Source organism: Molossus molossus, unplaced genomic scaffold (assembly GCF_014108415.1).
Source record: "Molossus molossus isolate mMolMol1 unplaced genomic scaffold, mMolMol1.p scaffold_m16_p_1, whole genome shotgun sequence".
NCBI lineage: Eukaryota > Metazoa > Chordata > Mammalia > Chiroptera > Molossidae > Molossus > Molossus molossus.
The window spans coordinates 136,956,822-137,245,179 of NW_023425344.1; the positions used below are offsets into that span (position 1 = coordinate 136,956,822).

The window sequence follows — 288,358 nt, forward strand, 5'->3', positions numbered from 1 at the left end:
CACATGAGTTACACTGAATACAGGAGTTAAAATGTTTCTAACTAGTACAAGAGCCACCACAATTTAGTGGCAAATTCATAATATAAATGGACAAATTCCATTCCCCATAACAAATATATTCTGTAAATTAAGTGAACCATGTGGTGTTTCATGCACTTTTTCATTGCAAGTTACATTTTGAAGAAATTAAACAGGAACCTTATATTGAATAGCCCAGAAGTTGTTATTAACTCTGGGTATCACAAGAAGCTTTTTGTTCTTTTATTAGTCAGGATCCCAGAAGGACATAGATGGCATATCAAAATCAGGGTAACTTGAGAAGTGGTTAATAAGGGACTATTTACAAAGGCAGAGTTTAGGGAAACCTGGAACCTGGAAGAAGAAATGTTATGGAGAGGGCCACCTTGATCAGAGTTGAGATTCCCACATTGGGAGAGCTTGGGAAATAAAAATTCTGACCTCACTCTTCCCTTCCATTCTGCCAGGACTCTTTGTTGGCCAGACCCAACAAGAAGCCAGGGAGAAAGGGATACAGTTCATAAGGGTCAGTCTATGGAAAAGGGAGCTTGGAGAAGGCTGGACAGTTGATCTGGAGAGGCAAATGGAAGAAATTCATTACATTAATAAATAACATATTTCTCATCAAGCCGATATGGCTCAGTGGTTGAGCACTGACCCATGCACCAAGAGGTCGTCAGTTCAATTCCTGGTCAGGACACATGCCCAGGTTGTGGGCCTGATCCCCAGTGGAGGGCATGCAGGAGGAGGCCAATTGATATTCTCACTCATCAATGTTTCTCTCTCTCCTTCTCACTTGGTCTGTCTTAAACTCAATAAAAAAAAAAAAATAACACCTTTCTCCATCTGTCTGATCTTTCTGTTCTCTTTGTTTCTCAGATCATCTGACTTTACTGTATTTTAGAACTTGCCACAACCCCTAACCTACAGTATTTTATATATCTTTTTTCTTCTCAAAACTTATAATTGTAGTATACACTTTCTTTTAAAGTCAACTAGGACTAAATTATTATTATTATTATTTTGTTGTTGTTGTTGTTGTTCAGGTAGAGTGGGAGAGAGGAACAGAGAGAGAGAGGGAAACATCGATGTGAAAGGGACACATCGAGTGGCTGCCACCCGCACGACCAACCAGAGCCGGGGACAAACTGCAACCGAGGTACATGCCCTTAGCGGGAACCGAACCCGGGTCTCTCCGGACCGCAGGCCGACGCTTTAACTGCTGAGCCAAACCGGCCAGGGCGGACTAAATTATTTTTTTTAAATATGTTTTTATTGATGTTTTTAGAGAGAAAGGGAGGGAAAAGGAGAAAGGGTGAAACATCAATCAGCTGCCTCCTGAACACCCCTCCTGGGAGCTAAGGCTGCAACCTGGGCATGTGTCCCTACTATGAATTGAACTGGTGACCTCTTGGTTCATGGGAGAATGCTCAACCAACTGAGCCACACCAACCAGGGCTAAATCAAATTTTTTTTTTTTTTTTATTCTCACCCGAGGACATTTTTCCATTTTTTGTTCAGGTAGAGTGAGAGGGAGAGAGAGGAACAGAGAGAGAGAAAGAAACATCGATGTGAAAGGGACACATCAAGTGGCTGCCACCCGCATGACCAACCAGGGCCGGGGACAAACTGCAACCGAGGTACGTGCCCTTAGCGGGAACTGAACCCGGGTCCCTCTGGACCGCAGGCCGTCGCTCTAACCGCTGAGCCAAACCGGCCAGGACCTAAATCAATTTTTTAAAATTTGTTTCACCGGTAGGGAGAGAATCCTATGCAAAGGGAAAAGCATACTGAAAAGAGACAAGAAAGCACATAAAAGGAGACAGTGGGTTTTGTGGAGCTATGGGAAGGTAGAAACAAGTAAGAAACTGGCATGATTATAAAAGACTCTTTCAATGCTAAAACGTTTAGGTTTTTCTTATTAGCAGTGAGCAAAACCAGGAGAGTGAAAGTAATATCACTGGCTTGAAAAGTTAAGATGTAGGAAACTAGATGAAGGAAAACAATGAATCTATAGTGAACAAAGTTGAAGCAGATGAAGCAGATGGGTTTTTGCAAAATGGCTATTAGAGAGCCATGGGATCTCAGAGCAATCTTATTTACTGATGAAGAATTTGAGATCACTTTAGAAAATGTTGAAAGAACCAGAAAAGGAGTGAAGAGGCAGTCTTCCCAATCACCTCTTAGCGGCTCCTCTCCATAGGAAACATCGAAAAGTTGCTGCTTAAGCCAGTACAAAGCATGGCCATATTGTAGAATCCAAAAAAAGTTAGTTTGAAGAGTAGGAAAGGGAAAGCTGCAACTAGTTGCAGTTTGATGAAAGTGAAATGCAGATGGTCAGAAGATTGATTTTGACATTTGGAATCAAATGTGCTATTTAGGAGATTTATTTATTTTTCTTTTTCCCTTTTTTTAAATTGATTTTTTTAGAGAGAGAGAATGTATTGGTTGCCTCCTGCATGCCCCTACCAGGGATTGAGCTCGAAACCTGGATTCGTGCCCCGACCAGGAATCAAACTGGCAACCTTTGGGTGCACAGGACAATGCCCAACCAACTGAGCTACACTGGCCAGGGCTAAGAGATTTATGATTAATAAAACCAAGGGTCCCTAAAAAAAAAAAAAAAAATCAAGGGTCCTTATTACTTTGGTTAAATTTAATTTTAAATCCTAGCTCTAGAAATCATCTCTCTCTCTCTATAAATATACACCCTTCAGAGACCTAGCCTTTCCCCCTATAATCAGCAATCCCTGGGAGAGCACAAGACAGTAGCCCAGATCTGACTAAGGTCACAGGGTCTGGACCTATGACAGGCTAAAGATAACATCTTGACCTAAGTTGTTTCAGCACCTGAGCCCTCAGGACTGCCCCCTGGGGACTTTCCCATGAAACCAGATACAGTACATACAGGGACTCAGAACAGACCTCAGAGCTGTCCTCAAGATCTGAAGAAATTATTTATTACCTTTACCTCACTTCCGACCAATCAGCTTCCAGGATGACCCTGTACTCCTAACCCATGGTGTCTTGTGATTTTTCCCTATATAATCAGTAATATACACACCATCGGGAGTTCAGGCTTTGGAGTATGAGCTTCCCATTTTCCTAGGTAGTGCCATGCATAATAAAATAGTCAATATTTCTCCACTGCAATGCTCTGTGTTTAGTGATTGGCTCTGCTAGCGCTAGGTGAATAAACTTCTGTTCTGTGACATTAACAGGGTTGTAGACAGGCACATCATCTTGCAGAGAATTCTGGAAGCAGATAGTTTCCAGAGGAGAAAGTTGCAACCCAGTTATGACATCACTGAACCTTGAACAAGAGAGGGCCTGATAAGTGATGAGTGAACTCAGAAACTTTGTAACAGTAACATGAAAGGCCAGATTGGGTGGGGGGGTTGTTTTCATTTATTTATTTATTTATTTATTTATTTATTTATTTATTTATTTATTTATTTATTTATTTAGGTGACCCTAGCAGGAACCGAATCTGGGACTCTCTGGTCCACAGGCTGATGCTCCAACCACTGAGTCAAACCAGCCAGGGCAGGGGTTGTTTTTTAAATGAGGATAAGAGTATAGAACTGAAGTCCTGCTGGTGTAGCTCAGTTGGTTGGAGCGTCATCTTGTACACCAAAAGGGTGGTGGGTTCAATTCCCAGTCAGGGCACATAACCTAGGTGGTGAGTTTGATCCCAGTCAGGGTATATACTGGAGGCAACTGCTCGATGTTTCTCTTCCTTCCTCTCTCTCTCTCAAATCAATAAAAAACCAGATCCTCAGGTGAGGATTTAAAAAATTAAAATAAAAAGAGCAGAACTGAAGAGGACTGCTAAGACTATCAACACAGCCCAACTGGTGTGGCTCAGTTGTTGAGCATTGACCCATGCACCAAGAGGTCATCAGTTCGATTTTCCCAGTCAGGGCACATTCCCAGGTTGTGGGCCAAATCCTCAGGGGGGGGGGGGGGGGGGAGGGTGTATGCAGGAAGGGGCCAGTCGATACTGTCTCGTCGATGCTTCTACCTCTCCCTCTCCTTTCCTCTCTTTCTAAAACCCAATAAAGAAAGAAAGAAAAAAAAAGACTGTTAACTCTCAGCCTCTATCTTTCCAGAGGAAATTTTATATATCCTATTAAGACAGGCCAGTAAGCAGTAAGCTGGGAGAAGTGGAATAGGGAAGCTGAGACAGAGAGCTGAACAAACTGGCAAAGCAATTTACAGCAAACACAGAAGGTCACCCCTCTAGAAATAACATCTAGGCCTCAATTGTATTTCAGTTCCGACCCAGAAAAGCAGCAAAATCAGGAGGGAGACACTAGGACCAGCTGCAATGACTAATGACCCCCTGCCCTGGCACTGACCAATCAATAGAGACCATGAATCTGAAAGGGCACACCTGGAAAACTGATGAATATTCTGTTGAAACCCTCTCCTAAGACCACCTCTAAGATTCCCACCTGCAATAGAGAAAAGTCTCAAGACAAAGGACTCTCCTTCCCAGGAGCACAGGCATGCATCTCCTAGACTCTAAGGGACCTCATAAGGCTTGCAATCAGGGTAGCAATGGGCAATGGCAGTTCATCCAAGGCAAACCCTCTGAATGTGTCCCCAAAGCCCCATTTTCTCTTACTTGTTAGTGAGCCAAAGCAGACCAGCCTAGGCTCATTTCCCCAGCCATTTCTTGTTTCACTGACCCAAGCTTTAATAAATGTCCTCCAAAATTCACCTGGACTCGTGTTGTGAAACTTTTCCTGCATGAACCCAGACACTACCGGCCCCAAGGGCCAGGTCCCCTTTCTGGTAACACTGTTATTTCCTTTTCAGGTAACTAGGACCCATATTTCAAACCATCTCCAGATTTGGGAGTGCCAATGTAAGAAATGTCCAAACCTGTAGAGAATTTTTATGAATTTATTTGATCCAAACTGAGGACAATTGCCAGGAAGCAAAATCTCAGCGGATTGAGAAAATGCTCTGGAGACTGTCAATTTTACAGTTTATTATATACATTAGAATTAAAGGAGACATAAAGGCTTTTACATGAAATTCCTTGGTGGCAGATTAGGGAGGCAGGGAAAGCAAAGTGGGGAAATCTCAGATTGGATAAAGAGTAAAACAGAGAAACAGTTATTTCTTTCACATTCACAGGCACAGGATAGTTAACAATGAACATTTACAGCACATGGGGATGGTATTTGAGGAACAAGATAACAATGAGGGGTTCTATGGTCTCGTGCACTGGTGCCAGTGTGCACCCCAAAGGGTTGGGGAAAAGGAGGATTTCTCTAATGTCCCAAGTGTATGTTATCTTAGTTACAAAAAGACAATAGACAGGCTCACTTCAGGTAAAGACTGACTTTTGTCTAGAAAGCTACGTGCCTAGGATGTGACTGTGCTGGCATGTTTATAACCCCATAATTGATGATTTGTAAATAATTGTGCTGCTCCATAATTGATGATTGGGAAAGTAACTGTGTGCCCTCTAGCTGAACCTGTTTAGTCAAAATAACCTCAGTAAATTGGAATACTCCCTGAACCAATAAATTATTGGGGGTTGGCTATGTGTCTGACAGAGTCCACGGAGCCTGAAGGTCTTGAAGAGTCAGAGACTCGACCTTCCCCCACAATTTCAAGGAATCCGGCTTGCATTGTGTTTGTGCAGCTCAGGGCTGAGTGTGACCCAATGTACCTTGAAACACCTGAAATACCTGGGTGTTTCTGGGTATGCCTGGGTATTCCTGTTATCCGTAAGGCAAACTAATTCTAAACTAAAACTAGCATTGCTGTGGCCCTGGGCATTATATCAGGAAGATCCTATTTTCTCTAAGGTATAAAAGGCATGTAATAAAGCATATTGGGGCTGATTCTGAAGACTCTGTCACAGGGGTGTTCAGAATCAGACGCCAGCTGGCTAATCAACAGCTCTTATCTGGACTTCAATTCTCCAGTGGTCTTTTTTGACTCTGTTGCGCCACAACATTTGGAGCCCCCAGGGCTGGTCTCTGAAAACTAGGGATCAGTCGCCGGCTGGCTTTGCTCTCTGTTTGGCTTTAATTTGGCTCTGGCGGTCTCTCGGTTCTCTCACACCACAACATAACTATCTGATGGAAGTTGCTTTTAGTTAGGAATCTTTATGTTCAGACCACCTTGTGTGGTTACTTTTGGTCTCTGGGTTTGTAGGGCCTGCCATACGGGCCTTCCATGAGCTTGCCAGGTTTAATAAGTGGTCCCTTTTTCTTCCACGGGGTTTTAAGGCTTAATTTCTGTCCATTTTTAGGTGGAGGGGTAAAACCTGGACAATTGTTGGGAAACCTTAGATTTGCCCAAAAAAGTGTAACAATGTTTTTCTTCCTTGGTGGATGGCTGGGCACTGGATGTGTTTCAGATCAAGGGTGTTAAAGGACCTAAACACCCTTTCAATTCAGGAAGTTGCCACTGAAGCGCTAGAACAGAAATGAGCAGCAGCCCAGCCCTCGGTGCCTGGGGCGGGGCGGGGCGGGGCGGGGCTTGGTGGGGTGGGGCGGAAGCTCCTGGATCCTGAGTGAGGCAAGGCCCGCACGCAGCGCAACCACGTGACTCGGGCGCCTCCTGGAATACCGACGCATGCGCCCCGCGCGCTCTCTCGAGGAGGCGGCTGTGGCGCTGGTGGCGGTATTGCGGCGCTGTGGGCACTGAGACTGTGGAAGTGCCATCGTAGGCTCCGTTGGTCCAGTCTGCGGCTCATGGCATTGAGTCGCATCCGTCGTCAGGTCAGCTGGGGTGGGCGCCTTGGAATTGGCTGGAGGGGGTGATACGCTGGGCCTGAAAGGGCCTGCTTGTTTCGGGCTGCACAGGGGCCGCGGCCTCGCTCCCGCCGGGTTTGCGGCCTGGCCCGGCCTGGGCGCCCAGCTGTCTGTTTCTCTCTCCTTCCCACCTGTTGGGGGGAGCCTACGAGGTTTCTTTTCTTAGACCAAACGTTTCCCGGGCGGGCGGGGAAATGTGGGCCTCCGCTTGATTGAGGAAGCGATTGGGGGATAAGTCTGAAGCCCTCACTTCCCCGAGAGCTGGAAACCAGTGTGGCCCGATGGCGGGGAGGGGACGGGGCTCCGTAGTAGCCGCCAGAACCTTGGGAGACCAGTTCTGTTCATCCAGCTTGATGTAGGCGCCTTGTAGGTCGCGTTCCACATTGACTGCATAAGCCCAATTTTGGGGACCCTAAGTCACAGCACCCCCAAAATAAACCAAAGCTGTTGACGGGATAGAAGCAGGAAAAACTAGACGTTAAAGATCTTTTGAAGAGATCTATTTAAGAATGCCTGCCTTAAGTTTATAAGTAGTACTGCTCTTAATGTGGAATTGCTTATGATACTATAATACCGCATTATTTTATGCCATTAGATCGTTACTTTTTAGTTTGCTATTCACGGTGCCTTTTCTTTGAGGGTTTAAAGTTATTTCGCCGCTGATCCAGTGTATTCAAATACTTTCAACTTTTTTACAGCTGGGAAGGGTGAAGCTTAAGAAAGCAAGCTTCACAGATGGCAGTAACTTAAGTGTTTTGGGCTGTATAGGAGCTTAACTGCCTTAAAAAAAAGCAACTACTGTTAGGTACCCCCCCCCCCCAAATTTATAACCTCATTCTAGAGTTGCAAAAGTTGGAACTTTCCACTCTACAGCCTTTGGTAGGGAAAAGGTGAATGGAAGGAATTCTACTGAGAAAGGCTATTTCTTAGATTGTGAACTCGAGAATAATTAGGGGTTGGCCAAAGATGGCTAATTAGTAGCTGGTGTGAGATACTTGGAGAATTGAAAAGCAGAAATTTTTTAGTGTCACAGTATTTGCTATTTTTACTTATTTTTGAATAAGAAAAAGAATTTTATAGCCTGGCTGGTGTGGCCCAGTGTTTGAGCATTGACTCATTCACCAAGATGTCGCTGGTTCAATTCCCGGTCAGGGCACATGCCCAGGTTGTGGGCCCAATCCCCAGTGGGGGACATGCAGGAGGCAGCCAGTCGATGTTCTTCTCTCATCGATGTTTCTATCTCTCTCTCCCTCTCCCTTCTTCTCTCTCTAGAAATCAATAAAGAAAAAGAAAATTTTATAAATCAAATGATAAAACCTGTGTTTGTGTTTTTCAAGGGAAAGAACAGAACCTTCTGTGGTAAGTTAGCAATTCAACATAAAGCATAGGGGGGGGAGAGAGAGAGAGAGAGAGATGTATTTTTTTTTTTTTTTTTTTTTTTTTTTTTAGCCCTGGCCGGTTTGGCTCAGCGGTTAGAGCGTCGGCCTGTGGTCCTGAGAGACCCGGGTTCGGTTCCCGCTAAGGGCATGTACTTCGGTTGCAGTTTGTCCCCGGCCCTGGTCGGTTGTGCGGGTGGCAGCCACTCGATGTGTTCCTTTCACATCGATGTTTCTCTCTCTCTCTCTGTTCCTCTCTCTCCCTCCCACTCTACCTGAACAAAGAATGGAAAAATGTCCTCGGGTGAGGATAAAAAAAAAAAAAAAAAAATAGCCAAAGGAGAAAGTAGTAGTATCAACCAAATGATAATTTTTTTTCCCCCATAAAAAGCCTGAATAATTGTCCTGGCCTGTGCGGCTCAGTTGGTTGGAGTGTCTGTACAGGGAAAGGTCGAGGGTTCAATTCGTGGTCAGGGCACATACCAGGGTATCAGGTTCAATCCCCAATCCTCGGTCAAGGTGTGTCCAGGAGGCAACTGATTAGTGTTTCTCACATCAGTGTTTGTCTCTTTCTCTCTCTCTCCTTCTCCCTTCCTCTCTCAAATCAAAGAAAAAATATATCCTTGGGTGAGGATTAAAAGAAAAAAAAAACCCTGAGTGATGCAGACATTTGTGTGTGTGTGTTTTATTTCAGTTTCTGGAACATAATCTGTGACCATTCTACTTAGTCTCTGTAAACAATTGCTAAGAACCAGTGGTTATGATAATCTCTTTTCCTAACAGCAAAATCTTAAAATTAGCTTATCGGTGGATGAAGCACAAAGTAACTTGTAGATTGCAAAGTTAGTTGATTTTTTTCAATTCCTCAGACTTCTGATTTTCAGTCCTTAGGGACCTCTTCAGATTAAAAAAAAATGTTTTTATTGATTTTTTTTTTTTTAGAGAGAGAGGAAGGGAGAGATAGAAACATTGATGTGAGACAGAGACATGGATCGGTTGCCTCCTGCACATCCCCTACTGGAGATTGAGCCCGAAACCCAACCTCTCAATCCATTGAGGCACATCTTGAGATTTTTGTGTTGCTCTGTTTAAGAAAAGAATAATCACTTACCTCTTTAGGCATAAATATAGAGAGTTAAAAAAGAAGATACTAGCTAAAACTTCTCATTTTTAATTATGTGTGGGTTATTTAAGTCATCCTCCAAATTTTATGATGCAGGTTGAATTGTTAGTCAAAAGTTGAATGTATATCATAATTAAACTAAAAGTTAAAGGTGTGCTATAGAATTGTATTTTTTGCATGTACTGCATATTCACTTTATAATGTATCATATTTTATACTTGTGTACTTTATGGCTTTCTTAAGATTTTATAAGAAGGTTCAGTGTAGTAAAAAAGAATGGATTGGTTCAGTGAGTTGAGTAAAGGAGGAAAGTTTCATTAGTCTAAGAGAAGAGAGTGTGCCAAGGCGCAGGCATGAAGGTTTTGGGCTCTGTAAATGCCAATGAAGAAGAATACTGAAGGATTAATACATTTGAAAAGTTAAGTTGGGACCAGTTATAGCACTCACTTTTTCAACAAATACTTAGTACTGTTTATACCAGATACTGCTTTAGGTTCTATGGACATAGTAGTGAACAAAATCAAGGTCTCTGTTCTCACTGAATTTAATAGTCTAGTAATACTAATTTTTTTTTTTTTTTGGACGTGCCCTTAGCAGGAACCGGACCCGGGACTCTCTGGTCTGCAGGCCTACGCTCCAACCGCTGAGCCAAACTGACCAGGGCTAAATTTTTTTTTTAAACCTCACCCATAGAGAGAGGGAGAGAAAGGGAGAGAGAAACATTGATGTGAGAGGGAGACATCGACTGGTTGCCTCTCGTGTGACCCTGACCAGGGCCAGGGCCAAACCATAACTGAGGTACGTGCCCTTGGCGAGAATCGAACCCACGACTGACTCATGGGTACGCAGGCCAATGCTTTACTGCTGAACCAAACTGGCAGGGGCCTAGTAATATTAATTTATTGTGGTAATTGTATAGCATTGTTTTACAAATATTTTGACTGCAGCCCATAATACAGAGTGGGGCAAAAGTAGGTTTATAGTTGTTTGCATGGAAAACAATGCAAGAATAAACTGTTTTGTGTTCTCACAACTGTAAACCTACTTTTGCCCCACCCTGTATTATGTGCATGTAACATTGCAACCCAATAAACCGTAGTTGAATTGTGTGTGTACTTCAACAATGTGCCTTTAATGTGTGCGTGTGCTCTGATATATTTTTTCTATTCTATATGTTTTCATTTTTTTAAAAAGGGAAGCTGGTTTAAAGCAATCTGAAGTTTGAAAAACATTCAAGAGGGGAGATAATAATTATTCAAATTGTAATAATAGTGCGAATGAAAAGAAGAGGGTAGTTAATTAAAAAAATTTTTTTTCCTGTATTAATTTTTAGAGAGAGAGGAACATAGATGAGAGAGAACATCAATTGGCCGCCTCCTGCAGGTCCCCCACTGAGGATTGGGTCCACACACCGGGCATATGCCCTGACCAGGAATCAAACAATTGACCTCCCGGTACATGAGTCGACGCCCAACCACTGACCACTGAGCCACACCGGCAGGGCAGATAGTTAATTTTTATAGCAAGGTATGTGTGATTATTTTGCAGATTAGGCTTAGAGAGGTTAACTTAACTTTCCCAAGTTCCCTAATTAATAACTGGGCCAAATCTTTAATTCAGTTCTGTCAGGCTGTAAAGTCCAAGCACTTTATTATGTTATTTCTTATTTTGTTATGAAGTAATACACTGGGTTTTAGTCTGGAGGGGGGGACTAAAGAATCTGATGCTATTTATTTATTATTTAATGAATTGTGTGTGTTCTAGGCCTCCAGGTATACAGTACCCTATATTGGTAGATCTGGTCCTTACTGGCAATAAACTTATAATCTAGTAGGGAAGATAGACATTGAACAAAGTATCACAAATGTGTGTGCTATGGAAGAAAAACATTGCTGTAGAAGCATCATTGGAAACTCCTTATTAATTTGGGGGGCATGGGAATACTTTTCAGGAAGTGATGTTTAAATTTTGCTCAGAAGAATGAGTAAGCTTCAGTTAAGTTGAAGGCTCTGGGTGGGAATGTGGGATATAAGGAGAGCATTCCCAGTAGAAACTGCATACACTAAAACTCTGAAGCTGAAAGGAGCTAAATTGGAAAACAAAATAAAACCTCAAAGGAAATAGAATTTCTGGAATGTAGAACTTAGTAGAGAATAGGGAAGAGTTTTGGTCTTAGACAGGATAGGTTTGAATCCTAGCTGTATTTCTTACTACTCATGTAGCCTTGGACAAGTTATTTAATCAGTGTTTTATTTTTCCCCATTCTTAAAAATGGGAAAATGGAATTTAACAATATATTTGTTCACTAAACAGTGACTCTTACTCTTGTCACTAGTAGCTAATTGAAGTTATAGCAGTACATGATGACATGCTTTTATTCACTCATTCTTTCAAAAATAATGTCTTCACTGTGCCAGGCAATTCAATACAGTTTACATACCATAGTTGAGTCGCACATGTGTGTATAATTTCACCAAACAATATACCTTTACTATGTGTAGCATACTCTGATAGAAATTTTTTCTGTTCTGTTTTTCATTTGCAAAAACGGAGAAGATAATCTAAAGTAATTAAAAGTTTGAAAAATACTGGTCTAGTGGGGAGATAATGATTACTTAAACTATAGCAAGAATAGTGTGACTAAGAAGAATGGGCTAGTTAATTCTTATGTCAGGGTATACTAAATAAATTGTTTACTATGTTAGAATATAATAAATCCTATGGATAAAAGAAAAATGTAGAGGAAGGTAAAGGAGATCAGATATGCTAGGCTTGAAAGCAAGTTACAATTTTATTTTTTATAATTTTTTTTTATTCCTCACCTGAGGATATTTATGTTTCTATTTATCACCAGATAGAGTGGGAGGGATGGAAGGAGAGAGAGACAGAGAGAAACATCAATATGATAGAGCCACATCAACTGACTGCCTCCCCGCACAACCTGACCAGGGCTGGGGACGAACTGCAACCTAGGTACATGCCCTTGACTGAAATCGAACCCATGACTTACGGGTCCGCTGGCCGACGCCCTAACCCCTGAGTCAAACTGGCCAGGGCAATCGATACAGTTTTAAAAATTAAACAAAAAAGGACAGAAGAGACAGCGCTAAAAGCAAGAAAATATAAAGTAAATTATAAAGAGGTAACAGGAGATATTGCACCAGTGAAACAGGAATAGGAGAATATAAAATGCATTATTCAGAGAATTAAAATAGAAATTAAAATTTTAATTCATGTATTTAAAATCCCGTAAGAGGAATATATCAGAATAGAATGAGTCGAAGAGATGGGAAACAAATGTGGAGAAAAAAGAAATGTAGAGGATCAGTCCAAGAGGTCCAACACCTGTGTGCTGTGAGTTTAATCAACTGATATAAAGTAGAAAATCAAGGAGAGAAATGATCAAATACATGATAAAAATAAAGCATAAGAGTTGAATGATGTAAATGTCTAGATTAAAATAGGCTTGCAGAATGAATGGCAAAGATTTGCTTTAAGGCACATCTTGTGAAATTTCGGAACACTGAAGAGAAACTAAGTTTCCATGGGGGAAGAAAAACAGGTCAGGAATGAAAATGGCATCAGATTTCTTAATAGCAACTCCAAATACTAGGAAACAGTGGCTGGATTGCTTCAAAACTCTAAGAAAAATTATTTTAATTCTAGAATTTTATACTTTATCATTCAATTATAAGGATTTTAGAATTGGAAACATCTTAATTTTTTTTTTTACCCCCACACACTTTTTGTCAGAATGTTATAGAAATGATTCTCCAAAAAGGAGTAAACCAAGAAAAAAAATTTTTTTTTGGCTGTTATAAATGAGTTATATTCCAGGAGATAAGTGAAAGGAATTCCTTGGATCAAAATGAACAGATAAACCTAGACAAGACAAATCGTCTAAATTGCTGCAGGTATGATGGTTTTAGAAAGGATGTCTCCAGAAGGAAAAATGGAATTGACAAGTATTAGAGCCAGTTGTTTTGGAGGGAATTTTGTAAGAGCTCTTCAAGCATGTGGGTCATTTTTTAGAGTTAGTCAAGCATATGAAAATTAATGAGGACATATTTTTTATTATTATTTTTTGTTCAGGTAGAATGGGAGGGAGAGAGAGGAACAGAGAGAGAGAGAGAGAGAGAGAAACATCGACGTGAAAGGGACACATCGAGTGGCTGCCACCCGCACGACCAACCAGGGCCAGGGACAAACTGTAACCGAGGTACGTGCCCTTAGCGGGAACCGAACCCAGGAATCTCTGGACCGCAGGTCAACACTCCAACCGCTGAGCCAAACTGGCCAGGGCTTATTTATTATTTTAAAGGTTGTTTGCCAATTTGAACTTTTTAAAAAAATATGTTTGTATTGATATTTTTAGAAGAAGGGAGAGAGAGATAGAAACCTCGATGTAAGAAGAAACATCTATGGCTGCTTCCTGCTTGCCCCTACTGGGGATAAAGCCCACAACTCAGGCCTGTGCCCTGACCTGGAATCAAACCAGGACCTCTCAGTCCATGGAACAATGCTCAAGCCACTGAGCCACACTGGCCGGTCATGAGGGAAGATTTTAAAAGGTAGAAGCCTCCTGGTTGGTTTTGCTCAGTGGTTAGAGTGTCGGCCTGTGGCACTGGAGGGTTGCAGGTTCGATCCCTGGCCCTGTGTCTGTCTCACATAGGTGTTTCTCTCTCTCTTTCCCCTTCCTTCCACTCTCTAAAAATCAATGGGAAAAATTTCCTCAGGTGAGGATTAACAAAACAAAACAAACAAGCAAGGAAATGTAATTATAGTATACAAGATAGTATTTACATAGGCCTGCTAATACAAAGCTGAATATTGATTTAACCCCAAACTGAAATAATATTGGGAGAACCTGAGAGGGAAATTGTGCACATATGTTTGGTATAATAGCTAAATCCAGCCCTGGCCGGTTTGGCTCAGCGGTTAGAGCGTCGGCCTGCGGTCCTGAGAGACCCGGGTTCGGTTCCCGCTAAGGGCACGTACCTCGGTTGCAGTTTGTCCCCGGCCCTGGTTGGTCGTGCGGGTGGCAGCCACTCGATGTGTTCCTTTCACATCGATGTTTCTCTCTCTCTCTCTCGGTTCCTCTCTCTCCCTCCCACTCTACCTGAACAAAAAAAATGGAAAAATGTCCTCGGGTGAGGATAAAAAAAAATAGCTAAATCCAAATCTTAATGCACAGTAACAATGATTAAAATTGGGGGGAAAAATAAAGGAATAAGATATACCTACAGATAAACTCTGTGTTGACTACCAATTCTTTGAAGTCAATGTCAAATTCAACAGCCTTTTTTCCTCTTAAAACTTCTGCAAAAAGATTTAAAACGCATTGTAAAGTTCATTTTGTTTTCTGTAGTTATTTTAAATTATAGCACTAATGTTTGGATAGCACTTTCTAAGAAATTCATTGTTTGCAGTAATACTTTAATTTCTGTGAATTTAATTTTTAAGACTTTCACGAGCTTTTTTTTTTTTTTAATCTCATTTGATGTTCTCAATAGCCCTATGAAACGGATAATGCAATTATTATTCCCATTTAGTGTGAGAAAAGTAGGATCAGGGCTCACACCTCTCCCCCACCTCCACACTATTTTTTGTAGAATTTACCATACTATGCTTTATCTTCTTGTAATGAGGGAAGGATCTGCAAATTCCTAGTCTTTTGTGCTGATTTTTTTTTAATCCTCACCCCGGGATCTTTTTCTATTTATCTTAAGATAGAATAGGGGAAGGGAGAAAGAGAGAGAAACATGGATCTGAGAGACATCGATTGGTTGCCTCCCACATGACCCTGGCAAGGGCCAGGGACTGAACCCAAAACCAAGGCATGTGCCCTTGACCAGGATCGAACTCATGACTCCGGTCCACAGGACAACACTAACCCTTTAACCAAACTGGGCATGGCTAGTCTTTTGTACTTTATAATTCCTAATTTACTTAGAAGGTAGCTGTTTCCCTTTTTGTTTTATTGTGGTAAAAACCATGTAACATAAGATTTACTTTAATCTTTTTTTTTTGTTAATCCTCACCTGGGGATATTTTTCTACTTATTTTTACGAGACCAGTGCTCTAACCCCTGAGCTACGGAGCCTTTCTACTTATTTTTAGATAGAGTGGAAGGGAGGGAGGAAAAGAGAGAGAGAAACATTGATGTGAGAGAGACACATTGATTGGTTGCCTCCCATACAACCCTGACCAGGGCTGGGGATCAAACCTGCAACCCTGTCATGTGCCCTTGATGTGGAATCAAACCAGTGACTCTCCAGTCCACAGGCTGATACTCGAATCACTAAGCCAAAGTGGCCGGACTTAACTATTTTTAAATGTGTATTTCAGTAGTGTTAGGTATATTCACATGGTTGTGAAACAGATCTCCAGAACTTTTGCATCTTGCAAATCTGAAACTATATCCATTGAACACAACTCACTCATTAAACAAAGACCCCCTTTTCTTCCTCTCTCTAGTCCCTGATAACCATCATTCTACTTTTTGTTTCTATGAGTTTGACTACTCTAAATAACTCAAGTAGAATTATACAGTATTTGTCTTTTTTGTGAATGGCTTAACAGAGCATAAGGTTCGTCCATACAGCATATGACATGGTTTTCTTCATTTTATTTTATTTTTAGTGCTTTATTTATGTATGTATTTATTTAAACTCATCTTTATTGTTGAATGTATTACAGATGTCCCCCTTTTTTCCCTCCATGGACCCCCCTCCTCCCCAATCCCACCCCCCTCCTGCCTTCTTCACACTATTGTCGGTGTCCATTGGTTATGCATATATGCATAGACGTTCTTTGGTTTATCTCATCCAGTCCTCCCTTCCCCCTTCTCTTTGAGGTTCATCAGTCTAACAACCAATTTGTACTTCTTAATTCCTTTATCTTTTTCACCCATCCCCCCAACCTCCGCCCCAACACAAAGTTTTCTATATTGCCCTGGCCAGTTTGGCTTAGCGGTTGGGGAGCATTGGCTTGCGGACCAGAGAGCCTTGGGTTCGGTTCCCACTAGGGGCACGTACCAAAAATAAATAAATAAATAAATAAATAAATAAATAAATAAATAAATAAGTTCTCTGTATCTATGAGTCTGTTTCTGTTCTGCTTGCTCATTTTGTTTGTAGATTCAATTGCTGATAGATATGTATTAATTGCCATTTTATTGTTTATACTTTTGTTCTTCTTCAAGAAGACCCTTCAACATTTCATATACTACTGGTTTGGTGGTGATGCATTCCTTTAGCTTTTTCTTGTCTGGAAAACTCTTTATATGTCCATCAATACTAAAGGATAACTTTGTAGGATAGAGTAATCTAGGTTGTAGGTCATTGCTTTTCATCACCTTTAAGATCTCTTGCCACTTCTTTCTGGCCTGCAAAGTTTCTTTTGAGAAATCAGCTGACAGTCTTATGGGAGCTCCTTTGTAGGAGACGAAAACTTTTCTTTTGCTGCTTTTAAGATTCTCTGTTTGGCCATGGCCTGTTTTGCTCAGTGGTTAGAGCATCGGCCCACAGACTGGAAGAGTCCTGGGTTCGGTTCCCACCAGGGGCACATACCTCAGGTGCAGTTTGTCCCCGGCCCCAGTTGGGGTCATGTGGGTGGCATCCACTTGATGTGTCTCTCTCACATCGATGTTTCTCCCTCCCGCTCTATCTGAAGATAAATGCAAAAATGTCCTAGGGTGAGGATGGAAAAAAAAAAAAAGATTCTCTCTTTGTATTTAACCTTTGGCATTTTGATGATGTGTCTTGATGTGGACCTTTTCAGGTTCATCTTGTTTGGGACTCAGTGCTACCTGGACTTGTATGTCTGTTTCCTTCACCAAGTTAAGGAAGTTTTCTGTCATTATTGTTTCAAGTAGGTTTTCAATTTCTTGTTCTCTCTCTTCTTCTGACACCCCCGTGATGTGAATATTGGTATGCTTGAAGTTGTCCTAGAGACTCCTTGCACTATCATTTTTTTGGATTCTTTTTTCTTTTTGCTGTTCTGGTTAGGTGCTTCCTTATATTCCAAATCGATGGTCTGCTTCTTGGCTTTACCTACTCTACTATTGATTCCCTGTAAATTATTCTTTATTTCAGTTAGTACATCCTTATTTATGACTGGTCCTTTTTTATGTTGTTGATGTTCTCACTAAGTTCCTTGGAGGTCTTAGATTTTTGAAGGTCTCACTAAGTTCCTTGTATGTCTCACCAAGTTCCTTGAGCAACTTTATAAGCTGTGTTTTGAACTCTGCATCTGATTGATTGCTTATCTCCATTTTGTTTAATTCTTTTCCTGGAGTTTTGTTCTTTTAATTCATTTGGGACATGTTTCTTTGTCTCCTCATTTTGGCTGCTTCACTGTAATTGTTTCTATGTATTAGGTAGAGTTGCTATGTATTCTAGGCTTGGTAGGGTGGTCTTTTGTTGTAGGTATCCTGTAGGATCCAGTGGCACAGCCTCCCTGGTCACTCCAGCTGGGCCCTTGAGGTGCACCTCTCGTGTGGACTGTACAGCCTTCTGTTGTAATTGCTTGATTGCTGTTGGCATGTCAGTGGAAGGGATTTACTCAGGCTGATCTGCTGTAAGGACTGGCTGTGCCCACTGACCACTGGCCTCTGACTGCCTTGCATGATTAGCTGTGTAGGGGCCCACCACACAGAGTAAGACTTACTTCAGCAGGGCCCTGGTACCCACTGAGTCCACTCATTGAGTGTGTCACTTGTGGAGGTGGTTGGGTGGTGGTGTTTAGATGTGGTCTGAAGCTGTCCACTGGGTGTGCTGGCTCTGGGGCAAGATCAGCTACTGCCTGTGTTCTATCCGGGGCCACCTGGTATATGCTACAAAGTGATCTGTAGGTGGCTGCTGCTTATGCTGGGCTTGGAGGTGCCTAGGAAAAGCCAAGTTGTGAACCAAGGCTGGCTGCTTCTAGTGATAGGTTTGGGGCAACTTAATGAGAAGTATGGGGCTCGCTGAGACCAGATACTGCTTGTTTGAGAGATTTTAGGAAACTCTGAAGCAGGATCTAAGACAGGCCAATCCTGTGGAAAAGTCACTGGGAACAGCTTGGGTGGGTCTGAAGGTTGGGTAGGGCAGGGCCTCAAGGAATCTCCAGGGTGGGGCAAACAGTGTGAGCCAGGTTGTTGGAGTCCCACATATGGCTACTGTCTGCCGCCCCTGGGAAGGGCTCACCAAAGGAACATCAGCCTTCACCAGCGCGTCTGTCCAGAAGAAAGCGACCTCTCCAAGGCCAAACAGCTCAGTTCTTTCCTGTATGTCTCTGGCGCCCCTCAACCTGCCTCTCCTCCGACCTTAGAGGGAGCAAGTCCTAGTAAGTCCTTGCGCTGGTCCTTTAAGAGGAACTGCCTGGGGCTCCAGTAGTCTCAGCCTCCCTCAGCCTCAGTTTCCACTGGCTTTTTCAGCCAGAAGTTATGGGGACTTCCCTTCCTGGCACTGGAACCCTGAGCTGGCGGCCTGGTGTGGGAGGGAGACACCCCTCAGTTCTCAGGGAGGACCTTCACAGCTGAGGTTTCCTCCTGATTTTTATCCACCACATGTGGGTGTGGGACCAGCCTATCCGAACCTCTGCCCCTCCTACCAGTCTCAGTGTGGCTGCTGCTTTAATTTTATAGTTGTAGGACTTCCATTCAGCTTGATTTCAGGTGGTTATGAATGACGGTTGTATTGTAGTTTAGTTGTAATCTTGATGTGGTTGTGGGAGGAGGCGAGTGCCGCATTTACCTACGATGCCATCTTGACCCAGAAGTCAGTTTCCTTCATTTTAAAGGCTGAGTAATATTTCATGTATGTATATACCACGTTTCATTTATCTATTTTTTTTGTTGACGGACATCTGAGTTGCTTCCTCCTCTTGGCCACTGTGGATAGCACTGTTATGAAATGGGTTCGCTCTTTGAGACCCTGCTTTCAGTTAATTTGGATATATACCCTGAGTAAGGATTTTTGGATCACCTGGTAGTTCTGTAACTGAAAGCAGGGTTTGACTGCCTGCCACCACGAAAGACAAACTCATGAAACAGGTTCTGTTAAAAAGGAAAGCGATTTATTTGGGTGCTGGCCACCTGAGAAGGTGGCAGTCTCAAGCCTCAAAGTCCATCTTAATGTCTCAGTGCAGGCAGGGATTTCATAGAAAGGAAGAAGGAAAGCAGACCAAAGAGATCAGGGGGAAGGGCTGTAGATGTGCAGGCAGTGTCCTTGCTGGTCCCAATATGGATCTTTAGTGTCAACATACTGGAACTGGTCAGTCATTGCCAGTCAAATTCTGCAGTTGGGTGATCTGTGTCAAAGTCATGGTCAAGGCTGTTTCTTTCTTTCTTTTTCTTTTTAATGTTTTGATTGATTTTTAGATAGAGAGGAAGGAAGAGGGAGAGGTAGAAACAACAGAGAGAAACATTGATCAGCTGCCTCCTGCACGCCCCCTGCTGAGGATTGAGTCCACAACCCAGGCGTGTGCCCTGACTGGAAATCGAACCGGGATGTCTCAGTCCATGGGATGATGCTCAGTCCACTGAGCCACACAGGCTGGGCCCCTTTTTTGATTTTTTTAATTGAATTTTTTTATTTCTGTTGAGTGGTAGGAGTTCTTTGTATATTCTGGATACTAAAAGATTTGCAAATACCTATTTTGTAGGTTGCATTTTTACTGTCTTGATTGTGTATCTTTTTTGAATTTTAGATAATATTTATTAAAGTAGGGAATAGTGAAACTTGATTGTGTCCTTTGATGTGCAAAAGTTCTAAGGTGTGCTGCAGCAGCCCCCTTTGTCTATTTTTGTTGCTGCCTGTGCTTTTAGTGTCATATCCAAGAAATCATTGGCAAGCCTAGTGTCATGAAGCTTTTCTCCTGTGTTTTGGAAGAGTTTTAGTTTTTGGTTTTACATTTAGGTTTTTAAGGCATTTTGAGTTCATTTTTAAAAAAAATATGTTTCTATTTATTTTTTTAAAGAGAGAGAGAAACATCCATGTGAGAGAGAAACATTGATCAGCTGCCTCCTGCACGCCCCCTACTGGGGATTGAGCCGGCAACCTGGGAATATGCCCTGACCGGCAATCCAACTGGTACTGTTCAATCAGTGAGACAATGCTCAATCCACTGAGCCACACCGGCTGTACTGAGTTCAGTTTTCTATATGGTGATAAGATAAGTATCCAACTTCATTCTTTTGCATGTGAAAATCCAGTTTTCCCATCACCATTTGTTAAAGAGACTGCCCTTTTCTCACTTAGTATATTTGGCCCCCTTGTTGGAGATAATTTACCTATGTATGTGAAAGTTTATTTCTGGGTGCTCTGTTATATTCTATTGGTCTTTTGTCTTTATTTCAGTACCACGTGTTGTCTTCCTTCTTTTGATAGTTTTTTTTTTTTTTTCTTTTAACCTATTTGCCATATAATGTTGCTAGTTGAACTGGTTGTTAAAGAAAACTGGTACTGATTGCCACATTATGAAGAATATCTTGGAATAACTTATTAAAAAATAACTTTAGTATGTTCTTTTGGCCCAGTGATTTTTTTTTTTAAATAATCTGAAAAATAATTTCCCTAAGGGTAAGGCTGATGTTCTTAATTCTTTTTACAACACTATATAATTGCAGGATGTGGAGTAATTGACAAAGTGAAGATACAGAGAGGTGGTAAATTTGCTGATTCTAGAAGAAACCTGTACGTCCACTTAATATGCAAATAGAATAGGACAGGTAGTAAATGAGTCAGATGCTATCAACCAAAAATCTTTTGCTTTTTGACAGTGCACTTTTAAATAAAAGGACACAAAGCAATGACTAAATTGCATTCAGAAAATGAATCTTCAAATGTGTCTTTAAAGAAGGAGGATGAAGAGAAATAAATGTAGTAACTTCTTTGACTTTTCTAAGGCCTCAAATGGTTTAGGAAAAGTTCTTGACAATCAATCATCAAGAAGCATGGAACTCAGATTTTTCTGGTAGTCTAATGCTTTGGATTCTTTATTATGTACCAACGTTATTTCTTATATTTTTTTCTTCTCAAATTTCTCTGTAGAATTTCTTCTCAAATTGAATTCCTCTGTGAATTTTCTTCTTTTATCATTTCTCAAATCCTTCTAGTGTTACCCTGCTTATTCTGTTGCTTACCCTTCCACTTCCCTAATACAAACCTTCATTCTGGTCAGTCTGTCGTCTTGTCTTTGAACCAATCCTAATTTCTATTTTTTTGTGTACTGTCAAGAAAGTTTGTTCTGTCAAATTAAATAGGCTGTTTCCTATTCTGTAATATTTTATTCTTACCTATTATTTCAAAATCTATAGTTTTTCAAATTAAGACCAAGTTCTGTATTTCATGAAGCATTTCTAGATGGCTGTAATTTTCAGTTGATTTCTTTAATTTTATTTTTTGTTTCATTTGAAATTCTTTCATTGTTTCCCATGAATTTTTTTTTTATCTCTTTCTGACTAGCTGATAAACCTTATAGAGTGAGGAGACTTACATTTATCTATTCTCTACGAGGAATGTAGTAGAGTGCTAGGTATACCTCAGGTACTGAAAACTTTTCTGTACCCACCTGACCTCCCTGCACTTCCCTTATTTTCCTTTTTAAAAAAAAATTCCCTAGATTTACCTGGTTATAACTAATTCTTCCAGTGGCATTCAAGCTCAGGTCTCTTGATTTAACATTTTAAATTTATCCTTATTTGGGAAAAAGTTTGCTGTGTACTACATTTTGAAAAAATGACATTTAAAACCTAGATTTCATATGCTCTTGACAATTTAAAAGCTGCCCTCTATACACACACACAAAATCTAAAACTAGTAAGAAGAGAAACCAACAAAAATGTTATACAGTGTATATCACGAAGATCTGATTTCCTTAGTTTACAAAGAGTTTGTACAAGCCAGTGAGAATAAAAATTAGTAATGCAATGGTCAAGGCACATGCCCATGTTGCAGGCTTAATAATCCCCAATGGAGGGCGTGCAGGAGGCAGCCATTTGATGTTTCTCTCTCTCCTTCTCCTGTCCTCTCTCTGAAATTAAAAAAAAAAAAAAGAAATGCAGTAGAAAATAGGGACAAATGATGTGAAAAGGCATTTAAGGGAAAAAAATAAAAATTCAACCTCCTTGTAGTTTAAGAAATGCAAATCAAAATGAGGTTCTGCTCTTATTTATTTATATTTTTATTAAAAAAAATTTTTTTTCTATATTAATTTTAGTGAGAGAGGAAGGGAGAGGGATAAAGAGATAGAAACATTAGTGAGAGAGAACATCAGTTGGCTGCCTCCTGCATGCCCCCTACCAGGGATTTGGCCCACAAGCTGGGCATGTGCCCTGACTGGGAATCAAACCGGCAACCTCTTGGTACATGGGTCGACGCTAAACCACGGAGCCACATCGGCCAGGCTATTTATATTTATTTTTAAATAAAATGAACAAAAATTAAGTTTCGTGGTACTTAGTGTTGACAAGGGGAGATGGAGAAATGGACATTTTCATATATCGTTAGTGGGTTAATCAGTTAGGAATGCATTTGTCTGAAAGTAATGGAAAATTTATCAATTGCTAGTAGTTTAAACAACTAGGGATTTATTTTTCTCACACAGTATAAATCTGGCATTGTGTTGTTAATAACTTGGTGATGTCATGGCTGGCATTTCTTAATTTTTCTGGCCATTCTCTATTGACTACTTCATGTACATAAGTTGTTTCAGATAGTTCACAGTCAAGGTAAAAAGAAAAAAAAAAGTGGCGCCCTGGCCAGTTTGGCTCAGCAGTTACAGCATCGGCCTGCGGACCAGAGAGTCCCGGGTTTGGTTCCTGCTAAGGGCATGTACCTCGGTTGCAGTTTTCCATAGTGGCTGCACTAGTCTGCATTCCCACCAGCAGTGTACTAGAGTCCCCTTTTCTCCACACCCTTGCCAACACTTGTTGTTTGATGATTTGTTGATGGCGGCCATTCTGACAGGTGTGAGGTGATACTTCATTGTTGTTTTATAAAAACCTAATTATGATTGTAGCAGAGATCAAGAATCAAATTAATATATTTCTTTAATAGCTAATGAGAGCTTATTTTTAAAAATAGGTGGTTTTGCCCTGGCCGGTGTGGCTCAGTTGGTTGGACATTGTCCTGGGCACTGAAAGGTTACTGGTTTGATTCTTGGTCAGGGCACATGCCAGGTTGCAGGTTCTATCCCTGGTAGGGGGCCTGCAGGGGGCAGCCAATGTTTTACTCTCACATTGATTTTTCTTTTTCTCTCCCTCTCCCTTCCTCTTTAAAAATCAATTGAAAGAAAAGGTGGTTTTGATGATGCCAAATAAACATTTGGAGGATGTTTCTCTTTATTTTTGTTTCTACAGATCATTAACTGAAAACAAACAGCTATGCAAAATTCTCACATGGATGAGTATCGAAATTCTAGTAATGGCAGCACAGGCAACAGTTCAGAGGTAGTGGTAGAACAGTCTGCTGATTTCAGTACTGAAATTATGAATGTTACGGAAATGGAACAGTCACCTGATGGACCTCCTAATGTGAATGCAACTACAGAAGAAAATGAAATAGCAAATGCTGTGGACCTTCCAGTGACAGAAACAGAAGCAAATTTCCCTCCAGAATATGAAAAATTTTGGAAAACTGTAGAAAATAATCCTCAGGACTTTTCAGGCTGGGTATATTTGCTTCAGTATGTAGAACAGGAGGTTAGTAACTTTTTAATGGGACTAAAGGGACAGATTAATCAAGTCATGATTAGACTGGATCTTTTTGTAATTAAGGTTGCTGGTTTTATAATTTTCTGATTAAGTTGAATAACAGTAGATATATACATTTTTTAGCTTCAAAAAACTTTCATGTCTTTTGTATGTTATAGAAAGTGAGTATTAGTAAAGTCAAAGTCTAATGTAACAAATGCTGTATGTATGTATCTGTATAAAATTTGTGAATAAAAAGTTACCTTGTAGTTTGATAAAATTAGTACCTCTGTTTCAAAGGATAAGATTGCATTTGTAGGGGAAAGGACTTCTGTGTGTGTGGTTTTTATACCTGCCCTTTATTTTATTTGATATCATACATTTGAAAGGAATAATAAATATTTTTGTGACAAAAACTTCCAAGATATTTAAATGTCTCATTTTATTTTCATCAGAATCACTTGATGGCTGCCAGGAAAGCATTTGACAAATTTTTCATACATTATCCGTATTGCTATGGTTACTGGAAAAAGTATGCAGACCTTGAAAAGCGGCATGACAACATTAAACAATCTGATGAGGTGCGTACATCACTGAATAAAATTGTTTCCATTAGGTACTGTAAGCCAAATAACAAAACAAAGACTTTTTTTTTTTTTGGCTGGCAGTACCTACGATTTGTGGTCAAACAATTTTATAGGGTATTTTATTTGCATTTGTCACTCTTGTGGCATTTGTAGCTAATATTTTCTCTCTTTGTTGGCAGGTGCGTTAAACCTCTACAGTTTGTCAAGCTTTGCAGTGCAAGCCTCTGTATTACACTGCAGCTTAACAAGTAGGGCAGGGCTTTTCTCTCACTTACATTTATTTCTCATTTTCCAAACAATATAGTTGGTTTGCTAGTCACATTTGCTACGTCTTATTGCATTTTTGGTCAGACGCTGTCATTGGTGCTCTAATGGGTCTGTGCCCTATGGTCTGTAACCCAAAGCCTGCCCACACAACCCGGTCAGAATGCAGGGACTGCTGCGCTTTGAAGATCAAGACTCTGCACCTGGGGATCAGAACATTGCCATGTTCTATCCAACCTCCACCCAAATGGTAATGGTAGATTATTTAAACAAAATTCCAGTAATTAGTATTTCTAAGGTTCACCGGATAACACAGTGTTACCTCTCTGTTAAGAAATAATTAAATATTTGAAGTACAGTTTTGTTGTTTTCTTCTTAGGTGTATCGACGGGGGCTTCAGGCAATACCTCTTAGTGTTGACCTTTGGATACATTATATAAACTTCTTAAAAGAAACATTGGATCCTGGGGATTCTGAGACAAACAATACAATAAGAGGGTATGTGAAACTCTGATAATCAATCTCTACCATAATTTTTTAACCATTGCAAAGTATTTTACAGTATCGAGGTACTGTATTTTATTTGACCAAATTCTTACTTGTAGGAAATAATCAGCGCTTCAGTGAATGTCTCTATACGAGTCAATATTTACTATGTTGAGCATGCTAGAAATGGGACTCTGTCAGAAGGACCACACAGCTAAATTTTATGAAACGTTTCTTTAAAAGTGGTATTTTAAACTCTCATAGTGTATGAGAGTAGTCATTTTCCCATAGCCAAACCACATTTTTCTTTAACTTTCAGTGGTATCACATTTAGTTTACATATCTCTAGATTGTTCATTCTGGTTTGCCATCTTTTCATCTGTTCACATAAGCCATTTTCACATTCCCTTTTCATATCATTTGCTCCTTTTACTTTTGGATTATCTTTTTCTTATTGATTATAGAAATTTAAAAAAAATTTTTTAAAATTAAAGTATGTGCTTATAGTTTAAAAAGTTAGTATTAAACTGCTTGTAACAAAAAAAGCAGTTCTTCCACCCCTCTTCAAATATTTTAGCTGCTGCTTCTAGTATTTTCTAACATGTTTGTAATATTAGCTATCTGAGTGCTTGCTTTCTCTGTTTATTAACTGAGGACATAATTTTGTTATGGTAACTAAGAACTTTAGTTCACTTCTTATTTTTCCATTCCTCAATTTTCCAAATGGATAGGTTTTATAACCTTTGTTTTTCCTGGATTTAATTACTACTTCTTCCCCTCCCCACCTTCATCCACTTGCCTGGTTTTCTTTGAACATTTAAAAAATTTCACCCCTCCAAAAGCTACTTTTAGAACTAAATACTACTTTACATAATGTACAAATGCTATGTAAGTTATTTTCTGGAGTTAAAATATTCCACTTAGTATGAAATTGTAAAAGAGAATTACACTCTGAAATTGGTAAATTCCATTTTTTTTCCCTTCCCTCTTGGAGCTGTCCCTCCTGGAACCTTCTCTTCTATAGTCTGGATGGTTTGTTCTGTTCTCTTTCTGTCATACAGATCTACTTTGGGATTTCTTTATCATTATGATTCTAGGATTTATCTTTACCTCATTCCTGGGTTTCCAGCTCTATTTATTAAGAGTTTATTAGATCCTGTTCTTTCTTGGTTGATGCCTATCTTTAAAATATACATAAATATAAATATAAATATAAATATACACACACACACACCACACACACATTTTTTTTTTAATTCCTCACACGAGGATATATTTCTATTTATTAACAGATAGAGTTGTGGGGGGGGAGAGAAACATCGATGTGATAAAGCCACATTGACTGCTTGCCTTCCGCATGACCTGACCAGGGCCGGGAACAAACTGCATCTGAGCTACTTGCCCTTGACTGGAATCGAACCTGTGACTCATTGGTCTGCGGGCCAACGCTCTAACTGCTGAGCCAAACTGGATAGGGCTCATGCCTTTTAGAGAAGTACATTGTATTACTTGATAAAGGATGCCTGGGATTAAAAATAAGAGGAATTAAGACTTTGTATGTCTCAAACACCCAAATTAATTGTCCCAAGGGGTACAGAGTTGAAAGTAATTTTTACTTAGGGCTTTGAAGGCATCTCATCATTAACTTGTAGCTTCTTTTGTTGCTATTGTGAAGTATGATACTATTCTTCTAGATTATTTTTATATGACCCGTTTTTCCTCATGGAAGCTTTAAAAATGTTCTTTTTATCTTTGATTTAATGCAATTCTCTAATGATGTGTTTGGTATGGGTTTTCTTTTTTTTTCTAATTCTTTGTGCTTATTATTTAGTGGGCTTTTTCAATCTGGGATGCTCATGTCCTTATTTTTATTGATTTGAAAGAGACAGACGTTGATTTGTTGTTCCACTTAATTATGTATTCTTTGGTTGATTGATATATGTATCCTTTCTGGAGATTGAACCTGGCAACCTTGGTGTATCAGGACAATGCTCTAACCAGCTGAGCTAACCAGCCAGGGCTTGTCCTTCTAGTCTTAGATATGTTGTTATTGTGTATATCCTTTTTTTTTTTTTAATCACTTGAGGACACTTTTCCATATTTTGTTCAGATAGAGTGGGAGGGAGAGAGAGAGAGAGAAACATCAATGTGAAAGGAACACATCGAGAGGTTGCCAACCACATGATCCAACCCGGGCTGGGGACAAACTGCAACCAAGGTACGCGCCCTTAGCGGGAACTGAACCCAGGTCTCTCTGGACCACAGGCCAACGCTCTAACCTCTGAACCAAACCGGCCAGGGCTATTGTGTATATTCTTTTTTTTTTTTTTAAATCCTCACCTGAGGACATTTTTTGGTATTTTGTTCAGATAGAGTGGGAGGGGGAGAGAGAGAGAGAAACATTCACGTGAAAGGGACACATTGAGTAGCTGCCACCCACACAACCCAATCAGGGCTGGGGACACACCGCAACTGAGGCACGTGCCCTTAGCAGGAACCGAACCCTGGTCTCTCGGGACCGCAGGCCCACGCTCCAACCGCTGAGCCAAACCAGCCAGGGCTATTGTGTATATTCTTATTTTGATAATTTTTTCCCTTGGATTTTGCTGTTGTTTTTAATATCCAAGAATCTTTCTTGTTCCTTGTACCTTTTGTCATATTTTCCTATTGTTATATGGCTACATTTATTTTATTATTTCTTTGAGGGTATTAAGGATAGTTCAAGTTTTCCTCTGCTCCTAGTACTGTTTCCTCTGAATTTTTTTTTTGTTTGTGTTTTATCTCTGACATATCTGATTACTGCTTATGTTAAAGATTGGATAGTAATAAACTGGATGGAAACTGTGTATCTAACCCATTTTTAGCTAGCCTGGAGGACTTCATAGTGTAATGATCAGGTGGCCACTCCATTTCTGTTGGACTCCCAGTGTTGGTATCTTTATATCTTATTCCTATGCCAAGTAGTTTCTTCACTGAAGGGTAATCTGAACTTCCTGGGAAATGTATGCCTAGTTTCTGAATTCCCGTAGCTGGGCAGGACATGAGATTTAAGGTCTCTCTGATTCATTAATCAGATCTTTTTTTTTTAACATTATGTCTTTACTTCATTACCTTTTTATCATCTTCTCTCTCCGAACTCCCTCCACTTTCTTAGTGCTTGGTACATTGATTTCCTAAATTATGTTGGGTTTCTGTACAGAAACATGTACTTTACTCTCTTGAAAACCTCACACACAAACATGTACGCATGTACACGTACAGTACACACTTGTAATCCTTCATCTGTATATATGAAACATTTCCTATAGTTTTGGTACACCTTTTAATTTGTTTAGGGTGTCTTTTTATCATATAGAGGTTTTGTTTTTCTTCATGTTCAGTATTCAATCTTTTATTGGTTTCTGAGTTTTCTGCCTATCTTGCCAAGAATATATAAATCTTCTATTTTCTTCTAATTTTTAAAATAGTTTAAAAAAATCATTCATCTGGCAATTACATTGTGTCCTTTGTGAAATAGAGATTAATCTTTTATTTTTTTCAATTATTGAATAGTCCAACTTTTCTGCATTTATTTAAAATACTTCTTATCATATACTACATTCTTAAATATACATTGTTATGTATATTAAATTATCAAATATGCATTGATATGTTCTGTTGATTCATTTCTTCTGTTCTCAGCCAGTGCTATTGCTTCCTAGTTTGTTTTGAAATCTTTCAGGAAAATTCATTGTGTGTTGTCCTCATGCAAAATATTTTACATTTTTTTGTATCTAGATGAATGTTAGAGTTTGTTTTTCCTGTTTCACCCAAAATTTGTTAGAGCTTTCATTAGGATTCTGTTATAGATGTAGATTAATTTAGGTAGTATAGTTTTATACTGTTAGAAATTCCTCTAGATTATAAAATATATTTTTGAAAATATGTATCTAAACGTTTTATCCTGTTTAGATTTCAAATCTAGTTATTTAACATTGCTTACAGAAAAATCTCTTAAGCCCTGGCCGGTTTGGCTCAGCAGTTAGAGTGCTGGCCTGCGGTCCAGAGAGACCCAGGTTCAGTTCCCACTAAGGGCACGCACCTCGGTTGCAGTTTGTCCCTGGCCCGGGTTGGGTTGTGTGGGAGGCAGCCACTCCATGTGTTCCTTTCACGTCGATGTTTCCTTCTCTCTCTCTCTTCCTCTGTCTCCCTCCCACTCTATCTGAACAAAAAATGGAAAAATATCCTCGAGTGAGGATTAAAAAAAAGAAGAAGAAATCTCTTTACATTAGTTAGGTATTTAAAAATATATGTTTTTGTAGTAAACTATAATTGTGTGGAATTTTAGAATCAGGAGAGACTTTTGAGAGTTTTAAAATTTAAAAATTTTTTGTTACCTTACAATGCAGCTTGATCCCTTCTTGGAGTTATTTTGCCAGAAAATTATTCCTTTAATTGATAATACTAATTGTCTCTATCTTCTGCCCTAAATGAATCCATTCAACAGACATTTCAATTTTAACAAATATATGTTTGCAGTGTATGTTTTGCATTGTAATTTTATGTAAGGTAAAATTACATAAAAGTACATTTATGTATTCTCACTTTTTTAAAAGCAACCTGTCATACACTTCTTTATTATTCCTTCTGTCTTTTAATCTCCATTTGTATAGAAAGCAATTGAATATAATTTTTAATTTAGCATTTTTATTTAAAAAAATTTTTAATTGAAGTTTTATTGACATATATTGAAGTTGTAGCCCTCTTATCTACAATTTCCCTTTTTAGTTTCCATTACCTGGTCAACAATGGTCTGAATATATTAATTGGAAAACTTCAAAAATGAACAGTTCATACGTTTCAAATTGTGAGCTGTTCTGAGTAGTGTGATGAAATCTTGTGCCTTCCTGTTTGGTTGTGTCCGAGACGGGAATCATTCCTTTGTCCTTTGTATCCATGCTGTGTACGCTACCCGCTTGTTAGTCCCTTTAGTGGCCTTCTAGATTATCAGATTGACTGTTGCAGTATCGCAGTGCTTGTGTGTTCAAGTAACCCTTATTTTACTTAATATTGGACTCAAAGCACAAGAGTAGTGATTCTGATGATTCAGGTATGCCAAGGAAAAGCCATAAAGTGCTTCCTTTAAGTGAAAACGTGAAAGTTCTCGACTTAATAAGGAAAGAAAAAATGTCGTATGCTGAGGTCGCTAAGATCTACGGTAAGAACAAATTTTCTATCCATGAAATTATGAAGAAGGAAAAAGAATTTTGTGCTAGGTTGTTGAGAGACCACATTCACATTACTTTATTATAGTATATTATACTTGTTCTATTTTATTTTATTAATTGTGCCTAATGTATAAATTAAACTTTATCAGAGGTATGTATGTACATAGGAAAAAAACATAGGTTGTATTCAGTACTATCTATGGTTTTAGACATCTAATGGGGGTCTTGGATCTAATCCCCTGTGGATAAGGGGTAACTACTATAGATCAGTTTGAGGTGTGCAAGTTAATGATTTGACATTTGTATATATTGGAAAGTATAGACATAATATTTTAAAAGTGCATTTATCTTGGAAAGATAATTTAAAGGTAATTTAATTTTTCAGAACTTTTGAGCACGCTGTTCTAGCTGCAGGAACAGATTTCCGATCTGACAGACTGTGGGAAATGTATATAAACTGGGAGAATGAACAGGGAAACCTGAGAGAAGTTACAGCTATATATGATCGTATTCTTGGTATTCCAACACAACTGTATAGTCATCATTTTCAGAGGTAGGTGGAAAAATCAGATTGTTAAAATATATTTGTTTATTCAGGTAATTCTAATATTTAGAAATATCATTTTCTTGACATGTTATATAAGAGTCTATGAGATGCAAGCAGGAATATATTTTCTTGCTTAATAATCACTCTTTAGTCCGGCTGGTGTGGCTGAGTGGTTGAGCATCGACCCATGCACCAAGACCAGGGCTAGGAGAGAACCTGCAATCCAGGTATGTGCCCTTGAACAGGAATTGAACCTAAGACCCTTTGTTCTGTGGGTTAAGGCTCTAACAGCTGAGACAAACTGGCCAGGGCTGTAGGTCTTCTTTGGAGAAGTATCTATTCAAGTCCTTTGCCTGTTTTTTATTTTATTTTATTAAAATTATTTTATTTTATTAAAATTATTTTATTTTATTTATCTTTACCCGAGGACATTTTTTCCATTTTGTCTTCAGATAGCGTGGGAGGGAGAGAGAAAGAGAGAAGCATCGATGTGAAAGGGATACATCGAGTGGCTGCCTCCCACACAACCCAACCAGGACTGGGGACAAACCGCAACTGAGGTACGTGCCCTTAGTGGGAATTGAACCCAGGTGTCTCTGGATCACAGGCCAATGCTCTGACCTCTGAGCCAAATTGTCCAGGGCCCTTTGCCTGTTTTTTAATTGGATTTTTTGTCTTCCTTTTGTTGTGTTGTTTGAGTTCTTTATATATTTTGGAAATTAACACCTTATCGGATATATCATTGGCAAATAGGTTCTCCCGTATAGTTGGTTCCCTTTTCATTTTGATGGTGGTTTCTTTTGTTGTGTAGAAGGTTTTTAGTTTGATGTAGTCCCGTTTGTTTATTTTTCCCTTTTTTTCTTTTGCCCTAGGAGATGTATTGGTTGAGAGAAACGGATGGAGAGGAGAGAGAAAAAAAGATGTGAGAGAGACAGAGAGAGAGATGTCAGAGAGAAATTATCCATCATGTTCAATAGGTTGCCTCCCATATATGCCCCGAGAGGGATGGAACCTGCAACCTAGGTACATGCCCTGACTTTCAATTGAACCCCCATTGTTTTGCTGTATGAGAGGATGCTCCAACCAACTGAACCACCCAACCATGGCAATTTTGAGTTTTGATATTCATTTGAATATTAATGTGCCTGTTTGTACACTGTACACTATTTGTACACTGTGAGTTACCACCCTCTGATTTTTATTTTTATTTTATTTTATTTTTTTAATCCTCACTCGAGGACATCTTTGTATTTATTTTCAGATAGAAGGAGAGGGAGAGAGGGGAAGAGAGAGAGAGAAACATCGATGTGAGAGAGACACATGGACTGGTTGTCACCCACACAACCCCAACCAGGGCTGGGGACAAACTGCATCCGAGATAACGTGCCCTTAGCGGGAACTGAACCCCGGTCTCTTTGGATCGCAGGCCGACGCTCTAACTGCTGAGCCAAACCGGCCAGGGCCACCTTCTGATTTTTAAAAACGAATGCAGTCTAGCCCTTACTGGTGTGGCTCAGTTGGTTGGAATCTCATCCCATACACCCAAAGGTTGTGAGTTCAGTCCCTAGTCCTGGTGCATGTGGGAGGAAGTGGATCAGTGTTTCTCTTTCACATCAATCTCTGTCTGTCTCTCCTTCTCCCCTTTCCTCTCTAAAGTCAATTGAAAAGAATAATAGTTAAAATAAGGCAGTCTGTATTTTTCTCTCCTAGTGGTGAAATGGGTCAAGTTAAGCTTTGAATCCATTGATTTTGCATTATTTAAATTAGTTTTCAGTGTCATTTACTACATTTGTCAGTAGCTGAAATCAATTTTAAGAAACTTGGGGGAAAATTCATAATTTTGGAATACGTGATACATGTACAACCATGTCTAATAATTACATTGAAGAGGTAGGTTTGAGTCAAAGGCTAGGTCAGAATATGAAAGACTTTAAGGAGATTAGATTTTAGTTTGACAGCCGGGTAAGCCTACTGAAAAGATTTTGGTAGGGAGGGGCTTATGATCATGTTTACTATTTTTTTCCATTTTACTTTTTTAAACAAAATTTTATTTTAGAGAGAAACATTGATTTGTTGTTCCACTTATTTATGCATTCATTGGTTGATTCTTGTATGTACCCTGACATGAGATCGAACCCACAACTTTGGTGTATGGGGACATTGCTCAAACCAACTGAGATACCCATCCAGGGCTCTTTTTTACTTTTTGTTAAACTAATTTTTGTTGTTATTCCTTACCCAATGATATTTTTTCACTGATTTTTAGAGAGAGTAGAAGGGGGGTGGGCAGAAAAAGAGAGAGAGAGGAACATCTACGTGAGAGACATACATCAATTGATTGCCTCCTGCATGACCCCAACCAGGGCCAGGGATTGAACCTGCAACCCAAGTATGTGCCCTTGACTGTGAATTGAACCCATGGCCCCTTTAGTCGATGGGCCAACACTGTTGAGCCAAACAGCCCAGGGCTCATTTTTACTTTTTTAGAACATTTTTGATAGTAGTATTGGGCTGGGTGTGAGAAATGTGAGACGGGCTGGAAGACAAGTTTATGTTTATCTATGTGAAAAGTGAGCAGTGCATGAAGATGTATTTAGAAGGTAGAATCAGTAGGACCCAATATTCAGTGGTATCTAAGTAATAAGTAAGGTGGAAGGGGCTGGGAAACTGATTCATTGACAGTGCCTTTAATCAAGATTAGAAATGTCAGGGGTGTTTGTTGATTTATGGATGAAGATGACACATTTAGTTTAAGATTTTTGTATATAAGCTTCCAAATTGAGATAGTATAGATACTTAGCTCCTGAAATTAGTGTTTTTAATTAAAATGTGTGTGTGTGTGTTGGCCTGGCCGGTGTGGCTCGGTGGTTGAGCGTCAACCCATGCACCAAGAGTTTCCTGGTTCGATTCCCGGTCAGGGCACATGCCCAAATTTTGGGCCAAATCCCCAGTGGGGGGCATGCAGGAAGCAGCCAATTGATGTTCTCTCTCATCGATGGTTCTCTCTCCCTAAAATAAATTAAAAAAATGTTTGTGTGTGTGTATACATATATTTGTATATGGGAATAAAATGAAATAATTTTTTTCAAAACACTTTTTTCCTAAAATCAATCTATATTTCTTTGTAGTGTGTTAGCAATTGGATATACTAATGTGGGATTTAGGAGAAGGCTTTGGCCTTGAGTTATAGTTCTGAGTCATAGTATAAGTTATTATTTCAAACTGTATTCATATGATTGGCCAGAGAAATATGTAAAAACAGATGAGGAGAAAATGCAGAGTGGAATCCTTGGGAATACTTAGCGTTTAGGGGCATATCTGCCCCTAAGGGGAAACCCTCAAAGGATATCAAGGAGCAGTCAGAGACTTGGAGGAAATCCAAAGAAGTGGTAACTCGGAGCCAAGGGTGAAAAAGATTCTAAAAGGAAGGTGTGGTTATCAGCCTTAAGTACTGAAGACATCATTATTGTAAAGGCTATACTATGAAACCAGTGTTCATTTAATGTTGTGTTCATTTAATGTTGCATATTAGAGGTTCTTTGTGACTTTAGGGCAAATTCATTGGAGTGTTTGATACAAACACATGGATTCAGGAGTAATACGGAGGTGGGAAGGAAATACTAACATTTACAAGTGATCATTTATAATTTAAATATATTTAATTTTACAATAACTTTTCAAGATAGGTATTGTATCATTTTACAGATGAGAAAACCAAGATTTAGAGAAGGGAAAAACTTTACTTAAGTCAAATAACTAATAATGGACAGAACTAGGGTTTCAATTTATGCCTGTCCACTCCTCTTCATTCCATTGCAAAGCCCGAAGAAGATGAAGATGTTTGTATACTGTTTTATCAAATACTAGGTTTTTACAGTTACGAAGTAGAAAGGGTTTGTGTTTGCTTTCTTTCTTTAAATTAGAGGTCCTATGAAAGAGTAATGTGTGGTAGGAATTAAGAGAGCATGTATTTTTATTGTTTTCCTTTAGATTTAAAGAACATGTACAGAATAACTTGCCTAGAGATCTTCTGACTGGCGAACAGTTTATTCAGCTGCGAAGGGAACTAGCTTCTGTAAATGGACATAGTGGTGATGATGGTCCTCCTGGTGATGATCTGCCATCAGGAATTGAAGACATAACTGATCCAGCGAAGGTAATTAGACTTACTGAAAAATACTTTAGTGCATGAGAAACTAGATAGATTTTATATCCCTTACCTGCTTATATGGTATGACTTGTAACTCATATAAAGTTAATTTCTGATTTAGGCAAGTGGGAATTCTTTAGCTGATATGGTTTACATAGAGATTTAAGTAGAGAATTTATTTTACTATGAAACATCTTGAAATAACTTAAGAGGAATATTTTGCCTACATTGTGATGTAACCATATTTAAAAAAACACATCAGAAACTGGTCTGATAGAAAATTCTGTTATACATTTTAGTAGTGTTAATTGTACTTGCACAAAATTGTTAATAGTTTAAAACCCACCAGTATTCTAAGACTGAAGTATGTATGTAAATGTCAGCAGTGATATTTTAAAATTTCAGTATATAATTTGTGTGATTTTAAATTTTTTTCTTTTTCTTCCCAAGCTAATTACTGAAATAGAAAACATGAGGCACAGAATCATTGAAATTCATCAAGAAATGTTTAATTATAATGAGCATGAAGTTAGTAAAAGGTGGACATTTGAAGAAGGTGTAAGTGTTTTTGTTTTGTAATTGGGTTGAAAACATACCAATAGGAATAATGTATTTTTCAGTTTCAAATAATGTCTAATTGCTACTTTTTCTTTATTTTTGCTTATTTAAGTAATAACTTACAGCGTTTGTCCCATTTGTTGCCACCATTATCAATTTTACCATTTTTCAATGATCAATTTTAGAATCTTACTGAATTCAGACTTGCTTGAATTACAAGATACTTCTTTAATCTGAACCATACTTTTTATAATTGTTCGAGGTTTTTTTTTTTTATTCTCATCCAAGGATATGTTTTTATTTATTCTAGAGAGGAAGGAAGAGGGAGAGAGAGAGAAACATTGATGTGAGAGAGAAACATGGATTGGTTGCCTCCTGTATGCACCCTGACTGGGGATTGAACCTGCAACTTGGGTTTGTGCCTGACTGGGAATCTAACCTGTGACCTTGAGGTGTATGGATGATGTGCCAACCAACTGAGCCACACTGTCCAGCGCCAATTCAATTTTTTAAGTCAAATTTATTGAGTTATATTTTACATACAACAAAATACTCCCAGTTTAGATGTACAGTAAAATAAGGTGTGTTTTTTTACAATTCTAATTTTTTAATCCTCACCCAAGGATATTTTTCCATTGATTTTAAGATAGACGGGGGAGAGAGAGAGAGACAGAGAGAGGGAGAGAGAAAGAGAGAGAGAGAGAGAATCATCTATGTGAGAGAGACACATTGATTGGTTGCCTCCCGCATGACCTTGACTGGAACTGAACCTGTGACTCTTTGGTCCACTGGCCGACTTTCTAACCACCAAGCCAAACTGGTCAGGGCTATTTCTGTTTTTAACAGCTTTATTGATATGTAATTAACATATCACATAATTCATTCATTTAAAGTATATAATTTAATAGTTTATAAAATATATTCACAAATAATTACAACTATCACTACAGTCAAAAAAGTTTTATTGATTTGAGAGAGAGAGGACTAGAGGGGAGGGTGGAGAGGGAGAGACAGAGAGATAGAGAGACAGAGAGGCATCAACATGAGGGAGAAACATTGATCAGATGCTTCCTGAATATGACCCAACTGGGGTTCAAACCCACTACCTTTCGGTATAAGCCACACCAGCCAGGGAACTGTAGTCAATTTTTGCACATTTTCTTCACCTCATAAAGAAACCCTTCATAGCCTTCAGCTCTCCTCTATTCTTTTACTCATTTGACACCCCTCAACCTTAGCCCCAGCCATAAGGTACCACTTTCTGTTTTTATAGATTTCCCTATTCTGGCCATTTATTTGAATGAAATAGTTCAGTATCATTATCCTCAGAGGATTGGTTCCAGGACCCCTGTGGATACAAAAATCCTTGGATGCTCAAGTTTCTTACATAAAATGGCACAGTATTTGCATAGGGTACAGCAGAGTATGCGCCTACACATCACTTTATTCATTTGTATTCAGCATAGTGCTTGGAGTGTAGCAAAATCAAGTTTTGGTTTTTGGGACTTGCCAATATTTTTTTCCCATTTGTGGTTGGTTAAATCCATGGGTGTAAACCCTTGGATGTTGAGAGCCAACTGTATGTGTTGGGTTTTTTTTTTTTTTTGTGCCTGGCTAGTAAAATGATTTTTGACAAGTGTCTTTACATTGCAGTCACCACAAAAATAAGGATATAGCAGTATTCTGTCATCCCAAAATCCCCTTGGCCCCTTTCCAGGCAATAACCCCATTCCACTCCTGGTTCCAGGAAACCACTGATCTGTTTTCTGTTCCTAACCATACTTAACAAAGAATAAGAGTTCCTGAACATTAAAAAAAAGAGTATTTCTGTTATAGGTTTTTCATTTTAATCATGAAATACGGTGATTAAAATTTTTGGTATGTTAACAATTATATTTATAATTCAAATAATTTTTTTTTTTTTTTTTGGTACGTGCCCCTAGCGGAAACTGAACCCAGGACTCTCTGGTCCGCAGGCTGACGCTCCAACCGCTGAGCCAAACCGGCCTGGGCAATAATTCAAATAATTTATATTGTTACTTTGGTCATGCATATTTTGGTGGTTGTGTTGGTTTACTTTCATTGCCATGCCATTTTTATTACAGATTAAAAGACCTTATTTTCATGTGAAACCACTGGAAAAGGCACAACTAAAAAACTGGAAAGAATACTTAGAATTCGAAATTGAAAATGGGACTCATGAACGGGTTGTAGTTCTCTTTGAAAGATGTGTCATATCATGTGCCCTCTATGAGGAGTTTTGGATTAAGGTAGGACATTTATATGCTGTGAAACTTGAATACATTATAAACATTGACAGTGACTAACCATTTTGTACTTCTGTTGAATGTTGTTCATATAACTATATCTGTTGCATTAGGAGATGGTCTGCTTGCAACCAGATTTGACTGCTGCATATGCCAACCTCGTTGCCTCTCTTCGTCCTTCCTTACAGAAACTAGTCTAGTGGTTCAATAAAGGTGCTGAATGGGTTTAAAATAGAATTTTATCGTTCTGTCACATATTTAATGGCTTGTTCAACTGTAAATTATTCAGTATTTCCTCTGTTTCTGATGTAGTATGCCAAGTACATGGAAAACCATAGCATTGAAGGAGTGAGGCATGTCTTCAGCAGAGCTTGCACTATTCATCTCCCAAAGAAACCCATGGTACATATGCTTTGGGCAGCTTTTGAGGAGCAGCAGGGTAAGAATGAGGAAACAGTTGATATTTGGGGGATTTTTAGTTATTTCTGGATAAAGATATAGCAATGGAACTTTGAGGGATAGGGTAGAGGTCAGTACAATTTTTCTGTAAAGGGCCAGATAGTAAATACTTCATTTAGGTTTTGCAGGCTGCATGGCCTCTTTCCTCATAACTGCCATTGTAGCCCCATAGCAGCCATAGACGATACAGAAACAAAAGAGCACATTCCATTTTTGAAAAATTAAAAACAGGCAGAGGGCTATTTAGGCTGTGGGCTATAACTTGGCAGTACCTGGCATAAAGGATATTTCAGAAATTTAAACAAAAACATGAACATTTAATTACTATTTCTAGGTAATGTTAATGAAGCCAGGAATATCTTGAGAACATTTGAAGAATGTGTTCTAGGATTGGCAATGGTTCGTTTGAGAAGAGTAAGTTTAGAACGACGACATGGAAATATGGAAGAAGCTGAACATTTGCTTCAGGATGCCATCAAGAATGCCAAATCAAATAATGAATCATCGTTTTATGCTATCAAACTAGCCCGGCATCTTTTCAAAATACAAAAAAATGTTGCAAAATCAAAAAAGGTGCTTTTGGAAGCAATTGAAAGAGACAAAGTATGTATTTGTGTTTTTTTGAATATCATCCATAAAGTAGTGGTCATTTTTGTTTTTTAATTTTTATTTTGGCAACTATGATGAAACATTTGGTCTGTATGTAATATATTTAATTACTAAATGAAGACAACAGTCCCTCTAAACTGATGTTGCCATTCTTTTAAATTATAAATAAAAAGGTTACAGACATTGTAACACTCCATTTTCTCCACATTTAGAAATTTTATAGCAAATATGCTGATTAAGTAGAGTAGAGGGCCTGGGAGAACAAAAGTATGGCAGATGCGTATGCTATAGGAAATATAACAGTGAGATGATTCTCCTTTCTCAAAGTATTTCTTTTTATATGTCAATTGATAAGAAGCAGTGTTAGGAAATATCTCATTGTGTTTATGTTTAGCTGATCCCAGGTCTTAGACACAGGTTTATAACAGTTTGCTTCCAGCTGCAGTTTAAGATGATTATCTACAGTTGTAAAGATTTAATTTATTGGGAAGTATAAAGATCTTTTTTTTGTGTTTTAGCTTATATTTGTCATGGTATGTCAAGCCACATGAAACTCAAGATAGGATATAGGGCTTTAATTTATTGGCACTGAACAATTTACATACTGTTTGGGAAATACTAGGTGATGTACTATCAATATGGTAATTAGTTTTTACTCATTTCAATGAATGCTGAAAGTATTTAATATGAGTTACATTTTAACACCATACAATGTTCCAATATTGAATTTTTCAAATTGAGACATGAAAATTAGGGTATTTTAAATATCTGCCTTTGGTCTTATCAAAATATCTAAGAAATATTATTGATTGATACTGCTTTTTACACAGGAGAACACAAAGTTATACCTCAATTTACTTGAAATGGAATATAGTGGTGACCTCAAACAAAATGAAGAAAATATCCTAAATTGTTTTGACAAAGCTATACATGGTTCATTACCTATTAAAATGAAAATTACATTTTCTCAGAGAAAAGTGGAATTTCTTGAAGATTTTGGTTCAGATGTTAATAAGTAAGATATTATATATTATCTATTTAAATAGTAAATAAGCTTTGATAATTCTGGTTGAGAATTTTATGATTAGTAAAAATTAATATATTGTTAAAGTATTTGCTTAGGTTACTTTTTCATCAGGTATATGTGGGGTAAATTCAGTTTTGCAGATGTGTATGTGTTTAATAGTAGGACATAGGGTTTTTATTTCCTTCCAAACTGTTTCAGAATTGTAGCATGAGTGGATGAGGGAAGGCTGGAAGCAGCAATACCATGAAAAAGGAAATGAGTCAAGGACTGAACCTTGAAACAAACATTTGGTGTATAGGCCACTAAAAGTGGAAGGGGTTAATCTGGAATAAGAACGCTATTATTTCAGATTGGAAAAGAGGGTGGTCATGGTTCTACAGATGATGCCTGATGGCCTCATCTTTGTGCATTGTAAAAGGCTGAAAATTGAGGGTAATACAAGAGTTCACTCTAGGAGATTTAGGAAAAGGACAAGTTTAAAATTTAAATTGGCAAAATAGAAGAGTAGAAATTTATCAGACTTGCTGTGATTCCATTCTTATATGATTCTAGTAAGGAAATATCTCAGTTCCTGTTAGGCCTGTGCCTTCTTGAATTACTCTAATTTAGAGTGATTTCCATTGAAACAGCTGTTGATAAAATAAGAATTAGTTTTGTGTCTCTGTATTTACATGTGTGTATATATACATTCTTGATGGCTGAGTAAAATTTTAAACTAAGAATCATTTAACATGATTTCCATTTTGATACAGTGGTATTTATGTGCTTGGCTTAAATATAAGAATTATCTAATATTACTTAACTTTCTAATGAAGGGTATAGGTACTGTTATTTTTTTAATGGATGAAAAGAGGTTTAAAGAGATTAGGCATTATTTTCCAGGGTCACTTAGCTATTAAATTGTGCAGCTAGGTTTAGAACCTACTTCACAGTCTGTACTCTTAAGCATCTCATGTCCTGTATACTTAATGTCTTCTGTTCATTTTGCACTGACGAAATTATATAAGAAATGGGATATGTAATTCTAGCTTTTAGTCTAGTTGGATGGTACCATGATCAGAGAAAATACCTATGTTATGAGGTAGCGTATAACTTAAGGCTCGGGATCAGAATGGATTTGTCATCCTTCATAGGGGAGGTGGGGCTTCATTTAGTTAACTACTGGATACTGATAAGCTAAGAAGAGGATAAAATGTAAAAGCAAGTTAAAATTCATGTAAAAATAACATGATTGGAGGGTTTTCTGAAATAGAAGAAGTGTTGATTATGCTCTACGTTGAAAACTAGGCTGAGTTCAGAGAACATGCAGTACACAGTTGACCATAGGAAGGTATTAGAGTTTTGACTGAGATTAAATGACATTTTATTTTTTTTTTTGTTTAAAAATATGTTTTTATTGCTTTTTTAGAGAGAGAGGAAGGGGAAGAGAAATTGAAACATTGATGTGAGAGAGAGACATTGATCGGCTGCCCCCTGCAGACCCCCCACTGAGGATCGAGCCCAAAACCTGGACATATGCCCTGACCGGGAATTGAACCAGGACCTCTCAGTCCATGGGATGGCACGCAGTCCACTGAGCCACACTGGCACTTATCTTTTCAATCATTAATAACCAATCATACTGTAGTTTTATGTTAGTTCTAATACAGTTTATTATATGGCCAAATTTTATTTATTTATTTTTTATTTTCTTTATCCTCACCCAAGGACATTTTTCCATTTTTTGTTCAGATAGAGTGGGAGGGAGAGAGAGGAAGAGAGAGAGAGAGAGAGAAACATCGACGTGAAAGGGACACATCGAGTGGCTGCCACCCACACGACCAACCAGGGCCGGGGACAAACTGCAACTGAGGTACACGCCCTTAGCGGGAACCAAACCCGGGTCTCTCGGGACCGCAGGCGGATGCTCTAACCACTGAGCAAAACCGGCCAGGGCCACATGGCTAAATTTTTTTTTTTTTTTTATCCTCACCCGAGGACATTTTTCCATTTTTTGTACAGATAGAGTGGGAGGGGGAGAGAGAGAGAGAGAGAGAGAAACATCGACGTGAAAGGGACACATCGAGTGGCTGCCACCCGCACGACCAACCAGGGCCGGGGACAAACTGCAACCGAGGTACATGCCCTTAGCGGGAACCGAACCCGGGTCTCTCCGGACCGCAGGCCGACGCTCTAACCACTGAGCCAAACCGGCCAGGGCTACATGGCTAAATTTTAAATACACTTTATCTCTACTGGTGGCAGGTGTCTTCAGCAGCATTGTTAAATTAGATTCAAAAGTGTACAAATTGTAGAATTGTCAAATTTCATGTTACACTGGACAAAAACCATCATCAAGGTTCTTGTCTTAATTGTGTCATAGATTCTAAGGCAGGTTCTCCCCATATATTAAAAATGACAAACACAGGTAACTCCTGGCCAGCATCCCATCACCTTTGGCCAACATTCACTTTTCCAGTAGCTCATCAAAAATTCTGGGACTCCTGGTTTGAGTCATGTTCTCATCTCTAAGCCAGTCACTGGTCAGGGGTATAACGTAATTAGCCAGGCCTATATCTTTGAACCACATGGTGTGATAAGAAAAGTACATGGCAGTGGTTTCCCAAAGGAAATAAATAAAACAAGGTAGCCTGCTGGCTTACTTAAAAAATGAAAATAAAATAAAAGGATGTTCATTGCAACATACTTTGTTTTTCTAAGTAGGAATAACTAAAAAACTAAAAATTTTAACGTTTTGGTTTTTATATATTCCAGTGAATTTCTTTTTTATTCCTTCTCAGGCTTTTGAATGCTTATGATGAACATCAAACACTCCTAAAAGAACAGGATTCTTTGAAAAGGAAAGCAGAAAATGGGTATGTACATATTTATTTAATCGGGAAGGGATGCTTAAAAGAAGATATTTCAACTCTGGCTGGTTTCCTCAGTGGTTAGAGCATCGGCCTGTGGACCAAAGAGTTGTAGGTTCGATTCCCAGTCAAAGGCACATACTTGGGTTGCAGGTTAGATCCCTGGCCCCAGTTGCAGTCGTGTGGGAGGTAACCAATTGATGTGTCTCTCTGCCATCCGAGTTTCTCCCCCTCCCTCCCTTCCACTCTATCAAAAAATTAATGGAAAAATATTGAGTGAGCATTAACAACAACAAAAGAACACATTTTATTATGGAAATGCCTTTAAAGACAAATATATATATATATATATATATATATATATATATATATGTATATATTATCCTCACCTGGTATGTTTATTGATTTTTAGAGAGGGGGGGAGAGAGAAGACAAATAATTTTGCTGTTGTTAATCCTAAACTGAGGATATTTTTTCCATTGATTGATTTTTTATTTTTTAGAGAGTGGGAGGGAGAAACATAGATTGGCTGCCTCCCACAGGTGCCTCTGCCACCAGGGCCGAGGATCAAACCTGTAACCCATGCACATACTGTTGACCAGAAATCGAACCCATGTCCCCTTGGTGCATGAGCTAACTAACGCTCTAATCACTGAACCACATAGGCCAGGGCAACAAATATTTTGTAAATCCTCACCCGAGGGTATGCTTTCATTTATTTTCAGACAGAGTGCGAGGGGGAGAGAGAGAGAGAGAGAGCAACAGAAACATCAATGTGACAGAGACACATCGAATAGCCGCACCACCCAACCAGGGCTAGGGACCAAACCACAACCAAGGCACATGCCCGATTGGAATCGAACCCGCAACTCTTTGGTCTGAGGGCTGACGCTCCAACTGCTGAGCCATATCAGCCCGTTACAACAAATATTTTTTAAATCCTCATCCGAGGACATTTTTCCATTTTTTGTACAGACAGAGTGGGAGGGAGAGAGAGGAAGAGAGAGAGAGGGAAACATCGATGTGAAAGGGACACATCGAGTGGCTGCCACCCGCACGACCAACCAGGGCCGGGGACTGCAACCGAGGTACATGCCCTTAGCGGGAACCGAACCCGGGTCTCTCCGGACCGCAGGCGGACGCTCTAACCGCTGAGCCAAACCGGCCAGGGCACAACAAATATTTTTAAATGTTACCTTTGTGTTGTGGTAATTTAGATACTTTTTTTTTCATGATTTGCAAAAATTGTATACAACTGAATGGTTGAGAACATCAGTAAAACAAATGTACACAGGTGACATTTATCTTTATTAAAGTACTTACCTGTAGGGGTTTTTAAAAGTTTCCATTTGAGCCTTGGGCTGTTTTGCTAAGTGGTTAGAGCATTAACCTGCGGTCCAGAGAGACCTGGGTTTGGTTCCCGCTAATGGCATGTACCTTGGTTGCAGTTTGTCCCTGGTCCTGGTTGGGTCGTGCGGGTGGCAACCACTGGATGTGTCCCTTTCACGTCAATGTTTCTTCGCCCCACTCTATCTGAACAACAAATGGAAAAAATGTTCTCGGGTGAGGATAAAAATTAATAATAAAAGTTTGCATTTGACCTTTTATTTAGATCTGAAGAACCAGAGGAAAAGAAAGTACATACAGAAGATACAACTTCATCATCTACACAGATGACTGATGGTGATTTACAGGCAAATCAAGCTGCATATAATTATAGTGCCTGGTATCAAGTGAGTTCACATAATTATAAATGAATTTTCTGTTCATAGATGTTATTAGAAAGGCATAAATTAGGATAGTCTTTTTTTTTTCCCCAGAAAAAATAAACTCTTCTTCTGTTCCAGATTGTATAATACATTATCTTTTGTGGTTAAGTTTTGGAACTCAGTCATAGTTTTTGTATACTAACATGTTTGCTTTTCCCTTTCAGTACAATTACCAGAATCCTTGGAATTATGGACAGTATTATCCTCCTCCTCCAACTTGATGGGAAAATGTAAATATCAGATGGACTGTGTGGAAAGTATGAAGTTTTTTTTGTTTTCAATGAGGGATGTAAACATAAGCTTGTCATATTTGATAACTTGTCTTCCCTGTTTCTGTGTAACATGATTTGTTTAGTAATAGGGAAAAAATGTCACTTAGTAGTTTACCACAGATACGATTTCCTACCATTTATAAAGTTTACTTTTTATTGGAGAACTATTTTTTTGATTTTTGCATTAAGTGGTCTAGAATTCTTTTGCAATGCATTTGCAACAGTTTTGTAGCCTTAAAGGTAGGAAAAAACTGACTGCAAATCATGTCAGTGTAGTACAAGATTCTGAAAATATATAAGGGCTGGTTATTAAGGATTTACCTCTCTGTGTAAAAAAAAAAAAAGGAAAAACCCCACCAAAAAATGGATTTTTAACCTTTGCTGACCAGGTTTTGTCTGTGTATTTAAATTATCCTTGGGAATTTTGATCTAATAGCAGAAAAGATACACTATTAAAATGCTGTCTTGGAATAGAGATTACAAATCAGAAAATCGAATGTTTGCATCCCTTTAAAAAAATGAAAATCATATCAAAAGTATGTTGTTTCAAGAGACTTTGTATTTACAATATTCATGTAAATTTGTGAGCAAGCTTTCATTTTGATCAAACTGATCATCTTCATTTTTGTAATAAAACTTAAGACTCATCCACTAATTGTTATGAATTTATTTGGGGGTTACCTGTTTTTAACTTTATATTCACCATGATGGTTCACTGACTTTCAAGTATGCTTTTCTTGAATTCAGCTATTATCTTCTTGCCAGAATTTCTTAGACTTTTAATTCCTCTCAATCTCTGTGCTTTTGCCTTCTCTAGTATACAGGGATATTTAAAGATTTTAAGATGAGCCCGGCCAGTGTGGTTCAGTGGTTGAATGTCGATCCATGCACCAAGTGGTCGCCGGTTTGATTCTCAATCATGGCACATGCCCAGGTTGTGGGCCAAATCCCCAGAGGGGGACATACAGGAGATGACTAATAGATGTTCTCTCTCATTGATGTTTCTATCTCTCCCTCTCTAAAATCAATAAAGAAAAAGGATTTGAAGAGGAGTGTCCTTGGCAAAGCTGTGCAATTTGACTGTCACTCCTGGGTTTGATGAAGCTGTAGTCCTGGTTAACTTAATAAGAACATTTTTTGTTATCTGCATCCAAGGACATTTTCGCATTTATCTTCAGATAGAGTGGGAGGGAAAGAAGAAGGAAGAGATAGAAACATTGATGTGAGAGAGACACATTGAGTGGTCGCCACCCACACAACCCTAACAGGGGCCGGGGACAAACTGCAGCCAAGGTACTTGCCCTTAGTGGGAACTGAACCTGGGACTCTGGGCCGCGAGCTGACGCTCTAACCGCTGAGCCAAACGGGCCAGGGCCAGAACATTAATATTGACACCAAACAAATCAAGACATTGGGTACTTTTTTATTGAGCCTTTTAGTTTACAACATGAGGTAAGAGGAAAATGAGTTCTCCTTCACCAGTATTTTACACAGCTGTAGTAAAATATTTTAAACTTCAAGGATTTATAATGGATTACATTTCTTAAAAGTGGGGAGAAAGTAAACAAGTTCTAACATAACTCCGTGAATTTTCCAGTTGACTCTTTCATTTCAATAGTAACCAGTTGTAAGTAGTTACATAACTTTCTTCAAGGCCATGCTAATGTCTTGAGACCTGAAGCATTGCTATTTCAGTCAATATCCACTAATTCTACTTCAAAAATGAGTTTTGCATTTGGTGGAATTCTGTTGAAGAAGTCAAGGTAAATATGATAAAACTGCTTCTTTCCTTATTCCCAATAAACTTAGTCTAAAAATCAGAATTATGTAGACTGGAAATTGGCAATTAACTCCAAAGAATAGGGCTTTATAGCTGATTCACAGGCAAATACATACTAGCCTAGTGGTTTCTAGTAGAGATATCTTTGTGAATAGAGATTATAGGCTGACTAGATAACTTTAGCTTGGACTAGGATCTTCCTTACCTGGATGCCTAACTAGTATTCCCAAATTAACCACCACTTAATGAAGACGGTTACCCAGTTCTCCCCTGCCACCATCCAAAAAAATTTCCATCTAGCTGGGTATATATTAAATCCAAGTTCATATGAGGTCGTACCTGATATTTGCTGTGAATTTTATTTAGAGAAGAGTGTGACTCATCTGATTGATCTTAAGATGCTTCATGAGAGAGAGCTGTAGATGGCCAACTCATTTTGATAGGCTTGGAAGAGACTATTATATTCCCAAACAATTTTAATTAAGAAGAGAGGACTTCCAAAAATCAGTTTTCAAGCTTACTATAACTGGTCTAACTAGTACAGTGGGAATGGAACTAATGATGGAAAAAACTATCTTCCCACTTAGCTACTAGATTGTTCTGGTTGGAATGGTCTGGAGTCATGGCTTTTTTTTTTAATGTTCACAAACTGGGCATATCAGAAAATAAATTATTGTCATCAGTATTAATCACAAATGTTTACAGTATGTTGGACCCATGGTCTCCATTTCACAACTGGTAATCCCTAACATGTTTTCCATTTTTGAGCTTTGAGTACTCATTTATAATTGCCTGAAATTATACTGTAGCAAAAATTACCATGAGCCATTATCTGCATCTTACAATTTGCTATACAATTGTTTGTACTGTGCATCTTAAATCCCTAAAGTAAACCCTTCAAACATAATTGCCTTTCACAGAGGGAAACATAAACCTCACAGTTTAAGTCTTGAAAAATTAAGAGCGTGAGTAAGAGGGGAAAGGGTAGGTTCCAGTTCAAGTTAGACTCCTTTGTACCAATACAAAATATTAACTATTGTCTATATTGGAAGTGTTGACCCAAAAGCATCTAAATGTCAGGAATACTGGTCTGAACAGGATTCCTGACCTGGAGGCTAACCTAGACAGCATCTTTCATACCTTCAGGTGACCCTTCTTAGTGACTTTTCTTTAATTACAAAGGGAAAAAGGATACTTGGCATCAGGCTGTCCTTTCTTTCCATAAGCCCATTCTGGTTCAATCTCCAGTCGAGCCTTTTCTCCTTTGCTCATAGTCAGGAGAGCTTCATCCCACTAAAGGCAAGAACATAAAATCAAAACTAAAATGATTCTCAAAAACTACATGCAAATCCAGAAGACAGGCAGGATTATATACAAAAAACATTTTATTACTGGACTTCATTATGTCATAAGGTAATATCCTTGGATAAGTCCTCAAACCATTCTTTATTCAATGAAAAGGATATAGTAAACAATTGTTTAGTATAATACTCAAATGCCTTAAATGATAAAATGTAAAAGCACTTCTGTAAACTGTAACATCTGGAAACATGGAATTTAATAGCACTAGAATAAAATTTTTGCTACACTTTTATATCACAGGACAAACTTCTGAAGTTATTTTTTTTTAAATTTTTTATCCTCGCCCAAGGACATTCCTCCATTTTTGTTCAGATAGAGTGGGAGGGAGAGAGGATGAGAGAAACATCGACGTGAAAGGGACACATTGAGTGGCTGCCACCCGCACGACCAACCAGGCCCAGGGACAAACTGCAACCGAGATACGCGCCCTTAGCAGGAACCGAACCCAGGTCTCTCTGGACTGCAGGCCAACACTCTAACCGCTATGCCAAACCAGTCAGGGCTGGTTATTGTTATTTTTATTTTTATAGGGATAAACTAACAAGTACTCACTCTAAAACTATTCTAAGATTACCAAATTGTTAACAGTGGAGTCATGATGGTTCACAAAACAATCTACATGCTAGAGTATTCATATATTTTGCAGAAGGTAAAACTACTCAAAGTGATAGAGCCTCAGTGGTTGAGCGGTAGACACAGATATGTCATACTAAAAATAGAATATTTCCCGCCCTGGCCGATTTGGCTCAGCGGTTAGAGCGTCAGCCTGCGGTCCGGAGAGACCCGGGTTCGGTTCCCGCTAAGGGCACGTACTTCGGTTGCAGTTTGTCCCCGGCCCTGGTTGGTCGTGCGGTGGCAGCCACTCGATGTGTCCCTTTCACATCGATGTTTCTCTCTTTCTATCTCTTCCTCTCTCTCCCTCCCACTCTATCTGTACAAAAAAATGGAAAAATGTCCTCGCGTGAGGATAAAACAAACAAAACAAAAAAAAGAATATTTCCCAATTGGTGTGGCTCAGTGGATTGAGCACTGGGTGTCTGTCCCCTGTGCCAAGAGGTCACCAGTTAGAGTCCCAGTGAAGGCACATGCGTGGGTTGTGGGCTCAATCCCCAGTAGGGAGCATATAGGAGGCAGCCAATCCATGTTTCTCTCTTAGATGTTTCTTTTATTTTTTAAAATGTGTTTTTGATTTTTTTTTTAAACCTCGATCACTTTTTTGTTACTGGTCCGCAGGCCAATGCTCTGTTGAGCCAAACCGGCCAGGGCTTTTTTTTTTTAGAGAGAAGGAAGTGACAGAGAGAGAAGGAAGAGAGAGAATATCTACTGGTTGCTTCCTGCACTCCCCCTTCTGGGGATTGAGCCCAAAACCAGGGCATTTGCCCTGTCTGGGAATTGGACCAGGACCTCTCAATCCATGGGATGATGCTCAATCCACTAAGCCACACCGGCCGCGCTCATCCATGTCTCTGTCTCTCTCTTCTCCACCCCTTCTTTTCTATAAAATAATCAATAAAAACACATTTTAAAAAATACATGGTTGCCTGGCCAGTGTGGCTCACTGGTTGAGTATCAACCCATACACCAAGAGATCGCCAGTTTGATTCCTGGTCAGGGCACATGCCCAGGTTGTGGCCTAGTCCCCAGTGGAGGGGCATGGGCATGCAGGAGGTGGCTTGTCGATGTTCTCTCTCATCGATGTTTCCATCTCTCCCTCTCCCTTCCTCTCTCTCTAAAATCAATAAAGAAAAAATATTAAAATATATAACCAGAAGAAATTTACCAGTATGCAAATTACAGAAATAAAAAAAATAGCTCAACCTGACTAGTAATCACTATCAACTTAGTATAATCAGGTAGCAGTAAGGTTATTCTACTAAACCTTTAGTTTCAAATTATTTTATATTTTGGGCTCTGGATATGATTGAATCATATTTTAGGAATTACCCACAGTACAAAGAATAACATAAAGTTCTCAAAGCTGCATTTAAATATGTGTTTCAGTTATTAATGTTTGATATCCTGAGTAGACAATTTAAAACAGTAAGTGGGGCCCTAGCATAACAGCCTGATTCAATGAAGGTGATAATCAGCACTGCTCTTTTCCCTCTTGTACACTGCAGTGGTCAGGAACAGCTGATGCCTAACTACCCCTTTCTTCTGTTTCCTTCTGTTATCTCAGGTAAAGGTGGGTAAAGGCATACTATGTTTGAAAGATTTTCTGGTGTTTGAGCCTAGGTTGTGAGAGGTGAGGTTATTAGTACAGTGATACCTCGGTTCTCGAACATAATTCGTTCCAGGAGGACGGTCGAGAACCAAATTGTTCGAGAACCGAAGCAATGAAACCCAATAGGAAATAATGGAAACTGGATTAATTCGTTCCAAGCCCCAGAAAATGCCTATTTACTGGCCTAATTTGTATATAATATGTAGAAAAACCTAAGTCTCAACAAGAAATAAAAGTGTACAGTATGTCTAAGGGTTAAATTCAGTGTAAAGCGTGACTCTCTCCACAAAGCGTGACTCTCCACAAAGCGTGACTCTCTCTCTGCACTCACACTGAGGACGCAAGCAAGGCGCGCTGGGCCGAATGAACGCCATTCGGCTCAACTCGGCTCATCTCGGAAGTTCGAGTTCCAAATATTTGTTCGGATTCCAAGACAAAAGTTTCTCGAATCTCCTGGTCGAATACCGATTTGGTCGAAATCCAAGGCGTTCGAGAACCGAGGTATCACTGTACTTCAGTGGAGCAGATATCTTACCTTTATTGATCATATTGTAAGTGATGCATAAGCCATGTAACATCTTACAAGAGGAATCTTAAAGACAAATTTAAAAAGCCAAACATTCTAAGAATCACTTTATGAAGAAAAAAATAAATAAAATGGGTAGGCTGGAAGGAAATATTTGAGTCTGTTATGTTACATGATTTAAGTGAAGTTCATTTAATCACTTAACAACCTTGAGGTAGGCTGTACTGTTTATTTTATAGATGAGGAAATAGAATGAAGGAGCTTATTGTGCCAGAAGAGTTAGTGATGATAGCACCAATGTGTCAGACAACAAAGATTGTTTATATGATTTCCCCAATCCTAATTCTTTTTTTTGGTTGTTGTTTGTCAATCCTCACCAGAGGATTTTTTCCATTGATTTTTAGAGAGTGAAAGGGAAAGAGGGAGTGGGCAACAGAGAAACATCGATGTGAGAGAAACACATCGATCCGTTGCCTCCTGCGCTTGCCCCATGAGGGTGGGGATCAAACCTGCAATCCAGGTGCATGCCCTTGACCAGGAATTGAACCCAAGACCCTCTCGTGTGTATGGGTCAACACTAATCATTGAGCCACACCAGCCAGGGTCCAATCTTAAATCTTTTTTTTTTTTTTTCCTTAATCGTCACCCAAGGACATTTTCCCATTTTTTGTTCAGATAGAGTAGGAGGGAGAGAGGGGAAGAGAGAAACACTGATGTGAAAGGGACACATCGAGTGGCTGCCACCCACACAACCCAACCAGGGCCAGGGACAAACTGCAACCAAGGTACATGCCCTTAACGGGAACTGAACCCAGGTTTCTCTGGACCGCAGGCAGATGCTCTAACTGCTGAGCCAAACCGGCCAGGGCCCAATCTTAATTCTTTATGGTACCATGCCAAGAGCAGTGTGTGCCAGAATCTCTACTGATACACTGCCATTTTTTACTTACTCCTCTGATAACTTTGCCTATTCCAACCTTAAAACTTAAAGGCTTGGCACTTTTCTTCTTCTTTGAACCTGTAAAACAGATTTTACTTATAATTAATGATGAAATTAAGTTCCAGTAGAAAAACATAGGGATTTAAGTCTTTAGATTTCAGAACTTACATGCATTTGAAAAAGGAAGTCAGAAACCCAGGTAATTTATCAAGAACATTCTTGATGAACAATTATGGTCTAAACAGGAGAGAAGGGAAGGACCTATATTTACACCACTAATTCGTGGTATCCTGCCCTTTATATTAACATACTAAAGCTCACATTAACCAAGTTTAGAATAAGCTTCTTTATTTTCGCTTTTCAATGACCAAGAGGTCTTTATTTAGCCAGCCAATAAGCAGTGAACTGAAGAGACCTCTTCCAAGTAAATCACAGGTACAAAAAACTTATTTTGGAAAAAAGTGACAGCCTTAAGAAAAAGGCACTGCCAACTGTTCATCTACAAAATATTTTGTAATGCCTTAAAGCCAAAAAGATAGGATTACATTTAGACTTACTCGTTTGAATATTGGTATCAAAAACAGTTCCATCCTGTAGTGTTCCTGTATACCAGCAGTGAACAACATCTCCCTTTTTGGGAAAGTTGGTTTTATCCCCTTTTTTAAGAACAGATTTTGTATATTTTGGTGGACCCTAGAAACAAAGACAGACAACACATACACAGAGTTATTAACTCATGTCCTTCTTAGGTTGACAAAGAGAACACTTAATACAGCCAACTGTCCCTGGCTGGTTTGGCTCAGCGGTTAGAGTGTCGGCCTGTGGTCTGGAGAGACCCGGGTTCGGTTTCCACTGACGCGTACCTCGGTTGCAGTTTGTCCCTGGCCCTGGTTGGGTCGTGTGGGTGGCAGCCACTCGATGTGTCCCTTTCACATCAATGTTTCTCTCTCTCTCTCTCCTTCCCACTCTATCTGAACAAAATATTGAAAAATGTCCTTGGGCGGAGGATTAAAAAAAAAAATCAATCAATGAAAGCATAAATAAGTGGAACAACAAATCTGTTTCTCTTTCTATCTCTCTCAAATCAATTAATAATAATGAAAAACAGTCCTGGCCAGTTTGGCTCTGCAGTTGGAGCGTCGGCCTGAGAACCAAAGAGTCGTGGGTTTGATTTCGACCAAGGGCAGTACCTCAGTGGCGGTTTGTTCCCGGCCCCAGCTGGGGTCATGCAGGAGGCAACCAATCGATGTGTCTCTCTCATGTCAATGTTTCCCTCTCTCTCTCCTTTTCTCCCTCCCTCACTACTGCTCTATCTGAAGATAAATGGGAAAATATCCTTGGGTAAGGATTAAAAAATAATAATAATGAAAAACAATACAGTTAACTGTCTCTGGCCAGATAGCTCAGTTGGTTAGAGCGTCATCCTGACATGTCAAGGTTGTAGGTTTGATCCCCAGTCAGGGCACATACAAGAATCAACCAGGGTGGCTCAGATGGGTGTTGGTTTCCAGTTTGATTCCGGGTCAGGGCACCTGCCTGAGTTAGACTTGAGATCCCCAGGAGGGGGCATGCAGGAGGTAGCCGATCCATGTTTTGCTCTCATATCCATGGTTCTCTCTCTGTCTCTTGCAAATCAATTTAAAAAATCTTAAAAAAAAAAAAACCAAAACACACAAAAAACCAAAAACCAATGAATGCATAAAAAAGTGGAAAAACAGCCCTGGCCAGTTTGGCTCAGCGGTTAGAGCGTCGGCCTGCGGTCCGGAGAGACCCGGGTTCGGTTCCCGCTAAGGGCACGTACTTAGGTTGCAGTTTGTCCCCGGCCCTGGTTGGTCGTGCGGGTGGCAGCCACTCGATGTGTCCCTTCACATCGATGTTTCTCTCTCTCTCCCTTCCTCTCTCTCCTTCTCACTCTATCTGTACAAAAAATGGAAAAATATCCTCGGGTGAGGATAACAACAACAACAAAAAAAAAAGTGGAAAAACAAATGTATGTCTCTTTCTCTAAATCAATCAATCAATAAAAATAAAAATATAGCCCTGGCCGGTTTGGCTCAGCAGTTGGAGCATTGGCCTGCGGACCAGAGAGTCCCAGGTTTGGTTCCTGCTAGGGGCATGTACCAATAAACAAAAAAACAAACAAACCGCCAAAAGCCACTATCTCATTTTAAGTCTGTGATGAGAACATTAGTAACTAGGATATTTATAATTTAATTTCAAATAACTTCCAGCTTCTGAGAAACCAATGTTATTTTGAAAAGATTCTGTGAATTATTCAACAAACTATAAAATGAATCCACTCATTCCTCAGGTTAGAGATATTATTACTATTTAATTTCTATAAAATCATAAGGCATTAAATAAAGCTTTGTGACATTTCCTCAAAGATATGAGTAGTTTTAGCACCAATAATTGACATTACTAAATATTATATCTAGTTAGAATGAATACAGTAATGTTGCATTTGTTTCTGAACTTGAAAAGAAGTTCACACAATGAATGGGGATTATCAGGGTCTTTTTTTTTGGTAAAGGCTAATCTAATCAATGGTGATTCATATATTGTGAGGAAAGCAATTTCTTAGTCACACTTAATATATAGAAATTCTATAGTATAATACATTTAGTAATGGGGAAGGAAATAAGAGATATTAAACACCTATTGTTTACCAGTCACTTACCACATAACATCCCACTTAATTCTAACAATCCTCTGAAGAAGGTACACCTACTTGCATTTTTGCAGATGAGACTGAGGTTCAGGGAATTTATGTGCAGAGCAAATGAGTAGTAGAGAACGAATACAGACTTGAGTTTATCTGAATTCAAAGTCCCCGTTTTCTCCACTGTATCAAAATACCTCAAGCAATAGTGATAATGATAACCTCTATTGATGTTAACAGTTAAAATAGTGTCTGTTGAGCATCCTACGTGTCAGGCACTACTCCAAATGCCTTACATAAATTAACTTTGTATTTTTCACTCTGTTTTCTTTTTAAAAAATTTTACTTTTCAATTACAACTTACATTCAACATTATTTTGTATCTATTTCAGGTGTATAATGAAGTATGTAGACAATCATATACTTTACAACGTGATCCCTCAATATTTCAAGTATCCACTTGTCAGTGTACATAGTTATTACAATATTATCGACTGTATTTCCTATGCTATACTTTACATCCTCGAGACCATTTTGTAATAAATTTTTTTTTTCTCACCTGAGGACATTTTTCCATTCTTTGCTCAGACAGAGTGGGAAGGAGAGAGAGAGAAACATCGACATGAAAGGGACACATTGAGTGGCTGCCACCCACATGACCCAACAGGACCGGGGACATGCAACCAAGGTACATGCCCTTAGCGGGAACCGAACCCGGGTCTCTCTGGACCGCAGGTCAACGCTCTAACCGCTGAGCCAAACCGGCCAGGGCTATTTTGTAATAAATTAACTTTTAATTTTCATTTCCTCAGGAGATAGGTATTGTTATCCCTATTTTGAAGATAAGAAAACACAAGGATAGGGTGGTTAAGTAGTTTGCTTAAGACCCTATAGCTCCTAGGTGGCTGAGAATTGGAAACCAAGGAGCTTCACTATAAAGCCCATGCTCTTAACCATTTTACTACCACAAGCACATACAGAATGTCAGGTATTATAGAAGTCGTTTTCTTATATAAATTCATTTAATTTCACAGTAATCTAACAGTCTTGACCCCATCTTTTATAGAGAAAAGTAAGGCTTGGATAGGGTAAAAATCCCTGCCCACTTCAGTCAGAGTAAGGATTAGCACTTTGAACTAAAGCTAGGCTGCCACTCTAAATCAAAATGAAGTCACATCTATAGCTTGAGTACAATGTGCATTATAAAAGTAAATATTTAACTTCCTCCCTGACACTCCCACCGTAAGCTCATTTTATGGTAGTATAAATGGTCAGGTGTCTACTGGTAGCAGTGTGAACTGGTCCCATCTCTTTGGAATGCAGTTTAAAGATGTTCAAAGCATAATAAATAATAATTCTATTAATAGAAATATATGCTTAAGAAGTAATTTGAAACTTACAAAAAATCATTATGCCACTATCCGATATACTATTATCCATAATTGCAAAATAACCACACACGTTATGGTAATACACCGTTTTTAATACTGTGGAAAAATTCTTACAATATTAAGTGAAAAATCAATAGAAAGTTCAGTAAAACCTCAACTATTTAAAGAAATACATGCATAAAAACATTAAAGAAAACATTCTAGAATGTGAAATGTTCATTCCTAGGTGTTGAATTAGATTCTATATTCTCTATCCTTTTCTGTTATTTTGTATTAAAAATAGCATGTTATTTCTATATCAGAAAAAGAAATAGTTTAAAAATATCTAGTTAGGCCCTGGCCTGTTTGGCTCAGTGGTTAGAGCGTCAGCCCAAGGACTGGAGAGTCCCAGGTTCGGTTCCTGCTAAGGGCATGTACCTCGGTTGCAGTTTGTCCCCAGCCACGGTTGGGATTGTGTGGGTGGCAACCACTCGATGTGTCTCTCTCACATTGACGTTTCTCTCTCTCTCTATCTCCCTCTATCCCTCCTGCTCTATCTGAAGATAAGTGCAAAAAAAAAGAAATCTAGTTAGCCCTGGCCAGTTTGGCTCAGCGGTTGGAGCATTGGCCTGCGACCAGAAAGTCCCAGGTTCAGTTCCCACTGGGGGTATGTACCAAAAAAAAACAAAACAACTAGTTACTTGACAAAAATCTAGTAATATATATCCCAAAGTTGAAAATTTTATTTAAAAAATTGTAAAGCTACAAAATGGAATGACATATCTTTATTTATGAGAATACCTTAAAGAAATTACACGTAATTATTTGAATGGCTAAGGTATGATTAGTGAACAAAAACCACATTTTAAATCTTAATGTCATTCCATTGTTTTCCTATTTGTTGTCCCAAGTTGCATGGGCATGTTGTGCTATCTACATTAGGGATCCTAGAATAATAATTCAAACACACATTAAATTGGTGTTTATGGTTCAGTCTTAACAGTGAAAGTACCAATCTGCCCACTGATAGCCTCCATTTCAGTGTAATTAAGTTCAGAAAACAGGAAGTCAAAGTTAAACACGCCTCCATTCTGCACGACTTCTCAAAGCTGTTTTTAGCAAATATGTACTGTGAATCTTCAAGTAGGAGACACAATGTACAGGTTTTAATGATACCAGGAAACCACCTGGAACTTCTGGGACCTATATAGCACATTTTGAGGAATGTTGCTCTAGTTATTCGATCTGACTTTGGGTTTCTTTACAAGAGTTGTATGCTTGAATGAACCTGGCTCTTTGGTAATTTCCTGGCTTTGCAGCAATTTCTTAGTCCAAAGTGATGAAAAGAACTACAATCCCAAGATTCAGTCTGACCTAGGTACTTCTAGACCCAGAGATAAAGGAACCTTGAGAGTAATCATGCAGTTGCAATTAACTGGATCACATCATGGCCTCTAAAAATGAGAATACCTTACATAACTCTTCCTATTATTATTATTATTATTATTACATTACTTTTAATCTTCACTGGAGGATATTTATTTCCAGTGGAAGGATGGGAGGGAGAGAGAGAGAAACATCGATGTGAGAGGGATACATCAATTGGTTGCCTCCCACACATGCCCTGACCAGGGCCAGGGACTGAACCTGAAACCCAGGTGTGTGCCCTTGACTGGGAATCGAATCCTCAACCTTTTGGTCTGTGGTCTGACACTCTAACCATTGAGCAACACCGGACAGGGCTTACTGTTAATTCAATAAATATTTGAGCATGTTCTGTGTTAGAAACTAGAGCTACATAGATGAGTTGGCAGACATGGTACTGGCCCTCCAGCAGATAATATAGACATCTGTATAATTATCTATGTTATGAGATCTGTAGAAGCAGCACAGGATGCTAAGATATAGTGGACACAGAACAGACAAATAGGGAAGTTTAGAGAAAAGACACACGAAGCAAGAAATGAAGTATGGGAGCTAGAAATTTTGTAGACAATGAGCAGGCATTTGTGACTGAAGAAGACCATTTTTATAGAAGCAGTAAATCTGGAGCTGGGCAGGGGCCAGATACTGGAAGATTGAATGTCATGAATGCTGTCCAGTAGAACTACAATGGGAGCTACAAATGTAATTTTAAGCTGTTCAGTTGCCACATTAAACCAATACATTGAATATAATATCATTTCAACATGTACTAATATAAAAAATACTGAGATTTTACATCCTTTTTCATCACACTAAGCCTTTGGAAATTGGTATTTTACACTGAAAGTACATTTCAATTCAGAATAGCCACAAAGTGCTTGGTAGCTACCTATAATAGTGACTACTGAATTGGACAGCGCAGTTCTAGACAGAATTACTGAAGATTCTTGAGCAGGGTATGGTTTGTAAAATATTATTTTAGAAAGCTTACCAGAAGAATCATTTGGGAACTGAATGGATGAAGAAAGAGAATGAAGGCAGATTAGTGACTTTTCCAACACTCAGGTATGAGGCCTTGAAATGCTTGAGAATCAAAAAGGAATAAAGATTTGAAAAATAAGGGAGATGTTTGACAGTATTAGTCCTGAGGGAGACATGGAAATGAAAAAGCCAAAGATTCAGAGAACTTTTAAGCTGGGAAGAAGAAAATGGTTACAACTACGTATGTTAACATTCTGGTAAAATAGAACACAGTAGTAAATCATGAGAAAGGAATAAGGAAGGATTGAGAATTTAAGAAAATTAAATTTTCCAGCTGGTGTGGCTCAGTGGTTGAGCGGTGACCCATGCACCAAGAGGTCGCTGTTTTGATTCCTGGTCAGGGCACATGCCCAGGTTGTGGGCCATGCAGGAGGCGATCGATGTTCTCTCTCATCGATGTTTCTATTTCTCTCTCCCTCTCATTTCCTCTCTCCCTAAAATCAATAAAGGGAGAAAAAGAGAAAAGAAAAAGTGTCAAGTAGTTTATATGGGCAATGTGATGAGGAACTGAATAAGGGATACTGTAAAAGTTGCTGAGTAGCAGTGAAACTAGAAAACATTCTTGGCTAATATTAAGCATTACTTTATACCAAGCCCACAACACTTTCATGGTTATTTCTCTTCACAGTGCTTGCTCTGCAGTCTCAAGGTATGAAAAGAGAAAGCAGACAGCAGGAGTCAGCACAGTACTGGCCAAGAGGCTATGGAATCCAGGTGCTAGAAAGACAACGAGAGCACATAATTGAGCTCAGGCTGGCCAGTTAAATGAAATGAAATGAATGAAAAGAGGTCTTAAATAAAAAGATATAGCTCGACAATTAAAAATAAAAAATAAAAATATATGGGGGGAAAAAAGGATATAGTTTAGGATCCCTATATTGTCTCCAGCTCTTATAGCCTTTTACTTTTATTTGTAACTCTCTTTTTCTTAACCTTTTAATAATATACTATCTGCTGCCTCATATCTCCCTTCTAATTTTCTGGAAGGTAAACTATGTTGCCAATTGCTTCTGAAACCCTTTAAGTAATTATTATACTTCTATTTGCCTTATTAACTGCTCAATATTTGCCCAGTATAACATGTATTAAATAATATTGTGGCCTGGCCAGTGTGGTTCAGTGGATTGAGTGTCAGCCCAAAGACGGAGAGATCCTGGTTCAGGGCACATGCCCAAGTTTCAGGCTCAATCCCCAGTAGGAGGCATGCAGGAGGCGGCCAGTCGATGTTTCTCTCTCATATCAATGTTTCTATTTTTCTCTCCCTTCCTTTCTAAAAAAAAATCAATAAAACATATTAAAAATAAATAATATGGTGGTTGTAAACCACAAAACTGCTTTGTGTGTACATACCCACAACTATTAATATGTACTTTTCAAACAACAGAAAAAGATTATGCAAATTAACTAGCTTTAGTCATAAAACATTTATACATCTATACTTTATCTTATATTCTTTCCACTAATACCCAAATGCTACACTTGATCAATAGGTTACACCTCTTTACCAGATCTAATATTATTGTTATCACTCATACTAAGACTGCCAGGAATGAAGAAGCTTAGTTAAGATGTTATCAGAAGTGAGAAGATTATATTCAGTTCAGCTCTACTGAGGCTGTTCTAAGAGCTGTCCTTAGCTCTAGGAAGGATGTCCATTTGCAGAAATAATTTTATCTGGTTCTTCAAACCTTTGTTACAAAAATATAAAACCTGGGTTAGGAAAGATGAGATGAACCCACACCTTGCAGCCAGGCCTGGATTATTTCTGTTGCCAAAGACATTATGTACATTTGAAAAAGCTAAAAATAATCAAAATGAAGTCTCTTTCAGTCAGTCCAACTTGGCTATAGAATCAAGATCTTAAAATAGCTTTGAAAGCTCAGAAGTTCTGGCAAGACATAGAGGCAATATAAAAATACAAAGCTAGTCCTGGCTGGTGTGGCTCAGGCAGTATGAGTGTCATTCCTTATATTCAGAGGTCCTGGTTTCAATTCCTAGTCAGGGCACATGCCTAGGCTGTGGGCTCAGGGCACATGCAGAAGGCACACTGATGTTTCTCTCTCCTTTCCTTCTCTCTAAAAATCAAAGCAAATGTCCTCAGGCGAGGATTTAAAAAACAAACAAAAACAAAAAACTAAGCTAGAGGTATCTCAAAGGAAAGGCTTCCTGATTAGAAAGCACTGGTTCTTAGGCTTCTCCACCTGCACCCCACCCCCCACCCCACCCCCACCCCAGGCCTTTTTCTGATTCTGTGCACCTAAGAGAGATGCACTCCAAATCACTTGGCTCACTGTTAAGTGGCCATACTCAACTACCCCTCACTATGAGAAATCAGGCTGGAGAACAAATACTTTTCTCAAATTCACATGAGAACTAAATAAGAAAATATTATATACAAACCTCATCCAGAGTCTCTTCAGACTTGGTTTCTTTGGGTTTATCTTCATTAAGCTTTACATTTTTCACCTGCTCGGACACTTTACTTATACTTTCAGTACCCTTGAAACGCTGTAAGAAAAATATTCTAATATTAATCATATCCAGGATTGGCTAAAAGCTAGGAGAGACATCTAGATGTTCAGCTTCAATTAAATGAACATCTACCTGCACCATGAGTATAGGCTACATCACCCAAATGTAAATAAATAGAAACTGCCTAAGAACAAAAGAAGAATTTTGTTAAACATTTTAATCAACAAATTATGACCCTCAAACCATCTCACCATATAAATTCAGAAACAAGAATCATGATTCAGATATATGAATACTATTCAAACAACTCCTTAATAAAAATTTTTTTCTGTGGAAGATGATCATTTCATAGTGAACACATACTGGAGAATTTCTTTAGAAAAATTTGTTTTTCTAAAGGCTCAGCATAAGTCTAACAGACTAAATTCATTAATGAAATGGAACTTACTTCGGATTTATAATTTTTCAGTGCCCTTAAGAATGTGTTGTCTTAAACTACTAGAGAATTATTTTAAAAATCTGGTCCCTTTCAAAATATCAAAACGTTCTGCTACACTGCAGACAGACTCACTGGATTTGACAGCCAGTCTATTTATGGTTACAATTAAGAAAAATTGCAGGTGTAAACACTTCAACGAATTCTGCAAATAAATGCATTCAAACTTATTTGGGGGGACATCCAAAATGATATCCTAACAATAAAATATAATAATACTTACCTTACTTTCAAAAAGGTGGTTATAGGCTATAACCAAATGGTCCTTGTTAGCTGTCTTGGCCACATTTTTAATGTTTCCTAATAACTTATGTTCTGCAAGAAACTATAAAGGAAAAAGCTGATTAGTCAATATAATTTCCCTCATATAAGGATCTAAAATTACAAAATGATCTTTTACGTTAATAATTTCTTTCAATAGTACTAATGATAGAAAAAAAATGAAATATTGTATTTTAAATCCTACTTCCTAAGAACAAAAAAAGATTTAAGGAAGACTGAAAAAAACTTATTGAGTACTTATAAGAATGATTTACAAGACTGGAATGTGTAATAGTATGTACGGGTCACACTGGTGTGTACTAACTAACCCTTTTTCCATCATGGAACTCACAGAAAAGCACATTTATACAAGCACACTTTGGTAACTGGGCAAAGCTATTCTTGGCACTATGGGAGCCTCCAGCCATATTGGGCACAGCTATCTTGACATATCTGTAACCCATTCTTGGCAGACTGAGAAGCACTGTTACACAACGCTAGATATATAGTGGTTCAGTTTATGGGCTGTGAAGTTAGACCATCTAGGTTAAAATCTTAGCTGATTTTAGACAAGGGACTAGACTTTCCTAAGACTCAGTTTCTATATCATAGTGGGAAATTAATTACAACATGTCAGAGGGTTAGTGTAAGGATAGTAATTCACAGCAGAATTACCTTTCTCTCAAATATAAGACTAAGTTGTCAGATGGACACCAAAATTCTATTGGCATATCAAGTCATCAAAATTAACTGAAAATCATGTAACATGGGGATTTTAATGCTTCCTTTTCTGACTTGTGGTCCTGGCTTGATTCCTCATTTTCTTATTTTCTCAGTTGTCCTCTCTTTTAACCTTTTAATAAAACAATTTTTCTAACACTATTCTATTTTATTTTTTTCTCTGCTTTTTCTCCACCACTCCTAGAGAAATGTTCTAAATGATAAAGGCTGATGGGGAAAGGATACTTTGATTAAACAGAAGTAATCAGTTGTTTTAGCACTCTTGTGATTTCTTTAGCAAGGTTCCAGAGAAATATCCCAAATACAAACATCTCCTTGATATCTTATGATCAATAAACTAGTGACTGTCAAATACAGGTTTAAGTATGTGAGTGAACATTAGAGAATATGCACTTAAAAGAATGTTATTAAAAATATCTCCAAGTCTCTTGAAATTGGCCAGTTTTACATTAGATTCCACATTGGGATGATCTGTTTATAAGAATTTGATGAATGAAGCCCAGTATTGAGGCATCACATTAGTCAGGGATATGCCTACTCTATTGTAGTGTTCTAGTTGAAGTATGAATTGGCTTAACATAATTCCACTAAAATGGTATCCCTGAAGCATGGTCTTTCTTTCTTTTTTGGGATTTTTTTGAAAGTTTGGAGAATATTTTGACGGTTTCAAGCAGGAAAAACAAAATTACATGAAAAGAGAATGCACTGAGTTGATAAAGGGAAAATTGTAAGGCAGGAGTTTGGCAAGTGGCTGCTAGCTAGTCTTTCAACTCTCTAAATAAGATGTTATGATCCTGTAATCAGTATAGGTACAGATACACAGGGACTTCCCCAAACAGGCAAAACACTTAGGGGTATGGTGTGCCATCAACTGCACAATTACATTTTGGTCTAAGTACGTTTATGCTCACTAACATTTCAAATACATTTTTAATCAAAGTAGCCTTTGAGGTTTATTGGTCAAATCTTTATAACATGGCTTTCGTCTTTTTAAAAAATGTTCGTTTTTTGCTGTGACCAATTTACAAACATTCCATAAACATTCGCTTTGCATCTATCAAACCACATGACGATGATCTTTCATCCTTGTATCCCCAAACACTGAGCACAGTTCTTGCTACAGATGTATAAATATTTGCTGATGTCAAGATGCTTGTTCAAGAGCATGGAGATGGAAGTTGGAGAATCATTCTACTCTCCTCAAGACCTCTCAAAGTGAAAAACTACAATCTGCTTAAAGGAGCCCAGAAACAACATTTCTAAACACGAGCTTAAAACTTAACTGCTATTTCTCTTTCTGCTAGTGGGCGATGCCACGGGCATAACAAACTGTGCAGTCGTTCAACGATTTAAGAGGTATGAATGATCTTAATTTCTGAAGGAAAAAAAAACTGTGACAAAAATAATGCGTGACAGCAGACGGATGGTTAAGATGGAGACTATGCTGAAATAATGCGGGGCGTACATTATAAGGAATGCAAAACTGATTTAGTTTGTTTACAACAATGGGAGACCGCTGTACATCAGTTGCGCGTGTAACTTCACCGTATAAAGGTGCAAAGGTTAAAAGGTTTTTGTTTTTTAAAAGTTAAATCGAAATCTACGGATTAAAAAACACACACGCATTAGTGTTCAGTATTAGTAAGGCTGAGAACAGCCCGTCGCACACCCAGTTCCCACAGAAACCCAGCCTTTCCCATTTCCCTAACAGCCTGCACTCCCCTCTAGGTCTCGCCCCGGCCCCGGCCCCTCACCCGCCGCCCCAGCGGCGTTATCTCCCGGGTTTCCTTTTTTACGGCCTCCAACCACTCAAAGATCCCAATGAGGTTCTAATTCTGCGATTGCTGCCAGAGAGCCACAAGCCGTAAATCTGCTCCACCCGCCCAAGTAGGGCCGGCCCGAGGGGCGGGAGCGTGGCTCCCAGCACACGCGAGGCCTCCCGGGCCTTCCAGGCCCTCGGCCGCCGGAGGACGAGGGCGGGGGATCGGAGGGATACGGAATGTACAGGCATCTACGGGGGGGTGAGGCGGCCCTCGGCCGCCCCAGCCCGGCCGCCCCGCCGCCTCTGATACCGAATCTGAACCGTGGTCCTGTAGAAACTTGATAATGTCCTTCTTGGGTAGTTGCTCGCTGCGCAGCTGCTCCACGGTCCAGGCCCGCTGTGGAACAGCCGCCGCCATCTTCCCCCGCTGCCTCGGCTTTACTGAGCCGGCCCGCCGCGGTTGGGCATCACCCCGCCCCGCCCTGGGGAGGGGCGTGGCCCCGGCGCGGAGCTGGAGGGGGCGGGGCCACTGCGCTACCCCGCGAGATTGGGCTGCGCCTTGATTGACGTCAAGGCTGTGCTTTGAGCGCTTCTTTGTTGAGTCCAGGTAAAAACTCAGCTGATGTGGCCAGTGCGGAAGATTGCAAGCTATCATGTATTCTAAATTGGAACCCTTGTGAGGGGACCTCTGATATTTACAAGCCGTTATCCATACTTGTTTTTTTTTTTAACGACGGCCTGGTATGCCTTTAAAGTCTATAACCTGCTAAAGAAAACAACAGAGACTTAGGCATCTCATCCCGTTTTATCTAATTCTAGCCTGAATGTTCACACGTAAATTGACTCACTTCTTGTCCATCAGAACAACCCATATCCGACCATTTCCCTTTTGAGACTCACATAAATGAAACTAAAATACAACCTGTCCTCTTCTCCCCAAAAATACAAACAGAAGATAAACAGTTTGTCTGAAAGCAAATTCAGAACTTGACCAAATAAAGCAATGTGGTGATGAGAGTGACATTATTTATGTTCAAAACACCTCATAATGCGTATAGTTTCCCTCAATATACGAGGAAACATATTTACAGAGGTTACTTAAAGTCGCCAGGTTTGGAGTGGAGAAATCTGAGATAGGAAGTTATTGCTAGAATAGACATACCACACCCACCATATTCACAAAGATGTAAAAGAGCATCAGAACGCCTTTTTTCTTTCGGATTTTCCAACGAAAGAAAACATAAGGACTAAATCATTTACTTCCCTTTTTAACAATAAAAATATTAAGATAATGGGTTGCCATTCCTAATACTGCAAAAAGGAGACCTGACATTTTGTCTTCTCAGCCTGGATAGAGAAATAAGACAAGATATTTAATTCAATCTAAACAATTTCGATTTTCACCTCATCCTTCGGTTTAAAAACACAACCAACAAGGAATAAGGCACGTTAGACGAACAATAATATTAAGTTCACAAAAATATGAGTATCCATTGTCCCGGGGATCTCAAGGTTACTTATTTTTATTATTTTAAGCGATTATCACTTTAGCAATGACGCCAGGACACCTAATCATTGGAAAAGGAACTCAAATTCAGAGTCTATAGAAAAACTTGAAAAGGGGACCAAATTTAGAGTAACTCCAAAACAATGCGCATGCTTCTCCGGGAGGGCTGCGACGGTTTCCGGGAAGCCAGCCAATCATATTCCCAACGCAAACTCGGTGGCGGCATTTTCAACTGGATAAACTGGCCTCAGTCCCGCCCTGTGGTCTCACTGTTCTGTGCGGAAGTAACCGATGGCGGTCGAAACGGTAGCGGTTCAGCTGCCACAGCTGCTGGAGTCGGAGAGAAGTCTTTGGTGGTCGTAGGCCTGATGAGCGGACGGCAAAGAACGCTTTTTCAGACGTGGGGCACAAGCCTCTCGCGACCCTCTGGGGCTCCGGGTGGCAGCTCTGGAAGTGAGCGGCCTCAGAGCCCAGGCGTCTCCAGGGCGCGTTTCCCTGCCGCCGCAGAGGCTGCTGAGGAACAGCCAGAGTCGGACGATGATGTGTTGCTGGTCGCAGTGTACGAGGCAGAGCGGCAGCAGAGTCTAGAGAATGGCGGGTTCTGCACCTCAGCGGGCGCCCTGTGGATTTACCCTACCAATTGCCCAGTGCGGGATTACCAGCTGCACATCGCCCGGGCCGCTCTGTTCTGCAATACGCTGGTGTGTCTGCCCACAGGGTTGGGAAAGACCTTTATTGCCGCCGTGGTCATGTACAATTTCTACCGCTGGTTCCCATCTGGCAAGGTAGTCTTCATGGCCCCCACGAAACCTTTGGTGACACAGCAGATCGAGGCTTGCTACCGAGTGATGGGTATCCCGCAGCCCCACATGGCCGAAATGACAGGTATTTTAGAAAGAATGGACTAATTTGCGATTAAGAGCTTGGTAAGACAAAGTACATGTTCTGGTGGAAATTGGGCTAAAAAATTCCTGACCCATGTGGAATGACTAGTCTCCAGGTTATATGTTTATCTTACATCCTCTCAAAACATCATCTACAGGCATACATTGTTTTATTGTGCTTAGCTTTGTGCTTCACAGATGTTGCAGTTTTTACAAATTGAAGGCATGAGCCTCCACCAGCTAAACGATTGCCACTTGCTTTATTGTGGTGGTCTGGAAACGAACCGCAATGTCTCTGAGGTATGCCTATACTTGTAGCATGTCCAGCCCTAATGAATAGGATTGCTTTATTCAATCCGAGAATCCCCATAGCTTGTTAGGGCACTTTTAGGCTATTAATTGTGTATATGTATCCCATCGGTTACCCAGTATCTTTTTTACAGGATCTACCCAAGCTTTCACCAGGAAGGAAATATGGCACAGTAGGAGAGTTATTTTTCTTACACCTCAAGTCATGGTAAATGATCTTTCTAGAGGAGCTTGTCCTGCTGCTGAAATAAAGTGTCTAGTTATTGATGAAGCTCATAAAGCCCTTGGGAACTATGCTTATTGCCAGGTAATATTTTGCTTATTGTTTTAAAAAAATCCATTGTGCCCAACTGGTATGGCTCACTGGTTGAGCATTGACCTATGCACCGAGAGGTCGCCGGTTCAATTCCTGGTCCGGGCATATGCCCAGGTTGTGGGCCCAGATCCCCAGTGGGGGGAATGCAGGAGTTGATGACCTCTCTCTCATTGATGTTTATATCTCTCCCTTCCTCTCTCTCTAAAATCAATAAAGAAAAAATATTAATATTTATCTTTTTTTTATTATTTTTTTAAATCCTCACCTGAGGACATTTTTCCATTTTTTGTTCATATAGAGTGGGAGGGAGAGAGAGAGAGAGAAACATCGACATGAAAGGGACACATCGAGTGGTTGCCACCTGCACCACCCAACTAGGGCCGGGGACAAACTGCAACCGAGGTACATGCCCTTAACGGGAACCAAACCTGGGTCTCTCTGGACCGCAGGTTGACGCTCTAACTGCTGAGCCAAACTGGCTAGGGCAAGAAAAAATATTTTAAAATATCCATTCTATTTATTTACTTTTTAATAAGTTTAACTCTTTGAGGGGAACAGCATTACACAGATTCTGTGTCCAATGGCCTCAGCAGGAAGGCTGCTATGGAATTTAGTACAAATCATGCCACTGTTTCATGAGCACAAGTTACCTTTCCCCAGATTACTCTGCTTTTGCTTCATTTGCTACCAGGAGTCACTGTGTTGTTCTTTGCTTTGTGTGTGTACACAAGCACATCTGCCTAGATAGAATTTAGTTTCATTTCAAGTATAAAAACAGCTTCAGTTTTAAGAAGAGCTGTGTGCTTCCTCTGGTTCCTGAGATCCCCGCCCCTCTTATAGCTAACAAAAGGATATAGTACTATAGGAATATAAAGTACAAAGTTGAAGAGGTGGGCTATAGCTGGTGAGGTACTTAAGGGCCAGGTCATGAAGGCATTTGTATTTTATGCTTAGCAATTTGAATGTTCTTTGTAGGCCACAGGGGATGTTGGCGGTTGGCACTCATTGAAAATGTTTAGCTGGAAGATACTTAAGATTTAAAAGAGAGAGGAGAGAAGGTTAAAGTTAGGGTGTGAAATGAGGGATAGAAGGAATTTAGGATGACTCCCAGAAATCTGACTTGGAAGATTGTGAGGATGTTGGAATTACTAGTCAAGATGAAGTGTTCTGGAAACAGAGAAGATTTGCGGTATTATGGAAAAGTAAGAAAAATAATACAGTTTTAGATTGTTGAGTTTGAGGTGTCTATGAGTAATCTAGCTGTGGATATGTAGTAGGCAGCAGGTGATAGAAGTGGTGTCACTGGAGAATTCTGAGCTGGAAATAACAGATTTGGAAATTGGCATATAGGTAATTAAAATTATAATAGCTGGTGATGCTAGGGAGAGAGTATTGCATAAAGATAGAAGGGAACATCGATTTTATTTAGTGAAAAGAGATGAATTTCACTGTCAGTTTGTGAACTTGTAAAGTAGTTTCTTTGGGGACTTTTCAAGTATTACTGTATTATATCTCTGTATTATCTTCTGGAGAATTGCCATCTTTCTTTTTTTTTTTTTTTTAAATCCTCATCCGACATTTCTGCATTTATCTTCAGATACAGTGGGAGGGAGAGAGGGAGGAAGAGAGAGAGAGAAACATCAACGTGAGAGCCACCCACACAACCCCAACCAGGGCACATGTCCTAAGCAGGAACCGAACCCAGGACTCTCTAGTCTGCGGGCTGACACTCTAACCGCTGAGCCAAACCGGCCAGGGCTGTTTTAGGAATTTAAAGGAAAGTTTGATTTTTAAAATTACCCCAAGGTAGCCTTCTTGTTTTTTAAAATTAATCCTCACCTAAGGATAAATTTTATTGATTTTGAGAGAGAGAGAGAGGGAGCAACATTGATGTGAGAGAGAAACATTGATCAGTTGCCTCCCATACACACCCTGATTGGAACCTGCAACCTAGGTAGGTGCCCTGACTGGGAATCGAACCCTGGTGTACAGGATGATGCTCCAACCAACTGAGCTACCTGGCCAGGGCACCTTATTCTTTTATGAATACATTTACTTTAAAAATTATGATCCTTCTATACATAATTTAACTTCTTTAAAATGCTAAAATAATTTTTTTTCATTTTAAATCTAATTTTATATTGGTATTTAATTTTTTTTTTTTTTGTGGTACACGCCCCTAGCGGGAACTGAACCCGGGACTCTGGTCCGCAGGCTGACGCTCAACCGCTGGCCAGGGCGGTATTTAATTTTTTTCTATTTTCATATTATGATATACTTTAATCTGGTAAATGTGCATATGGATATAGCTGCAGGGCTAGACTATGGCCTAAGCAATGAAGAATGGACTCTTTTTTTCCATTTGCCAGTGTAATGGGCCTTGATATAGTGACTTTATATATAGAAGAAACCCTAAAATGTTTTTGACTGGTGTAGAGTATAAACCTAAATCATTTGCTCTTTGGATATGACTAATGATAGTTCTATCTACTAGAGTCTAGATCATCAGTACTCTGAATAAAGAAATAATGATAATGGCCCTGGCTAGTATTGCGCAGTGGTTAGAGAGCTGGCCCACACACTGAAGGGTAGAGGGTTCAATTCCCAATCAAGGGCATGTACCTGGGTTACAGGTTTAATCCCTGGCCCCAGATTGTGCAGGAAGCAACCAGTTGATGTGTCTTTCTCACACTGATGTTTCGTTCTCTCTCCTCCTTCTTCCCTTCCTTCCAATTTAAAAATGAATGGAAAAAATATCCTCTGGTAAAGATCAACAAAAACCAAAAAATGATAATGTACCATATGTAATGGTTTATTTAACAGAATCATTGTTATTTTTGTACTGGATAGATGAATTTAAAGAGCTTCTTCTTTTTTTTTTTTTTAAAGGTTGTAAGAGAACTAGTCAAATATACAAATCACTTTAGAATCTTGGCTCTTAGTGCTACACCAGGTAGTGATATAAAGGTAAGTAAAATTTCTTTTCATTTATTAACATTTATGAAAACAAAAACTTTATGTGGCTAGATCGGTTTTCCATTCTAGTATTTAGTTTGACCTCAGGACTACAACATTTCTTGTAACATGCCTGCCTTTTCTATGTTTGCAGGAATTTTTCTACATTTGTAGTTTTCAGACTTCAGTGTGCATGAGAATCACCTAAAGCTATTTGTTTTGTTTTTTTAATTTTACTGTTGAATGTATTACAGATGTTCCTCCTTTTTCCCCTATTGACACCCTCCTCGCCACTCCTGCCCCCCTTCTGCCTTTCCCCACACTGTTGTCTGTGTCCATTGGTACCATATATGCAAATAAGTTCTTTGGTTTATTTCTTCCCATCCCCCCATCCCTTTTCTTTTTGAGGTTCCTCAGTCTAACAACCAATTTGTACTTCTTAATCCCTTCACCTTCTTCACCCATTTCCCCAACCCCCCTCCCATCTGGCAACCAACAAAATGTTCTCTGTATCTATGAGAATGTTTCTGTTCTGCTTGTTCATTTTGTTTGTAGATTCAATTGTCAATAGATATGTATTTATTGTTATTTTGTTTGCTCATATGTATATATTTTTTGGTATGTGCCCCTAGCGGGAACCGAACCTGTACTCTGGTCTGCAGGCTGATGCTCCAACCGCTGAGCCAAACCGGCCAGGGCTGTTCATATTTTTTATCTTCTTTTTCTTCAAAAAGACCTTTAACATTTCATACAATAATGGTTTGGTGGTGATGAACTCCTTTAGCTTTTTCTTGTCTGGGAAACTCTTGATGTGTCCATCTATTCTAAATGATAGCTTTGCAGGATAGAGTGATCCTGGTTGTAGGTTCTTGCTTTTCATCACTCTGAATATTTCTTGCCACTCCCTTCTGGCCTGCAAAGTTTCTTTTGAGAAATCAACTGACAGTCTTATGGAAGTTCCCTTGTAGGTAACTAACTGCTTTTAAGATTCTCTCTTTGTCTCGAAACTTTTGCATTTTGATGATGATGTATCTTGGTGTGGGCCTCTTGGGATTCATCTTGTTTGGGACTCTCTGTGCTTCCTGGACTTGTATGTCTGTTTCCTTCACCAAATTAGGGAAGTTTTCTGTCATTATTATTTCAAGTAGGTTTTCAATTGCTTGTTCTCTGTCTTCTCCTTTTGGCAACCCCATGATGCGAATGTTGGCATGCTTGAAGTTGTCCCAGAGGCTCCTTACACTATCTTCATTTTTTTTAATTCTTTTTTTTTTTTTTGCTGTTCTGGTGGGTGTTTTTTGCTTCCTTATATTCCAAATCCATGGTTTGCTTCTTGGCTTTACCTACTCTACTATTGAATCTGTGTAAATTATTTTATTTCATTTGGTGCCTCCTTCATTTCTGACTGGTCCTTTTTTATGCTCTTGAGGCCCTCACTAAACTCATTGACCATCTTATAAGCAGTGTTTTGAACTCTGCATCTGTTAATTGCTTATCTCCATTTTGTTTAGTTTTTTTTTTTTTTTTTTTTTTACCATTTTAGCTCTTTAATTCTTATAATTCTGTGAGGTAGGGATTTTTAGCCTCACTTTATTATTTTTATTTATTTATTCACTTAATTTTTAATTTATTTTTGTTAACAGATGTTTCTTCTTTTTTCCCAATTGACACCCTCCTCTCCATCCCCCTACCCTGTCCCCCACTTTGTTCTCCTTGTCCAAAGGTTATGCGTAAATGCATATAAGTTCTATGGTTTATCTCCCCCTCACCCCTCCTGAGGATTGTTAGTCTGTACCCTACTTCCACGTCTCTTGTTTAGTTCTTTTCTTTCATTTTGGACATGTTTCTTTGTCTCCTCATTTTGGCTGCTGCCCTGTGATTGTTTCTATGTATTAGGTAGAGTTGCTATGTCTCCTGGGCTTCCTAGGGTGGCCTATTGGAGTAGGTGTCCTGTAGGGTGCAGTGACACAGCCTCCCTGGTCTCCCAGCTGGGCCCTCGAGTTGCACTCCTCATGTGGACTTTACACACTTCTGTTGTAATTGAGTTTTGATTGCTGTTGGCACATCAATGAGAGGGTTTTACTTAGGCTGATCAGCTGGAAGGTCTGGCTGTGCCCACTATCCACCAACCTCTGACTGCCTTGGATGATCAGCTGTGCAGGGGCCTACCACACATAGCAAGACTTACTTCAACTGAGTCCATTCCTTGAGTGTGTCACTTGTGGATGTGATTGGATGGTGGTGCTTCGCAGTGTTCTGAAGCTGTCCACTGGGTGTGCTGCCTCAGGGCGAGGTCAGCCACTGCCTGTGTTCTCCCCAGGCCCACCAGGTGTAAGCTGCAAAGCGGTCTGCAGAGGCTGCTTCTTGTGCTGGGCTTGGAGGTGCCCAGGCAAAGCCAAGTTGTTAACCAAGGCTGACTGCTTCTAGTGCCAGACCTGGGGCCACTTAACAAGAGGTATGGGGCTTGCTGAGACCAGATGCTGTTTGTTTGAGAGATTTTAGGAAATCTGAAGTAGGATCCAGACAGGCTATTTCTATGGTAAAGCAACTGGCAACAGCTTGGATGGGCCTGAAAGTTGGGTGGGGCAGGGCGGGGCGGGGCCTCAGGGAATCACCAGGGTGGGGCAAACAGTGTGAGCCAAGTTGCTGGATTCCCAGATACGGCGGCCTTCTGCTGGCCCCATTGGGGAAGGGCTCACCAAAGGAACAAAGGCCTCCGACAGCACTTCTGTCCAGGAGAAAACTGCCTCTTCAGCTGTCGCCCCAATGCCAGTCAACTTACTCATTCCCAGTATGTCTTTGGTGCTTTTCGAGCTGCCTCCCTCATGCTGGAGCTCAGAAGGAGCAAAACCAAGTAAGTCCGTGAGCAGGCTCTATAAGAGGAGCTGCCTGGGACGTCAGCAGCCTCAGCCTCCATTAGCCTCAGTTCCCACTGATTTTTACGGCCAGAAGTTATGGGGACTTCCCTTTCCTGGCACTGGAATCCTCAGCTGGGTGCCTGATGTGGGCCAGGGACCCCCTCACTTCTCAGGGAGAACCTTTCCAGCCGAGGTATCCTGATTTTTATCTGCCACACGTGGGTGTGGGGCTAGCCTATCCGCCCCTTTGCCCCTCCTACCAGTCTCGATGTGGCTTCTTTAATTTCCTAGTTGTAGGACTTCCATTCAGCTTGATTTGAGGTGGTTCTGAATGATGGTTGTGCTGTACTTCAGTTGTAATTTTGATGTTGTAGGAGGATGCGAAACAGTGTTTACCCACTCCACTATCTTCTAAAGCTATTTGTTAAATTGTTACAGTTTTCGTGTGTTTTTAAGTTTTATTTAAAAATAACTTTACACTTACAGGATATTTGCAAACATTGAAGTCTCAGTATATCCTTTGTGCAGCTTCCTCTAATGTTAACATATTATATAACCACGGTAAGATTATTAAAATCAGGTAATTAGCATTGGTATAATACTAGCAACTAATCTGCAGACTTATTTGAATTTGCCATTTTTCCAAAAAGTGACCTTTTTTTTTTTTTATCCTCACCTGAGGACATTTTTGCATTTATCTTCATATAGAGTGGAAGGGAGAGAGAGGGGAAGAGAGAGAGAAACATCAATGTGAGAGAGACACATCGACTGGTTGCCACCCACACGACCCCAACTGGAGCTGGGGACAAACTGCAACTGAGGTATGTGCTCTTAGTGGGAACTGAACCTGGGACTCTCTGGTCAGAGGGCCGATGCTCTAACCGCACAGTCAAACTGGCCAGGGCCCAGTGACATTTTTTTGTTGATAATCCTCACCCAAGGATATTTTTTCATTGACTTTTTTTAGATAGTATAGGAGAGAGGGAAAGAGTGAGAGAGACACATCCCTGTGAGAGAGACATATCCATTGGTTGCCTCCTGCATGACCCTAACCAGGGCCGGGAATCAAACCTGCAATGCAGGTACATGCCCTGGACTGGATTTGAGCCCATGATCCTTTGGTCCACGGGCCGACGCTCTAACCACTGAGGCAAACCAGCCAGGGCACCAGTGTCCTTTTTTGTTCCAGGGTCCATCACTTCAGGATCCCCCATTGCCTTTACTTGTCATATTTCCTTTGGCTCTTTCATCTGTGACAGTTCCTAAGTCTTTTTTTAATACTCACCTGAGGACATTTTTTCATATTTTGTTCAGATAGAGTTGGAGGGAGAGAGAGAGAAACATTGACGTGAAAGGGACACATCGAATGGTTGCCACCCACACGACCCAGTCAGGGCTGGGAACAAACCACAACTGAGGCACGTGCCCCTAGCGGGAACCGAACTTAGGTCTCTGGACCGCAGGCCGACGCTCTAACCGCTGAGCCAAACCAGCCAAGGCTTCAGTCTTTTTTTTGTCTTCCATGACATTTTCTTGTTTTTCTTGATGCTTTTGAAAAGTTGGTACCATTTATTTTGTAGAATATCCCTTAATTTAGGTTTGGTTGATATTGTCTCATGATTGGAGTGAGGTTATGCATTTTTGGCAACAGTGCACCAGAAGGGATACAATGATGTTGATTTGTCTAATTGCTGGTGATGTTAATCTTGGTCTGGTTAAAATGATGACTTGCCAGTTTCTTCACTATAAAATTATAGTCATCCTTCGGGATTGTCAGTGGATTGGTTCCAGGACCCTGTGGATATCAAAATCCACAGATGCTGGAGTCCCTTACATAAAATATCATAGTACTTGCATATAACCTATGCACATCCTCCTGTATACTTTACATCATCTCTGGATTACTTACAATACCTAATACACAATGTGAATACTATGTAAATAGTTATTATACCTATATAGTTCAGAGAATAATGACAAGAAGAAAAAGTCTGTACCTGTTCTGTCATGTACAGATGCAGTCATGTTAGGTTTAACTACATAGTACATTTTAGCAATGATGTAACATTTCTTTTTTAATATTTTTGATCCATGGATACAGAATTCACAGGTATAGATTTCCAGAGGGCAGACTGTACTGTTTTTCCCTTTGAAACTAATAAATCTGTTGTGGGGGAGATATTTTGAGACTATGTAAATACTCAGTTTTAGCATCCAATGATGATTCTTGCCTGCAGCAATTATTTTAGTCTCTGTTTAATTGTCCTCCCTTTGGAAAGATACACTCTAAAGCTATCAAAAGTCAGTTCCCCTATTTGTGATTTTCTTAATATTTATCATAATCTGTCATTCTTTTGCTTATTGCTTTATATGTTGCCTTATTCATCACTAAAACAGTAGCTATATGAATGGAGGGATTATATCTTACTTGGTTATAGGTATATTACCAGCTCAATACCTAGCATGTGGGATGTGGGAGTTACTCATTTATTTGTGGAATGAGTGAATGATTAAAAATATTAAAGTCTGGCATGTGGAAAAGATGGTGGCAGGCAGGACTGGAGCAAGGGTGAGTGTGTGAGAGTATGAGTGAGTGTGAGAGAGAGTGTAACTGGATGTGAGTGGATGAGCAATCTCAAGCAGTGCAGAAACGTGGGGCAGAGGGTTCCCGTGCTGTGGACCAGGGAGTACCCGGCTACCCTGGTAAGCGGCTTATCAGGGCCCTTCCCCTGTATGTCCAGGAGTCCCTGCCATTTTGGAAGAACTGCTGGTCTTTTCTGAGAGGAGGCAGCAGGGAGTGCCTAGAGCTGAGCGACCTGAGTCCACCAATGCGCCTTGCACCATTGCACCAGTGGACCCCACTGTGTCAACATGGGCTAGCTCACAGTAGTGGTGCTGTCAAGGTACCTACCTGCTTCCGGAAACAGCAACTAGCTGGGAGCTGAGCACTATCCTTCACAGCAGCAGTGACTGGCCGAGAGTGAAGCCCCACCCCTAACAGGACCTGAGGCTCAGGAACGGACATCCATCCCCAGGCGGCGGCGGTGGCGGTGGCGGCGGCAGCAGCAGCAGCAGCAGCAGCAGCAGCACAGATCAGCAGCTGAGACCCATCCCCAGCAGCATCAGCAGAGACTGATCAGGAGTGGTGCCCTAGCCCAAGCAGCAACTACAGCAGTGGATTTGGAGTATAGCCCTTCTCCCAGCAGTAGCAAAGTCCCAGGAGCTGAGCATCCTCAGCCCTTAACAGCAGCAGAGGATTGGGAACTGAGAGCAGCCCCTGGCAACAGCAGAAGCAGTAGCTATGAAAACTGGGAGCTGACATTCACCCACAGCAGCATTAGCAGTGACTCCTCAGGAGCTGAGACCTATTAGGCAGCAGCACAGCCCAGCAGCACACCAGCTGGACCCACACACCCCAGTAGTGCCTACCACGACAGACTAATAGCAAATATCAGTTGTCATTCCTCCAGGACCCACAGCAGGCAAGAGGCGCAACGCACCAAAACAGTCTGGGAGGCATAGCAGCCTTATTTGATACACACCAATCTGCCTACATATCCCAACATCCTTCATGGGCCTGGAACTACCAGACTGCTAAAATGGTGAAACAAAGAAACAACAACCAAATGAGAGAAAAGGAGGAATCACCAGAAAAGGAACTACATGAAATAGGACCAAGCAATTTGTCAGGTAAAGAATTCAAAGCAGTGATTTTAAAGGTGCTCAAACAATTTAGTGAGAATTATAAGCAACTTTTTTTTTTTATTCTTCACCCAAGCATATTTTTCTATTTATCATAGAGTGTGAGGGAATGAGAGAGAGACAGAGACAAATATCAATGTGATAGAGCTACATCGACTGGTTGCCTCCCGGGGATGAACCACAACTGAGGTACATGCCTTGACTGGAATCTAACCCAAGACTCATTGGTCTGCAGGCCAATGCTCCAACTGTTGAGCCAAACCAGCCAGGGCAATTACAAGCAACTTAATGAGAATTATAAAGAGCTCAGTGGGAACTACATCAGCATAACAAAAGAGGTATAGCCCTGATTGATTTGGCTTAGCAGTTAGAGCATCAGCGCATGGGCCCGAGAGTCCCGGGTTTGGTTCCTGCTAAGGGCATGTACCTCGGTTGCAGTTTGTCCCCCCGGCCTGGTTGGGGTCGTGAGGGTGGCAACTATTTAGTGTGTCTCATGTCGATGTCTGTCTCTCTCTCTCTCTCTCCCTCTCTCTCTCTCTCTCCCTCCCTCCCTCTCTCCCTTCTGCTCTATCTGAAGATAATTGCAAAAACGTCCTCAAGTCAGGATAAAAAAAAAAAGGTACCCTTGTGGGTTTGGCTCAGTGGTTGGAACATTGGCCCACAGACCAAAGAGTTCCAGGTTCGATTCTGGCCAAAGGCACATATCTCAGTAGCAGTTTGTTCCTAGCCCTGGTGGGGATCATGTGGGAGGCAACCAGTCAGTGAGTCTCTCACGTCAATGTTTCTCTCCTTCTCACTCTTGCTCTCTCTCTCTTCCCTCCCCCTTCCACTCCATCTGAAGATAAATGGAAAAATATCCTCGGGTGAGAACTAAAAAAAAAAATAAAAGAGGTAGAAACTATGAATAAAAATCAGGTGGAAATAAAGAATAACATAGCTGATATGAAAAGTACCTTAGAAGGATTCAATAGTAGATTAGAAGAAGCTGAAGACCAAATCAGTGAGTTAGAAAACAAGGTAGAAAAAAACACCCAAGTAGAGCAGCAAATGGGAAAAAGTTAAAAAGCAGGAGAGTTTAAGGGAGCAGTCTTGAGAGGGAAGTTCGTAACAATATAGGCCTACCTCAAGAAAGAGGAAAAAATTCTAATAAACTGTCTATCCCAACAACTTAAAGATCTAGAAAAAGAACAAAAAAGAAAAACCCAGAGTTAGTAGAAAATAAAAGGATGGAAATAATAAAAATCAGAGCAGAAAAAAGTGACAGAGACTAAAACAACAATACAAAAGATCAATAAAATCAAGAGCTGGTTTTTTGAAAAGATGAACAAGACTGATCAACCTTAAGAATTAACATCACCAAAATGTCCATACTACCCAAAGCAATCTATAGATTCAATGCAATCGTCATTAAAATACCAATGACATATTTCACAGATGTAGAACAAACACTCCAAAAGTTTATATGGAACCAAAAAAGACCATGGATAGCCACAGCAGTTTTGAAAACAAAGAACAAAGTAGGAGGGATCACAATACCAGGTATCAGATTATACTACAAAGCCATTGTAATCAAAATAGCCTAGTACAGGCACAAGAACAGGGATATAGATCAATGGAACAGAACAGAGAATCCAGAAATTGGCCCAAGTCATTATGCTCAATTAATATTTGACAAAGGTGGCAAAAGCATACAGTGGAGTAAAAACAGCCTCTTTAATAAATGGTGTTGGGAAAATTGGACAGCTACATCCAGAAAAGTAAAGCTAGACCACCAACTTACACCATACACAAGAATAAACTCAGAATGGATAAATGACTTAAATGTGACTCATGAATCCATAAAAATCCTAGAAGAAAATGTAGGCAACAAAATTTCAGACATCACATGCAGCAGAATTTTTCAGATACAACACCTAAGGCAAGAGAAACAAAGGAAGAAAATGAACGCATGGGACTACATAAAACTAAAAAGCTTCTACACAGCAAAAGAAACAAGCATCAAAATGGAAAGGGAACCTCCAATAGGGGAGAGCATAATTGCCAATGATACATCAGATAAAGAGTTAATTTCCAAAATATGTATAGTGCTCATACAACTCAAAAAACAGGAAGACAAGGAATCCAATTAAAAAACAGGCAGAGGCCGGTTTGGCTCAGCAGTTAAAGTGTTGGCCTGTGGTCTGGAGAGACCCGGGTTCAGTTCCCGCTAAGGGCACGTACCTCGGTTGCAGTTTGTCTCCGGCCCTGGTTGGGTCGTGTGGGTGGCAGCCGCTCGATGTGTCCCTTTCACATCGATGTTTTTTTCTCTCTCTCTCTCTTCCTCTCTCTCCTTCCTACTCTATCTGAACAAAAAATGGAAAAAATGTCCTCAGATGAGGATAAAACAAATAAACAAACAAAAAAAAACAGGCAGAGGACCTAAATAGACACCTCTCCAGACAGGACATACAAATGGCCAAGAGACATATGAAAAAATGTTCAACATCACTAATCATCAGAGAAATGCAAATTAAAATGACTACAAGGTATCGCCTCACAACTGCCAGAATGGCTGCCGTCAACAAATCATTAAACAAGTGCTGGTGAGGGTGTGGAGAAAAGAGGACTCTAGTACACTGCTGGTGGGAATACAGACTGGTGTAGCCACTATGGAAAACAATATGGTGTTTCCTCAAAAAATTAAAAATTGAACTGTCATTTGACCCAGTGATCCCACTTATAGGAATGTATTCTAAGAAGCCTGAGACACCAGTCAGAAAGAATATATGTTCATAGCAGCACTATTTACAATTGTTAAGATCTAAGATCTGGCCCTGGCCAGTTTGGCTCAGCGGTTAGAGCGTCGGCCTGCGGTCCGGAGAGACCCGGGTTCGGTTCCCGCTAAGGGCACGTACTTCGGTTGCAGTTTGTCCCCGGCCCTGGTTGGTTGTGCGGGTGCAGCCACTCGATGTGTCCCTTCACGTCGATGTTTCTCTCTCTCTCTCCCTTCCTCTCTCTCCCTCCCACTCTATCTGTACAAAAAATGGAAAATATCCTCGGGTGAGGATAAAAAAAAAAAAAAAAAAGATCTAAGATCTGGAAACAGCCCAAGTGTTCATCAATAGATGAGTGGATAAAAAAGCTGTAGTACATGTACACAATGGTATACTATGTAGCTGTGAGAAAGAAAGATCTCTTATCATTTGAGATGACATGAAGGGACCTGGAGAGTATTATGCTAAGCAAAATAAGCCAGTTAGAGAAAGACAAGTATCACATGATCTCACTTTTTTGTAGAATATAATGAACAAAATAAGCTGGTGAACAAAGTAGACCCAGAGACATAGAAGTAGGGTTCAGATGACAAACCTTAGAGGAGGGGAGGGGTGGGGAGAGATAAACCAAAGAACTTATGCGTATAAACATAACCAGTGGACTTATACAACAATGCTGTGGGGGTGCGGAAATAGGAGGAGGGTGTCAGTAGGGGAAAAAATAAATTTTAAAAAATAAACAGAAGGAAAATGTTAAAGTATGCTCTGGTGGGTTTAGCTCAGCAGTTAGAGTAGAGTATTGGCCCATGGACCAAATGGTCAGGCGTTCAGTTCCCAGTCAAGGGCATGTGCCTGGGTTGCAGGTTCGATCCCTGACCCTGGTCTGTGTGTTGTGAGAGGCAGCCAATTGATGTATCTCTCTCACATTGGTGTTTCTCTCTCTTCCTTTCTCCCTTCCACTCTATCTTAAAAAAAAAAGTCAATGGAACAATATCCTTGGGTGAGAACTAACAAAAAACATATTGAATGAAGTCTTACTCATATTTATAAAATTGTCATATAGTTACTCTAGATTTTGAATATATGTGGACCCTCTGTAACTGCAGTAAACTACCTCATTAGGTCCACATTTGGGGAATAAAAAGGTGATTAAGATGCAATTCTTGCCCTCAAGAATTTTTGAAACAAAGCCCATTAAGCTTTTCTAATTTAAAAAAACCCAACTATCTTGGCCAGTGTGGCTCAGTGGGTTAGTATCGACCCATGCACCAAGAGGTCACCGATTTGATTCCTGGTCAGGGCACATGCCCAGGTTTTCAGCCTGATCCCCAGTAGGGGGCATGTAGGAGGCAGCCAGTCAGTGTTCTCTCTCATCGATGTTTCTCTCTCTCCCTCTCCCTTTCTCTCTCTAATATCAATAAAGAAAAAAAAAATTAAGAAACAAAACAAAAAAAAGCTCTCACCCTGGCTGGTGAGGCTCAGTTGGTTGGAGTGTGGTCCCGTACACCAAAAGTTGGCAGGTTTGTTTCCTGGTCAGGGTACATACCCAGGTTTTTGGTTAAATTCCCAGTTGAGGCATGTGGTAGAGGCAACCTAAGAATGTTTCTCTCTCACATCACTGTTTCTGTCTCTGTCTCTGTTTCTCTCTCCCTTTCCCTTCCTCTGTCTAAAAAATAAGTAAATAAATAAAATTATTAAACAAAAATTTTAAAAAGTTAATTTTTAGGTTATTTATTTATTTATTTATTTATCCTCACCCGAGGACATTTTTCCATTTTTTGTTCAGGTAGGTGGGAGGGAGAGAGAGGAACATCGATGTGAAAGGAGCACATTGAGTGGCTGCCACCCGCACAGCCGACCAGGGCCGGGGACAAACTGCAACCGAGGTATGCGCCCTTAGCGGGAACCGAACCCAGGTCTCTCAGGACCACAGGCCGACGCTCTAACCGCTGAGCCAAACCGGCCAGGGCTTAATTTATTTATTTTTGTTACAGATGTTTCTCCTTTTTTCCTCACTGATTCTCCCCTCCCCCTCCCTCCACGCCCTGTCCCCAGCTTTGTTGTCCATGTCCACTGTTCATGCATACATGCATATAAGTTCTGTGGTTTATCTCTCCCCCACCATCCCCTCTTCTGGGGATTGTCAGTCTGTACCCCACTTCCACGTCTCTGGGACTACCCCATTCCTCAGACTGTTATGTTTGTTATATTCCACATAAGTGAGATCATATTAATAGCCCTGGCCAGTTTGGCTCAGCGGTTGAGCGTCGGCCTGCAGACCAGAGAGTCCCGGGCTCGGTTCCTGCTAGGGGCATGTACCACCTAAAAAAAAAAAAAATTGCATTAATTTTTAGATATTTTTAGGATTGTCTTCTGTACTTTCTCTGTATATCTTTCCCTCGCTACCCTCCCCCCTCCCCCCTCCTTTAGCTGTCAATCACTTTGCCAGTACTGTAGACTGATGGTATAATAGTTGGTTATACCAATAGGTTTTATATTTATATTTTTGTTTCAATTCCCTAATTTTACAATTAAGCTCCTTTATGAGCTTTGGGTGAATGAGATTTATTCCCAGAAATATATTCACATCATATACATTGATTTAAATGAAAAGTATTCCACTAATTTATCAATAATCGATTTCGTGTAGGTTGTATACCCTCAATTGCTTAACAATTCAATTTGTAAGGTGTTCTTAAGATATAGTTTTATTCTCTAATAATAACAAGAGTTCTCTATTTCTCCCACAAAATCAATGGAAAGTATTTGTCAGGAATCAGGAAATCTGGATTCCAGTTTTGGTTCTAAAATGGACTGTTATAGTTTTGGGGAGGATTTAGTTTGCTGATGTAAAACTTCTGTTGTCTGAGTTTTTGTAACGTTGATGGAATATTTCACTGCCTTATTTTCCTTATTGTGCTATTTCTGATGTGTATATAGTTTTTAAAAACAATATTTAATTATATGAATTTCTAATGTTTCTTTCATAATTATACTATTTTATTTTTGTTAGTGTCAAAGTAAAATATCTAACGTGTAACATAAGTTATAATCATGCTCAATTGGTTTTGTGTAGGCTGTGCAACAGGTTGTTACTAACCTACTAATTGGGCAGATAGAACTTCGTTCTGAAGATTCTCCAGATATTTTGCCATACTCTCATGAAAGACGAATCGAAAAATTTATTGTTCCCCTTGGTGAAGAACTTGCAGCCATCCAAAAGGCATATGTACAGGTAAGCCTTTCCTTTTTTTTCCCTCACTGAGGGCTTTATTTTTTTTTTGTATTTATCTTCAGATAGAGGGGGAGGGGGAAGGGGGAAGAGAGAGAGAGAAACATTGATGTGAGAGAGACATGTCGACTGGCTGTCACCAACACAACCCCAACCGGGGCCAGGGACAAACTGCAACCGAGGTATATGCCCTTAGTGGGAACCTAACCAGGGCTTCTCTGGTCCGCAGGGCGATGCTCTAACTGCTGAGCTAAACTAGCCAGGGCATAAGCCTTTCTTTTTAAAAAAATATGTTTTCATTTATTTTAGAGAGAGAGGAAGGGAGAAAAACATTGATTGGCTGCCCCCTGCATGCCCCCTACTGGGGATCGAGCCCGTAACCCTGGCATGAGCCCTGACCAGGGATTAAACAGCTAAAGTCTGGGTGCATGGGGATGCTCAACGAACTGAACCACACTGGCCAGGTCAGGTAAGCCATTTTTGTCACAATTCAGGGTTTCAGTAGATGAACTAATAATGTAATTATTTTAGTTAACAGAATTTGGCCAAGAGAATACATAGTTATCGTTTTATAATTGTTATGTTGAAAAATTCTTTGAAATGAAAATTTTTGGAAAGAGCACCATTCTTTATATGTACTGACAAACTGTTAAAGAAGAATACAAAATGATGGACCATTTCTAAAGCTAATAGTAGCCTTAATATGGTTTTATATTTTTTAGTAAACCTTTTAATTGCAGTAATACTCTTTCTCTCTCTCTCTCTCTCTCTCTCTCTCTCTCACACACACACACACACACACACACACACACACAGCAGAGAGCATAAGTGTGCAGCTCGGTGATTTTTTACGTAGTGAAGACACTCATAATACATACCCAGATTCATCTGGAATTTTCTTTATAAGGCAATATATTTTCAATATTTTCCTCCCTGATCCCTTATATAGTAATGGTTCTCAACTGGAGGCATTTTGCCCATCTGGCAACATTTGGCAATGTCTTGACATATTTTTGATTGTCATATCTGAAGTGGATGGGAGTGGACTTGCTACTGGCATTTAGTATATAGAGGCCAGGAATGCTGCCTAACATTCTGCAATGAACAGGAGAGCATCCCCAACAACAAAGAATTATCTGGTAGTTATTAAGTTATTGTAGTTATTAAGAAACTTATTACACATTATCACTTTCAGTGGGAGAAATTTACAGTAACACATTGTTTTTTCTATAGTTCATAATTAGCGTCATCCTAGAACACTTTGTTTTTATATCCTCATTTCCATAGATTAAAGTGGCTTCTTTGCCACTCCTTTTGAGAGACAGGATACATTTCCCCTTTCTTGGAATCTAAGCTGGCCTTGTGACTGACTTTGACCAGTAACGTGATGAACCTCAGGCTAGCCATGTTAAGGAGAAAGGAGGAACCAGTAGATAAGTAGCTAGAATCGAAGGTACATACAAAAGACCCCAGTTGCACTATTTCACTTAGCCGCCAGCCATCTGAGGCTGCAAACATCAGGACCAGAGTCAGACTGTTGGTGCAGTGCCCTGACAGGATTTTTTTTTTTAACATTTGCAGTAATTTTAGACTTTCAGGAAATTTGCAAATATAGCATAGAGAGTTCCAGGGAGAGATACTTTAAGAATATGCAAATATTGCCCTGGCTAGGTGACTCAGTTGGTTTAGAGCATCATCCAGGTATGCCAAGGTTGGGTTCAGTGTACATACAAGAATCTATCAGTGAATGCAAAAATAAGTGGAACAACAACTAGATGTTTCTCTTTCTTTCTTCCTTCATTTCTCTCTAAAATAAAATAAAAAATAAAAGAATATGCAAATATTCTGTTTCTCAACATATTTTGCCCACTAATGGTTCTTGTGTACAACGATTATTTCTGTAGTTTTTACCTAATCAGTGTTTCCTCTTTCCTTCATTTCTTTTACATTTATTAATTTGAATTCTTCTATAATGAAAAGTTGTTTCATTACCCACATTTATTTATTTATTTTTAATCCTCACTCGAGGACATTTTTTGATATTTTGTTCAGATAGAGTGGGAGGGAGAGAGAGAGAAACATCGACGTGAAAGGGACACATTGAGTAGTTGCCACCCGCACAACCCAACCAGGGCCGGGGACAAACTGCAACTGAGGTACGTGCCTTTAGCGGGAACCGAACCTGGGTCTCTCGGCACCGCAGGCTGACGCTCTAACCGCTGAGCCAAACCGGCCAGGGCCCACATTTATTTATTAATTCAATTCTTTATATCAGTATGGACTAATGGATATTTGTTTTATTCTGTGGGTTAAATCCAGTACTATCATTATTAAATTTGTTGCTCAGATTGTACCAGCTTTGGCCATTGGGATCTCCTTTAGATGGCTCCTGTGTCCTTGAAGGTGCACCTATTTGGGGGTGTCGTGGGGGGAGTTAAAGTGAAGTTTTATAGTAATGTGGTTTATTTATTTATTTTAATCTTCAGATAGAGTGGGAAGGGGAGAGAGAGACAGACAGACAGACAGACATCGATGTGAGAGAGACATCACTTGGCTGCCGCCCGCGCAACCCCAACCAGGGCCGGGGATGAACCGAGGTATATGCCCTTGACTGGAATCAAACCCGCAACTCTGGTCCACAGGCTGATGCTCTAACCACTGAGCAAACCCAGCCAGGGCAGAATGTGGTTTATTTTTTGTTTTTAAATCATTTGTATCAAAATTCTAACCATAATTAAGATAAGGCAAAATCTTTTCAATAATCATTTCCTAACTACTAATACATTTGCTTATGATTTAAATTATTCTACTTACAAGCATGTAAAAATTATAATTTGTGTAATCACATATAATAAGAATTTAATTTTGTCAGTATTTTAAAGAGTACTTCTTTAGGCAGTGTGAGCAGCAAAGCTAGAAAGGAGGAAAAATAAAAATGTACTACAATATTTTCTACTTTAGGAAATAAAAATTAGGGAAAAGCTTGAATACTTTATTATATATTGCTGTAGTGTATCTTCATCTGGAAGTCTCTTTTTTTCCTTTACTGTGGCATTAAACTCATTCCTTCATCAGGACCTGTTTTCTGTTTCCTTTCCCTGGAATGCTCCTCAGAACCTCTCATGCTAGACACACTCATCATTCAGATGTCACATATTACCTTTTCGAAGAGACTGTCTTTGTCCACCTTACTTAAGAATGACCCTTTCTCCTCAAAGACTATGACATTACTGTGTTGTAGGTTCTTAAATATTATTTACCATAATGGAAATTCTCTACTGTCCTTGTTCACTTTGTTATTCTTTGCTTGCCTCTATTGGATGTAAACTTCATGGAAGCAGGGATTTCGTTTGTCTCAGCCCCAATATCTTCAGCATTTAGAACAATGATTGATATATCATAGGTGCTTAATCTTTTTTTATCTTTTGTTAATCCTCATTTCAGGATATATATATATATATATATTTTTTTTTTTTTTTTCATTGAATTTTAGAGAGGGTGGAAGGGAAGGAGGAGGAGATAGACAGAAAAACATTGGTATGAGAGAAACACATCAATTGGTTGCCTCCTGCACTTGCCCCAACCAGGGTCGGGGATTGAACCTGCAACCCAGGTAAACATGCCCTTGACTGGGAATTGGACCAGTGACCACTTTGTGCGCAGGCCAGTGATCTATTCACAGAACCACACCGGCCAGGGCAATAAATATTTCTTCAAAGAATGAATCAACAAATGAAATTAAATGTACTCAAAGCATTTTGATTTAGTCACCAGATGTGCCAGACCTTGTTCTAGGTATTAAAGATGCAACAGTCAAGAAATCAAAGTCATCCTTTCATTGTGCTTAGACCGATAAAGGGGAGAGAGTTAAGAAATAAACAGATAAACACATATATCCTTTAGTTATAGTTGGATCTAATAAAAGGGGTGCTGACTCTCATATGTATGTTATCTTGGGATAAATGTCAAATACTATAAAATTTTTATCATTTTTTTCTATGTTTAAAATTTTATTTTAGGATAAACTTTAATATATAGTGTCATATATAACTTATTTTAGTATGTGATGAAAAGATTATATTTGAAAAAGGACTTTAAGAGGAGCTTAAACTAAATTTCTTTGAAATTTACAGATTTTGGAAGCATTTGCCAGTTCTTTGATTCAGAGGAATCTTTTGATGAGAAAGGATATCCCCAATCTAACAAAATACCAGATAATTCTGGCAAGAGATCAATTTAGGAAAAACCCATCTCCAAATATTGTGGTAGGTATTTTAAAATAAATTTTGATGATAGATTAAGTATTTACTTAAAGCCAGGATAAAATGGAAATAATGATTGTTTTTTGGTATATATATTATTAACTCATGAAGAATTCAGATATGATTTATATGGTTTATAAAAGCATGAAGAAATTGAACATGAATATGATTTAATGATTTCAATTAAGATACATTTATCTTAAAGCTTTTAATTAAATAGTGGTCGTTTAGTTAATTTCTATTTTGCAGAGGATCCTTACTAAGTTTTAGACTCATGGTATTTTGTCTTAACTCTCAGTACCGAGGTTGGAGGAGGCGTCACAGTAAGCTTCTTATTTCTAATCTTCATAGAAAAAAATAGGCGAGAAGGGACATATTCATCAAACTAGATCCAAAGGCAAAAGATGTTCACAATGCAAAAAGGCACTGAGTCTTTCTTGTAACTGAGAAGGAACGCATGTGCAAAAGAACAGAAGGAATGAATGAAGGTATGAAGGAGACAGTGAGCAAGCCAGTTTGGCTGAAATAAAGGATCAAGTAAGTCAGAGATGATCTAGGTGTGATCATGTGGGAGTAGCTTTAAATGCTACAGAAGAAATATGGACTTTATAGTGTCTAGGAAATCACAAACGGAGCCTTTTCTGTGAAATGACAGTATGATATACTAAACTTTAATGTTTTAAAATTTCTGCTAGGAGTTAAAGATTCGTTGAAATTTTAAATAGTAAATCTAAAACTGTTGAACCTGATCTTACTGAGGACAGTTTATATTTTACAGAGAGGTGATTTTACCCTTTCAAGTTATTAGTCTGTCATTAAAAAAAATGATTTATTTATTAATTTTCGAGTGAGAGAGAGAGAGAGAGGAACATTAATTTGTTGTCTCATTTATTTATGCATTCATTGCTTGATTCTTGCATGTGTCCTGACTGGGGATTGAACATGCAACCTTGGCATGTTGGGATGATGCTTTAGCCAACTGAGCTACCCAGCCAGGACTAGGCTGCCATTTTAGGTCATTTGTCACTATCCTGGAAACATTTTAAATGACTATCACTGATGTTAAATACTACTGAACATGTAAGCTAGAAAATAATAGTCTTTGTCTCTAGAAAAGGAAAATAATTAAAATATATTCTCAATGCTCTTCTTTTAAAACTGTATTATGTAGATACACCTGCTGTATGCTCCCATGTGGAATGTGTACTCCACTTGTCCTTGAGAGTAGTGGTTAAAAGCACAAGAAAATTGCGCCAAATTCCCTGGGTTCAAATACAGGGTTTATTACTTAACTACCTGTATGACCTTCTTCATCTGTAAAATGTGCATAACAATAGTACCTACATCCTCCGTATTAAGATGAAATTAATTTATACAAGTAATGTCCTTATAGCAGTTTCTCCTTGGTGGTGGTAGATATTATTGTGACGTGTATGCTTGGTGTTAAACAGTCTGTTTAATTATCTGTCCTGATGCCATAACATTTTTGAAAATAGGCCTATATCTGACTTATTTTCTATTGTATCCCAAATGTTTGTCTCAATGCTTGACGCATAGTAGATGCTCATTAAGTTGTTTTGAAAGATGAATGAAACCATATACTGCTAATAATTTTCCTATAAAGGAATAATAGGAAATGATAAACAGTCCTGCCCTTTACCTGTTCTCTTTAAAATGTAAATTTCCTGTTGAATTAAAGAAAAAAATGTGAAGGGACATGTTATATGAAAAATACATTGGTACTATTCCCTAGCAACATCCTGTCACATTTAGTAGAACCAGTGAATGGTACATGGAACATGTATCTTCATTTATTTTCTTGGTTAAATTTGATATATGTTTATTTTTTTTAGGGAATACAACAAGGTATAATCGAAGGAGAATTTGCTCTTTGTATTAGTTTATATCATGGTTATGAATTATTACAGCAAATGGGAATGAGATCATTATATTTCTTCCTTTGTGGAATTATGGATGGAACTAAAGGTAAAGAAATACTGACATGCATAATTTTTGCTGAAGTCGAACAGTTTGGGTTACTTAAAAATACTTTCACAAAGCAATGAAATGGTCCTGGCCGGTTTGGCTCAGCAGTTAGAACATTGGCCTGTGGACCAAAGAGTCCAGTCAGGGGCACCTATCTCAGTTGCAGTTTGGTCCCCAGCCCTATTCGGGGCATGTGTGGGTGGCAACCAATTGATGTGTTTCTCTCACATCAATGTTTCGCTCTTTCTCCCCCTCCCCCTCCCTCCCTCCCACTCTCTCTAAATATCAGTGGAAAAAGTATCCTTAGGTGAAGATTAACAACAGCAAAATAAAAACCAATGAAATGATTTTGTAAAAAATGACCAAATTTCTTTGTTTTTGATAAATTGCTGGAAAAAAGCAAGCCATTTATTGATTCACATGTTAATGTAGAACTGGAAAAAAGTTGCTGGTTTTCATGTTTAAATTTGAAACACTTGCATTTATTGCTAAAGATGATTTTTTTAAAAATACGAAAATTTAATTAATTTTGCTATTAAGTTTATTTATTGGGAAAACCTTTTCTTAATTTCTTGAAGGAATGACTCGGGTGAAAAATGAACTTAACCGAAATGAGGACTTCATGAAACTCTATAATCATCTAGAGTGCATTTTTGCACATATACGTAGTACTTCAGCAAGTGGCATTTTTACTATCAAAAAAGGTCTGGTTTTTCTTTTAAAATTTTATATTGTTTCCTCTTCATCAAGGTTGATTTTAAAATTTGCTTCATTGATCCACATTTCTATACTTAAATTTAGGTAGCAATAAACCTATTAAATGATAAAAGGGATAAATAGAAAAGAACATTAAATAAAATACAATAAAAAGGAATAACAGATAGAGGATAATTAAAATACATTGATATAAATTAATATGGAAAAATACAGAAATATTATTTTGATGATTTTGATTTTGATTTTTTGCAGGAGAAAAATTTTTCTATAGTCATCCAAAATTAAAGAAATTAGAAGAAATTGTAGTTGAACACTTCAAGTCATGGAACGGTATGTCATATTTAATAGCTTTAAGGCAAGGCAAAGTTATCATAAAAGTTAAAACTCTGACTCATGCCCTGGCTGGTTTGGCTCAGTGGTGAGAGCATTGGTCCCTGGACCAAAAAATTGGGGGTTCGATTCTGGTCAAGGGCATGTACCTTGGTTGCAGTTCTATGTCCAACCCTGGTTGGAGTCATGCAGGAGGCAGCCAATTGATGTTTCTCTCTCACATTGATGTTTCTCTCTCTCTCTCTCTCTCTCTCTCTCTCTCTGTCTCTGTCTCTGTCTCTCTGTCTGTCTCCTTCACACTCTATCTGAAGATAAATGGAAAAATATCCTCAAGTGAGGATTGAAAAAACTCTGACTCATTAAATTGTACTAACATTTTTTTTTAAATGTTTTTATTGATTTTTTTAGAGAGAGAGGGAGTGAGATAAAAACGTTGTTGTGAGAGAGAAACATCGATTGGCTGCCTCCTGCACACCCCCTACTGGGGATTGAACCTGCAACCCAGGCATGTACCCTGAACAGGAATCGAACTAGGACCTCTCAGTCCATGGATTGACGCTCATTCCACTGAGCCACACTGTCCAGGCTGTGCTAACATTTCTTATGGAGAAGGTGGGCTTTTAATTACTCTGGATAATGAATATAAAAAGGCTCAGAAATTTTGCGATGATAGGTGAGAATGTTAAGAATGCTGTAAAGTATGTTTAAAAGAAAAGTCAGTCTGGGGTAATATAAGTGAAGCAGATGCTAAAACAATATATAATATGATGGTAAGGAAAAGTGAACTAGATAAGGAGATAGTCATGAAGGAGGCTGTTTTATATAGAGTGTTAGAGAAAGCCCATCTTTAGGGTCATGTTTGAGCTGTTACCTGATGGAAGTGAAGGAACAAGCCCTGTAGATTTCTGGGAGAGATTATGTCAGGCAGAGAGAATAGCAGATTCAAAGACCCTGTGGCAGTAAGGTGTGTGGTATGATTCAGGATCAATAAACAGACTGATTTGCCTATAGTATTGTAATGAGGGCATGAGTGGTAGTAAGAAGAGGTTGAAGAAGTAGCCAAGGGCTTGTAGGCCAAGTCAGGATTCAGACATTACTCTATGAATGTGTATGCTTTGTGAAATCATTACAGAGGCATTTAGAGCAGCAGAATGACATGATCTCATTTACATTCTTAAACGATCACTCTGGTAGTTTTGTGGAATTCCTGATGACATCACCAGGAATACAGTTTAGAGACAAGATAGGGCCCAGAACGTAGTCCTGAAGAATACCAATATTTAGAGTTCAGATAAAAAAAAAAGCCACAAAGGAGATTGAGCAAGAAACCAGACAAGTAGATTGTCAGATAATCCGAGGGAAGAGACTATTTCAGTAGGAAGGAGTGGACTATGTTAAGTACTGCTGAGAGAGATGGTCAATAAACTAAAAAGTGTTCATTGAATTTGGGAAAGTTATTGATGACTTTAGTGCAGGAGCTTCAGTGAAATGAAGACAGAAAGGCAGGCTCCAACCAGTTGAAGGAATTAAGTGTTGCATTAAAAGTAGCTATTGGTTAGTTTGGCTCTGCGGTTAGACTGTCGGCCTGAGGACCAGAGAGTTTTGGGTTTGGCTCCCACTAAGGGCACGTGTCTCGGTGGTGGTTTGTCCCTGGCCCCGGCTGGGGTTGTGCAGGTGTCAACCAGTTGATGTGTCTCTCTCACTTCGATGTTTCTCTCTCTCTCTCTCTCTTCCTCCCTCTCTCCCTCCTGCTCTATCTGAAGATAGATGCAAAAATGAGGATAGATGCAAAAAAGGGTTGTGGGTTTGATTTCTGGGCAAGGGCACCTACCTAGGTTGTAGGTTTGATCCTTGGCCCTGGTTGGGGCATGTGTGGGAGGCAGCCAACTGATGTTTCTCTCTCTCTCTCCCTGCCTACCCACCCCCACTCTCTTAAAAAAAAAAAATCAGTGGAAAATATATCCTTGGTTGAAGATTAACCAAAAGAAAAAAATAAAATGAAAGTAGCTGCCTAGACTGGGTGGCTCAGTTGGTTAGAGTGTCGTTCCTTATACCAAGGTTATGGGTTTGATCCCTAGTCAGGATATAGACAAGAAACAACCAATGAATGCATAAATAAGGGGAACAACACATCTATGTTTCCCTCAGTCTCTTCTCTTGTAAATCAATAAGAATTTTTGAAAAAAAGGAAGTAGCTATTGGTGATAGGTGCCTTTTCTCTCAACAACATTATTGGCAACATTTATTTTATTTTTTAAATATTTGTGATTTTATTTTATTTATTTATTTATTTTTGTGGTACGTGCCCCAGCGGGAACCGAACCTGGGACTCTCTGGTCCGCAGGCCGCCGCTCAGCCGCTGAGCTAAACTGGCCAGGGCTATTGGCAACATTTAAATAAGGTCTATAAATTAGATAATAGTAATATATCAAAGTAAATTTTTTGATTTTCATGGTTTATTGTCTTTACATAGAACACTATCCTTGTTTGTAGACTTGACACACTGAAGCATTAGGTAGTGATGAGCCATTATGTCAGCAACTTTAATTTCAGACATCTTGGGGCGGGGAGAAGCTACTTGTGTTAGTTTTACAACTTTTTTGTAGTTTGAAGTTATTTCAAAAAAAATCTTTGATTAAAAAAAATAATAATAGCTATTGGTTAGAGGTTGGTCGGATGTACAGTCTTGATGCTATCTAAGGTGATTCAAAGGAGGTATATGTAGAAAAATTTTCTTTGTAACAAGTGTTGTTTCTTTTTCCATGTGTATCGTGAATTCACTTTATGTATTAAGTTATTTAATTCTTAGAGTTGTTAAGAAGACTAAATGAGCTAATATTATAAAATGTTTAGTTTAGCCCTGGCCGGTTTGGCTCAGCCGTTAGAGCGTCCGCCTGCGGTCCGGAGAGACCCGGGTTCGGTTCCCGCTAAGGGCATGTACCTCGGTTGCAGTTTGTCCCCGGCCCTGGTTGGTCGTGCGGGTGGCAGCCACTCGATGTGTCCCTTTCACATCGATGTTTCCCTCTCTCTCTCTTCCTCTCTCTCCCTCCCACACTGTCTGTACAAAAAATGGAAAAATGTCCTCGGATGAGGATTTAAAAAAAAAAATAAAATAAAATAAAATGTTTAGTTTAGTTTCTGGCAGACACAATGATGATTAATAACTCATATGGAAGAAAGAATGATTGTCAAAGTCCCAAGCAAGTATAAAAACAAAGGAAAACTAATAACAACTAAGGAAAACCCTACACAACTTGCAATTATTACCAATTGCTATGTGCAAGTTTATATACTTTATATTTACTAGTTCATTTAGTCATCATCTCAGGCCATTGTAGATATATGAAAAAACTAAAGCTTAAAGAGGTAAAATAAGTACCATGGCCACACGTCACCCAGAGAGGAAGTGGCCCAGCCTCAGAGATCATTAGGATATTTCTACTGCCTCCTAATCACAGAGACATTGGGAGGAGCTTTATGATTAACTGTAGGGTATATTCTGCAATTACTGGAGAATTTGAAAGTATCATAGATTAGGGTACAAAATGCCATGGCCTGATTTGGGACAGTGCCTATAGTGAGCAGAAAGGAAAGGGAAGATTTACAAAATCACAGGGAACTCTATATTTCTGTACTTCTAATGTAGAAGGTAAAGGGGAATAACAGACATCATGCATGAAATGAAGGTCTCGTCAAAGGTGATTGAGGTCAAGCCCTGGCTGGCGTTGCTCAATGGTTAGAGCATTGGTTCATGGACCCAAGGATCTTGGGTTCAATTCTGGTGAAGGCACATGCCCTAGTTGTGGGCTTGATCCCTATGCATATGTCCTTCTAACTGATATTTTTCTCTCTTCCCCTCCCTCTCCCTTCCCCTCTCTCTAAAAAAAAAAAATCAATAAAAACATATTTTAAACAAAACGTGATTCAGGTCATTTTTATTAGATTTGTTTCTTGTATTTTACTTTTTTGTTGTTGTTAATCCTCACCTGAGGATATTTTTTTTCCATTGATTTTTAGAGAGAGTGGAAGGGAACGAGGGAGCCGAAGAGAGAGAGAGAGAAACATCAGTGTGAGAGAGACACATGGATTGGTTGTCTCCCACATGTGCCCTGCAACCCAGGTATGTGCTCTTGATCAGAAATCGAACCTGAGATGCTTTGGTGTGTGGGCTGATGGCTTAACTACTGCGGCACACTGGCCAGGGCTTGGATTATATTTTATGTCAGCTAATGAGTGATTTGGAACCACGGTTATTAAAATTAGTAGGAAAGGTATGAAAACCAGCAAAGATTTAATATGTCTTATTTTTTTCCAATAATTATTATTCATTAGTATATAGTTGGAGACCTGTCTTTGAATTAGTTCTTATCTATGTTTTTTAAAAAGTTGTAATTAAATATTTTTTGTTGTATAGCTCAAAACACAACTGAAAAGAAATGTGACAAGACCAGAGTTATGATCTTCTCTTCATTTCGCGATAGTGTTCAAGAAATTGCGGAAATGCTTTTACAGCATCAGCCAGTTATTAGAGCAATGACTTTTGTTGGCCACGCCTCAGGGAAAAGCACGAAGGGTTTTACCCAAAAGGAGCAACTGGAGGTAATCGTTTTGGAGATGATGGAAACAAAAATAAAATTGATTAGCTTTGCACTTATGCTTTTTTGTTTTAACTTACAGGTCAATTATCTACTTCTTAAAGATAATTTTATAGTAAAACATAAATAAAGATAGGCATATTTTGAAAGGCAAAAAAAGTGCCTTTTTATTTTTTTATTTCATTTATTTTTTTGTTTTCTTTTTTTAATATATTTTTATCTTTATTGTTGAATGTATTACAGATGTTCCTCATTTTTCCCCCATTGACCCCCTCTTCCCCACTCCCACCCCCCTCCTGCCTTTCCCCACACTGCTGTCTATGTCCATTGGTTATGCATATAAGTTCTTTGGTTTATTTCTTTCCACCCCCCAACCCTCCTTCCCTTTGAGGTTTTTTAGTCTAGCAACCAATTTGTACTTCTTAATCCCTTCCCATCTGACAACCAACAAAATGTTCTCTATATCTATGAGAAAGTTTCTGTTCTGCTTGTTCATTTTGTTTGTAGATTCAATTGTTGATAGATATGTATTCATTGCCATTTTTTTTGTTCATATTTTTAATCTTTTCCTTCAAGAAGATCCTTCAACATTTCATATAATAATGGTTTGGTGGTGGTGAACTCCTTTAGCTTTTCCTTGTCTGGGAAACTCTTTATATGGCCATCGATTCTAAATGACAGCTTTGCAGGATAGAGAAATCAGCTGACAGTCTTATGGGAACTCCCTTGTAGATAACTAACTGCTTTTCTCTTGCTACTTTTAAGATTCTCTCTTTGTCTTGAACCTTTTGCATTTTATGTCAGACTTTTTTTTAGACTTCTTTTTTTTTATCCTCACCCGAGGACATTTTTCCATTTTTTGTTCAGGTAGAGTGGGAGGGAGAGAGAGGAACAGAGAGAGAGAGAGAAACATCGATGTGAAAGGAACACATTGAGTGGCTGCCACCCGCACAACCGACCAGGGCCGGGGACAAACTGCAACCGAGGTACGTGCCCTTAGCGGGAACCGAACCCGGGTCTCTCAGGACCGCAGGCGGACACTCTAACCGCTGAGCCAGACCGGCCAGGGCGAGAAGTGGTGTTTTAAACATCACATATTTGATGTTTTAATAAACAATTGAATATATATACATCTTGTTCATGTGTTTAAGGGTTGGGAATCATCATTATTTAAATTGGCCTGAATGATTGAATGAAGATAGAGAAGATGTCCAAAGACTGAGCCATGGGTACTTCATTGTTATGAACGAGAGTAGTGATTATGGTTCCCTAGAAATTCAAAATGAGTGGCTAGTGAAGTAGGAGAAATGCCAGGAGAATGTGGTATCCTGGGGCCAAATGAGGAGGAGGAAGATTAAATGTGTAAATGCTGCTGATATGTCATATGAAATGGTAAGTGGGAATTGACCATTCGATTAAGAGATGAGAAGGCAAGTGAGTTTAAAAGGAGCAGTTTTAGTGGAATGGTGGAGATAAACCAGCACTGAGAAGAGTTGGATATAGCAACTATACAAGTCTCACAAGGATTTTTGCTATGAAGAAGAGCAAAGACGGAAGTGGTTTTCTGTTTGTTTTATGTTGAGATATATAACAGTATGATTGTATGCTGATCGGAATGATCGGCTGAGAAAGAAAAACTGGTAAGAGCAGAGAGGAGTCCTGTTGAAATGATCTCTGAGTAGATGAGGGAAAAGGACAGGATCTAGTACAAAACTATAGGGATGGACCTCAGTTAAGAACACGGGTAGAGAGCTCCAGTTGCAAAAAAAAAAAAAAAAAGGACACAGATGGTTTATCCAAAACGGTAGGGGTGAAGGCAGATTATATAGGCACAGATATAGGTGGGTGGGGAGATGGGGCAGTGACACCTTATAGAAGATCTTTTTTAGATCGCTCAGTTTTTGCCATGTCATCAGCTAAGAGTGAGGCTGGGGAGAAAATGTTGGAAATTTGATGAAAGAGGAAAGAGTAGGAAACAGTTATCCAAGGAATGGGAGAGTAAATGGATTAGGGAAATATGAAATGATTTTCAGATATTCTAGGTAACAGATTGAGTTAGTGTGAAATCAGGTTGATGTTTTCCTCCAGCCATATTCAACTGCATGGATACAGGCTCAGATTGTGGGAAGTGGGATATACCCAGTGTTGGAGTTGGTCAGAGGAATATGGAATGAGAGAGGAGTAAGGGAGTAGAATTAAATCTAGGGTAAATAGTAAGCAGTGAGCCCTGGCCAGTTTGGCTCAGCAATTAGAGCGTCGGCCCACTGACCAGAGAGTCCTAGGGTCGGTTCCCGCTAAGGGCATGTACCTCGGTTGCAGTTTGTTTATGGCCCTGGTTAGGGTCGTGTGGGTGTCATCCACTTGGTGTGTCTCTCTCACATCCATGTTTCTCTCTCTTCCTCCCTCTCTCTCTCTCCTGCTCTATAAAAGAAAAGAAAAAAAGAGTAAGCAGTGCAAAAATGGTAGGATCAGTAGATTATAAATCCTGGTGGAAGTTATTTAATCACTAGTCCTTTCTCTGATTAATTAAATATCTTCTGATTCATATTTATTTTTCAAACTCCAGTCAAATTAATATCAATCCCAGGCATATAAATAAGTTAGTTTATGCGTGTTAACTGAAATGGAGGATGTTTGGCATTCTTTATTAATCTATCAACTAGTTATATTAGAGAAGACTATTAAAGACATGTAAAAAAATAATTTGACAACTTACAGTCATATTTTGGGATGGCGTATTCTGCTACCCCTCACTAAAATGACAATATAAAAGTAAGGTATGGATTTGTTGACATAAGAATGTCCAAACTTGTAGAGAATATTTATAAGAGTTTATTTATTTGAGCCAAACTGATGACAATGCCAGGATGTAAGATTTCATGTACTTTGGAAAATGAAAGTTTTGCAGTTTCTTTTCTACATTTTAAGTTAAGGAGAGACTGGTTAGGGAGATTAAATGAAGGGGGAAGAAAGCAAGGTGGGGGATTGGATTACAGGATAGTTGAGATTATGTGCTCTCTTGAGGGGTCAGAAAAGAAGCATTTCAGAGGTGTGTTAACCTAGATGCACAAAAGGGCTTGTTTAAGGCAAAGATAAACCTGTTAAGAAATTGTGGGCCTGGGGTTAGACTACCTACCTTGATCTGCCCAGTTAGGAATTTATGATTAGATCACCCTATGAGGTTACTTTGGTTAGATTTTTTTACAGCACTTCTTTTTTCAGCCATGAATTCTAGGAGTAATAAAACATTCTTACTTCAGATACACTTAACAATGATTTAGGTCTAGGGTATGATAAACAGCAGTAATTGTTCTGGACCATTTACCTACCCTATGCTCCTTTTAACGATGCTAAAAAGAATAGCTGGAGTTTCCCATTCATGTGTAAATTGTTAGCAAACCCTTTTGAAATTACAGCCATTATTAAAGCAAATAAATTAAGATTGCATTTTACCATAATTTCTTCTGGCTTATATTGCCTTTTTTTTTTTTCATCCTCACCTGAGGACATTTTTCCATTTTTTGTTTAGACAGAGCAGGAGGGAGAAAGAGGGAGAGAGAGAGAGGGAGAGAGAGAAACATCGACGTGAAAGGGACACATCGAGTGGCTGCCTGCCGCACAACCAACAAGGGCCGGGGACAAACTGCAATCGAGGTACGTGCCCTTAGCAAGAACCGAACCCGGATCTCTCTGGACCGCAGGCCAACGCTCTAACCGCTGTGCCAAACCGGCCAGGACTTATATTGCCATTTTTACAACTTCTTCTCCTATTCAATAATATCCTGAATGCTAACATTTTCTCTCTCTCTCTTTTTTTTTTTATCCTCACCTGAGGACACTTTTTGCATTTATCTTCAGATAGAGCAGGAGGGAGAGAGGGAGGAAGAGAGTGAGAGAAACATCGACTGGTTGCCACCCAAATGAACCCAACCAGGGCTGGGGACAAACTGCAACCAAGGTACGTGCCCATAGTGAGAACTTAACTCGGGACTCTGGTTCATGGGCTGATGCTCCAATCCAACCGCTGAGCTAAACCAACCAGGGCTCTTATTTTTATTAATTTATTTTTGTTACAGATATTTCTCCCCTCCCCTCGCCCTTGACACCCTCCTCTTGATCCTGCCCCTAGCATTGTTGTCTATGTACATGGTTATGCATACATGCATATAAGGTCTGTGGTTTATCTACCCCCCATCCCCCTCTTCTGAGGTTTGTCAGTCTGTATGCTAATTTTTAATCTGATTTCACCATTTCGAGATGAGTGGGAAAAGTTTTCTTTGATCTACAACTCTTTCATTTTTGCATCTAATTATTTTTAAATCATTTTTATTTTAGGTAGTGAAACAATTTCGTAGTGGTGGTTACAATACATTGGTTTCTACTTGTGTTGGTGAAGAAGGTTTGGATATAGGAGAAGTTGATCTTATAATATGTTTTGATGCCCAGAAGAGCCCAATCCGTCTTATACAACGAATGGGTAGGACTGGCCGAAAACGTCAAGGAAGGATTGTTGTTATCCTTGCTGAAGGACGAGAAGAACGTGTAAGTAGACTTTTAGAAACACAATTTATAATGGAAATTTGAGAAATACAGCCTAAATACAGATATCAATCTGTTAAGATTCAAAGTCCAAACAACCTGTCATTAGTTGATTTTTCCCCATTTTGTATTAGATTCTGATGATTCCTTTTTTTCTAGTTAGGCGATTCAGTTTAAAAAATTTTTAAATCTACTAGATTCAGTTTTTTAAATTTTTATCCATATAAAGAAACATTTGTACTTTAGTATTAATTTACACACCAATATGCAAAAATCCATGTGTATTACTTTTTTTTCTTTAAACTATTTTCTGTATGTCTAAGGCCTGTTTTATATGTTTATCTTAGTAAGTACAATGAGTTGAGAATGGTTTTATATTTTAAAGAGTTCCCTAAATCGTCCTAGCCGATTTGGCTCAGCAGATAGAGTGTCGGCCCGCGGACCAGAGAGTCCCAGGTTCGGTTCCCGCTAAGGCACGTACCTTGGTTGCAGTTTGTCCCCGGCTCCGGTTGGTGTCGTGTAGGTGGCGACCAGTCAATGTGTCTTTCTCAAGTCAATGTGTCTCTCTCAAGTCGATGTTTCTCTCTCTCTCTCCTTCCCTTTTCCCCTCCTGCTCTATCTGAATATAAATGCAAAAATGTCCTTGGGTGAGGATTAAAAAAAAACAATTCCCTAAATCAATCAACAACCAACAAGAATATGCACCAGAGATAGTATGTGTCCTACAAAGCCTAAAATATTTACTGTCTGGCTCTTTATGGAGAACTTTGCTGGTGCCTATTCTAAGCAATAAGGGACTTGAGTTATATTTATGCTTTGCTACAATCTCCGGTGACAGGCCTTCCTAAATACAGTGTTGTACATAATATTATTTTGTGTTTGTTACACTAAAGAATTAACTAACTTTTGTAACTCAGTGGGACTCTTTCTGTGGCCAAATAGTAACACATTAAAGACTTTTTCATTAATTATGTTAGTTTTCAAAAATTGGTTTTAAAAATCATCCTGAACCCTTTGACTCTTCGACCAGCACCACGGCAGTTGGCAAGAACAAGCACTTTACAAAAAGCAGCAAAAAGGGAGCCAAGTAAAAAGTGGTTGATCCATTTTCTAAGAAAGATGGGTGTGATGTGAAAGCACCAGCTATGTTCAATGTAAGAAATATTGGAAACACTCTAGTGATAAGAACCCAAGGAACCAAAATCGCATCTGATGGTCTCAAGGGTCGTGTTTTTGAAATGAGGCTAGCTGATCTGCAGAATGATGAAGTTTCATTTAGAAAATTCAAGCTAATTACTGAGGGTGTTGAGGGCCAAAAAAATGCTAATTTCCATAGCATGGGTCTTACCCATGACAAAATGTGCTCCATGGTCAGAAATGGCAGAATATGATTGAAGCTCATGCTGATGTCAGGACTACCGATGGTATTTGCTTCGTCTTTTCTGTGTTCATTTTATTTAAAAAACAAACAAACCCGCAATAGTCGGATTTGGAAGACCTCTTATGCTCAGCATCAGCAGGTCCGCCAAATCCGGAAGAAGATGATGGAATCATGACCCAAGAGGTGTAGACAAATAACTTGAAAGAAGTGGTCAATAAACTGATTCCAGATATTGGAAAAAGCTTGCTCTGTGATGTCTTTGTTAGTAAAGTCAAAATGCTGGAGAAGCCCAAGTTTGAATTCAGAAAACTCATGGAGCTTCTGGGTGAAGGTAGCACTTCTGGAAAAGCTACTGGGGATGAGACAGGTGCTAGTTTTACAAGCTGATGGATATGAGCCCCTAGTCCAAGAATCTGTTTAAAATTCAGACATTTAATGGTGACCAATAAAAATCCTATTTGTGATTTAAAAATATCACAAATAGTGAACTTTTCCCCAATATTTTTATGTGACTATAGCATATTCTTGTGTAAAATTTAGTTTATCTGTGAAATGATCCTAATAAACAATATGTCTGGCAGCTTGTACAGTCTTTGTAGTATCAATGAGTAGAATTGGATTTTAGTTAATTGTATCACCTTAGGCAAATCACTTAACTTCTCTGTTCAGGTGTCAATTTTCTAATCTGTAAAATAGTCATAATGGTCCACATTTAATGAGCATCTACTCTGTGCTTCAGATGCATTATCTTATATAAGGAGAGTAATGCTTTTCTTGTTGTATACAGTAAAGAAAACTGAAGTGTAGAGACATAAATAAGCTGAAACAAGAGAATGGTATTTAAAAAGAAAGCAATTTACACATATATAAATATCAGCCTTATTCAGAAACAGCAAGACACTAAATAAAATATAGATTTCCTTTGTACAATATAGTTACTAAAGTAAGATTTATATTAATAGATTTTGATATGATTTTCATTAAGAGTTAATTGAACAGGCTTCAAATTCAAGACAACAGATATTCTATCTTGTAAGTATGTAAGTGGACCAGAGTTTAATTTACTATTTAGAATAAACCAAAACTAATATAATAATTGCCTGCTATGGCTAGTTATTGTAGAAATAATATAATTTGATGTTTATTTGTTTTACAGACTTATAATCAAAGTCAGTCCAACAAAAGAAGTATTTATAAAGCTATTTCAGGTACCAGGCAGGTCCTTCATTTTTATCAAGCAAGTCCACGAATGGTTCCTGATGGAATCAATCCAGAATTACATAAAATGTTCATCACATGTGGTGTCTATGAGCCAGAAAAGCCTTCTCGGAACTTGCAGCGAAAGTCATCTGTTTTTTCCTATAGAAATGGTAAATAAAAATTTTTCATTTTGAACATTCATAGTTTTCCTGTTGTCATATATTGATATATCTCTCCTTTGAGAAATTCAGCGTACATTCTAGGATGTCATGGGTGGGTGTTCTGTTTGGAAAGGATATGTGGTAAAGGGAAAGACGCGTTGGCAGTACAGAGTGATTGAAACTCAGTGCTGGGAAAATTAAAAATAACCTACCAACCCAGACAATCCTCTTTACAAAGTGCAGAAAAGAAAAATAAAGTTTTATTTTGAATAAGCATTAAACCAGATTACAATATGCATTGTAGACCAAACACTAAGATTAATAGAAAGACAGAAAGAAATTCTACCCTATTCATTCCCCGAAACACTTATAGATTGTCATATATTGATCTATCTCTTCTTTGAGAAATTCATCTGGTAATCGAGGTAGCCATGTGTGTTAACTAGTTGATTTTATTGAAAGATATTTAATAAAACTTCTCTTATCTCTATTACCAGCAGACAGTGGCAGCTCAGAGAAAGGTGCCTAAGTTAAACTCCCCTAATAACTGGAAGATAAGGACACTATTTTTCTTTCTTTTTTTTTTTTTTTATCCTCACCCGGGGATATTTTTCCATTTTTTGTACAGATAGAGTGGGAGGGAGAAAGAGGAAGGGAGAGAGCGAGAGAAATATCGACGTGAAGGGACACATCGAGTGGCTGCCACCTGCACGACCAACCAGGGCCGGGGACAAACTGCAACCGAAGTACGTGCCCTTAGCGGGAACTGAACCCGGGTCTCTCTGGACCACAGGCCGACGCTCTAACCACTGAGCCAAACCGGCCAGGGCGACACTATTTTTCTTGATGTTTACATTTTAAAGATACAGCTCCTAGACCCTTAAGAAAAACATTTCTGGTTGAAAAGCTGGCTAGAGGCTTGCTTATCCTTTTTAAGATTTGCAGACAAACCAAAGGGTTAAAGAAAGGATTTGCAAATATTAAGTGTCTCTGGAATTGCTCTGAAAAAGGGAGAGGGAATGGTTCATTCCTTTTCCCCAAAGGAGAAAGTTCTTTTTTGCTGTTCTTTTTAAAATTGTGGTTAAGTTAGACCAAGTTATTGGTGATACTGAGTCAGCGAGAAACATACTTTGTCCTAAGGAGCATGGTTAGTAATGAGAGTGTTGCTAGCTTAAAAACTGCAGAGCTTTTGGTGATATTAAGAAAATATCTTGAGCCCTGCTGGTGTGGTTCAGTGGTTGAGCATCTACCCATGCACCGAGGTCTCAGGTTTCATTCCTGGTCAGGGCAAATATTCAGGTTGTGGGCCAAATCCTCAGTGGGGGACGTGCAGGAGGCGGCCAGTCGATGTTCTCTCTCATCGATGTTTCTATCTCTCCCTCTCCCTTCCTCTCAAAAATCAATAAAGAAAACAATTTTTAAAAATCTTGAAATATTAGCACTATGAAAAAATGAGAAACTAAAAAGTTTTTCTTTTGAATTTTAGTATTTAAGGAGGGCTTTTAAGGAATTATAAAATCATGTAATTGTATTTTAAGATTTGGAAGGAAACTTGAGGGTCATCTGGTCCAATTAACTGTCAGAATATTGATTGGCCACCTCCTGCACGCCCCTCACTGGGGATCGGGCCCAGAACCTGGGCATGTGCCCTGACCAGGAATCATACCAGCGACCTCTTGGTGCATGGGTTGACGTTCAACCACTGAGCCACACTAGCCGGGCTGTTCTTGTATTTTATAAATGTTAATTAACCATATGCTTAATAATTGTTTATAAAATGCTACTAGGAATTGATGGCAAATTTTGTTAGTAAAATTTTTTTTATTTTTCTAATACTTCAAAATTTTATTTTTATTGATTAGTGAGAGAAGAAGGGAGCAACAGAAAGAGAAACATCGATTTGTTGTTCCACTTATTTATGCATTCATTGGTTCTTAGAGGAACCAATTCGTCTGATTTTAGAGGACTAAATTTATTTAAAGTGCCTAGGAGATTTGAGTACCTTCCTATTTCAAAAGTCTTAGAGCTTCAGATTGTTAGATCTAAAAGGGACCGAAGAGATCACTTAGTTCAAACCCCTTGTTTTTTAAAAGCTTATTATAGTATTTGGGAATAGCTAAGACAGAAGTTTCCTGTTTCCTAATTTAGTAATCTTTCTCATTTTTTTCATGCCCTTATCTGTATTTGTCCAGAATTCCTGCTTTATACTGTTTATCCTTTCCAGCTTGGCAATTATTTTCCTTTATAGAGAGTATGGAGGTCAAAAAGGGTTAATTTACTCTTTTTTTTGTTTTTACAGTATATTATGACATTTTTTTATTTTTTGAAATTTTTATCTTTATTGATTTTTAGAGAGAGAGGAAGAGAGAAGGAGATAGAGATGGAAACATCAATGAGTGAGAACATCGACTGGCCGCCTCCTGCATGCCCCCCAATTGGGGATTTGGCCCACAACCTGGGCATGTGCCCTGACCAGGAATCAAACTGGCGACCTCTTGGTGCATGGGTCGATGCTCAACCACTGAGCCACACTGGCCAGGCAATTATGACATTTTTTTAAAGCAGTAGATATTTTTCACCCTCATTTACTCTACTCTACAACCCCAATTTAGGATTATCTAAACACTTTATTGTTTTGTCCCCCACCCCCTGCTTCAGATAATGTTTCTCATAGCTTTATGTTTATGATAGAATCATGGTACTAGTTTTTATTTGTAAGTTATCTGACTGTTTTATACCAGGTCTTAGACAACAAAGTGGAGAGAGTCCAAAAGAAACCTGGAATGAGAGCCTACCTACCTGGCTCTGTTCTGTTAATGAAGTCATTACCAAGGTTAGCACCTAAACAGAAGGCTGTATTAGTACTTTCAAAGAGGTGAGAGAAGTTCAAGGAGATATGTAGAAGCAGGAATTGATAACCAGAGAGATTATATGAAGTATACTAGTTTTAAGGAATAGAATGAGTGGTTTAGTAGAGATGAGTAGATAGAATTGATGTATATTTTGTGTTTGCCTAGCAGATTTTTAAACCTCTTTTTAATTATTTTTCAACTTATAGGAATGAGACAAAGTAATTCAAAGAAAGATTGGTTCTTATCAGAAGACGAATTTAAATTATGGGACAGGCTTTATAGATTAAGAGACAGTGATGAAATTAAGGAAATAACATTGCCTCAAGTTCAGTTTCTGTCTCTACAAAATGAGGAAAACAGTCTGGTAAGTGGGACATGTTTCTTTTGTTGTTGTTTTTTATTATTATTAATTAATTTATTTTTGTTACAGATATTTCTCCTTTTTCCCCATTGATACCCTCCTCCCAATTCTCTTCCCCCACCCCATGGCATTGTTGTCTGTGTCCATTGGTTATGCATACATGCATATAAGTTCTTTGGTTTATCTCTTCTCTCCCCACCACCCCCCCTCTGAGATTTGTCAGTCTTCTGACAAACTTCTATGTCTCTGGGTCCATTTTGTTCATCAGCTTATTTTGTTCATAATATTACACAAATAAGTGAGATCATGTGGTATTTGTCTTTCTCTGATTGGCTTATTTCACTTAGCATAATACTGTCCAGGTCGTTCCATGTCGTCTCAAAGGATAAGAGACCTTTCTTTGTTACATCTGCATAGTGTTCCATTGTGTATATGTACCATAGCTTTTTTTTTTTAAAGCTTATCTTTTTTGTTGAATATATTACAGATGTTCCCCCTTTTTTCCCCCCACTGACCCCTTTCTTTGCAATCCCACTTCCCTCTTGCTTTCCCAACACTATTGTTTGTGTCCATTGGTTTGCATATATGCATAGAAGTTCTTTGGTATCTCTTCCCGCCTTCCCTCCCCCCTTCCCTTTGAGGTTCATCAGTCTAACAATTTGTACTTCTTAATTCCTTCATCTTCTTCACCCATCCCCCCAACCCTCTCTCATTTGGCAAGCAACAAAAAGTTTTCTGTATCTATGAATATGTCTCTGTTCTGCTTGTTCATTTTATAGATTCAATTGTTGATAGATATGTATTAATTGATTTGGTGGTGATGAACTCCTTGAGCTTTTTCTTGTCTGGGAAACTCTTGATATGTCCATCAATTCTAAATGATAGTTTTGCAGGATAGAATAATCTTGGTTGTAGGTCACTGCTTTTCATCACTTTGAATATCTCTTGCCACTCCTTTCTGGCCTGCAAAGTTTCTTTCTTTTTTTTTTTTTTTGGTGCGTGCCCCTAGTGGGAACTGAACCCGGGACTCTCTGGTCCACAGGCCGACGCTCCAATCGCTGAGCCAAACCAGTAGGCCCTGCAAAGTTTCTTTTGAGAAATCAGCTGACAGTCTTATGGGAGCTCCTTTATAGGTTACAAACTGCTTTCTGGTAGTCCATAGCTGTTAATAAGCCTCAATTTGCATTTCTCTGGCTTGACCTGGTGGTGTTAAATTCCTGGGGGGGGGGACGCATTCGTTGCTTCTCCATTAGGCTCTGGAAAAGGGGCTCTTTGAATAAGATGGCTACTGTCCTGTGAGGGAGTGATTCACTATAAAAATCCTGGTGTCCTCTCTCCCAGTTCACTCCCCTGAGTCATGAATTCCTGACTCTCTTCACACAGTTCCAGTCCAGTTCACCCTCCCTCTGTCGGAGCCCAAGCTGAGTGGCTGTAACTGATTTAGTGGTCTGGCCCTTCAGGGAAGTGCCATTTCTTTCCTGTACCTCTCCTTGCTGGACAAAGCCTCACCTCTGTTGATCTCAGCCAGGTGTTCTGCGGGCGCCCCCTGGGTGCCACTCTGTGCTGTGGAGCCAGCTTGGGGTTTTAACCCCGGACTTCTTGGAGGGAACTGCTCACAGCTAAAACAGCCCTCAGCTGCTGTTGGTGGGCTCCAAGCCTGCCCTTTCCCGCCTCCGCAGTTACCAGGCTCAATTTGGTGTCCTCTTTCCATCCCTGGTTATGAGGTTTCTCCCGTGCTGCTTTTCAGTTGTTTTTTCCTGATGATTTGTCTTTATTTTAATTGTAATTCCAGTTTGGTCCTGGGAGATGGTCTCTGTAGTTTCCATTCACTCTGCCACCCTTTTCTGCCTCTGGTTACCTTTGTTTTTTTTATTTATTTATTTTTCTTTATTGATTTTAGAGAGAGAGGGGGAGAGAGAGAGAGAAACATTGATGAGAGAGAACATTGATTAGCCATCTCCTGCATGCCCCCCACTGGGGATTGGGCCCACAACCTGAGCATGTGCCCTGACTGGCAATCGAACCGGCGACCTCTTAGTCCATGGGTCAATGCTCAACCACTGAGCCATACTGGCTGGGCTACCTTTGTTTTTAATAGAACTGTCTTTCAAGTCCACTCAAGAATATTCTTCTTCATTTCTCCTGCCACCATGCTGACAGAGTTGACCTTATACCTTCTCTCACGTTTCAAAACATTTTATTAAGTGGGACATGATTTCAGTGATTATGTTGTTTTTTTTTAACCTCACCTGAGGACATTTTTTCCATTTTTTGTTCAGATAGAGTGGGAGGGAGAGAGAGGAAGAGAGAGAAACATCAATGTGAAAGGAACACATCAAGAGGTTGCCACCCTCACGACCCAACCAGGGCCCGGGACAAACTGCAACCGAGGTATGTGCCCTTAGTGGGGCAGGCTGATGGTCTAACCGCTGAGCCAAGCCGGCCAGGGCTCAATGATTACATTTATAGTGATTATGCAGTAGCTTTGGGAGTAAGGAGAATGTTCTTGATCATAATGTCACCTTAAAAATTTAAGAATGTAAATAGTTTAAAAAGAATATTAAAGTCTAAGTTTGTAAAACTTCTAATTTTCTTACATTCTTTATTGTGTGTGTGTGTATATATATGTATATTTACATGACCGTAATATATTGGCATAAGTTCTTTTTTTCTTACGTTATGTCATATGAACATTTATGTATAGGCAAAATTTGCATGATTGTTATGTTACCTTGCAGTATACCGTATTTTGACTATTTATTTTCCTGTTGTGTTTTAGAATTCTTTTCAATATATTACTAAAATAAAATTATGCTGTCATGAACATCTATGTATAAACTGGTTTCTATTTTTCATTTTGAAATTACAGTAAAACTTTAATTTGGATGTTATGAGTTATTTTAAGAGCAAATTATTGGTGAACTTGATGAAAGCCAAAATAATTTGTCAAAGGTTACTTTTGTACTCAAAAAGCTGGAAAAACAACCTCAGAAAAGATTCCTTTTTGACAATTTATAATGCTTGACATATATGGCTATTCAGATTTTCTATTTTTTATTCACTAACAGGGAAAGTGAGTAATGGTAGCAGGCATGAAGAATTGGAATTAGTATCACTGAGAGGTTACGTATAAATAGTAGTTTTGAAACCATGTATTTTCTTAAATAGTACTCTTTTTTTTTTTTCATCCTCACCGGAGGACATTTTTCCATTTTTTTGTGCAGATAGAGTGGGAGGGAGAGAGAGGAAGAGAGAGAGAGAGAGAGAGAGAGAAACATCGACATGAAAGGGACACATCGAGTGGCTGCCACCCGCATGACCAACCAGGGCCGGGGACAAACTGCAACCGAGGTACGTGCCCTTAGCGGGAACTGAACCCGGGTCTCTCCAGACCGCAGGCCGACGCTCTAACCGCTGAGCCAAACTGGCCAGGGCTTAAATAGTACTCTTAACAGGAATAGAGTCAACTAGTAACTCATACAAGATTTATTTTAAAAATGTATTTAAAGGGCAACTTTGTACTTGTGAAATTATTTTTTTTCCCCTGAGATTTTAGTTGAAAGTATCTAAATGAGTTCAAGTTATTATGTTAGGCTGATTATCTGGGTTTTTAAATGGTTTTTAAGAAGTAAATTGAAATCTGACTGTTTTTATCATTTTTCAAATCATTAATCAAGACTCAAGAACCAACCACTGGAATTCATCAACTCTCTCTCTCTGAATGGAGACTATGGCAAGATCATGCTTTTCCTACATATCAAGTTGACCATTCAGATCGATGCCATCATTTTATAAGCATTATGCAAATGATCGAAGGAATGAGGCATGAAGAGGTAGGATTTTATTGTCATTTTCTCTTGCTGGTGTGATGATGAAACTAGAATACTTATTCTTTATTCTTCTTAATTTGAAGTCATTATAAGAAACAAGTATTTGTTGTAAATAATGATAGTTAGAATATTTTGTTTTTCTGTATAGCTCCTTGTGATCTCAATAAGGAACCAGTTTTTTGTCATACATGAAGTAGACATAATTAGAGAAATATCATCTGTAAATATTGATAAACAAGAGTAAAAATTTAATATATATAATGATTTATAGAAACATTGTAATTTAGGACTCTTATTCGGTGAGATTTATTGAAGTGTTGTCTATCACAAAGGTCATTTTTCATGAGCAGCTTTTTAATTATTCTTCCTGGAGAGAGTCAGAATGATGAAATTATGAGAGTGCAATGCAAAAATGCCTGGGTTAGAATCCAAACACTACCTCTTACTAATTGTGCCTCTGTAAGTTATTTAACATTCTGCCTCAGTTTCATCTATAAAATGGGGATAATGGTAATACCTTCTTTATATGGTTGTTAGGATTAAATGACTTGATACATGTAAAGCACTTAGAACAGTAATTGACACAGTAAATATTCAATAGATTGTAGCTGTTCTTTTTATTGTTAGTTAATGTTCATGAATACATGTAAATATAGGAATTACTTGTGAATCCTAGTAAACCTGTGCCATCAAATTAACAGCATTATTTAGTGTTCTCTATATGCCCATGCTCTGTCCCTGGCCCTGTGGATACTTCAGTGAAGAAGTCAGATAAAATAGTCTGTCAGTTGGGAGCATATGTACTACTAGAAAGACAGAGATTCTCACATTAATATTTTTTGTATTACTCAAAAGGTGGAAAGTTAACTTCTTAAGTCCCTGAGTAGTAGAGGAATTGTGTCTAAAGTAACATTCATGGGGAAGAGTGAGGGATGACCCAGGATTGGTGGGGACTGTGGTTTTCAACTTAGAGATAAGGTCCGGCTGGTACACCTCCGTGGTTGAGCATCAACCCATGCACCAGGAGGTTGCCAATTCAACTCCCAGTCATGGCACATGCCCAGGATTTGGGCTCAATCCCCAGTGTGAGGCATACAGGAGGCGGCCAGTCGATGTTCTTTCTCATTGATATTTCTCTCTCTCTCCCCCTCTCCCTTCCTCCCTCTATAAAATCAATCAATAAATAAATAAACTTAGAGATAAGTGAGACTTAGAAACTGACTATAAGAGTTCTTTGTTGGGAAACTTGTTAAAATTAGTATATTCTAGCCTACCATCTAGTACACATACAGATATCATTATTTCACATGTTCTAGAAGCTGTTCTTAATTTACCTTCAAAAAGAGAGTAAATGTAACATACGGATGTGTGCTTTACATTCATACATATTAATTTCTTCAGTGTCTACTTTTAGGAAATTAGAATAATTGTTCAATAAATGTTAGAAGTGAAAATCTTAGTGTTTGTAATCTTATTTTATACATTCATTAAATTTCTTCTTTCTACAATGGTTATCATGGGTCTTTCATATTAAGTATTGGAGATACAAAAATATTAACTGATTAAAGAAATTTATGATAACTTCACAGTAGTGTCATTTATAATTTTATTTGATTTATCAAAATAATTTTTAAAGTATAAAAGAAAATCATTTGAATAATGTAATATTGTTTAGAAAATATTTTAACAGAGTAAAACTCATGTCTTCGAATTGACTTTTTAGTTTTGTTTTCTTGTTTTTTCTTTATAGGGAGAATGCAGCTATGAGTTGGAAATTAAATCTTATTTACAAATGGAAGATGTTAGCTCAACATTTAGTGCTCCCAGGAATAAGCACAATCTTCTCGCCAACGGCACCTTTACTAGTAACAAGAAATCTTCGTTTATAAAGAATATAAATGAAGGCAGTTCATTCTCAATGACAGAATCTGATGAAAAATGTGCTAACATTTTTAAACAGACTCATATCAAACCTACTAAAATTGTGTCTCTAAAGAGAAAAGCTTCCAAAAAACTGAAGAAAGATCGGTCTAAAAAAGAAAATAATGATGTTGTTATGGATTCTTTAGGTACTGATGGCAGTTCTACTGTTGAACATATTTCTCAGGTAGACCTAAATGATAAAAGGGCATCAGAGAGAGATGAAGTTGCTGCTGCATGTGCTGTCAATGGAAATGTTGTTAGTCAGCCATGTGGATTATTAACAGAATGTCAGATTACAAATAAATCTACTGGTTCATTTGTTGGAAGTATTTTAGGTTCTGGTGATAACAGTTTCAGTAATGAGAAATCTGTTTTATGTCGCTTATTTCTTCCATTTGAGGAAGAGCTTATTATAGCTAAAACACATGACCAATTTTATAATTGTTATTCACTAACAAAAGATGTACTAGTTAATGTAGAGAGATTTTTATCTCATTCTCCTCCACCTCTCAGTGGACTGTCAAATTTGGAACATGAAATTACTAAGGATTCCGCACTTGAAAATTTGCTTTACCTACCCCACACAGACTATTCGCCAAACAATAAATCTACCTGTTTGACATCATATTCATCTGTAAGTTCTCAGCAAAATTTAGAATTGAACTCACTTAAATTTATTAATCATCCTTCTGAAAAAAAAAGCTGTCTTTATAATACAACTAATGATAAGATTTTTGATGAGCTAGGCTTCTGTGACGATGATGACAAAGTATGTAAAGATGTTAAAAATGAAAATTTAGTAACCAGCAATCATACTCAAATAAACATAGGCCCTCTGAAGTACTTCGTTGAAGGAAACAACTGTGGTGTTGATAACAGTGACCCAATGTTGCTCACTGACCAGGATGAAAGTTTACCATTATTTGAAGATGTTGACACAGAGTTTAACGATGTGAATGTTTCTTCCCCGAATGATGAATGCAAATCTTCACATGTGTCAGACAAAACTTGTATAAACAAAATGGCCCTGGTGTCTCAGTTCTTAATTTCTGATGAACTTTTGTTAGACAATAATTCTGAACACCAAGATCAAATTATCTGTGATACTAATAGTTGGAAATCTAATGATGATTTGACAGGAATACGTGAGGAAAAACTGAAGAGTGATGAATATGTTCCTGACTGCTCTAAGGATTTATTTTCTGTTAACTTTGATTTAGGATTTTGTATTCCAGATTCTGATGATGAAATATTAGAACATGCATCACATAGAAATAAGAATAAAATTTTAGATGATCCATCTGGAAAGTGTTTAGATACCAAGGAGATAAGTGATGCAAATTATGTTTCAAATCAAGTAATAATACCAAGAGATCATGTTGATAGCTCTACGAGTCGAACCATTACTATCTCATCAAGTGAAGATAAGCGGAGTTCAACTTCTGCATGTTTTCCATTGAGTACAGCAAAAAATAAACAGTTCATGTTGTCTGGTTATTCTCAGTTTGCTTTGCCAGTAGGGGAAAAAGTTATGAGTACACCACTTTCTGAATCAAACACATTGAACTCTAAAAAGAGAAAGGAAATGCCTAGGATGCTAGATTCCAGTAAGGCAAAGGTAAATCTACAGAGTTTCAAAGAAACATTGGATTCAACTTTTGATGATTCAGGACTTTGTATAGAGAAGATTAAAAATGGGGAACAAATCAGTCTACATCAAGTCTGTCATTCTGCTGGAGGTAAGATTTCATCTTTATAAAACAAGTCTTTGTAGAAAAATTACTCTAGATAGTTTTTAAAAATGTACTTTCTTAGTATGTGGTGTGTTGAATTAGATAATTGATGTATTATATATCTGACCCTCAATATTTGCTTTAACACCTTTATGTTAAGTCTGTTATTGGATGAAATCATTTTTTTTTGTCTGTCAATATTTGCATCAACATTTTTATCATTGTACTTAACTACTAACCATGGGCAATATAATTATGAATACATATAGGGTGTCCTCAAAAAATGTATACACAAAAAAAGTATAATTTAAAAGCCAGTGTTTATTAAAATACATTTCATTTTCAAAATGTAATAGAATCTACAGACACCCTGTATACATTTTTTTGGGATACCCTGTGTAAGGGAATTACTTATTAGAGTACTTAGTATTTTTTTTTAAATTTATTTATTTTTGTTACAGATGTTTCTTCTTTTTCCCCCACTAATACCCTTTCCCACCCTCCCTGTCCTGTCCCCAACTTTGTGGTCCATGTCCATTGTTCATGCACACATGCATATAAGTTCTGTGGTTTATCTCCCCACCACCCCTTCTTCTGAGGATTGTCAGTCTGTACCCCACTTCCACGTCTCTGGGACTACCCCATTCCTCAGATTGTTATGTTCATTATATTCCACAAATAAGTGAGATCTTGTGATATTTGTCTTTCTCTGCTCAGCTTATTTTGCTTAGGATAATACTCTCCAGGTCCCCCCATGTCATCTCAAAGGATAAGTGATCTTTCTTTCTTACAACTGCATAGAACTCCATTGTGTATATGTACCACCACTTTTTATACATTTGTTTACTGATGGACATTTGGGCTGTTTCCAGATCTTAGCTATTGTAAATAGTGCTGCTATGAACATGGGGGTACATATATTCTTTCTTATTGGTGTTTCAGGCTTCTTAGTGTGTATTCCTAGAAGTGAGATCACTGGGTCAAATGGAAGTTCAATTTTTAATTTCTTGAGGTAACACCATATTGTTTTCCATAGTGACTGCACCGGTCTGCAATCCCACCAGCAGTGTACTAGAGTCCCCTTTTCTCCACCCCCTCGCCAACACTTGTTTGATGGTTTGTTGATGGCGGCCATTCTGACAGGTGTGAGGTGATGCCTCATTGTTGTTTTAGAGTACTTAGTATTTTATTTTTCACCTAATTGAAATAGAGGATTTAAGGTCATTTGTCATGTTATGTGTATACAAAAATAGTTCATTAAAACACCACTAAAGTAGTTAAAAGAAAGCCTTCTGGAATTAGTTGGTTATTATAGCTGAGCCCTGCATTTAACTCTAGCTTCCTTAGAAGGTAATGAAGAAAGAAAAAACTAGTTGGATTGTAGAGTGCTCATTTGCAAAAAGGATTTATTCAAGTTTATCTGTCTGGGTAGATGTTTTATTGTTAGAGAATGTCAATAGAAATTTACTGTTTCGATTTGTATTAGTTATTTATTGCTGTGTAACAGATTACTCCCTGAAACTTAGTGGCTTAAACATTTATCTCATAGTTTCTGTAGTTTAGGAATTCAGGAGTTTCTTAATTGGGTGATTCTAGCATAGGATTTCTCACGAGGTTATAATCAAGGTTTCACCTGCAGTTGCAGTCATCTGAAGACTTCACTGGGCTTGGACAGTCTGCTTCAAAGATGGATTGTTCAGCCCTGGCCAGTTTGGCTTAGCGGTTGGAGCATCGGCCTGCACACCAGAGAGTCCCGGGTTTGGTTCCCGCTAGAGGCACGAACCAAAAAAAAAAATGAATAAAATAAAATAAAGATGGCTTGTTCAAAATGGGGCAAGGTGATGGGAGGCACACAGGAATGAATCTCTAGTCCACAGCAATTCTAAAATCCAGCAATGCTGAGGTCAGATGTTCCTTAATTAGGATTCAAAGCCTGGGAATAATTCTCCGTGGTTTTGGGCTTTGTCCTCTGGATGCTTGGTAGCATTCTTTTTTTTTTTCAGAGTTCAGCTTTATATTGAATGTGTTACAAAAGAGATTTAGTCAAAAAGACCAAAGCCCATGTCATCGTTAGATTCTTTCTTCACTTCCACTTTCTTCTTCTCAGCTGGGTCAGCACTCTGGAGCATCCCTTTTCACAACAGAAAGCATCTGTGGAGTCTTCTCAGCATGCTTGCTTTTAGTAAAAATTTGGGAATCCAGAGCCCTCTTTTTATTTTGTCCTGCCACTGCCTTTTTTAGTTGTAGCTGGCTGTGCTTCTTCTCATATAATTCTTAATCAATTTTTGGATTTCTTATCAGTCTAATTGGGATACATTCTATTAGACACCAGCTTGCCCACAAGTCTTTTGGAGCTAAGTTCTCTACCTTGGGTTTCTGCTGAGATGTCTAGAGATAGTTGTTTAATCTTAGAATGCCAATTGAAGAATATCTGTTAAAAGCATCCTAAAATATTTAGAGGGCCTTTCATCTAACTGAATGGTACTCTGAGGCACCACCTCTGGTCTTTCTTAAGTCTTAAAGCATTTACAGTTATACCCTCAGCTTCATCTGAACAGTCTTTTCCTGGAAGTCCTCTAGATTACATATTTACCTGAAGATTTTGTAGTTTAACATTGTTTGACAGCCAAGAAGCTGGGAATTTTCAAAGCCATCAAGTCTGTTTCACGTTTAATTGTCCTTTCTTTAGTTTATCTCTTCCTTGCCATTTATTTGAATAGCAAGAAGCACATGTTTAAGATAAGATGATAACTTAAACATTTTGTCTAGAAATTTTCTTAGCTAGATCACCTCATTCATTAGGCTCATTTTCTACTTTCTGTTACTGAAAGTTGCTAAACTTTCTGGCACTTCATAAAGGATTCTCTTTCCTCCAATTTCTAATAAAGATTTTCCTTACTGTAACCTCTTACCCATAGCCTCCTCAATAGCTACTAATCTTCCTAGAAATTGTTCCTACAAACAATTCCTTTGAGCCCTGGCCAGTTTGGCTCAGCGGTTAGAGCGTCAGCCTGTGGTCCAGAGAGATCTGGGTTCTGTTCCTGCTAAGGGCACGTACCTTGGTTGCAGCTTGTCCCCAGCCCCGGTTGGGGTCATGCCGGAGGCAGCCACTCAATGTGTTTTACGTCAATGTGTCTCTCTCTCTCTCTCTCTCTCTCTATCTCTCTCTCTCTCCCTCCCTCCCTCCCTCCTACTCTAACTGAACAAAAATGGAAAAATGTCCTCGGGTGAGGATAAAAAAAAAAATTTTCCTTGAGTCTCTTTAAGCTTTCACTAAAACCCTTCTCAAAAGTTTTTCAAGTTTCTGCCCCCAATCTAGTTCTAAAACTCCTATCGTTTAGATTTTTGGTATGGTAATTCACCATTTTCAGGTACCACAATCTGTATTATTTCTCTACTGCTGCATAACAAATGACCCCTCCACCCCCAAAATTAATGGCTTAAAACAACAAACATGTTTCTGTGGACCAGAAATTCAAGAGTGGCTTAGTGAGTGGTTTTGGCTCAGGATATTTCATGAAGTTACAGTCAAGATATTGATCAGGGCTGGAGTTATCTGAAGGCTTGGAGGATCACTTTGCTCTTGGTGGGAGGCCTTGGTTTCTTGTCCCATGGGCCACTCAATAGGGTTCCTTTTTTTTTTCTTTAAATCCTCACCTGAGAATATTTTCTTACTTCAGATAGAGTGGAGGGAGGGAGGAAGGGAGAGAGAGAGAAACATTGATGTGAGAGACATTGATTGGTTGCCTCCCGCATGACCCCAACCATGGCTGGGGACTGAGCTGCAGTTGAGGTAGGTGCCCTTGACTAGAATTGAATCCTCGACTCTTTGGACTGGGGGCTGAGCCAAACCAGCCAGGGCGGGGTTTCTTCTTGTATCTTTGCATTATAGCATCTAGATTTCTCCAGAGTGAGTGATATATAGACAGAGCAAGGATGAGGCTGCAGTGACTCTTACGACCTAGACTCTGAAGTAACACACCTTCATTTCCATTATATTCTTTTGTTAGAAGCAAGTAATTAACTCTCCCTGACACTTAAGGCGAGAGGAATTCTGATTCAACTCTTGAAGGGGAGATGTATCAAAGAATGATGATAACGCTCTTATAGAAGGTTTCATAAAGGCACAAAGAAGTGTCTTCAATCAAAATTTTATGAAAGGGCAGACTTAAAGCTTTGCTTAAGTACCTGAATATTTGAAACATCGTATTTCATACAGGAGAGTTTTGTTTTTAGCAATCTTTTTATTCCCCCAGATGTGTTGTTTTAGTTAACATGTAACATGAATATCTTACCAGTGTTTAATTTCATGCTGTGCACCAAAACATATGTATATGTCCATATATATACTACATACATATGTATGTAAAGGTCTTTATATATATTGTTTTACAGCCTGCATTTTCACGCTTTAACTCGTTCAGCTAGAAAGAGAGTAAGACACAGAGGGCAGGAAGCCTATCATAGGTTTTTAGGGATGAATTCTAGAACCAGTGACTAATAGAATTATGTTTTACACTCTTCTGGCCTCTTTTTAGTTAATTTGTAAAATTGAACCTGAGTTGAATATATGTTTATTAGCAAAAGTTATCATCTGTTAATTTTCTCACTGGCACTGTTTTATTTTTCTGTCTCTTTTCATGCTGAGTTTTTGATGAAACTTCTGAAAACGTGTCTTTTTTGAGAATAAGTGTTGAGATCGACAGAAACAGTTTTTATGGTATCATCAATAAAACAGGTAATTGTAGTAGGATAAACTTAAATCTATTGACCAGATTCATTATTTTTAAATACATTTTATAGATGAACAATTAACAAGCAATGAAAGTGAAGGTGATGAGATTTTCCGAAGAAAGAGTAAAAAAAAAAAAGGAAATGTTTTGGACTCCCCCAAGGTGAGTCATTCAGTAATCACAATAAATGTGATCATATAAAGGCTTTTTCTTTCTCCTTACATCTTTTTATTTTTTTGCCTTTTTCTTTATCTATTATATCTAGGATCAGAAATGTAGTGAAGTTGATTCTCCGCTTCATGCTGTAAAAAAACGCAGGGTTCCTCCAAAGAAAGTAAGTACATAAACAGATAATGTATAGATAATATATAGTAATGTATAGTAATTCAAATTCTTTTGGAATAAATATTATAAAAATATGTGTATAGGTGAGTGTAGGTATATTTTATCTTACAGGTGTATAGTTAACAGAAAAATAGCAAATTCTATGTGATTGGCATTTCTATTTTAATTTTATACTTGTTTTCAAAACTATCCCTCCTTTTGTCAGTACACATCAGCAATTCAGCAGATGTTCATTAAATACCCACTGTGTATCTACTGTGTAAGATGCTGAAGATACTGTAACAAATATATCCTGGAACTGCCTTCAGTCACTTACAGTCTATTAGGAGAGAAAGATAAATAAATGAATAATTTCAATAGAATCTTTTGAGTTGGGTGATAAGAAAAGATAACCCCTTAGTCTAGACCTTGGGAGTTCTTGAAGTTAAAACCTTATTAAGTCTTAAAGCATATGTGGCCTTAGGCAAGAGAAGGGAGAAGGGAAGGTGTTGTTAACAGAGTGAACAGCTTAAAGGATGACAGGATGACACACACTGGGGAAACAACACCTCTTTATTAATTAGATTGTAACTACAAAGAATGCTAGGAAGTAAAATTGGAGAAAAATCTGGGTTCGTTTTTGGAAGGCCTTATTTTTTCATTTGCTTACTGAGTGGGTTTGAAAGGAAGAAAGGAAGGAGTCCATTATGAGTCTGGTTTTTGTCTTGGGCTCTTTGGCAAATGTGTCACAAACCTAGAGAAGACAAGAAAGAGCTAAGTTCAGTGTTGAACATGTTTGAGTTTGAGGTTTCTGTTTGATGGTGAAGTGTCATGGTCTGGCAGGCATTGATGACTGTGGATATGAAGATTGGGTAGGAGGCAGGTCTTACAGTGAATGATACTCATTTGTCATCAGCTTATAGCTGATAACTAAATTTTGAGATTAGGAAATCTGGTGTATTTTAATTCTCTAATAAAATCGAGGATAATTTGTGCAAAATTAATAAAAATGCAATCAGTTCATATTATCTTTGTATACTCATATAAAACAAGAAAAGTCACTTTAATTTGCTACCTTAATTAGAATGTCTGATTGACTTATCAGAAATGAATTAAAATATTGATAACATGATCAGCCCATTAAAATTTTTTTTTCCCTTTTTGATTTTAGAGAGAGAGGATGGGAGAGGGGGAGAGAGATAAAAACATTGATGAGAGAGAACATTGATTGGCCACCTCCTGCATCCCCCTAACTGGGGATTGGGCCCACAACCTGGTCAGGCCCACATTCCTGACCAGGAATTGAACTGGCAACCTCTTGGTGTATGGGTTGATGCTCAGTCACTGAGCCACACCGGCCAGGCAATGATCAGTCCATTTTAAACTAAAATTCCTATCAATTGAAATTTTATTGATAAACTTCTTTTGATTCTTTTGATTGGTTTTATATTATTCTGTAAAAGATACAATAGGCCTCCTAGTCATAATATGCTTTTCTTATATTAGTTTCTTGGTTTGAAAAGACTCCTGTTCGTTTGGACTGATTCTGATACCTATATTTACAGACTTAATTATATTTTGTGAAGCCTTTCAGGATCTTCTAAAGGAAACAGTTAAGTTAGAAATACAAGGTTTCATCAAATGCATTTGATGTAATGCTAAATTATGTAATTAATTTAGCTGATGTGATGCTGAATGAATATTATACTGGTATTACATATATTACCTAATTTAGTATTTTAGTACTTATTATCAATTCTTAAGTATTATGTATTTGTTACAGAGCTCTGAGTTGTGAGAGCATTTTTTTTTTCCCAACAAGAAAATGTTAGGTCAACTTGAAAAGATAAAATAAAATCAAAGCAACAACCCTGGAGATTAGGAAATCAACACACAATAATCCAAATATATTTTCTTATGCATGAATTTTGTTGAATTATTATAGTTAGAATTATCATCTAGTGATGAGAGTGAGGATTTTCTTGAACAACACCCACAACTAGAAGACTTCAAGGGTTGTAACAGGAATTCCAAAAGAAGCATCAAAGTCCAAAAGAAACAGAGTCACCTGAAGGTAAACTCTTTTTAGTTTGTTATTTATATAGATGTATATATACTATATATGTATTTAAAGGACATTAGATTTTACATAGAAGTAGATTTTTCTCTATAATTTCTTTATAGAAAAGTAATTCCAAAGTTCTGAAATAATTTTACCCTAATTTTACTCTTTTAATTGGAATTAAAATCTCAAGGTGTGATATTTTTGTTTCTTTTTGTGGTTTGAAACTATCTTGCAGTGTTGTGTTATTTTTAATAACTAAATGGAGAAACTACTGTATTGAGAATTTAAGATTCAAACTGAAGAAAATATGAGACAGAAATCTGAGTTTTAGAGTATTTGTTTTTTAATTTTATTTTAGTTATTGATGTTTGAAAGAGAGAGAGAGAAACATTGACGTGAGAGAGACACATTAATCGGTTGCCTCTTGCACAACCCTGGCTGGGGCTGGGTATTGCACCTACAACCCAGATACATGCCTTTGACTAGAAATCGAACCCATGACCATTTGGTGCACAGGCCGATGCTCTAACCACTGAGCACACTAGCCAGGGTTGATCAGTCCTTTTGTGGTGTAGTACTTTCTGCAAAAATTAAAATAGCTGGAAGACTCGGGAAGCTTTATGCTTATTTAAAAACAAAGAAAAACATTCAGCAAGCTGACATGTTGACATGTACTTATTTTACTTATAAGAATTTTCAGAAGAAATTTAAATACATATGCTACTTATCAAGTCTTATTGCAGTTTTCTATTTTTATATTTTGGTCTTAAAAAGCATTGACATGAAATCCATTTTTCAGAACTATCTCCAATTATTTAAGGAAAATAAATGATTTTCTCATCAGTATTGTCTTGTTTTCTAATTTGTCTTAGCTTGTAGCTAGGAAATTTTTAGATGATCAAGCAGAACTTTCCCAAGAAGATGCAGAATATGTTTCATCAGATGAAAATGATGAGTCAGAAAATGAAAAAGATTCCTCATTACTTGACTTCTTAAATGATGAGACCCAACTTTCACAGGCTATAAATGGTAAATGATATAATGATGCTTCTTTTTCTTTTAATTTTCAGTGGTTATAGTTAAATATTTTACTTACTTTGCAAAGAACTTTGACTGGAAAAGGAATTAAATTTGGTACATGTGAAATATTTAGCCATTTTCATTAAAATTCTCTAATATTTGCTTTATTTTAGACGTGGTTGTTTATAGGCTTTTGCTCATTTGATTATTTCTCTCCAGAACAACCTGGGTGACCCAGTGTCAAATGTTTATTTAACAAGTATTTAGTGCCTACTATGTGCCTGGTACTATGTAAGGTTCTTGACAAAGCTATATCAGGGAACAAAATGGACAGAAATCTGTGCCCTTAACATTTGAGTGGAAGAGGACAAACAATATACATAATAACTAAATTAGTATATTATAACATGAAAAATTTATAGAGAAATGAAAACACTAAGTAAGATGAGGATTTGGAGTGGCAGGGGTTAGGGGGATTAATAATGGACAAGCTGTAATTTTATGTAAGGTATTGAGGGGTAGGTCTCATTGAGAAGGGGGCATTCATCACACTCCAGAAGGGATGAAGTGTTTAACAATGTGTATTGTGAAAACCAGCTGAGACACAAAGCTAAATTTATTAAATTTGCTGAGAACGGGAGATCTGCTTTTAGTACTCTCTCCAAACAATGCTGGGGCAGGTCTTATACTTACTACATTAAGAGAAAATGATGCGGATTGGCTATAATAGAAATAGGAAACATTCTGTTGGGCTTTTCAGTGTTTTGATCTTTTACAGATCTTGCCATTTATTCTGCTCTTGCAATCTCTGATATGATATAAGACAGCAAAGTTTCCCAAGGTCCATGACTTCATTTTATTTATTTTTTTAATCACTTTTAAAAATTGATTTTAGAGAGAAAGAGAGAAAAACATTGATTTGTTGTTCCACTCATTTATGCATTCATTGGTTGTTTTTTGTATGTGCCCTGACCAGGGATCGAACACATAACCTTGGCATATCAGGGCAGTGCTCTACCGACCGAACTACCCGGCCACCGTGGTCCATGCCTTTAAAGAAAAAGGATCTCAAAGACAAAGTTTTCAGTGCTATGTTGTTGATACTGATATGACTTACAGATTAAGGTTTTCTTAGTATTATGCCCTTAATACTTATTAACAGACGTGGCTGTTGCAGGTTTACAGTATAATCTGGTTGGAGAATGTTGATGCATAGACAACAACCAGTATAAAGATCTTGAGGCAGGAATGTGCCTGGTATGTTCAAGGAAGGCATTGTCCTAGAATTGAATGACGAAGAGGGGGAGTAGTAGAAAGTGGGATCAGAGGGGATGAGCAGCCAGCTCGTGATTTGACTTATTGTGGTAGTATCACTCTAGTTTCTGAGGTGAGGATGGCCTATTGGGGAGCAAAAGTGGAAGAAGAGACCATTTAGGAGGCTATTGTAATAATCTAATCAAGGAGTAATAGTGATTTCTACCAAGGTGGTGGCAATGAGAGAGTGACAGAGATTGGATTTTGGATATGCACAGCTGACAGGTTTTCTGATGGATCAGAGAGGAAAGAGGAGTCAATGGATGAGGAACAGGAAGGGATTCGTTCTTGCTATCTGAAGGCTGCCGGTGGGATGAAGAATAGATATGAAACTCCATTTTAGACACAGTATGTTTGAAATGTGTAGGATTTCAAAGTTTTTTGTGAGCCTCAAAATTCACATCTTTTTTTCATATTTCATTTCTTAAGAACTCTTTGCTATAACTTTTAAAAACGAGAGGACTATGAACCTCACATGGCTTATGCTTAGTGGAAAAGGCCAGAGTCAAAAGGTTACATACTATATACTTTGACTTATACAATATTCTGGAAAATGTAAAACTATAGGGACAGTAAATAGATTAGTGGTTGCCATAATAATGCATTTGTCAAGACTTAGAACTGTGCCCTAAAGAGGATGAATTTTACTGTATATACATTATAACTTAAAAAAAAAAAATCTGGCCCTGGCTGGTTTGGCTCAGCGGTTAGAGCGTTAGCCTGCTGTCCAGAGACCCGGATTCGGTTCCCGCTAAGGGCATGTACCTCGGTTGCAGTTTGTCCCCGGCCCTGGTTGGTTGTGTGGGTGGCAGCCACTCAATGTGTCCCTTTCACGTCGATGTTTCTCTCTCTCTCTCTCTTCCTCTCTCTCCCTCCCACTCTATCTGAACAAAAATGGAAAAATGTCCTCGGGTGAGGATATAAAAAAAAAATCTGAAAGCTCCTTGACTTTGAGGCCTCCTAAACAGTAAATGGGAAGTAAGGGTCTCACTAAGTGTGTAGGGATTTAGCATGAGTCAGGAGGATATCTAATAGTTGAAGCTAGCTAAGTGAAATATTACTCAAAGAAAAATTTATACATCTTATAGTCATCAAATTAGCAGTTATTTCTCAAAATAATGAATGTCAATTAGTTGAATCACCCCAAAATGTATGGGAAACAAAAATAAAGTTGCTTTCTGATTATAACCTTTAAAATATAGTCATAGATAAAAACCCCTATGTTTTTCAGTTTTTGCTTGACTGAAAATAATGAAACATACATACTATTATCTATGGCTTTTGATGTTTTTGAAGGTTTTTGGGGGGAGGGGCTGGATTTCTTGTGTTTTACTGAATACTTTCTATAAATCAGGTACATTTGGCTTTTTATACATTTATTTTTCTTGAAAAGGTGGAGCACTTAAATAAATTGTCTGTGATCATCCAACTGGATGGTCTGGTTTCAAAGGCAAAACTTCTGACTTTTCATTTTAAATAATTGTTTTTAGACATCTTTTTATATATTAAATATGTTTGTGTAAAAGAATTCTACAGGGTTAGAATTGTGAGTTTGGAATAGGTCAAAGTTAAATACTTTTCTAGTTTTCATTCAAATAATTTTGCTATTTGAAATTCTTATTATCTTTATACAGATTCTGAAATGAGAGCTATTTACATGAAATCCTTGCGCAGTCCATTGATGAGCAGTCGGTACAAATTGGTCCACAAGAAACATAACAACATAAACATTTTCTCACAGGTATAAACTCCAGAAATATAGTAGAGAATTTCCTGAAGGTGATGTTGAAATATGTTCCTATTAATGAAACCTCCATTTTGTTTCTAAAACTAGACTATCAGTGCTAATTGGGATAATTTCTGCCCCGAGTCAGGAAGGTGGACTAAATGAATTCTGAAAATCCCTTTAGTCCTAATTTTGATCAAATTATTCTTTCTTTAATTTTAGTTAATTAGAATGTACCATTAAATTATTTTCGAATTAGGAGAATGTTTAAAGGAAGTGAATAAGAACTTCATGTTCTACTAGTAAAATTTTTCAAAATATGTTTGTTTTTTGTTAATCTTCACCCAAGGATATTTTTCAATTGGTTTTTATTTATTTATTTCTTACTAATTAATATATTTTTGTTACAAATGTTTCTCCTTCTCTTCTCCCTGTCCTGCCCCTCCACTGGTTTTTAAACAGAGTGGAAGAGAGGGGGAGAGAGGCAGAAACATCGACATGAGAGAGACACATTGACTGGTTGCCTCCCACACAACCCCAAGCAGGCCTGGGGCTCAAACCTGCAACCCAGGTACATGCCCTTGACTGGGAATTGAACCCAGGACCCTTTGATCCACAGGCTGATGCTCTAACCACGTAGCCAAACTGGCCAGGGCTAAAATACATTTTATTTTTTAAACAGAGGAAGGGAGAGGAAGAGAGAGAGAAAGAGAAACATCGATTGGTTTCTCCTGCACCACCCTGACCAGGGGTTGAACCCACAACCTGAGCATGTGCCCAGACTGGGAATCGAACCAACAACCTTTTGATGCATGGTGTAATGCTCAACCAACTGAGCCACATCAGCCAGGACTACTAGTTAGATTTTTCATTCTAATATGTTGTGGTATTTCTTTTGAAAAATATTTTTCATAAAAATGTTAATTCTAAAAAGTATAGATTATTTTTTATTTATGAATAACATTTTTATATTAGTCTTATTTGTTTATAAATTGCCATGTTCAGCTTGGTAATATGCTCATTCACATTTCCGTACTTCCACTGTGTTTATTATATAGCACTCTAATGAGCAATGTATCACATTCCTTATAAATTACTGTTTATTTTTCTGGTTACCTGTACTAGACTGAATCATATTTTTCATCCCCAAAGTCCCCACTTTCTTCCATAAAGGACATACTCAGAACATGCTAGTTGAACAAATGACTAAATTCATAATGTGAAAAAGATACTGATAAAGATCTCAAATACATGAACTACATGCTGATTTTATGAAAGAAATTGGTAATTTCTTATTTGTATTTTTACTGTAGATTCCTGAGCAAGACGAAACCTATTTAGAAGACAGTTTTTGTGTTGATGAAGAGGAGTCTTGCAAAAGCCAATCAAGTCAAGAAGAAGTGTGTGTTGATTTTAATTTAATGACTGAAGATTGCTTTGCAAGTGGGCGTAAAAAATATAAAACCCGACGTGCATTAAAGCTAAAACAAATGAAGATGAGACAGAACTGTCCACGTTCAAAAAAGAAATTATCCAGAATTATTTTACTGGATGATTCAAGTGAGGAGGAAAACAATGTAAATGATACAAGAGGATCCAATATTGTGGTTAACCCAAGAACTGTTAAAAACAGCGAACAACAGGACCACTGTTTGAACTTAGCGCATTCTGGGTCTTATTTGCATTCCAAGGACCACTCTAAACCAATTGTTAATCAATTGCCAAAGCAAAGACAACAGACACCACTTAATTTAAAGACTGTGGTTTCTGATGTCTCAGACGCCAAACCTCAGAGCCATAATGAAGGTGGATCTGTCTCACCATTGTTCACTGCTGTTGATTCACAGAAAGACTGTAGAAAATTTCCAGTTCAGTTGAAGGTATGGATCAAAGTAGAGGAAAAAGCCTTCCTATGTTTACCAAAAGGTGTTTCTATTTTGTTTTGCTTCTTTCTTGTGTGTTTTGTGTGAAATAACTAGGTCAAAGAAAAATTAGCTAATGTTGAATTTCTTCAAATAAGAAAACCTACCAGCCCTGGCCGGTTTGGCTCAGCGGTTAGAGCATCGGCCTGCGGTCCAGAGAGACCTGGGTTTGGTTCCCGCTAAGGGCACGTACCTCGGTTGCAGTTTGTCCGCAGCCCTGGTTGGGTCGTGTGGGTGGCAGCCACTCGATGTGTCCCTTTCACGTCGATGTTTCTCCCCCCCCACCTCTCTCCCTCCCTCCCACTCTATCTGAACAAAAAATGGAAAAATGTCCTCGGTGAGGATAAAAAAAAAGAAAACCCACCAAATTTTATGAATCATTCATATATGAGTGTTTAGGTTGTGATTTTTAAAATATGTTACTAGTTTTCTTAACAATGCTCTGTAAGGAAACTAGCTGATTTTATGGAAAGGCTGTAGGAAAATGAGGTTTCTGTAAGGTAAAATTAACAGAAATTACATGCTCAGAACTAGGCCCCCCCACCCCTGGGCTTCCACCCAAATTTACTTTTCTTTCCCCCACTGAAGGATTTAGGTGTGTGACTCTCATCTCTGGATTGGGAAGAGGAGTTTAGGGCACCACCTAATTTCCTTCCTTCTAGAATGGCCGAGGAGTCCAGTTTCCAGCTTCTCCCTGTCTTGCTATTGCTTAAATAATCTAAAAACATTTTTAGTTTTTTTGAGTTTATAGTTAAGTAGTTTTACTAAAATAGGGATTAAAGTTATAGTAAGAGGAATCCCTTAACTGAAAATATTGATTTATTTTCTTGATTGTCGTTTAGGACTGAGAGCTAGATCTAGACCTCTATTTCTCTTTTACCAGGTGTTTCAGTCCACTCTCCCTTATAGTATGCTCCAGTGTCCAACAATGGCTCTCAAATTGGCCAGTTTTGTTTAAAAAATGTTTTTATTGACTTTCTAAGGAGAGAGAGGAACATTGATGTGAGAGAAACACCCATCAGCTGCCTCCTGCACTCCCCCAGCTGGGGATCAAGCCTGCAACCTGGGCATGTGTCCTGACTGGGAATTGAACCAGGACCTCTCAGTCCATGGGACGATGCTCAATCTACTGAGCCACACTGGCCAGGCATTAAATCGGCCAGTTCTATTATTTATTTATTTATTTATTTAATTTTTTATTCTCGCGTGAGGACTTTTCTCCATTTTTGTTCAGATAGAGTGGGAGGGAGAGAGAGAGAGAGAGAGAAACATCGATGTGAAAGGGGCACATTGAGTGGCTGCCTCCCGCACGACCCGAACCAGGGCCAGGGACGAATCCCAACTGAGGTACGTGCCCTTCACCGGAATCAAACCCACGACTCTGGTCTGTGGGCCGATGCTCTAACCACTGAGCAAACCGGCCAGGGCCAAATTGACCGGTTTTAAATTGTCCCCAGGCTTTTATTGCACAAAGTTATTTTTTGAAGGTATAATTAGGATACAGTTAACTAGATTAAGTAACTCTTATAACAGATTGGAGATCAAGAAAGTACTTCATTTCTCTGAGCCTCAGTTTCCTCTGCTGTAGTATAAAGATAGTAACCCCAAGGGTCAAGGTAGGTAATAAATGAACAGTACTTTGAAGCCTGGTGAGCACTATCTGCATGTCTGCTTTGGCGTGCTCTAATTGGAAAATAGATATAGGCTAGTAATACTTTGAGGATTGTGAAAAAGATAAATAGATTTTCACAGAAATGTGTTTTAAATTTTATTGCTATATCTAATACTACAATTCCATACAGTATGATTCTTTTCACTTGAAATTAGAAAGGGAAAGAATTTGAGAAGACAGAACATAGACATCTGTCAAAAACCATTATATATGAAAAATTTTACATATACTTTGTCATGTATATTGCAAACTGCATTCCTTGTCTGTCATTTACCTTTTTTTTGTTTGTAGTTGTTTTTGCCATAGGGAGAGGTAACTTTTTTTTATACAGTCCCAATTTTTTTCTTTATAGTTTCTGACTTCAGTATCATGTTTAGAAAACCATTTTCTACTCCAAGATAAGAATATATTTCTGGTATTTTTTGTTTGTTTTTAGTGGCCATTTCTTCCTTCATTACATTTATTCTTTTTTTATGTTTTAAATTGAATAATGAAGCCCTGGCCAATTTGGCTCTGCAGTTAGAGCGTTGGCCCACAGACCAGAGAGTCCCAGGTTCAGTTCCCGCTAAGGGCACGTACCTCAATTGTAGTTTGTCCCCGGCCCCAGTTGGGGTCGTGTGGATGACAGTCAGTCAATGTGTCTCTCTCACATCAATGTTTCTCTCTCTTCCTCCCTCCTTCCCTCCGGCTCTATCTGAAAATAAATGCAAAAATGTCCTTGGGTGAGGATAAAAATAAAATAAAATGAATGAATGAATGAATGAATGAATGAGTGAGTGAATGAATGAATGAATGAATTGAATATTGAATATATTTTAAAGATTATTTCTAAGTGATTAGGACTTTCACCTTTAGATTAGAATGTAGGAAGCTGGAAAGAGCTTTGTTTCCTTATGTTTAACGACAACAAAAATCCAGATAATCTACAAAATCATAAGTTTATTTTATTTTTATGGAGCTGAGGTAGGTTGCAGGACAACCAATTAGTCTGATATCTAAGGAGAGACAAATAAGTGCTTTCACTGAGAGCCTTGCTGAATTGGGAGTCACTGGGCACAGTACAATCTGGTAAAAAGAATTCAGCAAAAACTTGAATGAATTGCAAAAGGCAATGGACTAGCCTGAGAGTTTCGAATCCCTGGGAGTTGCAGAAAGAAGAGGGATTTGTAACCAACCATTCATGGGCTGTTCTTCACAGACTCATCAGGTGTTCAAAGGAAAGACTGAGAATCAGAGAAAAACATTTTCCTGCTGTAGGCTTTGGGGGAGTGGTCCACAGTTACCATGGAAAAGGCACCAAACCTCATCTGGTTCCTTCTCCCCTATTTCCCCTGTGGAACAAAATGCTTTAAGCCCCTAGGGCTAGAACAGCAAACCCTATAGCCCTTAGGGCTTAGGTGAAGACCCTTTGCAGATAGAGGAAGGGCACAACAAAAAAATTCTCTACACCAGAGAACAGGTCAGGAAAACACCTTGGGCCTAGAACATTAAAGATCTCCACTCCCTAGGAGGCAGGCAAGAGCACTGAGAAGGTCCCACCTCGGAGACTGAGACACAAGTCCTACCCTGCCCAAGACAGGCTGAACTAGGACAGTAGAAAAGACCCCCATACCCTCCCCACCTCCCCCCAACAAAACATGATCCTCCTAGTGCTCCCTCCAGTCAGGCTAGCAAGTACTAAGTAACAAGTAAAAGCCGTCTACTGACTGAACCGCTATGGGAAGAGAAGCTTTCTGAGGCTCAGGCTCACAGAGAAGACCTAAAGCTGAGAGAACATTTAGAACAATTATCTGGCAACCCAGCTCCCACCCTTAATACAAAGTAACACTACCAAGTTTAAAGCCTCTGGTTGTACCTACAGTAACCATAGCAAGAAAACCCAAACCCACCTCCATTTTTTACTAGATTTATTCCACCCCACACACTAAGGCTTAGCAAAAGAAAGGCGTACCTGTTTCTAGGCATACATACTGTTTGCCTCAGTTACTGCTGTCCTACACAAGATGTTTTGCTTTCAATCGAAAGTTACAAAGTGCATGAAAAAAAACACGTTCATTTTTTTTTTTTATCCTCGCCCGAGGACATTTTTGCATTTATCTTCAGATAGAGCAGGAGGAAGAGAGAGAAACATTGATGTGAGACACACACATCGACTGGCTGCCATCCATACGACCCTAGCCAAGGCCGGGGACAAACTGAACTGACGTGCCCTTAGCGGAAACTGAACTAGGGCCTCTGTGGTCTGCAGGCTGATGCTCTAAATGCTGAGCAAAACCTGTTGGGGCGAAAAAAGCCACCTTCTTAAGAACTAGACTCCTGTATGACCTATCATAATCAGACGGAATTTAATATAGCCAGGATTTATATGTTAAAGGTTGTAGTGGAAAAGTTAAACAAAAATGCATGGAGAGGGAATATCACTGAGAAGTGGAAAATATAAAGAACCATCAAATGGAAGTGCTAGAAATGGAAAGCGTGGTAAGTGAGATGAAGAATACCAATGGGGCCCTGGCCAGTTTTGCTCAGTGGTTAGAGTGTTGGCCTGCGGTCCGGAGAGACCTGGGTTCGATTCCCGCTAAGGGCATGTACCTCGGTTGCAGTTTGTCCCCGGCCCTGGTTGGGTCGTGCGGGTGGTGACTACTCGATGTGTCCCTTTCACATCAATGTTTCTCTCTCTCCCTTCTACTCTATCTGAACAAAAAATGGAAAAATGACCTCGGGTGAGGATAAAAAAAATAAGAATACCAATGGGCCCATCAGTAGACTCAATACAGCTATGGAAAGGACCAACAAATTTAAAGCAAGGACAACAGAAATTACCCAATCTGGAACACACAGAGTGAAAAAACAAACGGAGCGTCCAAAGTCTAAGATACATGTAATGGGAATTAAGAAGAGAAAACAGGATAAGAGAGAGATTTGAACAGGCAGTGGCTGAGAATTTTCCAAAATTAATAAACATTGGTATACAAGTATATGAATCTGTTTTCACTACTTTTGGAAAGTGATTTCACCTAGGAGTGGGATTACTGAGTCATATGGTAATTTTGTGTTTAATTTTTGGAGGAATTGCCAAATTGTTCCCCATAGTGGCTATACTATTTTACATTCCCACCAACAATGTACCAGTTTTTTTATTCTCCTCAACACTTATACCCCCCCCCCACACACACACAGACACCCTTTTTTAAATTGTAGCCATCTGCTAGGTGTGAGGTGGTGGCTTGGTCCTCACTTTGGTCATGTTGAAGGAAGAAAAAAAAGTATCAGTAAAGAAAATCAACTTCAGATTTATGGCGCTATTATCTGTTTAACCTGATTGTGGTTGATGTTTTCTCCTTTTTCAGGGTGGTGCTCTGGGAAATTCTAGCACTTCGACAGCTTCCAGTTCTGATTCAAGACCATGTTTGGCTGGCACACATGCTCCTCCGAGACTGCCGCAAGGCCAGGGAACTCGTATTCTTGTAGATAGTTGTGAAATCACTTCTGGTCCAGAAGTGATTTCTTCCCTAAGAGCAGTTCATGGCTTTCAGGTGGAGGTTTGTCCTCTTAATGGTGGTGATTACATTGTGAGTCACCGCATGGTGGTGGAAAGGAGGTATCAGTCTGAGCTCTTAAACAGTGTTAGTAAAAACAAGTTCATTGACCAGATCCAGAACCTACAGAACATGTTTGAAAGAATATGTGTGATTGTGGAGAAGGACAGAGAAAAAACAGGTTTGTATTTTTAAATGTTTTTGTTTGTAAGAAACCTGACTGTTAATTAATTAGTTCATTATTCTGTTGTCAGGATGGGGGAAGTTCTTATCATACCTGACTCATGAATGTCATTTCATACAGTATTTACATGTTTTTCAATAGTCATTCTGTTTAAATGCAGCTTATGAGAATTGAAGGGTGATGAATTGAAGGCAAGTGAACCAATCATAAGTCTTTTTTCAGGAGCCCCAGTAAGAATTGGGGCTTTAAATAAGGCAGTGGTGGGGAAGAAGGATTCAGGAGGTTTAGGAAGCAGGATTAGCAGGAGTTGGTGGAATTACTCTTAAACTGAGCAATTTCTTGGTTACTGGACAGTTAGGTAGTGAGTGGTGCTATTTATTGATATTATAAATGGAAGCAGTAGGTTTGAGGGACAAGGGGTGTTCAATTTTGAACACATTAAAATTGAGTTAATGGGTCACTGAAATAGATGCCTAGGATGCATTTGGAAGTACAGGATTGGAGTGTCTTTTGGAGAATTTCTATGGGGAGTCCCCTTTGAATCACCATTCGGTCAATAGTGAACCATGTGATCTTGGATGAGTCACTACCTTTCAGTATTCCCTTGGGTCCTCTCAGTGCTAAAATGATAGAATTTCATCTTTACCACCATATCCTTTATAAAGGAATAAAAGGAAAATAATATATTAAAAGTTGTGGAAAGTATCTTTTCTTTGGCATATGAAGAATGCCAAAAAAAGAATATAGATAAAGTATGGAAAGAAAATAAATGGGAAAAGTAGGGAAGTAAATTAATAGGTAAGAGTTAAAGATAACATTAATGGGTATGCAGAGTATTGAGTTACTCTTGGAATAAATACATAAGATAATTTTATATCAGTTAAACCAGTATTTAACTCTTCATCAGTGCTAGCATTATAAAGAATTTTATAAGAACCTTCCATTGTTGATTCCAATTCAAGACACTCATAAAAGGTTTCCATTTTTTTAAATTGATACCATATAGAGAGAGGAAGGGAGAGAGAGAGAGAAACATCGATGTGAGAGAGAAACGTGGACCAGCTGCCTCCCGCATGCCCCTCCTGGGAATTGAGCACACAACCCGGGCTTGTGCCCTGACAGTAATTGAACCAGATCTTTCACTCCATGAGGTTCACGCTCAATCCAGTGAGCCACACTGGCTGGGCAGGTTTCCATATTTTATCTCAGATACTTGACAATCACTTGAAATCTTGATCTGTAGGGTTTCTCATTAGCTTTTTAAATGGTGATCTTGGGATTTTAATAATATATAGTATTAATCATTCTAGTTAATGTAAGTTACTAATGTTTGCATTTTCATATTTAGGAGACACATCCAGGATGTTTAAGAGAACAAAGAGCTATGACAACTTGCTGACTGCCCTGATAGGTGCTGGAATTCGAATTCTTTTCAGTTCCTGCCAAGAAGAAACTGCATATTTGCTAAAGGAACTGTCTTTAGTGGAACAAAGAAAGAATGTTGGTATTCAGGTTCCAACAGTGAATAGTAACAAGTGTGAAGCACTTCAATTTTATCTCAGTATTCCCAATATAAGTTACATAACTGCATTAAATATGTGTCACCAGTTTTCATCTGTGAAAAAGATGACTAACAGGTATGTCTGCTTTAATATTAAAAAAAATTTTTTTTTCTTTATTGGGTTTTAGAGAGAGGGAGAGGGAGAGAAACATCGATAAGAGAGAACATCGACTGGCCGCCTCCTGCATGCCCCCCACTGGGGATCAGGCCCACAACCTGGGCATGTGCCCTGACCAGGAATCGAACTGGTGATCTCTTGGTGCCTGGGTCGACGCTCAACTACTGAGCCACACTGACCAGGCTATTTTAATATTTTTAAATGGTTACTTTTAAATGATTCTGGGAAGCATTTCACAGAAATTTTAATGTATTTTTTAAAAGGTATAGGCTAGTCTGTTAGAGTATTTCATTCAGTAGAGACTTTTTGCTTGCCAATATGTAGCAGTCAATGCATGAAGCTGAGAACATCAATGGGGGGAAAGACAGGTACTATCTTTGAGCTTAGAGCTCTAAAGGGAATGAGACAGCCTTTACACTGGATGTTGCATTCTAACACTTCTGGGATGTTCAGTTCAAGTTGAACATTGTGCCAATTTTTATTATTACATTGCTTGAAAAGGAAGATTTTAGAAAATTGGTTAACTGAACTAAAGGCCCATCTATGAGGTTGAAATTATTGTTATATAAGATTTCATCCTCACCTGAGGACACTTTTTTTGCATTTATCTTTCAGATAGAGTGGGAGGGAGAGAGGGAGGAAGGGAGAGAGAGAAACATTGATGTGAAAGGGACATATCGAGTGGCTGCCACCCGCATGATCCAACCAGGGCCGGGGACAAATTGCAACCAAGGTACGTGCCCTTAGCGGGAATTGAACCCGGGACTTTCTGGTCCGCGGGCCGACACTCTAACTGCTGAGCCAAACCGGCCAGGGCATATGATTTTAAATATAGGGAATAAGCTTTTGTGTGTGTGTTTTTTTTTTATTGTTAATCCTCACCTGAGGATATTTTGATATTTTTCTATTGATTTTTATTTATTATTTTATCCTGACTCGAGGACATGTTTGTATTTATCTTCAGCTAGAGTGGGTGGGAGAGAGAGGGGAAGAGAGAGAGAAAAACATCTATGTGAGAGAGATGTATCGAGTGGTTGCCACCCACATGACCCCAACAGGGGCTGGGGATGAACCGCAACCAAGGCACGTGCCCATAGCGGGAATCGAACCGAGGACTCTGGTCCGAGTGCCACGGTCTAATGGCTGAGCCAAACCGACTAGGGCTCCATTGATTTTTAGATGGAGTGGAAGGGAGGGAGAGAGAAAAACATCGACATGAGAGAGTCACATCAGTTGGTTGCCTCCCGCATGATCTCGACTGGGGGATCAAACACACAACTGAGGTTCATGCCCTTGACTGAGAATTGAACCTGTCGTCTCTCTGGTCCAGTGCTGATGTCCGAGCCAAACCAGCCAGGGCTTTTTGGTGTTCTTTAAGCAAGATAATAAACTTAAGTCAAAAGTTCTAGTGTAATAAATTTTTTTTTAAGAGTTTAAAGTGAGCCCTGGCCGGTTTGGCTCAGCGGTTAGAGCGTCGGCCTGCGGTCCAGAGAGACCCGGGTCCGGTTCCTGCTAAGGGCACGTACCTTGCTTGCAGTTTATCCCCGGCCCTAGTTGGGCCGTATGGGTGGCAGCCACTCGATGTGTCCCTTTCATGTCGATGTTTCTCTCTCTCTGCACAAAAAATGGAAAAAAAATGTCCTCGGGTGAGAATTAAAAAAAAAAGTTTAAAGTGAAAGTTGAGTTTCTTAGTAAAGCTGTGAGACGGGGGGGCTACTCCAGACAGAGCAGCCATATAATGTTTTTCTTGGTCTAATATATTTTTCAGCTCATCTCAAGAAATCTCCATGTATGCACAAGTAACTCATCAAAAGGCTGAGGAGATTTATAGATATATTCACTATGTATTTGATGTGCACATGTTACCGAATGGTCTTATCGAAGGTAGACTGGAATCTGATGCATGATCAGACCTCAAGGTGCAGTTATCAAAGAACTCTCACAACACTAAATGCATTTCATTGATCATTGTGGTTTGTGATTATCAGTTTAAAATATGTAAATAAGAGAACATTTCCATCTTATTTTATATTGTATATACTTTTATTTATATAGATTATATATTTTTAAAAATCTTATGTTCAATAATCATTTAATTAATTGGACTAGGAAACTGTATTTGTCTTGAATAATATGTTATTGAAGATGCTATTAAGAAAGAAGAACTAGCCCTGGCCAGTTTGGCTCAGCGGTTAGAGCGTCCGCCTGTGGTCCGGAGAGACCCGGGTTCGGTTCCCGCTAAGGGCATGTATCTCGGTTGCGGTTTGTCCCCGGCCCTGGTTGGTCGTGAGGGTGGCAGCCACTCGATGTGTCCCTTTCACATCGATGTTTCCCCCTCTCTCTCCCTCCCACTCTATCTGTACAAAAAATGGAAAAATGTCCTCGGATGAGGATAAAAAAAAAAAAAGAAGGAAGAACTAGAATTTGAAATGTATTTTGGAATTTTTCCAAAGGTTTTTCTACTATCGTCATGTTAGTGTAATAGGTTGATGCATCTGACTGCTGCCAACTTAATGGTCATAAACAATTTTTCCTATAATTTAGGCTATTTTTAACTTCCTGAATGTACATACAAACTGGCTAACATGTGGGTGTATTATTGAGATAAATGCCCCAGTAACTAGGAAAGTAGAAAGTGTTAATGTTCATCTTACCAGAGGTGACCCAATCAAGTAGTCAGATGTATAAACTTTAACCTACATTTTTTGTTGCTGTTGAAGTATCATATGCAAAGAAGTGAACTTCCATTGTGACCATTATTGTGTTTGTGAGGCTATTCATTTTGAGATGGCTCCATGTTTTCATCTGCAACAGCTGAGGCCATTCCTTCTAGTCAGACTTCCGCCCCACTTAACAGCCCTTTATTTTGGATTGCCTTCTATTCTTGTTCCATTATTGGGTTTATGAACCCTCACAGAAGAGTGCTTTTCTTACCTTAGACTTGGCAGGGACTTCAGAACTTATCTAATTCAAACTGCTTTTCTCTTTCCTTTCTTATCAGATGATAAAAGTGAGGCCCAGAAACAAGTGACTTTAAGCACATCTAGAACCAGATCACAGAAACTAAATACAGTTCTCTTTTGCTAAAAAGTTACTGTAATTGTGAATTTAGCTTCTTTGGGATACAATAAATTCTCAGTGCTTCTGAGATCTCACATTTCTGTTGTTCAACAATTGTCCAACCCAGTGAGAACAGCAGCTCAGTTACTGGCTAACAGCAGTTATCAACCCATTACCTCTCAGGTTCAATCTACCCTTCAGTGTCTTGCTCTGCTATGATGGACTGGACATTTTGAGCATTTCTCCTTAGTAGTGAGCCTGATTAAGTTTTGTAAATAGAAGGAAGAAAGGGGGTCTTTCTTCTGGTTCGTTGTTTTGCTCTTCTGCTCCTGATACGCTGTCAGCAGTGCTTGTGGCTGGGACATCCGGTGTGTGGGAAGCATGCGGTTCCTCAACAACCTCACAGTGACCTGGGCTGACCACCACATGGCAGCACCTCCCATGCAGACACTAACATACCCAGATTTTATGTCTACCCTTCAAGCATAATATTTCATAAATTAATATGGTGTGAGGCACGTAGCTAGAAATTTTTTATTTATACTTGCTGTGTAGAGCTCAATCCATATTTAAGCTACAGTAACTCTCATTGGTACACTTAAATATCAAACCTATTGATTATCATTCCATCTTACTATTTTTCTTTGAGCCCTTAAAATCCACTAGGGAATATGGTGAGTGGAGGGAGGGGTCACACTTTGGTTTGTGTGAGTCTGGTATTTCAAAAGTATCTTTGTTTCCATTAAGCAGTTTAACTCCTAAAACACCATTAACATAAAGCAGCATGTTATTATACTAAATATTGCCAACATAAGTTCTTCAACTCTATTTTTTAGACCACTCTAAAATAACCTTCAATTGTTCCATCCTACATCTGTCTGTCAAGTCTTTGTGGCAGAAGCAAGCGTGATAGTTTAAAAAATGATCTAACTGCACTATTCTGTTTAAATCTCATTATTTCTATAAATCCTCTATTCTATAACTGCTGACTGTTATTGACTAAATTCTTAAGATACAAGAAAAAGTATCTTTTACTACAAATTCTGGGAAAAACAACAAACAAAACACAAATATTGTAAAAGCAAACTAATTTTATTTGAACAACCTAACTGGAGAGATGGGTAGGTGAACATGTACTGTAACCAGAGGGGAATATTCTATATCAAATTTTAAAACATAATGGCACAACAAGCTAAAAGTTTTTCCCCCCCTAAGAGAGCTATCTGAAAGGAAAAGTGTTTACTACAACATTAACTTGACTCCTGATACTTGAATGTTTGTCTATTCCAATCTTTTTAATACTGAGATCAAATTTAAGCTATGTCTGCATATGAAATAAGTCTTAAGAATGCAACAAAATCTGTTCTCTGATTTTTACCAAATAAAATACTGAAACAGCAATAAATTAAAATTTACACAGGTTCAATAGATATGCCATGCCAGTCATAAATTTTAAGAAAAACAATTGGGAGAAAAGAAAGTATATAAAATAGTTTCAACAACATATAATTTAAATATCATATCAACTCTGGTTTATTATACCAAGTGGTGAAAAATGCTAACTTAAAGTTTTTATTCTCCCCAATCTCCTCCCTTATGGATAGCAACATTTTCTTGAAACCTTTTAAAAAATCCAGTTTGGAACATGATTTTCTTAAACAGGCTTAGATGCTTATGAGAAATTATATATACTTTAACAGCAAAAACAATTTTAGAAATATCTATACAGCAAGTAAAACAACTTTCCTTAAATTTTTATTTTTAGTAAGTTGCAGCAATCTTCTCTAGAAGAATCTTTAGCTTTGAATACAAATACATAAAACCTTTGAAAAGGAGCCCACAATTTCAAAAGAAACTCTGAAATGAAGGTACAAGTAACTGTCTGCTTCTTCATAAAAATACTAGAAATATTTTTACTTTTACTATGCAGAATCAGAGCTTGAAAAATAATCATCTTTCTCTTCTTCATCCAAGGACTCCATAGCATTAGTAAAAAGTTTTCCAATATTAGAGTTTTCTCCTAAGAGTTTAATAAAAAAAAAGATTAATACATTTCTAAAAATAATTTCAATTTCAATGAAAATAACTATAAGAAATAAAAATGGTAGGTCTACCCACTTGAGAGCAGTTAATTTTAGTACCATGTTAATAAAGAGACTACACTATAATAGAACTGAGCTACAAAAGAAAGATATGTGTATTACCTTTGTTAAATGGGGTTCTTCTTCTTGATGTTGGAGTTGAAAACTCATTTTCAACCTACAAGAAGAGTTCATGTTAATAACAAAATGATATCTCCTGTGAAGCCAGCCTCAAACCTAGACAAAATTAAGCATGCTTTATCCCCAGAGTACTTATAACAACACTTAATCACTTTATAATTATTCATGAAATGTCTAATTCTAAGATGAATTTATCTGGGGCAAGAACCATGACTTATTCAGTGTTGTCTCCCACATTACAAACTAATGCAACAGCAGTTAAAGGATAGGCCGTGGGCCTCTGAACGTTGCCAAAACCTACTAAGTACTTATTCCAGAGACAGGTAGGTGAACATGTACTGTAACCAGAGTACTTTTTTTTTTTTTTTTATCCTCACCCGAGGATATTTTTCCATTTTTTTGTACAGATAGAGCGGGAGGGAGAGAGAGGAAGGGAGAGAGAGAGAAACATCGATGTGAAGGGACACATCGAGTGGCTGCCACCCGCACGACCAACCAGGGCCGGGGACAAACTGCAACCGAAGTATGTGCCCTTAGCGGGAACCGAACCCGGGTCTCTCCGGACCCCAGGCCGACGCTCTAACCGCTGAGCCAAACTGGCCAGGGCTGTAACCAGAGTACTTTTAATTCTCTGTAGTTTAAAATCTTGCCTACAGTGGTAATTTTAAACTATTGCCCATAGCTGGTTATCTTTTTAAAAATGAAAAACAATAGAAAAGAAAATATGACAGTATACGCACTATGCTTAGGGAAGTATTTTTGAAAGAAATCTTTGAGATACAAACTCATGTTCATAGACTGTGATGTAAATACTTTTTCTTCCTATGAAATGAGTCAAAACACTATTACATCTTTTAGCTCTCAAAATCATTTGGTGAGATAAACCAATATCATTATGATCCCCAGGTCATACCATACATGAATAAAAAGATTAGAAAGCTCAAGCAGCTTGCTTCACCATAAAGCTGGTACGGGGAGTCAAACCTTGACATCCTAATTTTTTTTTTTATCCTCACCCGAGGACATTTTTCCATTTTTTATTCAGATAGAGCGGGAGGGAGAGAGAGTTAGAGAGAGAGAAACATCGATGTGAAGGGACACATCGAGTGGCTGCCACCCGCACGACCAACCAGGGCCGGGAACAAACTGCAACCGAGGTACGTGCCCTTAGTGGGAACCGAACCCGGGTCTCTCCGGACCGCAGGTGGACGCTCCAACCGCTGAGCCAAACCGGCCAGGGCTGTTTTTTTTAAATTAAATTTTGATACGGATGTTTCTCCTTTTCCCCCCACTGATTCCCCCTTCCCCCTTCCCCCTCCCTCCCACCCTGTCCCCACCTTTGTTGTCCATGTCCATTGTTCATACATACATGCATATAAGTTCTGTAGTTTATCCCTCCTCCCCCTTCAGGGGATTGTTGGTCTGTACCCCACTTCCATGTCTCTGGGACTACTCCGTTCCTCAGACTGTTATGTTCATTATATTCCACAAATAAGTGAGATTGTGTGATATTTGTCCTTCTCTGCTTGGCTTGTTTCACTTAGGATAATACTTTCCAGGTCCCTGCATGCTGTCTCAAGGGATAAGAGATCTTTCTTTCTTAGAGCTGCATAGTACTCCATTGTGTATATGTACCACAGCTTTTTTATCCATTCGTCTACTGGACATCCTAATTTTGAACACTAAATCCATTGCTCTTTCTATCTTTGCACATTAGGCAAAGTATTAATCTATGAAAAAATGGGGCTAAATCACAAAGATTCTATAGTTTGGTGGCTCAAATTATAATCCATTTAGAAAAACAGCAGTACTTAAGATTATGTCAGAAAAACAGAGAAATACGTTTTTAATAGGAAGGGCCCTTTTGCATATATCCAATGCACTTTTTCTCATTTTGCAGAGCACAGTGGACTAGGGTCTTGCTAGTACTTATCATGGTCCATGGATCAGCAACAGGGGCATCACCTGGAGGTTGTTAGAAATGCAGAAAAAATCTCAAATGTACTGAATCAGAATCTAGGGTTCAATAAGATCCCTAGGTAACTCCCAAGCACATTTAAGTTTGAGGAACTCTGTCAAGGCAACCCTACTATGTTAAGGTGATTCCTGGTCCAACAAACCAAAATTTCATGTTCATAAGAAATGCGAGACAATGAAGGGGGAATCTGAGAAACACCACGAAGGACTCTGCCTACATCTTCAGTTATGGACTGGGGTTTCTTTTGGAGAATTTAGTTTCCAGGCTGACTTTAAACCAAGCTCCACAGAGATATCATTGCCTGTGGATAAGTGGAGCCCACCCGTAAAGATGGGATGTGATAAGTAATCCCAATGTTTACTTTAGAGACTCGGAGGGAATTTTACTCTGGCAAGTGTACAATATAAATATTTCCACATGGGTGAGGGAGGAAGCGGTGGCTGTTACTTGGTAAGAAGGAATACACCTACAGGGTATATTCCATAAACTATTATTTTCTAAGATTAGCTGTTGACTTTGAGGAAATTTGAGGCAAGTCAGCTTTCCATGTACAAGTTAGCTTGTACATTTATCTGGATATAAATCAGCCAAAGTAAAATCAAACTAAAAATTAATTCAAGAGGATACAGGATTCTCTTAATTTCTTATCAAACGGATGTAGATCACCATTAAGGCAACTTTAAGTTAAAATTTCTTTTGTGAATACATTGTAAATCTTCACCTACATGTTAAGACCTATAAGTTAAGTAGATGAATCTGAAAAAAAAAATTAAAACCGTTTTGAAGCTGCATGGAATTTGATAAAGTTTCTTTTCTATGACAATCATAAATTCCTCAATCACCAAACAGATATGCTTTTGTGCCTTGCCTGAAATGTCCTTTCCTGACCTGTACATACTTTCCCCACCCTACCTGACTCTTTGAAAGAAAATTTTTACTATTCTCACTTTCCTCAAATGCTTTAGTCTATCACTTGCCATCTGTCATTTATAGCACTTATAGCACTTATGTACTTACCTCACAACATCATAAACTCCCACAATTTGCCATATATCATAGTTGTTCAGTAGATACACATTGAATAAATCTGGTGTGGAGAATAGAAATACTTACTGTTTTTTTCTTGATATTGCCCCAGACAATGCCACCTTTATTTTTATGTTGTTTTTGCATGTGAAAAACATATTTATCACAATCATTCCTGTTTGAATACAAAATAATTACAAAGTCAACATTAACCACCATATTTTATTCCACAGATTGAACAGCAACTGACAAAATTAAGATGTTTTCAATGTTTAAAAAGTGCATTTTCTCCAACATTTAAAAAGAGAAAATGGCGTACCCAGGGAGATGGACAAAAAGCTTTAAACATGTAAAGGGAATGGAAATACCAAATAATATTCTAGGAAATTATAGTCTTGTGCTTATTGTTCATTATCCCATTTCTGCTCTTTCCAACTGCTGCTTTTCCAAAATTCACTAAGACTGCTTATTCCTGAATTCCCTTGTTATACCTTTTGCTTCTTTTATCCTGGTCACCTCCTTCCCTAAATCCAGATTGAATCTTAAAGTTGATACTTTAAGGATACACATGGTGATGGGAAAACCCTTAATTAATTTATAGCTTACAACTGTGCTGAGTCTTCAGTTCAGCACACAGCCTTTTATTTCTACATAGGTACATCTTTCTAACATTCCCCATACCAACTATGAAGTGTTTTTCATTTCTTTTTACCTTATCTCTTATTCTTCTCATTTTAGCAAATAGGCTTAACTCATAATTTGCAGATGAAAATTGAAGCCAAACACTGGTTGTTTTCATTTTCCCCTACAATTCCTAGTCTTTTTTTTTTTTACAGTAAATATCAGCTGAATACCAATTCTAATTCTTTCTCTTGACTCCAAGGTCGTATGTGATCGATTATCCTTTTCATTTATGGCTATTTAGGAGCAACTGTAAATATGGTACGACATGTAAAAATTCATAAATGTGTGACTGTATTAAGATATAATGTGTACCACAATCTTGCATATCACCCAAAACAAAATACAGATTTAATGCAATCCCCATTAAAAACCTAATGACATTTTTAAAAAAATACAACAAAAAAATCAGATTTGTATGGAACCACAAAAGACCCCAAATAGCCAAAGCAATCCTGAGAAAAAAAAGAAGCCAGAGGTATCACAGTACCTGATTTCAACAATAATGAAAACAGCATGGTATTGGCCCCCAAAAAAGCAGACACAGACCAATGAAACAGAATTGAGAGCCCAGAAATAAAACCATATGTATACGGGCAAAAAATTTTGACAAAGAAGCCAAAAACACACAATGTAGAAAAGAAAGCCTCTTCAACAATGGTGCTGGGAAAACTGGAAAGCCACATTACAAAAAATGAAACTAGGCTAGTCTGTTCCCATGTACAAAAAATTAACTCAAAATGGATCAGACCCAAATATAGGATCTGAGCCAATAAATTACATAGAAGAAAACATGTACTAAACTTACGGACTTTGGTCATAGAAAACATTTTATGAACTTGACCTTAAAGGCAAGGGAAGCAAAGGCAAAAATAAATGAATCGGACTATATCAAACTAAAAAGCTTCTGCACAGCAAAAGAAACCAACAACAAAACAAAAAGGCAACCAACCGAAGGGGAGAGTATATTTGCAAACAGCAGCTCAGCAACCCCCCCCCCACCTCAAAAAAACCAATCCAATTAAAAAATGGGCAGATGTCCGGCCGGTGTGGCTCAGTGGTTGAGCATTGAAGAGGTCACCAGTTTGATTCCTGGTCAGGACACATGCTCAGGTTGTGGGCCTGATCCCCCGTGGGGGGTATGCAGGAGGCAGCCAGTTGATGTTCTCTCTCATCAATGTTTCTCTCCCTCCTCACTTCCTCTCTCTCTAAAATCAGTAAAGGAGAAAAAAAAAAAGGGTAGACCTGAACAGACACCTCTCCCAAGAAGACATACAAATGGCCAACAGATATAGAAAAGATGTTCAACTTTACTAGCTATTAGGAAGTAGCAAATCGAAACTACAATGAGATATCACCTTACACCATTAGACCGTCTATTCTCAACAACACAAGTAATAAGTCTTGGAGTGATTACAGAGAAAAGAAACCCTCATTCACTGCTGGTGGAAATGTAAACTGGTACAGCCACTATGGAAAACAGTTTTGAGGTTTCTCAAAAAATTAAGAATAGAAATGGGGGTGGAGGGAGGAGGCAGAACTAAAAAAAATAAAGAATAGAGTAACCATATGTCCCAGCAATCCCTCTCCTGGATATCTACCAGAAAATTTCGAGAACATTTACTTGCAAAGATATATGCACCCCTATTATCACTGCAGCGTTATTCACGGTGGCCAAAACACAGAAACAACCTAAGTGTTCTTTGATAGATGACTGGATAAAGATGTGGTACATATATACTATGAAATACTACTCAGCCATAAGAAAAGATGAAATTCAGCCATTTGCGACAACATGGATGTTGAGAATATCGTGCTAAGCAAAATAAGTCAGTCAGAAAAAGCTAAGAATCATATGATTTCACTCATGTGGAATATAAAACTGAAACTCATAGACACAGACAACAGTATGGTGATTACCAGGGGGAAAGAGGTTGGGGAAGGGTAAAGGGGACCACATTTATGGTGATGTTAGATCTGAATTTGGGAGGTGGGCACACAATGCAATGTACAGATCATGTAGCATAGAAATCTACACTTGAAACCTATATGATCTTATTAACCAATGTCACTCCAATAAATTAAAAATAAAAGATTGAAAAAAAAGATGTATCATGCACCACAAATATTGTTGCACAGCAAGTGAATAAGTCTAGGCAGTTGTTCAGGATCAGTGTTACATGAGTCTTGTCCTGTACAAAGGGATCACATCTGAATGCTAAAAAATGTTTCATTATTTATTTATTTTTCTTTATTGATTTTAGAGAGAGGAAGGGAGAGGGAAAGAGAGATAGAAACATTAATGAGAGAGAACACTGACTGGTTGCCTCCTGCATGCCCCCCACTGGGGATTGGGCCACAACCTGGGCATGTGCCGATGCTCAATCACTGAGCAACACCAGCTGAGCTTTTTTCTTATTTTAAAAAATGAGTTTCCTAGTCCTCCTTCACAATCTCTTGACTTGAACCAGTTCTAGGTGACTCCCTTTTTTATAAGAGTTTTAAAAAATGAAATAATTTGCCCAGCTGGTGTGGTTCAGTGGTTGAGCACTGACCCATGCACCAAGAGGTTGCTAGTTTGATTCCTGATCAGGGTACATGCCCAGGTTGTGGGCCAAGAATCCAGTGGGGGGCATGCGAGAGGCAAACAATCGATGTTCTCTCTCGTCAGTGTTTCTATATCTCTCCATCATGTTCTCTGTAAGAAAAAATGTACTTTTTCCTTTATTGTAAAAATGATAACCACAACCCACATCAGAGTAATTCTGTAACTTTGAGATAACAGCTAGTGATATTTATGGTCAAGAAATTTCCTTTTTCTTATGAATATGTGTTATATAAATTGGGATCACACTGGGTGTAGTTTTATTTCTTAGCTTTTAAAAACTTTTACCTATTGAACATTATTCTGTCATTAAAAGTTCTTGAAGGCATGATTTTTAATTATTACATATTATTATTCTATTATATGGACAAATCCTAATTTCTTTTTCTTTTTTTTACTCCTCACGGGGGGATATTTTTACATTTATCTTCAGACAGAGTGGGATGGAGGGAGAGAGAGAGAGAAACATTGTTGTGAGAGAGACACATCAAGTGGTTGACCCCAGCCGGGGCCAGGGATGAACTGCAATTGAGATACATGCCCCTGGCGGAATCGAACCTGGGACTCTGGTCCGCAGGCCGACACTCCAACAGCTGAGCCCAAACGGCCAGGGCCAAATCCTTATTTCTTCACTTTTGTTAGTATTGGACATTGAGGTCAATTCTAAATTTTCAGTATTTCACTGTTATGTACATCTTTGCTCATATCAATGTATATATGCACTTGCCTAAATCTCTTTTCTTAGAACTGATTAAATACCTTTTTTACTTTTAATTCTCACGTGAGGTTATTTTTTTAAAACTTGATTTCAGAGCCTGGCTGGTGTGGCGCAGTCGGGGGCATCCAGGGGGCAAACTATATTGATGCTTCTCTCTCGCATTGATGTTTCTGTCTCTCTCCCTCTCCCTTCCTCTCTCTAAAAAAAAAAAAAGAAAATCAATAAAAAACATTTAAAAAAATTGTCTAAAACAAAAATTGATTTCAGAGAGTGAGGAGAGGAGGGAGAGAGAGAAACATTATAGGTTGCTTCCCGTACATGCCCCGACTGACAGAACCTAAGACCTGGGAACACAGCGACTAGGAATCGAGCCTGAGACCCATCTGTGTACAGGATGATGCTCCAACCAACTGAGCCACACTGGCCAGGACAGAACTCACTAATGAAATTCAAGGGCCAAAGGAATGAATATTTTAAAGCTGTTCATTTGGCCAAAGCGATTAACACAAATTTTGTCCAAAATGATCCTCTCAATCTACTTTCATCTGCACTAAATACTAAATAAAAAAATAATTTGTGGATTGCTAGGGGAAAAATTGTTTTTGTTAAATAAATGCAAATCAAAATTCCACCAAGCTTCATGAGAATACTGAAGACTATATTTTGAGTCATTATCATCTGGCTTCTGCTCCTCACACCCCATGGAAGTTGTTCTTACTACAGCAGCATTGTCCTGATTAACTGTCAAATGTAATAGCCTATTTTGAGGCTTCCTTATCACTTTCCATCTTTTCTCTGTGACATTTTACTGTAGGCCACCCCTATTTTTCTTAATTTCATTTATATTTCAGATAGTTCCTATATTCACATAGTTCAAAATTCAACATCTCCCGAGATATCTTAGTTCTTCTCCCTAGGGATCATCAATGTCTTCAGTCTCTTATGTATCCTTTCAGAGATATTTAATTAAATAAAGCAATTATGTACAAGCATAAACCTATACACACATACATCACACCTATATACATAATGGCAACACAATTCAATGTAATTTTTTTCACTTACTATATTGTGGACATTTATCGTAATAGTACATAAAGAACTTCATTAATTTTCTATAGCTATATAATGTACCAAAAGTTATTTGATTAGTCCTTTATTGATAGACATTTGAGCTGTTTTCAGTCTTTTGCCATAATAAACAATACTGCGAGGAATAAATTGAACATTCACAATTGTAGAAGTAGGACTGCTGGATTAAAGAGCACGTGCATTTATAACTTTGATATATATTGACAAACTGCTGCTTGCAGAGATTGAACCAATTAACCTTCTTGCTAATAATTTATGAGAATGGCTTTCCTTTTTTGTAGGAGGGAAATTAGCCTTTTTCCTGTGATGAGTTCCATGTACTCTTTTTTTCAAATTGTCTTTAAAAAAAATAAAACTTATTGGGATGATATGGGTTAATATAAGATTATATAGGTTTCAAGTGGTCATTATAATATATTGTCTATATACTGTATTGTGTGCTCACCTCCCAAAGTTTAGTCTCCTCTGGTCGCCATATATTTGACCCCACTACCCACTCTGGTAACCGCCATACTGCTGTCTGTGTCCCTGAGTTTTTTTGTTTTGTTTATTCGTCTGTTGCTTTCTGTTTTATATCCCACATGATTGAAATCATGATTCTTGTCCTTTTCTGATTTATTTTGCTGAGTAGGATACTCAAGATCAATCCATGTTAACACAAATGGCAGGATTTCATCTTTTCTTATGACTGAATACTATTCCATTGTATATATATATACCACATCTTCTTTATCCAAGCATGCATCAAAGGACCCCTGGGTTATGTCCATGTCCTGGCTACCATGAATAATGCTATAGTGAATATAGCAGTACCTGTATATTGACAAATAAATATTTTTCAATTTGGGGGGTAGATAAAATGAAGAGGGTTTGCTGGGTCATGCAGTAGCTCTATTCTTAACTTTCTGAGGAACCTCCAAACTGTTTTCCATAATAGCTATACTGATTTATATTCTCACCAGCAGTGTATGAAGGTTCCATTTTTATACATCCTCTCCAACAACTGTTTTTTGTTTGTCTTTTGATGGTTTATGGTTGGTTGGTACCAGATGAACCATTTTTTTATATGGATGACTACATTCTTTTTGTTAGTGGCTTCTGGGACTTGCATCATAATTAGAAGACCTTCACCAATCTAAGTTTATAAAATAATTCTCCAAGGTTACTTTAGTTATATTTTATAGTTTAATATTTTACATGTAAAACTTTGATCCAGTTGGAATTTATCCTGATGTAAGTGTGAGCTGTGTCCCAACATTACTGAACAACACCCCTGGCTGGCTGAAACTGTCCATTCCTTGGGTTCATAGGAACTATTCTTGATTTTTAAAAAATAATGACCCAATTTTTGTTACAGATGTTTCTCCTTTTCCCCCCTAGATAAAATAATGACTTTTCTCACTATTGATATTTACTCTCTTCAACTCATGCAGTGTTAAATGCTGATGCAGAGAATTACAGTATCATATGCATAAATATTTACCTATTTATAGAGGCTAGCATTCCAGGACTGACATGCTGACACTCAGGAGTTTTTGCCAATGGAAAGATAACTGAGGATGGAGTTGTCGGATTTCTGTCCATATTTGGTAGAACATCATCCTCTTCTTGATTATACTGGAAATTTGGCAACTAGAAAGTAAACATTCATTATCAGCAGGCGCCCCTAAAAATAAAATTCCTAATTATCACAAAATGTTTTTTGGAGGGGTGTTTTTTTCTGCCTTATAATCTTCTGAGATAATGAAAAATATTAGTAGGCAGAGAACAGAGCCTTGTCCTTTAAAAAAATTAGTTTCTGTTGTATAAAATAGAGACAATGACATCTGTTTCTACAAGTTGCATAGACCAGGGGCTCAGTAAATGTTTTTTTTTCTTTCCAAAAATGTTTTTATTGACTTTTTTTTTTTTTTAAGAGAAAGAGAGGAAGGTAGAGAAAGAGATATCAATGTGTGGGAGAGAAACATCAATCAGCTGCCTTTTGCACACTCCCTACTGGGGATGAAGCCCGAAACCCGGGCATGTACCCTGATGGGTAATCGAACCTGGACCTCTCAGTCCATGGAACGACACTCAATCCACCGAGCCACACTAGTCAGACAGCAAATGTTTTCTGTAAAGCATCAGATAGTAAGTATTTTGGCTTTGTGGTCCATACATTCTCTGTTCCAACTATGCGACTGCTGTTGTAGCTTGGAAGCAGCCACAGCCAACATGTAAACACTGGTCACATCCGTGATCAAAAAAAATTTGGCTTACAAAAAAAAGGTAGTATGCTAGATTTGGCCCATGGGACATAGTTTGGTGACCTCTGTGTAAACAGAAGAAACTGTAATTCATTTACTATTATGCTGGTACTTAATATGAACTCAAGCAGTATTAAATTTTTGTGTGTTATGTCCAATAAATAATTTAATCCTTAAGATTTTACTTACCTTTATATTAAAACCTTAGAGAAAGCAGACTTTTGCCACAGAAAATGAACTACTTTATTGCTTTCTTTCTTTCTATTTTATTATCTTTGGCTTTAAAATGTTGAGACTACTGCATATAGCCAAAATATACAGAGGACCTGAAATGATGGTGGAATAATATAAAGGGTACAACCCTTAAAGGACCACAGTTGTGCCGAGAACATAGTAAGAGCCTCAGATGGCTCCCTAAAAATACCTCCCTTTATAACCTGTGTAGGCAAAAGGGGGCCTAGATAATGATATTACTAAATTATTTTAAAGCATTGTATAGCCTTTAAAATTTGGAGATGATTTAATAATATTTAAAAAATGGGTAGAATGCAAAGTACCCTTAATTCTAGCTCACTAAAAGCTCTCAGATTTTATACTTAATAGTCCAGCTGTCTAGATCCATCTATCTTCGCATTACTTTAATCTTAATATTCTTAACATTTATATTTAGGTTACAGAGATAGTTTCAAATTTGCACTTAATAGTTATACAGTATTTTACTATGTTTATGAAGTACATTCTTAGTGGATATATGGATTGATTGTTTTTGTTGTTGTTGTTGTTGTTTTGCTGTAAAAGATAAACCTGCAATGAATATCTTGAAGATTTTTGGCTTCTGTTCCATTTTTTAGGATAAACTCCCATGTGTAGAATTAATCTTTATGGCTCTCATGTTGCTGTGCTTTCTAAAAGGTTATAACTCAACTCTGTATCTGCTAGTAATATGACTCTATCAATATCTCTATCTCTTTTTGTTAGTGGATATCTTATTTTTTTAAATGATTCTGTAATTTAGAAAGTATACGCACATATAATTTACTTTGTTTTCCTCTGATCACAAGTAAAATGACCAGTTCATTCAGCCTTTTGAAATTTTCTTACCCATTTTTCTGTGATCTTGACCCTTTTTATATTCCAGTAACATAAATGAGTTCTTTACATCATAAATATTATTGGCTTTATTTGCTGCAAATATTTTATCCTAATCATGAAGATTTTTAGTTATGTGATTTTTCACACTACAAAAATTTTTACCTTCAATTCTGTCAGTCTTGTGCTGTCATTGTTTTATTACACAGTAGGTAATTTACTATGCATTAGGTAATAATCTTATCAGTTTTTAAAAAAGAATTTGCCTTATTGCATATAAAAATTTAAATGTATACATTTGGCCTATTTCTGGATTTTCTATTTGGTTCTACAAATATTATCTTTGAACCCCACTAAAGGATAGATTCTGGACAATGATGAGAATGGCATGTACTGGCAGACTGCTTCCTATACTAGACTTGAGTCACATGTGTGGAGATTATCAATCCTTGGCCTAAATATCAGTGATGAACAGTAACCATATATACAAATAAGAGATATAAAAATTAACATGAAGAAAATAATGATTTCATGCATTCAAGACTCTTACCAGTACTCTTTGTTTCTGCAAAGGTGTTGTGCTAAAAAAATCATCATGGTCATCTTTTGGCAACTGTTCCAGAAAATCCCTCATCTGCTGCTTCCTTTTAAGAGTTCCCATTTTCGCAGTTATCTTAATAGTTTGCTCCTTATCTGTACCACCTCTGTTGCCTTAAGCGTCAGCAAAACATTTTGGTAAGAATTTAGTCATTTAGAATAACTGTTCTAAAGTTAACAAACTTTGTAAAATCTGAATTGTATATTCATATTAAGTAAATTCAGTTTCTGTTATTAATATAAGTTTTCTCTATAACAAGTAATCCTTTCTACACTGGGATCTATCTGTGCAAAATGATTAGCCCACAAGATACTCATGTAGAAAATACATGTAATATTAGGCAGAGTACAGTTGAAGAAGCCTTTATCTTGTGAGAAAGGTTACCTCCCACACTCCTCTTACTGATGCCTAATTTGTTGATTTTGTGAAAATATAAGCCACATTTAATTAGGACAGGGATACTGGATATTCTCCAAAGTGTAGAATAGGACTTCTCTGGCATAAACCTTGGGCAGAAGTGTGTACTCCTGGGGGCCATGAAAACTAAATTTATTCTGAATTTTCTTATTAATTGCTAGGGGCCTGAAATTAAATTAGACCCTTAGAACAATAATCCAGATACTGAAATTTCTGGATCCAACGGCAGATTTCCTAGAACAAACTCAAAGCACAAGGCTGCTAAGTCTAATATTGATGGAATTAACTAAGATTTCAAAAGTAAACAGATAATCTTTGGAGTTCTTTCTACCTTTAAAACTGTAAAATAGCTAAAATAAAACACATATAGATAAATATAAAATATATCTAGTGAGTGATTAGAAATTGATACTGAGAACTAGGTAAAAATTATTTACTACAAAGGTTACCATTTTTTTGGCCTTTGGGATAAACTGGATTTTTCTTAGTGACAAGTTTCTGGGATCCATTTCCTTGGACATCTTCCATGTATTTCCTCTGGCATTCTTGAGCAGATCGAGAACCTACAGCCATAGCTACATCTGACCAGAAACCAGGTTTGTGCTTGGGAAGAGATGAGAAAGCACTATGGAAAGCCAAAACCAGTTAAAGAATAAGAAAACCAAATAAAGAAAAGTAACCTGAAGGCATATTACTAAATCTTTTACTGAGCTAAAGGAATTATACCAAAATCATTCTAGAAAACTATCATTTGGAAGATACTACTCCCTATACTCAATAACTTATTCTAGTGGTAAAATATGAAGACGTAATTTAACATATCTATACTAGGTGTAGTATTTTATTTAATCTATTTAATCTGAAAAATAATTTCCAGTCTTAAAAATTTTTTTTTCTTTATTTTAGAGAGAGAGATAGAAACATCGATAAGAACATTGATTGGCCACCTCCTTCATGCCCCCCACTGGGGATTTGGCCCACAACCTTGGCCAAGAATCGAACTAGGGACCTCTTGGTGCATGGGTCGACGCTCAACCACTGAGCCACACTGGCCAGGCTCATCCCCAGTCTTAAGACATTTCTTCCTTAAGTCCAACTAATCAATGATTTGATCTTTTGGGGAACTCTAGCACAAGTAACTTTTCTATACTGCTGCTCAAATATTACTGGTGCTAAATATACTGGAAGATGAGCTCTTAGTTCATATATATTCTAGGTTACAAACTCTTAAAAAGTGTCATGCTTGTTTTCATTATAGCATTATAGTTTACAGAACATAGTATTTTAGATAACAATACTTAAGGGAACTGAAATAGAAAAAAAACACCTAAGACAATATAAGGTAGTTCTCTAACAAATAAGTTACATTCTAAAAGTATGTTCATTTATAATTCTTATAGTTCATATAATTCTTAAAAGTTCATTTATAATTCTTATGTAGAACCCAGTACACCTTTATTGCACTACCCCACCTCTTGAACAGATTTGATATATTGTGGTTAGGGCTGACAGTTTGGCCAGTAAAAATCTATTTAACTCATCAATTAACCTATGCAGTGTTGTACTGATAAATTTTTTAACAACCATCTCTCTGGGGTTAAGAAGTCCTTCTTTACAAATTTCCATATTGTGAATAGCCCTAATATGGCTGACTTCAGGCTACCAACATATCGCTGTATGAGAAGAAAGAAATGTGCATGGCACACAATTATACAGAATTTCCACCATACAGGTATAATAGTTGTAAAGAACCTGAAGAGTATAAATAATAAAATGTACTAAACTAATTAGGAAGTGGTGAGTTTAGAGTATTATCACTTGTAATAAATTTATTTTTTAATGAGTTAATTTGTAGGATTCCTGAAAATTTAAGAAATCAGCTCTTGTGAACAGAATACCATTCACTCCACGCATAAAAGGAGAATACTTGTGGGTATTAAACACAGTTAATGAATGATCTACTCTTTTGAATAATCAATCACTAAGATTTGGGAGCTCAAGTCCCCCTATTTGTGTGCATAAGATAATTTTTAAGTCTAGAACTGCCTATAAGGGTTCTTTTGTCATAATAAAAATACTTAATACATGTAATAAGAGATTAGTCTTTCATTAACATGTCTCCTCCAGATAACTTTAAAAGGCAAATTTAATCATGCCACTCGTCCTACTTAAAACTCACTTCATTTTTAACATAAAAACCAAAATACTTAAGACCACCTTCCATGTTCCTTGCCTGACTCTCCAGTCTCATCCTGTACTGTTCTTCCCTCACTTTCTGTATTCTAGTAATTGACCTTCTTTCAATATTTCTAACTATGTTTTTCCTTTCTACTTTTACAAATTTCTATTTTAAATTCTATTTAAAATGTACTTGTCATAAATGTTTGGCTTAAATAATCCTTGTTTATCCTTTAGATCTTTTTTTTTTAATCCTCACCCGAGGACACTTCTGTGTTTATCTTCAGATACAGAGGGAAAGAGAGAGGGAGGAAGAGAGAGAGACATCGATGTGAGAGAGACACATTGAGTGGCTGCCACGCACATGACCCCAACCGGGGCCGGGGACAAACTGCAACCGAGGTATGTGCCCTTAGTGGGAATCGATCCCGGGACTCTGGTCTACGGGCCGACGCTCTAACCGCTAAACCAAACCGGCTAGGGTTATCCTTTAGATCTTAGTTCAAGTATCAGCCAAGTCAGATTTCTCTGATTCACATTCTCATAAATTTCTTACAGTGATTATTTGCCAAATATCTGTCTATCCTACTAGGTTATAAGCATGATGTGGCATACAAAGCAGTGGGCTGCAACTATGAATCATTTGAGGAGTGCCCTGGCCGGTGTAGCTCAACTGGTTAGAGTGTCACCCCATACACCAAAAGGAGACAGGTGCGATCCCTGGTTAGGGCAGTGTAGAAGGCAGCTGATCAGTTTCTCTCTCTCTCTAAAAAAAAAAAAAAAATCACATGAGGATCTTATAGCAAAAACACAAGCAAGCAAATAAGCGAAGGTTCATAGACTGTACCCCTTCAGATTTCAATTTAGTAGGTCTGGGGTGGCAATACTTTACATTATATCTGAGTGGGTGACTGAAATAGAAGATGACAAGGAAAGGTTACAAGGAGGTGACTTGAGATTAAATTTGATGGATAAAAATATAAGGTGAAAATGAGGCAACTATATTTGCAAAGAAATGAAGATAAGGAAACGACATATAATTAAGACATGAAAAATAGATCATGTTTATAGTATGGTAAATTTCAAAGGAATGGCTGCAAGTTGGAGCTCTGAAAAAAGTCCCTAGTGCCACCTACCCTTTTGTTGTCATTCACTATAACAACTGCCAGTCCTTGATCTGTTTTCTTTGTCTTTTCCAGGATTTTATATACAATAAATGGAAGCATATAGCATGTAACCTTTTGATCTTTTTTTCACTTAGCATAATGCCTCTGAAATTAATTCAAGTTGTTACAAGTATCAATAGTTCTTCCATTTTACTACTAGTAGTCCATTCATCAATAATACACCACAACTAATTTATGCAGAAAGCACCACAGAAATCAGGAGATAAGCTCAGTAAAACCACCCTAGTCCTGGCCAGTGTGGCTCAGTTGGTTGGGCATCGTGTACTAAAAGGTTGCCAGCTCGACCCCCATTAGGGCATGCAGGAGGCAGCCAATCAATGTTTCTTTTTTCTCTCTCTAAAAATCAACTAAAAAGTCTTAAAAAATAGCCTGGGTTGTGGGGCGGGGTGGGCAGGAGTGGGGTGGAGGGGGACAATGGAGGGCATCAGTAATACTTTAAACAATAAAGATAAATTATAAATAAAAACACAAAAACACACATCATTATAAATTTCCGGGCGTACACTGCAAATTTTGATATATTTTCGTTTTTGTTTAGTTCAGAGTATGTTCCCTTGAAAATTCCTCTTTGACCCTTGGACTTTTGCAATGGGCTAAATTTTCAACCACTTGGAAAATTTCGTTATTTTTAATTGGTTTGTTGTTTAATTCAATTATGGTCAGAGAACCACCTTTGTATGACATCAGTTATTTTAAACTTAAGATCTGTTTTATGACCTAGTAAACATGATGTTCTACCTTGACGCTCTACCTGCCCTTCGAATTAGCCCCCCACATTGGGTGGCTTGTTTCATAAATATTAAATAGTTAAATAGGTGGTTGATGGTATTGTTCAGTTCTTTCATATCCGTGACAATTTCCTATTTACTAGTTCTATCCATTACCAAAAGAAGAGCACTGACATCTCCCACTATAATTGTAAATTTACTTATCTTTTTAGTTCTGTCCTTTCCTTTGTCAGATTTTGATTCACGTATTTTGAAGTTTTGTTCTTAGGTGCAAACACACGTAGGATTGTTACATCTTCCTGGTGAATTGACACTTTATCATTTTGTAAAGTACTTGTTTATCATTCATAATTTTCTTCTTACTGAAATCTTTCACAGGTATTAGTATAGCCACTCTAGCTTTCTCAGGGATAAGCCCAAAAGTTCATAAACAGCTTTAGTTAGCTCCTCCCTCTGCAATTTTGGGTTCCTCAGGGTTCCTGTTTTTGGTTGTCTGGCAAAAAGCTGGGGCCTTTAGTTAATCTAGCTTTGCTGCACACTTCTTACAACTGCATCTCTTTTTCCAGTGCCAAGCAGAGAGAAAAGCACAAAATGATTTGCCTCACCCTCTTTAAACCTCTACTTCTCGTATTGGAGAGGAAGATTCCCCACTTTCAGAGTTTTAGGTATGTGTGGGCCCCAGATGCTGTGATTTTCATCTCTGCAGGACTACATTGAACTGGGGTATAAGAGACCGGAGAAAAAGAGAACTGGGCATTTTCTCTACTGTTTCTGAGCATTAGCCCCCTTTCCTGCTTCTCAAGCCAGAACTGGAGGGCTTCCCCTACCTCTGTTGTACTCCAGAGCTCACTTCCAGATGTTAGGTAGCCTTGAGTTTAGTTTGGGTAGTACCACAGGAAAAACTGGAAATTCACTTCCAGTTTGGTATCACTTAAAGTTTAGTCTTCCCCAATGGACCTGCTACTATTACCTTCCTGGGTCAGCAAAAAGCTGCAGCATGCAGTCTTGGTTTTATAGCTGCACAGTAGAAGCAGCAGAGTGGAGTGTGTTTACTCCCTCTCACTGGGAAGGGGAATCCCTGGAGTTCAAAGATCAAAAAAATCTCCTTAGATGATCTAAATGTACAGCCAAGGCTGAGAACCTTTATTATAAGGAAAAGCTGAGGGATACAGCTGAAAGAATAACTGAGGTCAATATATTGTATGCTGTCAGTGCAAGGCAGAAGAAGCTCTAAATAATCTGAAGATTAATAAGAATGCAATGAAGGTTTTTGATGTCAGAACCACAACTTATACATTAAGACTAATCTAGAGATGTATAAAACAGATTACATAGACAAAAAGAACAAAGTTCAAATATAAGGCTACTTCCATAGTTCAGGGTAAAGGCATTAACAATCTGAAAAAAGAGTAGTCTCAAGAAAAGGGGTGCAGATGGAATTACCCTGTGAAAAGATCTATACCTCCCTGGAAAATAATTTTTTTAAAAAAGTTAACAGAATGGGAATAAGAAAAAAGGAAGATCAGACTGCCGGTCAGGATGGCGGTGTAGGTAAACGTGGTATCGCGTCCTCCCACAACCACATCAAAATTACAACTAAACTACAGTACAACCATCATTCAAAACCACTTGAAACCAAGCTGAATGGAAGTCCTACAACTACGGAATTAAAGCAGCAGCCGAGACTGGTAGGACGGGCGGAGGTGGCGGATAAAAAATCAGGAGGACACCTCGGCTGGGAAGGTCCTCCCTGAGGTCTGAGGGATCCCTGTCCCATACCAGGTGCCCAGCTCAGGGTTCCAGTGCCAGGAAGAGAAGTCCCCATAACCTCTGGCTGGAAAAACCAGCGGGAACTGAGGCTCAGGGAGGCTGAGGTAGCTGGAGCCCAGGCAGCTCCTTAAAGGGCCCGCGCACAGACTTACTCGGACTTGCTCCAAGCTTGGACGGGAGGCAGCTCGAGGGGCGCCAGAGACATACAGGGAAGAACTGAGCTGTTTGGCATTGGAGCAAGGGCTGGAGAGGCAGCCTTCTCCAGGACAATGTGCTGTCAGAGGCCTTTGTTCCTCTGGTGAGCCCTTCCCTGAGGCGGCAGACAGCTGCCATATCTGGGACTCCAGCATCCTGGCTCACACTGGTGGCCCCGCCCTGGTGACTCCCTGAGGTCCCGCCCCGCCCAACTTTCAGGCCCACCCAAGCTGTTGCCAGTTGCTTAACCATAGGATTGGTCTGGCATGGATCCTGCTTCAGGTTTTCCTAAATTCTTTCAAGCAAGCAGCATTTGGTCTCAGTGAGCCCCATACCTCTCGTTAAGTAGAAACAAACACAGAGTGGCAGCCAAAATGAGGAGACAAAGAAACATGCCCCAAATGAAAGAACAGAACAAAACTCCAGGAAAAGAACTAAGTGAAATGGAGATAAGCAACCTAACAGATGCTGAGTTCAAAATACTGCTTATAAGGATGCTCAATAAACTTAGTGAGGGCCTCAAGAGCATTAAAAAAGATCAGCCAGAAATGAAGGAGGCACTAACTGAAATAAATAATTTACACAGATTCAATAGTAGAGTAGGTAAAGCCAAGAAGCAAACCATTGATTTGGAATATAAGAAAACACCCAATCAGAACAGCAAAAAGAAAACAGAATCCAAAACAATGAGGATAGTGTAAGGAGTCTCTGGGACAACTTCAAGCATGCCAACATTCGCATCTTGGGGGTGCCAGAAGGAGAAGAGAGAGCACAAGAAGTTGAAAACCTATTTGAAACAATAATGTCAGAAAACTTCCCTAACTTGGTGAAGGAAACAGACATACAAGTCCAGGAAGCACAGAGTCCCAAACAAGATGAATGCCACGAGGCCCACACCAAGACACATCATCATCAAAATGCAATAGGTTCAAGACAAAGAGAGAATCTTAAAAGCAGCAAGAGAAAAGCAGTTAGTCACTTACAAGGGAGTTCCCATAAGACTGTCAGCTGATTTCTCAAAAGAAATCTTGCAGGCCAGAAGAGAGTGGCAAGAAATATTTAGAGTGATGAGAAGCAAAACTTTACAACCAAGATTACTCTATCCTGCAAAGCTGTCATTTTGAATCGATGGCCATATAAAGACTTTCCCAGACAAGAAAAAGTTAAAGGAGTTCATCACCACCAAACCGTTATTATATGAAATGTTGAAGGGTCTTTTTGAAGAAAAAGATAAAATATATGAACAAACAAAATGGCAACGAATACATATCTATCGGCAATAGAATCTACAAACAAAATGAACAGGCAGAACAGAAACATTTTCATAGATACAGAGAACATTTTGTTGGTTGCTAGATGGGAGGGGGTTTGGGGGAATGGGTGAAAAAGGTCAAGGGATTAAGAAGAACAAATTGGTTGCTAGACTGAGAAACCTCAAAGAGAAGGGGGTTGGGGGGTGGGAAGAAATAAACCAAAGAACTTATATGCATAAACAATGGACACAGACAACAGTGTGGGAAAAGGCAGGAGGGAGGTGGGAGTGGAGAGGAGGGTGTCAATGGGGAAAAATAAGGAACAACTGTAATACATTCAACAATAAAGATAAAAAAAGAAACAGAAAAAAAAAAGAAACAAAAAAAAAAGGAAAAAGGAAGATCAGAAAGGGGAGAAAAAAAAAAAAAATCAATGATAGAGTTTAAACTTAGTTGACTTAAAGAATTACATTTTCAGCCCTGGCCAGTTTGGCTCAGCGGTTGGAACATCGGCCTGTAGACCAGAGAGTCCCGGGTTCGGTTCCCACTTGGGGCACGTACCAAAAAAAAAAATTACATTTTCAGAAATAGGAATTTCAGGCAAAGTGTACAGGGCAAGGGAAATAAGTTTGGCTTTTGATATATTTAGAGATGTAGGCAAAACTTATGTAGCGATTTCCAGCAGACAATGGAAGGAAAAGATCACTGAGAAGAAAGCCAAACCAAAAACATTGGAAAATAAGAATGAATATTACCCTCTCTGCTTGAAGGCAAGTGAAAAAGGAAGAGCATAGTGGCAGAAGACACCTTACAAAGAGCATTTCAAGGCAAATTTGAAAATGAATTCTAAATGTTGTAAGGTTCAGGAGTACACAGGGAGTGGAACACTGAAGGTGGTATGTTCCTATGTTATCCTTCTTTCTTTTATCAGTCATATCTTCCTTTCTTTCTACTACATCATTTCCATCAGCAAACCACCATACTCGGGCATGAGTGATCTTAATTTGTTTAAGCAAACAACCAAACATACATCTTCTTCTATTACCTATACTTTCTATTTCCCACTACTGCCAAATTTCTTGTGTTATCCACGTAAATTGTCTTCATTCTCCCATTCATTCTCTATTGCTCAACTATGCTCTGGCATCTAATACTAGACTACTGATACTGCTTGTCAAGTCTATGTAGCCAAATCCAGTTCTATCAGCAGCACTAACTATGAAACCTTAGAAAAATCACCTAATTTCTGAGACTATTTTCTCCTCCATAAATGGGGGTGGGGACTACTAAATAATCTGTAAGTTTGAAGGTTTTATAATGGTTAATTATAAAATATTTCTTAAAATGTGAAGCTATGAGAGAGCAGCATTTGTGTTGAAATATATTTCCCAGCTTTACTGAGGTATAATTGACAAGTAAAATTATATATATTTAAAGTCTACAGAAGATCATGATATACATATACATTGTGAAATGATCACCACGATCAAGCTAATTAACACATCCATCCCCTCACATAGTTAACTTTCTTTGGTAGACGGATGGGTGGGGGTAGGGAGTGTATTTGAAAAGAAAAGCAGCTCACTTTTATTTTCCTCATATCTTTACTGTATAGATGGCCACAAAGTAGCATCTAGTTGGCAGCTATATTTTCCCTCCATTTTTCCGTATAAACTGTAATTTCTCTCTATGTGTTTTTTAGATGACACATTCCATTTTAATTATTAGAAATCATTTAATCAGTCCCTCATTGGAGTTGTTTATGTCTTATTTTGTGGCCATTGTAGACATTTCAGAATCAAATCTAACTACTTACCAATGAAGCTTTTGTAATTCCTTCTCATTCCATTCTTCATCCTGAATTAAACCAGGTAAACATTCTAAGGAATCCCTCTTTGTCTTATCAGATCCCATTTTGTCAGGAATTGGAAATTCATTCCCAATATCAGATTTCTGACAACTTTTTTTAGCTGAACATCCAGCTTTCTTTTTTTTAATATGAAGTTCAGTTTCACTTTCCTCAGTTTCAGATTCAGAAATAAATGGGATTTTTCCCGTGGTGTTCCTCCTGCTTCTTTTTGGTTGAACTACTGTTTCCTGGGTATTTGTTGCTGTGGTTTTCTTAGCATTCCTAGCTTTTGTTCTAATTTTCTTTTCTGTTTCACTCTTGTCAGCAGACATATTTGAGGACTGATGCTTGCAAAATGACATAGTTACTTGATTTTCAATTTTCTTCAATTTTGATAACCTTGTATTTTTCTTAAAGTCAGAGGTGACTTTTGGTTTCTTTTTAGAACTAGGTATTTTTATTTTCTGGTTGACAGTGAGTATATCACGTTCAATGCAATCTTCCTTATTTTCACTTTTATGACCCACATCACACTCAAATGCATTTTTTAATGTCTTTCTGGGAGTATTGATTAGATGTGTAGTTTCATTTAAGTCTGATTCATTTTCTTTTTGATTATTTGGCACTACAAAATCTGTTACTGCTTTAATGGTATCAGAGGACACATTATACTTCCTGCATTTTTGCTCTATCACCTTTTTAGATTTAAGTGGTGTTACTACAACATAAACTTCCTTCTGATTAGCAGCCATATCTTTTCTTTCTTTGTCTGAGACGGTTGATTTCCCTGAGATGATAATATCAATGGATACATTCGATTCTTCTGTTCGCTCTTTAATTTCATAAAATAAAACGAAAGATCGAAATCATGAGTTAGCTACTAACAAAGTATAGAAAAACTATCTTCACAAATAAAATATACTGTTTCCGCCCTCAACAAACTCCATTGCCCACAATGTCATATTAATCTTTCTGAAGCACCAGTCTGTTCAGATCACTGCCCCTTCAACTTCAAAAAAAAAAAACCTAATTTTTTTTATACCAACCTGTCCATGACTTCTCATAGTCTACCGCGTGTGCATATAAACTCTACCAGCCTTCAATACAGTTCTCTCACTGTACTTACATTTGAACCATATTCTATGTCCGTGAGACCACTGTTTCCCAATACTTAATTCTCAACCTTCACTCTACTTGGAAAGTTTCCTTCACTCATTTACAAACCAAATCACTACCTGCTTCAATTCTATTTTCTAACCAACCTAGTCTACAAACTTTGCCCTGATCCCCTCTAACTGAACGAAAGCTCTTTCAAATTTCCAGAATACTGTAAAATAATGTCATGTTTGACAATGGGCCCTGCATAGTTACACTTGTCTTATCTTTCAACTAGACTGAAAACAACAAGAAAAAACTTAATAACTCTGTCTTCATTTTTGAATTTTTTAGCAGGAGGTAGTTCAGAGTGTTTCACATATATAGTAGATCCTAAATAAATATATGTTGGGTTGCTAAAACCTTAGTAGGTATTTACATATGAAATAGAAGCTGTGTTAGTTAAGGAGGGAATTAGAAGAACATGGAACTCCATTTGCATGGCCTCATTCTCATCCCTGATGGTAGCCAAAAAGACACTCTTTTGCTAAATCTCCCCCAACTCTATGAATTATGGAATTGCAACCAAACCAGAACTTTCGAGTCCTTACTATACCATGTCACTAGTTAGAGAAAGCAAATTTTAAATTAGAAATTTTCAAATCTGAAACTTAAGAAACCAGAAGCCAAACTAATTTAGTTTCTAACTTTAAATTATTCGGTTGTAATTATAAATAGGTACAAATTATAAATTACACACCGATAATCACAGTGACATACTGACAACAACCTATATATATTATGTGACATTGGAAAAAAAAAGAAAAGAAGCTTCTAAATTATAATTCATGAAGTGGTACTAATCAAAAGCAAGAACATTTTCACAAGACTTCTTAGTGGAATTACATATCTTCACTAATGAGTGAAGTGTTTTCTTCTAATTCTTCATATAAATATGATTCAAATGTTCAATTGGCATTTTAAAAATTTTAAACTTTCCAATTTTGAGCTAAGCATTTTGTATTAATTTAATTAAATAATTTGAGTCAAGAGTCAGCCTACTCTGGATCCTCTTACATAAGTCATATGAGCCCTGGCCGGTTTGGCTCAGCGGTTAGAGCGTCAGCCTGCGGTCCGGAGAGGCCCGGGTTCGGTTCCCGCTAAGGGCACGTACCTTGGTTGCAGTTTGTCCCCGGCCCTGGTTGGGTCGTGTGGGTGGCAACCACTCGACGTGTCGCTTTCACGTCGATGTTTCGCTCTCTCTCTCTCTCCCTCCCACTCTATCTGAACAAAATATCGAAAAATATCCTCGAGTGAGGATAAAAATAAGTCATATGAATTTGGTAGTCTAAGTAGTATTACTGCTCTCCAGTCTACTTTTTACACACTTATAAATGTTCTCCACTTTCATTTTTTTATTTATAAGAAATAGAAAAAAATGCTATTAAGCTGATGGATTTAACTCAATATAAATTATAAACTTGCTAAACCACAAAGAAAAGGTTCTATACATTCTGGCATGCAGGATTTCAATGCAATCACTCTGAAAATCCACACTTACACAAAACTAAATTATGGCTTATTAACAATTTCATAAAAGGATTCCATCTTTAAACATTACTAGAAGCACATTTACAATGATATATATATTTAGTGATTTAAACAGAATTATTTAAAGGTACCTATACTAAAGGAGGCAAACCTGTAAGTGAACCTGGTATTTAAAATAATATTTTATTTTGTAAATCATCTTCTATAATAAAAAAAAAATAACACCAAACATTTATAACCATTAATATAGTTGGCCTACCATTTCAGATTTGGAAATTTATAAGATCATTTTTATTATATTAATAATTTGCAAATAGCTTTCTACTTATTATAAAATAATAAGGTAATTAAAGACATATTACCTTGCTCCTGACTTTGAATTATGTTTTTATTTGTTCTTCTTTCACAATTTTTGAGTTTGTTGGAAGATAACTTTTTATATTCCTTTTTTTCAATCAATTCCTTCAAAATCAAAAGATAACTTTTTACTAAAACAAATAGTATCTAAAAACATGACCTCAAGCATTTTCACAGTATGAATCAAGCATACACATTTCCAGGTACTTGCTCCAGGTATCCCCATTCTCACATATTTCCTTAACTGATTTAATACTGTCATTTATAAAGTGTGTGTGTGTGTGTTTATCTCGTTTATTTAAACCTTACTCTAAGAGCTTAAACCCTTTGTTACTGTTGCCTACACTCTTCCAATGAGACACTGGGAAAATAAATACCGTGACATTTACCTACAGTGCCTAACTAATGAAAAGCAATACTTAACAAACAGAATCCATGGTTTCTGATTTGGTCCCAAACCTTTTCAGTAGTATCACATTACCCCAGTATAGTGTACAATAAAAGCTTACCTGATTAGGTAAGTCATTTCCTCCTCCATTTTGAATAGTATTCTTTATTTGGTCATCTGGAAACCTTAATGGTGGTTTATTTTGGTGATTACTCTGGCAAATATTTAATTCTGTAGCTCTTGGCAACCGACTGTGTTTACTATTTCTCAGTTCTATGAGTACAAAGATGGGATTTTGACAAATGATTATATAAAAGATTAGCTGCTCTTCCACATTAATAATTCACTTTGGAAAAAAATCTAATCCAATGTCACAAATATTTTAAATTGGATTATGATATAAGGCAGTTTTATTTGGACAGAATCACTCTACATAGGGCCATGTTTTGTTCAAATCATGTTTATCCTTAAATAAAAAGAAAAAATGGACAGCCATATTAGTCCTTACTATCTGTTTTGGATCTCCTTTGTCACATCTAAAGGCAAAAGAGAAGCATTAAACCATTTTGGAAATACAAATTCCTGCTTATCCTAACTCTGTGTCAATTAAACAGAAAGCTAATAACTCTATTTTCCTTTATATTCATGTATATTGAATTCTTATGTTTCAATTAGTTTATGTACACCAATGTACAACTAAATCTATGCTAATTAAAATTTTAAGCAACACCAAATTATATAGTATACAATAGTGGCTTAACAGTTATTGAGCTGAAATTCTAGATAAATTAAAAAGGAGTCATCAAACTATGAAGACACTTTTATTATTCTAGAAGCAGTACTCGAAGATACATAATGAACGGTCCTTACTCTGAGGTTATTCCAGTATAGTAAAGAAGGCTGATATTATGATATATAGACTATAGCACTAAGTATGCAAAATCACATTTTAGGTGAATCACTAAAATACACACAACACAATCTTATCTTAAATTATCATTGGCTGGTGCCTTCACATAACCTTAGTTATTTACTGTTAGACGTGGTTTTGTTTTATTTCAGTGGTTTTCTCATAAAAAGTATAACAATAATGATAATAAAAACACCACCACCAACTAGCACCACTCAAAATAACTTATGTAATATGAAGACATACACTCTCTTAACAGTTTTATAAAACAAAGATCTAATAAATCACACTAGAAAAAAGATACATCCAAAACAGAATCCAGTAATATTTGCCCCCTAACCTGAGCTTTCCAAAGGGAAAGTATCTCATTTTATTCATCTCTAAGCTGCTAACAGCTAACTCAGATCAAGGTCATGGAAGGTGCTTTAAAAATATTTGTGGAGCTTAGCCAGTGTAGCTCAGCGGTTGAGCATCAACCCATGCACCAAGAGGTTGCCTGTTGTCACATGCCCAGGTTGTAGGTCCAATACCCAGTGTGGGGCATACAGGAGGCAGCCAATCTATGTTCTCTCTCATCCATCTTTCTATCTCTCTCTATCTTTCTCTCTCCTTTCCTCTCTCTCTAAAAAACTCAATAAAGAAAATTTTTTTTTATAAATTGGTGTGGCTCAGTGGTTGAGTATCGCCCCATGCACCAAGAGGTCATTGGTTTGATTCGCAGTCAGGGCACACGCCCAGATTGTGATCCAAATCCCCGGGGGGCGGGGGGCAAGCAAGAGACATCCATGTTCTCTCTCATCGATGTTTCTATCTCTCTCTCCCTCCCCCCCCTCTCTAAAATCAATGAAGAAAATAATAATAATAATAATAATAATAATAAAACATTTGTGGAACGATTTTGCTATGGACACAGCTGGCATGTTAAGATAATTTACCAAACTCTAATATTTTACATTTGTATCTTCAAACACTTTACCAGTAACATTTACAAATCAAAAATTCCTGCAAAACAGTGCTCTAAGAGAAAGGAAGGCATAGAGAGATGTTAAGATCTAAGACTATCCCTGGCCAGTTTGGCTCAGTGGTTGGAGCGTTGGCCTGCAGACCAGAGTCCCGGGTTCGGTTTCCGCTAGGGGCACGTACCAAAAAAAAAAACCCCCAAAAAACAAGCATAAAAAAGATCTCAGACTAAAGAAGATTAATAAAAGTGAGATATATATTTATACATTTAGGAATCTTAAAATTTAGGAGTAAAAAAGTATACAGCAGTTGCTATACCCAAGGACTCCAGAATATTGAAGAAGGTCTAGCAATGACAATAAGCAATATCAAAAAATTTTTTTTCTTCTTTATTGATTTGAGAGAGAGAAGTGAAAGGGAGAGATAGAAACATCAATGAGAGAGAACGACTGGCCACCTCCTGCATACCCCTCACTGGGGATTTGGCCCACAACCTGGGCATGTGCCCTGACAGGGAATCAAAGCAGTGACCTCTTGATGCATGGGTTGACACTCAACCACTGAGCCACACCAGCCAGGCAATAACCAACATTTTCAATTTACAGGCAATAGAATGACTTTTGATAAAATGCGGAAAGGCTGAGAAGGAACTGGAGCAACAACAAAGAGTGAATTTTAGCTAGCTCGGAGCAAGCAATCATCTTCATATTTAATCCATTCCTTTGTCTACACTAGAAGGGATAAGCAGAGTTTCAAAGGGGGTGGGGCACTACAAACACAAGGACGTGGGGTGCAGTGGGGGTAGAGGAATGACCAATATGGTGCCATGTTTTTGGTAGAAGCAATCCAAAACTCTTTAAGTTCTGTAAAGCTCTTCATTACAAGATTAAGCTAGAAATCAACAGAAATTTATACCAGAGATTCTAGTAACTTTTACTCATCTATATTATTTAGAAAAAGCTGTAATTTAATTGATGTTCATACTTTTGTTTGGCAGGAGGGTGGGATGTGAAGCAAATTAGTTTCAACAAAGAGGTAGCACAGAACAGTTTTGCCAGCTACCTTTATAGCAATGGTCATTAAAAAAAACACAAGACATGCCATTTTTTTCATAAAAGCAAACTTGTTTTGTCTGTTAACAGGAATAAAATTTGGAACAAATATATAGGCACCTTTACATTAGGTTTGAAGTAGACTGGCAGCCTAAATACCGTGGGTCTAGGAAACTACAAGAACAATTATCTTTCACTGATATGTATATCAGATTAATTAAAAGGTAACATTTAATAAAGTAAGCTGAATGCTGACTATGAGCTATCTGCTTTGCAGTTTCTCCTCAAGTAGTGAAAAATAAAAAATTCTAGGGTCGTATAAGAACTCAATACTAAATGCCCTGTAAACAATTAAATGTGGGGCTCACGGAAAAATATACCACTATACCAACAGAGAAGAAGAGAGTAAACATACCCAAATGATTATAATCAAGCTCGTAAGTCGTGCTGGTTTTTTGGAGGCCATCTATTCGGTTTACTCGTGCGTCATTTCCCATCGATTTTCCTGTGCCAGGCACAAATCGTCCACTTTTCTGTTTTTGTCTGGCCTTTCTCTTTTTCTTTTCACAAGCCCTAAAAACAACAAGTTTTTGTCCTCTTATGTTGGTTCTCAAAAAAAAAAAAAAAAAAAAATTAAATCCACAAATTAATGAAACTCTTCTATACCTAACCTCAACCCTAAATATAACACTAACCCCAACCATAATATACCAACCTAACCATAACTCTAATTCTAATACTGTCACTGATTTTAAATCTAATCCTAACCCTTACCCTAACCCTACCCATAAACCTTACTCTAATTCTAAACCTAACCCTAATTATAGGTCTTCTTTTCCATAAAAATACCTGTAATGTACTGCACTGCATTTTTCCATAAAAATAAATTAAAACCACTTTATACTGGTTACATGGGTACATGCATTTTTAATACCGAACTATATACCTAAATAGGTGCAGTTTATCAAATACAAATTATGCCTCAATAAAGTATGTTTTTAAAATATTAGAAGTACTTTACCTTAATTGTTCTAGAAAATTATCAATGTGTTCTTTCCAATTTTCTGGAAAGCCAAATAGAAACTTCCTTATGAGATAATTTGGATATCCTATTTAACAACAAACAAACAAAATTATCCAAAAACCCAGAATTTTAAAGAGACGTCATTAATTCATTAAATCACTAAAATATATATATATATATATATATATATTATTTACTATTTGCCAGGCAGGCACTGCCATGGATACTGAGGATTCAGCAATTGATAAAATTAAAAATCTATGCCTTCAGAGAACTTGCCTTCTAGTGTGAAACAGAAAGCATCCAGTGAGTAAAACATCTTGTTAGACAGTCATTGATGCTATGCAGAAAAATTATGCAGTTGAGGGGGAATAGAGGTATCAGTGTATTCATGCAGACAGCATTTTTAAAAAAAAGATAGAGATGTTCTTAGTGAAATAGCATCATTTGAGTCAAGGCCTGAAGGATTTGAAGTAAGCCATGTAGCAATATGGGGTTAAAACACTGGAAGCAGAGAGAATAAAATGAAGGCTATAAAGGCAAGACTGTGCCTGGTCCATTTGTAGAACAAAGAGAACTGCATAGTTAAAGTGAAGTGAGGAGCCCTGGCCAGTGTTGTTCAGGGGTTAAAGTATCAGCCCTTGTACCAAAGGGTCTCAGGTTCAGTTCCTGGTCAAGGGCATGTACCTGGATTGCAGGCTCGATGCAAGCGAGAGGCAACCAATCGATGTGTCTCTTACACTGATGTTTCTCTGTCTCTCCCCATTCCTCCCTCCCACTCTCTCTAAAAAATCAATGTGAGGATTAAAAAGTAAAATAAAAAAACTAAAAGTGTACTGAGGAGAAGCTAGTAAGTATTAGGAGGCTACTCAAATGGGTAATAGGCAGTGGGGGAGCATAGATTACAAGGTCTTAGGAGGTCTGGACCACAGTGGTCAACAGAGGCCTACGTTCTGGATATATTATGGAGATAATGCCATAATATATTTTGGAGCCAAAGCCATAACATACTGACACACTAGATGTGGGTGTGAGAGAAATGGAAGATTTAGGGATGTCTCCAAAGATTTTGCTTAGCCATCGCAAGCATGGAAAGAGGGGGAAGACTGCAGACTAAGCAGATTTAAGGCAGAAGATCAGGTTTTAGATATATAGTCATGCATTGCATAAGGACGTTTTAATCAACAGTGGACTGCATATACGAAGGTGGTCCCATTAGATCATAACGGAGCTGAAAATTTGTATTGCCTCGTGACTTTGTAGTTGTGACATCAAAAAATTTGTATTATCTGGTGATGTTGTAATGTCATGATGTCACAGTACAATGCATTACAGGTATTAATAAAGGATAAGGATATAAAGAAAGATTTTTAAACAGCTGTACAATGTGTTTGTGTTTTAAGTTACTGCAAAAGTTAAAAGTTGAGAAGATTAAAGTTTATAGAGTTAGAGTTAAAAAGTTATAGTAAGCTATGGTTTATTATTGAAAATATTTTTTTATGAATTTAGTATAGCCTAAGTGTACAGTGATGAAAGTTTACAGTAGTGTACAGTGATGTCCTAACTTCACATTCACTCACTACTTACTCACCCAGAGCAAATTCCAGTCCTGCAAGCTCTACTCATGGCAAGTAACCTATACAGAGTACCATGTTTTATCTTTTATACCATATTTTTGCTGTATGTTTAGATACACAAATACTTACCATTGCATTACACTTGCCTACAGTATTCAGTAGAGTAATATGCTGTATAGGTTGTAGCCTAGGGGCAATAAGCTACACTATACAGCCTAGGTATGTAGTAGGCTGTACTATCTAGGTTTGCGTAAGTGCACTCTACAATGTTTGCACAACAAACCACCTAACAGGCTATTTCTCACAATGTATCCCTCCCCGTCATTAAGCGATGCATGAGTGTATTAAGTTTGAGATTCCTGTAGACATCCTAATGGAGTGTCAAATAGGCAGAAGGAAAATGAGTTTAGTGGCTAGGACAGTATTTTTTTTTTTAATCCTCACCCAGGATATTTTTACATTTATCTTCAGGCTGAGCGGGAGGGTGAGAGAGACAGAGAAACACCGATGTGAGAGAGACACATCAATTAGTTGCCACCTGAATGACCCCAACCAGGGCCAGGGACAAACTGCAACCGAGATCCGTGCCCCTGGTCAGAATTGAACCTGGGACTCCCTGGTTTGCAGGTGGACACTTTAACCGCTGAGCCAAACCAGCCAGGGCTAGGACAGTATTTTTTGTTAGAGATATCAATTTGGCATTTGTCACCATAAAGATAAGATTTAATGCCTAAAAGAAATCAGCATGGCACTAAGTGTAGAATTAGCCCTCACCTACCCCATTAAGAGGCAAAGAAGAAAAAGGAAAATGAGCAAAGAAACTAAGAAGGAATAGGGAGTGAGTAGCGCAAAAATAGGAATATGATATTCCAGAAGCCAAGTTTAGCAAGTGTTTCAAGGAGTGAATATGAATAATTGTGTCAAGTTTGAACTGGATTTAGCAATGTGGGAGCCACTGCTGACTTTGATAAAGGCTGTTTTGGTGAAGAATTGAGAATTAAAGCATAATTAAAGAGAATTCAAGGAAAAATGGGAAAAAAAACCTCAAGAGGAATTAGATACAAATCATCTGAGTTATTTTTCTGTAATTAAAAGCAATAATGGTTAAAAGACGTGTGGTTAAAAGAGGAATTGCTCTCACCCAGCCTGGGTGGCTCAGTGGATTGAGCGTTGTCCTACGGACTGGGAGGTCCCAGTTTCAGGCTCGATACCCGGTGGGGGGCATGCAGGAGGTAGACAATAGATATATCTCTCTCACATAGATGTTTCTATCTCTCTCTCCCTTCCTCTCTCTCTCGCAAAAAAAAAAAAGTCAATAAAAACATTTTTTGAAAAAAAGAGGAATTTCCCAGTAAAAAAAATAAAAGAGTGATTGTTTTTAACAGAAGGGAGAATTACTGCAGTGATATCTTTGAGTAAAAGCGAAAACAGGAGCTAGAGTAAAAATGAGAGGCTGACACAGAAACACGGACTGTTCATCCATATAAAAGCAGATCAAGATGCAAGGAGGTAAGCACATATGAGAAGATGTTTTGATTGTTCCTATTGCTCAGGTCATACCCTCCCAGCCTCACCTCATCTCCCCACTTGAGAGAGGGAGAGAGGAGGTATTGGAGGTCTGTAAAAATATTAAGTAGTCATTAAGGAGAATAGGAGAAGGAATGGATTAGAGGAATGTGGTAGGATACCAAGTGGCACTAAGGGACCACAACTTGTTGCTAGTAATCATAAATTTAAAAGTAGACTGCTCAGAAGTGTTTTTCATCAGTCACTTTGGGTGTGCGAAAGTCACAGGCAGGAAATTAGATTATACCAAGACTAGGGTTGTGCTGGGCAGGTTCAACAAAGAGAGGACCTAAGGAGTTAAATTATGTTCTCATAAAGCAATTCTTCCCAAAAAAGGAAAACTTCACTTGATTTAAAAAAAAAAAAAAAAAAAAAAAAAATCACTGGACTTAAACTGTCAAATAGTTTTACATAATGCTGTCAATTCTGTTATTTTTAGTTTTGATTGAATCAGTTTTAAAACACTGAATTAAAAGTAAAAAATATATATCACTATTAGAAATACAGTTAATTGTTTATTAAAATAACTCAATTAACAGAGTCATTACCTGCTTCTTTCATGGAAATCCGGTCTATCATTCCCTTTAATATATAAATGTTGCCTGATAATGTTCTAAGTTTGCTGTGTTCAATCCGTTCTACAATTGCATTACTGTGCCAATATATGTTAGTGATGTCTCTAGGAGGAAAAAATAACTTAGTTGAGGCCAAAATATTCACATTTTACCAGTAGTCACAATGTATATAGATAAGTATATCAATTTATAATAGAAAGTTATAAATTTGCATCCTAGCTACAATTAACATTGTTAATCTAATTATAAAACATTTGAGGGCCAAACAATGCAACAGAACTCAACTGATTGGCTCATGTGATCTCAGAGTATATGCCAAGAAACTGTGCTGCGACCAAACCATACCCCTAGTATAAACTATATCATTAGCAAGGAAGCCGGGTATGTCTCTAAATACCTGGTGTTGACAGTGCTTGCAATTCCACCTTAACTGATGCTAAATTTCCAAAGAATGATTCCCCATCCTCTTCTCAGGGCCTATACTATGTTAGCTTTCATGCAATTATATAGTTTGAATTTATCTAATCTTGTGGGTTTTCTACCCTCACTACACAGCCAATGTTTTTAATTCTTCTCTTTGGAAAGTACAAAATAGAAGTTTCAAGGAAAAAAGAAACTGTAATTTCAAATCATTTACTCATTAATCTACTCTCCATACTTCCTTAAATGAAGCTAAGAATAAATATAAAATAGAATGAAATATGAAGATATATTAAATAGCTAGTAATAAACATACTAAATCTAAGCCTAAATAAGACATTAAATTCCTTTCATTTGGTCAAATGGGACTAAATTCATACATTGTCCCTTAATATAATATAACCTCTCCTTCTGTTTTTTACTGTATTAATTTTATTTAATAAACACTTAAATAGCACTTTAAAGTTCAGTTTTCAAGTTCTTTTTTAAATCTTTTAAAAAAATTTTTTGTTGAGAAGGGAGAGGGAGAAATATCAGTATCGATCGGCAGCCTCCTAAGCCCCCTATTGGGGATTAGGCCCACAAGTGGGCATGTGCCCTGACTAAGAATTGAACTGGTGACCTCTTGATGCATGGGTTGATGCTCAACCACTGATCCACACTCGCTGGGCCAGTTTCTCAACTTTAAAAATATAATTCATTTAATTCTCAAAATAACCCAATAGGTAGTAATATTATTATCACCACTATACAGGTGAAAAAACTGAGACTGAAAGAAAATACATAATTTGCCCAAACCATACAGTCAATAAGCAGCAGCAATGGAAATCCAACCAAAGCAATCTACGCTGCCTCTTGGATATTCAGCAAATGGGCACAAGGCAGGCAGAAATGGAGTGGGCAAGAAAGAGTTTACATACTCAACTTATAAACTTCCAGGTTAAGTATCTTGAACAGTGATATCTTGTATTGTTTTAATTACAAGCTTTTTTTAAAAAATTTTTTTAACAATTTCTTTCCTTTTTTTTTTACCACTAAGATACTGAGTTTGAAGAATAGGAAATGGTACTAATAAATTAGCAGAATTAAGCAAAACCCTCATCTGATATTTTCACTTAGGGAGAACCAGAAAGTACCAGTAATTATGTAATATGTAGCTGTATGGCAAAGTTTTAAATTAATTTTGATTCCTTGTATGGATCAGTCATTTATGTATGGTTATCCAATTTAGATGCTGAACTGAAATGCATTTAGAAGCTGAACTGAAATGCATGGAGTAGATATTAACTAACTATATAAATTTAAGCAACAAATACCAGTCAACTTATTAAACCTCTGGGAAAAAAATTAAGCACTGTGTGTAGAATTTAAGCAGTCACTATTCAAAAAATAACCTAAATGGCAAAAGCAAGAAAGCTGGTTACAATCAACACATATAGTCATTTTACTTTTTTGCCTTTAGTTTGCAGTCTTTGTTTTGTAGGAAGATGATACTTCTCATGCTTCTCTTTTTAAGCTCATATACACAGTATCTTCTTTTAGTAAAAGAGTATTCAACCCTGGCCAGTTTGGCTCAGCAGTTAGAGCGTCGGCCGCTGGACCAAAGAGTAGCAGGTTCAATTTCAATCAGGGGCACATGCCTCAGTTGCTGTTCGGTCCCCAGCCCTGGTCAGGGTTGTGCAGGAGGCAACTAATCGATATCTCTCCCCCCCAAACCCTGCTCTCTCTCCTTCCTTCCTCCCTCCCTCCCTCCCTCTCTATCTGAAGATAAATGGAAAAGTATCCTCAGGTGAGGATTAAAAAAAAAAATATTCAGCCTTGGCCAGTTTGGTTCAGCGGTTAGAGCGTTGGCCCACAGACCTAAGGGTCACAGGTTCGATTCCCCACACCAGTCGGGGTTGTGGGAAGCAACCAATCAATGTAACCCTCTCACATTGATGTTTCTTTCTTTCTTTCTCTCGCTCCCTCGCACTCTATCTAAAAATCAACAGAAAAATATCCTTGGGTGAGAATTAACAACAACAAAAGAATATTCGAATGTTATACTTACACCAATTTTCCTTCTACACATATAGCAGTGTTACTGTTGATTATTTTAATCATCCATTCCTGTAACCGGACTACCTAATCAAACATAAAATAAAATATATACTTTTGCATTACTTGTAGCATAAGCACTGCAAAATCAATTTACGTTAAATTAAAAGAAAAAACTCATAAGTCACCCAAATAATTCCTTAGTGCTGATTTATATAAAAATCACATTCTATTTTAAATAGCAGTAAGTTAAAAACTCTTATAAACAATAAAACAGAAAAGATGCATGGCGAGAGTCTGAACTGAAGTTGTATTACATAGTCATTTTATAATCCAGAATCAATTATACTTTAAATATTCTTATTATCTAATATCTCAACTACTGGGGGGCGGGGGGATCACCTAAAATCCTAAGGCAGCCATTAAAACATCAAAAGACCCAATAACTTGGAGAGAAGAGTCAATTGTATAGTATACATGTCAGTATCACTCTTATCCCTAATATAGCATATACACACACACACACAAATTTTTTTTGGCAAAGTTGATTTGAAGTTGCATTCCATTTTCTATAAACTATAAAGGTGATTGCTATTAATCTATATTTAACAGCATTCTATTCTAAAGTAAATACCTGAACAGTTAAGAGAATTTCTTATTTTAGGATAAAATACTACTACCATAAAGGAAAATTTCTGCGAACACCTGTGCTAAGAAATTAGTTTCTATTATGTAAGAATTATTTCTGATGATAGTAGCCCAAAGTCATAAAATAACTAATCTGACAAGCCATTTACTTTATATATAAACTTATAAATTTACATATAAAGACAAATTCTCCAGTTGTAGTTTTTCTTTTAAATTAACCTTTTTAAAAAAAAGTTTTTACTGAGTTTAGAGACAGGAAGAGAAAGGAGAGAGACAGAAACATCGATGAGAGAGAAATACTGATCGGCTGCTTCCTGCACGCCCCCAACTGGGGATTGAGCCCACAACCTGGGCATGTGCCCTGACTGGGAATCAAACCTGCAACCCCTTGGCCCATGGGATGATGCTCAATCTACTGAGCCACATTGGCCACGTTCCACTGGTAGTTTTATGCGGAGTCAGAAAAAGATGTTAAAATGGAATGGTGTACTTCTCAATTGTGTTCATTTAAAAAATTATAGATAGGACTTGGGGAAGACGCAATAAAATTCCTTTTTTCCCCCTACTTCCACATTTGGAACTACCTGAGATATGTACATCAAAGAATAAGTCAGATTGCATTAAAAATAGAAGTTAACACTAGGTAGTCCAAGCACCTTAGATGTATTGACTCAGGTTATCCTCATAACACTAGAAGGCAGGTATTATTAACTACATTTTATAAAGACACTCTGTAAAGTCTAGCTTAACTTACCCATTTCACACACACAGCTAGTTAATGGCACAGGTGGGTTACAAAACTGGAATTCTGGCTCTAGAACTCTGTACCATGCTGCTTATATAAAATGTCAAAATATTCGTTCAGCGAATATTAGTTGAGCTCTATATGATGAGGCTGAATATGTACAGGACTGAATTATGTATAGTCCTGTAAACCATGGTAAAGGCTTAGTGTTTTCTTGAGATAAGAAGTTACTGGAGAATTTTGAGCAAAAGAGGACATTATTTAATATTTTAATGAGCTGCTGGGTAGAAATTGAGGACCATATAGACCTCTGGCTTCTTTCTGGAAAACACCCACCATCATCCTTTTACAAATTAATGGATAAACCTTTAACAATTGTAAACTTAACATTGTTTCTTTCTCCTTGAACTTGTTCTGTTCCAGTTTCTTCTGAGAATGTCCTAATGTAACATAGTTTGATGGTCTGAATTCTTTTATTGATCACTATGTTACTTTACAACTGAAAACATTCTCAAATCTTTAAATGCTATATGTAATTCTTTTCTCTTTTAATTGTTTTGTTACTAGTAACCCAAGAATCAGGAAAAAATAAATTTAAAAAAATAGTAAAATCAGTGTTCATCCCAGAAGGGAGTAAGTAAATTGCTGAAGACTATACAACTAATAATAGAGCAAGGTAAGACTTTATACCTGGGCCTTCTTTCTTTCAACCCACTACCTGTACATTAAATAGCAGTAATGAGAGAGCATACGCTCAAGCTCTTGAAGAACAGGGATAAAAACAGAAATACACATCTGCCTTCAAGTTTTTTCCTACCTTATTACTTTTAACTCCATCTGTAGCAGTTTGACATATACTTGGAGGAGGAAGCTTTGAAATGCATCTTTTTGATCTTCGAGGTATTGTTGCACGAAATCTTGGAGTTGCAAGCACAATTTTACACGTGTCATTTATGGAACCTGGATGATCAGTTTCTCTGGGCATTGTTTTCTCATATCCTTCCTTAATTTCCTCTTGTGAAGTCCTTCTTGTTGTTACCTCATTATCAGAAACTATTAATTGACTGCCATTTTTTATAGAAACACAGTTAGTATTGAGAGTCTCAACAGTAGTATTTTGGCATTTTTCATAGTCAGAATCAACACCTTCTAAAACAAATGTGTCCTTTTTGAATTTAGTGGTTACACCTGTATTCTCCTTTGAAAGAATTTGTTTTGCCAACTGAGCTCCAGTTAATGCTCTGTTGGACACTCCTGCAGGTGAAACATTTTCATGTTCTTGGTTCAGAATCGGAAGCTCTGCAAAAAATACAAAGCCAAATAAACTTTATAGAAGAATCATATAAAATTAAAAGAGAGAAACAGGACAATTTAATACTGTATATTAAAAATAAGTCTTCAGGTTAGGAATGTTCCACGCTTCTGCAGACTTTCTGAGTGCTTCTAGCTATCATGATTTAATCTTTCATCCACAGTCAAAAACTTACTACCTATATAGGGAAAATAATTATCTAGAACCTTAAAAAATACATTCAAATAAACCAAAAAAACCCCAACCAAACCAAACAAAACTGAAAGCACTTTACCATAAGTTAAATTGTGTAGAGGTGAGTTCTCTGCTTGTTGACACTGACTCTTTGGCTTGACCAGGAGTAAAATATCTTTTGATGGTTCTGGAGGAACTTCTTGGACTGACGCTGAAATTTTTTTTAAAGAAAGAAGTTGAGATGTATTAGTCACTGAGAATAAAAAAAATAGCCTTTTAGCCCTGGCCAGTTTGGCTCAACAGTTAGAGCGTCGGCCTGCGGTCCAGAGACCTAGGTTCGGTTCCGGCTAAAGGTATATACCTCGGTTGCAGTTTGTCCCCAGCCCTGGTTGGTCATGTGGGTGGCAGCCACTCAATGTGTCCCTTTCACATCGATGTTTCTCTCTCCCCGCCCCCCCCATATTCTATCTGTACAAAAAATGGAAAAAAATGTCCTCGGGTGAGGATTAAAAAAAAAACAAAAAACAAAACCTTTTAAAAATCTTTTAAATACTTAGATTCAGTAATGATCAGACCAAAAAAGTATATATACTTGTGTAATATATGACAGTTACATAAGTTTTTCCCTTTTATTGCTTTCAACCTATTCTCTATAACTACATTATGCTAAGAATTTTTTTTTTGTTTTTTTTTTGTTTTTGAAAATCAAAATGTCAGCTTTTTTTTCTTTCTTTTTTATTAATTAATTTTTGTTACAGATGTTTCTCCTTTTCCCCCCACTGATTCCCCCCTTTCCCTCCCTCCCTGCCCTTTCCCCAGTTTGTTGTCCATGTCCACTGTCCTCACCCGAGGACATTTTTGCATTTATCTTCAGATAGAGCAGATAGAGGGGAAGGAAGAGAGAGACACATTGATGTAAGAGAGACAATAGACTGGTTGCCACCCACAAGACCCCAACCAGGACCAGGGGCAAACTGCAACCTAGTAACGTGCTCCTTGTAGGAACCAAACCCGGGTCTCTCTGGTCTGCGAGCCAACGCTCTAACCGCTGAGCCAAACCAATCAGGGCACAAAGTTTTTTTATAGTGATATGTTATAAAAGGCTAAATGTCTATTTTTTTTAAGTCATTCTACAGAAATGGCAGGGCAATGTAGTAAAGAAAAGCAGGTAATTTGATCAAATATAATATGCTGTATAATGTGTCATTTACTTGAGATTCCAACATCCATATGTAGGTTCTCTGAAACATCGCTGAAACTACATACAAAACTTTGTATGAATGTGTCTTTTTTGGGAAGAGTCATCAGATTCTCAAAGCGGTCAGTTATTTATTTCTTCCTCTCTCTAATTCCACTTTATATATAAAATGTGCTTTAATGGGCATATTTCATTTACTTCTCCCTGGCTGTATTAGAAACAGTTTCTTTTGTATACTCCTCCACCTCCAGACTAAATTCCCCTACAAAACTCTTTTTGTGTCTAAATATATCACTGTCTTTGAAATGCAACAAAGCACCCACAATCTATTGTGTAGTAGTTAAGACCACGGGCTTTCTAAAGATCTGTATTTGCCGGTGGGGCTCAGTGAATTAGTGTCTAAAGACCTGTATCACTTATTATCTGTGAGACACAGGGCAGATAAAACCTCTTTAATAAGTCACATTTCCTAGCCTATTAAATGAGCATCTACCATAGCATTTACTGAAAGGGTTAAATAAGATAATACATAACATGTGTTTATTAACGCACTAAAATCTCAATTTCATGTATCCCCGTTTCTGACCACTTTCTATCTTTCCAGACCATTTTCTCAAATCCACTGACTATCTCGACAATATCTGCACTTCACACTTCCTCACCTCCTTCAGGTCCTCTTTCCTTGTCTAGCCAACTTAAATTTCATGGCCAACTATGGTTATCACCTTGCACACACACTTCAACTACTTTGTCTCTCTCTCTTACTTCACCCTATTTGGCTAAATTACAATCCTGATAAAATTCTACACCCTGCCTATTTCCCACCAGTACCTATGCAGCTAACAGGGTGAGAGGAAAACTCATAACCTTACTGGTTGGTCTTATTTAAATTCATGTCCACAAATCTCAAGTAGGTCCTTAATGTTGCCCAGGAAATAAAATGTAAGCCTACAACTCTCCTATTCAAACTTTCACCTCCTCAAATTTCAATATCTGCTTCCAATACTCCCTCACTCTCAGCTGATGACTGACTTTACTTCCTATTTCAGATTATTTCTAAAGTCATACAACTGCCTTCCTTCTTGTTTGACTGATGATCCATCTGTTAATGTTCCCAGCTAAGGCCAAACCTTTTTTAGATTCCCTCTCAGCTACTCAAGGATATCAATTCCAATCTTAGTTTTTCCTCCCCTACTTGATTATTCCCAACAACATACAAAAATGTTATTTCAGCCCTGGCCTGTTTGGCTCAGGAGTTAGAGTGTCGTCCTGCGGTCCAGAGAGACCTGGGTTCAGTTCCCGCTAAAGGCATGTACCGTGGTTACAGTTTGTCTGCGGCCCCGGTTGGGTTGTGCAGGTGGCAACCACTTGATGTGTCCCTTTCACGTTGATATCTCTCTCTGTCTCCCTCCCTCCCCTCCCTCCCTCCCTCTCTATCTGAACAAAAATGAAAAAAATGTCCTCGGGGGAGGATAAAAAAAAATGTTATTTCAGCCCAGCTGGTGTGGATCAGTGGTTGAGCATCAACCCATGCACCAAGAGGTTGCACATGCCCAGGCTGTGGACCAAATCCCTGGTGGGGGGCATGCAGAAGGCGGTTAATCGATGTTCTCTCTCAATGATGTTTCTATCTTTCTCCCTCTCCCTTCTTTGCTCTCTAAAAGCAATAAAAAATTTAAATTTAAAGTTATTTCACCAATCATCAAAAACAACAAAATCTTTTAAAACCACACTTCCCATATTTCTTAGCTCCCCTAAAAAGAGCTGTCTATATTCATTGTCCATTTCTCTCCTCATTCTCTTGAACCCTCTTGTATCACATTTTCGCATCTACCATTCCACCAAAACTACCTTGTAAATGTCACCAATGACCTCCACGTTCTTATCTAACGGTCAAATCTCAGCCTTCATCTTACCTAACCAATTAGCAGTATTAGACACAGCTATGATTTTTTTCCCCTTAAAGCTTTCTGTTCTTTTGGCTTCAAAAGTATCAATCCTAGTTTTATTCCTTTTTTATCTGCCTCTAAGAGGCCTTCAATACTTTCTATCCTTGTTCTAACTTCTAAATTTTGGGGTGCCTCAAAACTCTTTCTTTAATGTTTTCTCTTTCTATACTTACTCCTTGATTATCACATCTTATTTCATAGCTTTATAGACCATTTAGGTACTAATAATTCCCAAATATATTTTTCTTACATGGACTACGTCCCTAAATTCCAACCAATTTTTTCAACAGCCTAAGTCATATCTACACCTCCATTTTTAAAAGACATCAAAATTCACATGACAAAAATAACTAAGACCCTGAGCCCATTCCTCCTTCAGTCTACTCCGTTTCAATTCAATCACCCTATCCTTCCAGTTGTTTGGATAATAAAAACAAAACCAAGCAACAAAAGCCAGCCTCTGGAGTCATCCTTTATATCTCTCTACATTCCACACCCTATCTATGGGCTAATGTGACTGGCTTTTCCTTTAAAATATATCTAGATTCCAACCACTTCTTATCTTCATTGCTACTACTCAGACCAAGGCAACACCACCTCTCACTTGGATTATTGCAATAACTTTTCAAATTAACAGCCAGAATGATATTTTAAAAATATAAGTCAGGTTGTGTCATTCCTCTACTCAGAACCTTCCAATGGCTCCTTATTTTGCTCATAGTAAAAACCCAAACTCTTATATTTACCTGTAAGGCCCTACATTATTTGACCCTTTTATTTTTCCCCATCTCCCCAGCTCTGCACACTCACCTCATGATACATTAATCTCATAGCTAGTCCTTACATTTATGAGGCACATTCCTGACATAACATAGGAATTTCAGGGCATTTGTACCAGCTATTACCTGTCTGAATCACCCTTCCTCATTCTCCAATAAACCTATTTGTATCTATCATCTTCTTCAAATTTTCAGCTCAAACGCCACCTTCTTTTTGAAGCACTGAAAATTACAACCTGCTCTAACTCTATCATCCTTATTCTGCTACATGTTTCTTTCCATAGCAATTCTCTTCTATGATACCACAAAAAGTACTTACTGTATTTGATCTCTAACACCTGAATGTGAGATAACTACATGAGGGCAGGGACTTTTGTCTATTTTGTTCACTGCTGTATCCTGAATATCTAAAACCGTGCTGGACACAATGAGTAACACATTCATAGCTTTTTAACCAACACATAATATAACTAACCTCTTAATAAGCTGTTTTCTGATCTAAATAATTTGTTTTCCTTTTCTTCACAGAGGTAGGTATGTTGTAATACTCTTTTCTCAGCTCCATTACGTGTAAGAATTTTGTTGCCTTCACTTTTTGGTGGTTCCAACAAATTACTGTTTCTTGATGCTTGTTTTTGCTGATTACGCAGTAATTTTTCTTTCATTCTTTGATATACTTTTCCTGGTGATTCATAGTCTGTTTTATTTTTTAATCCATTCTTATTGGGTTTTATAGCACTGATATCAATATTAAGAAGACTGTTAGAGGTGCTAGGCTCTGCTAGCATGGTAGAATGAAATACATTTTTATGTTGAAAAGATGTCATTTCTGAGAACTGATTCTTTTTATGGTCCTTCAATTTTAAAAAGGAATTCTGATATTTCAGCAAATCTTTTACAGGAGTAAGTGTGCCTGAAGGAATGCTGTCAAAAAAGACTGCATGAATGGGCATATTTCTCCACTGAGAAGATGTCTCTGAGGACAAGTGAATTCCTGGATGTTTTGAAGGTGTTGTAATCATCTTGATAAACAGAAGCAACAAACTTCCTCTGTCAGAAAGGTTACTTAAACACAATTTTCAGGATAGATCTTCAGCAGGGGCCCAGAGGAACCTGTAATTCAATGTGAAATCAACCTTTATTATCATGCTTTGGTGCAGAAAGTTAAGTTTATTTGCTTTACATAACATTATACTAATTAAAAAGTTTATTTGGTTTATAAAAACACTGGATAACCTATAGCTCACAAGTCAGATTCAGATTTTATATTTTTGTTATCTCATTTCATTATTTTTCAATAGATGAGCAGTGTGATCTTTAAACAAAAAACAGCATTCACACTTTGGTCAAGGGTCTTGGTTGGAGTGTCACCCCATACACCAAAAGGTTGGAGGTTCGATCTCTGGTTGGGGTGCATATAGGAGGCAACCAAATCAATCCAAGGTTTCTCTCTTTCTCTAGAAATCAAATATCATATCCTCGACTGAGTATTAAAAAAAAAAAAAGCATCATTCACCAAAACATCTACTTAATGGTTCTAAGAACTGAATTTTGACCGTTTTTGAAATTTACTTGAATCTCAATATTAGCATCAAAAAGCATTAGAGAACATCTGCATATAAAGATTAATTTTCACAAATATAGTTTTTCCCTTTAGATACTTAAACTTTAAGGCAGCAGATACAATCATATATCTTAATAAAAGCTGAAAAATCTCCATTTTTTAGTTAAGTAATCCTGAGTCCTGATTTATGCTGCAGAACATTTCAATTACGAGGTTTCAGTTGAAAAACCCTCAAATCAAAAGTAAATTATATTCAAATTTTTTAATATTTTAATGCTATGTAGAATTTTTCAAGAAAATCATGTACCTGAGCATACATGGTCTTAGACTTGTTTTAGCTTGTTTCTTATGTACAAATTTTATATCTGACACCTAGAAATTAAGGTTCTAGGTGATAAGCCATATAGTTGTATTCTGTAATAAATGGTAAATAAAATGTTTTAGCCCGAGGAGCTTACTAGCCTAGATTTAAAGCATATCTTTTTTTAAAAAAGTATGTTTTTATTGATTTTTTGGAGAGAGAGAAACATTGACATGAGAGAGAAACATCAATCGGCTCCCTCTTGCACACCCCCTACTGGGGATGGAGCCTGCAATCTGGGCATGTGCACTGACCAGTAATCCAACCAGGACCTCTCAACCCCTTTGATGAGGCTCAATCCAATGAGTCATATGGGCAGGACTTAAAGTATATTTTACTGCTAAATTTATAACCATTCCAATAGTTCTTTGACATATAAACATAAAAAACCTATCACAGAAAATACTAAAGCAATCAGACTGACGACCAAGTATCTTTACCTATAGTTAACTTCTGTGAGAAATAAATATACAAGTTAAAAATTCATACACAAACTACTATTTTATCCAACAGTTTAGAAAAGAAAAACAGAAGAAAACATTTTTCAATAACAGGAGCTGACAAAGAAAGATATCTTGGGAGACTAGCCTTGTGACACAAAAACCACTGAATTCTTCCAGAGAATGTTAATTCAGCAAATATGTACCATCACATATGATTGTGTAGCAAAGTGCTAGTGACAAAAATCCTGTGCTAGGAGTTACAACACTCACTAGCCATTTACTTTAAAATCTCGAAAATAAAAATGAGTAAACTGGGACAACTGCACAGCAAAATACGTGTAGGTTTACACAATCTCAATTCCTCAGAACCTACTGAAATGGACAAGAGGAAGTATAAACTACAAATTAACTAACAGAACAGAAAATAAGTACAACGTGTAATACACACACACACATATATGTTTTCACCTAAAGGCAGATAATTACAGTCACATTGAAAGCCTCCAATACTCCTCTTTCATGTTGCCCAACCTCATCCTTCTCAATTCAAGCATGTAGTAAGATGCAGAGGTGAGTAATCAACATTTTAAAGATCCTTATATTCCACTCCCTCTCAGGAAGTCACAGTTCTTCGAGCCCCTCTGTCCCACTATGTGACAAATAGCAACTCAACAGAAGCCAAGAGTTTCCAGTAGCTGACAGTGGTTTCAGTGTAGTTGATGGAACAAAGGGATAATGAGGAGGAAAAAAATCACCTAGGATTTTCTCTAACCATAGAGACTATGCAGAACAGATACAAAATAAAACCAAAACACAACTGGGTAGAGGCCATCAAGAAACACCTGAAGCCCCATTCTCCTCCTACCTAAAAGAAGAACAAAACAAAGAAAAATCATATTGCTTAGAGTCTAATAAAACAAAGAAACCTTAGATAATGGGGATTCAGTAATTGGTATTCCTCAAGTTAAAAAAGAGCTGAGTGTCCTGAAGGCCAAGGATACTTGACCCAACAGAAGTCACAAACAAGAAATCGTTAGCTTTTTCTTTGGGGAACAGAAAGTGAATTCTAAAATGGTATGCTTGTAATCAGTGGGGGAAAAAGGAGAAACATGTGTAACAAAAATAAATTAATTAATTAAATAAAAAATAAAATGGTATGCTTGTGCTTTTATGAACTGCTTAAAGCTATTTGGAAAATCTAATCTTTATAATTTTTTTCTGAAAACTGACAATGCCAATGTACTAGGGAAAAATTGTTGTTTATTCAAAATACTCAGGCATGGGAAACATTACATGAACAGGCTAGCTATGAGCATTTATGGTAAATGTAAATATAAAAGTAAAGATAGCTCTGGCCGGTTTGGCTCAGCGGTTAGAGTGTTGGCCTGCGGTCCCGAGAGACCTGGGTTCGGTTCCCGCTAAGGGCATATACCTCAGTTGCGGTTTGTCCCCGACCCTGGTTGGGTTGTGCGGGTGGCAGCTACACGATGTGTCCCTTTCACATCGATGTTTCTCTCTCCCTCTCTCTCTCCCTCCCTCCCTCCCACTCTATCTGAACAAAATATCCAAAAATGTCCTCAGGTGAGGATAAAAAAAAAAGTAAAGATAAAACAACTGGTATTATCTTAAACATGATACTGAATGTAACTGTTACTCTTTTTCCCAAAAAGACATGAAAAACTTTTCTAGGAATTTACTGTAGTAGTAGTAGCAGCAGTACTACTACTAATTATTATAATGGAATGGGTCAAAAATATCCCAAAGCACATTAACCAAAACTGGGAGGCGGAGTTGGGAAAAATGAGAGAACTTGTAAATTAACTGGCAAATGGTAAATCTGAACACCCTCCTTCCCAAAAGCAGTACCCGTCATACAAAGGACTAAAATATATACCATCCAAAGAGACCAAATGAATCAATTAAAAAAAATGATCAATACAAAAAATGGTCAAAGGACATTAAAGGCAATTAACAGAAAGAATATAAAGGCTAAAAATGAGTGAAATGACACTCCATTTTACTAATCAATGAAGAGATGCACATGAAAAAAAATAGTAAGACTTCTTAACTTACCAGCTTGGTAAAGATCAATTTCAAAATATAGGTGTGTATGCCCTTGATCAAGAAATTCCTCTTCTGCCCTGGCCGGGTAGCTCAGCTGGTTAGAGCACCATCCCGATAAGCCAAGGTTGCGGGTTCGATCCCCACTCGAGTATAGGCAAGAATCAACCAATTAATGCATAAATAAGTGGAACAACAAATCGATGTTTCTCTCTAAAATCAATTAAAAAAATTAAAAAGAAAAAATTCCTTTTCTAAATTTCTTTTCTTACAGAAACATGTACATAAGAATGCAAATATATATATATATGTGGTAATAATAGCCAACATTTACTGCATATATGCCAGACACTAAGTAATCTTACAGCAATTCTCAAATACAATTATTCTCATTTTGAAAATGAACTAAGGCATAGGGTAGTTAAATAACCTGTCCAAGGTCCCACTGACAATGATTAAGAGCCGGAGCCAAGACTATCTGATTTCAAAGCCCACATTTTTATTATTATTATTATTTTGTAATCCTCACCCGAGGATATTTTTCCATTGATTTTTTTTTTTTTAAGATTGGGGGGGGGGGGTGAGGAGAAAAAGAGAGAGGGAGAAAGAAAGAGAGAGACATGGATGTGAGAGACACACATGGATTGGATGTCTCCCACAGGACACCTACCAGGGACCAGGGATCCAACCTGCAATCAAGGTACTGTGCCCTTGACCGGAAATCAAACCCACAACCCTTCAGTCTGTGGGTTGATGGCTCTAACCCAGCAGTTCTCAACCTGAGGGTCGCGACCCCTTACCCCTTTCACAGGGGTCACCAAAGACCATGGGAAAACACACGTTTCTGATGGTCTTAGGAATCTAGACAGCGCTCCTCTTTCCATCTCCAGGCAGGTCCGCCCACATGCAGATATGCCCACATACAACATGAGGAGCTGTATTAAAGGGTCCAGGCACTAGGAAGGGTGAGAACCACTGCTCTAACTGCTGAGTCAAACTGGTCAGGGCTCAAAGCCCAAGTTTTTAAACAGGCACTATATAAGGACCTTTACTAAAGTACAGAGGAAATTAGAAACAATCTTAATGTCTAATATGGGAAGAAATTCTGCTACATCCATATAAATGAATTCTATGTATTTAATAAAAACATTGTGGACAAAAAGTGGTCACACACTAAACCAGACAAGCTCAAGGAGGCCTGTGTGGTGGCCTTATAAACTCAGAGACTTAAAGTAACCAAAAAGGATGAACTGAAATTAAAACTTTTTAACAGACCTCTGGAAGGTCAGGGTAACTTACCTTTGCCTGGACCCCTCAGGGCACAACCAATGCATCAGAGGGCGACCACAAATCCTCATTGTTATTAAGTGTTGACTGTTAACTATTCTGTACTCACCTATGTAAAAGAGGTATGTATGTCTATCATTTTTTAAATCCAATCCCAGAGATTTCTCTGCTTTGATTTCTCCTGCCTCCCTGATATATCACCAATGGATTTCATGTAACCCACTTACATCTTATTTTTTGATTGTCATGTATAAAGCAGGGTGCAGAACTGCCATTTTCTAGAGCATTTTTCTCAATCAACTGAGAGTTTGCTTTCCAGCAAATGTCGTCAGTTTGGCTCAAACTCCAAAAATTCTCTACAGGTTTGAATTCCTTATGCTGGCAATATATACATGTTAATAACAGACAGTGGCTAGGATATATTTTAAAAAGGGCTCTGGCCGGTCTTGCTCAGCGTTTAGAGCATCAGCCCTCCGATGGAAGTCAGGGTTTCAGATTCCCAGTCAAGGGCACATACCTCGGTTGCAGGTTCGAGCCCTGGTCCTGGCCGGGGTCTTTGGAGAGGCAGCCAATTGGTGTCTCTCTGTCTCACATCGATGTCTCTCTTCCCCTCCCTTCCTCACATTCTAGCTAAGAATCAATGAAGAAATATCTTTGAGTGAGGATTTAAAAGAGGAAGCAGCAGAAAAGATCATACAATTGCTTTTCTGTCCCCCCCCTTCCCCCACAACGCACACCCAAGCACTAAGCACAGGGAAAAGATCTGGAAGTGTACCTACTGTAAACAGTGTTTATATTTGAAAAGAAGGTTGAAGGGGGCTTCCACTTTCTAAATCAATTTTAACATCTGAAAGTGTTTAAAACCAATATATAATTTCATCTGAAGAATACAAGCTGGATGGATCAATTGTCTCTATACCCTGTGGCTCTTGGGTCCCACGGTGAAAAGTTGGGCAGTGACGCACACAATCTTCCTACTTGGTAATCACTCTCAAATAAAGTTTTTTTCCCTAGAAGTGATGTTAGAACAAAGGCCTAGAGCGCGTACCACCGAAAGGAATCTTAACGAAAGGGGGCTACTCTCTTGATAACGGTAGTAGACACGCAACAAACGCCCACACCTAATGAACAAGTAGTTCCAACCACCGCCAAAGCCAGGAGTGTACAAAGCCCGAGAGGCCAGAATGCTCAAGGGCTGGGCTCGCAGCGCCAGAGGCCCGGCGAGGGGAAGGGAGGGAGGCCCTACCTCGACTGGAAGGCCTGGCAGGGGAGACGGCGGCCGTCCCGGGTGGGCGCCCTGCGACGGTCGGCCCCAGGCGCAGCCGGGGCTCCCTACCACTCACCACAGCAGGAGAATTCAAATTCGAAGAGCCCGCCCTCCAGCCGGCACCGCATTGGAGCGCTCAGGAATGGCGTCACCATGCGCTTCATGCGGACTCACGAAAACTGGGGGCGACCCCGCGCCGCACGGCCAATGCAGTTTCCATAAGAAGTAGGTAACCCCAAGTTGCCACAGTTATGGGGCGCGCCTCTCTCTCTAGTCATCCGTACAGTCGGTTTCTTCTTCACAGGGCGCCCGCCGTCCGGCGGCCCACCCCTCCTCCCGTCATGCTCTGCGGCAGGAAGGCTTACGTCAGAGTCTTACGTCGGACGTCACCTGCGCGCCGCGGCGCAGCTGCGGGTTTTAGTTTGGTCCTTCCGGGTTACCGCCTTCCCTTGGGGTGGTCCCTTGTGCGATTTAGTTTTCCGTTCCCTCGGGGTCTGAGGAAGCGGTCTGGGGAATGTGTTGATAGAGCTTTTCCTTTTCTCCGGTCGTCAGAGATTCGAGACCGAGGAAAAACGTTTTGTGTTTGAGGGGATGATGGACCGAATGCAAAGTTACACTTGCAATAGGGTGTTTACTTTGAGCGGTTCCCTCAGGGAGTGGGACGTTTTCTGAACTTTATCTCGAATCCTGGAAACTTGGATCTCGAGGACGCTGGGTTGCGGTCTGTGACAGTGGCGCCCCGCCATGGACTGCGCGCGGCGGTGCTGTGCCCTGACGAGCCCCGCAGGTGCCGGCGTGCTGGCCGGAAGCGTCTTTGCGGGCTCCGGGTTTCAGTCTTGGCGCCAAGAGCCAGAGGAGTAAAAAAGGCTTTTCAGCCCGGAACCCCACCCAGTTCCAATCCTGTGTCTTCTCTTCTGGAGCCCCGCCCGGTCCGCCACCCGCTTGAGACGGGTTTATTGTATGTCTCGGCATGAAAATGCCTCCAGAGTCAGTATCGCGTTCTCCATTAAGTTTGGCTGAAATGGTTGTAACGGGTTTTTAAAAGTGACTTTGCAACCTGGCTGATGTGGCTCAGTGGTGGAGCGTGGACCCATACACCAAGATGTAGGCAGTTCGATTCTGAGGAGGGCACGTGCCCAGGCTGTGGGCCAAATCCCCAGTGTGGGGCATGCAGGAGGTGGCCAGTCGATATTCTCTCTCATGGATGTCTCTCGCTCCCTTTCCCTTCCTTTTTCTCTAAAGTCAGTAAAGAAAACAAAAAAAATTTTAAGTGACTTTTGCAGACCCTAAATCCTGTATCCACTAAGTCTTGAGCACATCGAATATTCAGAATCCAAAACATAAGCAAGTGAAGGCAAGTAAGGAAATCAGTTGAGGGGTGGGGGGAGGGAAGCAAATCCACAGAGAGAAAATGAAGCTCCTGCCTGTGCAACATAATGAGGAAATGGCAGGACAGGAATTTGCACCAGATTTGTGGGGGAAAAGCCAGAGTTAAAATACATGTTAAGTGACATGTATGAAATAAACTTTGTGGAATATAGGGACTTGGAAGAGATGGCATTCATACTCCAAAGCATCTGAAATAGAGGTATGAGAGGTTTCTATGTCTGATGATGGAGACAGCCATGCTAACACAATAAGCCGAAACAGGAACCTTCAAATATTAAGGGCAGACACTCAGAATTACAGATTTTTAAAAATTAGCCACTTCTCATATGAGAAGTAATTAGCATATAGCATATTTCAGGGTGTGCAGGAACAGGAATTTACATATGATGACTAACGATTTTCCAGGCAACACTGGGAACAGTTTGTGAATTACAAAGTGTGATGAAAGGCACAGAGGCCAAGAGACCATGCTCATTTGTCCATCGGAACACCAGTGGTGATGCTCTGGATGGGCCCTCATTTAAGTTTCTGTCTGCCAGGAGGAGCTTCTCTTAGTTAGCCACCTGGAATGTTCTGTCCAGTCCTAAGTCTGTAACTCATAGGAAGAAGGGACTGAAAGCCTCACACTGTGTAGTAGACAGACGAGGCCTGTGTGTCTGCTTAGCCTGGAGGAATATTCCCAGGACCATGGTAAATTCCATTAGGGGTACTAGTTCACCATATGGCATTTGGGGGAGAATTATAAAAAAGATGTTCTTTTTCAAGGCCAGTGGTTCTCAACCAGGGGCAATTTTGCCCCCCACCCCCACCCCCACCCCCTGGGGACATTTGGCAATGTCTGGAGACATTTAAACATAAATATCACACGTGCTGGCCGGTGTGGTTTGGTGGTTAGTGCTGGACTGAACACCGAAGGGCTTCAAATTCTATTCCCCGTCAAAGGCAGGTACTGGGTTGCAGGTTTGATCCCTGTCCCTGGTCAGTGCTGTGCAGGTGGCAACCAATTCATGTGTCTCAGTCGATGTCTCTCTCTCTCTCTCTCTCTCTTTCCCTCCCTCCTTCCCTCTCTTCCACTGTCTCTGAAAAAACAATGGGAAATATATCCTTGGGATACGATTAACAAAACAAATATCACAACTGAGAAGGGGGCCAATGAGTAAAGGACTAGATGTTTAGAAATGCAACCAAACATCCTATAATGTGCAGGACAACCATTGCACTACAAAGAATTATCCAATCTAAAATGTCAATAATACCAAGGTTGAGAAATCCTACACTTGCAAAATGTAGCTCTGAAATACGATTTTAGTCTCCTGTCACTCTCTCAGCTGTGAGCCTTCATGTAAAATACAATTCTACAGCCACTACTGCCCTGTCTTGGCCTGGAAGGATGAGGATGGAGCCAACAGGGAGGCTATCCAGGCTTTATAAGATGAGGACCCTTCAGTGGAAAAGACTGCCAAGGAGATTGCAGTGTGATAGAGATTATACAAGCATATGAGCATAACAGTGCAAATTGTAGTAAGTGCCATGAAGATATATCAGTTCAGATCCTGCAGAAGGTTAGGATAAGATGGAGTAAGGAGTACAAGAGATTCATTGGGAGATAAGGCCTGTGCAAGTTTATGGGGGAGGAAGAAGGATTGGGTCTGGTAAATCTTCAGACCTTAATGCAAATCTGACATTTTTGAAAGAAAAATGAAGAAGGAAACAGACTTGGGCAGAGGGAGTCTAAAATTGCAATGAAAAATTGACAAAGTATTGGCTAATCCAGTAGGGAGATTTGTGGTAGCTCATCAGAGGAGTCCTTCCGTGGGCAGCAATGGGCAGTTCCTAGAATTCATCTTGTGGGGGCTGCCTGGGAAGAACATGCTGTGGCTCAAAGACTTAAAAATTTTTTTTTTTTTTTTTTTTTTATCCTCACCCGAGGACATTTTTCCATTTTTTGTTCAGGTAGAGTAGGAGGGGGAGAGAGGAACAGAGAGAGAGAGAAACATCGACGTGAAGGGACACATCGAGTGGCTGCCACCCGCACGACTGACCAGAGCCGGGGACAAACTGCAACCGAGGTACATGCCCTTAGCGGGAACCGAACCCAGGTCTCTCCGGACCGCAGGCCGACGCTCTAACCGCTGAGCCAAACCAGCCAGAGCTATAAAAATTTTTTTTAATTAAAAATTTTCAATTGAGATATAACTGACATAACATTATATTAGTTTCAGGTGCATATAATGATTTGATATATTTATATATTGTGAAATGATCACCACAATATTTCTAGTTAACATCCATCACTGCACAGTTACAATTCTTTTTCTTGTGATGAGAACTTAAAAGGTCTACTCTCTTAGCAACTTTCAAATATGCAATAGTGTTATTAACTGTAATTATTAAATATAATAATTATTATAATGTACATGTTGTACATTACATCCTCAGGACTTATTTATTTTATAACTGTAAGTTTATACCTTTTGGTAACCTTCACCCATTCCTCTCTGTCAAACCACTAGTCTATTCTCTGTGTCTGTGAGTTCAGGTGTTTTATTTTTTAAATAGATTTTACATATACATGTGACCATACAGTATTTGTTTTCTCTGACTTGTTTCACTATCATAATGCCTCAAGGACCATCCATGTTGACACAAATGGCAGGATTTCCTTTTCTTTTTTTTTTTTTATCCTCACCTGAGGACATTTTTCCATTTTTTGTTCAGATAGAGTGGGAGGAAGAGAGAGAGAGAGAGAGACATCGACGTGAAAGGGACACATCGAGTGGCTGCCACCCGCAGGACCAACCAGGGCCGGGGACAAACTGCAACCGAGGTACATGCCCTTAGCGGGAACCGAACCCAGGTCTCTCCGGACCGCAGGTGGACGCTCTAACCGCTGGGCCAAACCGGCCAGGGCCAAACATTCTTTTTCTTTATCAGGGCTTGTTTTTGTTTCTTGTCATGGACTGTAGCTGTTTGCTTATTTAGTGATTTTTATACACATATTTTTTTTATTGATATTAGAGAGAGAGGAAGGGAGAGGGAGAGATAGAAGCATCAATGAGAGAGAACATCAATGGCTACCTCCTGCACGCCCCCCTCCCCCCAGGGATTGGGCCCACAACTTGGGCATGTGCCCTGACCAGGAATCTAACCGGCGACCTCTTAGCACATGGGTCAACGCTCAATCAGTGAGCCACACCAGCCAGGCTATACACAGTTTTTATAAAGTATGTATTCCCTTTCCTGTGTGTTTTCTAAAGTCTCTGATCCTTTAGCTTGTGTTCACTGAGTGTTTGACAGCGATTTCCTTGATCACCAGAATAGAATAGAAAAGAAAGATAAAATAAAATAAGATGGGATAATAAGAAAATTAAAATAAGATTTCACCATAGGTGAAAAGCTTAGGGTCTTCTTAGGTTGCTCCTAAGGATATGTTCTGCCCTAGGCACGTATGTGGCTTTCAGGTTCTCTGGTATAGGCAGGCACTTTTTCTTTTTAACTATTTTCTTTATTGATATGAGAGAGAAAGGAAGGGAGAAGGGGAGAGAGAAACATCGATGAGAGAGAACATCAATTGGCCGCCTCCTGCATGCCCCCCAATGGGGATCAGGCCCACCACAGTATCAGCTAAATAATTGCACTCCGTGTGCTTAATGGGGAACTTTTGCTAGAATGGATCAATTTGGCTATAGATACGTGTTGAGTGGCCATAAAATGGGAAAATGCATTATTTCCTAATCCAATTAAAATAGAATGAGGAGCAGTTCATATTCATATGAAATGGATAATAATATTCATTTATAGATTTTTCCTGAGGCTGTTTTAGTCTCCTGTCTTCTGTTATAAAAAATTCTTAGGAGATATGGACAATCTTGACATGCTCTATTATTGTAACCAGTTACTTTGATGACATTATGTTGATTTGATTGGATTTGCAAGAGACAGATAGCACAGTGGATGTACTGGTAAGACGTGATCTTGAATGTAGGAGACAAATCTTATGAAGAGTCAAGTGTCTGCCACATCTATAAATATTTTAGGAAACTATTGGTCAGTGTTGTGCCTGGACAGCTCCTCCAAAGTAAAAGGCAACTTATTTCATCTTGTATCTCCTGTATTAAAAAGTAAGCACAATACGGGTGGGCCCTTGAGTTCTGGAGGCAGCATAACTCTACACCTAGGAATACTTGTCTGGTGCATATACATAAAAGGCTGACTACTTTAAATGGGATCTTAGGAAAGTGATCAGCAACAGGTCCAGGCTGTGGTGCAAGTACCTCTGCCACTTGGGCTCTATAATTTGGCAGAATCTCTCAGAGTGTTAGTGAGCAAAGATGCTGCACAGAATTTGTGTCAGCCACCTGGGAAAATTATAATAGAAGTCCCTTGAGTTCTGGAGGAGGCCATCACATTTTCAGTGGAGAATTAAATTTTTAATGTTTCTTTATTGATTTTAAAGAGAGAGGAAGGGAGAGGAAGAGAGAAAAACATCAATGAGAGAGAATATCAGTTGGCCACCTCCTGCATGCCCCCCACTAGGGATTTGGCCCACAACCTGGGCATGTGCCCTGACTGGGAATTGAACTGGCGACCTCTTGGTGCATGGGTTAACGCTCAACCACTGAGCCAGGCAAGAATTAAAAATTTTAAATGTGCTCCTGGTCCTGTTGGCTATGGGGCATCAAGGGATTACCTTATCTGAAGATTTCTGTAATGAACTGGATCCTGTCAGACTCCCCAAATAATAAGGTCAGACAGGCTCAGCAACAATACATTGCAAGATGGCAGTGGCACATTTGGGAGCAAGTACAAACATGACCAGATGCGCCCTGGCCAGTTTGGTTCAGTGGTTAGAGCGTCGGCCTGCGGTCCAGAGAGACCCGGGTTCGGTTCCCGCTAAGGGCACGTACTTCGGTTGCAGTTTGTCCCTGGTCCTGGTTGGTCGTGCGGGTGGCAGCCACTCGATGTGCCCCTTCACATCGATGTTTCTCTCTCTCTCCCTTCCTCTCTCTCCCTCCCACTCTATCTGTACAAGAAATGGAAAAATATCCTCGGGTGAGGATAAAAAAAACAAAACAAAAAAACATGACCAGATGGCACAAACAAGCTTCATAAGCAGGAATCACAGATGATTGTGGCATAGTTATATCAGTGCCCTGCTCTCAGTTTATGCCTAAAATTCCATGGGGGATTCTCTAGGATTACCTGAAGGGTAAGAAAAAACCCCTCAAACTTTATTTATGGATGGGTCAGCTCATATATAAATGAAACTCAAAATTGGCCTCACTTAAGGTGGCCTTAGAAGACAGAAGGTCCTGGGAACCATTGTCTATCCTATTCTAAAAAAAATTTTTTTTTTTAAAAATTGATTTTAGAGAGAGAGGAAAGGAGAGAGAGAGATAGAAACATCGATGAGAGAGAACATCAGTTGGCTGCCTCCTGCATGCTCTCCACCGGGGATTGGGCACACAATTTGGGCATGTGCTCTAACCAGGAATCGAACCAGTGACCTCTTGGTGCATGGACAACGCTCAACCACTGAGTCACACTGGTCGGCTGTCTATCCTATTCTTTGCCCAAATGCATTTCTCCTTATCTCACTGGTAACCATGGTCCTGCCTCATTATATTTTATAACATTAACCTTTCAGATAATTATATGGAGTCCACTTACTTGCCTCTTTTAAGAATTATTACCCATAACTTTGTCAAGTTTCCTCATTTTTAGAGAGAAGGAACCTTATTCAACATGTGAATTAGTTACTTTTTCGCCCAAGAAGTGTACATCATTGCCACAGCTCATGACCCTACCACTGTCATTTTTTTTTTTTTTTTTTTTGGTGCATACCTAGCGGAACCAAACCCAGGATTCTCTGGTCTGCAGGCTGATGCTCCAGCCGCTGAGCCAAATTGGCCAGGGCTGTCATTCGTTTCTTGATATATGAGTGACTTTAACAAGAATTGCCTACTTCAGCCCTGGCCAGTTTGGCTCAGTGGTTGAGCATTGGCCTGTGGACCTGAGAGTCCCGGGTTCGGTTCCTGCTAGGGGCACGTACCACCAAAGAAAAAAAAAAGAATTGGCTACTTCAGGGTTTTATCTCTATGGTGATTTAAGGCACAATACTAATTCAAACCAAGAAGTCTTATTAAACATGATAAGATATGAAGAGAAAAGGAAATTATTTAGGTTGTATTTTGATGGTAAAAGGAAATGGTTTTTTTGTTTTTTTTTTGTTACAGATATTTTACCTTTTTACCCCATTGGCAATGGTTTTTTGAAAGACAAAATAGGTTGAAACTTTATAATTAGACTTTCATTGACAAAAAGATAAGTGCAGAGAGAAACCTGGGAACAAGAAACTACATATGACCCGTCCCGCAGGTCGAGCAACGAGGACTCTAGAGGGGGAGTGAGGATGAGGAGGGACAAGAGACACGAGAAATGGAGACAAGACAGGGCTCTGATCAAGTCTCGTTTATTCTGGGGAGATCCACAGTATATATAGGGCAAGAAGCAGAAAAACAAGAACATTTGTTGCCAAGCATGTCTGTGGTGACCACCCCGAAGCAATTTCAAGTAAACATCATGTAAATATCACAGGTGGAACAAAAGACAAACAGCATAACTGGCTGAGTAAATGGTTACTTAAAGGAATGCAGAAACATTGTATGCAGAGATGCAGAGATATCCTGCCTTGGGGCAGGAGATGGCAGAGCAGATTTTTGCAAAATGGATGCCATGCAAACCGTCTCCCACAACATATACTGTTGGCCTTCTACATGGGCACTGAAGAAGGAATTCTGACATCTTAAGCAAGTGTGTCTTTTTGATTGTTAATTATTTTCTGGAATTTTCTTTCAAGCCTGACTTGAAAATACTGTGATATAAGTGTTACCTTGTAGAGTGTATTTTATTTGATTAGAGGATAATTTGAGCCAGATTAGTATTATATTTTACTCTACCGCAGAGCATTTGCCCCCATAAATGTATAAAAAAAAAAACTATCTGAAGAAAGTTTCTCACAAAAGAAACTATGCAATTAACAATTCACTTGAATTCAAGAATTTACCGGAACTCAGAAGCACTGGGATGTAACGGGTTTCCACTAGATGGCAAGCTTCCTCTTTCAGTTTCTCAGAGGCATCAAGCTAAAAAATTGTTGCTATTTCAAACCTACATCTTTGCTTGAGACAGCTGCACTTATATTAAAAAATGATAAAAGTACTAGTCAAATTTAGAATCAAATATTAAATATTAAAAATTTGGTTATAAGTTTTATTTGGAGGCTATAAATTCATTTATTCCTATGCCAAACACTAAGAACCTCATAGGTGTTTTTAATACTTTGTTTCATTTACTGCCTTCCCCCAACAATGATATTTTATATGTATATTTTTATTCTCACCCGAGGACATTTTTTGACATTTTGTTCAGATAGAGTGGGAGGGAGAGAGAGAGAGAGAGAAACATCGACATGAAAGGGACACCTCGAGTGGTTGCCACCTGCACAACACGGCCAGGGCCGGGGACAAACTGCAACCAAGGTACGTGCCCTTAGCGGGAATCGAACCCGGGTCTCTCTGGACCGTGGGCCGATGCAACATTAGATATTTTTATTTTTTAATCCTCTCTGGAGTATATTTTTTTCCCATTGATTTTTAGAGTGAGTGGAAGGGAAGAAGGGGAGGGGGAGAGAGAGAAAAAGAGAAACATCAATGTAAGAGAGACATACCAATTGGTTGCCTCCTGCATGTACCTCGAGCAGGGCCAGGATCTAACCTGCAACTCAAATATGTGCCCTTGACTAGGAATTGAATCCACAACCATTTGGTCCACGGGCCGATGCTCTAATCACTAAGCAACACCGGTGTAGGTATTTTTATTAGTCTCATTTTAGAGATTGGGAAACTGAAGTTTAGAGAGATTAAATTTTTTAGACCAAGATAAACGGTCTAGGTTTAAGCTTAGGCAGTTTGATCCAGAGTTTATTGTTTTAACCACTATATCCCTTAAATAAATTGTAACTCAACTTAAAGTATTTAAAAAAAATTTTTTTTCTTTATTGATTTTTTTTTTTTTTTAGAGAGAGGAAGGGGCAGGGAGAGAGAGAAACATCAATGAGAGAGAACATCGACTAGCCGTCTCCTGGATGCCACCCACTGGGGATCAGGCCCACAACCTGGGTGTGTGCCCTGACTGGGAATCGAACCAGTGACCTCTAGGTGCATGGGTTGATGCTCAACCACTGAGCCACACTGGCCGGGCATCAACTTAAAGTATGTAGCACAGTGTTTGACACATAGTAGTGTTTAAAAATATTATTTTATTCTCTGTTGTAAACATTAGCAGAGTGTGGGGAGCTAAGAAAAGCCCCTCACCTTTAAAGGTCCTCCCAGCTTTGAAGGTCTTAATTTATTTTATTATTAGCTGGGCTAATAAATTAATTTATTATTATTATTATTAGCTGGGCTAATACATTAACAGATAACAGAAGAAAATCAAATTTTATTATACATATATATATATATACATACACACATATATATATACACACACACTCTTTTTTTTATCCTCACCTGAGGACATTTTTGCATTTATCTTCAGATAGAGCAGGAGGGAAAGAGGGAGAAAGAGAGAGAAAGAGCCCTGGCCGGTTTGGCTCAGCGGTTGGAGCGTCAGCCTGCGGTACAGAGAGACCCGGGTGCGGTTCCCGGTAAGGGCACGTACCTCGGTTGCAGTTTGTCCCCGGCCCTGGTTGGTCGTGTGGGTGGCAGCCACTCGATGTGTCCCTTCATGTCGATGTTTCTCTCTCTCTCTCTTCCACTCTCTCCCTCCCGCTCTATCTGAACAAAAAATGGAAAAATGTCCTCGGGTGAGGATAAAAAAAAAAAAAGAGAGAGAGAGAAAGAAACATCGATGGAGAGGGACACATCGAGAGGCTGCCACCCACAGGACCTCAACAGGGGCTGGGGACAAACCACAACTGAGGTACGTGCCCCTAGTGGGAACAAAACCCAGGACTCTGTGGTCCACAGGCCTGACGCTCCAACCGCTGAGCCAAACCGATCCAGCCACCTTTTATATATGATAAGCTTCCAAATATTTGGGGGCCTTCTAGTTCCACTGTAGTTTAGGTGTTGGTGGATGTATGGGATGTATGGGAATTACATTACAAAAGCCAAGGGTGGGGTCACTGCACTGCCTAAGGGGCTGCACCTGGCTTGCCCTCTCACAAAAGCCAGGGGTGGGGTGGGGGTGTCTTTGCACTGAGAGATAAGGGGATCATCTGTGTTAGGCTTGCCTTCTTAACTGCTGAGCCAAACTGGCCAGGGCTGAAATGAAAACTTTTTAATTAAAAGCAGTTTATGGCAAGTAGTCATGTCCTAGGCTAGAATCTTCCCTGATAAATCAATCTTTACCTTAAGGAAGCCTGTCTATTGTCTTTTTGCATCTATGATAACATTCCTATGGAATGTCAGGGTAATTCCCCTTTTTCCAGACCCCTCAGGGTACAATCAGTGCTCCAGAGCAGAGACCACAAATCCTCTCATTGTATTGTTATCATGTTATTGTTGATTGTTAACAATCCTGTACCCACCTATCTAAAATATGTATGTGTTGCCCTGGCCGGTTTGGCTCAGCGGTTAGAGTGTCGGCCTGCGGTCCGGAGAGACCCGGGTTCGGTTCCTGCTAAGGGCACGTACTTCGGTTGCAGTTTGTCCCCGGCCCTGGTTGGTCGTGCGAGTGGCAGCCACTCGATGTGTCCCTTTCACGTCGATGTTTCTTTCTCTCTCTCTCTCTCTCCTTCCTCTCTCTCCCTCCCACTCTATCTGTACAAAAAATGGAAAAATATCCTCGGGTGAGGATTTAGAAAAAAAAAATATGTATGTGTTTATCACTTTACTTTTCATCTAATCCCAGAGGTTTCCCCCCTTTGCCTTCTCCCACCTCCCTAAACTATCACCAGTGGATTTCATGTAACCAACTTGCCTCTTCTCTTTTGGTTATAATATATAAAATAAGGCACAAAACAGCCATTCTCTGGGGCATTATCTCATTCCATTGAGACTTTGCTTCCTGGTAGTTTGTTGACAATTGGCTCAAATAAACACAAAAATTCTCTATAGGTTTGAATGTTTCTTATGTTGACAGTATAAAAAAATAAAAATGATTGCAAAACACTGTATTAGAGCAAATAATGTCTGGACAATGTTGCCTTTTTAAGCATATGTAAGATAACAAGTGACACGAAACTGCAAATGTGCTACAGAGAAAGGCGAAGATAGAAACAGATAGGTACATGTAAAAGACAGATGAGGAAACTGCAATTGTTGTGGCATGAGAGAACTGAGGGACCACCAGAGCCAAATTAAAGCCGAATAGAGAGCAAAGCTGGCTGGCGACTGATCCCGAGGTCTCCGAGACCAGCCCTGGGGGCTCCAAATGTTGTGGCACTACAGAGTCAAAAAAACACCACTAAAGAATTGAAGTACAAATAAGAGCTGTTTATTAGCCATCCGGTGTCTGATTCTGCACACCCCTGTGACAGAGTCTTCAGAATCAGCCCCAATATGCTTTATTACTTGCCTTTTATACCTTACAGAAAATAGAATCTTGATATAACGCCCAGGGCCACAGCAATGCTGTATAGAATTAGTTTCCTTATGTATAACAGGAACACCCAGACACACCCAGGAACACCCAGGTATTTTAGGTTTTTTTAAGGTACATTGGGTCACACTTAGCCCCAACCTGCACAAACACAATGCAAGCCTAATTCCTTGAGAGTGTGGGGAAGGTCGAGTCTCTGACTCAAGACCTCCAGGCTCCGTGGACTTTGTACAGACACTTAACGGCTCCCAACAATTTCTTGGTTCAGGGAGTATTCCAATTTACTGAGGTTGTTTTGGCTCAACAGGTTCAGCTGGAGGGCATACAGTGACTTTCCCGATCATCAATTATGAAGCAGCACAAAAAGTTACCAATCATCAATTATGGGGTTATAAATATGCCAGCACACAATAAGTCATAATTTCAGTAACAGAAACCATATCCTTGTGAATGCTTCTTGCTATAAAAGAATTTTATATGAATACAAATTTAATAAAGAGCAAGTTTAAAGACAAGAATATAAAACAACAGAATGAACTAAAAAGGCAAATTCGAAGTCAAGGAAACTCACCAAGATAACATTTTATTATTATTATTAGTTTTTTAAATTTATTTATTTTTGTTACAGATGTTTCTCCTTTTTTCCCCACTGATTCTCTCCTCCCCCTCCCTCCTCGCCCTGTCCCCAGCTTTATTGTCCATGTCCATTGTTCATGCATACATGCATATAAGTCCTGTGGTTTATCTCTCCCCGACCACCCCCTCTTCTGGGGATTGTCAGTCTGTACCCCACCTCCATGTCTCTGGTACTACCCTATTCCCCATTCCTTATGTTCATTGTGTTCCACAAATAAGTGAGATCATATACATGTCTTTCTCTGTTTGGCTTGTTTCGCTTAGGATAATACTTTCCAGGTCCCTCCATGTCGTCTCAAAGGATAAGAGATCTTTCTTTCTTACAGCTGCATAGTACTTCATTGTGTATATGTACCACAGGTTTTTTATCCATTCGTCTACTGATGGATATTTGGGCTGTTTCCAGATCTTAGCTATTGTAAATAGTGCTGCTACGAATATGGGGGTACATATATTCTTTCTGATTGGTGTTTCAGGCTTCTTAGGATATATTCCTAGAAGTGGGAAGATAACATTTTGTAAAGGACAAACACATGACCTTACTCCTGGATTTTAAGGGAATGGCAAGAACTAGCTGCTAATAGATAACCACTGCATTGTATAGATAACCACTGCTTTGTATACACCGAAACTGATTGCTCCCTCAGGCATAACAGCTAACTGCAAATATCTGCTTCTGTATGTGCTTGCTTGCTCACATAACCTTAACCCAAATTCCTTAACAGGGGCTAAGACAACTACATAAATAACCCACCCCCTGAGCTCGGGGCTGCTCTCTCTTCTGTGTAGGATGGGACGGTTGCTGCGCAGCTAATAAAGCTCTCTTAATTTGAACCAGTTCGGAGTCTGAGTCTCGTCTGTCTCGTTGGTCTACAACAATTTTAAGTCTAATAACTATATTAAAAGAATAAAGAATAAAAAGTACAGTTAACATTTAAATTAATGTGATAGAAGTGTTATTAGCACCTCTCATAGACACCAGAATGGACAGCTCTCTGAGTCAGAGGGAGAGGGTAGTCCCCACCTCGATTCTGGTCATGCTCATAGGAATGAATTCAAATGAGTGACTCCAGATAATAGTTGTGTTGTGTTAAAGTGAATTTATTTAAAAGAAAATAAAGTGAATTTATTAAAAATTAAAACATGCACATTTATTAAAGAAGTAAGATAATCAAATCTATACATCTGGTTTATGAAGTGCTGATGGACTCTCAGTGAGTGGGGTGGAAGATTTTTGCCTTATATACCCTCTTGTTTATAGGTTTAAAAATTTTTTTCTCGCCCAGCCAGTGTGGCTCAGTGGTTGAGCATTGACCCATGCATCAAGAGGTCACCAGTTCTATTTCCAGTCAGGGCACATGCCCAGGTTGTGGGCCCGATCCCCAGTAGGGGGCGCACATGAGGTAGCCAGTTAATGCTCTCTCATCGATGTTTCAATCTCTCTCCCTCTTTCTTCTTCCTTAAGAATAAAGAAAAAAAATATATTTTAAATTTTCTTTCTCTGCTAGGTATCCTGGTACAGATTAACTCTGAAGTTCTCCCCCTTTTTTTGTTATAACTTTTTCACAATTTATGAGAAGCACCTGGCAATTTTACCTTCACAAACCCAAGACTGTTGGCTTCACTGTGGAAACAGTGGGATGAGATAGACTGCACTCTTCCTTCCCCCTCCTCCCTCCTGCTCTAAGAGCTCTAGGATGATTTGCATTAAATAGCCTTTGGTTAGTGAGAAGTTGAATTAGGATCCCTCATCCTCTTCTCCCCATTCCCCATCCCCTCCTCTCCTGCATTCTCCAGTGAGAAGAGGTTTTACCCTTTGTTCTTAAGATAAGGTCCTGCTACCAGTGGCCTGCAAAGCATTTTCCTGTCTCAGTTTCCCTATTCTAGCTTTTTATTGTCCTATAACAAAAGAAAGGCATAAGCTGTCAGTGAATGCAAAACAGAGGGAGATAAAAGCAATTAGGAAGAGGATGTCAGAAATGGATAATTGACAAAGACAACTGGTATCTCTGAAGTTGAAGTAGACAACAAATGGTGAAAAAAGTATTTATATATTGAGAACAAGGGTCCCTATGACTGATTAAATTTAGTTTTATTTTATTTTATCCTCACCCAAGGACATTTTTCCATTTTTTGTTCAGATAGAGTGGGAGGGAGAGAAAGGGAGAGAGAGAAACATCGATGTAAAAGGGACACATCGAGTGGCTGCCACCCACACACCCCAACCAGGGCTGGGGACAAACTGCAACCGAGGTACGTGCCCTTAGCGGGAACCGAACCCAGGTCTCTCTGGACCACAGGCTGATGCTCTAACCACTGAGCAACTGGCCAGGGCTTAAATTTAGTTTTAAATCCTAGTTCTAGAAATCATCTCTCTCTCTCCTCTCCCTCCCTCCTTCCCTCCCTCTCCCCCAGAGACCTAGTCTTTCTCCCATAATCAGCAACCCCTGAGGCAGCAGAAGATAGTAGCTGGGACCTGACTAATGGTCACAAGGTTTGGACCTCTGTCAGACTACAGATAACAAACTGACCTAAGTTATGTTTCAGGTTCTAAGCCCTAAGGTAGACTGATCCCCTGGCTACTCTTTCATGAAATCAGACAGACAGACAGACACTGGAACAGACCTCAGAGCTGTCCTCAAGACCTGAAGAAATGATTTATTACCAACACCTCACCTCTAACCAGCTCACAGCATACTTCTAACCCATGGTGTCTTGTGATTTTGCCCTAAATAAGCTGCAACCTACATGCCATTGGGGAGTCAAGTTTTTAGAACATACGCTCCCTGTATCCATATTGGCCAATTAAACATTAAACTGTTTTTTTCTTCCTTTACTACAAACTTCTGCTTGTGCGTTTCTTTAGGCCAGTGGATGCAGGAAGGCAGACTCAAGGAAAAAACATCGATGTTCCAATGACAATGTGATACTGGGAAATCTCTTTAATAAGAAAGTGCAGGAAAAGTTGATACTAAATTATCAATGTTGACATATGCCCTGGTTGTTATTGAGCCTCAAGGATTAAGAAAAAAAAGAGTTTAGCCCTGGCCGGTTTGGCTCAGCGGTTAGAGTGTCCGCCTGCGGTCCGGAGAGACCCGGGTTCGGTTCCCGCTAAGGGCACGTACCTCGGTTGCAGTTTGTCCCTGGCCCTGGTTGGTCGTGCGGGTGGCAGCCACTCGATGTGTCCCTTTCACATCGATGTTTCCCTCTCTAAAAGACTAATAAAGCTGATGAAACCTTTAAAAAAAAAGAAAAAAAAGTTTAGCCCAGGCCAGTTTGGCTTAGCGGTTAGAGCGTCGGCCTGCGGTCCAGAGAGACCCCGGTTCAGTTCCCGCTAAGGGCATGTACCTTGGTTGCAGTTTGTCTCCGGCCCTGGTTGGGTCGTGTGGGTGGCAGCCACTCGATGTGTCACTTTCACATTGATGTTTCTCTCTCTCTCTCCCACCCCCCCTCTATCTGAACAAAAAATGAAAAAAAAAAATGTCCTCGGGTGAGGATAAAAAATAAAAGAAAAAAAGAGTTCTTTAGAAATCAAGCAGAATAAGCCAGTTACTTACAATGGATACAATTCAAGCTGGTGTCATACATTTTACAGAAACATTTAATGCTGGAAGAAATAGAGATGCCTACTACATTCTTAGACAAAGAAAGATTGGCTCAAAATAACATATTCACCCATGTCAGCGTTCAAATATAAAGAATTCAGAAAACAAAAAGTTTTAAAGTTCTTAAAAAGAAAAAGAAAAAACAACAACACTAAGTTCTCATCAAATGGAGTCCAGCTGATCAAGAAATTAATAAAAAATAGAGACCCCAGGAATGGAGGCAAACATCTAGTGCTTGTCAGTGTGCTAGGTATGAGTATTATAAAGATAAGAAAGGCATTTCTGTCCTGAAGGAATTCAGCCTAGTGGAAGAGAAGGAGATGTCAATAAATGTGTATGCAGCATATTATTATTATTATTTTTTGAGCGAGAGAAACATTGACGTGAAAGGGACACATCGAGTGGCTGCCACCCACACGACCAACCAGGGCCAGGGACAAACCGCAACCGAAGTATGTGCCCTTAGCGGGAACCAAAACCGGGTCTCTCCGGACCGCAGGCCGACGCTCTAACTGCTGAGCCAAACCGGTCAGGGCATGTGTGCAGCGTATTAAATGCTATTACATTGGTAGAACAGAGGAAAGAGTAATTCTTCTGAAACCCGAGACTTAGAGGATGAGCACCAGAAAGCAACAGAGAAGGCCTTTCTAGCAAAGGCTTGGAAAATTGAGTTGGCAGTGTGCAATTGGCTGTGTGGTGGGGCATGTATAAGTGGCAGGACATAACCTGGAAAATCATAAACAGCTCATGAAGGGATCTGTGTACTTGCTAAAAAGTTTGAACCACTGAAGGGTTTAATCTTGAAAATGAAAGACAGAGGAAAGTGTTATCCGAGAAATGCATGGATTGTCTTTCTCCATTGCTAGTGGGAATGGAATTCTTGGGGTGCCACTGGAATAAGAATTTCCGGAGGCCCCCATGGAAGGATGAAATGTAGTAGAAAGATTTATTTGTGTGGGATTACATCTTTAGGTTTCTAAACTTCCCTTGATCTTAATTCAGTCCTGGAAGAGGAGCAGCTAGGGATTTAGCAGAGCTGGAAGCAAAGCCAGTGTCCAGAGTTTCTGTTCCATGGTGGAGCTGGGTCCAGTAGAGCATTAGGCTAGTTATAGTCCTTCAGTCCATTGTGTAGGGTCCATGTGGTTGTGAGCAATGTGGGCAAATGCAGCGGAGCCAGGAGAGCATGCCCCCTGCATAAAGAGTCCCAAGCGTGCAAGTGAGCAAGAGCATGAACCAAGAGAGCAAACTTCTTTGTTTAGGAACTCAAGTATCTCAGATCTTCCCAGGATTGCCATTCCTACTCTGGCCAATAACCTATTCCGAGGTGTGGCTGACAGCCAAGTACTTTCTCTATGTCACCCAGACTTGAATGGGCATGTGTCCATTCTTTCCCTGTCCAGTTCCTTCCCTGGAGAGTGTTAAAATGCAGCTTCCTGGGAAAGCGGCACAAATGAATGTCTATATTATTTGGCTTTCCTTTTGCTCCTTTCCTCTTATTAATAACTAGGTCATTACAACGGTGTAAGATGGATGTCAGTAAGACCTATCTCGTGACTGTCTACAACATTGTCATTTCCACAACTGCATTAGACATTACAATTTTCTTCTTGCCTTTGTCTTTGATGTGCTTCTTTGATTTCAGTGTAGCTGCTTTATTTAATCTTATTTAGTAACATCCTTTGCAAGTTTACAAGCAGGAAGCATACTGAAAGAATGTGTCCTATCCATCAGATTTGTTTTCCCTGGTCAACTAAAATTTTCATGTAACCCTCATTCTTGTCGCCGCAGTTATTTGTTTATTATTTGACAAATTCATACAAATGCTTATTCCAGTTAATTTAAAAGGAATGCAGGAGTCAACAATGCATCTATTATTAATGTGTTGTAGTTATTTAAATGGAAGTGCAGGGTTCTGGCTGTGGAAGATTAGAGCTAAAAGAGACTTTTAAAGTCTAGTGACAGTATTTCATAAACTTTAGTGTATAACAGTCACCTGAAATCTGTTCAGTTTTTTTTCTTCTTCGTTTATTTTAGAGAGAGAGGAAGGGAGAAGGAGAGAGAGAAATATCAATGACAGAGAACATCATTGATTGGCCGCCTCCTGCCTGCCCCCCACTGGGGATCAGGCCCACAACCCGGGCATGTGCCCTGACTGGGAATGAAACCGGTGACCTCTTGGTGCATGGGTCGACGCTCAACCACTGAGCCACACCGGCCAGCCTGGGCACCTGAAATCTGTTTGAAATGCAGATTCTGATTTAGGAGGTAGGGATGAGGCCCAAGATTCTGCATTTTTAACAAGCTTCTAACTGAGGTCAATGCTACTGGTCTACAAACCACACTCTTAGTAACAAGGTTCTTTTATGAAACAGGTAAAATACCCAAATACTTTATTCCTGTAATTATATAATAAATATTTATAATTTTAGAATTTTCTATTTGGTCTTATCTTGTAGATGAGCCATGAATCCATCAAGAAGCTCAGGAAATGCTACTGACACAAATGCTGTTTAAATAAAGAGTGGACATTCCCTTCTGAGTGTTGTGTTTGCTTTATATGAGTTACACTAAAGTTAATTATACTAAATCATGTTGTTTTGTTTTTTAAATCTCACAATGTCTTGGGGTGATGCCACTCTCTGGCAGCTGGGGCTGTCTTTCTCGGGGTTAATCCTTGCACTAATTAAGAACTTGCAGTCACATACTTTACCAAGGTAAAGGAAAACCAGTATTTTTACTGAGCTATAGTTGTCTCAGGGCACACACAGAGAAACACCCAGGAAGTTGTAAAAATAAAGCCTGATACGTTATTTCATCGACATAAAATTCACTTGGAAGAAAAAAACCACTTCGATTGTGAAGTAATATTTTAAGTTCAGAGTCAATTTATATTCAATTCTTATAAGAGTCTAGTCTAAATGTAAAACTTTCTAAAGCAAACAGAAAGTAGGAAAAGTAGAAACAATTATTGGCAAACACTTTGTTACCCAGGCGAGTAGTTCCACTTTGTTTGAAAATAGATTCAGACTCAAGTTTGGAATCCACTTTTGACATGCTTTAATTTAGCATAATCTTTGCACAGTTTTCTCATCTCTAGTAAAAGGGTTTGTTTGGGCTAGAAAGGAGCCACTGCTGATTTTCTCCACGCCTCCCCTGCCACCCCGTGCATCTCGTACGCAGGCTGTGAGGACTTACGTGGTAGAAGCCTCACCTGGCTTATGAAAGTGTTATTCTTCCTTTGCCATTTGTGCCTTTTGTCACACTGAAAAAGGCACCAGAAAAGTGGCAGAGTGCACAGTTTCTCCTGAAAGTGTCATGCTGCTCTGTTGACATGTATTAAAATGCAGGCAACGGGGGCACGCTTTATGGTGCAAAGGAGTGTCATTTTGGCTTTACAAGGCTTTGTTGTTGTTTCTGAACATCTGCAACTCCCTCAGGATTGTGCTGTGTGCTAAAAATAAAACAAGTGTAGCTTGTGATTCCCTCGTTTTCACTGAGTCAGGGCTGAGACTGTAGGGATGATTCAGGGGCCTAAGAGAGTTGTGAAAGTAGAACTAAAATTGCTGAATCCGAAAGGTATTTAATAGACGATCACAGTAACTTGTGCATGCTAAAAACCAAACCTAATATCTGAAAACTCTGAACTCTTCCAGAATTTACATGAGGAAATAATTGTACTGTTTTATTGTTACAGCCTTTGTGATTACCTGGAGTCCTTAGGGGTTCTCTGTGTAGAGCTGCTCACCACAGATGTTAGTTAGTATGCAGAATAGTATGCATTAGAGTTTATATTGAAAAGAACTCAGCAGGTTAAATCTTCCCCAAATAAATCTCACTCAAGGCAACATTTCTAACAAATTTTCAGCACAGTTTAACTACCATTGTGAAAAGAAGAAATTAAAAACTTAGGCTGGGCCGGTTTGGCTCAGCGGTTAGAGCATAGGCCCGCGGACTGAAGAGCGGAGGGTTCCATTCCCGTGAAGGGCATGCACCGTGGGTACGTTTGGTCCCGGCTCTGGTTGGGGTCATGCCATGCGGGAGGCAACTAATCGATATGTCTCTCTCACATTAATATTTCTCTCTCTGTCTCTCCCCTTCCCATTCTTTCTGAAGATAAATGGAAAGATATCCTTAGGTGAGGATTAAAATAAAAAAAAAAAAAAACTTAGGCAAGGGGGCTATTAGCTATAGCTAGTACAGGCTTATGAATATACAGACAACTACAACAGAAAAACTCTCCTGGCAGGAAACTTTCCCCCACAAAACTAAAATTTCAATATTAGCAATTAATTTCGCCTGGCTGGTGTGGCTCAGTGGTTGAGCGTTGACCAATGCACCAAGAGGCCACTGGTTCCTAGTCGGGGCACATGCCTAGGTTGGGGGTCCATCCCCAGTGGGGCATGCAGGAAGCGGCCAATGGGTGTTCTCTCTCATTGATGTTTCTTTTTTTTTTTAATCCTCATCCGAGGATATTTTTCCACCTTTTGTACAGATAGAGTGGGAGGGAGAAAGAGGAAGAGAGAGAGAGAGAGAAACATCGACGTGAAAGGGACACATCGAGTGGCTGCCACCCGCACGACCAACCAGGGCCGGGGACAAACTGCAACCGAGGTACATGCCCTTAGTGGGAACCGAACCCGGGTCTCTCCGGACTGCAGGCCGATGCTCTAACCGCTGAGCCAAACCAGCCAGGGCTCATTGATGTTTCTATCTCTCTCTCCTTCTCCCTTCCTCTCTAAAAATCAATAAAGAAAAAAGAAAAAGATAAATTAAAAAAAAAGAAAAAGAGAAATTTTTGAATTGCCATTTGATCCAGTGATCCCACTTTTAGGAATGTACCTTAAGAAGCCTGAAACACCAATCAGAAAGAATATATGTACCCCCATGTTTATAGCAGTACTATTTACAATAGCTAAGATCTGGAAACAGCCCAAGTGTCCATCAGTAGACGAAGGGATAAAAAAGCTATAGTACATATACACAATGGAGTACTATGCAGCTGTAAGAAAGATCTTTTATCCTTTGAGACAACATGGAGGGACCTGGAAAGTATTATTCTAAGTGAAACAAGTCAAGCAGAGAAAGACAAATATCACATGACTTCACTTATTTGTGGAATATAATGAACATAACAGTCTGAGGAATAGAGTAGACCCAGAGACATGGAAGTAGGGTACAGACTGACAACCCTCAGAAGAGGGGGTGGTGGGAGGAGGGAAGAGATAAACCACAGAACTTATATGCATGTACGCATAACCGATGGACATGGACAACAAAGCTGGGTACGGGGTGGGGTGGATGGGGAGGCGGGTGTCAATGGGGAAAAAAAGGAGAATCATCTGTAACAAAAATAAATTAATAATAAAAAATAATTAATTTCTACTAGCCTGTCAGGTTGTTTTTTTTTTGTCTATTAAAGGTTTTATACTAAAATACAAACTCTTTCAAGGCATAATAAAACACAGAAATTAGATTTGTAACTGCCTTGTAGTCTGTGCTCAAATAGTGCCTCCAATATATCTCTGGTAATGTCTCTTGAAATGTCAAATTCAACATTTAAAAATTACTTTATTTAAATAACACACACATTAAACTTATGAAATATGAAACTGGGAGACCTGGCTAATATGTCGAGTGATAGAATTAAAATGTAAGCAATCCCAATATGCTAGAATGGGAGATGGAAGGTTAAATCTAAGAAAATGAAATTTCCTAACACTAAATGTAACATGCTGCACTTAGGTTTAAAACAAGGTAACAAAATCCCTGTGGATAATATAGTACATGTGAAAACATCTTAGGGTTCTTGTTACTATAAACTTAAGTTGTCTGTGTGATGAAGTTGAAAAGGAAAAGTACTGATGCAATCACTGGTCCCATCACAAGGAAATAGGAGCTTCCCTTCTCTGTAAAACACATCTGGTAGTTTGAGTTTAGTTCTGGGCATCATATTTTATTTTATTTTTTTCAATACATTTTTTTTCTTTATTGATTTTTAGAGAGAGCGTGGAAGGGAGAAGGAGAGAGAGAGAAACATCGATGAGAGAGAGAACATCAATCAGCTGCCTCCTGCATGCCCCTCACTGGTGATTAGGCCCTGGGCATGTGCCCTGACCAGGAATCGAACCAGTGACCTCTTGGTGCATGAGTTGATGCTCAGCCACTGAGCCACACTGGCCCGGCACTGGGCATCACATTTTAAAAGTGACTTTCACTAACTGGAGTGTATCCAGAGAACAGCGAGCTGAAGCCACATTGTACAAGGTATAGCTGAGAGAATGGAAAATGTACATAACGGAAGAGACAAACTTAGGTGGACTTGATTCTATCTTTAAAAAGCTGAAAGATTGTCACATTGAAGACTTACATTTATTCCAGGAAGCCTCAGAGGCAGAGCTAAAGAACAAGAGTGTTGGAGAGAGGGGGTTACTTTGGTTAAAGAGTTATCTGGAAGTGGAGGTGCTGCTTCAGGAAGAGGTTTGCCATCACTAAGAATTCAAGGATTCATGCAGAGACTTGCCAACTACGTGTTAGTGATCTTGTAGAAGGTATTCTATGTTTAATGCTCTCTGCTGCTGTCCATAGACATTTTAAAGGAGATTGAGGTGCAGTTAATAGTGGGTCACAAAGTAGGTGCTTGCAATCAGAAAGAGTGTAAGGATAAATAATCATAACAGGACACAGAACCAAGTCACATGTTTGCTTATACTATTGTTGCAGAGAGTCAGCCTGCTGGACAAGTGGGGGTGAGGTGAAGAGGAAGTGGATGATGCAGGGTGGTGAAGAATGTCTTCCTTTCATTCACTTGCTCAACGATACGCCACATATAAGATCTTTTGCTAGGTAATGAAAATATAAAGATGAATGAGATGTAATTCCTGCCCGTTGGAGTTCATATTCTGTAGAGGAGACAGACATATAGACAAATAATTTGCAACACATGGTAAGTACTTTGGCAGTAAGTGGTAGACAATTGACTAGGAACCAACATTTGGGATAGATGATCAGTGAGTGTACAAACATGCCATTTCAAATCGGCCACAAGAAAACCATGATGATGCCATATTGATTTGTTGTCAACTGAAGCATATACTCAGGAAAGTCTGTTATTGGGTCAATGGGAACTGTATATTAAGAGGAGGGTCCCTGAACAATAGTTCATGCAAAACACCTGGGGATTTTATTTGAACTCAAGCTCAATATGGGTTCACAGTATGACATGACAGCCAAAAAAGCCTATGGTGTTTTTAAAATGCATTGATAGATGTATAGTATCCTGAACAATAAGACTAATAAAAGTAACATCAGACTATTATCTGGCACATATAAAGTATAATGATTTAAAGGAAATATTGACAGTATAAGCAAGATCATTTTTCAAATGATATGAAATACAAGAGAAGGAACTGAGCTTTTTTTTTTTTAACCTTGCCAAAGATGTGATATATGCGGAACCTAATCAAATATTTTAGTGGCAATTAATGTCATGTGGAAGAATGATTAGACTTACACAGCTGTGGCTCCAGAGAATTAACTAGTACTAATCAGAGAAGTTAGAGGTAAGTGTTAGCTCAGTCCCAAGTATATCTGTCTAATAATTGCCAAGGAACTGCCTTTTGATCTAGGAGACTCCCTGCGTGTGATGGCAGTGATGACCCAACTTTCCAATATTCCTCATATCCACGTCCTTTGCCGTGACATTTAGGAGTGCCTCCCACTGTGGGAAGGTTGATCTGTCCTGCTTCTTAACTTTGGGCTGAACCGTGTAACAGCCAATGGGATGTTAGCAGATGTGAAGTAGGCTTGCACATTGGAGTTTGTTTTCTCCTACACCTTTGCCAGCACCGTAAAAACATGCTTGTGTTAGACGATTGGAGAACGAGATGTAGGTGGGTGGGGTGAGGCATCCTAGTCATCCCAGTTGAGATCTTCTTAAATCAGCTGAGGGCCAGCTGACCTTCAGACATCTGAGCTAGATGTAACTGAACCCAGAAATGCTCAGGCAATCTTATTCTAAATTGCTGGCCCATTTATTTATTATGAGCTAAATAAATACTTATAGTTTTATTCTTAAAATTTTTTTTCTTTTTCTTTATTGATTTTAGAGAGAGAGGAAGGGGGGGGAGAGAGAGAGATAGAAACATCGATAAGAGAGAACATCGATTGGCTACCTCCTGCATGCCCCCCAACTGGGGATCAGGCCCCCAAACCAGGCATGTGCCCTGACCTGGAATTGAACCGGCGACCTCTTGGTGCATGGGTCGACGCTCAATCACTGAGCCACACCAGCTGGGCTAAATACTTATAGTTTTAAGTTAATGTGTTTTTAGGTGGTCGTCTTACACTACTATTGTGGCAATAGATGGCTGACATTACCTATTGGTTAATCATGTTCAAGAAAGGGATAGATGGCCCTGGTCTGTTTGGCTTGGTGGTTAGAGTGTTGATCCCAGGACCAAAGAGTCTCGGGTTCCATTCCCAGTCAAGGACATGTACCTGGCTTGCAAGTTTGATCCCCGGCCATGGTTGGGCTCCTGAGGGAGGCATCCAATCGATGTGTCTGTCATATCAATGTTTTTCTCTCTCTCCCTCCCTCCCTCCCTCCCTTCCATTCTATCTAAAAACCAATGGAAAAATATCCTCATGTGAAGATTAACCAAAAAAAAGAAAGGGATGGATGGCTATCAGTCAAAGCTGTTATAGGTAAGGATACTTATATAGACACTTAGACTGGGTAAGTTCCAAAGATAGTTCCCTCCCCAGGGACTACAATGGTAATATTAACATAATTATTAACACTGAATGAACAGTTACTATCTGCCAGGCATTGTTTTATGTATTGCTTTATACATATCAGTATTTATTCCTATGAGGTAGTTACTTGCATTATTCCCATTATACTATTAAGAAAACAAGATCACAAAACTAAGTGGTGGATCTAGGACTGAACCTAGGCCTCTGGTTCCAGAGATCACACCTTTATCAGCGCACTGTGCTCACACTGGCCCATGAACTATGTTCAGTATTCCTAAAGCCCCTTGGAAAGTGGGCATTTATATCTCCATATATGTATCGAGAGGGAAAGTTAATCATTTCTCTAAATGCATTTTTTGATACGGAAAAACTTTCAAACCGAGTTTTATTAGATAAAATTAAAAAGGGCTCCCTAGTGGTAAAAAAAACACGCTGGCAACCACTTGCCTTAAGCAGTCTTCCAACCTTAAGTTATACAATTTTTTTTTTTAATCCTCACTCGAGGATATTTTTACATTTATCTTCAGACAGAGTGGGAGGGGGGGAGAGAGAGAGAAAGAGAGAGAGAGAGAGAGAGAGAGAGAGAGAGAGAGAGAGAGACCAATGTGAGAGAGACATACCTGGTTGCCATCCACACAACCCCAACTGGGGCTGGGGACAAAATGTAACCAAGGTACGTGCCCTTGGCTGGAATCGAACCCGGGTCTCTTTGGTCCGAGGGCTGATGCTCTAACTGTGGAGCCAAACCAGCCAGGGCAGTTATATGATTATTAGATGCAATTATTCTAATGTTAATATACAAGAAGTTTCTTTTCTTTAAAATAATAATCTAGTGAAAAGCATTGCATAAAACCTTTTTTAGACATTTGCTTTGTAATAAGTACTTCATAGGACCATTAAAGAAAGTATAAATTTGCAGGTAATAATAGAAATGTTCTTTTCATCCACCAGAAAAGATGTGTTAAAACAAAAAAAATTAAAAAGAAAGTGCATATTAGCCAAATTATGGGTGGTAGCACTGTATTGTAATAAAACTCATTTATTACGTTGTATGTGGGGATAGAATTAGCAATAATTTTCAGTCCAAAAATTAAACATATTTAAATATATATATATTTTTAATCCTCATCCGAGGACATTTTTCCATCCTTTGTACAGACAGAGTGGGAGGGAGAGAGAGGAAGTGAGAGAGAGGGAAACATCGATGTGAAAGGGACACATCGAGTGGCCGCCACCCGCACGACCAACCAGGGCCGGGGACAAACTGCAACCGAGGTACGTGCCCTTAGCGGGAACCGAACCCGGGTCTCTATTAATTGTTTAGTAGCATGTTAGTTAGCCTTCAGGCATTTGTGTGTTTTTTAGTTTTCTTTTTATAATTGATTTCTACTTTCATATCATTGCTATCAGAGAAGATTCTTGATATGATTTTAATTTTCTTAAATTTATTGAAACTTGTTTTGCGGCTTAGCATGTGCTTTTGTTTCAATTTGCATGAAATATTTTTCTCCATTCTTTTATTTTTAGTTTCTGTATGTCTTTTGATCTGATGTGGGACTTTTGTAGGCAGCATATGTACAGGTCTTATTTTTTTATCCATTCAGCCACCCTATGTCTTTTGATTGGAGCATGAATCTATTTATGTTAAAGTGATTATTGATTGGTATGTAGTTATTGCCATTTTATTGTTTTCTGATTGTTTTGTAGTTCTTCATTCCTTTCTTATTTTCTTGCTACTTCTCTTGTATGTTGATGACTTTCAATAGTGTTATGTTTAGATTTATTTCTTTTATTTCTTGTGTATTTCTCATAGATTTTTGGTTTGTGGTTGCCATGTTCTTTATATATATGAGCTATATTTATAGCAATCTATTTTAAGTTGATTGTTGCTTAAGTTCAAACATCTTCTAAAATCACTACAATTTCTACTCACCCCTCCATATTTATGTTCTGTTGGTCTTTAAAAATTTTTTTGTGTGTGTTTGTGTGTATCCCTGTTTATTGTTGTAATTATACATAATTTTTTTTCTTTTGTCTTTTAATCATTATACTAGCTTTACTTTTGTTTGATCCACTGCTTTCACTAAGTGTTTGTCTTTATCAGGGAGAGTTTTTCTCTTATATTTTCTTAACCATATTATTGATCCTTTTTTTCTTTTTAAAGAAGTCCCTTTAACATTGCTTCTAATGCTGGTTTAGTGGTGATGATCTCCTTTAGCTTCTTCTTGTCTGTGAAACTCTTTATCTCTCTTTTGATTCTGAATGATTGCTTTGCTGGTTAGAGCAATATTGGTTGTAGGTCCTAGTTTTTCATCACTTTGACTATTTCATGTCAATTTCTTCTAGGCCACAAAGTTTCTGTTGAGAAATCAGCTGACTGTCATATGGGAGCCCCCTTGTAGGTAACTGTATTTCACTTGCTGCTTTCAAGATTCTTTTTTTTGTACGTGCCCCTAGCGGGAACTGAACCCAGGACTCTCTGGTCCGCAGGCCAACACTCCAACCGCTGAGCCAAACCAGCCAGCGCTCAAGATTATTTCTTGGTCTTTAACCTCTGCCATTTTAATTATGATGTGTCTTGGTGTGGGCCTCTTTGGGTTCATCTTGTTAGGGACTCTTTGTGCTTCTTGGACTTTTGCGTCTTTTTTCTTCATCAGTTTAAGGAATTTTCAGTTATTATTTCTTCAAATAAGCTTTCAATCCCTTTGTCTCTCTTTTCTGCTTCTGGTACTCGTATGGTGTGAATGTTGTTATGCTTGATGCTGTCCCAGAGATCCCTTAAACTATCTTAATTTTTTAAATTCGTTTATCTTTTTGTCATTTTGATTGTTTTTTCCTACTACCTTGTATTCCAGGTTGCTGATTCATTCCTCTGCTTCATATAATCTGCTATTAATTCCCTCTAATATATTCTTCATTTCAGTCATTGCATTTTTCCATTTTGACTGGTTCTTTTTTATGTTTTCTCTTTGTTTACATTCTCTCTGAGCTCATCTATTCTTGTCCCAAGTTCATTGAACATCCTTATAACCAGTATTTTGAACTCTGTATTTGCAAACTGCTTGTCTTCATTTTGTTTAGTTCTTTTTGTAGAGTTTTGTCTTATTCTTTTATTTGGGATGTGTTTCTTTGTCTCCTCATTTTGACTGACTCCTTGTGTTTGTTTCTATGCATTAGGTAGATCTATACATCTCCTAGTCTTAACAGAGTGACCTTATATAAAAAGTGTCCTTTGGGGCCCAATGGTGCAGGCTTCCTGATCACCTTAGCCAGATGCTCCAGTGGTATCTCCTGTATGGGTTGTGTGTGCCCTCCTGTTGTAATTGTGTCTCAATTGCTGCTGTCACATCATTTAGTATGGTTGGCCCTCTGGCTGACTGGCAGTAATGCCTGGCTGTGACTGTAGCAGACAAGCTGTTGGGCAAGGGCTGACCCCATGGAGTGGGAGTCTCTTTAACAAGGATCTGGTGCCAGCTAAGGCTGCTCTTCAGATGTGTGTGTTGTGGAGCTGGTTGGGTGGGGCTCTAATGTGGGCTGAAATCATCCACTGGGTGTGTTGGGTCTGGAACCTTTTGGAAGGGACTCTGGTGCAGGCTGATATCAGCCAGCATTTGTGCAAGCTTGGGATCATTTAGTAAGAGCTACGATGTAAAATGCAGTTGGTTGCTGCTTTTGCTGGACTTAGAGGCACTTGGGAAACACTATATAATGAACTGGGGCCAGCTGCTGCTTGTGTTGTGCTTGGGACCCTTCGGTGGGCACTGTGACATGAGCTGAGGTCAGCAACACATGTGCCATGTTTGTGGCCACTTATTTGAACCTACGTCACAGGCCAAGACTAACTCACTGTCACTTATGTCAGGCTTGGGACCACCTGATGGGAGTTGAGACTGGTTGCTACTTATGCTGGGCTTAGGGTTATTTGGCAGGAGTTACAGTGCTTGCCAAAGTGGGTGCCGCTTGTTTGAGGTTTGTGGATTTTGAGAGTCTGTAGCTGAGAATGGCCATACCAGCATGGGATGTGAGGACCTTGGATAAAAACTTCAGTGCAAGTCTAGGGAAGCCACCACTCATGTGAGGTTTGTGGATTTTTGGGGAAGTCAGCAATGTGAGTTGAGGTAAGCTGCTTATGTGGAACAGTTGCTGGAAGAGGCTTGGGCCAAGTCAATGACTTGGGTTGAATGGGGTCTCAGGGACTCACCTGGGCAGGGTGAACAGTGTTAGCCAGGTAAATGAAAGCGTAGATTTGGCACCCACCACCAACCAGTTGTCTAGTTGGGAAGGAGAACTCATCAAAAGAACAAGGGTACCTGTCAGCACTTGTATCCCCAGAGTTCCCTCAACCCCTGTCCTTCCAGACCTCCCCCTGAAGTTAATCAACTTACTTTTTTCCTATATGTCGGGTGCTTTTTGAGCTGTTGACCCTGTGCTAGAACTTAAAGTGAGTGAGTTTGTGAGCAAGTGAGTTTATGTGAGGCCCTTTAAGAGGAACAGCTCATTCTCCAGCAGATTTTCTTTCTCTGGCAAAATCCCAGCTGGTCTTCATAACCAGATGACATGGGGACTTCTCTTCCTAGCACTGGTACCCTGGGATGTATGGCCTGGTGTGAGGCTGGGATCCCTCACTCCTGGGGGGGGGGAGCTGCAACTGAGATATCCTTCCCATTTCTTAGTCACTACACTGTGAGTGCGGACCTGCCTGGTCTACCTCTCTGCCCCTCCTACCAGTCTAGATATGTCTTCTTTATATTCTTAGTTATAAGAGTTCTATTGCATAGTCTTCAGGTGGTTCTCAATGATGGTTGTTCTATCATTTAGTTGTAATTTTGATGTGATTGTGGGAGGAGGTAAATACACAATTTACCTCCACTGTCTTGACCAAAAGTCTTCATTGGTTATTCTTTTTTTTTTTTTCTTTTGATCCTCACCCAAAGATATTTTTTCCATTTATTTTTTTAAGATAAAATGGGAGGGAGGGAGAAAGAGAGAAACATTGATGTGAGAGAGACATTGATTGTTGCCTCCTGCAGGACTCTGACAGGGGATCAAACCTGCAACCCAGATACATGCCCTTGTATGGGAATCAAACCCTCGACCCCTTGGTCCTCTGCCAGAGCTCTAACTGCTGAGCCAAACCAGCCAGGGCAGTTATCAGTACTGTTTTAGTGAGGTTCTGTTATTGAGTGTCAAACTGGCTGTTGAATTCTTATTTGAACCCATGACTCCTTGGTCTGTGGGCCAATGCTCTAACCGCTGAGCAAAACTGACCAGGGCTTCATTGGTTATTATTATTATTTTTCTTAAGAGAGAGAGGAAGGGAGATAGAGAGATAGAAACATTGATGTGCGAAACATTGATCGGCTGCCTCCTGCAAGCCCCCTACTAGGGATCAAGCCCGAAACCCGGGCACATGCCCTGATCAGGAATTGGACCAGGACCTCCCAATCTATGGGATGATGCGCAATCCACTGAGCCACACTGGCTGGACTTCATTGGTTATCCTTTTTTAGAAAGGGAGAGAGAAGGACACATCGACTGGTTCCCTCCTGCCAGACCTGGACCGGGGCCAGGGACGAACCACAACCGAGATATGTGCCCTTGATTGGAATCGAACCTGCGACTCATTAGTCTGAGGGCTGACACTCTACTGCTGAGCCAAACCGGCCAGGGCTCATTTGGTTATTCTTTTTTTTTAATCCTTACTCGAGGACATATTTCCTTTTGTTCAGATAGAGTGAGAGGGAGAGAGAAGAAGAGAGAAAGAGAGAGAGAGGGGGAGAGAGGGGGAGAGAGAGAGGGAAACATCGATGTGAAAGGGACACATTGAGTGGCTGCCACCTGCACGACCCAACCAGGGTCAGGGACAAACTGCAGCTGAGGTATGTGCCCTCGACTGGAATCAAACCTGGGTCTCTCGGGACTGCAGGCAGATGCTCTAACCACTGAGCCAAACCAGCCAGGGCTGGTTATTCTTAGTGCAATGCTCCACACAGCTGCTGCTGATCAATTGGAGCTACAGATAATTTCAAATCTGTTTATTATCCTATAGGTACAGTGAGCTTAGAAATGCCTATATGACTAATCAGAGTTTTACTGTAATAAAAATAAAACATTGCCCTGGCTGGGTTGCTCAGTGGTTAGAGTGTTGGCCTGAGGTCCAGAGAGACCCGGGTTCAGTTCCGGCTAAGGGCACGTACCTTGGTTGCAGTTTGTCCCCAAACCTGGTTGGATCATGTGGGTGGCAGCCATTCGATGTGTCCCTTTCACGTCGATGTTTCTCTTTCTCTCTCTCCCTCCCACTCTAGCTGAACAAACAAATGGAAAAATGTCCTCTAGTGAGGATTAAATAAATAAATAATTAAATAAATAAATAAATAAATAAAACATCTGTTGATCAGTCCCTAGGGACCAGGTACTGGGTTCAGTGTTATATCTGCATTATTTTATAATTCTCACAGAAGCCTTATGTTATAGGTTATTATCATTATTCCCATTTTACAGATGAATAGACTGAAGCTTAAATGGGTTAAGTAAACTTTCCCAAAGTCATAGAGCTGGTAAGTTGGTGGTACCAATATTTAGACAAGCTCTGTCTGACTTTCTGACTTCACAGCCCCTGGCTCTTCACTGCTTGGTATCACCTATTTTGTTTAAATTTTTGGTTTTGATGATTTCAACAACACTCTATTTCAGGGTAACTCAATACTTTGCTGGTTACATTTTTATGCAGAACTGGCTTGTTCTCTGTAAATGGGGTGGGGGACTGGCTGTTTTTTTTTCTTTTTTTTTTTCTTTATAGGAATGAAATGAGCCAGAAAGCACATTAAGGTAATAATTTCTTATAGCATAGCATTAGGAATTTTTTTTTTTTTGGTATGTGCCCCTAGCGGCAACCGAACCCGGGTCTCTCTGGTCTGCAGGCCAATGCTCCAACCACTGAGCAAAACTGGCCAGGGCAGCATTAGGAATTTAAAATATCTTATTGATTTTGAAATTATTTAAGAACTTCTCCTAATACAGTAAAAAAATACTCCCTCATTTAATTAATTGTGTGAGTGTATGTCAGGCCCCAGATCTAGCCTGGGGACTGAAACTCCCCTTTTCAATATGCTTCCTTAGTTTGAAACTATACTTTATTGGTTATGAAAGGTAGCTTAGTCAGAATTAAATACTATCTTTTAATATATCTTTTAATATGGGTTGATAAGGGAAACCGAAATCTTACAAACTGCCCTAAAGTGTTATTATAGAACTGAGCGTGTATGCAGTCCTGGAAAATATTAATTTATAAAGAATAATAGATGTTAATGCTCTGTGTAGCATTTCAATGTCACAGTTAAAAATTCTGCAAGATAGTTAATTGAATATTCTATGTGTCTAGAAAGGGCCTTGATTCTCAGAATTGCATACTAATTCTTAAATTTCTTTTATATAACACAGAATCCTTTTATGGAATTAAAATTTTATTTATATTTTAGATGAGGTCAGTATAGATTTTTACCAACTTTTTAATGAAGGAAATATCTAGAATTAATGTGTTAACTTCAAATTTTGTAGTTAAGTCAGACATTTGAAGCTTTAGATATACATTCTCTCATGTAATAGAGACCCTTTTATACAAACAATTATTATTTTTTTCTAACTGTAATGCTACCGAGTTGTCTGATGAAGGTGCAAAACATTACATGCCTCAATTTTCACTTATTACAATCTTATTTGGTCCTTTCCCTTTTCCATTTTGTAAGTTTTGAGCTTTTCAGCTAGTCCTTATTTTTCTCTTGATACTAATTGATGAAATTCTGGTACTAACAATAAAACTGTAGGGACTTTTAACTGCTGATGACAATGATAGCAAGATAAGAAGGATAAGCCCTGGCTGGTTTGGCTCATCAGTTAGAGCATCAGCTTGTGGTCCAGAGAGATCCGTTTCGGTTCCCGCTAAGGGCGCGTACCTTGGTTGCAGTTTGTCCCCGGCCTTGGTTAGTCGTGTGGGTGGCAGCCACTCAATGTGTCCCTTTCACGTCGATGTTTCTCTCTCTCTCTCTTCCTCTTTCTCCGTCCCACTCTATCTGAACAAAAAAAATGGAAAAATGTCCTCAAGTGAGGATAAAAAAAATATATATATATATGAAGGATAAAATATTTCCTCTTCGTCTATAGCTGCAGAAATGTACACAAAATTTTATTTTGTCATAAAAACATCCTTACAAATTTTAGGAGACGCCTGGATTCCATGTGTTGTTGCTATATTTTGGGACAGTAACCTGTAGCCTCAAAAACCTGCAATTCTTGTGCTTATCTTACCTATTGATTTATTGTTCTGAAAATAATATATTTATCTGATATCTGTGATTTAGGCACTAAATGCCAGATTTTTCTCATTTTAGGAAGTGGGACTGCTACTTAGTAAAACATATCAGCCGAGCTCAGTTCAGACTGGGAGACAAATGGCTGTGGTGTTAAGGCCAAGTCAGGCACAAGCCAGGGCCTGAACTCCCCGTGCGGACGGGGCTGTGGGTTGTTGATTCATTGCTGGCTCAGTGGGCTTTGTATGTGCCACAGCCTTGAACAGAGCTGGACTATTGGAGGAGTATTCCCCTTGGGAGTTAGAGCCACCCTTTCTGGCTTTTCTCCAGCACCAGCTCTCTTCCCTTTCTAAGTTAAGATGACTATATTAATTTGAACTTGACCTAGAGACCTAGAAAACCTTTTGAGGAATTCTGATTGTTTTCCATTTTCTCCTCAAATGTTCTCTCTCATTCTGATTTACAGTTTCTCTCTCTACTTTTCCCTAAGCCACTGGGAAAACAGACCTTAAAGCCAAAGCAAAAAAAAAAAAAAATCAACCTCTCTCTAGGACCTTCCCCAAGGTAGAGATTGATAGCCTATTCCTTTTTCTTTATATGTCTTTCATTATCTCTCTGGAAAGAACCAGAAAAGAAAATGAGTGGCTGTTTTTCTGAGACTGTCAGTTAATAAGGTGTGGCTAGGTTAGAATCTTATTTTACTTAAGCCTGATGAGAGTGACCCTTAAAGTTGAGCCTTCTCAATCAGAGACATTTTCATGCACATCGTTATGACATGTCTTGTTCTAAAAATGCTAAGCAGGAGTTCCGGTCAAGATGGTGGGTAGGTAAATGTGGAATCACGTCCTCCCACAACCACATCAAAGTTATAACTAAACTACAGAACAACCATCATTCAAAACCACCTGAAATCAAGCCGAATGGAAGTCCTACAGCTATGGAATTAAAGAAGCAGCCATATGGAGACTGGTAGGAGGGGCAGAGATGGGCTGGTCCCACACCCACATGTGGTGGATAAAAATTAGGAGGATACCTTGGCTGGGAAGGTCGTCTCTGAGGACTGCTGGGTCCCTGTCCCACACCAGGCACCCAGCTCAGGGTTCCAATGCCAGGAAGAGAAGTCCCCATAACTTCTGGCTGGACAAACCAGCAGGAACTGAAGCTGAGGGAGGCTGAGGTGGCTGGAGTCCCCAGCAGTTCCTCTTAAAGGGCCTGCAACCTCCAGGCTCCAGCGTCAGGGAGGCAACTTGAAAGGCACCAGAGTCATATGGGGAAGAACTGAGCTGTTTGGCATTGGAGCAAGGGCTGGAGAGGCAGCTTTCTCCTAGACAGACGCTCTCAGAGGCCTTTGTTCCTTTGGTGAGCCCTTCCCTGGGACAGCAGACAGCCACCATATCTGAAACTCCAGCATCCTGGCTCACACTCCTTGCCCCACCCCTGTGATTCCCTGATGCCCTGCCCCACCCAACTTTCAGGCCCACCTAAGCTGTTGCCAGGTGCTTAACCATAGGATTGGCCTGTCTTGGATTCTGCTTCAGGTTTTCCTAAATTCTTTCAAACGAGCAGCATCTGGTCTCAAATAGCCCCATACCTCTTGTTAAGTAATACATAGAAACAAAGAGAGTGGCAGCCAAAATGAGGAGACAAAGAAACAGGTCCCAAATGAAAGAATAGAACAAAACCTCCAGGAAAAGAACTAAGCAAAATGGAGATAAGCAATCTAACATGCTGAGTTCAAAACACTGCTTATAAGGATGCTCAATGAACTTAGTGAGAACCTCAGTGAACTTAGTGAGGGCCTCAAGAACATAAAAAAGGACCAGTCAGAATTGAAGGAGGCACTAACTGAAATAAAGAAAAATTTACACAGCCCTGGCCAGTTTGGCTCAGCGGTTAGAGCGTTGGCCTGAGGTCCGGAGAGACCCGGGTTCGGTTCCCACTAAGGGCATGTACCTCAGTTGCAGTTTGTCCCCGGCCCTGGTTGGTCGTGCGGGTGGCAGCCACTCGATGTGTTCTTTTCACATCGATGTTTCTCTCTCTCTCTCTTCCTCTCTCTCCCTCCCACTCTATCTGTACAAAAAATGGAAAAATGTCCTCGGGTGAGGATAAAAAAAAAAAAAAAGAATAATTTACACAGAATCAATAGTAGAGTAGGTAAAGCCAAAAAGCAAACCATCGATTTGGAATACAAGGAAGCAAAAAACACCTAGCCAGAACAGCAAAAAGAAAAAGAATCCAAAAAAATGAGAATAGTGTAAGGAGCCTCAGGGACAACTTCAAGCATACAAACATTTGCATCTTAGGGGTGCCAGAAGGAGAAGAGAGAGAACAAGAAATCAAAAACCTATTTGAAACAATAATGGTAGAAAACTTCCCTAACTTGGTGAAGGAAACAGACATACAAGTCCAGGAAGCACAGAGAGTCCCAAACAAGATGAACCACACGAGTTCCACACCAAGACACATCATCATCAAAATGCAACAGGTTCAAGACAAAGAGAAAATCTTAAAAGCAGCAAGAGAAAAGCAGATAGTTACCTACAAGGGAGTTCCCATAAGACTGTCAGATGATTTCTCAAAAGAAACTTTGTCAGCCAGAAGGGAGTGGCAAGAAATATTCAGAGTGTTGAAAAGCAAGAACCTACAACCAAGATTACTCTGTCTTGCAAAGCTGTCATTTAGAATCAATGGCCATATAAAGAGTTTCCTAGACAAGGAAAAGCTAAAGGAGTTCATCACCACCAAACCACTATTATATGAAATGTTGAAGGGTCTTTTTGAAGAAAAAGGTAAAAAATATGAACAACCAGTGGAACAGAATACAGAACCCAGAAATGGACCTGAGACACTATGCTCAATTAATATTTGACAAAGGAGACAAGAGCATACAATGGAGTAAAGACAGCCTCTTTAATAAATGGTGTTGGGAAAATTGGACAGCTACAGCAGAAAAATGAAACTAGACCATCAACTTACACCATACACAAAAATAAACTCAAAATGGATAAAAGACTTAAATGTGACCCATAAATCCATAAAAATCCTAGAAGAAAATGTAGGCAACAAAATTTTGGACATCATACACAGCAGAATTTTCACTGATACATCACCTAAGGCAACAGAAACAAAGGAAAAAAAGTACACATGGAAATACATCAAACTAAAAAGCTTCTGCACAACAAAAGGAACAACCATCAAAATGGAAAGGCAACCCACTGTATGGGAAAACATTATTGCCAATGATACATCAGATAAGGGGATAATTTCTAAAATATATAGAGTACTCATACAACTCAACAAAAGGAAGACAAAGAACCTAATTAAAACATGGGCAGAGGAGCTGAATAGACACCTCTTCAAACAGGACATACAAATGGCCAAGAGACATATGAAGAAATGCTCAACATCACTAACCATCAGAGAGATGCAAATTAAAACAACAATGAGGTGTCACTTCACACCTGTCAGAATGGTCGCCATCAACAAATCATCAAACAACAAGTGTTCTTGAGGGTGTGGAGAAAAGGGGACTCTAGTACACTGCTGGTGGGAATGCAGACTGGTGCAGCCACTGTGGAAAACAATATGGTGTTACTTCAAAAAATTAAAAATTGAACTTCCATTTGACCCAGTGATTCCACTTCTAGGAATATACCCTAAGAAGCATGAAACATTAATCAGAAAGAATATATGTACCCCCATGTTCATAGCAACACTATTTATAATAGCTAAGATCTGGAAACAGCTCAAGCGTCCATCAATAGATGAATGGATAAAAAAGCTGTGGTACATATACACAATGGAGTACTATGTAGCTGTAAGAAAGAAAGATCTCTTACCCTTTGAGAGGACATAGAGGGATCTGGAAAGTATTATCCTAAGTGAAAGAGCCAAGCAGAAAAAGACAAATACCACATGATCTCACTTATTTGTGGAATACAATGAACATAACAGTCTGAGGAATGGGGTAGACCCAGAGACATGGAAGTAGGGTAGACTGATAACCCTCGGAAGAGGGGTTTTGTGGGGAGGGAAGAGATAAACCACAGAACTTATATGCATGTACGCATAACCAATGAACATGGACAACAAAGCTGGGGACCGGGTGGGGTGGAGGGTGTCAATGGGATAAAAAAGGAGAAACATCTGTAACAAAAGTAAAATTAAAAAAAAAAGCCCTGGCCGGTTTGGCTCAGCGGTTAGAGCGTCCACCTGTGGTCCGGAGAGACCCGGGTTCCGTTCCCGCTAAGGGCATGTACCTCGGTTGCAGTTTGTCCCCGGCCCTGGTTGGTCGTGCGGGTGGCAGCCACTTGATGTGTCCCTTCACATCGATGTTTCCCTCTCTCTCTCTTCCTCTCTCTCTCTCCCACTCTATCTGTACAAAAAAATGGAAAAATGTCCTCGGGTGAGGATAAAAAAAAAAAAATGAACAGTTTTCTGTCTCGGGTGCGGCATCGTGAGGAGCTGCCACCATGTCTCCCATCTGCAATGGATGGTCGCAGGAAACTGCTCCAGTTTGCTGATCAAGAGAAACACGGAGACGCACAGCACGAACCCAATAATCTGAAAGCCTGCAACTCCTTTTGCTGCAACGGGCTGATTCACCACAAGACGGTGGGTGTGGAGCCGGCGGCCTACGGCAAAGTTGTGGTGGTCCTCACGAAAGCCGGCCATCTCCTACGTGCAGACCACCCTCAATAAGAATGCCGTGGCCACCCTGAGCAGCATCCGGCATATGATCCGCAAGATCAAGTCCCCCCCGACCTGCGCCTGGTTCCCATCCGCAGGGCCAGCGCCATCCTGCGCAGTCAGAGCCCGCGATGGTGAAGAGAAAGCGGGCCACCCCATCAAGAGCTCCTGAGCACTCCCCTTCCCCCCAAAGCAATAAAGGTATCAGCCAACTTTCCTCAAAAAAAAAAAAAAAAAAAAAATGAACAAACAAAATGGCAATGAATACATATCTATTGACAACTGAATCTACAAACAAAATGAATAAGCAGAACAGAAACATTCCCGTAGACACAGAGAAATTTTATTGGTTGCCAGATAGGAGGTGGGTTGGGGAAATGGGTGAAAAAGGTGAAGGGATTAAGAAGTACAAATTGGTTGTTAGACTGACAACCCTCAAAGGAAAGGGGGGTTTGGGGGGTGGAAGAAATAAACAAAGAACTTATGTGTATATATGCATAACCAATAGACACAGACAGCAGTGTGGGGAAAGGCAGAAGGGGGGGATGGGGCGGAGGGGGTCAATGGGGGAAAAATGAGCAACATCTTTAATACACTCAACAATAAAGATAAGTTAAAAAATAAAAATGCTAAGAAATTTTCTGTATGCATAAACTTAGTCTCAGTTCAGTTATGGCAAATAATGTTTGGATGATAGCTTGAGGTCAGAAAGGAGGAGTTGTATTTCAGACCACTAGGTTGTGCCTTTTCACACCAACTTGAGTTGTCAGTTTTTATTTTCTTGTGAGAAATACTGTCTATAAGAACCAGACACTATCATTTTTTGAAAACATTGTTGCATCTATAATGCATTACTGGGCCACTTACCGGAATGAGCAGTAATGAGATAGATCCAGTTTTGTGGTTTTTAAAGCCATTTGAACAGAAAATGATGGGTGCACACTCAACCCTATTTGCAGTATAGCCTCAGAATGACCCATGTCAGTTACGATCATAGCCAACATGAAACCCAATGTATAACAATTCAATTATATGCGTTATTGCAAATATTCACTTAACAAAAATTTACTGCTGGATAATTTTAAATATTGTGTTCCTGATTTATTTTAAATGGTTAAACTAGAAGATTTGTTTGAAATGCACAATAAAAACAGTTTTCAAACTATAATAGTACTTCTATCTGTTAAAGACTAAATAGCATTATAGGATGAATAATGACTAATACAATGAAAATATCAAAATGATAAGAAAAGATAAAACCTTTGTTAATTACAGTGACAAGTCTAGTTTATTCTCTGGCATCTCATATTTTTTCTTTTGGGTTCTGACTATGTTGAATTTAGATTTGAATTATGTAGTGTGTGTGTGTATGTATGTGTGTGTGTATGTGTGTTGTATGTATTCTCATTATGGCATTCTTGGGAATTTTTCCCCATTATTAAACTTCATTATATAGAATTCTAATTGTAAAAAGAAACCAAATAATAACAACAACAAAACCAAACAAAAATCAGCCCTGGCCAGTTTGACTCAGTGGTTAGAGCGTCAGCCTGCAGTCTAGAGAGACCCGGATTCGGTTCCCACTGGGGGTGTGTCCTCGGTTGCAGTTTGTCCCTGGCTGGTTGGGTTGTGTGGGTGGCAACCACTCGATGTGTCCTTTCACATAGATGTTTCTCTTTCTGTCTCCCTCCCACTGTATCTGAACAAAATGTCAAAAAATGTCATCGGGTGAGGATAAAAACAAAACAAAAAACAAACAAACAAAAATCAAAGAAAAAAACAAAGGAACAAACAAACAGAACCCCCGCCCTCACAAAGGATAACTGAACATAATTAAAAAATCCTTTGGAGATATTTCCTATTAAATCAGGGCAAGGGGTGATTCAGTTCTGGGTCAGATTTACAGGCTGTTATTATGGGGGAAAAAGCAAGACAGGGAGAAAAAGGGGCAAATCAAGACAAGATAGCAAAGAACAGTAGTTCATTTTGCCAGGGGCCTGGTCCACAGTGCCTCTGAAGCTCTACCACTACCACTGTTTTTGCCACATTGGAGATGTTCATTAATTAAAAACAAAAACAAAAATGGTATATCCATCAAAATGAACTTCTTTCAATAGCTTAACATATTCTCTATCATTTTCTTGGGTGTAAGAGATTGGGCAAGACTGAGTTGCTGGGGAAGCTATTTCTTTTTACATCTACACTGATTTTCCCAGAAAACACACTCATATAAGTGGGAGAACATCCTAGGACCACCCTAACTTGGGCTGTTTGGTTATCCTGTATTTATATTTTACAGATAGATTAAACGTGACAAAATTTTCTGATTTTGACCCTGAATTTTGAATATCATCACTAAATTAATTGTTAGATTCAGATATAGAAATTAGTTTTTTCCGAGAGAAGGGGGCAAGTAGAGTATTGGCTCTGTTCTGCATAGTTATCACTACTGCTTTACTGGCCACAAAACACAATAATTAGAAGTAGCAGGGACCTATGACCAAAGCAGATATTAATGAGGTCTTTACAACACTGTTGTAATGACTAAAAGAGATTGAGAGAATATACCACCCTACACTATTTTTTGTTTTGTTTTTAAAATTTCAACTCATCCTGTTTGAACAAGTCCCGAATCAGCAGAGGAGCAGTGAGGTAGATGGAAGGATTAGACGGACGGAGTTTGAACTTTGGCTTTGTTTCTACTTTCTGAGCCTTCATTCCTTATTTGAAAAAGAAAGATGAATGATATTATCTAAAACACCAAAATGTAGTCTGGATTAAATGTTATAATGTATATGTAAGTGCTTTTGTAAAATTGCTAAGAGCTATGAAAATGGCATTTAATAACACTTTCATACAAGCTCTGAAGTCTGCTCTGGAGTTAGAGAACAAGTTAACCAACCTCCTGCAAAACCTGAGGACCATGGCTTCTGCCAACGAAGAAACTGATCTCTTACACTTCATGGGAAAGTACCTGGAACAGAAGAGGAACACAAACTACCTGGAACAACAGCTTGCATATCATAAGAGATTACAAAAGCAGGCCCAGGAGGGAGACCCTTTTAAAAAGCCTGCTCAAGTGTCAGGTCAAGAGACAGACGGCTGAAGGCAACAAAGCAAGTCTTCCCATTGTAGTAGGTCCCAAAATCAGCTACTTAAGAAGCTTAATTGTCTCCATTTGACAGAAGATGGCTTTCTTTCATTAGTGTGTGTACAAATAAACCTGTTTTTGCATTATAAACAAAACAAAACAAAACACCACTTCCACCCAGCTCTCCTCCCTCGTGCATTTCTCTCTCCTATTTATGTCAGCTCCAGGTAGTGTAATGATTCTATTTGGGGATAAAGAGGTGAGACTGAAGGGAATTTGATTTATTCTGCTCTGTGGGAAGTTCTATAGGCTTCCCTTCGCCTTTCCATTTCTTTTAGATTTAGAGGTATCGTAGATGAGAAATATATGGATGAGAAAATGATTTTATTATGAAGCGGTCTAAATAACTACATACACATAGCCTGGAAATGTGGCCAACAATCAATCGTATGAATTTATCAGTTTAACATGCATCACTTATACATATAATGCACATCATCTAAAAAAGGGGTGTAAAGGAATGATAAAATAATAAGCAGTAATGGTGATGAAGACAACTGCTCTATTTTGAATGAATATTCAGGACAGGTTGGGCATAGTGGGGCTGACCTTTCTAGGGAACATAAGCAAGAAACAGCAGGAGAGGAACGAAGAAGGAAGCCCTTTCACACAGACATTGATCTGTGTTCCTTGTCAGCTTATTGGCCACCTGGCTGCAGACAGCTTATCATAACTTGCAGCTTTTTTCTGCAGTGGTTTTCAACTTTCCTGATGCCGCGACCCTTTAATACAGTGCCTCATGTTGTGGTGACCCCCAACCATAAAATTATTTTTGTTGCTACTTCATAACTGTAATTTTGCTACTGTTATGAATCGCCATCGGAAATATGTGTTTTCCAATGGTCTTAGGTGACCCCTGTGAAAGGGTCGTTCGACCCCCAAAAGGGTCGCGACCCACAGGTTGAGAACCGCTGCTTTAGGGCATTCTCCCTCACAATCTATGAAGTAATTGCCGATGCTGCCTGTTTTACCAGATACAGTCTCCTTAACAAACTTCATTATGTACAGATCCAGCATTGCCTATATTAACAAAAAATGCCATTTACACTTAGATATTCTGTACATAGACACAAAACTTTAACATTTACATATTTTGTATATAGACATATAAACTCTTCAGCACCCATAGGCATATGCCTTTATTTACAGACCTGGGAAGATGACAACCATGACATAGTAAATGGTGAGGGAGAGTGAACCCAACATACACGTCTGAAGTTCTCTCCAGATCCTTCTATTATGATATCAATTATCATTAATAATTGACAATGTTCTGATATTATAAGGAGGTGTGGAAAATCATATGACCTATCCCTTTCTCTCATTTGCTGAAAATTATATCAATATGGCTTTGTATGGCTTTGTATCAATATGGCATATTTCCTTTTTTCTTCTCATCTCCTGTAAATAGATTAGACTATTGTTTTTCAAATATTTTGGCTTGTGACCCATACTAAGAACTCATTTAATATCATGACCCAAATACATGTAAACCTAAATAAAAATATATACCAATTTTTATTTTTATTACATTTTTTTAAATCCTTACCTGAGGGCATACTTAGAAAGAGGGAGACAGAGAGAGAGCAAGAGAGAGAGAGAAACATTGATGTAATAGAGAAACATCAATCTTCTGCCTTCTGTACATGCCTCAACTGGAGATTGAACCCACAACCTGGGTAAGTGCCGTGACTGGGAATTGAATTGGCAACCTTTCAGTGCACAGGATGATGCTCAACCAACTGAGCTACTCCAGCTGGGCATTTAAGAATTTTAAAAAGCTGATTTCATGATTCACTAAACAATTACAAAATACAGTTTAAAAAACACTTTACTAGCCCAGCTGGTGGCTTAGTGGTTGAGCATTGACCCATGCACCAAGAGGTCGCTGGTTGGATTCTTAGTCAGGGTACATGTCCAGGTTGTGGGCCCGATCCCCAGTAGGGGGCATGCAGGAGGCGGCCAATTGATGTTCTTTCTCATCAGAGTTTCTATCTCTCTCCCTCTCCTTCCTCTCTCTCTAAAAATCAATAATAATAATAAAAAAATATACTTTACTAATATTTTGCTAATTGAAAACTGGTTAGTTGAGATCCAAAAGCTCACTTTCTGATCATCTATTACTTTGTCTGAAAATAAATCTAAGCTAAAATGGTGAAGACTGTTTTTCTTCATTATCTGTACATTTAAGATTTGTGAGGCTTGTTTTGTGGGATCAAGAAGTATTGTCATGGTTTAGCTGAAAGATCAAAGAATAAGATAGAACCATTAAGACGGGTTTGGAAACCTCTTATGAAAAAGACAGCAAGCCTTCTCTCCTGACAAAACTCCCTCTCCTCTTGCTTTTCTCCCTTCCCCATGCCACATGGAAGTAGGTGTTATATAGAGGGGGCGAGACACTGGGACAACTTATGAAGTTGTAATGCAGGGACTTGGATAGTCATGAAAGCTTCTCTTTTTCTCAGTCTAATACCATATATTGTATCTCCATGGTGTGAAGTATATGATGTTGCCAATAAAATCTCAGATTTTGCAAGTCAAATGATCTCTGACTTAATTTATGTTACCCCAAGATCTTTGGAGCCATTGATACCAGGGAGGGTTGTGTGGGGCGGGAGAGCTCAGTTTTTGTAGCCTCAATAAAGCAAATGATTTATCTCTTCTACCACTGAACTTCTATGGTGTTGGGAGCCAGATATGTGTCTGACAGAGTCCACAGAACCTGGAGGTCTTGAGTCAGAGACTTGACCTCCCCCATAATCTCAAGGAATTAGGCTTGCATTGTGTTTGTGAGCTTGGGGCTAAGTGTGACCCAATGTACCTTGAAATACCTGAGATAACAGACTGGGTGTTCCTGGGTGCTCCTGTTATCCACAGGGCAAACTAATTCTATACAGCATTATTGTAGCCCTGGGCATTATATCAAGAAGATCCTTTTTTTCTTTAATCACTAAGCTTTTGCTGTAAGCTATAAAAGGCATGTAATAAAGCATATCGGGCTGATTCCGCTGAGGACAGTCCTCCTGATCCCATATCCGTGTCTTTGTCTTCATTCCCACCGCTTGAACTTAGGGACTCTGCTCTCCAGGCTGGTTCCTGGCAAAGTGGCACCTGAACAGGGACTTGAGTACTGGAGATGCAACTAAAGGAAAGGTGAGGAACTCCTCTCACGCAGCATATGCAGTAAGGAAAGGGAAAAGAGGAGCAATAGATGAAATAGTCAGGAGTAAAAGAAAACAGGATCTTCTTGATATAATGCCCAGGGCTACAATAATGCTGTATAGAATTAGTGTGCCTTGTGGATAATGGAAGCGCCCAGGAACACCCAGGCCCACCCAGGAACACCCAGTCTGTTATCTCAGGTATTTCAAGATACATTGTGTCGCACTTAGCCTCGAGCTGCACAAACACAATGTAAGCCTAATTCTTTGAGACTGTGAGGGAGGTGGAGTCTCTGACTCAAGACCTCCAGGTTCCATGGACTCTATCAGACACATAGCCAGCTCCCAACACTATGGCACTTAATTGTTTATTTCAGACAACTTAACTTTTTGCTGTATGCTCCCTGATGATAGTCTCTAATTATTTCATGATTATAAATTGTGTCTCTTCCACTGAGTTTCTTTTTTTTAAAGAAAAAATTTTATTTATTTATTTTTTTAGAGAAAGAAACATTGATGTGAGAGATGTGAGTGCAGAACATAGATCGGCTGCTTCCTCCACACCCCGTACTGGGGCTTGAGCCCAGAACCCCAGCATGTGCAGTGACCTGGAATCAAACAAGCAAACTTTTAGTGCACGGGGATGATGCCCAACCAACTGAGCCACACTCCACTGAGTCAAATGACCATTTTTTTGGTTAATCTTCACTCGAGATATTTTCTCATTGATTTTCAGGTAGAGTGGAAGGGAGGGAGAGAGAGAGAGAAAAAAACATCAATGTGAGAGAGACACATTAATTAGTTCCCTCCTGCACAACCTTGACTAAGGTTGAGGATTGAACCTGCAACCCAGGTATGTGCCCTTGACTGGGAATCAAACCCGAGACCACTTGGTCTATGGGCCAACGCTCTAACTGCTGAGCCAAATGGCCAGGACTCCATTCAGTTTCTTAAGAACACTTTTGCGTAGCTTTAGGCAACTATTAGACTCCTTCCAAATATTTTTTATTATTTTATTTGGTGGAAGGGAGAGAAGGAATACTAGATCCTTCTGTTCCACATTGAAACCAATCAACATACTATGATACCCAATACCTGTTAGAGACTCACTTTAAGCATTGAACAACCTCCTTCTAGATCATACTGAGGCAGAAATGTCACTTATATTAAGTTAACTTTCAATACTTTTTAATAATTAAATTCATTGAAGTAATTTATTCCATAGATAATTAGTGAGATTTGTAGTATTTGTCAGACATTATGCAAAAGATATAACCTGAGCAAAAATAGTGTGGATCTTACAGTGTATTATTTCTACCATTTATTTTTTATAAACCTAGTACTCTCATATTTTCCTAAATCTCCACCCTTGACTCCTTTTGTATTTCTTCCTAATTTGCCCTCAGATCTTTATTTACAGTCTAGTGTAAATAACTGATCATAAGTCACAGTGCTATTCCCAGAGGCATTTATTCTTTTTTAATCTAAAGGAAGACTTTTTAAATCATCAGCCACCAATAATGGGCAAGATTTATTAAGCGTTTACTATGTTCCTTGTACTACTCTAATCACTGCATATAGATTAACTCATTTATTCACAGTAGCACTATCAGGTTGGTGCCAATATCATATTCGCCTTATAGATGAGAAAACTAAAGTACAAAGAAATTAAGTAACTTGCTTTAAATCACTAGGCCCAGAAATGGAGCTTGGAGTTGAAACTGGGTGATTTGACTTGGATAGTCGTGCTGTCAACAACAACATTATACTATCTGCATTGTCATAAACAAACTCCAGGCAAGCTCTGCTTCCCACCCAAGGCAAGCCCTTTTATCGCACTGTAATCTAGATAGGTTCCTGTCTCTGCTCTATGCTCACTTCCAGCTGGGAATTGGGACTTTGCCCTTTGTCAGAATATTTCTTTAAAAGCAATTTGATTAGAAGAAAAACAGCTAAGTCATAGTCTTCCTAATGGGGGTTTTAGTTAATTAGTGTGCCAGTTACTTAGCCATTCTTTTTCAGGGGCAAATGACCCTTTATAATTGGTAATGCTGGGGACTCAGACTCGTCCACTGCTCTCTGTTGTTGGGATGTGCCAGAGGAGGCGCTAGAGGGAGGTGGAAAGGTGGGTGGTAGGGAGAAGGGATCGCTCCCTTCCTGTCTGTCCTTCCTACCAGCGTTGCCCCAACATTGCAGCTTTATGAGAGTATCCACAATACGGTCTTGGTCGTGACATTCACTTGCAGGGGATAAGGGAGTGCCTCTGCAAACTGTGCTCTAGGCACCTACCTCTCTAACCTCATCTAGTCCCTGCCCTGAAAACCACTATTACCCATTTGGTATGTTTCATTAGAGTCTTATGTAAAATGAACTTTTAATGTAATTTTTAATTATATTGTTGAGCAATTTTCCAGTTTTCTGTTTGTTGTGACAATATAAGCATTCCCCATGTTATTAATAATCTTTTACTGCCCTGGCCGGTTTGGCTCAGCAGTTAGAGTGCCGGTCCGTGAAACAGAGAGGCCCAGGTTCGGTTCCCACTATGGGCATGTACCTCAGTTACAGTTTGTTCTCGGCCTGGTTGGAGTCATGTGGGTGGCGACCACTCCATGTGTCTCTCTCACATCGATGTTTCTCTCTCCCTCTTTCTCCTTCTCTCTCTCCCACTCTATATCTCAAGATAAAGTGCAAAAATGTCCTCAGGTGAGGATTAAAAAAAAGTTTTTTTAATTTTTTTGTTGTTGTTGTTAATTCTCACCCAAGGTTATTTTTTCCATTGATTTTTTTTTTTTCTTTTTTAGAGAGAGTGGAAGGGAGGGAGATGGGGAGAAAGAGAGAGAGGTAGAGAAACGTCCATTGGTTGCCTCCTGTAATCATCTGACTGGGGATTGAACCTGCATGTCCTGATTGGGAATTGAACCCACAACCTTAAAAAAAAAAAAAAAAGAAAAAATATTAATTTTAGAGAGAGGGAGGTGGAGAGAGAGAAACATTGATCTGCTCACATCCCTACTGAGATGGAAGCAGCAACCTGGGCATGTGCCCTGAGCGGAAATGGAACCAGTGACCTCTCTCTGTGCATAGGATGATGCTCAACCAACCAGGCCACACTGGCCAGGGCTGAACCAGAAAACTTTTGGTGTAAGGGACAACACTTCAATCACCTGAGCCACTCTGTCACCTGAGCCACCCAGCCAGGGCATTTATAATCTTTTAATAAATATATTAAATAGCTGTCTTAGAATCTATAATGTAGATATTTATAAAAATGGTTACAAGCATTATCACACACACTATCTTATTTTAAGCCTACAACTTTATAAGGTTAATGGGACAGATGTTATTCATTTTACAGATAGGGAAACTGAGGCTTTGCAAGGTTAAATGTATTGCTCAAGATCATAAAATGACTAAACAGCAGAATCAGGTTTTAATAATTGTTATTTTTTATTGCTATTAATAATAATACTCAGTACAATTTTTTTGGTTAATCCTCATGTGAGGGTATTTTTTATTGATTTTTAGATAGAGTGGAAGGGAGGGAGAGAGAGAGAAACATGATTAATATGAGAGAGACACATTGATTGGTTGCCTCCTGCACAACCGGACCAAGAATTAAACCTGCAATGCAGGTACATGCCCTTGACTGGGAATGGAACCCAAGACCCCTGGGTCAGCTGCTTATGCTCTAACTACTGAGCAAAACCAGCCAGGGCAATAACCTGTACAATTTTAGTGAGAGTCTGCTCTTGAGTGTCAAACTGGCCTTTGAATTCTCGTTTCCTCTGGAACGCCATGCCCATCATACCATTTTGCCTCCTCACATCTGGACACCTTAGAATTGTGTGGCACGGACTTTCCTCCAAAGGAATTCAGAGGGGAAGAATGCTCAGGGAGGGCTTCCAGCAGGGGTCCAGACTTGGATTAGACCTGAAATGATGGTGGGGACAGAAGGGAAAGAGGCGTGGTGAGAGAAGAACAGAGGTGAGGAAGGACAGGAGAGGAGAATGGAAGAGATGAGGTGGGGTGGGAAGGGGAGCTCATCTTGAACAAAGGAGCCAGCACAAATCAAAACACAGAAGAATAAGTCTACTGTAAGAAACTGTGATGCCTGACTATGTTAGTGGATTGATATGTGTTAGGTAGTGAGGCCAAGTTAGATTATTGAGGTGGTTTTACTGCCCTTATAATAGGAAGGGTCTTTTAGGAACTTTACTTCCACACTGAATCTATATCTGTCCGTGGCTCTGATGGAAGCTGAGAGCATTTTGCCACTCTTTCTGTTGAATTTAATTTCTCTTTTGAGTTTCCAGTTTACTCTTAAAGATTCATAACATTTACCCTTTCCTTATTCTTTGTATTTAGAAATTATTACCCTGGAACATACCAGGAGCCTTATAGAGTAGGGTGAAATCCCTCAGTAAGTCACTTGATCACATTGGTAGTGCTATTTCTTAGGGGAAAAATAAATCTCACTTTAATCCCAGCTGGAAGTAAACATATTCACGAAAGCCTCAAGATTGAGACCCTTTGTATAATTTTAACGAACAGAAGTACTGTAGGAAACTCATGCCTTCACAAAGGGACACACCAGACAGGACTTTTCTGACTCTTCCATAAAGTTCTTTTTACAATGACAGACTGACACATAAAGTTTTATTCTTAAGATGCCTTTTATATTTAACTTTTCTAAAAAGTCACTTGTGAACAATCAAATAAAAAAATTGATTAATCAAATAGGAAACATTTGCTCAGTCTGCAAAGTGCTCAGTGTGGGCTATCATGTGTAATATTTTTTTTTATGTTATATAATGGGCTGAACTCTTCGCTGGTTTGCTATTATTTTTAAAAATCACCTTAATTATGTGCTTATTTTAAATTACAGAGTAGATGGCTTCCACAAATAGATAACTAAGTGTGTCAAGATAGGATTTATTTCGGTTCCAAGTAATAAATCCATTAACAACTAACTTAAATAATAAGAAAATTTATAATCTCAAATAAAAGAAAACCCAGAAGTAGAGTAGGCTACATATTTAATTGCTTTAGTAACTCATTAATGTCATCATGGACCTAGGCTCTGTCTGTCTTTCCATTATACTACCAGTAGTATTGGGCTTCAAACTAAGGCTGGTTCCTTTTGTGATTTTAACTGGCTGCAATCTGGGCTACATGTTTTCTTATTCATTAATTATAGAGACACATCATGTTTATTCTTTTTTTTGCCTCTGTCGTAGAAAAAATAATATTTCACCCTGGCTGGTTTTGCTCAGCGGTTGGAGCGTCGGCCCGCGGACCAGAGAGTCCCGGGTTTGGTTTCTGCTAAGGGCACGTACCTCGGTCGTGGTTTGTCCTCGGCCCTGGTTGGGGTCGGGTGGGTGGCAACCAGTCGAAGTGTCTCTCTTGCATCGATGTGTCTCTCTCTCTTCCTCCCTCTCTCCCTCCTGCTCTATCCGAAGATAAATGTAAGAATGTCCTCGGGTGAGGATTAAAAAAAAAAAAAAGAAAGAATAATATTTCTAGAAACTTCTGGCATTTCTCTTCTTATGTCTAATTGATCATAGTTATGCCACATACTCATTCCTGAACCAACCACTGACAAATTTGAGCTAATAGATAAATTTCTGAAACCATATTTCTATTACCCAATGGGATAATGAAAAAATAAATACTGGATGTTTAGTATAAGGGTCACCACAATTTATTAAGTGGTTCTGGGGTTATCTGCTATACTTTATGGCTTATGTTAAAATCTTTCATACCGTGTCATTATTATACAAAGCACAATATAAAACAATGGATAAGTTATGGAGGCTTTTATTAACTATAAAATATCTTTCACATTTTGAGTGATGATAATAGTCTGCTTTAACAAATTTCAGATGTGCTGGAATTCAAAATTTGCAATGCTTCTCTCCTGCACTGCTGTCCTAAATCAGGAAGGATTCCTGAGGGAGGGAACACAGTGGTAATCCTCAACTCTTGGATACAATGCCAAAATTCCAGAGAACAGAGGCGGAGTCAAACACTGAGGATAAAATGCAACCTAGACTCAGGTAAGCATGAAGTTGGCAGAAGCTACAGAATATTTCTTTCTTAGAATCTTCCATGGTATCTACTTTACAATTTTATTTAATTTTAAAAATTTATTTGAGAGAGAGAGCGAGAGAAAGTCAAATCAATTTGTTGTTCCATTTATTGATGCCTTCATTGGTTGATTCTTTTTTTTTTTTAATCCTCATCCGAGGACATTTTTCCATTTTTTTGTTCAGACAGAGTGGGAAGGAGAGAGAGAGAGAGAGAAAGAGGGAGATCGACATGAAAGGGACACATCCAGTGGCTGCCTCCCGCACGGCCCAACCAAGGCCGGGGACAAACTGCAACCCAAGTATGTGCCCTTAGCAGGAACCAAACCCAGGTCTCTCTGGACCACAGGCCGACGCTCTAACTGCTGAGCCAAACTGGCCAGGGCATTGGTTGATTCTTGTATGTGTCCTGACCTGGGACATGGTATGTATTTTAAACTTCTTTTCTGTGTGTATTGTTCTGAGTCTGTGTTTTGAGGGGAGCTAGACTTAATTGGGCATATGTGTGTCCGAGAGCCTGGGAACTGGCACCAGGCAAACTGCTCAGCCGTTACCTCGCTTACCCAACCTAAACTCTCTCCCTGTTTCAGGAACTGTTTGCCCCAAACTCATAGATCAACTCCTGTCCCATTCTCCTGTCCTAGTCCAGGAACTGTTCGCTCCGGGACAATAGACTCACATTCCAGGGGCCCCCATGCGTAGCCCCTCAGGACCTAACCTAACAACAAGTTCCCTCTGCCACAGGCGCAGATATAAAAATCACAAACCCCAGCATCGGGCGCGGCTTCTCGGACTCAACCCCCCGAGTCTGTGAACCCGCCCGGAGTGTACCCAATAAAGCCTGATTTCTGCTTATTCGGCTGTTTGGCTCTCTGGTTTCTTCCCACCTCCCACCGGCGGCACCTGGCTACCTTACATCTGGTGCCGAAACCCGGGGGAGGGGTTTTGCGACCCGCCTCAGTCCCTGCAGGCTGAGGCGAGAGTCCCCCCTCTCTCTCTCCCTGCCTCGTGCCGCCCTCCACCGCTTTGAATTCGGAGCTCCCTGCAGATACGGCTTGCAACCGTAAGTAATTCGATCCCTTTCCCTTCCTGCCGGAATCCTGTGTCCCCGCCGGGGTCTCTCGTCCTAGACTTGGCCAAGCCGAGAGCCCTCCCCTCACGACTCCTGGAGTCTATATAGGGGGACTGATTGAAAGGGACGCCTTTCAGTCACCCCTCTATCTCTATCCGGAGACGGGTATCTGGAAGGGACGCCTCCCTCATACCCTTTCTCCTCCGACACTTAGGGTTCCGGAAGGCCACTAAATTATGGGAAACTCCGAATCCAAAATAGACCCTAAGACTCCTTTGGGATGTCTTCTTATAAATTTCTCCAAATTGGGATACTCTCAGACCCTCCACAAGAAGAAACTCATCTTCTTGTCCCAGGTCGCTTGGCCTCAATACACCCTAGACAACCAGTCTCACTGGCCACCTACAGGTACTTTCGACTTTAATGTCCTCTGGGACCTGGCCAATTTTTGCCGGCGGACCAGAAAGGACTCTGAGATCCCATACATTCAGGCTTTTTGGGACCTCCGCTCCCGCCCTAACCTTTGCTCACACTGCTCTACTCTCCAGATTCTCCTAGCCCAGACTTCCCCTCCTCCAAAGGCACCTCCTATAGATCCCCCTCCTTACTCTCTGCCTGATGACCTCCCTGATCACCTATCGCCTCCCCCAACCCTCCTCAGAGAAGACCCCCCTGGTCCTGACCCGGCTCCGGCTGTCCCACCTCCGGCTGACCCCCTGGGCTCTCCCATAGCAGCACATACCCGATCTCGCACTCCCCAATCCCCGCCTGCTGTCCTGGCCCCTCTCCGCGAGGTGGCTGGGGCAGAAGGACTGGTGCGGGTGCATGTCCCCTTCTCCCTCCAGGACCTCTCTCAGATTGAAAAGAGGTTAGGTTCCTTCCCAGCTGACCCCTCAACCTACATCAGAGAGTTCCGATACCTGTCCCAGACTTATGACCTGACATGGCATGACATCAAAGTAATCTGCACCTCCACTCTCACCCCTGAGGAACATGAGCGTATCCTCTCTGCCGCCAGGCAGCAGGCAGATAGAGACCACCTAATAGACAATACAGTCCCCCTCGGCCATGAAGCAGTTCCCCAGGACGATCCTGCATGGAACTATCAGGCCGGCCCTGGATCTAATATTCCGCGCCGGAACCTCATGCTCCAATACCTCCTTCGGGGTATGGACGCAGTCTCCAATAAAATAGTTAACTATGACAAATTGAGAGAAATTACCCAGCTCCCCGAAGAGAACCCGGCCCTTTTTCTCAACCGCCTGCAGGAGGCCCTGGTTCGCTACACCCGCCTAGACCCGGGGTCCCACAACGGGGCCACAATCCTAGCCTCCCATTTTATCTCTCAGTCTGCCCCAGATATCAGGAAAAAACTAAAAAAGGCTGAAGAGGGCCCTGAGACTCCCATCCGAGACCTGGTAAAAATGGCTTTTAAAGTTTTTAACGCCCGGGAGGAGACGGCTGAAGCAGCCCGGCAGGCGCGGCTGCAACAGAAAGTTAGCCTCCAGACCCAAGCCTTGGTAGCGGCCCTCCGGCCGGCAGGGGAACTGGCACAAAGACTGACCTCCAAAGGAGGACAGCGCACGCCCCCGGGCGCTTGTTTCAAATGCGGAAAGGAAGGCCACTGGGCGAAGGCCTGTCCGCAGCCTAGGCCCCCCACCAAGCCTTGCCCTCAATGCAAACAAATGGGCCACTGGAAGTCGGACTGCCCGACCCTGGCTCAGCCCTCGGCACCTCAATGCAGGGGGACTGAGAACCAGACGTTCCCGGCCCTAGAACTGCTGGGGCTAATGGACGACTGAGGGGGCCCTGGCTCTTCGACTCCAGTTACCCTCGCTGAGCCCAGGGCCACGCTCCAGGTAGCGGGTAAGTCTGTCTCCTTTTTGGTAGACACGGGGGCTACCTACTCTGTCCTTCCCTCTCATTCGGGCCTTACAGTTCCTTCCCAGGTCTCGGTCATGGGAATTGATGGATCACCCTCAACCCCACAACGAACGACCCTCCTTAACTGCCTATTTGAGGGTCACCCGTTCTCCCACTCCTTCCTAGTCATGCCCTCATGTCCAGTCCCCCTCCTGGGGAGAGACATTCTGTCCAAACTCCAGGCAAGCATCTCATTCTCCCCGAAACAGACCTTATTGCTGGCACTGGTGCCAGGCCCCGACCTTGAGCCTGACCCAGACCCCAACGTCCAGCTCCTACCTGGAGTCCACCCCGAGGTCTGGGACACGGATACCCCCACCATTGCTTCCCACCACACTCCTGTTTTAATTAAACTCAAAGACCCATCTTCTTTTCCTAACCGCCCGCAATTCCCCATCTCACATGCTCATAGGATGGGACTCCTGCCCATCATCACCAGGCTTAAGACACAAGGCCTCCTGATCCCCACCAATTCACCTTGTAATACTCCCATTCTCCCCGTTAAAAAGGCCTCGGGACAGTACCGCCTTGTTCAGGACCTCCGCATCATCAACGCGGCGGTCGTCCCCATTTCCCCAGTAGTCCCTAATCCCTACACCCTTCTCTCTCACATTCCCCCTACCACCACCCATTTTTCGGTCCTTGACCTCAAGGATGCCTTCTTCACTATACCCCTCCACCCAGATTCCCACTTCCTATTTGCCTTTACCTGGGAGGACCCTGTTTCCAACACCGCTCAACAACTGACCTGGACGGTCCTCCCCCAAGGATTCCGGGACAGTCCTCACCTATTTGGACAAGCATTAGCTGCAGACCTACTTGCTTGCAATTTAACTCCCTCCACCCTTTTACAATATGTAGACGATCTTCTGATCTGTTCACCAACCAAGGCCGATTGCCTCACGGCCACCACCCTCCTACTGAATTTCCTTTGCAGCAAGGGATATCGGGTATCCGCCAAGAAGGCACAAATAGCCACCTCGTCTGTCACTTACCTTGGCCTCCTAGTCACCCCGACCCATCGAGCCATTACCACCGACAGGCTACAGGCTCTTCGGGGCCTGCAGCCCCCTAACTCGGCGGCTGAAATCCAGTCATTTCTGGGACTGGTAGGCTTCTTTCGCCACTGGGTCCCAGGCTTTGCCCTTCTAGCCAAACCCCTCTATCTGGCAGCCAAAGAAACGCCCGAGGGGCCCTTGACATCCCCCGAAGTTGTTCGCCAGGCCTTCTCGGCCCTCCTGAAGGCCCTCTACTCAGCCTCGGCCCTGGCCCTACCTAATCCCTCACGACCTTTTGTCCTATATACTGAGGAGAGACACCACTTAGCTCTTGGAGTCTTAGCCCAACCGACGGGTCCAACTCTGGTCCCGGTAGCCTATCTCTCCAGACAGCTGGACCCCACGGTTCACGGATGGCAACCCTGTCTCCGAGCTCTTGCAGCTGCAGCCGATCTCACCACCGAGGCTCTGAAAATCAACCTCCAACAACCATTACAGGTCTTCTCTCCCCATCGCCTTACAGACCTTCTCTCACACCAGGCTCTGGCCCATCTTGGGCCCTCCCGACTCCAGCTGTACCACCTCCTCTTTATAGAAAACCCCTCTATCACCCTCTCCAACTGTAGCCCTCTTAATCCAGCTACCCTCCTTCCTGTCTCTGACCTGCCCGTCTCTACACACTCCTGCCTCAAAATCTTAGAGCAATATAAATCTCCCCGACCTGACTTAATGGCCCATCCCCTGCCAGAAGCCCAACATACCCTTTACATAGATGGCAGCTCAATCTCCGAACCGCCGGGGCCCCGGCGGGCCGCCTATGCCATCGTCTCTGACACCCAGGTCATAGAAGCTAACAGCCTCCCCTTAGGGACCACCTCACAACAGGCCGAACTAGTCGCCCTGACCCGGGCCCTCATCTGGGCCAAAAATAAGACAGTCAACATATACACAGACTCCAAATATGCCTTTCTCATTGCACACTCCCACTGTATGATTTGGAAGGAACGAGGCTTCCTCACGACCAAGGGAACGCCTGTTCTCAATGGCACACTCATTTCTAGGCTCATTCAGGCCATCCAACTCCCTTTGCGGGTGGCCATTATGCATTGCAAAAGCCACCAGACCTCCAATTCCCCTGTTGCTAAGGGAAACGCCTTCGCCGATAAGACAGCTCGCTCCATAGCGCGTGCACACCCCACCTCTGCTATATGCTTTCTTTCAAAAACATACAGACCACAATATTCCTCCACAGAACAAGACCTTTTTCAATCTTCCCCAGAAATCCAGCTCAAGGATGGATGGGCATTCAAGGACAACCTCCTCATCCTCCCAGATTCTCAGAAATACCAGATAATCTCTGACATCCACAAGTCCCTACATATTGGACCTAAGGCTCTTTATCATTTCCTCTCTCCCCTCTTCCACCCCAACCGCCTCCAACAAACCATTCAAGCTGTCCATTCCTCCTGCTCTACCTGTTCCAGGACAAACAGCCAGGGGGCCTGCCACATCCGCCGCCCACTTCACCAGATGCGGGGCCATCTCCCCGGACAGGACTGGCAGGTAGATTTTACCCACATGCCCAGACACAAAAATCTTAAATATCTTTTAACTATGGTTGATACCTTTTCAGGATGGATTGAGGCCTTTCCCACCACCTCAGAAACTGCGGGGACTGTAGCTGACCACCTGGTCCGGGACATCATCCCTCGCTTTGGCCTGCCTACCTCCATCCAGTCAGACAACGGGCCCGCCTTCATCTCCAAGGTCACAGAAGCTGTCTCCACCTCCCTCGACATACAGTGGAAACTGCATGCGGCCTACCACCCTCAGTCGTCTGGTAAAGTTGAAAGGGCCAACGGGCTCATCAAAGAACATCTGACCAAGCTCAGCCTAGAGCTCCGTCAGTCTTGGCCCACTCTTCTCCCCTTGGCTCTGACCCGCCTAAGGGCTGCCCCGAGGGGGCCTTCCCAACTGAGCCCCTTCGAACTCCTCTACGGCCGACCTTTCCTCCTGTCGGCCCCATCCCCATCGCACCCGCCTCCTCTGGCTTCATACCTTCCCTACCTCTCCCTTCTCCGCTCCCTCCTTCGGGAACACGCTAACTCCACCCTTCCTGAGCCCAGCCCAGGAGCAGGAACGACGGAGCGGGTCGCCCCAGGGGACCAGGTTTTTATAAAGACCCTTTCCCCAAAGCCCCTTGCTCCTAAGTGGGAAGGACCCTATACGATCGTCCTAACCACCCCATCAGCAGCAAAGGTCCTGGGCATCTCCACGTGGGTTCACCTCTCCAGGATAAAGAAGGCCATCCCTCAGGATGACCCCCCTTGGACTGCTACTCCTACTGGTCCTCTGTCTCTCAGACTCAAACGCAGGACCCCAGACTAAGGCCTTTGTCTGGAGATTTTATCTCACAGAAAATTCCACGACTGGATTTGTTAAAATCTGTCAAAATCCAGAGGGACACTATACCCAGGGATGGCTACTCACTACCACCGACTGCCCATCCACGGGATGCAAAAGCCCTCTCTTCCTAAATTTCACTGACTTCAAAAACCCTTTCCCAATACCCCCCGATCCCCATCAGGAATCTCCCTCTATCGCCGCACCATGAACCGCACACAGTCCTTCTCCCTCATTATTTCTGATCCGACTGACTCCAAATGGGTGACCCTTCAGAGGGGGGCCGTATACACCTCTAGGTACTCCCATATGCCATCTTCCCACATTTATGTCTGGCGAGCCCTAGTCCAACTTACTGGCGGAGTCCACGATGACATCCAGACCCAGGAATCCCTACTCACCAGACAATTAGCTGCCCAAACCTCCCCCTTTTCATGGCTCTCTCTCCTCCAGGAAGGTCTAATACTAGCCAATCTCACTGGGGCAGGCAACCTCTCATCTTGTTTAATGTGTGCAACCTTAGGAAAACCTCCTCTGACTGCGGTCCCTTATCCCGCCGCTCTCAACTGCTCCGGGATGTCCACCGCACCAAAACTTATGACTCCTCTTGCCGATGTAGCCCTATATATGCCTCCTGATCTCTCTCAAATTCCCTTTTGTTACAGTAACAGTCCATCCAACCTTTGCAATGTCACACAATCTCCCACTTTCAACTTAACTGCCCCTAAAGGCTATTTCTTCTGGTGTAATCATACCTTATCGAAAACCCTCTCGACCCCCTTGGATCCCACTCTTCTCTGCCTGCCTGTCACCCTAACCCCCCAACTCATGGTCTACACACCTGCCGAATTCCAACAGAAATACATATATTACAACCCGAAACAAAAGCGGGCAATCTTTTTACCCCTTTTAGTGGGACTCTCCCTCTCAGCCTCGGCTGTCGCTGCTGGACTGGGAGGGGGTGCCCTGGCACACTCCTTAGTCACCTCAGAACGCTTAGAATCTCAATTTCAGATTGCTATTGACAGCTCGGCTGAGTCCCTAGCTTCTCTCCAGAGGCAGATCACCTCCCTGGCCCAGCTGCCGATGCAGAATCGAAGGGCCCTGGACCTCCTCACAGCGGAACACGGAGGAACCTGTCTCTTTCTTGGGGAAGAATGTTGCTATTATATCAACGAATCAGGTTTAGTAGAAACCCGCATTGAAACCCTCCACCAGCTAAGTTCAGAACTAAAAAAACAAAAGTTCTCAGTAGATGCCTCCTCCTGGTGGAATTCCTCCATGTACTCCTTACTCCTCCCCCTCCTTGGCCCAACCATCATCATAATAATTATACTGCTAATTGCCCCCTGTTTTCTCCGCTTCATCCAGGACCGATTCGCACAGCTCACACGGACAATAGAGGTCCACCAAATGATGCTACAACATTACCAGCCTTTGACCAGTCCCCGGAACTCGGACCACACCGACTCGGCACCCCTCCCCTGACGCCGCCCCCGTCCAGCAGGAAGTAGTCAGAAAGACGACCTGGCCCCTGTTCCTATATCACAGAGTCGGGAATGTCCGAGAGCCTGGGAACTGGCACCAGGCAAACTGCTCAGCCGTTACCTCGCTTACCCAACCTAAACTCCCTCCCTGTTTCAGGAACTGTTTGCCCCAAACTCATAGATCAACTCCTGTCCCATTCTCCTGTCCTAGTCCAGGAACTGTTCGCTCCGGGACAATAGACTCACATTCCAGGGGCCCCCATGCGTAGCCCCTCAGGACCTAACCTAACAACAAGTTCCCTCTGCCACAGGCGCAGATATAAAAATCACAAACCCCAGCATCGGGCGCGGCTTCTCGGACTCAACCCCCCGAGTCTGTGAACCCGCCCGGAGTGTACCCAATAAAGCCTGATTTCTGCTTATTCGGCTGTTTGGCTCTCTGGTTTCTTCCCACCTCCCACCGGCGGCACCTGGCTACCTTACAATGTGTACATATGTCATGTGTGTTTATTAGGAGAGGGAGAGTATTTGTTTCTTTACAATAGGATTACTATAGAAAAGGATAGTCAGTTGATTATTCAGAATGCTAGTCCTAAATTCAGCTATATGAGTAATAAAAAAGCATATTCCAATTCTTGCTTCACAATAAACTTTGGAAAATATGCTCTGAATGGCAAGAAAAACAAATGCTGAAATATTTGTTACTAAATGTAATAATTTTTTTATCTTTAGCTGCTGTTAGTAATTTGGGGTTTTGGCTGTTCCAAATTTTGCTGTATTAAATATTATGTGAAAGAATAATATAAACTTGGAATTGTTATGTTTCTTGATTCAAATAGGTTCATTTGTTTATTCAATAAATATTTATTGAGATAGTCGAATGGCTCAGGCACTATGCTAGGTTCTGAGAATACGCTGGTGAACAAAATAGACCCATTTCTGCCTTCATAAATCTTATAATCTAGTAGAATATGGTTGGAAGCTGCAAGAACAATTTGTTGGTGATGTAGATGGTTGAATGTGAAGAATGGAGGGAACTTCATAGTTATTCCGGTCCATATTCTAATGTGATAAAGTATGAGAAGAGAGTCTAGACAAGTTCCCTTATGTGGCTGAGGTCAAATCAAGTTAGTGGCAGACCCAGAAATAGAACTGGTGTCTCAGCTCACTTAACTCTCAGGACCCTTTTTGATGATATTGTATTTCTTCATGTTGGTGAAGGGCTGGACCAGGAATGCGACACAATGTCTCCAAGAGTCATTGTCTGTGCCATTTTACTTGTGGATCTTAACACCTAAATCAGGTCTGAAGTGTGAAGCAGACATCTCCTGGATGTTATCTCATTTTTAAACTCATGAAAGGAACATTTGCATCACATTATTCTATAAAAATAAACATTTAGAATGCAAAGTAGCCACGAGATGATGATTATTATTATTTTTTTAATAAATGAGCTAGGTTAATAGATTAGGCATACACCTCAACAATACAGATGATACATCTTTGTAATCATTCTGCATTAATTCAGCCAGCTGTGAGGGAACTGCCAAAGAAACGGGAAGAATTAGGTTTCATGAATTATTCATTGGATTCAGTTTAGCACTCATTATTTATAGTGCTTCAGGTTAGTTTGTGGTGCTATTTTTCTAATAAGAATGGGAATAATGACTTGGCAGTGTATCTGTTTGCATTAGTGTGTGTTATTGTTTACTGAAATAAAGCCCAAGGTGTTTTTAGAAAGATGCCTCTTTAAATAGTCATGGTTGAAAAATAATTGCATTTTATATCTTGGGGTCTATAAATTTTTATTTGTGTGAAATAGTTCATCCTTTAATGAATATTATTAAATACAAGGGAGTTGTATTCATATTTAGGATATCCCTGTTTATTGTTCAGCTAATGCATGATGGGATTGTATAAACCTAAGTCGGGGTTATCTTGGAATTAAAATAAAGTATCTGAAGAGGCAAACCAGAACTAGTTAGATTGAAGTTGGTTTGTATATGGCTGTTCTGCTATTTGAATTCCAATGATGGATATTTATTCTAGAGAGAAAAGTTTATTTTGTAATATATATCATAGCAATTATTTTCCATTATTTGTTAGATTAAATTTATATATATTTATTGTGTTCAATGGATAAAACATATCTGATGGTTCAATTCTGAGGAATGCAGTTTATTACATATAAGCATGAAGGGAGGTAATTTTTGCTTATTTTTGAGAGAGTTCCATTAGAATCTATTAACTTGCCTATTAAAAAAATAGGAGAGACCGGAAGAGAATGAAAAGGTATTTAGATGAAGAAGCAATAAATAATAAATTGCTAATAGTACTCAGAAAATATTTCTAATAATTTTCTATACGATTAATTGGTTTACCTTTAAAAAAACTAATTAAAGTCCAGCTGGTGTGGCTCACTGGTTGAGCATCGACCCATGCACCAAGAGGTGGCCAGTTTGATTCCCGGTCAGGACACATGCCCAGGTTGTGGGCTAAATCCTAAGTGGGAGGCATGCAGGAGGTAGCCAGTCGATGTTCTCTCTCATTGATGTTTCCATCTCTCTCTTCCTCTCTCTCTAAAATCAATAAAGAAAAACAAAAACAAAAAACAAACAAACAAAAAAAACCCTGGTTGCATAGCCATAGCTCTATACAATGATTGGAGGATTAGTCTGAATTTCCTTAGGCACAGTTTCCCATCTCTTTCAAATGTAAAGCTGGGCGCTTCTCTTCAATCACACCTGCCTTTTTTAATCATCAAGCAGTGATTAGACCACAGTACAGGCAACTTTGTTTTAATTTGAAGAGTGATCCAAAGCTGCTTTTCAAGACTTTGCCAAAAGGTACTTCTGTGACTCACCTCTATTTTGGAGAAAATTCACAGATTGGTTACATAAAAAACTCATCATCTCTGACATCTGCTGGACTTTCATTGCTACTGAGAAATCGTTCCATGTTTTCCTAGTCACATCTTTCCTATTCTTTTCAGCAGCTACGTAGAATTTCTTTATCCTCTTCAAACTTTAACTGTCCACCTCCTTACTTTCTTCTTGTCAGTGAAAACTGAGGACACCAGATGCATGCTTTCTCATTCACTGACACCAGCAGCTTGACCTCATACAGCCATTCTTTTATGTCCCTCCTCTGAAATGAAAGAGGCATTCTTTCTCTTATCTGAAGCTAATCATTTCACTTAGGTGTCACTTGCTTATTCTACCTCCCATAGGTATATACACTACTTTATATATCAGTGATCTTTTGTATTTTTAACCTCTCCCTTTTAATACTATAACCTCTGTATTAGTTATGTATTGTTACATAACTATTTACCAGCTTAAAACAACACACATGTAGTATCCCACACAGTTTTTGTGGGTCAGGAATCTGGGAGTGGTTAAACTTGGCGATTTTGGCTCAGAATCTCTCCTGAGGTGAGGTCAAGACGTCAGCCTCAGCTGACAATCATCTGAAGTCTCAACTGAGGATGGGAAATCCATTCCAAGATGGCTCACTTCATGACTGTTGGCAGGAGGCCTCAGCTCCTTGCTGGCTTGAGCAGGAGAGTGTTCCTTGCCACATGGACCTCTCCATTGGGCTGATTGAACATCCTCACACTATGACTGCTGGCTTCCTTCAGAGCTGCTGATTCAAGAGAACAAGGTAGAAGTCACATGTCTTTTATTATTTAGCTTCAGGAATCACACATCAGTATTTCCACACTCTCCTACCACTTACACAGATCTACACTATTCACTGTGTGTGTTGGGGGCGGGTACTACATAAATATTGGAGGCAGGGATCATTGGCATCATCCTGACGGCTGGCTATCATACCTTCCCATAAACATTTAAGCACATTCAATTTTCTCCTGTCTTAAAAACAAACAAATATAAACAACTAATCAAACAACTACACAAAGGAACAATTATATCAATAAAACCTCCCTGTAATGTACAACTTCTAATCTTGCCTCCCCTCCTTTTCCTCCTCTCTATGTATGAAACTCTTGAAACTGCTGTCTCTAGTCCTTGTTACTGTTCCCCCACTTGCGCTGTCTCAATGTTTTGCCATATCGCATCCTTTTATTTTACCAAACTATTGCTGTCTAGGTCCTGACTTTCTTATTGCTGAGTCCAATGGACATTTTCGTTCCTTCTTAACTTTTATTTGATCTATCGGTAGCATTTGACACTGTTCACCCAGTACCACACACACTTCTTTCTGAATAATCCCTCTTCCCTTAGTTGCTCTGAGAGGTAACTCTCCCAATTTTTAATCCAGTTTCTCAGTCTTGCTCCTTCAGAGTCTCCTTTGACCAGTCTTTACCATCCTTTAGATAATGGTCAAAGTTGTGCCACACATCTTTTCTCATTCTACACGCTCTCTTGCATGCTATTCAGCACTACTGTGGCTTTAAGAACCACCTGTATACATATCACCCAAATCTACATTTTCATGCCACAATTTTCTCTTAACTCAAAACCAACAACCACGTTGTCTTTGTTTGTTATCATGCATTTATGTACACCAATAATATCACAAAGCCTATTCAGTACCTTTCTTCCAGATTTTCTATCCCAATTATGTTTCAGTTTCTGTGAGTGGCACCCTTGTCCACAAGGTAGTAAATTTAGGAAGCTCAGAACTAGTCTCACCCCTTTTCTCTCTCTTACCTCCACCATCTCATCAACTAGCAAGTTGTGGTGATTCTAATTTTTAAAATATCTCTTGGAGCTGTACAATACCTCTATCCCCTCTGCCATTTCTTTCCTTGAAGTCCCTATTACGTTCTCCCTGGATTACCACAAAATCGTAAATAGTGTCATTCCTCATGTCCTTTTCACCCTCTTCTAGTCCATTCTCCACACTCTTTCACGACACAGTCTGATTATGTCACTCCCTTGCTTCACACTATTCTGTTCAATTTATCTGTATGGAAAGGCCACATTTTAACAATTATAGTTGTATAATATGTTTTAATATTTAAAATCTCATTAATTTTCTCTTTTGAGAAATGTTAGTTATTCCTAAATCTGTCAAAAGGGATACTTCTGTGGAAATAAAACAATGAACCAAATATGCAACCCATCCTTCCATCACTACCCTTCAAGGGAAATATATCTTTAGGGAACAATACCAGAAAAAGAAATATATGTATTTTTTTTAAAACCCAAGCTTCTACTCAATACCAAGCTGGGTCCCTAGTGCTAGTGCATTAGGTTCATTCTAATGAACTTCTTCTCCCTAGAACAGGCAGATCAAATACACTCCTTTTCCCACAGACTTACTCTGGTTTCAAGTTAGCTTTCTAAGGGGGAAGACGGCAATGAGGTATAGGTGGGGAGAATACTCTTCCCAAGCAAGTGAATCATTTGGACCTGTCTTATGTCTCCAGCATCATGAAAGTTAGACACTACCAAAAGATACCTACTATAACTCAAAGATCACTTTGAAATTTGACCAATTCACAGCAAGTTTTTTTCTCCTCAGGGCCACAGTGAGTGGGAAACTCCCTAGTCCTCTAGGCTGGATAGTGTTTTGTCTAGTTTACTGCTTTTCTTTGAAGAAGCTAGGTTTGGATTTGTGCAAACACCAAATTAAAAAATACATTTATTTCTGGGAATTCATATAGAGGACACTGATTATTGAAGAGGACAGTATCATTACCAACATGCATACTGAAAATGCAGGAGCAAATTTCTTGTGTTTGTTTCCAGCTTTTTATAAAAGACAGAGGCTCAACGAAATGAACAACTCAATGGAGGTGATTCTAGGAGCCCTGCTTTATATAACTCCACAGGATGCTATTTAATATAGAATTCAAATGCTGTCAAGTGTGTGAGAGGGGCTTGGGGAGGGGGAATGTGCCGTTCACATGGAATTCTAAGTGCATAATACTCTGGGGTTTTCCTGTGTAGCGGCCTCGGGTGAATCTTTGAGGGACTAAAGTAGTATGGTACATATATGTAGACCTTTGGTGGTTCAGCTTGTTTTCTTTTTTTATTTTTATAGAAATAAAACTGTCTTCCTCTTAGGAAGACAAGCTTTATAGATAGTTTAGAACATGTAAAGGGAAAGGTAGATTGCTTACTTTGGAGGGCAATTTGTCTTGAATTCTCTTGGCTAAGTTTCTAAAGAAAAACAGATAACTTGAGGTTGTAGTTAAAAAAAAAAGATTTTTATTGATTTTTTTTTAGAGAGAAAAGAAGGGGGAGGGAGAAAAAGAGAAACATCCATGTGAGAGTGGAACATGCCCACAACCTGGGCATGTGTCCTGACCAGGAATCAAACCAGGAATCAAAACATCAACCTTTTGTTGCATGGGATGACGCCCAGCCAACTGAGCCACATTGGACAGGGCAAGGTTGTAGTTTTTTTTTTATTTTTTATCCTCACTCAAGGACATTTTTCCATTTTTTGTTCAGATAGAGTGGGAGGGAGAGAGAGAAAGAGACAGAGAGAGAGAAACATCGACGTGAAAGGGACACATCGAGTGGCTGCCACCCGCATGACCCAACCAGGGCTGGGGACAAACTGCAACCGAGGCACGTGCCCTTTGCGGGAATCGAACCCAGGTCTCTCTGAACTGCAGGTTGATGTGCTAACCGCTGAGCCAAACTGGCCAGGGCATCAAGGTTGTAATTTTTGACAAGACCATAGCATGCCAGTGCTTTCTATTAAAGACTAAAGGCAGAATCTCAGAGCTTGAAAACCGACAATGAAGTAACATAGCTAGCATCAGTTCAGGAGCCGAATCAGTTCTCTGGCTTGAATAGAAGGCCAGACCATTTTTCTAATCACTTATTACTTCACTCAACAAGTATTTACTTATCAATACTATACATATCATAAAGAACACAACTAACATGCTCCTTATTCTGATGGAGTTATTAATTTAGTAAGGAATAGAGACAACTGAACTAGCAATTAATAAAATTTAAGACATACAGTCTTGGTGAGGGTCTTCTTTCAGGTTGCAGACTCCTGACTTATCATTGTAGACTTGCATGGCAGAGACCAAAAGGGAAGCAAACCCTTTCATAACTCTTATAAGGCACTAATTCCATTCATGAGGACTCCACTATTACCCTATTTACTTCCCAATGGCCCCAACTCCTACAATCACGGCATTGGGGAGTAGGGTTTTAACATATGAATTCTGGGGGCCGGGGGGACACAAACGTCTAGTTCATAATAAATGCCATACAAAATAAAGTGGAAGGAGCTACTAGACATAGACTTGGAGGGCTGGCGGCATAGACTTCCTAGGGGAAGTGATATTCGAGCTGAGATGTGAATAGGAGAGCCACCGGAGAGAGAGGCTGAACTCAACTCTCTTGAAGCAAAAGGTGGGAGGGAGAGTTCTTTAAGCACTGGGGTGAGCTAGTGGAAAAATTCTGAAGGACCTCAGGGCAGAGTGTGGTCAGTGTGATTAGGTCATGTGTTTGTTAATTGGCACTTAATGATATTGGGCTCCTGTCCTCCCAGAAAGACTAGAATATAAGTACACAGTCTTTCTTGACAATTATATTTCAAAGGGATGGCTCTTAGCTCCCGAGAAAGACACTCCTTGGTTATAAAACTGGCAAAGAGGCTGGGAGAAGATTTACATCTCAAAGGAGCAGAGAGAATTTATAATTGCAGGTGTTCTAAAGTAAATGCTCTAAGTAAAAGAGAGGTCAGGGGCCCAAATTCAGAAAGAAACCTGTCTAAGCTTTAGTGAAGCTGAGAGGAATGTTAAATCTGTCTCCATCACATTAAATATAAAGTTAGATATGCCTGGCCTGTGTGGTTCAGTGGATTGAGCATCCTCCCATGGACTGAGAGGTCCGGGTATGATTCCCAGTCAGGGCACTTGCCTGGGTTGTGGGCCCGATCCCCAGTAGGGGGCGTGCAGGGGGCGTGCAGGAGGCAGCTGACAATGTGTTTCTCTCACACCGATGTTTCTATCTGTCCCTTCTTCTCTCTCTAAAAAAATCAATAAAAAACATATTTAAAAAAATAAATAAAGTTAGATATCAACTGTTGATAATTTTGAGACTAATTTTTAAATATTTAAATGGCTGGGGTTGCTGCATTTTTATAACAAATTATTTGAATTACAAAAGATTTCAAACCTCTCTAGATAATCAGCTTAGGTGTAATATTCCTCTTTTTATTTTATGGTAAAGTGAAGCTGTCTTCTATTCAGAAATTATTGTTTTTAGAATTTATGTAAAGTTGTTCTGCCTTCAAGCTTGTCTTCCACATCACTGCCAAGATAATTTGTCTAAATGAGAAATTTGATGATCCTTTTTATCTAATTTCAGGATAAAATCCAGATTCTTCAAGGGTCTTTTAAAAAAAAAAATCCTACTCACTTTTTCAGCCTTTATTTTCATCTCTTACAGTTTCTACAGCCCTTTAATTAAAAAAAAAGTTTTTATTGATTTTTTTTTAGAGAGAGGAAGTGAGATAGAAACATCGATGTGAGAGAGAAACATCCATCAGCTGCCTTCTACACGCCCCCTATTGGGGAACAAACCCAAAACCGGAGCATGTGCCCTGACCAGAAATAGAACCTGGACCTTTCAGTCCACAGGATGACGCTCAATCCACTGAGTCAGACCAGCCCAGCAACAGCCCTTTAATTTTCAAACATTTATGCAGTTACCTCAGCCTAATTGTTCTAATCTCCTTCTTTGTTAAGATAACTCTTGTCTTTCATCTGGCAAATCTGAATTCTTTTTTTTTTTTAATAATTTTTTTTGTTTATTGATTTTAGAGAGAGAGGAAGGGAGAGGAAGAGAGATAGAAACATTGATGAGAGAGAACATCGATTGGCTGCCTCCTGCATGCTCCCCACTGGGGATTTGGCCCACAACCTGGGCATGTGCCTGACCGGGAATCGCACCAGTGACCTCTTGGTGCATGGGTTGACACTTAATCACTGAGCCACACCAGCCAGGCAAAGTTGAATTCTTTATTGGCACCTATCAAGCAGTATTAATTTTCTTTCTCCTGGACTAGACGCTGAGTTCCATGAAGGTAGGTACTATAACTTTCATCATTCCCACAAGTTAAGTCGAGTGCCTGACAAGTACTTAATACATACCTTTGTTGTACAAATGAATGAAGGTGGGCAATTAATTCCTTAATGAACATGACAGCTGTTGGGTGGCTCTTTGAGTTATTGTCAATAGGATAAAAGAGTTTTCCTGATATTTACTGGTAACTTTGTAACTTTGTTCTTGCTACTTATCTAAAAAGAAGATTCATAATAGTACTTAAACACCCATAGTTAGTTAAATTAAAACATTAATCAGTTTTTCTGGAGGTAGCAAATGGTTTAAAAATGGGAGATGGAAGTAAATGCATTGGCAAATCAGGATCTCCACTTGTAGTAAAAGAGTGAAAAATGAGGTATCTTTCCTAAATTAAAAAAAAAAAATAGATAAGATGCTCTGTGGATAGAAAAACTTTAGTAAAATTGCAAAGTGTCCAATTCAATGAAGCAATGCTCAGTCTGTTTAATTAAAAAAAAAAAAAAGCAGATGGATTCTCTGGCTGCTGATGGCTAGAAGCTTTGAGAGAATGACACATCTTTTCACTCAGAAAGAAATGGAAGAGGAGATTACTTATTGAAATGATTTTGTATTTTTATCAACCTCCTCAGAGTCTGTTCTCAGCATGGTGCTGTTATTTAAAAAGATAAAAATAAGAATCAGAGACGATTAAGAGTGGGTCACTTAAAATATGGTAAAAATCTGCTGTATTTCTTAGATTACATAAAATCTTAAGTGTGTCAGTTCAGAGCTTACTTCCAATTATATCTTATGTTTCCATGTGTTTCATATATTGACATTATTTGAGGACAACTTGTCCATTTAGATTGTATTCATGGCATTGGGAAGCTACTTTTTCAGGAATTGTTGCTATGTAAGAAAACGTTATGTTGTTCTCTAAGGCCTTTACAATATTCCTGTAGATTTCAGTAAGCATACTATTTATTCATATATGAATTAAAGAAATATGTATTGATGTAGATATAGTTTCTGCTTACATTCAACTTTTATCTAGAAGAGAATATAGACTTTAGATAATATAGATTTTAGATAATTTTACAAATGAATTTAAAATTACAGTCTTGATCAGTGCCTCAAAGGATATACCTATATTGCCCTGAAGGTGCACATCTGAAGGATGATAGGAAATTTATTAAGCAAATGTGAAAATGGTAAAGGGAGCAGTGGGAGGTACTGGAAGAGAGTCTTCAAGGCTGATGGAGCATTATGTGCACAGGACCAGTAGTAGAAGGCATGTGCTAAGTTAAATTACTACAAGAAGCCATCATGGCTGGAGGAAGGAAATGGCCCTATGTCATGGGGGGACATCGTGGAGATGATGCTCAGATGTGACTCTGCAGAGTTTTGAAGACCATGTTATGGACATTGGGGTTTTTTTTTTATCTTAAGAGAAATGAAAAAGCACTAAAATACTATTCTAAATAGAAAGGTTGACATGTAAAATTTTCATTTTGATGAGATCATTCTGGCTGCCAGTGGAGAATAGAAAGGAAGGAGTCATCCCTAGAGACTACTAAATATAGGTAGGAGACAGTAGGAATTTAGACTAAGGTGGACAAGGCTACCCCATACAGTTGTGTAGATAAAGCATTTCACAAAAGCTCCTAGCACCTCTTGCCCACAGGCTTTATCAACTCAGAGTGCTAACTGGTGATAGATGAGAAATGTGGATTAAGAGACAAAGAAGACTGTTAAGAATGACTTCTGAGTTACACACTAAGCCACTGGATAGATGGTGATGTCATTCACTATATTCGCTTGAATTTGTGCGTTTAAGAATAATTTTTTCTTTTTTTTTTTTTTATCCTCACCTGGGGACGTTTTTCCATTTTTTGTTCAGATAGAGTGGGAGGGAGAGAGAAAGAGAGAAACATCGACATAAAAGGGACACATTGAGTGGTTGCCATCCGCATGACCCAACCAGGGCCGGAGACAAACTGCAACCGAGGTACGTGCCCCGAGCAGGAACCGAACCCGGGTCTCTCGGGACTGCAGGCCGACATTCTAACCACTGAGCCAAACCGGCCAGGGCAAAAATAATTTTTGAAGAAAATTTTATATATAAACCTTTTTGTAATGTACACCCAAATAAACTATCACCTGCCATTTATCTAGATTGTAGTATAGCCTAGCCATAGTAATTAATGACACAGAGTTCCTGAGAATTGAAAGTACTTTCATGCTTCCATGCCTTTGCTAATGCTATTTTCCCTGACTAAATTAGAATATCTTTTCCTTCTTATTCTGACTGGAAAATGAAAAATTTAAGGTTCTAACCAAAGAAGACTTATCTGTGCAGTTTCTCACTTCCTCCTACTTCCCAAAGAAGAATGGCTGTATGGTTTTATATTCTCCCCAAATATCTTCTGCACACCTCTAATACTACATAACCAATTACCATTTAATGTCTTCTATTAAATCATGGACACCTAGAGAGCAACTGTGCTTTCTCTCCCTCCCTTCCTTTTTTTTTTTTTTCTTTCCTTCCTTAAGATTAGTTTTCTTTTTGTTTTAATCACCCAGTTTAAGAAGTCAAATAGTAAACCAAGGCTTGTATCAAAAAAGAGCAGACTCCTCTATCCTCTTGCTTCCCAATAACTTTCACAGACAACCATTTTCAGCAATTTAATAATTTTTGATCATGTATCACCAAATAAGCTTATATTGTTACTTCTTAATTTTTCAGTTTTAGGCATTATCTATTGACTCCCTACTATCAGAGATGATAGCTTTTTATTTTTAATTTTTTTTGTCAATCCTCACCCGAGGATATTTTTTCCATTAATTTTTAGAGTGGAAGAGGGGGAGGAGGAGGAGGAGAGAGAGAAACATCAATAATAAGAGAGACACAGCAGTTGGTTGCCTCCTGCACGACTCCAACCGGGGCCAGGGATAAACCTGCAACCCAGGTATGTGCCCTTGACCAGTAATTGAACCCATGACCCTTCAGTCCTTGGGCTGATACTCTGCCCGCTGAGAGAAACCAGCCAGAGAGAAACCGGCCAGAGCAATGAAAGCTATTTATTTATTTATTTATTTAATCCTCACCCGAGGGCATTTACCCTCAGATAGAGCGGGAGGGAGAGAGGGAGGAGGAGAGAGAGAAACATCAATGTGAGAGAGACACATCGACTGGTTGGCAGTCACATGACCCCAACCAGGGTGGGGGTGGGAGGTGGGGAAAAACTGCAACTGAGGTATGTGCCCTTAGCGGGAACCAAACCCGGGCCTCTCTGGTCCGCGGGATAATGCTCTGCCTGCTGAGCCAAACCAGCCAGGGCAATGACAGCTTTTTATTTCACACCTCAGCCCTAGCACACACATTCACTAGTATGTACGTATACTCTCATATACTGCTTGTCCCTCATCCTTTCAGTAGAGCTACATTGTGATTTTGGTTAGTTCAAAATTCAATGTTTACATTGCTATGACTTTGTATGTGCTATTGAAAGCTGACCTGTGTAGTAATTATTTAATAGAATTTTTTTTTTCCCTTGAGGTTATTAATTATCTTAGTTTTGTTTTCTATGTATTTATTATCTCCTCTCAACATGTTCAAACATATCAGGTATTTCATCTTCTTAAGAAGATGCTTAAAATGGGTTGAAAATATATTCTATCTTCACATCTAACTGATAGTTTGGCTGCTATAGAATTCTGGCAAATAATATTAGGAAATAATAAGTAAATTCTAGAAGATGATTTTCAAGGCATTGTGCCATTGACCTTTAGCTTTCAGAATGGCACTTTGACTCTATTCTGATTTTTGAGTTTTTGTATGAATCTGCTTCTTGTCTGGGAGCCTTATAAAACATGGTCTTGCAGTAGCCAGAGACGTTTTTATATTACATTTCAATACCCAGAGAGGCAAGGTGACATTTTTGAAAGAGTGTAAGTTAGACAAACTTAGTTCAAATTCTGGCTCTGCCCATAACTGCCTGAGTAACAGCAGGTAAGTCGCTTTATGTCCCTGAGTGTCAATTTCCTCACCTGAAGATAGAGAGAATGATGTCTACCAGTTGGGGTGATGTGAGGATTGGAGACAGTAAGATGTATAGTAGATATCTTACCAGTGACTATTATTATTATTCTTTATGTATTACCATAAAAAGAGAATCAGAAACTGTTCCTGAAACATTTTATTGAATTTTGTGTAGCTTCACAGAGATAAATTAAGAATTTCCAATTGGGCAGCTTTTTTTCTTTGCTTTCTAACAAAGCTTATTTGTTTTTCTAAGGTGAGTGCTTCTCTAAAGTCCTGAGAGTAAAAATTTAAATATCTTTGTTTTTTTCTGATTATAAAAGTACAGATGCCCAATGACTTATAATGGAGTTATAGTCTTATCAACCCATTGTAAGTTAAAAATATCATTACCTATCAAACATTATAGCTTAGCCCAGTTTACCATAAACGTGCTGAGAACACCTTCATTAGCCTACAGTTAGGCAAAATAATCTTAACACAATGAGTACACTGTGGAGTACCAGTTGTTTGTCCTCCTGCTCACAGGGCTGGCTGAGAGCTGTGGCTCACTGCTGCCTCCTTGCATCACCAGAGAATATTGTACCCACATATCACTAGCCCAGGAAAAGGTCAAAATTCAAATTTTAAGTGTGGTTGCTACTGAATGTATATTGTTTTTGCACCATTGTAAACTAAAATAAACAACAACCCGTAAGTTGAAACATTGGAAGTCAGAGATGGTCTGTAAAATATGCCCATTGTAAAATATGTAACTATTATAGAAGCAGAATGAATTCAGAGCTCAGCTTTTAATTTATTGACTTGTTCCTTCTTAATATTGATACATAGGAAGAGAGATGACCTGGGAGGTGAAAAGTGCATGTGTATATCATTAATGGGAGTTGTATTTAAGTCCTGTGGTTTAAAATACTCATCTATTGCCCTGGCTGGTTTGGCTCAGCGGTTAGAGCATCGGCCTGCGGTCCAGAGAGACCCGGGTTCGGTTCCCGCTAAGGGCATGCAGTCTGTCCCTCGCCCTGGTTGGGTCGTGTGGGTGGCGACCACTCGATGTGTCCCTTTCACATTGATGTTTCTCTCTCTCTCTCTCCCTCTCACTCTGTCTGAACAAGATAGGAAAAGTGTCCTCAGGTGAGGATGAAAAAAAAATACTCATCTATTGAACTCTTGGTTAGTGCATTTCATAAAAATAGAAGAGGATATGTGTGGATAGAGCCAAATTAATTTAAAGAGAGGGTGCTAACTTGAATGTAAAGGAAGAAAGAAAAAAATAATAGGATAAACTAGTGACAACTGTGGATAATGATGATATCATATAAGACTTGAAGCAAAGACTGAAGAAGATACTTAATACAGGTGATATAACAATTAAAGAGAGATCAAGTCTGCTGCCTGTGTCCCCAGATTTCTCCTTAGCATTGTATAGATATGAGTAATCAACAAGTAAACAGAAAACATGGGTGGTATGAAATTCAGGACTGAAACATAGCCAGTTGACAGAATATGTTATTCCAAAGAATAGTCATATTAGGATGGGAATGAAAAATATTACTGTGAGCTATAATAAATATGCCAATGAGGGATGAAGAACATGGTGATAAACAAGGCCGGAGTGAAGGGTGAGTGTGTAAATGGATGAGCATGTGCAAGGGTGAGTGTGAGTGTGAGTGAATGTGGGTAAGCATCTGCATGGCAATGTGGGAACTTAGGGCAGATGGGTCTGGTGCTCCTAGCAGGGGAGGGGCCAGCAGGCACTGTGTTGCTTGGCAAGGCACTTCTCCCCACGTGGGGCTGGAAAGTGCCACCATTTTAGAAGGTCTGCTGAGTCCGTCTTGGGAGGAGGCAGTGGGGAATGGCTAAGATCCAGTGCCCTGAGGCCATGGTTGTGTGCAGCGCCACTGGACCAGCAGCCACTGCTTCACCCATGCTGGCCTGTGCAAGGTAGCCACATTGCTGACAACTCTGCACGGCAGAGCACTGCCATGGGAGCTGCACAGGATAGCAGCACCACCTCCCCAGGAGAAGTTCATGGCAGCAGCACTGCCACTGCAGAACCCAGGCATGCCATCCCTGCCCCTGCAGGACCGAGTACCCCCGCCTCACCCCCATGAAACCAGGACACAAGAGCCCTCTTGTGGGACCAGGCATACCAGCCCCACCCACTATGGGACCTGGACCCCCCAGTTCCACCCCTGGTGGACCCATATACCCCAGCCACACCCCCACTGTACCCATGTAACACAAGGGCACTCCCACTGGCCCACACCTCAACAGCACTCCTGCTGGGCCCCCAAACCCTAGCAGTGGTCCTGCTGGACCTGTGCACCCAGTAGCACCTCTGACGATACATGGACATGGGTCACCAGCTGTCAATCCTCCTGGACTTGCAGCAGATGAAAGGCAGTGGTCCTGAGGGCCCCACACCAGTCTAGAGCTGCTGACTGTACAGGCCATGCCACAGCCAAGAGCCACTGACCCCCACTGCCACTGATGTCAAGAACCTCCACTGTCACAAGAGCCACTTGCCCTGCTGCCACTGCTGAGAGCTGACAGCACCCCTGGATGACTGAACTGGATCCAAGATCAGGCCCTGCCACGACCTGATGCCCCTGGATGCACCAACCAACCTACATGACCTGGTATATCTCACCTGGCCCTGAACTACCAGACTGCTAAAATAGTGAGACAAAGAAACAACACCCAGATGAAAGAAAAGGAGGAATCACCAGAAAAGGAACTAAATAAAATGGAGATCAGCAGTTTGTCAGACAAAAAAGTCAAAGTAATGGTTTTAAGGATAGTGAAACAACTTAGTGAGAATTACAAGCAATTTCATGAGAATTATAAAGAATTCAGTGGAAACTACATTCGCATAAAAAAAGAGGTAGAAACTATGAATAAAAACCAAGTGGAAATGAAGAAAGTTATAGCTGTAATAAAGATTACCCTGGAAGGATTTAATAGTAGATTAGAGGAAGCTGAGGACTGAATCAGTGAGTTAGAAGACAAGGTAGGAAAAAACATCCAGTTAGAGCAGCAAATGGAAAAAAAATTAAAAAGCAGGAGAATTTAAGGGATGTTTAGGACAATATGAAATGTAAGAACATTCACATCATAGGGATACCAGAAGGAGAAGACTCAGAAAGGAATAGAGAACCTGTTTAAAGAAATAATGACAGAAAGCTTCCCCAACCTGGTGAAGGAAAAAGTCACCCAAATACAGGAGACACAGAGAGTCCAAATTAAGACAAACCCAAAAAGACCCATTATAATTAAAATGGCAAACATTAAAGACAAATAAAGAATCTTTTTTTTTTTTTTTTATCCTAACCTGAGGACATTTTTCCATTTTTTGTTCCGATAGAGTGGGAGGGAGAGAGAGAAATATTGACATGAAAGGCACATATCGAATAGCTGCCACCTGCATGACCCAACCAGGGCCAGGGACAAATTGCAACCGAGGTACGTGCCCTTAGCGGGAACAGAACCCAGGTCTCTCGGGACCTCAGGCCAATGTTCTAACTGCTGAGCCAAACTGGACAGGGCTAAATAAAGAGTCTTAAAGGCAGTAAGAGAAAGACAGAAAGTTACCTACAAGGGAGCTCTCATTAGATTGTCAACTGATTTCTCAATAGAAATACTTCAGTCCAGAAGAGAGTGGCATGAAGTATACAAAGTAATGAAAAGCAGGAGTCTGAGTCAAAGACTACTCTACCCAGCAAGGCTATTTTTCAAATTTGAAAGCAAAATAAACAGCTTCACAGACAAAAAAGGCTAAATTAATTTATCATCACCATACCAGCATTGTAAGAAATCTTAAAGGGACTGCTGTAAGGAGAAGAAGAAATATATACAGAGAGGAATACAGGCATAAAGAATAAAAATGGCAATAAATAAGTACCTATCAGTAATGACTGTAAATGTAAATGGATTAACTCCTCCAATAAATATACATAGGGTAGCTGATTGGATAACAAAACATGACCCATATTTGTGTTGTCTACAACAGACCCACCTCAGAACAAAAGATTCACAGAGGATGAAAATGAAGAGATGGAAAAAAATTTCCATGCAAATGAAAAACAAAAAAGCTGGGTAGCAATACTTATATCTGATAAAATAGACTTCAAAATGAAAGCCATAGCAAGAGACATAATATTAAAGGGATTGATTCAACAAGAGGATATAACCCTGGTAAACATATAATCATCCAATATAGGAGCACCAAAACATATTAAAAACTGCTGGAAGGCTTTAAAGGAGAGATCTGCAGCAATACAATCATAGTAGGGGACTTTAATAACCCACTCACATCACAGGATAGTTCTTCTAGGCAAAGAATCAACAAGGAAATAGAGACCCTAAATGACACACTAGATCAGATGGATTTAATTGAAATTTACATAACATTTCACCCCAAAGTGGCAGAATATACATTCTTTTCAGCTGCACGTGAGGCATTCTCAAAGATAGACCATATGTTAGGTCACAGTCTTTACAAGTTCAAGAAGATTGAAATCATATCAAGCATCTTCTCAGATCACAATGGCATGAAAGTAGAAATCAATTGCAATAAAAAACTCTCAAAAGCATTCGAACACATAAAAACTAAATAGCATGTTATTAAACAATAAATAGATTATCAATGAGATCAAGGAAGAAACTTTCCAGAAACAAATGAAAATGAACACACAACATCCCAAAATCTATGGAACACAGTGAAAAGCAGTCCTGAGAGGGAAGCTCACAGCATTACAGATTTACTTCAAAAAACAAGAAAAATTTCTAATAAATTATCTAACCCTACAACTTAAAGCATTAGAAAAAGGACAAAAAGAAAAACCCAGAGTAAATAGAAGAAAGGAAATAATAGATATCAGAGAGAAATAAGTGACATAGAGACTGAAAACACAATACAAAAGATCAATGAAACCAATAGCTGTTTTTTTTTTAAAGATAAATAAGATTGATCAACCTCTAACCAGACTCAACAAGAAACAGAGAGGACCCAAATAAATAAAATCAGAAACAAAAGAGGAGATTGTAAGAAGACACCTACTTTTTTCAAGTGAAATGTCTCCAAAATAACCTCTGAGAGGGCAAAGAATTAGACTGGGTTGGTGTCTTCGTGTCTTAATTCACTAGTGCTGGTTGCTCTGGAGCCTGGAAGACTGATTTAGTAAGTTAAAGTGGAGGTACCACTGCAGTATAGACAATCAGATGGGTTGGGTTTTGAGCTAAGGTGGATAGTTGGTAGGTTTAGTCCAAAGCACCAAGCAAAAGATACTTACAGAAAAAGAATAAAAGAGAGAGAGAGAGTAGGAAAGATATTTGACCTGGCAGTGGTGACAATCATGGTGCCTAGTATCAGTCCTGCAAATTACTACATGAATGATAGGTTTATTTTGTGATGTTGGAGGTAGAATGGTGAATAGGAAAGTAAACTGACCTTGAAGAGCATTAATAGATATTGAGATATATTAAAGGCTACAGACCAGAAAAGATCTAGAAAGCATGTAAAGTTGTCCAGGGTTGGGGAGATTGGAACAAATGTAGGCCTCATTAGAATAATTCTCTAGGACTGTTTTAAAAAGCTGATCCTTCTTCACTGCCTGGGATCTTTTACATATTTCTCACAATTTTTAGCCCAGTTTATTTATTTTTCTCTTATTTTTATTTTTTTTTATCTTCACCCGAGGACATTTTTCAATATTTTGTTCAGATAGAGTGGGAGGGAGAGAGAGAGAGAGAGAGAGAAACATCGAGGTGAAAGGGACACATCGAGTGGTTGCCACCTGCACGACTCAACCAGGGCCCGGGACAAGCTGCAACCGAGGTACGTGCCCTTAGCGGGAACCGAACCCAGGTCTCTCTGGACCACAGGCCGACGCTCTAACCACTGAGCCAAACCGGCCAGGGCTTTAGCCCAGTTTAAAAAATCATTTGAAATATGCCATTTTATAATGTTTATTATTAGAATAATGCTTTAAACAAAAACTCTTTTAAAAAGTTTTCAAGTCTCAAAGATCTTGAATGGAGACTTTTCTGTAGTTCAAAGTGAAGCAACTTTAATCTGAAGACCATATTAGAAAAGCAGGAATATTTGTCAAAAATAGTTCAGTGATGTTGTCAAATAAAGATATCAGGAATGGTGACTTGCTTTCAGAAAGCCCTGTGAAATGGATTCCTGGATTATCATAATGAGATTTAAATACAGCATTATCAACTTGGATAATACTAATTTCTCTAGATCTTTCTTTCCTTATCTATACAATGAGAGGCATAAACGTGATGAATTTTCTCTCTCTCATTCTCTCATCCCTCCCCCTCCTAGCCATCATATTCTATAGTTTCCTGAGGTAGCTCAGAAATCTATAATTTCAAAACAAATGAAATACATGCAGACCAAAGGAGATCTGTTGACCTTGTGACATCTTAAAATCTCTTGCTGGCGGTCGATAGTCCATTTCAAGCCCCCAGGTGAGGTTGTGAGCCTAAAAGGAATGTCAGGCCACAAAAGAGAAAAACCAGGGCCCATGGGTTAGACAAAGAATGAGGTTCTAAGACGAGAGGTCAAAAGTATTTCAGGAGATTAATGATCCAATTTATCTCAGCTTTTACTAGGTTTAAGACCTTATTATATAATTCTTCGCTTTTATAAACTGCTGCTTTTTTCCTTTGTCAGCTAATTTTAATACATTCAATATTACCTCTTGGCTCTCCAACTCATTAGTTTAAATTACAATGTTGTGTTTTAAGCTTTAAAATCTTCATTTTCTTCTTTCTTCATTTCTGAATCTTGGATCTGTCATCTTAGAAATGGCTCCCAGGACATCTTGTCAACATCCTTCAAGTCTAAACTTTCTGAAATAATAATAAAAACAAAAAATTCCAGCTTTACTCTAGGTGAACACAAGAGAACCCTCAAATTGTAATATCAAACACTGTGAAGGGTCTAAGATTTCACCCTGTTTGCAAACTCACAAGTTATCCTGCATAGGTTCACCAATGCTGGTAGAAGACACGGAACTTGGTTACTCAGAGCGTCGCCGTCAGCCTAAACTTCATGTTCCGCTGGTTCCCCTCACCCCCACCCCCACCCTGAAGCCCCACAGGGCTCACATGGAGACAGGCCTAGCGGATGCTGCACAGACAGTGGTTTGCATGAGAGCTGAGGATGTGAAGTTAGAAACCCCAATCTTTAGGAAGCAACTGCAAGCAAACCTGCCCAAACTTCGCCCTAGGGAGAATCTCTTTATTATACTGGACAGCATGTTTGCTATATAAGCGTCCTTAAAAGGTAGTCCAGAACAAAAACTGCCCCTGCTCACAAGAAATGCGAGACCATGGAGAATTGTCTCTCAGTACCCAGTTTCTCAGAGTGCCTGCACCTTAGTCAAAGGTAATAATAAAAGGCAAAATAAGACAAACACTGGCTTTCAAGTTTTATTTAAAATCCTTCCCCATTTTTTTCCATTTGCACTCCATTATTTGAATCTATTTTCTTCATAAATTATATAATATGTGCATTATATATGCACATAATTTTAACTAATGTCACACCCCCAATTTATATTTTGTCGTAATTGCATGGTCACCCAGTGGGAAAAAAATAGATAATAGTATTGTTTAAACTGTGAAATTGTATAAAAGAGTCAAATATAACAATGTTTTTATTGGATTTTAAGTTTGGAGCACAGGGTAAAAAAATCAGAGCAGTAAAAAGTTTTGCCCACCCAGCCGGTGTGGCTCAGTGGTTGAGCATCGACCCATGCACCAAGATTGCTGGTTTTATTCCCGGTCAGGGCACATGCCCAGGCTGTGGGCCAAATCCCCAGTGGGGGGCATGCAGGAGGCAGCCAACTGATGTTCTCTCTCATCAATGTTTCTATCTCTCTCTCCCTCTCTCTTCCTCTCTCTAAAGTCAATAAAGAATAAAAAGTTTTGCCCACTACTATTACATCTTTTACCTATAGTTTATATTAAAATCTTTTAATACTAAAGAGATTCAAGTAGAAAACATTTTCAATGTGTAATTGTAATTCTGATTAACAAATAACTCTTTATTAAAGAAGGGCTGAGGAGCTGGTGATAATTGTGGTATTGATGTTTCAGAAGTTACAGCCTCATGCCAACATTCTAAAATAATATAAAAAAGAGAATTAAAAAAATATATATATATATACACTTTTAAAATTTTAGCTTCTGGTAAGAACATTTTGATAACTCCGGTTCTGGGCGTATTACTGTCAAATCATATCCTCTTTTATCTCTTTTTGTTGGGTGTGAGTCAAAACAATTTATCCCCTGAAGTAGAGATGTCAGTAATTTAAAAGAATTATATTTATACCAGTTTAGTTTAATTTTTTCAAGGCCGTTGCAATGCAGTATACATGGGAATGTTGGACCATTCTGGAAATGATTAAATGGAGGGATTTTCACTGTCCCATACATTTACACCAAATATCTAACCAGTCCACCTACCTAGTCAGGCCCCATATACGCCACACAGACCTATTCCAAGCAGAAATTTCAAGAAGTTTGTTTCTAATTTTATCAAAGAAAATGTACAGGGCTGGGCAAAAGTAGGTTTACAGTTGTTTGTATGGAAAAAGACATGCAGGTTGTGATTATTACAATAGCTTTATTAACTCAAAAATGTTATAACGGCACATTCTTTCTAAGAAGAAGAAGACAAATAATATAAATAAATAACACAATAAACAAACAAATAGTAATACAAGAATAAACTCTGTGTTTCACATACTCACAACTGTATGCCTACTTTATCCGCTCTGTCTGTGCCCAACCAACCTCAGAGACTCAGGAAGAAATGTTTGGTGCCTGCATTTTAATACTCATGGATAAAAGCATTAATTTAGAAACTGCATTTTAATACTCAGATTAAAAACATTAACTTAGATACTTTATTTATGCTTACACAGGAGTAAGACAGTCAGTAGTCATCTTCCCATAGGCTAGGATTACAGGTATTTGCTTTTTCCTTCAAAGAAATAGTGTTAACTGGTAGACTAGGAAAAACAATCTGGGTTCTAACTTTATGATTTATTATCAACTTTGGCTTGTTCAGAGTTAGTAGTAGAAGTAGGGTCATCAGTAGAATCTATAGATCCATTGTGGGAATTAGAAAAAGGTTAGGAGCCTGGCTGGTGTGGCTCAGTGGTTGAGCATCGACCCATGCACCAAGAGGTCGCAGGTTCGATTCCTGGTCAGGACACATGCCCAAGGTTATGGGCTCAGTCCCTAGTGGGGGGCATGCAGGAGGTGGCCAATCGATATTCTCTTCCATCAATGTTTCTATTTCTCTCTCTCTCTAAAAATCAATAAAGAAAAAATTTTAGGAAAGAAAAAGGTTAGGTGATGCTGGCCTGATAACGTCTCTGCATGTAGTACTCAGCCTGGCAAGTGGATTTCAGCTCCAACACAAGCACTTGTCTATGCATGCCTGTGCAGGGCTCAATTTAAGCTGTCAGAGTGTAGAGACTTAGTTAATTTTGTGTCACATTATTACAGTAATGACATGTTATAATGTAGTGGTGAGTTTATTTTAGAGGCAGAATTCATTTTAATAGTTTTACAAATGACTCCAGTCTCATATTTATGGAATCATTAAAGGTCTGAAGTAATCACCTAAATTTTTCAGTTGTACTTCATTGAATTTTATGGAGGAACTGATATGTTTTAGTATATTCACTGATTTGGAATTCATTAAGGTCTTTGTGTAACAAAGGCCTATGGTATTTTCAAAGCATTTGGATGACTCTATATTCTTTTTCCTTATTATAAGGATAATTATAGGTTGGGTCTGTTTTAATATTATTTTACTGTAAACATAACATATCTTCTTTTCCCATATTCAAAATATTTAGAGAGACATAATTTGTACATAAATGAAGTTAAAGCAGCAGGGATAGCAAAATCATGAAATATTAAGTAGGCAGCTGTAAAACAAAATCATTAATATAGTGAACACTTTTATGATAAAATGATGTTATGATTTATTTTATACAAATATAAAAACTGAGAAGCTATTTCTTACGTTGGATAATTGTACAACAAGGATAATAAATCAAGGCTGTTAAGGTCTATGACTTTTGAATATTGTTGGGAAAATTTCCAAAATATATTGGCTATCTAACAAAACAGATTTTGAAAAAAAAATGTGTTGATACACTTGATTGGCTGTTTCAAGGAATTAAGTGTATATTAAAAACAAAAAAGAAGGCAATTATCCTGAAACTCATTTGGCCTCTTTAGACAATATACATGGCAATAACCGAATAATTAAGACATTTATTACAGGTGAGTTGTAAACTAAGTTGGCTATGAGTATCAACATCTTGAACCACAGCTATGAGAAATACTTTTAAAATAAGCACTTTTGATAGCTCCAACTATCTTTATAATTCATTATTCTTCACTCTTTTCATGTTTTAAATCTTTAAAAGCAGGCCGCATGCTGGAATGCCATAAAATTTCACTCTTAATCAGTCTATAATGCTAAGGGTCACATTTCAGTATCTGCATTATAAAAGCAATGTACCGCAGGAGCTTGGGTTTCATGTTTCACCAGCATAGCAGGGGGTAACAGTTCATGTTTATTAATTAATTAATTAATTAATTAATCTATCTATCAACCTATAAATTAATAATGTTTTCATTTTAAATAAAAGATCAGAATTGACTTTTTAAAAAAGTGCTAGATTCCTGGCTATGACTATATCCTAATTGATGAGGTGAGAAAGAATATTTTATTTTGATTAAGGGCTAGAGAAGAGACCAGCCCAAATTAATTTTTAGAGTAGTTCAGGTACATGCATAGCTATGATTGATAATGAGCAATGATGTGGTGGGAGGCATTATTCCTGTTCTGACAGCTGGGTCCCAGCTGCCACTGTATTCTTAACAATGGAAATGTATTATGGGCAGTGAGGCACAAGACATGGGCAAGTGAGGAGGGTGGTGGGGGGAGGTTGTGACATAACAACTTCACTCTAGGTATTGAAAGAGGATGTGAGAAGCGTCTAGGGAAAATAGCACAAAAGGGCAAAGCAATAAAAGAGAAATAGTCTGGGATAGCAGCCTTGGGCAAACAACAGTGTTTGTTATTTCATTATTTATTTTCCTACAGGTATGCAGGATGGCTGTTTGCTAGGAGAGATGTTAGCAATAGGACTTTCTTTCAGTGATTTGAAGGCAAATAAATCTTTTCTTTCCTCTGGGAGGGCCTGATGAACTACCCTCTTCTCATTCACTTACTTTATGAAAGGGAGAGGCTTTTAAAAATCAACTTAAGGTCTAACATCAGAGAGGACAAATTCTGAAAGTTTTTCTTTTTCTTGCTTCTAGGATGCAAGCAAATCTATGTTAAGAATTCAGCAAGCCTTACAAGGTAAATATTTACAAGCAGAAATATTTCTTACTAAGTGTCCACATTACCCAAAGTAAGCAGGGGTATGGTTCCCTGGCAGAGACCCAGAATCCGAGTGTCAGGAGACATGGATAGCTCTGAGAATGCCCCTGGCTGGCTGATGACTCTTGGCAAGCTGTACAGTGCCTCAGACTCACATTTTTTTTTTTTTTTAACCTAAAAATAATCAGATTGGCTATGTGTCTGAATTTAAAGGAGCTATGAGGCCTCAGGATTCTCAAAGGTGCTTTGGGGGCTCAGTGTCAGGGCGTCAGGTTGGCTGCTCTCCACGGAGCCTGCTGCTAACCCAGCTTCCCAGCTTGTACATGTTGTGTATATTAAGTCATATCAGATTTGCAAAAATAATATATAAATAAATAAAAGGTAATCCAGCTAAGAATGTTTGAAGACCCCTGGGTTAAGATGAAAAATAAACTCAACATTTCAAAAATTGTACTTGCCTGGAGAGAAAGGATGTTGTCTTTTCACTGTCTAGCACATACCAGGTGCTCCATCCATATTTGTTAGATGAATGCAATACGTGTAATGTGCAAACGGGAAGGAAATGTGAAAACACGGGCACCATATCTGTGTTGCTATGCCCCGGTTTCCATTCCACGTAGCTTGTGACGACCAGTGGTGAAGAACAATATGGACTATGTTTGATGGCCAACAGCTAATTTTTTTTTTTTTTTTTATCCTCACCCGAGGACATTTTTCCATTTTTTGTACAGACAGAGTGGGAGGGAGAGAGAGGAAGAGAGAGAGAGAGAAACATCGATGTGAAAGGGACACATCGAGTGGCTGCCACCCGCACGACCAACCAGGGCTGGGGACAAACTGCAACCAAGGTACATGCCCTTAGCGGGAACCGAACCCGGGTCTCTCCGGACCGCAGGTGGGCGCTCTAACCGCTGAGCCAAACCGGCCAGGGCGGCCAACAGCTAACTTTATTGAACTTGTGTACATAATCAGAAATTCAGTCTAAGAACAAGTTATATTATTATAAAGTCTAGAAAACCTAGGCAGAAAAACTGGGCAATTTAGAACAGGGTAGAAAAGTAACTTAGTTTGATTAGAAAACACAATCTAAGGAATAAGATTAGTTTGCCATTTCTTTCAAATAGGATTCAATGTTCTTTTTCTTTATGCAGTTTATAAACATCCAAAACATTTTCTTTGCCCTGGCCAGTTTGGATCAGCGGTTGGAGCATTGGCCCACAGACCAGAGTGTCCTGGGTTCAGTTCCCCTCCAAGGCAGTGGTTCTCAACCTTCCTAATGCCGCAACCCTTTAATACAGTTCCTCATGTTGTGGTGACCCCAACCATAAAATTATTTTTGTTGCTACTTTATAACTGTAATTTTGCCACTGTGATGAATTGTAATGTATTTCTTTCTTTCTTTCTTTCTTTTTTTTTTTTTTGTACGTGCCTCTAGCAGAAACTAAATCCGGGACTCTCTGGTCCGAAGGCCGATGATCCACCCGCTGAGCCAAACCAGCCAGGGCTATGAATTGTAATGTAAATATTTGATATGCAGGATGTATTTTCATTGTTACAAATTGAACAGGATTAAAGCATGGTGATTAATCACAAAAACAATATGTAATTATATATTGTGAAATATTTATTTCTAATTACAAATAAATGAAATTTTGTCTTGAAGCATGGTGTAGCATGGGTAACAGTCTTAGTATAACAACAGTGCTACATTTTGTGACAGTATGCATAAAAGCCAACGTCAGTGCAAAGGTTGAGATTGCTTCTTTCTCACCTGAGATCTGAAATCCTCAGGGCAGTCTTTGCAAGAGTACAACGAAGATCATCTTCCACAACAAGTCTACTTCTGTATTTAGACTTGATTACCAACAAGCTGGAAAACCCTGTTTCACAAAGATAAGGCTCAACCCAGTCTCAGACAGAACAGGATATGACTGCAAACACCTGTAACTGTCAGGTGTTTTGTAACTGTCATTGTAGAGAAATGAGTTCTTGCTGCATCGCTGTTAATAAGTTCAATGAACTTCTCTTGTGCTGTCTCAGGAACATCTTCAACTTTGACTGTGAATGGGCTTCTGGCAAGTGCAAATGGGGTGTCAGGTAGATTAGGAAAGTATGATAAAATTTTGTCTGCAACATGTGCAAATGTTCTGTCACAGAAATTATCATCGTAATCCTTTTGTCTGTTTCAATGTCATGTTCCTCAAAAAAAGAAAATAAGGTAGGCAACATGTAAATTTTATTTTCATCCAATTTTTTTTTTGCCAAAGCTAAAGTTTCATTTGGAATGATCAGATCTTTTCAGACAAATCAAGGCATGTTGCATTTGGTCCTTGTAGTGATAAATTTAACTCAGTCAATATGGCAAAGATGTCAACCAAGTAAGCTATTTTCTGCAGTTCACTTTTATTGCTGAAAAGTCCTTTGAACTGTGGTCCTGCTTTCTGATTAAAAAACATTTTGAGTTCATCACAAAGCTCAAAAACACATTTTAAAACTTTTCCTGTCGACAACCATCTCACTTCAGTGTGAAGTAGCAGAGCATGTTCGGCGATCCATCTCGTTGCACAGTTGCGAAAACAGTCGACTGTTTAAAGTGCTCACCTTTACAAAATTGACAGAACTTATGACGCTTTTCATTACTTCTTGTAACTCTTGTGGCAGCGTCTTTGTTGCTAATATTTGATGATGAACCATACAGTGAGTTCCGACGACTTTTGGTGACTCATTCAGTACCAAATTGAAATCCAGATTGACATCCTAGCATAGCTGGAGCACCATCTGTGCAAACACCACAACCTTTTCCCAAGAGATCTTATGCTCTTTCAGAAATTAACCAACTGTGTCAAATATATCACGTGCAGTAGTTGTTGTTTTAAGAGGTTTGCAAAAAAGTAACTCATCTTTATTTTTTATTTTATTTTATTTTTTATCTTTACCCAAGGACATTTTTCCATTTTTTTTGGTTCAGATAGAGTGGGAGGGAGAGAGAGAGAGACAGACAGAGAGAAATTGATGTGAAAGGGACACATCAAGTGGTTGCCAGTCACACAACCCAACCAGGGCCGGTGCAACCCAGGTACATGCTCTTAGCGGGAACTGAACCCGGGTCTCTCTGGACCGCAGACTGATGCTCTAACTGCTGAACCAAACCTGCCAGGGCAAGAAACTCACCTTTAAAGTTGCCATCATTAATATACCTCTTGTAAACCAGTAGCTGTGAACAGTTTGCAACATCTGTACATTCATCAAGCTGGATGCTAAATTTTGGAAGTGGAGCAGATTTAATTTCCTAGATTACCTGATCAAGAATCTCAGCAGACATGCCATCTATTCTTCTGCGGACAGTGTCGTTAGATAAGGAAATTACACTCAATTTGTAACAAATTCATCTCTGATCATAACTCGAACAATGTCTTTGGCTGCTGGCAACAGTAAATCCTCAGCAGTGTGTGAGGTTTCATAGCTCTGGCAATTCTGAGTGCCACAAAATATGAAGCTTTAATGGCTGCTATTTATTTTTTTTGTGTGTGTGTGTGGTACTTGTCACCAGTGTCAAGTCTGGCTTTCTTGAGTCCATCAGCTTTGCTTCTAAAATAGTTGGTATCCTTGCTGGCAAAGCTCAGAGGCTTGCTATCAAAATGGTGTTTTAGTTTGTTTGGCTTCATAGATTTGGCTGATAGAACTTCACAGCAAATAACACATTGAGGTTTCTCAATTCCTGCTGTAATTATTGAGGTAAAACCATACTGTAAAAAATCCTTACTATATGGGTGGGGTGGGGGGGATAAACCACAGAACTTATATGCATGTATGCATGAACAATGGACATGGACAACAAAGCTGAGGACAGGGCGGGGAGGGTGGAGGTGGGGGATCAGCGGGGGAAAAAGGAGAAACATCTGTAACAAAAATAAATAAATTAAAAAAAAATCCTCACTATATTTTCTTTTCTTAACATTCTTCTCTACACAATCCATTGTCATGGGATGGTTTGCTAATGAAAATAATATATAACAATAGCTTTAATAATACAAAAGATGATACATGGCTTAGTTTAGTCAATACAGTTCATTAAAGTTTCCTGTAATTTACCATTCTCTGTGTTTTTTTTTTTTTTTACGTATCTGTTACTGTCACAAGGGGGCAGTATTCACATCAACCACAGCTGAATATCAAAAGACAGATCAGCATCCAGATTAAGTTCCCATGGTACAGATATATATATTTTTTGCAGTAGTTGATGATTTTACAGTACATGATTTTACATTTACCCAGTAATTATAATTTATGAAGTGTCATTTTACCTCCAATACTGCTGCTTTTTAACACAGTAGCTGCTTTTAACAGAGTAGCTGCTTTCTACACAGTAGCTGCTCTCTACACATGTGTGACTGGTCCAAGTAAGTACATTATGGAGCCAACCCTGTCACATACACCTGTATTTGTATGGGGTGTATGTGATGGGGTTGGCATGATGATGTCATCATGCTGGGTACTCGTATGTGGGCGTATCTGCATGTTGGCAGACCCACCTGGAGATGGTTAGAGGAGCGGTGTCTCGGTTCCTAAGACCATTGGAAATATTTTTTTCCGATGGTTTTAGGTGACCCCTGTGAAAGTGTCGTTTGACCCTGAAAGGGGTCGCGACCCACTGGTTGAGAACCACTGCGCTAAGTGTACCTACTTTGGTTGCGGTTCATCCCCAGCCCTAGTTGGGGTCATGCGGGTGGCAGCCAGTTGATGTGTCTCTCTCACATTGATGTTTCTCTCTCTCTCTCTCTCTCTCTTCCTTCCTCTTTCCCTCCCACTCTATCTGAAGATAAATGCAAAAATATCCTCGAGTGAGGATAAAAAAAACCCCACACTTTCCTTGTATGAGAACATCTATTCTATGACCTATTCTAGACATAGGGAAAGTTTACAATTTACTTCTCCATTAAATGGTTTGTGTGTGTGTGTTTCAAAAATAAGAGAGAAACAAGAATTCTAACAGATGCTTAATGGTCTAAGATTAAAGACAAATGTAAGTGATTAATGTTGAGTGTTCTATGCACCTGAATGAATATTCCCAAATTACAACTAGAAAAATTTTGGAGTAAATTGACTTAACTTAGAGTAAATCAATAATGGTCCCTGAACTAGAGGGAAATAGATGAGCAAGAAAAAAAATTTTGTTGACATGACTCCACTAAGGAAAACAACATTCAAGTACAGTGGAACCTCAGTTTTTGAACTTAATTTGTTCTGGAAGACTGTTCAAGAAGAAGTTTTTTGAAACCAAATCAGTTTTTCCCATTGGAAATAATGTAAATTGAATCAATTCATTCCAGACCCCCAAATGATTCCCTGTTTTAACCTTTCTTATATACAGTACATGTCTAATGTACTGTTTAATCTATAAACAAACACTTCTCTTCTTTAATTTATTGAACCACCCCCTACTAGCCTGATATGAATCATTTTTAGCCCTTGTTCAAGGGGTGTCTTTCAGGAACTCAGCATGTGGCATCTTGGCTTTTTCACCTGTCATTGCCTCTGAAATGCTGAAATACTATCACTGGCAAATCAAAAACAGTTTTTCTACCTCTTAAGTTGCCTATGATCATTGTTTCTTTCATACCCTTAGCAACATCAGCACTGTTGAAGGCCTCTTTTATCGTGCTAATTGTCTATTCACCAGTAACAAAAGCAAAACAACAACAACAACAACAACAACAACAACAAAAAGACCCCCACAAAAATATTCACAGCACAATTTCCTGAGATGCTAATAACAGGGAGTTACGGTAAACTGACTCACATTCTCATTGTGACCTGAGAGACACTTTATGTCATGCTGATGTATCAGCATGAAAAGGTCAGGGTCGTCATGTGAAGTTTTGTTCCACAAAGATTCATTTTTTCCATGAACAGCTTGGTCTAGAACCAAATTGTTCGAGATGGGAGATGTTTGAGAACCCAGGTTTGACTGTAATTAATGAGACAGTCTACTGCCTGAGGAACTACCCAGCCTTTAGCAAGGCGAAGTCAGCTTCCGCTGGCAGGAGGTTTGTTTTAAAACTGAAAGGAGAAAAGGGATCTGGGCTTACAAATGATGAGATGATCTGTTATCAACAGGGGAAAAAAATCAGAATATAGCAACCAATTTGTTTCTTAACACAACTGAAAGGAGAAAGAAGTAAAGCAATTTAATGTATACTGGTCAAGGTGTTACTTTCCTTTATCCTTACTAACAATGTTTGTCAAGATGGTTCTGGAAATTGGATGAATGTAAGTAATGAATCATGACAAACATCAGTGAAATACTTTATTTCTATTTCTCTTTAGCTCACTGATTCTCGCTTGACTTTTATGGGAAGTTTATAGTCGTTTTTATTCTCCAGCTAGTTAGTTCCAGATTTCCCTGGTCATAAGGTTGAACAAACAATTAAGAGGAAGCAGGTATAGTCATTGCTTGTTTCTCTCTCTCTCCCAATCTCAATCTTTTTCTCTGTCTTCAGCATATCAACATTGATGGCACTGAATCACCAATGGACTCTTTGGTCTTAAGCTTGACTCCTAAATTACCACTCTGACTGTGATATGATGAAGGCTATTGCTGTGACACAGCCATCACATTCTTCAGCTTTAATGAGCTCACCTCTGAACAGATAGTCTTTTTTTTTTTTTTGGTGGTATGTGCCCCTAGCAGGAACAGAACCTGGGACTCTCTGGTCTGTAGTCCGACGCTCAACCACTGAGCCAAACTGGCCAGGGCTGAACAGATAGTCTTATATAATATGCACAGGGTAAAAAAAAAATAGTTTGAGTTACTTCCAAGTAATTCTGATGTCTGCAATTTTATATTTTTGTTGTCTTTTCTTTAATGGTACTGGAGAAAAACATTGTTATTCTGACTTACTTGGTTTACTTAACTCAGTTGGAATGGATAATAATATGGTACCATCCATTATTATTTTTCTTTTTGTCCTGTATAGATAGATCTGCTTAATATTTAGTATTATATCCCAGAACAAAAGATAATGAATTAACCTTAACCAAACCCTTAACCTAGACATGTTGCCTCTGCTTTAGTACTTATTCTAAAGACTTAGAAGGTGAGTTTAAGTTGACTTTAGCACTAGGACCAAGTTCACTTGGAAGTTATAAAGATAACATAATGGTCAAATTAACTGTTGAATACAAATGCTCAAGGTAGAAAATACCAATAATTATTAGCAAATCCTGTTTAGATTGTAGTGCTTTCCTCTCCCAAAGGTTGATGTGTTATAGAAAATATTATGGTTGTAATTTCAGGGTTAGTTTATCAATACTGACCATTCAAATTGTAGAGTACTTTATTTTCAGTATCATTGTTTTGCAAGGAGTGTGAAGCTCTTATTATTCATGAACCTTCAAGACTGCTGAAGAGATACATGTGCATTTCTGGAGGCAGGGTGAAATGGGGAGGGACAGAGAGGCACAACCATCCAGTATTTGCAGCAGAAGAGAAGACAGCTGGTTGAAAAGGCACTGGTTGTTCACTGCTGGTGGCTTCCACAGTGCTGTCATGGGAGGAATTTGGTGGGAGTGAAGAGGGCAGGTTTGTGGCAATTATTATGGAATTTTAGGGACTTAGTCATAAAACTAAATAATTTTTTTATTAGTTTATTTTTGTTACAGATGATTTTCCATTTTTCTCCATTGACACCCTCTTCCCCATCCCCCCACCTCATCCCCAGCTTTCTTGTCCATGTCCATCAGTTATGCGTACATGCATATAAGTTCTGTGGTTTATCTCTCCCCTCCCCCCTCACACCCTCTTCTGAGGGTTGTCTGTCTGTACCCTACTTCCATGTCTCTGGGTCTACCTGTTCCTCAGACTGTTATGTTCATTATATTCCACAAATAAGTGAGATCGTGTGATATTTTTCTTTTTCTGCTTGGCTTGTTTGGCTTAGAATAATATTCTCCAGATCCCTCCCTGTCGTCTCAAAGGATAAGAGATCTTTCTTTCTTACAGCTGCATAGTACTCCATTGTGTATATGTACCACAGACTTTTTTTTTTTTTTTTTTTTTTATCCTCACCCGAGGATATTTTCCCATTTTTTGTACAGCCAGAGTAGGAGGGAGAGAGAGGAAGGGAGAGAGAGAGAGAGACATCGACGTGAAGGGACACATCGAGTGGCTGCCACCCGCACGACCAACCAGGGCCGGGGACAAACTGCAACCGAAGTACGTGCCCTTAGCGGGAACCGAACCCGGGTCTCTCCAGACCTCAGGCCGACGCTCTAACCGCTGAGCCAAACTGGCCAGGGCTGTACCACAGACTTTTTATCCATTGGCCTACTGATGGACACTTGGGCTGTTTTCAGATCTTAGCTATTGTAAATAGTGCTGCTATAAACATGGGGGTACATATATTCTTTCTGAACGGTGTTTCAGGCTTCTTAGGGTATATTCCTAGATGTGGGATCACTGGGTCAAATGGCAATTCAATTTTTAATTTTTTGAGGTAACACCATATTGTTTTCCATAGTGGCTGTACCAGTCTGCATTCCCACCAGCAGTGTACTAGAGTCCCCTATTCTCCACACCCTCACCAACACTTGTTGTTTGATGATTTGTTGATGGCGGCCATTCCTACAGGTGTGAGGTGACACCTCATTGTTGTTTGAATTTGCATCTCTCTAATAGTTAGTTATGTTGAGCATTTCTTCATATGTCTCCTGGCCATTTGTATGTCCTGTTTGGAAGGATGTCTTTTTAGGTCCTCTGCCCATTTTTTAATTGAGTTCTTTGTCTTCCTTTTGTTGAGTTGTATGAGTACTCTATATATTTTAGAAATTAACCCCTTATCTGATGTATCATTGGGAATTATGCTCTCCCATATAGTGGGTTCCCTTTCCATTTTGATGATTGTTTCTTTTGCTGTGCAGAAGCTTTTGAGTTTGATGTATTCCCATGTGTTCCTTTTTTCTTTTGTTTCTGTTGCCTTAGGTGATGGATCAGTGAAAATTCTGCTGCGTATGATGTCCAAAATTTTGTTGCCTACTTTTTCTTCTAGGACTTTTATGGATTCACAAGTCACATTTAAGTCTTTTATCCATTTTGAGTTTATTCTTGTGTATGGTGTAAGTTGATGGTCTAGTTTCATTATTTTGCATGTAGCTGTCCAATTTTCCCAACTCCATTTATTAAAGAGGCTGTCTTTACTCCATTGTATGCACTTGCCACCTTTGTCAAATATTAATTGAGCATAATGTCTTGGGTCCATTTCCTGGTTCTCTGTTCTGTTCCACTGGTCTATATGCCTGTTCTTGTGCCAGTACCTGGCTGTTTTGATTACAGTAGTTTTGTAGTATAACCTAATATTCAGTATTGTGATCCCACCTACTTTGTCTTTTTTTTTTCAAGATTGCTGTGAGGTCTTTTGTGGTTCTATATGAACTTTTGAAGTATTTGTTCTAGTTCTGTGAAATATGTCCTTGGTATTTTGATCGGATTGCACTGAATCTATAGATTGCTTTGGGTAATATGGACATTTTAATGATGTTAATTCTTTCAATCCATAAACAATGTATGTGCTTCCACTTTTTTATATCTTCCTCTATTTCTTTTTTCAATGTCCTGTAGTTTTCTGCAAATAGGTCCTTTACTTCTTTGGTTATGTTTATTTCTAGGTACCTTAATTTTTTTGCCACTGTGGTAAATGAGATTTTTTTTTTTAGTTTTTCTTTCTGTGGGTTCATCACTGGTGTATAAGAATGCTGTCGAGCCCTGGCCAGTTTGGCTCAACAGTTACAGCGTCGGCCTGCGGTCCAGAGAGAACCGGGTTTGGTTCCTGCTAAGGGCATGTACTCTATCTGAAGAAAGTATAGAAAAAAATGTCCTCGAGTGAGGATAAAAAAAAATGCTGTCGATTTCTTTTTTTTTTCTCCTATTTTTTTTTAATCGTTATTGTTGAATGTATTTCAGATGTTCCTCATTTTCCCCCCTTTACCCCTCTCTTCCCCACCCCTGCCACCCTCCAGTCTTTTCCCATAATGTTGTCTGTGTCCATTGGTTATGCATATATGTTCTTTGGTTTATTTCTTCCCACCCCCAGCCCCCCTTCTCTTTGAGGTTTGTCAGTCTAGCAACCAATTTGTTCCTAATCCCTTCACTTTTTTCACCCATTCCCCCAACCCCCCTCCCATCTGGAAACCAACAAAATGTTCTCTGTATCTATGAGAATATTTCTGTTCTGCCTGTTCATTTTGTTTGTGGATTCCATTGTCGATAGATATGTATTCATTGCCATTTTGTTTGTTCATGTATTTTATCTTTTTCTTCAAAAAGACTCTTCAACATTTAATATAATAATGGTTTGGTGGTGATGAACTCCTTTAACTTTTTCTTTTCTGAGAAACTCTTTACATGGCCATCGATTCTACACTTTGTCTTAGCCAAAAGGCCGAGAAGCAATAGGCCATCGATTCTAAATGACAGCTTTGCAGGATAGAGTAATCTTGGTTGTAGGTTCTTGCTTTTCATCACTCTGAATATTTCTTGACACTCCCTTCTGGCTGACAAAGTTTCTTTTGAGAAATGAGCTGACAATCTTATGGGAACTCCCTTGTAGGTAACTAACTGCTTTTTTCTTGCTGCTTTTAAGATTCTCTCTTTGTCTTGAACCTTTTGCATTTTGATGATGATGTGTCTTGGTGTGGGCCTCTTGGGGTTCATCTTGTTTGGGACTCTGTGCTTCCTGGACTTGTATGTCTGTTTCCTTCACCAAGTTAGGGAAGTTTTCTGCCATTATTGTTTCAAATAGATTTTCGATTTCTTGTTCTCTCTCTTCTCCTTCTGGCACCCCCAAGATGCGAATGTTGGCACTCTTGAAGTTGTCCCAAAGGCTCCTCTCCTTACACTATTCTCATTTTTTTTGGATTCTTTTTTCTTTTTGCTGTTCTGTTGGGTGTTTTTTGCTTCCTTATATTCCAAATTGATGGTTTGCTTCTTAGCTTTACCTACTCTACTATTGAATCTGTGTAAATTATTCTTTATTTCAGTTAGTGCCTCCTTCATTTCTGACTGTGCATCCTTCATTTCTGACTGGTCCTTTTTTATGCTCTTGGGGCCCTCACTAAGTTTGCTGAGGTTCTAAATTCATTGAGCATCCTTATAAGTAGTATTTTGAACTCAGCATCTGTTAGGTTGCTTATCTCCATTTCACTGAGTTCTTTTCCTAGAGATTTGTTCTGTCCTTTCATTTGGGACCTGTTTCTTTGTCTCCTCATTTTGGCTGCTTCCCTGTGTTTGTTTCTATGCATTACTTAATGAGAGGTATGTGGCTAGCTGAGACCAGATGCTGCTTGTTTGAAATAATTTAGGAAAACCTGAAGCAGGATCCAAGACAGGCCAATTCTATGGTAAAGCAATTGGCAACAGCTTGGGTGGGCCTGAAAGTTGGGTGGGGTAGGGCCTCAGGAAATTACCAGGGCAGGGCAACAAGTGGAGCCAGGTCGTTAGAGTCCCAGATATGGCAGCTGTCTGCCGCCCCAGGGAGGGGCTCACCAAAGAAACAAAGGCCTCTGACAGCACATCTGTCCTGGAGAAAGGCCCCTCTCTAGCCCTGGCTCTAATGCCAAACAGCTCAGTTCTTCCCTGTATATCTCTGTCATCCCTCGAGCTGCCTCTCCTCCAAGCTTAGAGGAAGTGAGTCCGATAAGTCCGTGGGCTCTTTAAGAGGAGCTGCCTGCGGCTCTAGCCACCTCAGCCTCCCTGAGCCTCAGTTCCGGCTGTTTTTTCCAGCCAGAAGTTATGGGGACTTCTCTTCCTGGCACTGGAACCCCAAGCGGGACACCTGGTGTGGGACAGGGACCTTCCCAGCCGAGGTATCCTCCTGATTTTTATCCGCCACACGTGGGTTTGGAACCAGCCAGTCCACCTCCGCCCCTCCTACTAGTCTCCATGTGGTTGATTCTTTAATTCCGTAGTTGTAGGACTATGTAGTTGGAGGCCTCAACTCGATTTCAGGTGGTTTTGAATGATGATTGTTCTGTAGTTTAATTGTAACTTTGAGGTTGTGGGAGGACGGGAAACTGTGTTTACCTACTGCCATCGATTTCTTGACGTTAATTTTGTATCCTGCTACTTTGCCAGATTCATTCATTAAGTCTAGTAGATTTTTGATCGAGTCTTTAGGGTTTTCTATGTATAATATCATGTCATCTGCAAATAATGACAGTTTCACTTCCTCCTTTCCAATTTGGATCCCTCTTATGTTTTCTTCATGTCAGATTGCTGTGGCTAAGACTTCCAGTACTATGTTAAATAAGAGTGGGAAAAGTGGGCATCCCTGTCTTGTTTCTGTTCTTAAGGGAAATGTTTTTAGTTTATGCCCATTGAGTATGATGTTGGCTGTGGTCTTTTATATATGGCCTTTATTATATTTAGATATGATCCCTCTATTTCTACATTGCTCAACGTTTTTATCAGAAATGGGCACTGGATTATGTTGAATGCTTTTTCAGGATCTATTGATATGATCATGAGGTTTTTATCTTTCATTTTGTTTATGTGGTGTCGTACATTTATTGATTTGTGAATATTGCATCAGCATTGCATCTCTGGGATGAATCCCACTTGGTGATAGTGAATGATTTTTTTTATTTATTGCTGAATTTGATTTGCTAGAATTTTGTTAAGGATTTTGGCATGTATGTTCATCAGGGATATTGGCCTATAGTTTTCTTTCTTTGCAGTGTTTTTCTATGGTTTTGAAATTAGAATTATGCTGGCCTCATAAAACGAGTTTGGAAGTCTTCCTTCTTCTTGAATGTTTGGAAATAGTTTGAGGAGAATGGGTGTTTGTTCTTTGAATGCTCGGTAACACTGCCCTGTGAAGCCATCCAGGCCTGGCCTTTTGTTTGCTGGGAGAGTCTTGATTACATCTTCAATTTCTTTTGTTGTTATTGTTTTGTTCAAGTTTTCTATCTCTTCCCAGTCCAGTTTTGGGATACTCTGTGTTTCTAGAAATGTGTCCATTTTGCTTAGATTGTCAAATTTGTTGCCATATAATCGTTCATAGTATTTGTTAACGATCCTTTGTATTTCTGTGGTGTCAGTTGTTACTTCTCCTCTTTCATTTCTGATTTTGTGTATTTGGGTTCTCTCTCTTTGTTTCTTGGTGAGTCTAGCTCAGGGTCCATCATTCTTGTTTATCTTCTCGAAAAACCAGCTCTTTGTTTCATTGATCCTTTGAATTGATTTTTTGATCTCTATGTTGTTTATTTCTGCTCTGATCTTTAGTATTTCCTTCCTTCTACTTGTTCTGGGGTTTTCTTTTTGTTTGCTTTCTAGTTCTTTAACTGTGAGGTTAGATAGTTTAGTAGAGATTTTTCTTGTTTCTTGAGGTAGGCCTGTAGTGCTATGATCTTCCCTCTCAGAACTACTTTCTCTGCATCCCATAGATTTTGTGTTGTGTGTTCATTTTCACTGGTTTCCAGGAAGTTTCTAATTTCTTCCTTCATCTCCCCAGTAACCCATTCATTATTTACTAACATGCTATTTAGCCTCCATGTGTTCAAATGTTTGCATGTTCTTGTAATTGATTTCTAGTTTTATGCCATTGTGATCTGAGCATACGCTTGATGTAATTTCAGTCTTCTTGAACTTGTAGAGGCATAGTCTGTTTCCTAACATGTGGTCTATCTTTGAGAACGTCCCATGTGCACTTGAGAAGAATGTGAATTCTGCAGTTTTGGGCTGTAATTTTTTGGAGATATCTATTAAATCCATTTCGTCTCGTGCTTCATTCAGAGTCTCTGTTTCCTTGTTATTTTTTTTTTTTTTTTTTGTCTAGAGGATCTACCCAGTGATGTCAGCGGCGTGTTGGAGTCCCCTACTATGATTGTATTGCTGTTGATTTCTCCTTTGAAGTCCTCCAGAAGATTTTAAATATATTTTGGTGCTCCTATATTGAGTGCATATATGTTTACCAAGATTATATCTTTCTGTTGGATAGATACTTTCAATATTATGTAGTGAACTTCTTTGTCTCTAGTTATAAAATCTATTTTATCAGATATGAGTATTGCCACCCCAGCTTTTTTCCTTTCCATTTGCTTGGAAGATTTATTTCCATCCCTTCACTTTCAACCTAAGTGAGCCTTTTGTTGTGAGGTGGGTCTCTTGTAAACAACATATAGATGAGTCATGCTTTCTTATCCAATCAGCTACTCTGTGTCTTTTTATCGGAGCATTCAATCCATTTACATTTAAGGTGATTATTGATATGTATTTATTTATTGCCATTTTTGTTTAGTGTGGTTATACTTTTCTTCCTATTTCTTCTACTAATTACAGCAGTCCTTTTATCATTTCTTGCAGTGCTGGTTTGGTGCTAATGTATTCCCTTAGCCTGTTTTTGTCTGGGAAGCTCTTTATTTGACCTTCTATTTTGAATGATAGTTTTGCTGGATAGAGTAGTCTTGGATTCAGATCCTTGTGTTTTATGACCTTGATTACTTCATGCCATTCCCTTCTGGCCTGCAGTGTTTCTTTTGAGAAGTCAGCTGAGAGCCTTATGGGGTTTCCTTTGTAGGTAACCTGTTGCTTATCTCTTGCTGCTTTTAGGATTCTCTCTTTGTCTTTAATATTTGGCATTTTGATTCCTATGTGTCTTGGTGTATGCCTGTTTGGGTTTTTCTTACTTGCTCTCTGCTTCTTGTACTTGTATGTCTTTTTCCTTCACCAAGTTAGGGAAGTTTTCTGTCACTATTTTTTCAAATATATTCCCTAACCCTTGCTCATTTTCTTCTTCAGGGACTCCTATGATGCAAATATTATTACATTTGCAGTTGTCCCACAGTTCTCTTAAGCTGTCTTCCTGTTTTTTAATTGTTTTTTCCTTTTGGTTTTCTGATTGGTTGATTTTTTCTACCCTGTCTTCTAATTCAGTGATCTGGTTCTCAGCTTCCTCTACTCTGGTGGTTTGTTCTTCCAATATGTTCTTTATTTCTGCTATGTCATTTTTCATTTCCACTTTGTTGGTTTTCAGTGTTTCTATACGTGTACTTATGGTGTTGATATCCTTACTCATGCTGTTGAGCTTCCTCAAGATCATGGCTCTGAACTCTATGTCTGATAACGTGCTCAACTGTTTTCCATTTATCTCATTTTTGGTAGAGTTCTCATGTTCTTTCATTTCGGATTTGTTTCTGTGTTTCACCATTTAGGCTATCTCAGCCTGCCCAATTTTTCCTGTGGGTATTGGTGTTCTGTTTGTGGTCTCTCTACTGGGTTTTGAATGAGCGTGGGAGAACCCATGTTAAACAGCACTGTCAAGTTTCATTTTTTTGGGTAGATTTGCAAGCCCAGGAATGGTTCAGTTATCCTCTAGCTTTCCGCCTGGAGGCTATTAGTCTCAGTTCCTTGAAGAGCCTTGGGTTCTCAGTTGAATGAAAAACTCCCTCAGGTGTTCAGCCTAAGAGGATTTCTCAAGGGTGGGGCAGATGCTGGTTGTTAACGAGCCTCAATTTGCATTTTTTGGCCCACCTGGGTGGGGTTGAATCTTTTTTTTATTTTTTATTAATGAATTTTTGTTACAGATATTTCTCCTTTTTCCCCCACTGATTCCCCCCTTCCCCTCCCTCCCTGCCCTTTCCCCAGTTTGTTGTCCATGTCCAGTGTTCATGCATACATGCATATAAGTTCTGTGGTTTATCTCTCCCCCACCACCCCCTCTTCTGGGATTGTTAGTTTGTACCCCACTTCCACGTCTCTGCGACTACCCTATTCCTCAGACTATTATGTTCATTATATTCCACAAATAAGTGAGATCATATGAAACTTGTCTTTCTCTGTTTACTGCCCTTCTCCAGAGCTCTGGAAAGAAGATGACCACACTTCTGCGTGGCCAAAACTCAGCAAAAGCTCCGAGTGCCCTCCAAATCCCAAGTGTCCCCACACAGTTCCAGTCCAGTCCCCCCTCCCTCTGCTGGAGCCCAAGGTGAGTGGCTGTGGCTAATTTAGTGCTCTGTCCAGGCCCTCTGCACTGTGGAGCCGGCTTGGGATTTTAACCCAAGGGTATTGCTCACAGCTAAGACCACTGGTGTCCGTAAGCTCTCAGGCCTCCTCTCATGCCTCCGCAATCCTACCAGGATCAATTCAGTGTCCCTGGTTATATGGTCCTTGCAAGGTGCTTTTCTGTTGCTTTTTCCCGACAATTTGTCTTTATTTTAGTTTGTTCCTGGGAGATGGTCTCTGTATCTTCCACTTACTCTGCTGCTATTTTGGAATCTCTTAAACTAAATAATTTTATATATAGAAATTTACTTCTTGATGTGATTAATGTAAATCAAGACATGAGTAAATGTAGGGTGACCATAAACCTTCTTATCTGGACTTCCCTCATTTATGCTTATTGTCCTGGCTAGCTGTTTTTAATAGCCCCTGTGGTTGCAGTTCTCCAAAATGTGCCCAATTATCCTGGCCTCCCAGTGTTCATATTCTAGGTAATCCCCTCCAACATTGTACCAGTTGGTCTTTCTGACTAGTAGAATAAGACAAAAGTGGTTGGTTGTTACTTCTGGGATCTAGATACCAAGATATGGTGATTTGGTGATTCTTATCTGCTCTCCACCCCCTTCTCACTATGGATTAGTTACCCTCAGGAAAGCCTGATGTCTTGCCAGGAAGAGTTTTCATGAAAAAGCTCTTGTGAGGAACTGAAGCTTCTTGCCAACAGCTATTAATAGCTTGGAAACATATTGTCCAGCCCAATCAAGCCTTATGACTTATAGTTTGGTTTTATATCTTGACTATAACCCATTAGAGATCTGGGACAGAACCACCAAGCTAAGCCTCCCCTTCATTTATGATCCTGAGAAAGTATGTGAGATAATGAGTATTTGTTGCTTTAAGCTGCTAAATTTTGGGATAATTTGCTATGCGGTAATGTATAATAATTATAGCCCCCCTTTCTCCCCAAAGTGTCTTGATTTGGATGAAAAATTATAAAATCATCTATATAAAGCTGCTATATTAACCAAAGTCTCATTCGTGAATTTATTAGGGATTTTTCTCTTCTATTGCCAGTTGGAGCTTTGACTATGGCATCAGTATGCAGACACAATGGTTATCAGGACAGAAACACTTGATAGTGTTAAAAGTTTAATGTAGACTCAGAATCATGAAAGACAATGTAGCCGAGTAGGTAATAATATTGGATTTTTAAATAGAATTTGCCTGGATTTGAATTCTGACCCCACCATTTACTGACCTTGAAGAGTTAACTTTCTCTGCCACAGTTTTATCATGTAAACAATGGGGATAATGACAGTACCTCCCCATAGAAATTTTTTGAGGATTAAAACTAAGTAAAGCTCTTATAGTGATTCTTTGCATATGTAAATGTTCAATAAGAGTTATCTATTGTTTTTGCAATATGAAATTAAGTGGATATCTGTTCCTTGTTCTATTTATGCACAAATAGATATTTCCTTTTCAGTGGTATTCTCAACGATTCATTCCTTAAATACTTTTATATTCTTACTGTGTGCCAGGGACATTAGACAGAAATACATCATCTCTTAAGGAATTTAACTATGTAGTTGGGAAATTTTCCATATCCCTTTATATATATTATTTGTGTTATATACTATATACAATAAATATGCATACACATATATGGATTATATATGTGTACATCAGCTACAAAAATTATTCAACTCAAGGACTAGATGACAAGGTACCGATTATATAAGGGGAAAATGGGGGTGAGTTTAAAAAACTCTCAGGTGAGGAATAAGAATGGGTTAGCTTTCTGGATATGGTAAAGTACTTTGAAACTTACTTGCTGTCAGTGTGGGGGAGACAAATGTAGTGATCTCCAATATTTTGGTGATATTTCAGTTGACAAGGAGATGGATGAAATCTCCATGAAAGCGAACTTGGAGAGAAATTCTTCCTCAAAGACATGCAAAGGTACTGAAGTCTGCGTAGGTGTGGGGTGGAAGGTGAAGTGTATAGTTAATACAAGTGAAGGGAAGGAGAGGGTAGAGGAGTTAGTAGTTTAAGAGCTAAGATACTGTTATAAAAGAGATGGTGGACATTAAATGCTGCAGAGAAATTTTTGTTTGACAATTAAGAATGGATTTTATATATCAGTGTCAGACTGTAGAAGCAAGCTTTTTAAGAAACTGATGGGCACTGAGGAAATAAAGCTGGGGCTAATTGCCTATCTTGGCTCATGCTGCGAACTTTCCTAAATTCTCTCAAAGGTGCACATACACCAAACAAGCAGCTTTAGCATGCCATGCACCTCTTGCTAGGTGTTCCCAGGCCCAACACTAGCAGCAGCTGGACTTGCATAGCTTGGCCTCTCCTGGGCACCTTCAAGCCCAGCACAAGTAACAGTCATCTGCCGATTGCTCATGCTGGGCAGCTAACCCTGGCCTGCACCTCCCAAGAGGCCTCCGAGACAGTGCACCTGGTGGTCAGCTTCAGACCATTCCATTCAATCAGCTCCACCTCCACTGAAGCAGAGGTATCCCAGCTAAAGCCAACCTGGAGCACAGTCCTTAGGTGCAGAAACATAGGTGAGCCCAGTTTAGTTGAGCTGACCTCTAGCGTACTCCCAGACATGTGAACTATAATAATAATAAATGACTGTTGTTATAAGCTATGGAGTTTTGTTGTGGTTTGTTAATCAGCAACAGCTAGCTGATACAAATATGACAATCTCTATTTAGATCTCTTATCAGTTAGTAAATATATAAAGTAATTGTCCCTTATATCT

At 39.3% G+C, this 288,358-nt stretch overlaps 4 protein-coding genes, 1 non-coding gene and 1 pseudogene across 17 annotated transcripts; 4 read left to right on the top strand and 2 right to left on the bottom strand.

Annotated features, from left to right (window-relative positions):
- The first annotated feature begins 6,653 nt into the window (after positions 1-6,653).
- On the top strand, positions 6,654-45,577 carry PRPF39 (pre-mRNA processing factor 39). 5 transcript variants are annotated; one of them, XM_036273082.1, is made up of 15 exons: positions 6,663-6,767; positions 8,138-8,159; positions 23,644-23,985; positions 24,432-24,557; positions 25,207-25,325; positions 30,906-31,073; positions 35,058-35,223; positions 35,668-35,775; positions 37,881-38,045; positions 38,355-38,481; positions 38,836-39,104; positions 39,941-40,125; positions 42,918-42,992; positions 44,599-44,719; positions 44,920-45,574. In XM_036273082.1, the coding sequence occupies exons 3-15, from the start codon at positions 23,668-23,670 to the stop codon at positions 44,974-44,976; spliced, it is 2,004 nt and encodes a 667-aa protein (XP_036128975.1). In that variant the 5' UTR covers positions 6,663-6,767; positions 8,138-8,159; positions 23,644-23,667; the 3' UTR covers positions 44,977-45,574. The 5 variants fall into 5 exon arrangements, with proteins under 5 accessions (XP_036128966.1, XP_036128975.1, XP_036128995.1 ...); XM_036273073.1 differs by lacking the exon at positions 8,138-8,159 and having other exon boundaries at positions 6,654-6,767; XM_036273102.1 differs by lacking the exons at positions 6,663-6,767; positions 8,138-8,159; positions 23,644-23,985 and adding exons at positions 24,743-24,811; positions 24,915-25,077 and having other exon boundaries at positions 24,445-24,557; positions 44,920-45,577.
- Positions 39,174-39,259, top strand: LOC118622703. The gene has a single exon (XR_004958113.1). It is a non-coding gene; the product is annotated as a small nucleolar RNA SNORD127 (small nucleolar RNA).
- Positions 45,578-46,430: 853 nt separating the features above from the next.
- On the bottom strand, positions 46,431-64,538 carry FKBP3 (FKBP prolyl isomerase 3). The gene is made up of 7 exons (XM_036240557.1): positions 64,400-64,538; positions 61,549-61,650; positions 60,758-60,865; positions 52,417-52,552; positions 51,870-51,937; positions 48,003-48,100; positions 46,431-46,773 (listed from the first exon to the last, which is right to left on the bottom strand). The coding sequence occupies exons 1-7, from the start codon at positions 64,505-64,507 to the stop codon at positions 46,719-46,721; spliced, it is 675 nt and encodes a 224-aa protein (XP_036096450.1). The 5' UTR covers positions 64,508-64,538; the 3' UTR covers positions 46,431-46,718.
- Positions 64,539-65,873: 1,335 nt separating this feature from the next.
- FANCM (FA complementation group M) lies at positions 65,874-134,579 on the top strand. Of its 3 annotated transcripts, XM_036276136.1 has the most exons (23): positions 65,874-66,481; positions 66,924-67,096; positions 69,995-70,072; positions 82,447-82,605; positions 86,736-86,867; positions 88,718-88,850; positions 89,429-89,554; positions 89,820-89,897; positions 94,312-94,496; positions 98,828-99,034; positions 101,569-101,782; positions 104,832-104,989; positions 108,664-108,819; positions 110,567-112,478; positions 117,276-117,367; positions 117,471-117,539; positions 119,475-119,603; positions 120,467-120,623; positions 123,563-123,669; positions 124,968-125,534; positions 130,596-130,965; positions 132,317-132,605; positions 134,416-134,579. In XM_036276136.1, the coding sequence occupies exons 1-23, from the start codon at positions 65,965-65,967 to the stop codon at positions 134,552-134,554; spliced, it is 6,147 nt and encodes a 2,048-aa protein (XP_036132029.1). In that variant the 5' UTR covers positions 65,874-65,964; the 3' UTR covers positions 134,555-134,579. The 3 variants fall into 3 exon arrangements, with proteins under 3 accessions (XP_036132029.1, XP_036132030.1, XP_036132031.1); XM_036276137.1 differs by lacking the exons at positions 65,874-66,481; positions 66,924-67,096; positions 69,995-70,072; positions 82,447-82,605 and adding an exon at positions 82,919-83,066; XM_036276138.1 differs by lacking the exons at positions 65,874-66,481; positions 66,924-67,096; positions 69,995-70,072; positions 82,447-82,605 and adding an exon at positions 82,958-83,071.
- Positions 134,580-137,478: 2,899 nt separating this feature from the next.
- MIS18BP1 (MIS18 binding protein 1) lies at positions 137,479-186,194 on the bottom strand. 7 transcript variants are annotated; one of them, XM_036274771.1, is made up of 17 exons: positions 186,090-186,194; positions 180,332-180,969; positions 176,031-176,141; positions 175,262-175,743; positions 173,065-173,138; positions 170,568-170,698; positions 166,874-166,961; positions 166,268-166,461; positions 163,052-163,203; positions 162,548-162,647; positions 159,507-160,371; positions 150,829-151,004; positions 149,915-150,075; positions 147,513-147,661; positions 141,021-141,108; positions 137,912-137,966; positions 137,479-137,727 (listed from the first exon to the last, which is right to left on the bottom strand). In XM_036274771.1, exons 2-17 carry the CDS (start codon positions 180,876-180,878, stop codon positions 137,630-137,632), a joined length of 3,471 nt encoding a protein of 1,156 aa, XP_036130664.1. In that variant the 5' UTR covers positions 180,879-180,969; positions 186,090-186,194; the 3' UTR covers positions 137,479-137,629. The 7 variants fall into 7 exon arrangements, with proteins under 7 accessions (XP_036130664.1, XP_036130673.1, XP_036130650.1 ...); XM_036274780.1 differs by lacking the exon at positions 186,090-186,194 and adding an exon at positions 185,585-185,663; XM_036274757.1 differs by lacking the exon at positions 186,090-186,194 and adding an exon at positions 184,298-184,450.
- Positions 186,195-206,595: 20,401 nt separating this feature from the next.
- Positions 206,596-227,932, top strand: LOC118641756 (annotated as a pseudogene).
- Positions 227,933-288,358: the final 60,426 nt, after the last annotated feature.

Coding starts and splice junctions, on each gene's coding strand:
- FANCM (XM_036276136.1), top strand. CDS start 65,965: ATGAGCGGACGGCAAAGAACGCTTTTTCAGACGTGGGGCACAAGCCTC. Junction 99,035..101,568: donor CTGAAGGACGAGAAGAACGT/GTAAGTAGACTT, acceptor TTTGTTTTACAG/ACTTATAATCAAAGTCAGTC. Junction 108,820..110,566: donor AAGGAATGAGGCATGAAGAG/GTAGGATTTTAT, acceptor TTTTCTTTATAG/GGAGAATGCAGCTATGAGTT.
- FKBP3 (XM_036240557.1), bottom strand. CDS start 64,507: ATGGCGGCGGCTGTTCCACAGCGGGCCTGGACCGTGGAGCAGCTGCGC. Junction 52,553..60,757: donor CTGAAGAGACTCTGGATGAG/GTTTGTATATAA, acceptor CTTTGTTTCTAG/GGTCCACCAAAATATACAAA. Junction 48,101..51,869: donor TAGGCAAAGTTATCAGAGGA/GTAAGTAAAAAA, acceptor TCTTGCCTTTAG/TGGGATGAAGCTCTCCTGAC.
- MIS18BP1 (XM_036274771.1), bottom strand. CDS start 180,878: ATGATTACAACACCTTCAAAACATCCAGGAATTCACTTGTCCTCAGAG. Junction 176,142..180,331: donor AGAAAACAGCTTATTAAGAG/GTTAGTTATATT, acceptor AAAAAATTTCAG/CGTCAGTCCAAGAAGTTCCT. Junction 160,372..162,547: donor AATTCAAAGTCAGGAGCAAG/GTAATATGTCTT, acceptor ATGAAATTAAAG/AGCGAACAGAAGAATCGAAT.
- PRPF39 (XM_036273073.1), top strand. CDS start 23,668: ATGCAAAATTCTCACATGGATGAGTATCGAAATTCTAGTAATGGCAGC. Junction 42,993..44,598: donor AAAAGGAAAGCAGAAAATGG/GTATGTACATAT, acceptor CCTTTTATTTAG/ATCTGAAGAACCAGAGGAAA. Junction 44,720..44,919: donor ATTATAGTGCCTGGTATCAA/GTGAGTTCACAT, acceptor TTTCCCTTTCAG/TACAATTACCAGAATCCTTG.